Here is a 204,018-nt window from a genome sequence, read left to right as displayed (position 1 = left end):
ACAGTTAATCTTATTTCTTTTTATTTTGTTTTGTTTTTTGGTACCAGGGATCGAACTCCGGTCCTTGTGCTTGTGAGGCAGGCGGCAGAAGCACTGAGCTAAATCCCCAGCCCAGTTAATCTTATTTCTAGGCCACTATCTCATGCGTAAGAGACAGGTGGCTGTGACTCTTCGATTCCTATGTCTTCAGATCAGAGGACTGGTACTCAGAGTGGCACCCAGGGTATTGGACCCAAGGAGCCATATCCACACTGGGACCTGATATAGACAATGAAATGCTGTCCTTGAGCTGATGCTGCCATGGAACAAAACTTGAGGGTCTTGAAGGAGGAGATGAGATATTTTGCATTGGGTGGGCTGTGGATTGTGATGGGGTCAGGGTGTGGCAAGTTATATCTTCCAAAATATAATGGCTTTGGCAATATTTACTGTTCACAGATGTATTGTGTAGCTTTTTATGTGACTTGACATTTCTCCCATTGAGAGATGGAAGTTTAGCTTCCCTCCCTTAGTCATCATTGGGCAGGCCATTGTTATTTTTTTCAACCAACAGGATATGGCAGAAGTGTATGAATCTGAGGCTACCTTATAAAAAGGGGTGCCATGAGAAATATTCACTCCTTTCAACCTTCAACTACCATGTAAACAGTCCAGCTGCTCTAAAACTACTACATGGTGAGAAAGCTCAAACTAGCTCTGAGCAAAAGTGAAGAGAAAGGGTTGTCTAGCCAGCCCCTGAAGTTTAAGTTCCAGCTGCCATCCAGGCATGGATGGCACATCTGTAGTACACATCTATAATATCAGCTTCTCAGGAGGCTAAGACAGGAGGATTGCAAGTCCCAAGCCAGCCTGGGAAACCTAGTGAGGCCCTGCCTCAAACTAAAATTTTTTAAAGGGCTGAGGATATAGCTCATTGCTCCATGGGTTCAAACCCAAATACCAAAAGGAAAATTTTTAAAAATCCAGCCACCATCTGATTGCAGTTACACTCAGCGTCAGAACCACACAACTGTACTTTTTCTGAACTCCATCTACAGAAATGGAGATAATGAAATGGTTGTTGTACTACACCACTATGTCGAAGTGGCTCATTTTACACAAATAGGTACTTTAAAATCTTAACCTGTAGAAAATCTGGGTGAAGGGAATGTAGGAATTCTTTCTAGAATGGTCCTCTACTCCATGTGTCACAGCAGGGTGGGGACACAAGGACTGTAGTCCTTTCTCAGGATTACTCAGGGTAATCTACGACACTCAAATCTACACCTGTAACAATGGAGCCGAGCTGGAACTTCAGAAAGGGGAAGGATATAAAATAAACTGCCTGAAATTTCTCCCTTGTCTTTATAGGGCCAAGATACTTTATGGTTGCAGTTCAGAACACCTTCAGGTTTCCAACCCCATGGCTAGGAACAAGTGAAGCCTGGGCTTAACTCTGCCAACTGTTGATTTATTGTAAATCAAAACTACTCCTGAAAATTGCTCTGATGGGAAAGGAGGCCATCGATTAGGTATGTGCTACGTCTTTCTCTTTTTTTGCTGTCTCTTCCTTTCCCCCTAAGACAATGGACTCAGTTGGAGTGCTTCGTCACACATAGCCCTGGAGTGGAACCTGTGGGAGTTGAACAGGGAGATTTGCAGGAGAATGGCAGGCTATGAATTCTTATTCTTGGGTTACTTGAAGAGAATGTAGTATCTCTGGCATAGTGACAAACCCAGTAGAACTCTGATGTTCACCAAGAAGGCTTGATGGGGACAGGTTTCGGGGATGATAGAAAAAATGGTACCCTGTAAAGGGTTTACATTGATCACAGCGGGATGGAAGGGAGGAAGGTCAGTACCTGGTGAGGAAACTCACCTTAGAGGAAACATTTGGGGTAGAGTAGAAGATAGCAATAGGTGAGAATTCAGGACACAGAGTATGCCAGGCTCCTGACTAATAGGTGACTAGAGGAGCCGGGGATTTAGCTCAGTGGTTCCGCCACCTGCCTTGCAAATGCAAGGACCCGAGTTCGATCCCCAGTACCAAAAAAAAAAAAAAAAAAAAAAAACTGACTAGAGTTTTGACATTAAAATCAAGAGCTAAGGGGGTAGAAGCTTTGTAGTAGCAGCAATACTTAAAGACAAAATATGTGTGTAGATAAGAAGGAAAATGTTGACTGAGAGTCTGAGGCAGTTAGGCCAGAGAAAGTGAGAAAGAATGAAATCTCTGTCTTCACTTGATTCAGTGAAGTAAGCGCTACTGAAGCTCTACTATGTGTCACATTCTGTGCCACATGGTCGAGCTAGGTGCTGACACGCTGGTGAAGAAGAATTCCCGTCCACCAAGGACACTTAACCGACTGGGAAACAGACATGTAAACAAAGGACAGTGCTGTAGAATGCGTGCAGCAGAGAAGGTATGTGCAAGGTGGGTGCGAAGGTGACCTCAAGACATTCCTGGGAGTCATGGTGGAGGGAGGGAGATCCAGGAGGCATTGGCACAAAGAGAACCAGGGTAGGAATTCACAATGGCCATGGCCCGCAGGGGTGGCGAACCTGTGGCACGCGTGCCGCAGCAGGCACACAGAGCCCTCCCCACTGGCACGCCAGCCAAGTCGCCCCAGCAGCCGAGTATTAAGGTTTAATTGCAGTGTTGGCACCTCGCAATAAATGAGTGGGTTTGGGGTTGCAGTTTGGGCCCTTGTCTCTAAAAGTTCGCCGTCGTCACTGGCGTGGACATACTGGAGCCCTGGGCAGAGCCGCGGGGGCAAGGATCGCGGGTGTGGAGGGCAGGCGTGGAAAGAAGAGGGATGACAAAAGGAGACGATCCATGAAAGCGGCCTTGGAACAGGGAATTCCGGAAGGCAAACAGCAGGTCAAAGAGAGGAGCTAGACAGGAGGAAGTAGGAACTGTATCAGGCAGCGGGCTAGAGGAAGAAACAAGGTTGTTTACGAACGCACTGGGAGAGGCACAGAATTCAAGTGATGTGTGTAGACACTCGTTAGGTCAATTTAGGGGAAAAGGGCAGATTTTGGTAGGAGACGCGAAGGACTGCTTAACGCAGGTAGAGAAAACTGCGTCTGGGGATTAGAGTCAGAGGCTGTGTTTGGAAGCCACAAATCAAGAGGGATCATCAAACGCGGCCTCGGCTCTCCCACGTCGCTGGAAGAGAAGAAATGAAATAGTCTTCACTTTTGCCTTTGCAGAAACCAAAAGAGAAGAACCCGTCGTCCGGCTACGACGGCATCAGGTGCAAACGCTTGTTCCGTCGGTGACTAGACAGGTCCGAGAATTGTTGTGCTGAGGGAAAAGGAAGGGGCTGTTCCCAGTTGCTATGGTGACAAGGTAGGCGCATTCTCTCCGTACCGCCACACATTTACGAGGCCGTTTCTTCCCCTCGTTGCTATGGCTACCTAGAGGGACTGTTCCCACCGCCCGCCCCGCCCGCCGAAGTCGCCGAGACCAAGTGGAGGTAGGGTCTTGTCCTCCGCTTGCCGTCCAGTTGCCTTGGAGACGGCGGGTGCCCGGGCCCCGCCCCTCTCGGACTGACAGCGGGGCCGCAGCGCGCCTGCGCAGTGCTCTCTTCCCCCGCAGTCTCTGTGCGTTGAAGCCGGAGACCGCGGCGGCCTCTGCTAGGACCCTCCGCCCGGGAGCCGCCGGCCGAGCCACAGCCTCGCCGCAGCGCCCCGCCGCCCGTCCCCTCCCCTGCCGCCTCCGCCGGAGCCACCTCGAGCACTGTAAGTCCGGGCCGAGGCGACTGACGCCGTGGGGCTGAGTCAGCGGGAGGCCCGGGCCCGGGCTGGGGGAGGGGAACCGGGCTCCCCATCCGCGCCTCCCGCGCCCCCGCCCCCACCCCCGCCCTCACCCCCGGCTTCCGCCTCCCTGGCCCTCTCTCGGGGCTCCCCGCGACCTCCCTAGCCACTCCTCCCTTCCTCCTCGTCCTCCCTCCCGGCTTCCCTACCCCCGGACCCACCTTGGGGGTCGCGCCCCCCCCCCCACTTGGCGCTGCCGCACCTCTGCCCGGCCTGGTGTTCTCCCCCGAGCTACCTCCGCGTCCTTGGCCCTTCCCGCTTCCTACTCTGGGCCTGGCGTCCTGGCCTCTGGTTTCCCCAGTGATAAGAAAGAGTGACAAGGCAGAGAGCGAGGGAGCCCAGGAGGACAGGGACGTCCGTCTGTCCGACCTGGGAGCCCAGGGTTCTGCCCCACAGGCTCCTGGCCTGGCTGCTTTGGGAAACTGGTCTGACAGTGCCGACCAACTGCCCCAGAGCCTGTGGGGCTTTCAGAATCGGTTTTGCCGAGCAGGGTCCAGCCCTTTCGCTATCGGCCGCCGTTTGGTGGACATTGCCAGTGCGTGGTGGCCTTCTAGTGGGCTGAGCCACTGCCCTGGCTGAGCGTGGAGGGAGAGGAGAAAGGGGTGCGTTTGGAAGCTCCTGTGCTTCTGGTGTGTTGTGGATGAGCTTCTTGCAGTACTCTTTAAAAAGGCTTTTTTTTTTTTTTAAATAGCATTACAACCTTGGTATAATGTGGGCTTTGAAAACAGACCTGATAATTATCTATAACAAATGTTTACTGTTTGTGTAATGAGGGGTATTGGCAGGACTTGACTTTGGATCCTTGTAAATTCCATGAAATAACCAAATAGTTGGAAAAGTGAACTTGGATGTTGTAGGAGCAGAGGAGAGAGCAGAGAGACTTGAGGTTTTCCGTGGTGTGGGTCTGAGGCCCATGACTCTGCCTCCTGAGGCTGAGTCACAGTGTGTGAGAGGCTGTCCCACAGGGGTCCAGCATGTGTGCACAGTCCCCTCTGTCATGCCTGCTACTCATTTACTTGCCCCACTTGCAGGCATTGGTCTTGGAATAGAGGAGGATGCCAGACTGTTTCCTTTTTCCAGCAGAAGCTGAGCTGAAGTCAGAGTTGGTCCTCACAGTCAGAGCTCCTAATAGACATGCCTCAGCTGGTGGGCTCCTAGCTACTGCGTGTGCCTTCTTGTCCACTCTTTGATCCTCCTCCTCTTCTTCCCCCCACTTCTTCTTCCTCTTCCTCTTCCTCTTTCCCTTCCCCTTCTTCTTCTCCTCCTCCTCCTCCTTCTCCTCCTCCCTCTCCTCCGTCTTCTTCTTCTTTTTTTTGGCTTCCAGGTATCAGTATATGCTTAGAAAATATGCATAAATACAAGCTAGTTCCATAGTACAAGAGGTTTTGTTGTTTGTTTGTTTTTACTCCAGGCTGCAAAGAAGTGGCTTGTCCACTTCTAAAAAGTCGTGGTGGGATTTAGCTCAGTGGTTCCGCCACCTGCCTCGAAAGCTCAAGGTCCGGAGTTTGATCCCCGGTACCAAAAATAAAAAAAGTCGTGGTGAAGGAGCCACTCATTTGGACCTCCTGGGCTTTCGAACAGTGAGAAATAACGATTTTGCTCCCTGACTTTGCTCAATCATGACCTATTGGCAGCCTCCTCAGAGCCACTCCCTGCCCCCATGCCCATCAGATTAGTTTACAGTAGCAACGACGGCTGTCGCCCTAGTTTTAAACATAGAGATGAAGTTCAGGAGAACTACAGTCCCCTTCCAGCAGGGTGGTTTCTTCTGTTTCGAATGCCAGTCTGGGGTTTGGTGGGATGCACCTGCCTGTAGCACAGTGGGAACTGTAGGGCCTGAGAGTTACATTCCTTCTTGTGGTCCTGTGTGTCACATAGCTCACCGAAATACCCGAGGAGGGCAGGAGAAGACAGCTGTGCTGGAGAGCTGCTCCTCCTGGGCTGAGTGTATTTTGGGAATCAGTGATATTACTGGGGTGGAGGGTTGTGAATTAAGCAAGAAAATGTGTCAAGGCTAGATAGATCAGGAGGGTGTGAGTGAAATGTTCCCTTTCTAGCCTGCTGAGGGGATAGTACGTTTTCAGAGCCAGAGTGGTTTTTATATGGGTTAATTTGCCTGTGAAATTCATACCAGTGTTTTATGAGATAGTGATGAATGCTTTTTAAACTGCTTCTGTGAGGAAGCAGGACTAGTACCTTTTATACATTGCCTGTCCAGCTGTTACTGAAGGTAATTGTTATAACCAGGGACAGGGACATGATTTGAACCAAGTTAGACCTAAACTTATGTGATGGATCTCATGGTTTTGTAAGACTATTTCCTTGATTCTAAGGCACACTACAAATTTGCCAGCAGCTTTTGGGTAAAATAATTTAATACTACCAGAAAAAAATATGTGTGTGTGTGTTTTCCAAGGTGGATTCCAATTTCAGAAGCATTGAAACAGGAAGTGGCAAGACGTGAAGGAGGTGTTCACTTGTCTTAGAATTAAAGAATAGTGTTCATAATATTCCTGTGTGCTGGTGCCAGTACTGGCTGGGCTTCCTGAGAGTGCACACATTATAGAGGTAGGTTTCTTCAAGCCCTTCCTTCTGGGAGCCAACTTTGTGGGGCTATTTGTAAGATAATCAGGGAGAGTTAGGCCTGGTCGTGCTGATTACACCGCGGAAAGTTCTCGTATGGGAATCTAAACCAGGACTTTCCTGTTGCACTGTCCAGAGACTGAGCAAGCATTTAGTAGCAAACATCTTATGCACTATACCTGAATTGAGACAAGTGATACTGTTCAGAAACTGAATAGAAAATATAATTTTTCTGATCAGAGTGCATCTGGGCTGATTTGTTTACAGATACATTTGTAGAAATGGAGGGGCCTCAGATGATATAATTTAATGTCCTTATTTCCAGATTTTGACTTGAGACACCGCAAGTTAAGTGACTTGCTCCAAGGTCACCCAGTGAATATAGAAAGTATATAAGAACACTTTGCCACTGTGTGCACCAGGCAAATGAGTGTTGGTGGTGGTTAATGTCTGCATTAGGATAAGAACCCAAGTTTCCAGACTGTTATACAGCACCACTCTGCTTCATCCCTCATGTTTAATAGCTCAGAGGATTTAAATAAAAAACAATTTAGTAATCTGTCATTAGCCCTGTAGGTACAGGCTTGTTTCACATCAGCTGAGATGTTGCTAAGACAGGAAAATTTAGTGTCAAACTGTCCCATTAAATATTTATTCTTGCCACCTTAAAAATAATAATTTTTCCTCACACATTTTGACTTCAGGAAGGTTTTTCTTTTTTCAGTTTGCATTAACTAACACAAAGCAAATGCAAAGTTGGTATTTGAAGTCTCCTCAACTTCTAATCTGTGAGGCAGCTGCCTAGTTCTAGAAGTAGGCTGTGAGGAGCAGAAATGGGGATGACAGGAGGAGTGAGCATGTTGGGTGACTTCGGGGTTATCTTCCAGCTTTCCAGTGTAACCTTTTAGAAGTCCTAGAAGTCCCGTGGGCCTTTAAGCCCTACTGTTGGGACACTGAGGCAGTCTGGCCTCTGGAAGCAGACAGATCTAAGTTCAAATCCCAGTCCTGCCACTTCCTGGATGTGTGACATTGGGCAGATTATATAACCTTTGAGTGCCAGTTTTCTCATCTGTATGCATGGAATAATGACCATCTGTTTTACAGGGTTGCTGGGAGGAATAAATCAATGAAAGTATGTGGAGTATCTGCTTACTAAGAGATAACTATCATTATTTTATATTTGCTCATGTCCAAAATAAAAAAGTAATGCTTTCAAATTTTATCATGACTTAGGTCTACCCTGGGCCTGCAATTCAGTAGCCTCTATCCCATGGGAGCCCTCTGGGTACATTTGACATGCACAGAGACAAGATTTGTCCTGTAAAGACCTGACACTTGCAGTATTATTTCAACTGCCAGAATCGGACCAGAGTGTGTATGAAATGCCCCTTTGTCTCCATGTGTTCAGCTGACCCCGTTATCTGAAAGAATGGCTCTGCAGGAGCAGTTGACTCTAGCAGAGCACAGACGTGGCGTTTGTGTGTCGTGAGGGTGGGGAGCTGGTCTGGGGAGCGATCTTAGTGTGAAGCGGAAAGGCCTCCGAGCGCTTGCCTGTGAGTAAAGCTCACATGGCCTTCATGTGCTTCCTCCACAGTTGGAAGTGCACCATGGATTGGTGACTTTGCTCAGATCACATCCTGCACACATAACACAAGGGAAGGAGCTGCTGACCTCAGGAGGGAAATCTTTCTAGTGAGGAAAGGTAAAGGAATATCACTTTACATGGGCACAATTACAGATGGACTCAACACAGAGACTAGTGAGGAATTAACGAGCCAGGGCAAGCATTAGATGGGAGAATACAGATGAATTTAAATCTCTAGCTGGATTTCATTAGGGAAGAAAATACCCATATATTGCATTTAAAGATTGAAAAGATAAATGCAATAGTATTTACTTCTGAGAAATGGCCTGGTATGGGAGGGAAGTAGGAGATTCAAAGGGAGCACTTAATTTATATGCTTTGTATTGTACTTGTTAGAAGGAGCACACATGCTTTGTAATTTAGTGAGGACCAGATAGAGTTGGTAGTGGTCAATGATCAGTAAATATATTCTGGTACAAAAGAAGCAGTTGTCTTTACCTGGAGCCTTCATTACCTGGGGCAGATAGGGTTAGATTGCTTCTTTGGGCAGGCCAAGCCAGTTTCCACCAAACAGGCTCTGAAGTGAGGGTGAGACTCTGTGAAGTGGCTGCCAACATACTTAATGGACAACCTACTTCACCCCCTTCCTAGTCTTTCCGAGAATAGTTTCTTCCTTTTCTCTACCAGCTGAAGCATTCATTACTTTTCTAATTAACTCAGTTTTCAACTTTTGAGAAAAATGGCATGTGTCCCACATGACCTTTATGAAAAATCTGTGCTTCTTACTTCCCGTCAAGAGATTTTGGTGTTTACGGGGACCCCAGCTGAAGTACTGGTGCCCTCTGTATGGTACCTTTGGTCTAACTCAGTCCTAGCTGGTAGAGCACACCTTTCACCTGATGACTTACTAACTGCTTCTACTGAGAAGTACTGATAAACTAGGATGAAATCAGTAAGTACTGTTGAGCTTTTAATTTGTCAGTTGTGTTTTCTAGCTAGGTATCTTGTGTATTGTAGAAAGATGATGAACCTGTCATTTGGACGCGTGCTTTGGGTACTTGCCTGGGAGTTAAGATGGATTATGCAGAGTAAGTCACATCCTGTCACCCAGTCTTCCATTTGGCCAGGAGTACAAATTGTGTGACAGGCGATGCTGTTGAGACACCCGTGGCCAGGGTGGTTTTCCCTCTGTGGAGAGCTGACCTGCCAGTCCTGGCCCAAGCTCTTGGTTTTACTAGCACCATGCCCTACCATCTTTGCTAAACTGGCTGGATGTGGTGGTTACCCAACTTTTATCATTACATCAGTGCTTTGAGCTCTGGATGCTTCATTTGCCTCAAGTTAATAAATACTTGGCCTATTTGAAATATTTCAACTCCATGCTAAATAATTTTTTCTCCTGAAACTATTTCCTGTATATAAGAGATACATACCACTTGTGTGATAGTTATGTTTAAAATAAATGAGCAGGGGCCGGAGATTTAGCTCAGTGGTTCCGCCACCTGCCTCGCAAGCACAAGGTCCTGAGTTTGATCCCCAGTACCTTCCCCTGCAAAATAAAATAAAATAACTGAACAATGGGGCCGGGGATGCAGCTCAGTGGTGCCGCACCTGCCTGGCAAGCACAAGGTCCTGAGTTCGATCCCAGGTACCAAAAATAAATAAATAAATAAATAAATAATAACTAAGCAAGAAACATGGCTTCAAATCTGCCCAGCAACTTTGACCATCTATGCAAAAGCCTTAAAAGGAACACATATCGTTAGGTCAGAAACTGCCATTCTAGAAATACTAGAAAAACAGAGATGCTTTAAAAATACTTCTACAAGTGATGCCGCCACCTGCCTTGCAAGCGAAAGGTCCTGAGTTTGATCCCCAGTACCAAAAAATAAATAAATAAATAAATAAATAGACTTCTACAAACATCTTAGTACACCATTATTAATAATGTCAAATATTTAAAACAAAAGGGTCAGCAACTGGGGATTGGTCAGGTTCATCCAAGTAAAATACTGCACAGGTATTAAAAACATTTGTAGAAGAATTTTTATTGACATAACTTTTTATATCATCAATGAAAAGAGCAAGATGCAAAATAGTATGTCAAGGGTGATACCTTTTTTTTTTTTTAATATAGGGATTGAACCCAGGGTCTTCACACTGAGCTACAAGACCACCCCCTACACCCTGTCTTTTTGCAAATTTTTTTTTTACACAGGTTCTATAAGTCACTAAGTTTCCCAGGCTGGGCTCAGACTTGCAATCCTCCTGCCTCATTACAGGCATGAGATGATAGCATTTTTGTAAAGAAAAATATGAAAAGATACTGGAGACCACATGCCATATCATAAAGAATTATCATTAACTGATAGATTATAATTTTTTTCTTTAAAAAGCTTTTCAGTGCTTTCTGCGCTTTTCTGCATTAAGCTATTATAACTTTGCTACTTTTTAAACCAATGACATGTAGATTCCATGTAGTAGAGCATCTCTAAGAAAATCACAAAGCATTTGTTTTTTATCCTGTTTCATTATAACAACCATAAAAACATTTCTTAGAGGTGTTTCTTTAGTAGCCTCTTCATTCCCTCTGTGAGAGGGCACATGCCTGAAGTATGACTGTGTAGATGTGTGTCTTAAAAACAGCAGAGTCTGGGGCTGGGGATTTAGCTCAGTGGTGCTGGAGCCTGCCTCGGAAGCGCAAGGTCCCGAGTTCAATCCCTGGTACGAAACAAAAAGGAAAAAAACAGCAGAGTCTGTCAATCCAAATAAGTAATCACTCTTGCTTCAAATAAGATATATATGAACATATATAATACAGTCTTAAGATAGTCTTTGCTTCTTGACTTCTATTGTTTAAATTTATCAGAAGCCATGCCACAGAACTCTGTTTTATGTGGCCTTTTTTGCCCCAAGTCTTTTCAGATTTCCAGTTCTCCAGTGTTATGGAGGCCTTCCTGGAGGCTTTACCTTGTATTTGGGTACCTTTGTCCCTCTGTCTCTGATCTAAAAGATTATCCCCCGAAGCCTACCACGGCCACCTTCCTCCCTTCACCCTCAGTCACGTTCTGCTTGGCTGTCAGCCCACAGGCCCCTGTCTTTCGGGGATGGAGATGGTGGATGTCACCAGTAGGGCCTGATGGGCCGAGATCCTGCTCAGGAACGGATAGGGCAGCTCCCTCTTTGCTGCCCGGACCTCTGGAGTTGCTAACTGTTGGAAAGTCTGGCCTGGCAGCTGTCTTCCTGCTTCATCGTTACTGTCCACACACACATTGGACATTGGCACAGTGGCTGGGGCTGGTGTACTGACACCTGTGTTCTCCCAATGGTCAAGTCTGCCCAGCTCTAGCACTAGGGACATGGTATTTCTGGCCTCCTCCTAGGGCTCTGGGACTTGGAGTTGAGGGACATATGGCCAGTTGCATAACTCGGCATGTGCTACAAGAAGTGTTTGCTAAGCATGATCTGTCTCTTCTTCCAAATGGTTCTGACTACCCAAACACTTGTCCCAGATTGGGCAGATGCCCTCCCTGCTGTCTGAAATTATTGTGAACATGTATTTGGGTATGTCTGGCTGGAGAGGCTCCACTGCCAAGTGATTGTTGGAGAATCAGCCATCTTATCTTGAGAGCGTTGTTGTCCTGGTCACCCTGTAATATAATATAACATAACATAATATCCTGGTCACCTTGGAATGGTGTTTTCTGACTGGTAAGAAATGAAATCTTAGCTGCCCTGAGTCAGCAAGATCATAGTTGGGACTAATGTGTGGAAGAGGCGGTTCTTGGACCACTGGGTGAAATTAAATATCTCTTCCCATATGTGGAGCGTTGTGCTGGAGACTTATCTCCAGGGGTGTAAGATGTACTGTGCAGCTAGTGACTCTTGGCAGCCAGCCCACCCTCCACCCCCTTCCTCTAGTAGGTTATTGCCACTTGTCGAGGCCTCTGATTTTGTCTGTGATTTGTTCTGATTTTAGATGAGTAGGGTTCACAGCTGAAAGCTTCCACTTTTGGCATCCTATTAACACCCTTAAGTGACAGGATCACTGCTAAGTACAGAGATGTCTTATGGTGGCCCCAAAATAGCAAGTTACAGTGTTTTGAGAAAACTTGTATTCCACAGAAAGTATAGCTTCTGGGTTTATAGGTTATTTGCCTAAATTTGTACATTATCTTCACAGGGCCTTATTATAAGCATACTGTCAATTAGTATTTGCCAAGTCCTTTCTCTGTTCTGTATTTGTAGTCACTATGGGATATAAAAGAAACAAGATTCAACTCCTGTTCATGAGGAGACTGTAGTCTGTGTGGAAGATAAGATAGATGTGTGGGGCAATAATATTGGATGTCAGAAACACACCTTTGGTGCTTTGTTGTGTAAGAAATAATCTCAGCTAATATTTTGGTGAGCAAGTTAAACACAAAATTGTATGTCACTATAACAGACAGGGACAAGATCTTACCAGTGCTGGGAATGGATGAGTTGGTAACCCAGCAGGAAGAGTGGCCCTGAGCTGGGGAAAGCTAGGGAAGGCTTCAGAGAGGGAGACACACGGAGCCAGCCACATGTGTGGAATGATACGGGAGCTCCCCACCTACAGCTAAGAGGCAAGCAGAAATGAACAGTGAGTTGCTGTCATTGGTACTATGGAGTCTAAATTCCCAAAGGATTCTGAGGGGAAGCTAGTCATTGTGATGGGAAAAAACTTCACAAAGGAAGCAGAACCCAACCTTGCCCTGAGGATGAGCAGGCTGTGAACAGACAGAACACGAAGAGGGCTTTCCACAAGGCAAAGTGCAGCATCAGCAAGGACTGTAAGCAGGTGGCTGGGACCAGACAGACCCAAGGCATGAGCTTGGGAGACTGTTGGTTTCATCCACTGGAAATTGGGCAGTTTAATGAGACAATTTGGAGATGACTTTAGCTTTAGACATGGAGAACTAGAAACACAAAGGGATATGACACTGGGGTATGATGGAGTGACCACATAGAACCAGAAGCCGAGGTGGGATTGGAGGGGGAGTGATGGGTGTGGAATTAGCAGTGCAGTGTGGGAAGGCTTGCCTGGGAGGGATCTCTCCAGAGGTCTTGGTCCCGAGCCCCAGACTGGATCCCCAGTAAGAGGCTTTGAGGATTGTCCATGGTTAGGAAGAGAATGAAGAGATGGGGAGGTTAGGGAGAAGGAAAGGGGAAGGAGGAAGGATCAGCACTGCATTTAACTAGAAGAGTCTTGGTGATTGCTTAGGGCACCAGTTCAGTGGAGCTCTGCAGGTGGAAGGCAGGTCACAGGGGAGTTGGGGCTCGGTAGAGAGAAGAGAGGTTGTATGTGGTCACCAGAGAAGTGCAACAGCAAAGGGGACAAAAGGCAGAAGGAGCAGCAGGATAAAATTTTTTTGTTACAAAATACTTCTATTCTTTATCAGAAAGCATATGTAAAATTGTAATGCTTTTGTAGTAAGTTTTATCATTGTAGTTTTTAAAATATATTTTGTATATTAAAATGTTTCATCTGCAGATTTCTCCATAGCAAGCTAATTTATATATCTATCGCTTCAAGTACCTCATTTCACCTGTGGTGTTCCATCTTACTGATATCAAATATGCTTCACCATCAATCTGTTATTGGGTAATCTAGTTATTTCTAACATTTTGAACATGGAAACATCTCTGTTCTGAACCTCATTGTACCAGTGACTATTTTTATTTTATGGGTCATTTCTTTAGGACATATTCCATAAAGTGGAATCACAGAGCCAAAGGGTACTTGTGGTTTTTTAAAAATAGGGTTGTTGGGCTGGGGATTTAGCTCAGTGGTTCCACTGCCTGCCTTGCAAGCTCAAGGTCCTGCCGAGTTAGAGGCCCCCCAAAAAAGTAGGGTTGTTACATGTTGTTCTCCAACTAACTTGCAGTTAGACCAAGTGTTTGCTATTAATTTAGAATGACTTTGATAATACGGAGGTCTGAGCGTATCTAGTAGCAAAAGGGAAGGAAATTGCTGGGCGTGGTGGTGCACACCTGTAATCACAGCACTTGTGAAGCTGAGACAGGAAGGTCACTTCAAGGTGACTTCAAGGCCAACCTGGGCTACATAGTAAGACCGTATCTCAAGAAGGGGGGAAGAATTTATAGGCAGCCCTCTGTATCTGTGGGTTCTGCATCTGCAGAACTGACCAACCATGTATTAAAAACTTGGAAAAAAAACTCCAGAAAGTTTCAAAAACCGAAACTTAAATTTATCACGTATCAAGCAGTATGCTGAACCCATGTGAATGAAATGACTTGTAGTCATTGCATGACGTATTAGTCACCTTTCTGTCGCTGGGATAAAGTCCTACCATACAAACTTAAAGGAGGAAGGATTTATTTGGCTTGCACTTTCGGGGGTTTCAGTCCATGATAGGCTGGCGCCAAAGAGGGGAACATCAATGTTGGGGGGAGATGGCAGGGAGAGCTCCTCAACTCTCAGCAGCTGGAAACAGCATAGGAGGAGCTGGAGAACAGACACATCCCTCAGAGCCACACCCCAGCGACCCACTTCCTCCACCAGGCCCCACCTCCTATCAGCACCTTCCAGAGGTGTATTCCTGATCCAGTCACCTTCTCCAAGTCCCACCTATGAACGCATGAGCCTGTGGGGGGCCTTTTTCATCCAAACCACATTAGGTATTTTAAGTCATCCAGAAATGATTTAAAGCGTGAGGAAGGATATGTATTGGTTATACACAAATACCATACCATTTCATGTAAGACCTGAGCATCAGTAATTTTGGTAGCCAGACAGTGTCCTGGAACCAAGGAATAACCACATTGGAGCGAAACAGGTGCAAGAGAGAAAGAGAGCAAGAAGCAACGATCCTTGGGATAACAGAAAGGGTAGCTCTGCTGAGGAGAAGGCTCTCCCTTCCTCTGAGACTGATGGGAAAAGCTATAGCTTTTTCTGCTCCATTTGCAGGGTGAAGTTCAGGGTGCCTGGGATTTCTGCTTCATTTCTCTAAAGCAGCCAAGGCCATTTGCTGCGGAGGGGCTAGTGGGATGTCAGTAGGAGACAGAGGTCTGGAGGCCTGATTAACCACAGTAAGGAATGAGCCTGGGCGTATGGAGCTGAATAAAAGTCTTCTTGTGCTGAGTTAGACCCAGGAATCCATAACAGGCTGAGCCTTAAAGTCCACTGGCTAGAGAAACAGCAGTGGGAGGGCCCCAGGACTGGGCATTGGTTGGCATGTTTAGAGCCAAGTTTCTGAGAGATTGGTCAGCACATCCAGGGCAAGGTTTCCAAGGGGCAGAGGTGGAGGGAAGGGCTGCAGCTCTAAGATGGCACTGGTCGTCAGCCAGAATGAGGGTTCAGAGTAATTACAGGCTCCAGTGAGAACAGAAAACAGGTTCAGAACATGAAGGATGAGTGTTGAGGAGCTTATTGACAGAGGAAAATTTTCATTTTAGTTTTACAGCTTGGCAGAGGTTATTTTTACCTTTAATCATTTACCTTTGCATCCTGTTTAGATTTTTAACACATGGGTGAACATAACCAGTAATGTGCGTAATCTAGTGATTATAGTCTCAGAAGGAGACTGCACCTCAGGTGGATCTGGATTGTTTTGAGACCGATGGAGAAATGAAGACGGTGCAGGATCGTGGAGTCTGGGTTGATAGGAACCGGGAAGAGCCCTGCTTGTCAGCCAGTAGCTTTCGTGCTCCCAGCTTGTCCTCCTAACAGTGGGGCCCAACCCCAGCCCTTGTCTGCCTGCATGCACAGGGTCTAAACCTGGGGTTCAGACTGTCCCTAGGCATGACAGTCCCATCTGGGATGTGAACGCGTGGGTCTGGTTGTTTCCAACTCTGACCAGTTGTGCTACCGAGCCATTCGTCTCTGGCCCCTGTGAGTGAAGGAGGACAACCTTGTGTCTTCCACACAGATGCAGCCCCTCACTGGGAATGCAGTTTTGGGGTGTGGGTTTCAGCCCTCATTCATCTCTACTAGGTGCTTTGTTTGGTGTACAAACTGTCCAACTGTCCTTAGACAGTCCTGTTTTTCTCTTGCCCATTTTGGAACTTGGCCTAAGGTCCTTGCCTCCTCTGAACCCTCTCCTCATAGGTCATCCACTTGGACCCTGTCTCTGATTTACACCCTGGGTGGTAGCCTTTATTCCACCTGCCAGACTCACATTGTCCTCACAGCTGAAGCCATTTATACAGTGCACCCTGCAGAGCAGCCGCAGACGGATAGCAGGGGCTGGTGCAGAGGAAGCATGAGAAGCCTCATGAGGCAGGCGTCACCCTGGGGAAACGGAAAGCCAGGCCTGCTCCTCTCCAGAGCCGGACCCAGAGTCTCAGGCTTCCCTGGATGCTGCAAATCCCTTCTTGTCACAGCCAGGACCTTCGCTGGAGTGTGGCTCCCTGCCAGTCCCCAGCAGGAAGCAGCAAGCCACTCGCAGGGCAGGCCACCAGCCAGGTGAGGGAAGGCTAGACTCAGTGTTCTGGTTTGGGGGTTTTTTTGTTTGTTTGTTTGTTTGTTTTGGTACCGGGGATCGAACTTGGGTCCTTGCACTTGCGCAGCAGGCGCCGAAACCACTGAGCTAAATCCCCGGGTTAGACTCAGTGTTCTGTATGTGGAGTTCAGCGAGCTCTGTTAACATAGACTCCTGCCACTGTTCGTCAGCCCAGGAGAGAATCATTTGTCTTTGACGCATATCAAGGTGAGATGAGGAGGTGCCTACAGGTGATAGCAGTTCAGTAAAGAATCTTGAACTTAGAGTTAGGAGACAGGCTTGGAGTTATGGGACCTTGAACAGAGCACATCTCCTGACCCCAGTTTCCTTTTCTGTAAAATGAGGAGCTTTACATATACTGTTCCCCCTTCCTAGAATATTCTTTCTGGCCTTTTGTAGCTAACTGTCCTTAACCACATATGTCTTGACCTAAATGTTACTCCTACAGCTAAACATTCTGTGACTTCTACTCCAAGTCTCCTATAGATTAGGGCTCCTGTATTTGTCAGCTTCCCATCTCTATAACAAAATACCTGAGAAAATCAGCTTATAAGGAGGATAGATTGATTGGGATCATGGTTTCAGGGTTTGAGTCCACAATTAGCTGCTTCCATTGCTTTGGGCCTTAAGAGAAGCAGAACATCATGGCAAGGAGCACATGGTGAAGCAGAGTTGTTCACTTCATGGCAGCTGGGGAGGGGGGCAGATCCCACTGTCCCCTTAAAGGACACACCACAGTGACCTAACTTCTGGCCGCTAGGTCCCACCTCCTAAAGGTTTCATACCTCCTAGTAGTGCCACAGACTGGTGACTAAGCCTTTAAACACATGAACTTCTGGGAACACTCCAGATCTAAATATAACAGTCCCCTTACAGGGATTTTCAAATGTGGATCACAACCATTCATTGTGGAACACAACCATTAATGGATTATAATTAATGTATTATTGGGTTGCAACCAGCATTTTAAAAATGAAAATATCAGGGTGCATTGCTCATAATAAGGATAAGAAATGTTTCATGAAACTTTTGTTTTATCATATATGTCTGTGTGCATGTGTTTGTATGCATTTGGATTCAAATGTGTATTTTTCTAACAGATTGAAAGCCTCTGTTTTAAAATACTCTATCCTGGTGTTTTGCCTCCATGATACTTAATGTGCTGTAGCAGCAGCTTATAATTATATAGTTATTGGTGTGCTTATGTTGTTACTCTGTACTCATTTCACTAGCTAACAAGCTGCATGAGGCAGGGACAGACTGACTCATCCAGATAAGACCATGCAATAGTTGGGGCTCAACAAATCATTGCTGAATGAATGGATTTCAGAGGTATATTTTGTGGCTATTGATCCTTAGGTCTGTTCACTGGTTCCTAGGAGAGAGTAGGTAGTGATCCCCTCACATGGGTCCATATTGGACAGGAGTATTTAGAGCAAAGCAATACTTAGACTTCTCAATCCCTAGATTGGGAGTGTCACTAGAGATGCCACTCCAGTTGGGCTGCCGGAGGCAGGAGGCAAGATCATGGAAACATCTGGGAGCCTTTGACTCCAGGTTGTCCCTGGGTGGTGCCACCTCTCCTGTCAGCTCCCTTCCCCACATAGGTATCCGGGGTTTGAGAAGCATTCTTCAAATGGCTGCCATGTCTGCAGTTATTCCTCCAGAGGACACGCTCGAAGACTTCTGCATCACTTGTCTTACCCTCACCCTAATAATGTTTGGTCCATGTATTATTAACTTTCCCATGAATTTAAGAACAAAAGATGATTATCGAAATCTCTATATCCTGCCATATTTTCAGAGAAACTGCTGAGTGCAGTGTATTTAATGCCTGCAGTGTATAGTAGTCCCTCAAAACCCATTTTAGATAACAAATATAATTCAAAATCGCCTATGAAATGAAAACATTACAGAAATGCATAAGACAGAAAGTAGGATTCCTTTATATATAACCTTCTCCTCCAAAGAATCACTGCCTCTATTTTGTTGAGTATTCCAACTTTTTCCTGCAACGTGCTAACATGTTTATTTTTTAAAACATGGGCTCTTACTATTTTTTACTATAAAACAATAAGAAGGCTTAGAATAAATGAGAAAAGTAAAACCACATTTAATTACCCCACTCAGTGAGAAGTGGCACCAAGGCGTGGCTTGGAAAGGCTTCAGCACTGCCTCTCCACACCAAGCTACCCAAGTAAACATGCCGTCCAGATACAAACGTGCTTGTTCTGCAGATGCGACTGCGAGGCCCTCTGTCTCCTGCTTTCACCACGTTAGCAACCCTAAGGCCCTCCACACAGGCCTTTTGCTGCAATGCTGTTTGTTGTGGTGAACATAATGACTGCTTTACAGTGTCTTGTAACTAAATTAGAATCGCCTCCATGTCCAGTCTTTATCACGTTCAAGCCCCAGTGCCCACAGCCCCATATAACACTGGTGTTGCTTTTGTAGCACTGTTTCCAAGACACTGAAATAACATGCAAGGAAACTTTGTTTTGAACTTATCCCTGGGAATTGCTCTTACTGTGCTAGCAGGAAAACTGAAACAGGAACAGTAGCTTCTGATCAAAATAAAACTCTGCTTTGTCTAGACTTAGGTAAAGATGTGTGAGCACCTAAGATCACTGGCTAACCTGCCTGAGTTTCCTGAAACATTTGGGAAGGAGTAGAAGGGACATTCCTAGATTCGGAATTCTTCCTTCTCCATTAGCCGGGGAATCTGTTGTTTATTACCATTTAGACAAATGTACTTCAATCCTGAGAGAGGTTGTTAAGATAAGTGCTTTTCAGATTCTTTTCTTCCCTTTGGGAAAGGATGCTGACCCTTCCTCAGAGGCAGAATCCCACCAGAGCCATCATTCAAGCTCACAAGATATTTCATAATGTTCTCATTCATAATATTTCACGAGATAATCTTTTGTACACCTCCTTTCTCCATGTGCAGACACTTAGCCAGAGAGCGTCCTAAGAGCATAGACCTGAGAGGTTGAAGCTGTCCCTATAAAGATCACATGGCAGGGCTGGGGATTTAGCTCAGTGGTTCCGGCACCTGCCTCGAAAGCGCAAGGTCCTGAGTTCAATCCCCAGTACCAAAAAAAAGATCACACAGCAGAAGTAGGCTCTGGGGAGTACCCATCAGACAGATGCAGCGCCCTACAGCCATTGCCACAGGGCAACCACCATAGCACAGCAACCTCTGCAGAAGGAAGGAACAAAGAGGGACTCTTACCTTAGAGAGATGGGTGACAGGAGATAGGATCCATGTATTGGTTTCCTATTGCTGCTGTAACAAATTACAAATTTAATGGCTTAGAGCAACATGTACTTACCATCTTAGAGTTCTGCAAGTTAGAAGTCCAAAATCTGTCTCAGTGTAGTGGGCTAAATGATGGCTCCCAAAATGTCCTAATTTTTAGAATCTATTACTTGATATGACAAAAGAATGAACATTACCTTATATGGCAAAAGGTAGCATTAAATTAATGATCTTGAGAGGAGGAGCTTATTCTAGATTATCTGGATGGCCCCTAAATGCAATCACATGTATCTTTATGGGACCTGGGGGTAAAGTCCAGTGGTTGAGCACTTGCCTGGCATACATGAGGCTCAGGGTTCAGTCCCAAGAACTGTGAAAAACAGAAGCCTCTGCTCCACATGTATCCTTATGAGACGGAGGTACAGGGGATTTTGAGAGAGGACGGTATGACCACAGAGCAGAGATTGGAGTGGTGCAGCTGCAAGCCAAAGATGCCTGGAGCTACAAGAACCAGAAAGAGAAGAAGCAGACTTCCCCAGAGAGTACAGCTGTGCTGACACTGACTTTGGACTTGTGGCCTCCAGGACAGTGAGAGAATAAATTTGTTCTAAGACATTTGTTTGGTGGTAATTTGTTACAGCAGCCACGGGAAACTAATGCAGTGGGTCTGTAACCAGGGTGCTCCAGACTGTGTTTCTTCTGGAGGCCCGGGGAGAAGATGTTCCCTTCCCTTTTCCAGCCTCTAGAAGTGCCTCCCTCCCTTAGCCCACAGTTCTGCATCACTGCTTCCATCATCACATCTTCTGGCTCTGACTCTCCTGTTTCCTCTCACAAGGACCCCAAGGGGGCCACCCAGGTGACCCATTCCCAGATCCTAATTTAATCCCTTTTCCACTGAAGGCCAGGGATTAGGACATGAACACGTTGGGAGCCTACCATAGTCTGTGACCCTAGAAGGTTTGGGTGGGAGTGGTGGATCTGTTTGCTACATTCCAAGATGTTCAGATTAGATGCTGTTCCTTCAAGCTTAAGAAAGTATTTCAAAGGAAATACTTCTGGATGCAGAAGTGTACATGGAATTCATTACACTCACAGATTCCTCTGGCAGGAAACATGGAAAGGCCTAGGTCAGCAGGTGTCAAAGATGAGGTGTGAATGTGAAGTGCTCTCTTTAAGCGTTGAAGCCATAATAGGAGCAGGGAGCAGTCTTCTACAGTGCCCATTTTGGTGCTTAACAGAAGACTGTGCTGAAGGGGCCTTTGGTTGCCCAGTGAGGACATTTCCTACAGCCCTCAGTCATAGAGCTGGTGCCTGGGGAGACACAAGCCACAGGGAATGAGTCACAAGACGTATACGTGGCACAGGACTAGAGGTGATCGGTGAGTTCCTCCTGAGAAGAGTTAGAGGGCATGTGGCAGGTGCTGTGGCGTCCATCAAAAAAGGTAGAGATGGGGGCTGGGGATTTAGCTCAGTGGTTTCGCCACCTGCCTTGCAAGCGCAAGGACCCGAGTTCGATCCCTGGTACCAAAAAAAAAAAAAAAGGTAGAGATGGTTGATGGAGTGTTGGTCACAGGGAGGATAAAAGCTGAGGAACCTGCACTTGAAACACTTCCATGTAGAAAGAAGAACTCAGGAGGGAGAGACCCAGTAACAGTCGCTGTTGAAGGCAGATAGAGGCGGTTTGATAGTTTGAATCTGTGTCAGGACCATCAAAAGCAGAGTTCCCATTCTGTTCCTGCCTGTCCCTCCAGCTGTGGGAAATAATGATTTCTTCCTTGAAAGTAAATAAAACTTCCTCTTTGGAGAGGATGAGAAACCATTCATTATTAATGCTTCTTTTTATAATCTTTATTTTCATATTTACAGATGCAAGGCATGCTGACTTCAAAGAGGTAGATTGGGACTGGAGAAGAGAATTAATTCTCAACATTAAAATTATCTACTAAAAATACTTGTGCCTATTTTGGAAAAGTTTCTCATGGTTGAATATAAAGTTGAGAATTTTAGGAGATTTGACAACCAATAAGGGACCAGAGAAGAGTCTATTAGGACAGAAATGTTTGTGTTCCTAACCACACAGCTCATTTCTAGGACAAGACATTAGGCAAAGATGTCAGCAAGCAGCCACCTCCTACATACTTGTGAAATGTAGTGAGAATTTATGGTGAATGCCTTAGAACCTTGCCAAATAATTACTGGCTTCTGCTTCAGCTTCTCTTCTCATAACCCAAAGGTTCCAGAAACCAGTTAATGAATTTCCCTTTAAAAGGAGCTTTTTCGATACTTGCTCTAGTTTCGAGCATAAAGTTCACGCTAACGGACACAAAAAGGACTGATCCTCCTGAGGCCATCTCTCTGTAGACAGTGCAGCCACCATCTCCTAGGCAGGTGAGCTGCTGAAGGACAGGTTCTGGCCACCAGGGCCACTGTTCCATGGTGTGTCTCAGTCCACTGATCTCAGCGTTCACAGTGATGTCTTTCATGGGACCAACGTCCTAACTGGGTGGAAGAGGAGGCTCTGTCTTGACGGTTTTTAAATACAAGGGCATTTCACTATCTCAGCATCCTGTGATAGTATAAGGTAATATCAGTTCCGGCCTCTAGCTCTTTTTAAAATTTCGCATATCTGATCATCAAGAAAGAATACTGCAGGGGCCAGGGTTCTAGCTCAGGATCTAGCTCACTGGTTCTGCCACCTGCCAGACAAGCGGAAGGACCCAAGTTCGATCCCCAGTACCAAAAAAAAGAGAAAGAATACTGCATATGTTTAGCTGCTTTGTAAACATTGGCAGAAGAAACTGCTTAGCTAAGGGACCCATCATGAAATTTTTTTTCATCATCCATATAGGAAGTCAGCATTTTTCTTTATATTTGTTCCTCAACTTACTTTATTCCATCACAACATTCTAGAATCCAAGCAGAAGATTGAAGCTTCCAGAGATGAGGGAGAACCACAGTGTGAAAAGCCAGGCTTTGCCATGGCTCGGCTCAATGCAGTCAGGCCGCTGACTGATCAGCAGTGAAGGGAGCTAGGCTGGTAGCTGGGGGGTTGAATGTGTCCTTTGGAGCAGGGCTCCTCAGGCATGGTCCTGCCACTGACTCACCGGGAAGTCTGTGAGGAATGCAGTCACTCTGTCCCTCTGTGGAGATGGCCCAGGATCTACCTTAGTAGCACCCCAGGCAAGTGATTCATACACACCCTAAATTTTGAGACCTTCTGCCCTAAGGGGAGCTTCTTTTTTGAGGTGCACAAAGTCAGTCTTGGCTTTGAAGGACTGCCCCAAGCCAAAAGGGATGCCTGCTACTCCTTAGCAGAAAAATTATCCTGCATCTCTTTTCCTTTCCCTTTGGACTAGGAAAGAGTTGTTCATTAGCTCAGCACTATATGCAGGGAATTACAGGCTTATTATCCGTTACCACCTCAACTTTTTCATAAAATAAAATAAATACCTGTGTATTTCCAGCACCCTTATGTTCCAAATTGGCGCAAGAGCCGAGACTTGAAATGCAACCATCTTAACCTCTTTCACTGTGTGTGGTGCCATTATGAAGTCTTCCTGACACCCTAAGAGCAAAGTCTGTGTGGAATTTCTGGTGGCTCTTTTGTAGAACATCAGGAAACACCTACAAATTTCCAGAGCCCTGGGAAGTCCGTGTGGATGTTGTCAAGGAAAGAAGTGGCTCGTCTCTGAGCACTGCAGGGAGCTTCCATCTACCGCCCTGCCTAGTGAGACAAGCCATCAGGGTCCATGTAGTTGAAGAGAAAGGACAATGATATCATTAATGGAATGGCAGGAAAGCTTGACTGCTTTTAGCTTCAGTGTTGACTCACTGTGGTAGTATAGTCATTTCCTGGTGCCTCTATTTGTCCTTCAGCAAAATGAGATTATTACCTCTTCCCATTGCCTGGTGATGAGGTCATTGTTGGGAATACTTTGAGCTTCTCAGATGAAAGGTGATATAAAACTACAAAGTAAAGAGCTGGTGTAAGACAAGGTACTGGAAGACTGCAACTGAGATGGCTACAAGAAAACAAAATTGAAGGGTGTTAGGATGTCCTAGCCTGCTGTCGCAAGGACTCAGCATGCTTGTCTTCTAAAGGATGGTATGGGTACACGCTGTCCTGTAAGGAAAAGCAGCCTAGTGTAGTGGTTAAAAACAAAGACTTTGGGGTCACTGGCCAACTGAATCAGAATCTAGAGGTGGGGGAAGGGATGGATGCAGTTTAAGAAATTCCCAAGCTGACCTGGTGCACAGCAAAGCTTGAGGAGCAACACAGCCTCACTGGACTACTGGTGGTTCCCAGAGAGACTGTGTACTTCCATGTCTCTCTTACACACTTGGGCTGTCCCACTGCCAGAACCCCTCTTCCCACTCTGTCCCTCTCACCCACGCATGCTCACATCCATGAGCTCTTGGAGTGGCACTGCTAAATGAACCCAGCTTTGCCTTCAAGGCCACATCACATGTTATCTTTTGCCCAAAACCTTTTCAGAAGGAAGAATAAATAAGAAAGAATACCATGCAGCCATCAAAAAGAATGAAAAGAGGGCCAGGGATTTAGCTCAGTGGTTTCACCGCCAGCTGCGCAAGCACAAGGACCTGAGTTTGATCCCCAGTACCAAAAAAAAAAAAAAAGAATCTCCATAACCCACATGGAAAGAAAAGTAACAATGATATTTTTAGAGGAAAAGATCACAGAATATTTACATTTTATTCCATTTTCTTTAAACAGCTGCACAAATATGTATATAGTTTGAATATATGTCTGAAGATTACACATATCTGTTAATAAAAAATTTAAATTTTATATACATCTTTGTTACTAGAATTTGCATACTACTTATATGATTTTTTAAGTTTAATAACAGTAATTACCAAGAGTATTTGCTCAAATAGTTACCATGGAGAAATCAATTGCTGATGCAGCCCTTATATATTATATTATCATTGTGGGCATCTCTTTCCACTGACCAGTCATGGGCTCCTTAATAGGCCTTCAAGCTACTCATCTGCCTCTCTCCATTGTCCAGCACTGTCCCTGACCCTCAGTGTGTGCACGGTAAAGAATTGCTGGATATAAGAGACCTGAAACAGATTCTGGGATGGCTCAGGTGACCATTTCCTGAGATAGTCAGGTCTACCACTGAGACAGATGGTCACGTGGTATGTCTAGTCCTACTAGGGCAATAGCAGGAAGGAAGTGGTAGTGATGGTTGGACCAGTACTACCTGTAGCCTCTATCACAAAAGGAACAATTTGATAGTGGTAACAGGAAGAAGAGGACTTTGGAGGTGGCAATTGGCTACAAGTGGTCTATGGGTCGCTGCCACTAACTTTATTAAATATTGTGACTCCTGATTTATGAGCCATGTCACCTTGCTCCAAAGTAACCCCTACTCTTTTTCAAAGCAATAAAATTCCCCATTCACTTTGTAGAACATAAAAAGATAGGCTCATTTTCTCACGGCATCCTTAATACTCCCTTTCTGTCTCCAGAATCTATACCTCCAGAATCTTGCATCATGATATTGCTTCAGTGTTCCATCTGGAAGACTGTGGCACCCTCTAGGCATCCAATCTCACTTTCACATTTGTGAGTGAGACTCTCGAACTCTAAATGAGGCCAATTATAAATAGGTAGCTGTTGTCAGTGTTCTGTTCATGCTACTGAAAGCATGTGGCATGCCTCATTTTCTCCTTATTGGAATAGCTGTCAAGAGCCAGGCTAGGCTTTTCTTCTTGAACTCCTTGGGCCACACATGTGGAAGTTGATTCCCTGTCACTCACCACCACTGCCACCACACATATCCCTGTGCCAACTTCTTGGCAGAAGTTGAATGTATATGGCTGCTTTTTTTTTTTTCCTTCTGGTACCAGGGATTGAACTCAAGACCTTGTGCTTGCAAGGCAGGCATGGTGCCATTGAGCTAAATCCTCAGCCCTGTTCCATTATCTTTTGACAAAGATGCGATTTTAGGGCTGGGATGTAGCTTGGTGGTATAGAATTTGTGTATATGCTCTAGGCCCCTAGGTTCAATCTCCAATGCTACAAAAAGGGAGGTTTAAAGTCACATTTTAGGGGGCACATAGCGTTTGTTCTTACATAATAATGTTCTTAGATAACTTTTTTGGGGGGGTACTGGGAATCGAACTTGTGTCCTTGCGCTTGTTGAGGCAGGCAGTGGAACCACTGAGCTAAATCCCTGGCCCCTAGATAACTTTTTTTTCAAAAATACTGACTTATTCTAGGAGTTGAGGATGATGCTTGAGGGTAAGAGAAGTCACTCAGCCAGTGTTAAGCATTTACTTTGGTTATGCTTTGGATTAAAGAGGGAAGTTTAAAGTTGGGCATAGTGATGCACACCAGTAATCCTAGCTACTCAGGTAGCTGAGGCAGGAGGATCACAATTTTGAGTACAGCTTGGGCAACTTAGTGAGATCCTGTTTCAAAATAAAAAGGACTGGCTGGGGATTTAGCTCAGTGGTTCTGCCACCTGCCTCTCAAGTGTAAGGACCCGAGTTCGATCCCCAGTACCAATAAATAAATAAATAATAAATAAATGAATAGGGCTGGGGATTTGGCTCCATGGTAGAACACTTGCCCAGCCTGTGCAGGGCCTAGGTTCAGTCTCCAGCACCACAAAGAAAAAAATAACAATAATAATTTTTAAACAGACAAATGTGAAACACACTGCCCCATTCCTATCCCTGGATTTATGATATAGTTTTAATACACTCAGCTATAATCATGGACATTTTACATAAGCCCAATAAAACTAGAATCAAATAAGGACTGATTGCATCTTACTAATCTCTATCCTTGTTAAAATACTGCAGGCAGAAGTAGGAGGATGACTTGAAATCCTCCTGTTCGTCCACGGAGTGTTGATTCTGCCTAAAGTGTTGCTTCTCTCCTCAGGAAATCAGGGTTCTACTTTTCCCTATTGCACATGTTATACTTTCACGTTTTTTAATATTTTGCCACTTTTATCTAGAAGACCTAGCTTCAATTTAGTCATAAGGACTGTGTGACTCCCCTTTTCCTTTGTCTGAAACCTACATATGCAACTGGAAGAGCCCAACAAGGCAAAATGTTAGGGCATTATTAAAATAAAACAAGAAGCTGATTTGAGCTCCTTTCCCAGCCCTTTCTTAGTCATCTTTTCTGTCATCAGTTGCCTCAGGCTGTTTGGTATCAAGGTTGCAGAATCCTCTCCAGATTATAGCAGTTTCTAGTGAGAGCCTGAGTCCTTCTCCAGGACACAGAAATAATTGTTCCCTGGAATAGGAAAGCTTCCTTGGAGGGAAAGTCCTGGGGCAATCTGAAGACATCCCTGCCAGACATCCGTGGACACTCCAGGTGGTAAGTGAAGTGTTCATCCCCAGACATGGCTTGCTGCTCTGTGCATTGTCAGGTTGAAGGCCAGCTGAGGAGCCCTCTGTCCCCTTCTCACCTTGCCAACTCTGATGTTGTTGGATTTGGGAAGATGGTAGCTCAGAACCCTTATCCTAGTACTGGAAGGTACAGCATGGTTGTGAGCATAGTGATCACTGATTGGGTCCTAAAGTTCGTGCCCAGCAAGAAAGCCAGGATTCATAGTGGCCAACTTAGAAAGTCTGTTCATCTGACTAGAGGTTGGACTTTTTCCAAAGACAGACTAAGAATGTTGACATTAAGGAATGCTTCAAGGATACCCAGGATTTGGCTTGAGAACTAATTTTTCCGGGCAGGAGCTGTCCAACATTTCAGCATACTTTCACATCTGCCTATTTGAATAAAACGTAATGATGTTCTGGCTATCTTGACCGGTTTAATGTGTATTAAGGTCCCCCACTATGATTTTGTTGGTCTTTATTTGATCTTTCATGTCCAGTGGTGTTTGTTTCATGAATTTCGATGGACCAATATTTGGTATATGTATATTTATCATTGTTATCTCTTCCTATTGAATTGTTCCTTAACTAACATGTAGTGTCCTTCTTTGCCTCTTCTAATCAGTTTTAACTTGAAGTTTACTTTGAAAATAAAACTGCTGCTCCTGCTTACTTTTATTTTATTTTATTTATTTTATTTTTTTGGTACCGGGGATCGAACGCGGGACCTTGCACTTGTGAGGCAGGCACTGGAACCACTGAGCTAAATCCCTGGCCCGCTTCTGCTTACTTTTAGAGTCCTGGTGGATGGAATGTTGTTTTCTATCCTTTGATTTTTAGTCTATGAATTTCTTTTTGGATTGGATGAGTTGTTTTTTTAATGCAACAGACCATTAGGTTTTGTTTTTTGAACCAGTCTGCCAATCTGTATCTTTTAACACGTTCACAACAGGGCTGTAATTTGTATGTCTCACTGCTGGGTGGCTTGAACCACCGGTGGTACATATATGACTGTCTGGTGCATGACTGTGCCACTTATACCACCAATGGTTCAAGCCACCCAGTGGAACAGTCATGCACATACCACCAGTGGTTCAAGCCAGCAGGAATGTGTAATAGGGAAATTGAGGCCATTTACACTGGAAGTTATGCCTTATTCCTGTCGTTGCATTCTCTTTTTGTTGTTGACTCCTTTATTTTCCCCTTTTTGTTTAACTGTTCGCCTTGATTAGTATATTCATTCTATCCAACCTTTTGGCTTTGCTCATTTCATTGTGTCTAGGATATTCTTGAGTATTTTTTGGAGTACTGGTTTGGTGTTCCTAAATTTCTTAAGTTGTTTTTTGTCATGGAATGTCCTTATTGCTCCATCAATTTTGAATGATAATTTTGCAGGATATATTAGTCTGGATTGGAAGTTGTTTCTTTTACAGTTTGAAATGCTTCAACCCAAGATATTCTGGCCTTTAAAGTGTATGCTGAAAAGTCTGCTGAAATTGTAATTGTAAGTGATTTTTTGCTTTTCTCTGACACTTTTTAAGATTCTTTCTTGTGCTGGGCTTCTGGGATGACTATGAAGGGAAGTGGTTTTGTTTTTGTTGTTGGAGCATGTGTGTGTGTGTGTGTGTGTGTGTGTGTGTGTGTGTGTGTGTGTGTGCGTAGACAGGGTCTTGGTATGTAACCTAGACTGGCCTTGAACTTGCTATGTAGCCCATCCTGGTCTCAAAATCACAATCCTCCTGCATCAGCCTCTCAAGTGTTGGTCTCAAGCATACACCACCATACCCAGCAGAGTGGGATTCAGTGGATGCTTAAAGCGATCCATCCTTTTACTATACAAGCTTCACGGTATGGCTCCCAAAGGGACTTGAGGGAACCAAGGGCCTTGCTTTTCCCTAAGTGGCATTCTGTGTGTACTGGCTGTGCAGTTTTTTGTTTTTTGTGTTTTTTTGGTACCAGGAATTGAACTCGGGTCCTTGTGTTTGCAAGGTAGGCAGCAGAACCACTGAGCTAAATCCCCAGCCCTTGGCTGTGCAGTTTTGTTTCCCTAGACTTACAGAAATTTAGGGGAGGCCAGGCATGATGGTGCACACCTGTAATCACAGTGCTCAGGAGGCTGAGACAGGAGAATTGGTGCAAGTTTGAGGCCAGCCTGGAGTACATAACAAGATCCTATCTCAAAAGCACCAAATAAATAAATAGCTATTACAGCCACATTTTACATTGCCTGCCTTGCAAGTGCAAGGTCCCAAGTTCAAGACCCAGTATCCCCCCGCCAAAAAACTTGAAGAATTAATTCTAGGAACAATGGAAGTTAAGAATAGGAAATATTTATTGAGATAGCTTCTGTCTAAGAGAGACAGAAGAGGACCTGGAAAGTGGGTTGCCCACAAGCCCACTTCTCAAAAACGTTTTATAGAGCAAAATCACAAGGTGGGCATAAGGTAGGGCAAAACTATGGTCAACCAATAAGATTATGAGTACAGGTAATATTGATCCAATGGCAAAGCAAGTCATGTAGCAGGTATACATGGAAAGAGCAAGAACCTTTCCTGGAAGGGATGGACTAAGGTCTTGGTCCCCCACCCAGGTGACTGATTCCTGTTTAGAATATCAGTCATTATTGGGCTGGGGATTTAGCTCAGTAGTTTCACCGCCTGCCTTGAAAGCACAAGGCCCCAAGTTCAATCCCCTGTACCAAAAAAACCCCAAAAAAACCCCAATCAATATTGTTTATCCCTGAAGGAAATAGGTGTAGTCATTTTATCTTTGTCTTTAGGCCTGACCTTCACTGAATGCATCTCCACCCACAGTTGTGATATGTTCTCATCTTCTGCACTGACTTCTTTGAGGGCCTAGCCCTGTCTGACTGCCTATAATATTTCTACCTAACTTAGCTGTCTATAATACTTCCAGTGAAGGTGTTTGACCTCTTTGTGGAAGATAAAGTAGCTGGGTGTGCTTGGAATTGTTTCTGCATCTTCTATTCTGTTCCATTGATCCTTGGGTCTGTTTTTTTGGTCAATATCATGCTGTTTTTATTATGGTGGCTTTGTAGTATAACTTCAGATTGGGAACTGTGGTGCCCCCTGCCTTGCCCTTGTTGCCCAGAATTGCTTTTGCTATTCTAGATCTCTTCTAGTTCCATATGAATTTTAGGATTCTTTTCTCTAGTTCTGTGAGGTATTTTGATTGGGATTGCATGAAATCTGTATAACAGTTTTGGAAGTATGGGTATTTGACTATATTGGTTCTGCCTATTTAAGAACAGGGAATATCTTCCCATTTTCTGATATCCTCATTGATCTCCTTTTTCACAGTACTGTAGTTTTCAATGTATAGGTCTTTCACTTCCTTTGTTAGATTGATTCCTAAGTATTTCATTTCTCTTGATGCTACTGCAAAAGGTATTGTTTCCCTAATTTCTCTCTCAATGAATTTGTTATTGTGATTTTTGAGTGTTGATTTTGTATCCTACTACACTGCTAAATTTAGTTATTAATTCTGTGAGTCTTTTGGTGGAGTTTTTGGGGTACTCTATGTAGAGTATCGTGTAATCTGCAAATAATGATAATTTAACTTCTTCCTTCTAATCCATATTCCTTTTATTTCTTTCTCCTGTCTAATTGATCTGGCTAATGTTTCCACAACAGTAGTGATAGTGGGTATCCTTTGTCTTGTTCCTGATTTTAGAATGAAGGCTTTCGGTTTTCATCCATTTAGAATGGATGTTGGCTGTTGGTTTGTCATACGGCTTTTATCAGATTGAGATAAACACCTATTCCAGTTTTCTGTAGGGTTTATATCATGAGTGGGTGTTGGACTTTGTCAAATGCTTTTTCTGTGTCTATTGAGATGATCATGTGGTTTTTGTCTTTGATTCTGTTAATATGGTGTATAGTTATATAATAAAATCTAAGACAAATCAGAAAATTAACTGTAGTTAAAAATATTCAAAGATGGCATTGTGGTGAACAGCAGAGAAATAGCCTCTCTTAGATTTGATGTCCAGACACTGGAATCTAGCAATGTGAGGAAGAGAAGGAGGAGAGAAGTGGGTCCTCAGGACCCAGCAGGGATCTAAAGTGAGAACTGAAGCCCACAGGGAGAAGGAGGAAAGAGACTTCCATGAAGAGGAAGGAGGTTGCAAGCAGTACTTTCTCCCTGAGCCCTGACTCACTGTGTGGGAAGGGCATCTCAAACCTAGTGACTACTGGCCACCCCAGAGACCTCCACAGAGAAACACACCAGTGGAACAGAACAGTGGATACAGCAGACTGCAGTGGCAGGTGAGTTATTCAGGTTCAGACCTCACCCAGGAGAGGGCAACTGGCCAGTAGCCATCTTGTAGAGGGGCCAACTGAGCTCAGAACTCAGAGCAGCTGCTGGCTGGCTCCATCAGGGTGAGGCAGAACTGAGTTCAAGTCGGCAGGAGATCAAGGAGCCAAGTTCAAGCCAGCAGGGGACACACACAGTGTTGCAGGCTGCACAAATGGGGTTCCAACCTCACCGCCAAAAACCAGCCTGAGCTTCAGAACTAAAGGTGCAGGCTTGCTGAGATTATCCACTACTCCACTATAAATCTACAACTGGTTTGTTGGGATTAATCAACATGTATCTGGGCTCTGTGTGCTCACTATATCTACCATTGTCAACAGATATGCTTTGAAGTGGACATTTTTTTAAAATTTTTCTTTCTTTCTATTTTCTTTTCTTTTTTCTTGATTGTTCTTGTTTTTATATAAGTGTGAACATTGTTTCTAGTTTTTTTGGTTGTTGTTCAGTTGTGTCCCTATTTTTATTTCTTCCTTCTTTCCCTTTTGTCTTTTTCCCAGTTCCCCAAAATTTGTGTGACCTTCCTTTATCCTGCAGCCTTGATTCTAACCTCTTTCTCTTCTTCTATTTCTCTTTTTTTCATCACTTCTTGGCCTTTTGGCTAAGATCAAGAGTAGTATCTATTTGCTTTTTGTTCCCCTCACTCTTTTTAAGTTTTATCCCCTGAGGGTAAAATTGCCATACTGAGGGTATATTTACTGTTTATGATTTTCTTGGTTTTTTTAGATTTTGTTATATAACCACAAATCTAGTCCATGCCATTAAAGGTGCCAAATCAATAGTTACCACAGCTTGTCATTTTCTAGGCTGTATTTGATGCTGTTGTTTTTGCTGATTGGTACTACTTTAGCCAAGGTGACGTAAATGTTCTAATCAGTTGTTCTTTCTGGTATGCCAAGACTGAGAATGTCTAATGGTCATCAACAATACTATAGGCCAGTGCCAAAGAACCATGGACTAGGCCAAATAGACAACCTCTCATCCCCAATAAATTGAAGAGGTAAAATTTTACAACAAACTCAAAACCAAAACCCAGCTATACCTGAAGACATTTCTGAAAAGCAGTCATCTCCTAAGGGTTCTAAATACTAACAGTAAAGCTACTTACCAAACACAATTTACAAGCATCAACCCAGGAATTAAACTAAGAAAGTAAGAAAGAAAGAAAGAAAGAGGAAAAGAAAATGGGAAGACACTTAAGCAAACTTCCAGCTCACTGTAGGCAAACCCAGGGGAAAATGAGGTAGAAGAATTTGATACCCATCCACCTGGACTCTGGGAAGAGTAACAATGGAAGTAACAAAGGAGATAAATGAGGCTCTAGAAAAAAATCAAATCAGAAATAGTTTCTCAGATAACTACAGAGATGACTATAATGAAAGACATTTTTAGTGACTCTAGAGCAGATATAGATTTAATAAAATAGAGGAGCTTAGGAAAATGATAGAAACCATGAACATCCAACATAGGAAAGAAATGGAATCCATGAAACAGATTCAAACAGATATCCAGGAGATTAAAAATTCCACTGAAGAAGAGGGGAGGGCTGGAGGGAGAGCTGCAGGAGGCTGTCTGCTCCCTGAGAGTTAAGAATGGCCAATTTACACAACAGCTGGCAGAGTGGGAATTAATAGCTGCTGCATAAAGAACTCACGGCTGGATGCCATAACAAGGTCTCAAGTCGCACGGAACACGCCGAATCAGCCCGTGCCCTGGCAGCAATCCACTGGACACCCCCACCCCCCACCTCCGCTCCTCTGGCCTCTTCTCTGTACAGCCACCTGGTTCCACACTACAAAGACGCAGAGGACACTGGACCACAAGACCACTGTACTGGTTAAGTTGGAGTCATCTTCACCTCCCATCAGGACCGGGACTACCTTCAGGGGAAGGGCAGCTGGAATCTGCAGTACAACTCTGCAGAGTTCAACCCTACAGGAGGACAGGGAGCTCAACTTGGAACTTGCAGCCAGAAATCTGCCTGAATCTCACGGGTCTATGACTAGCTTGCTGAGACTCATTGACTTATATCTGCACACTGCTACCCGCATTGTCTATTGTGACAGCAGAGACATACCCTGAAAGAGGCCCTTCATCTTCATTATTTTTTATTCCCAAAATTAGTATTATTAGTTTTTTTCTCTTTTCTTTTCTTTTGCTCCTCTTATCTTTAATTTTTTTTCCTTCTCTTTGCAAATATTTGTTTTTCTCTCTTTTTTTCTTTTCTTTTCTTCTTTCTTTTCTCTTTCCTTTCTCTCTCTCTTCCACTCACTCTCTTGGTTACCCACATTGTTCATCTTCCCTTTTAGTCCCTGTTTTGGTCCTCATTCGGAGTTCTTCTTTATTTTCCTATTATTCTCTTTTTCCTTCTCACCTGTGTCCTCTGGCCACACTGCTAACCTTCCCCTATCCTTCTTCCCATCTGTCCCTCCCTCCCCAACCCCTTCTAACTCCCCATCCCAAAGGGTAAAGTTGTGATATTGAAGAGTTTATTCACTATATGTTGGGTTGGTCCTCAATCCTGATTTAAGTCACACAGCTAAAGGTGATAGATTAATAACTACCACAAAATGTCATTTTTGAAGATGTACTTGATGCAATGGTCTTGCTGATTGTATCACTTGGGCTAAGGTGTTGTTATTGATCTAGTCAATGAACCTTCCTAGTATAAGGAAAATGAGATAGCCTAAGAGTCATTAGAGACTCAAAACTTAAAGACCAGCTATATCTGGAAGACACCTCTGAGAAGCAATCATTCCATAAGGGTTCTAATTACAAGCAACAACGATACCTACAATAAGCAATTTCAAACTATCAACCCAGGAGTTAAACCAAGGACAGTACCAAAAACAAAAATGAGAAGACATTTGAGCAAGACACAAACTCAGACTTCCACCCCACCAAGGGTAAATCCTGGGGGAAATGAGATGGAAAAGTCCCATAACCAACCACCTGGATACCCTGAACTGATAGCACACGAAGTAACAAAACAGATGAATGAGGCTCTAAAAAAATTCAAAGCAGAAATAATCTCCCAGATATCTACAGAGATGGTGAGCAGAGTGAAAGACATGATTAGGGGATCTAGAACAGAAACAGATATAAAAACAGATAAGCTCAGAAACATGCTGGAAGCCATGAATACCCAGCATAAGAAAGAAATGGAAACCATAATCGCCCAACATAAGAAAGAAATGGAATCCATGAAACAGATTCAAACAGATATTCAGGGGATCAAAAACTCCATTGAAAGTATCCACAGCACATTAAGGGAATCTGAAGATAGAATATCAGATATAGAAGACAGGATCACGGTTAGAGACCATGAAAATAGAGATTTCTTAAATAATAAGGGACCGTGAGAAATTAATCCAACAACTGCTAGATGATGCAAAGAAGAATAACATAAGACTGATAGGAGTCCATGAAAAAACAAGAGAAAGCACAATTGACATAAAAAAACTGTTCACAGAAGTAATAGTGGAAAACTTCCCAGACAGAGGTAGAGAATTGGACATACAGATAAGTGAGGCATATAGAACTCCAACTAGCCGTGATCAAAAAACATCTACATCTAGACATATAATAGTCAAGATCCCAGAAATCTAACAGAAAAACAAAATCCTGCAAGCAGAGAAAAGAAACAAATCACCTACAAAGGAAAGCCCATCAGAATCACAGCAGACTTCTCAACACAAACCCTCAAATCAAGGAGAGGCTGGAGTGAAGTATTTCAAGCCCTAAAAGAAAATAACTTCCAACCTAGACTGTTGTATCCTGCAAAATTATCTTTCAAAATCGATGGGGAAATTAGATACTTCCATGACAAAGAACACCTGAGAAATTTCATGAACACCAAACCAGCACTACAAGCAATTCTAAACAATATCCTAGAAAAAAGAAATGAAGGTCACAACTCCATGAGGCCCAACAGAGGGAAGCCACCAGGCAAGGTAAGACACTAAAGGGAAAGAGGGAAAAAATAAGAAATAAAAGAGCCAACAAAAGTAAAACATCATGACAAGGATAAATCAATATCTATCAATTATAACCCTCAATGTTAATGGCCTCAATTCACCAATCAAAAGAAATAGACTGGCAGAATGAATTAAAAAGGAAAATGCAACAATATGCTGTATACAAGAAACACACCTAACTCAAAAAGAAACTCACAGACTAAAAGTAAAAGGATGGAAAACAGTTCTCCACACCACAGGAACCCAGAAGAAAGCAGGGGTAGCAATCTTATTTGCAGACAAAGTAGATTTCAAACCAAAACTAATTAAGAGAGACAAAGATGGTCACTACATCCCTGTGAAGGAAACAATCCAAGAGGAAAAGATGACAATCGTAAATATATATGCACCAAATATGAATGCCCCCAACTATATAAAGCAAATTTTAATAGACATGAAAAACCAAATAAACACTAACACAATTGTAGTAGGGGACCTCAATACCCCACTGTCACAAATAGATCATCTAGACAAAAAGTTAACAAGGAGATTCTAGAACTGAACCAAGCTGTTGAACAAATGGACTTAATAGATGTTTACAGAGTGTTCCATCCCACAAAATGTGTACGGAATACAATTCTTTTTGGCTGCACATGGGTCATTCTCTAGAATAGACTACATGCCAGCTCATAGGACATGTCTAAGTAAATGTAAAAGAATTGAAGTTACCCCCTGTATATTATCAGACCATAGTGCAATAAAATTGGAGATCAATAACATAAGAAACTGCAAAACCGCAACAAACACATGGAAACTGAATAACACCCTCCTGAACAACCAGTGGGTCACAGAAGTAATTAAAGAAGAAATTAAACAGTTTCTACAAGTAAATGAAAATGCCAGTACAACACATAGGAATCTATGGGACACAGTGAAAGCAGTTCTACATGGGAAATTCATAGCAGTGAATGCCCATATTAGGAAAACAGAGAAAACTCAGATAAACCTAATGCAGAACCTCAAGCTCCTAGAAAAAGAAGAGCATAACAAACCCAAAGCTTGTACAAGAGAGGAAATTATAAAGATCAGGGCAGAAATCAATGCAATGGAGACTAAGAGAACAATACAGAAAAATCAATGAATCAAAGAGTTGGTTTTTTGAAAGAATAAATAAAATCGATAAACCTTTAGCCGACCTTATCAAAAAAAGGAAAGAAAAGGCACAAATACATGCAATTAAGAATGAAAAAGATTAGGGGCGGGGTTTAGCTCAGTGGTTTTGCCACCTGCTGTGCAAGCACAAGGACCCGAGTTCAATCCTGGATACCAAAAAAAAAAAAAAGAATGAAAACGGTGAAGTCACAACAGATCCAACAGAAATCCAGAGGATCATCAATACCTACTTCAAGAACCTCTACTCCAATAAAATGGAAAACACAGAAGAAATGGGCAGATTCCTAGATACATACGAATTGCCAAAGTTAAATGAAGAAGATACAGCAATTCTAAACACCCCAATTACAATGAGTGAAATTGAAAATGTAATTGGGCTGGGGATTTAGCTCAGTGGTTTCGCCACCTGCTGCACAAGCGCCAAGGACCCAACTTCGATCCCCGGTACCAAGAAAAAAGGGAAATGTAATAAAATATTTACCAACAAAGAAAAGCCTAGGTCTGGATGGCTTCACTGCTGAATTTTACAAGACATTTAAAGAAGAACTAGTGCCATTACTCTTTAAACTCATCAAGGAAATTGAAAGGGAAGCAATACTTCCAAATTCATTCCTGGAAGCAAGTGTTACTTTGATTCCAAAACCAGGGAAAGACCCAACCCAAAAAGAGGACTACAGGCCAATCTCCCTAATGAACATAGATGCAAAAATCCTCAACAAGATACTGGCAAACAGAATACGAAGGGTCATCAAGAAGATCATACACCCTGACCAAGTCGGATTTATCCCAGGGATGCAAGGATGGTTCAACATTCATAAATCAATAAATGTAATACACCATATTAACAGTCAAGGACAAAAACCATATGATCATCTTAATAGATGCAGAAAAAGCATTCAACAAAATCCAGCACCCATTCATGGTAAAAAACCCTACAGAAAATTGGAATAGAAGGTCTTTATCTTAACCTGATTAAGGCTATCTATGAAAAACCAACAGCCAACATCATACTAAATGGTCAAAAACTGAAAACTTTCACACTAAAATCAGGAACAAGACAAGGATGCCCACTATCACCACTCCTGTTCACTATAGTTCTGGAAACATTAGCCACAGAAATTAGAAAAGAGAAATAAAAGGAATAAAGATAGGAAAAGAAGAAGTTAAACTGTCGTTATTTGCTGACAATATACTTTACATGGAAGACCTAAAAAACTTCGCCACAAGACTTCTAGACTTAATTGACAGATTCAGTAGAGTAGCTGGATATAAGATCAACACTCAAAAAACAATAGCCTTCTTGTACACAAATAACAGACTCACTGAGAGAGAAATTAGGGAAACAATTCCTTTTACAATAGCATCCAAAAAAATGAAATATCTAGGAATCAATCTAACAAAGGAAGCAAAAGACCTCTACACTGAAAACTACAGCACTCTGAAAAAAGAGATCGAAGAGGATACAAGAAAATGGAAAGACATCCCTTGCTTCTGGGTAGGAAGAACCAATATAGTGAAAATGGCCATACTTCCAAAACTACTATATAGATTCAATGCAGTGCCAATTGAAATTCCAACAATGTACTTCACAGAACTAGAGAAAACAATCCAAAAATTCATTTGAAACCATAAGAGACCTAGAATAGCTAAAGCAATTCTAAGCAACAGAGACATGGCTGGGGAAATCACAATCCCCAACTTGAAACTATACTACAAAGCTACTGTGATAAAATCAGCATGGTACTGGCAAAGGAACAGACCTGAGGATCAGTGGAATAGATTAGAAGATGCAGAAACAACTCCAGACATGCTCAGCCACCTCATCTTTGACAAAGGAGCCAACCACCATCATTGAAGGAAAGGTCACCTATTTAATAAATGGTGTTGGAAAAACTGGATTTCAACCTGCCAAAGATTAAAACTAGACCCATACCTATCACCATGTACTAAACTAAGATTGAAGTGGATTAAAGATATAAATATTAAGACAGAAACACTAAACTTGCTGGAAGATAAGTTAGGTAGAACTCTTGAAGACATTGGCATAGGAAAAGACTTCATGAACAAAACCTCAGCAGCACAGGAACTAGCGGAAAGAATCAACAACTGGGATCTCATCTTATTAAAAAGCCTCTGCACTGCAAAAGAAACCACCAACAGAGCTAACAGAAAACCTACAATATGGGAAAAAATTTTTAGCAGCTGTACCTCAGACAAAGGAGTACCATCTAGAATATGTAAAGAATTGAAAACAATCAGACCCCCCACATTCAAAGACCAAATTCAAAAATGGGCATCTGAAATGAACAGACATTTCTCAGACAAAGAGGTAAACGCAGCAAACAAATATATGAAAAACTGTTCAACATCACTGGTCATTCGAGAGATGCAGATGAAAACAACACTGAGATTCCACCTTACCCCAGAAAGAATGGCTGCTATCAAGAAATCAACAAATAACAAATGCTGGCAGGGTTGTGGGGAGAAAGGAACTCTTCTCCATTGTTGGTGGGAGTGCAGACTGGTGCAACCACTATGGAAGTCAGTATGGAGATACCTCAAAGAACTAGGACTAGAGGTCCCATTTGGCCCAGCTATTCCCCTGCTGGGTATCTTCCCCAAAGAATTAAAAGAATCATACCATGGTGATATATGTGCACCCATGTTCATAGTGGCACAGTTTGTAATAGCTAAAGCTTGGAAGCAGCCCAAGTGCCCATCAACTGGAAACTGGATAAAGAAAATGTGGGGGTTTTTTATAAAATGAAGTGCTACTCAGCCATAAAGAATGAAAAACTAGAGTCATTTATAGCTAAATGGATGCATATTGAGGCCATAATCTTAAGTGAAATAAATAGGACACACATGTGTAAATACTGAATAGTTTCTCTAGTTTAAGAAACTGATAGTGTGAACAAGGGTTAAAATGATTAAAATGAATAATTGATAATTTGAAATAGGAAAAAAAGGTCCAAAGACGAAGGAGTGAAGGGAGGGGAAGGGGAAAGGAGAAACTATGAGAAAAGAAAAAAAATGGAAATGAAATCTTTGTAAATAAGGAAGGGTGGAGGGGATGAAGGGTGCACTGGTAATGGGGAAAAAAATAAGAACCAAGATATATTATGTACAGGTACAAACACCCAATGATAAATGTAAATGAATTGTATACCTAAAATGTACCAATAAAAGAACAACAACAAAAAAAAAATTCCACTGAATATATATACAGTAGAATGAGCCAATGTGAGGACAGAATATCAGATATAGAAGACAAGGTTGCAGTTAGTGATCATGAAAAGAAAGATCTCTTAAAATAGCAAGGGACTATGAAAACTCAATCCAACAACTGCTAAATGATCCAAAGGATAATATAAGATTGATTGGAGTCAATGAAAAAGCAGGAGATAGTGCAAATGACATAAAAAACTTGTTCACAGAAGTAATGGCAGAAAACTTCCCAAGCAGGGAAAAGGAATTTGACTGATAACCGAGGCATATAGAACTCCAATTAGTCGTGACCAAAAAAAACCCAAAAAACAAAAAACTACACCAAGGCATATAATAGTCAATATTCTAGAAATTCAACAAGAACAGAATATTAAAAGCTGTTGGAGGGCCAGGTATTTAACTCAGTGGTGCCTTGCCTGCCTTGCAAGCACAAGGTCCTGAGTTTGATCCTTGGTACCACAAAAAAAAAAAAAAAAAAGAAAGAAAAGAAAGCTGTTGGAGAAAAGAAACAAATCACCTATAAAGAAAAGCCCATCAGAATTACAGCAGACTTTTCAACACACTCAAGTGAAGGAAAGCTTGGAGTGAAATATTTCAAGCTCTAAAAGAAAACAACCTCCAGGACAGTCTACCGAGGTCCTGAGTCGCATGGAACATGCCAAATCAGCCTGCTGCAGATAGGCAGATCTGTGCACGCCCTACCAAGGTCCCAAGACGTGCAGAACATGCCAAATCAGCCCGCTGCAGACAGGCAGGTCTGTGGACACCCTACCGAGGTCCCGAGTCTCACAGAACACACTGAATCAGCCCGTGCCCCGGCAACAATCCACTGGACCCCCCCACCCTGCTCCTCTGTACAGCCACCTGGTTCCACACTACAAAGACGCAGAGGACACCAGACCACCAGACCACGGTACTGAGTCCCGCTGCTCCTGGCCCAGAGGTAGGGGCTTCTGAGCCGCTGTCCCACTGCTCCTGGTCCAGAGGAAGGGGCTTCCCAGCCACCATCCCTCCCGCTGCTCCCAGCCCAGAGGAAAGGGATTTTGGGCCACCTTCTGTCCCACCACTCCTGTCCCAGAGGAAGGGGCTTCCGGGCCACCATCCCTCCCACCACTCCTGGCCCAGAGGGAGGGGCTTCTGAGCCGCCATCCTACTGCCCCTGGACCAGAGGAAGGGGCTTCCCGGCCACGATGCCTACTGCTGTTCCCGGCCCCTGTCCCACCTCTCCCAGCTCAGAGGAGGTAATTCGTGCAGGCACCAACAGCCCCCCCACCCCCCCCGTCAAAATGAGAAAACACATAAATAAGTCTCAAAACCAGACTTCCAGATCACCTACAGCAACCCCAAAGGGAAGTGAGATGGAACACTCTGATACCCAACCACCTAGACCCACTGAACTGGCAACAAAAGGGGATCTGGAAAAAATGAAATCAGAAATAATTTCTCAGATAACGGGAGAAGTTGTGCCCCTAGTGCAAGACATGATTAATAAATCTAGAGAGGAGCTCAGGAACATGATGGAATCCCAACATAGGAAAGAAATGGAATCCATAAAAGAGATGCAAATAGATTTTCAGGACATGAAAAACTCCATTGGAAGTCTACACAGCAGAATGAGCCAATGTGAGGACAGAATTTCAGATATAGAAGATAAGATTGCAATTAGTGAGGAGGAAAAGAAAAATTGCTTCAAAATTGTAAGGGAACATGAGAAATCAATCCAACAGCTGCTAGATGATGCAAAGAAGAATAACGTAAGACTGATTGGGCTCAATGAAGAAACAGGAGAGAGTGCAGATGACATAAAAAATCTCTTCACAGAAATAATGGCAGAAAACTTCCCAAGCAGGGGAAAAGAGCTTGACATACAGATACGTGAGGCATATAGGACTCCAAATAGCCTTGATCAAAAAAAAATCTACACATAGGCATATAATTGTTAAGACTCCAGAAACTCAACAAAAGAACAAAGTTGTACAAGCAGTTAGAGAAAAGAAACAAATCACATACAAAGGAAAGCCCATCAGAATCACAGCAGACTTCTCAAGACAAACCATCAAGGCAAGAAGAGCTTGGAGTGACATATTCCAAGCCTTAAAACAAAACAGCCTCCAACCCAGATTGAGGTACCCTGCAAAACTATCTTTCAAAATGGATGGAGAAATAAGATACTTTCATGACAAAGAGCACCTTAGGAACTTCGTGAATACCAAACCATCACTCCAAAGAATTTTACACAATAGCCTAGGAACAGACATTGAGGATCACAACCCCAGGAAGCAAAGCAGAATAAACCCATCTGGCATGACAAGAAATTAAATGTAAAGGGGGAGAACCCAACAAAAAGAAAAACTCATGGCAATGACAAGTCAATACATTTCAGTTATAACCATCAGCGTTAATGGTCTCACTTCGCCAATCAAAAGAAATAGACTGGCAGAATGGGTCAAGAAGCAAAATCCAACAATATGCTGCATACAAGAAACACAATTCAAAAGGAAACTCATAGACTGAAAGTTAAAGGGTGGAAAACAATACTCCATGTGACAGGAACCCGGAAAAAAGCAGGAGTAGCTATCCTCTTTGCAGATCAAGTAGATTTCAAACCAACACTGATTAAGAGAGACAAAGAAGGACACTACATCCTTGTAAAGGGAAGAATCCAAGAGGAAGAGATGATAATCATAAATATCTATGCACCAAACACTAGTGCGCCCAACTATATAAAACAAATACGGACATGAAAAGTCATATATGCACTAATATAATTGTAGTGGGGGACCGCAACACCCCACTGTCACAAATAGATAGATCAACTAGACAAAAAATAAGTAATGAAATACTAGAACTCAATCGAACTCTTGAACAAATGAACTTAACAGATGTTTACAGAGTCTTCCACCCCACAAAATCAGAATACACATTCTTCTCAGCTGCACATGGGTCATTCTCAAAAATAGACCACATACTCACACATAGAACATGTTTAAGTAAGTGCAGAGGAATTGAAGTTATCCCCTGTATATTATCAGAACATAGTGCGATGAAATTGGAGATCCATAGCAAAAGAAACTCAACAAATTTCATAAACACGTGGAAATTGAACAACACACTTCTGAATAACCAATGGGTCACAGAGGAAATTAAAGAAGAAATCAGACAGTTCCTTCAATTAAATGACAATGACAATACAACATATCAGAATCTATGGGACACAATGAAAGCAATCTTATGAGGGAAATTCATAGCAGTGAATACGCATATTAGGAAAACAGAATGAGCCTGATTAACCTGATGCTGAACCTCAAGCTTCTAGAAAAAGAAGAACAGGACAACCCCAGAGCTCATACAATGGAGGAAATTATAAAGATCAGAGGAGAAATCAATGCAATGGAGACTAAGAGAACGATACAAAAAATCAATGAAGCCAAGAGTTGGTTCTTCAAAAGAATCAACAAAATTGACAAACCCCTATCCAACCTTGTCAGAAAAAGGAAAGAAAAGGCCCAAAGGCCCAAATCTATGCAATTAGGAATGAAAAGGGTGAAATTACAACAGACCCAGCAGAAATCCAGAGGATCATCAATACCTACTTCCAGAACCTATACGCCAATAAGATGGACAACATGGAAGAAATGGACAGATTCCTAGATACATATGAATTACCAAAGTTGAACGAAGAAGACCTAAAAATTCTGAACAACCCAATATCAACCAATGAAATTGAAAATGTAATTAAAAACTTATCAACTAAGAAAAGCCCGGACTCTGATGGCTTCACTGCTGAATTCTACAAGACATTTAGAGAGGACCTGCTGCCACTACTGTTTAAACTCTTCAATGAAATTGAAAGGGAAGCAATACTCCCAAATTCATTCCTGGAAGCAAGCATCACCTTGATCCCCAAAGCAGAGAAAGACCCAACCGAGAAGGAGAACTATAGGCCAATCTCATTAATGAACATAGATGCAAAAATCCTTAATAAGATACTGGCAAACAGAATGCAGAAGATCATCAAGAAGATCATACACCCTGATCAAGTGGGATTCATCCCAGGGATGCAGGGATGGTTCAATATACGAAAATCAATCAGTGTAATACACTATATCAATATGAGCCAAGGACAAAAACCATATGATTCTCTCCATAGATGCAGAAAAAGCATTTGACAAAATCCAACATGCATTTATGATAAAAACCCTACAAAAAGTTGGAATAGATGGTCTCTACCTCAAACTGATAGAAGCCATCTATGAAAAACCAACAGCCAATATCATACTAAATGGTCAAAAACTGAAATCCTTCACACTAAAATCAGGAACAAGACAAGGATGTCCACTATCACCACTCTTGTTCAATATAGTTCTGGAAACATTAGCCACGGCAATTAGACAAGAGAAAGAAATAAAAGGAATAAAGATAGGAAATGAAGAAGTCAGATTGTCATTATTTGCAGATGACATGATATTCTATATAGAAGACCCCAAGAACTCCACCAAAAGTCTTCTAGACTTAATAACCAAATTCAGTCAAGTAGCTGGTTACAAGGTCAGCACACAAAAATCAATAGCTTTCCTCTACACAAATGACAGACTCACTGAGAGAGAAATAGGGCAAATAATTCCTTTCACAATAGCATCCAAAAACTGAAATACCTAGGAATCAACCTAACAAAAGAAATCAAAGACCTCTTCTCTGAAAACTATGGCACTCTGAAAAGAGAGATTGAAGATGATATCAGAAAATGGACAGACATCCCCTGCTCCTGGGTAGGAAGGATTAATATAGTGAAAATGGCCATACTTCCAAAACTTCTATATAGATTTAATGCAATTCCAATTGAGATCCCACAGGCATACTTCATGGACCTTGAGAAAACAATCCAAAAATTCATTTGGAACAAGAAGAGACCCAGAATAGCAAAAGCAATTCTAGGTAACAGAGACATGGCCGGGGGTATCACAGTCCCAAACCTGCAACTATACTACAAAGCTACTGTGATAAAAACAACATGGTACTGGCAAAGAAACAGACCTGAGGACCAGTGGAATAGATTAGAAGATGCAGAAACAACGCCAGACACACTCAGCCATCTCATCTTTGATAAAGGAACCAAACACCCTCACTGGAGGAAAGATAGCCTCTTTAATAAATGGTGCTGGAAAAATTGGGCTTCAACTTGCCAAAGATTAAAACTAAACCTGTATCTCTCACCATGCACTAAACTAAAATCAAAATGGATTAAAGATCTAAATATTAAAATAGAAACTCTGAATCAGTTGGAACAGAGGTTAGGTAGAACCCTTGAAGACATCGGTGTAGGAAAAGATTTTATGAACAAAACCTCAGTTGCCCATGAACTAGCACAAACAATCAACAAGTGGAATCTCTTCTTATTAAAAGGCTTCTGCATAGCAAGAGAAACCACCAGCAGTGTGACGAGACAACCCACAATGTGGGAAAAAAATCTTCACCTGCTTCTCCTCAGACAAAGGTCTACTATCTCGAATCTATAAAGAACTTAAAAAGATCAGACCTCCCAAATTTAAAGACCCACTCTGAAAATGGGCATCTGAAATGAACAGACATTTCTCAGACAAAGAAGTAGAAATAGCAAATAAATACATGAAAAAAATGTTCAACATCACTGGTCATTCGAGAGATGCAAATGAAAACAACGCTGAGATTCCACTTCACTCCAGAAAGAATGGCTGCTATCATGAAATCAACCAATAACAAATGCTGGCGAGGCTGTGGGGAAAGAGGAACCCTGCTCCACTGCTTGTGCGAGTGTAGACTGGTGCAACCACTGTGGAAATCAGTATGGAGATACCTCAAAGAACTAGGACTGGAAGTCCCATTTGACCCCGCTATTCCCCTGCTGGGGATCTTCCCCAAAGAATTAAAAGAATCATACCACAGTGATATATGTGCACCCATGTTCATAGCAGCACAGTTTGTGATAGCTAAAACTTGAAAACAGCCCAAATGCCCATCAACTGGAGACTGGATAAAGAAAATGTGGTTTTTTTATAAAATGGAGTACTACTCAGCCATAAAAAATCAGAAATTAGAGACATTTATAGCTAAGTGGATGCACATTGAGGCAATACTCTTAAGGAAATCAATAGGACACACATGTGTAAATACTGAATAGTTTCTCTGGTGTGAGAAACTGAAAGTGTAAATAAGGACTAAAATGTATAATAGGTAATGTGAAATAGGAAGAAAAAGGGGCAAAGGGGAAGGAAGTGGGAGGGGTAGGGGAAAGGAAAGAAGGGAATGGAATTAATATGAGAAAATGGAAAAATAGGAAGCAAATCTTTGTAAATAGGGAGGACTGGAGGGGTTGAAGGGAGGGCTGGGCAAGGGTGAAAAATAAGAACCAAGAGAGACTATGTAAAGGTGCAAATTTCCAATGATGAATGTCATTATATTGTATACCTAAAATGTACCAATGATTAGAATGAATAATTGATAATGCAAAATAGTAAGAAAAGGTCCAAAGGGGTAGGGGTAGTGGGAGGGGTATGAGAAAGGAAAGAAGGGAAAGGAAAAATGCTGAGAAATGGAAAAAATGGAAATAAAGTCTTTGTAAATAGGGAAGGGTGGAGGGGTTGAAGGGAGGGCTAGGAATGGGGAAAAAATAAGAACCAAGATGCATTATGTAAAGGTACAATTCCCAATGAGAAATGTAATTGTGTTGTATACCTACAATGTACCAATAAAAGAATTTAATAAAGTGCAAAAAAAAAAAAAAAAGAAAAGAAAACAACATCCAACCCAGATTGATATACCCCACAAAACCATCTTTCAAAATTGATGGAGAGGGGCCGGGGATGTAGCTCAGTGGTACTGTGCCTGCCTGGCAAGCGCAAGGTCCTGAGTTCAATCCCTGGAACTGCAAAAAAAAAAAAAAAAAAATTGATGGAGAAATAAGATTCTTCCATGACAAAGAACATCTGAGGAAATTCATAACCACCAAACCAGCATTCAAAAATGTCCTTACAGACATTCTAGAAACAGAAAATAAGGATTACAACTCTGTGAACTCCAACAGAATGAATCTACCAGGCAAGGCAAGCAATTAAATGGGGGAGAAGGGAAACCAACAACAGGAAAATAACATGACAAGGAGAAGCCAATACATATCAGATAACCATCAGTGTAAATGGTCTCATTTCATCAATTAAAAGAAACAGACTGGCAGAATGGATCAAGAAGCAAGATCCAACAGTATGCTGCATACAAGAAACAAGTTTAATTCAAGCAAATTCATAGACTAAAACTCAAAGGATGGGAAAAAAATACTCCATTTGACAGGAACCTGGAATAAAGCAGGGGTAGCTATTCTATTTGCAGGCAGAGTGAATTTCAAGCCAACACTGAATAAGAGAGACAAAGAAGGTCACTACATCCTTGTAAAGTGAACAATCCAAAAGGAAGAGATAACAATCATAAATATATAAGCACCAAATACCAGCCTACCCAACTATATAAAACAAATATTAACAGATATGAAAAATCAAATAAGCACTAATACAGTTGTAATGGGTGATCTCAGTACCCCACTGTCACATATAGACAGATCAACTAGACAAAAACAACGAAATACTAGAATGTAATCAAACTCTTGAACAAATGAACTTAACAGATGTTTATAGATTGTTCCACCCCACAACATCAGAATACACATTCTTTGTTTGTAATAGCTAAATCCTGGAAATAGCCCAAATGGCTATCAACCAACAAATGGATAAAGAAAATGTGGGGTTTTTATATAATAGAGTACTACTCTGCCATTATGAAGGATAAGCTTAAGACATTTCTAGCTAAATGGATGCACCTTGAGACCGTACTCTTAAATGAAATAAATTGGAAGCACATGTTTATTGCATTGTTTCTCTAATGTGAGAAACCAAAAGTGGAAATAAGGACTAAAATGTATAACAGATATTGGTAAATGGGAAGAAAATGTTCAAATGAGGAGAATAAGGGAGGGGGAAAGGGGAAAAGGAAAAAAGGGACAAGGGGAAAAAAGAGAATAGAAGGAAAAGGGAAACAAAGCTTTTATAAACAAGGAGGCGGAAAGGGGTTGAAGGGAGGGATAATGAAAGAAAAAAGAAAAAGCAAGATATATATGTACAGATACAAATTCCCTATGATGAAATATAAATATATATGTACACACACATATATGTAATAAAGGTTTTGCTTCAAAAAAGAAAAAATTATGTACAGTAAATATCCACTAAATAGAGTGATTTTACCCTAAGAGAAGAAAATTTTAAAGGTGTAAGAGAAATAAGAAAAAGAGATTATAAGCAAGGCTGAAGGACAAAAGAAGAGTATCCAAGCCTTGGATACTCTCCTTGAAGAGGCAGGAGGGAAAGAAAAAAGGAAGAACCAAAAACAAGAATAAAATAAAACAAAAAAATTAAAAACAATGTTGACACGAAAAAACAAAAATAATTTTTGAAAAACAAGCGAACAACATCAACAAAAAAGCTTACAAACAATGAAAAAAAAAAGAAAAGAAATTTCTCCGTAATTTCAAACGGTAGTTGTCTTCTGGGATCTACAGTTTTCTGGTAGTGTCCACTTCAGGGCATGGCTCTGTTCTTGCTGGTAGACTGAGGAGTCAGTCAGAGGCCAGATCCATGCTGGAAAATCCCAGCAAGCCAGCAAGGGTACTGGTTCTGATACTTTCAAATCCACAGATGTTCAGGCTGCCCTTGGTCTCTGGTTGTGGGGCTGGGGCAAGGGTCATTTAGCTTATAACACTCTGGGTGTCTCCTGCCGGCCTGACCATGGCTTCCTGACCCTGGGCATCTCCCACAGTTGTCCCTTACCCACTCATTGTGGGACTTTAACACTGGAAGCCCTAAAATGAAGCCAACCCACAGCTGCTCCGAGTCCCAGGTTCAGTTGGCTTCTCCCTAAAATGGCATCAGACCAAGCACTGTCTCAAGAGACACTGGAGTCGCTTGGACTGGAGTCAGTCACCAGCTGTGGTACATCACAACATCCACTGCTCCATTTCACTGCTGTATTTCTCACTGGAGGCCACTGAGGTCACCTACTGTACTGTATAGATCTGATCCTCCCCTCTCAAACTAGGAGCCAGGAACTGGGGAGAGGTGCAGATTGCCCCTCCTTTATCTGCATTGAGTTCTGTCTCTTCACTTTCTCCGTGGGCTTCTCTTCAGATCCCTCTGGGGTGCCAGGGATCCACCTCCCTCCTTCTCTTCCCCAACTTGCTACCTTCCAGGGTCTGGATTCTGAATCTTGGAGATACTGACTTGTTGCTGCTTTTAACCAGCTCTGCTGGAGAAGTTTTTCTTCAGTGGGTGTCTTTGTTACTTTCTCGTTGCTGGAACAAAATACCTGACACCCACAACTTAAAGTAAGAAGGGTTTATTTTGGCTCACATCTTGTAGAGGTTTCAGTTCGTAGTCAGCTGGCTCCAAGGCGGAGCAGCATGCCAGAGGAGATTCTATGGCCATGGCAGGCAGGAAGCAGAGCTTCCTTTATTCCCTCTTTATTCCATCCAGGCTATAAACGAGCGTGGGTCTTGCCTCTTCAGTAAGTCCATCATCCACATCCAGAACTATGCTAAACCAATCATTGGACTAACCCAGTACTGCATACCCCTGATCCAGTATCACACACCCATGATCCAGCCACCTATTGAAAGCCCCACCTGTGAGTACATGAGGCTTTGGGGGACATCCAGGTACAATGGGTCATATCTGTTTTTCTGTTACCTTCAACACTTTGGCCAGTTTCACCCCTTGCATCCTCACAGTGTAAGTCCCATCCTTACTCTTGCCCTACTGGTATTACATAATTAAAGGCAGTTCTTGTGTCACTCTGAGTTTCTCTTCTGTCTCTTAAGCTTAGCCCTCCATTTCTCCCGCATGTGCTCACATGACCTGGACTGCAGAATCTTTACTGTGTTCACTGTCATCATCCCTGTCCTCTGAACATTATCCTCCTCATGAATTCTATCTAAAAGTTTGTTGCCTGGGACTGAACTCAGTATCTCACAAGCCCAGAGGGAGGAATATTATCATCTTCCTTATCATCCTCACGCTAAAGGGACTTTATAACCAGGCATCTGGTTTCAAAGCATTTCTTTTCTTACTTCTTGCTTCATTACCTTGAGTAAGTTATCTAAGCTCTCTGAGCTTCTGCTCAGTTATGCTAACATCTGAGAACGTATGTTCTGGGCACCATGCTAGACAATAGAGATGCAAAAACTGCGTCCCGGCCCTCAAGAAGCTCTTAGTGAAGTGGAAGAAATAGATACAGAGAGTGCTGCCTGTGCTAGCGGAATGCCCATGTCGTGTTACAGAAGCACCTAGAGGCCCATCTAACCCAGCCCAGAGGAAGGGAGCAGCGGTCAGGGACGACTTCCCAGGGGAGCTGTCCTTGAGATGAGCTTTAGAAGAGGTCAGCACTTTGCAGGTGAAGGTGAAGATCAGTGAAGGAAGGGGAGGCGTGTCAGACACAGTGTGAGCAGAGACTCCGAGGTGGAACTCAGCCTCATGTGGCCTTCTGAGTGGGAAGGAGGGGGGTGAGCTGGGAAGGCAGGCAGGTGCCAGTCCTGGGGACAGCACCAGGGCAGTGGAAAGTCGTGGAGTCGGGATTACTCCAGTGGTGGTCTCCGTAGTAGTTGGAAGCCTGTGCCGTGGTGCCAACCACAGCCGCACCTCCCAGTGTCGTGGAGCTGAGCTGAGCTGAGTGCACGGCAAGGGCAGCTGCATGATGGGCCTCTTCCCCCAGCTGCAGCAGGGCCCTTCACAGCCCATCACAGTGGAACGCACACTGAGCTCCTGCTGCTTTGAGATCTTTTTGTATTTTGTACACTGTGTGACAAATCGTTATGTCTTTTTTCCAGTAGGAGGGATTGAACCAAGGGCCTTCGCAGTGAACTACATCTCCAGCTTTTGTTTCTTTTCTTCTTCTTCACTAAATCACTAAATTACCCAGGCTAGGTTCATACTTGTTTTCTTCCTGCCCTAGCCTCCCAGAGTGCTGGAATTATGGGGATTCGTCAGCACACCTATCATTATGTCTTTTGCCAAATATCTTCTTTCTGTTCATTTTTTAAGACACAAATGCAGAATCACATCTGTATCTCAGCCTCTCACCGTAACCTGTGACAGAAGCTTGAGAGCCTGTTCACCATCAGCTGGTGCTCATGGAAACGAGGGAGCATCAGCTCAGCCCTAAGGAGGGCACCATCTAGTGCAAGTCCAGGAGGTGTTTAAATGCTTGGTGTGGTGCCTCACACCGAAAATCCCAGTCCTCTGGGAGGCTGAGGCAAGAGGATCACAGGCTTGAGCCCAGCCTGGGGAGCGTAGTGACTTAGTAGTCAGTAGCCCAAGGTGAAGGCCCCGGTACTGGGGAGCAGAGGAGATTTCATAAGACCTTAATTTTTAAGATGCAAGTATCAAACTTCCCCTTACTTATATGCATGACTGATTTTACAAGTGAGCATGTGTGCTTGTGTTAGTATTGTGCTTTCTCCGGATAACAAAACTATAAAGGAAATTTCAGTGACATCAAGCAAATCTTTACCAGGTGAGTACTGGAAAACAGGCATTGCAGAAGGTCGTCTGGGGCTGACTGGCCTGGTCCTGCTTAGAGCTCACTGCTGAGCAAGGGAGAGAGGCCTGAGAGCAGAGTCATGTCAGGGACCACAGGGGTGTGGGGCTGTGGAGGCCCATTCTGTCCTTGTAGCACTGTCAGGTGAGGTGGGAGGAAGTAGAAAAACGTGCCAGAGAGAAGAGAGAAGAGGGAAACATTCAAAAATAGGGAGGGAAGAGAGCCAAGAAAAGAATAGATAAGTTACAAGAAGAGTAGCTTGGTTACACTGGGCAATGTACGAAGTACTTTCAGATAAGTTATCTCTCGATTCTGCCAGGAACCTTGGGAGAGAGCAAGAATGAGAGACAGGAGGAAGTGGGCAGCCAGGCTGTGACAGAGGGAGCTGCTGTGTGACTCAGCCCTGGACGTGTGAGGGTGAGGGAAGGCACAATGAGGAGGCCACGTCCCCTGTGTGCTGGGCTTGTGCTGTCCTGGCTGATGGTGCCCACCTGGTGGAGGTGGACCTCAGTGGTCCTGGTTAGGAATCAGTGGGGACCTTTTAAAACCAGAGAACTAGCTGGGAAGTTTGAGCCGCCAACTGCCTGAACAAAAGCAACGGAAGACTTAAAGTGGTTATTTTGGCAACTGTTGTCAAGGACTTCTGTTTGCCTGACCACAAGCCTTCTGCCATTACTTCTCTTAATCTTTGTTTGGTTTATAAAAATGTCTATTTCATTGATTTTTTATTGATTTTTCTCATAAAAATAACATGTTCTTTTTGGTTTTTTGTGGGTTTTTTGGTACCAGAAATCAAACTCAGGACCTTGCGCTTGCCAGGCATGCACAGAGCCACTAAGCTAAATCCCTGGCCCCAAGTAATATATATTCATTGTAGAAAATATAGAAAATCTAGATAAACTTAAAGAAGAAAGTAAAATCTTCTACAACTCTACCATCAGACAGAATAATTATAATTTTAGAGTATGCCCTTACATTCTTCTATGGCTGCTGGTTATTCTGGTTCTGCAATACTTAATATGTTGCAAACATCTTATGGGGAGGAAATAAAATTTTTTAAGCCCTCATAAGTTTGTACTTGGCGGGCCGGGGATTTAGCTCAGTGGTTCCACCACCTGCCTCACAAGCAGAAAGACCTGAGTTTGATCCCTGGTACCAAAAAAAAAAAAAAAAATTGTACTTGGGACAGAAGCCTGTACCAAAAGACAGATTAGCAAGAGAAAACAAGCAGCATTAACACATGCAGTGTACACTATGCCAGAGAAACCGCATACCTGGCAGCAGCCTAGAACTCTGGGCTTAGTTAGCATTTAGGTAGCATCTTCAATGAAGAACTGGAAGTTTATAGAAAAGTGACCTGGCAAAGGACAGCCTTTGGAAGGTTTAATCTTTCAAAGATGAGAAACTCTAAAAGGTAAAATACATGGGAAGAAACTTGCGGAATAAAGTTGTTTTCAGATTCCCCTGTTACTGATCTGGGCTGATCCGAACTATCACGGTAAAGGGGGATTATATCTTTTTTTTTAGGCAGAAAAGCAGGAAGACAGAGCTTTTCCTGTGTTTGCTGTTTATTAATTACCATTAGTTAAATTTTTTGTTGTCAAAGAGATCATTTTGGGGCAATCTATTCTGGTTACCTTCTCTGTGATGCTGAGCCATAACACCAGAGGTCTGTACCTCACATGTACGAATTGGTAGAAGCCAGGCGCAGTGGTGCACACCTGTAATCCCAGCACTCGGAGGCTGAGGCAGGAGGATTGCTGAGAGTTTTGAGGCCAGCCTGCACTACATAGTGAGACCTTGTCTCAAAAAAAAAAAAAAATAGGTAGAAAGATTTATGATAATCAGGTAAGCCCAGAGTGACAGGTTGTGGAAGGGCTAATTTAACTCACAAAAGACCTGTTTTTATTTAGGTTCTCAAGGACTTTCCACTCAGTTAAACTTTAAGTGTGATGATTTCCAAAAAGTTGGAAGCCCACTACCTGAAACAGACAAGATTCTGCTTGTCTCTTAGGAATGGTGTAATTGGGGAAAGCCAATGGCCTGTCATCTGCCAGAAGGAAGGGTTTATCTGAGATAAATCGCGACCTTGGTGATGAACTTTACTTTGACAAAACTGAAGACCTTTTGTCATTTCTGAAAGAAAACGAAAGACGGCTGTAATCGGTCTTAGAGCTCCCTCATCTTGAGAACAGATGGGCAGCCATCCACCAGCAGAGTCAGAGCGGAGTAACAGGAAAGCTGTCTGGGTTGTGGTTGAGGACCTGTGAGAAGTAGGGGCCTCAGTAAATTTGAGAGGCAGAGCAGTCTAGATACACTATTGATTTTTGCAGAAGAAGGCAAAGAAATACCGACTATTTTGACCTAAAAGAACACTAAAGAAAGCAGAGTATGTATCTACAGGTGTGAAATATATAGCCTTAGGAGGCACTGAAAATCTAAACAGTACATCTGATTTTGCTGAGGGAGTAACCGTTCTGTTCTGTGTATGGCTCTGTGTATGTGTACGAGTCCTTAGAAATCTGTGTCCTTTGTTATTGTCATTGTCTGTTTGTCTCCTGGCACTGGGGGTTGAACCCTGAGCTGATGCCACTAGGCAAGTGTTTTACCGCTAAGCCACATGCATGTCATGCCCCCATCCCCACTCCATTGGGGTTTTTGACTAGGATGGTCAGGATCTTACAAGGACTTGTTCAAGATACCCCGAGGCCTTTTCCTGTCATGCTTCTGACTTTTAGTCCTTCTTTAGCTCTGGTTTAGGAGGGTATTGTTCATGTTTAAATAGAAATTCAGGCAAGTCATCCTGAAACTTGATGAATTCAGCCTCAAAAATCCTACAAATAATTAGATGGTTGAAACTCTGTTTTCTATTTGTTCTAACATGTGCCCCCTGAAACGATTTTGTTCTTTATTAAAGGTTCCTTGATAGGGCTGGGGATTTAGCTCAGTGGTGCTGCTGCCTGCTTGCAAGCACAAGGTCCCGAGTTCAATCCCCGGTACCAAAAAAAAAAAAAAGGTTCCTTGAACTGGGCACTACAATTCTAAATTGTCTTGGTGAAATTATACCATCTGGAAAGATAAGGTCACAAATTTGGGTGAGTGTAAAGCATGTAAGAAGCCAGTGTCTGTTCTGGAAGGTTACAGACTTAAACTGAGCCAAACTACAGTCCTGGGAGCAGTGAGTCTAAACAGTTGGCCTAGAGAGAGCACCTGCCCCCAGACTAAGTGCTGGGTCTTTTAACTACACACCTCACCCAGGTTCACAAGTCCCAGAGAACAGAAAGATCCCTCCCAGAGCCTGACTCTCATGGACAAAGCAAGAGCGGGAAAGTTTTCACAGGGTTTTTTATACTCACCAAAAACTGGAAACAACCTAGGTGTCCTTCAGTGGGAGAATGGATAAACTGTGGTACATCCATATGTTTACCATTGTTTAGAATAGTATTACTCAATAAAAAGCAATAAAAAGAACTATCAATCCACACAACAACTTGGATGGGAGTTAAAGGTATTATGCTGAAAAGGGGGAGAAGCCAAACTGAAAAGCTTTATGTAACTCCATTTTTTTGTTTGTTTTGTTTTTGTTTTTTGAGACAGGGTCTCACTGTGTAGTTCAGGCTGGCCTTGAACTCACTATGTAGCCCAGGCTAGCCTCGAACATGCAGCAATCCTCCTGCCTCAGCCTCCTGAGGGCTGGGATTATGAGGGGTAATCCCACCCCACCACACCTGGCTGTGATGGCATTTATATAATTCACAAAATGACAAAATTACAGTGTGATGGAGAACAGATCTGTGGGTACCCAGGGTTAAAGTTGTGAGTCAGCATGCTGTAAAGGTGTAACTCTAGGGAGTTTCTTTGAGGTTATAGATCAGTTCTGTATTGTGGAGGGCACTGATTACAGGAATCCGTACCTGTGATAAAATTTCGTAGACATTATATCAAAAAATAGCATATACAAATTGGCTAGGGCTGGGGATTTAGCTCAGTGGTTCCAGCGCCTGCCTTGTAAGCACAAGGTCCTGAGTTTGATCCCCAGTACTCCCCCCACAAAAAAACAAATTGGCCAGGAATGATGGTGCATGCTTATAATCCCAGCACTTGGGAGGCTGAGACAGGAAGATCATTGTGAATTTGAGGCTGGACTGGGCTACCTAGTGAGTTGAAGGCCAGCCTGAACTACACAGCAAGACCCTGTCTCAAAAAAAAGTACATATTCAAATTAATGAAATCCAAATAAAGTCTAAAGTTTAATTAATAATGTACCAATGTTGATTTCCTGATTTTAATAATTCTTATATGTTATTGGGATAAGCTGAATGAGGATACATGGGAAATCTTTGTTCTATTTTGCAATTATGAATCTAAAATTATTTCAAGATAAAGTTTACAGAAAATTAGATTTTTTGCTGATTTATGCAGCATCTCTTGGGATTCTCTTCAGTACTTAGTAGGAAAGATAATATAAACCCTCAGAAGAATTATAAATTGAATGCAGTTTGTAAGTACTGTGCTATAATTTTGATTTGGGAATTATGCTGTTATTGTAACTATAGCAGTGCTACCAATGTTCTGTATTGTTACAAATATACTTTGGTATATTTGTTACAAAATATCCTTTGGTATATTTGTTACAAAATATCCTTTGGTGAGTTTCCCCTAGGGTAAAATAAACCCTTGGCAGTGGAGTTCAGAATTTTCCAAATAATTCAACTTAGTTAAGACTTTATTAACAGTTCCCCCCATTCTTTCTATTCATTCTTGCCCATGTTCCCAATGGCCGGGCACAGGCCAGGATTTGCCCCCTGAGCTCCTTGCCTAGATCAGGTCTAGAGCTCACTTGGGGTGGGCCATGGATTCTGAAGGAGAATGAGGGAAGACAAGACAGAGCATAAGCCCATGACTAATCTGTGTTTCACTTCAGAACTTAACTAAGTGGGAGGCAGGGGATTTAGCTCAGTGGTTCTGCTGCCTGCCTCGTAAGCATAAGGACCCAAGTTCGATCCCCGGTACCAAAAAAAAAAGAATTTAACTAAGGGGATTGAGATGTTCCATGGCCTTGATGATGACAGACTTCAGCTCGCTCTCCTCAGCAGCCTTGTGGGCAAATGATCTGGAACTCCCGCATTGTCTGCGGGTCTAGCTTCTGTCTCCGTACACCAACAAGTGACTCAGAGTTTCAGCACTCACTGTTGCACAATCTAATTGCCATTTCTCCATGTGAGATCTGGTAGCATCATCAAACAGGGCAGATGTCCTCCTGAAAACAGCCCCTCCCTTGCCTTCTGGGACATCACCTACCTTCCCAGCTCCTCTCCTTTGATTGCGTGCCCTGACATTCCTCCAAGACTTAGTCATGGGTCTCTGTGCTCACTTTTACAGACAATAAACATGTTTCCACGCACCACATTTCCTGTTTTCTCTTTACAGCTGTCTGCACCCTGTCATCCTTACAGTCCCAAATTAGGAGGCACCTTCCCCCAGAAACCACCTAACTGCTGAGCCCCTGTGTCCACTGCTGGAGCAGTTGAGAGCCAGATGTGCTTTCACTGTTGAGCACTACGTATATTCTGCTTTGTAAGATCCCTTTTTGTTGCATGAATTACCTGTATCTCTTCAGTCAAGCAAAGGCTCCTTAAAGATAAGACCCAAGCCTTAAAATGACCCCATGGTTCCATGTGCTTTGACAGACCATTTAGCATGTTGCATCACTGGTCCATGAACACTTGCTATGGAAATTAAGGCAACAGTGCAGCAGTTTGGAAAGGGATAAAAAGAAGAGACCTCTGAAGTTGTTTTTCTCCCCTGCTGCTCAGGGGGCTGAATCAGAGTGCATCATCCCTCACCAGAGCTGTGCAAATCAGACTGCTCTTCCTGCCATGGTGTGCTCTGTGGAAGAGGGGTGGGATTGGGTTCAGATGGCCCAGATTCACTTCCAGCCGCACCAGCGGTTTGCCTTGAGCTTGGGCAGATCACTTGAATCCTGAGCTTTTGTTTCCTAGATGTAGAGTTGATTAATAATTCACGCTCTTTGAGATGAACGTTCTAACCACAAGAGTGGCATTCCTGGTGGGAATGCCAGGCCCCGTGGCAAGCCTTCTGGACCTCCCCATGGGTGGGGCCGTCTCCACATGGGTAATGTTGCTCCTGCAGATAGGAAGAGTACTGGGAACATGGAGAGTGGCAGTCAGCAAAGAGAGGACAGAGGATTAAACAACACTGAAACTTCTTAAGTTTGTTCTGGACATCTTTAGGGCAAGCTTTCTGATTAAAAAACCAGAGGATACATGAGCAGTCTGTGCCCTGCCAAAATGGCAAGGGAATAAAAGTGGGAGGACTCTGAGAGGGGATGGGTTTGGGATGGAAGGATGAGGGGAGAGAAGGGACTGAGCCAACAGTCAGGGGCAAGCAGGCTAACCAGCTCAGAGACTTAGGCATCTCCGAGGAGTTGAGGACATACCACCCAGCCCAGCTGGCAGCTCGAAGCCAGGCCTCTGAAGAAACAAGATTCTTAAAGAAACATAAAGTGACGTGGCTTGTATGCGTCCCCTAAAACACAGATGTGCTTGGAGCCTGAAGGGCTGTGAAGGAAACATCAGAGGCGCTAGGTCTGCTGGAAACATGGATGCCCCTACCCAACATGTCACAGCAGTTTCTGCAGCCCCTGGCCTCTCTGTCCTCAGCCCAACTGCAGATGGGCCAGCTCCCCACTGGCCAGAACAGACCTGGTGAAAAGGCACCCCCTGCATGCTACCACGTTCCACGCTGGGGCTCGTCCTAAAACCATGCTCTGAGGAACCTGGCAGCACCTAGTTGTAGGCTTCAGAGGAGGAGAGTTCTTAAGTCTCCCGCCAAGAGTCCCAAGGCTTCGCGCTGCATGTGGTCATGTGTGGCCAGAGTACAGCTAGCAGTCTGCTCCCCTTCCTTTTCTCCATGTAGCCAGCAGCGCCTCCTTAGGGTAGACACAGAAGCAAGACCAGCAAACCCCCTTTCCCATCCCACCTGCCTTCCAGCCCCCATACTCTGGTTTGACCTCTCCATTCAGCACATATTCACTGAGCAGCTGTTGTCTCCTGAGCCCTGCACCAGTACTAACTGAAGAATGAAATGGCAGCATAGCTCCAGAAGCCTCCTCCTGTCTCTGCCTAAGGGCCATGAAGATGGGGCAGCAGAGAAATAAAAGCCAAGCCTGCCCTTGCTCTCTCCCCACTCCGGACCCTGATCAGAGGGGCTATGGGAGTTGGTTCAGGGTGCAGGAAGGAGAAATGGAGTCAGGTATGTTGGTGATTCTCAGAACTGCCCAGCTTCCCAGCTAGCAATGCAGACGCTTTGGTCCCCCCCAGCGGTGTGTCTCTTATCTTCACAATGACACGGTGCTCGATAGCGTCGCCATCCTGATCCTTTAGTCATGGAAACGAGCTGGGCAACCTTCACTTGCTTGCTCAGAGTCTGCAGGGTAAGCAGAAAGCCTGCAGCCGAGCCTCATTTCCCACCATAAAACTTCCCTCTCCACGCCACCGCCTCCAGGAACCTGATGCTGGTTGCTTGAATCGATGGTGGCTCTGTGGAAGTTTGTTGGAAGCGCAAGGTCCCAAGTTCAAGCTCCGGTACTGCCCTCCCTGCAAAAGCAGGTGTTTGAGGAGCTTAAAGATACTGAGGAAGAAAAGTTTCCTCTCTATCTGCCTGCCTAGAAATGCCTGACTAAAATTAGGGATTATTTTTGGCAACGAGAAGGAGGTTTGTTTACTACACTCCTGGGTTTCTCTTACTCCGTTGTGGTCAGACAGAGCAACCTTGCTGGAATTAGCTGGAACTCCTCCTCAGGATGTGTCCCCTGGACAATGGCGACATGGCTATGGCATCGTTGCCCAGACCATTCTGGTGAAAGCCTCTGTAAGAGCTCAGATTTTGTTCAGCAGTGCACATTCAGTACCCAGTAGCGGGCACCTCAGCAGTGCTCAGACCCTGGGGAAGAGCTACATGGCCTAAAAGTACTGTGAGAAAAGAGTCTGAAGAAGGCCAGCCGTGGTGGTGTATACCTGTAAGCTACCTACTTGGGAAGCTGAGGCAGGAAGATAACAAATTCAAGGCCAACCTAGGCAACTTAGCAAGACCCTGCCTTAAAATTTAGGAAAAGGGAGGGAGGGGTAGGGTTGTAACTCAGTGTGAGGCCCTGGGTTCAATCCCCTGTATCTCAAAAAAATCCTGAAGAAGCTCCTAACCTTACAGTCTCTACCCAGCCCTACAACCGTCCACATCCCTGCCCTGGACCTCCTGGCATGGACACATGCCAGATCCCCAGCTTTCCCTGGAACCACCTACTTACCTAATCTCCACCAGACTAGTTCAGCTTTGAGCCACTGAGCCTCTCTGTGTGTCAGGTCCTTGCTCTGCCGTGAAAAGAACATGATTGGCTAGGTGTGACCGGGCTTTGTGACCCGCTGGCAGGGCTCTTCCAGCCCCTCAGGACCTGACACCCCTGCCTTCACATATTGCCTCTGTGCAACCCCAGAACAACCTGAATGTGTGAGCCAGGAGGAAAGGGGTAGCAATTCTGCAGATTTTTCCCAACAGGTGACTTCTGCCCACCTGTGCCTGGTCAGGAAGGGGCAGCCCAGTGACATCAGCGGCAAAAACATTTTGGCAGGCCCTACAGAGCTCTCCTTTCTCTGACCCCACAGCGTCGGTTCCAGTTTTCCTGGCCGGTAGGATGGCATCGAAAAGCAGACACACAGGAGATCTGGAGTTAGGGAGGGATCATGATCAGAGGCCCAGCTTCAGGAAGCACAGGTGGCTGTCGTCAGGCAGAAGGGGCAGAGAAAGGCAGTTTTCCAGTCTGCCTCTCCCAGGCTGGCCATTCCATGGTCTCCAAGACCTCAGCCTGACTGTGTGTCCGGCGCTTGCTTCTCTAACACCTGCTTTGGATTCCTACTACCTGCCGAGTAATGCTGATGACACTTAGCACATTCTGCGTGCCAGGCTCTGTGCTCATTGCTGTGCACACGTGGCTCACTGAGTCTTCATAACTGTCCCAGTCCCATTTGATAGATGAGGAAACAGAGGTCTACAGTCAAATATTTAGCATATGGTAGTGCCAGGATTTGAACCTAAGTGGTCTGACTAGAGATCCGGGAGCTTAAAGCACAGACTTTGTGGGGCTGGGTGAAGGCATGTCAGCTACCCGCTGCAGAACCGGAAGAGCCACGTGGCTTTCAGAGCCACACTGGGCAGAAGTGGTGGGCTGGGATCTGCGGGGCATTCTCCAGGGAGCAGCCAGAACAGGGCTGAACTTGGGATCTAGGGCGCCCCAGAGAACTAGAGAAGATTGAGGGCCCAGATTGTCTTCAAGACATACTTATGGAAGTTAGATTTCCACTGAAAATTTAAAAACAGAAAGCCAAAACTAAATCCAGGCTGAAGATAAGGTTATTAAATATTAAAGTATGGGATTTCAAAGTGTGCAGACTTAGTGGCTACTTTTACAATTTAGGGATAGAACTGCCTAAATGAGTGCATCCTAGGTGTCTGGAAAGGAACCAGATAATCTCTGAAAACCTTCTGACTGTTTTTCTTTTTTAAAATTTTTGTCCGTACACGTTTGCAGTGCATAAGGGTTACTTTCCCTCTGGGGAGTTGGTGCATGCGCATGACACCTCTCAGTTCTTTTCTCATCCCCTTCCTCTGCCCCTCCTGCCTTCCTCCAGCTCTCGGTCCTCTTCCCTTTTGTAAAAGACCTATCTCTTGTTTCCTGTTGTCCATCTTCTGTTTTGCTCTTTAACCTATTTATATTTTGGGTTTCTCATATAAGAGAAACCATGTGAAATTTAAGCTTCTGTGTCTGATTTATTCCACATAATATTATGGTCTGAAGATGCATCCATTTTCCTACAGATAACTCAAGTTTATCCTCCTTATAGCAGAGTAGTACACAATCATTTAAAAATACCACATTTTGGGCTGGGGATTTAGCTCAGTGGTTCTACCACCTGCCTCACAAGCATCAAGGTCCTGAGTTCAATCCCTGGTACCAAAAAAATACCACATTTTCTTTATCCATTCACCTGTTGATGGACATACAGGCTGCCTCCACAATTTAGCTATTAGGAGTTGTACTGTTATAAACATTGGTAGGTATGTATCACTGTAATATGGTATCTCTAACTCTTTTGGGAAGATACCTAGGAAGGTAATAGCTGGGTCACATGGAATTTCTAGTTTGCTTTTTGAGGAATCTCCACACTGATTTCCATAGTGGCTGGACTAGTTTACATTCCCACCAGAGGTGTAGAAGGGTTCTTCCCCTGTCTCCACCACACAGTCTCTCCAGCATCTATTTGATCTGATTTATTTATGATAGCCATTGTTTCTGGAGTAAGGTGGAATCTCAGTGTTGTTTTAATTTGCATTTCTCTAATGGCCAGAGATGGTGAATGTTTTTCGTGTTACCCATCAGCTATCCATGTGTACTTCTTCTGAGAAGTGTCTGTTCATTTCACTGCCCATCTTTTTAACTGTTCTTTTATTTGGGAGGTCTAATTTTTTTTAGTTCTTTATATGTTCTGCAAGTCCTCTGTCTGAGGTGTACCTGGCAATTTTTTTCCCCATTCCGTAGGTTGTCACTTCACCCCATTGATTGTTTCCTTTGCTGTGCAATGTTTTAATGTAATAGACTCTGCCAAAAAAAATGTATACACACTTCAGGAAAAGAGAAACTTGTATGAATATTTTAATACTAAATTTATTGAGACATCATGAGATTAATACAAGTTACCTTTGGCCTCTACAATTATAAGAGGTGCTCAAAGTGGTGGCCAGTAGCTTCCAGACACTTATGAGTACAGCAAACTGCTGCTTGGGTGACCTTGAGTAATCTTGGGTAACCTTGGTCATTGCTGTGCATGCCTTTCCAATTTCTTCTCTAAGGGCTGGCAGTGTAGTGGGGTTTCTTTGATACACAACATCCTCTAGGGTCCCCCATAGGAGAGTGTGTTAGTTACTTTTCTCTTGTTGCTGAGTCAAAATACCCACCACCCAGGGTCTGAGGATTTAGCTCAGTCGTTCTGCCACCTGCCTTTCAAGAACAAGGTCCTGAGTTCAATCCCCAGTACCAAAAAAAAAAAAAAAATACCCACCACCCAAAGTTGGAAGGGAAGGGGGTTTATTTGGCTTACAGTTCATAGAGGTTTCCGTCTATACTCAGCTGACTTCAAGGCAGGAATGACAAACAGGCATAGGAGAGCAGAAACAACATGGCACGCACAAGGTACCAAAGGTAACAAGAGGGTTTAACAGCGTTTTTCTGCCCCTTTTATCTTATTCAGACTACTGGGATTAGGACAGTGCCAAACCAGTCACTCACATGTAGTGGTTTAGTAACCACGCGCCCTTAACCCCAGCATCACACATTCCAGATTCAACCACCTCTGAAAAAGAAAGTCCCACTTCATCCGCATAAGATTTGTGCGAGACATCTAAACCCAAACCATAACAGGGAAAGATGTCATATTATTTTTCTTCTCCTGATGGGTGTATACATTTTTGGTGGACTCTGTATAATCCTGTTTATTCTTGATGTTATTTTTTGTGCAGTCGGGGTTCTGTTCAGAAGGGCCTTGCCTATGCCTATGACATCAACAGTCTTACCTATTTTATCTTCCAGTAGGTTGTGTTTCTGTTTTAATATTTAGGTATTTGACCCGTTTCAATTTTAGTTAGAGCATGATGAGAGATATGTGTCTAGCTTCAGTCTTCTGCATGCATATATAGCCAGTTTCCCAGCATCATTTGCTAAAGAAGTATGTGTATGTTTTTGGCCACTTTGTCAAAGATCAGATGGCTGAGTATGCCTGTTTCTGCATCCTGTACTCTGTTGCATTGATCCACATGGCTGTTTTTGTGTCAGTTCCATGCAATTTTTCTCATTGTCGCTTTGCAGTATAACTTGAAGTCCAGGATTGTGATGCCCCCTCCTTTGCTCTTGTTGCCCAGGATGTTTTTGCTGTCCTGGGTCTCTTCTGGTTCCGTATGAATCTTAGTGTTGTTGGCTCTAATTCCGTGAGGAATGCTGTTGGTATTTTGATTGAGATTGCATTACGCCTGTGTCATGGCTGTGTCTAGACGTCCCCCCAAAGCCTCACGCGGTCATAGGTGGGGCTTTTCAGAGATGGCTGGATCTAGAGTGTGTGATGCTAGAATCAAAGGTGTGTGATTACTAAATTATCCACTGATTGGTGGGGCATAGCTCTGGGAGTGGATAATGAGAAGGCCCTCCCTGGTTGTGAGTGCTACCTGCCCTAAGGGTGCGCAGCCTGGATAGAATATAAGGGACAGAAAGAGGGCTCCTGTGGTCACTTGTCACTTGCTGCTTGCCTCTGCCGTGCCACCCTGCCTTGGAGCCAGCCAATTTGAACTGAAACCTCTAAAAACTGTGAGCTAAATAAACTTTTACTCCTATATCTTTAGGTGTTGGTTATTTTGTCTCACCAAGAAGAAAAGTAACTAAGACAGCCTGTGTATCAGTTTTGGAAGTACAGCTGTTTTGACGATATTGATTCTGCCTATACAGGAACACACGATATCTTTCCATTTTCTGATGTCCTCTTCAGTCTCCTTTTTCAGAGTACTGTAGCTTTTGTTGTAGAGGTCTTTCAATTCTTTGATTCAGTTAATACCTAAGTATTTAATTTTTCTTGGTGCTTTTTTTTTTTGGTACTGGGGATCGAACTCAGGACCTTGTGCTTGCAAGGCAGCTGCAGTGCCACTGAGCTAAATCCCTGGCCCTTCTCAATGCTAATTTGAATGGTATTGTTTTCCCAGTTTCTTTCTTGGTGAGCTCATTATTGCTCTACAAGAATACTATTGATTTTTGTGGGTTGATTTTGTGTCCCACTACATTGCCAAATTTAGTTATTAATTCTACGCGTCTTTTGGTGGAATTTTTGGGGTCTTCTACATAAAGGATCAAGTCATCTGCAAGTAATGATAATTCAACTTCTTCGTTTCCTATACACATCCCTTCTAGTATTTCTTTCTCTTGACTGACTGCTCTGGTTAGTGTTTAGAGTACTGTATCCAATAAGAATGGTCAGAATGAACATCCTTGTCTTCTTGCAGGTGAAATATGATGCTAGATGTTGATTTTACATAATTGCTTCTATCAGATTGAGATAAAGTTCTTTTATACCTGTTTTCTTCAAGGTTTTTATCATAAATGGATTTTAGGTTTTGTCAAAAGCTTGTTCGGCATCTATTGAGATGGTCATGTGGTCGTGTGACTTTTGCTCTGGCTTTATTGATTTGTGAATGTTGAGCCACCCTTACATCCCTGGGATGAAGCCTACTTGGTCATGATGTGTGATCTTTTTGATGATTTGTTGCATTATATTTGCCAGCATCTTAAGAGAAATTTTGCATCTGTGTTTATTAAAGAGATTAGCATTTAGTCATCTTTTTTAGTCGGGTCCTTTCTGGTTTTGGAATCAGAGTAATGGTAGCTTCCGAGAATGACTTTGGGAGAACTTGAGTGTGGGGCGTATTTGAGTTAGGTCTTCCCTGAAGTCCTTGTAGAATTCAGCAGTGAATCCATCACAGGGTTTGGTGCATATGTGTTTACAGTTGTTGTATCTTCCTGTTGAGTTGTTGTGCCTTTCTTAGTTGTAAGTTTTTTATTATTGCTTCAATTTTATTCTTATTGCATATGTAGATTATTCAGGTTTGGTGATTCACATGTATCTAGGAATCCATCCACTTCTTCTAGATTCCCCAGTTTGTTAGAGTACAGGTTTTCAAAGTAGTTACTAGTAATCTTCCGGAATTGGGTGGTGTCCATTGTGGTCTCACCTTTTTCATTTATAACTGCATGGATTTTGGTCTTTTCTTTCCCTTTTTTGATAAGTTTAGCTAAGCGTTTGTCTATTTTGTTTATTCTTTTAAAAAACAGATCTTCAATTCACTGAATCTTTGTATTGGTTTTTTGTTGTTTTTGTTTTGTTTTGTTTTGTGTTTTTGATACCGGGGATCGAACTCGGGTCCTTGCACTTGAGGGGCAGGCCATGTATTGGGTTTTTTTTCTTTTTGTTGGTCTCAATTTCATTAATTTTCTACCCTGATCTTTATGATTTCCTTCCTTGTACTAGTTTTGGACTTGGATTGTTCTTGTTTTTCTGTGACCTTGAGGTACATCATTAGGTTATTTTTCTGGGCTGGCCCTGTTTTTCTGATGTGAGCATTTAGAGCAATAAACATCCCTCTTAGGATTGCTTTCATTATGTCCCCTAGGTTCTGATATGTTGTACTGGCAATTATCATTTGATTCTAGGAACTATTCTCCCTTAATTTCTTCTATGACCCGTTGATTATTCAAACGTATATTGTTGCACTTGGGAGGCTGAGGCAGGAAGATCTCCCTGAGTTCAAGGCCAGCCTAGGCTACATAGTGAGTTCAAGGCCAGGCTGAACTATATAGCAAGAATCTGTCTCAGATAAAAAGGGAAGGTTTACATTGTTTCATTTCCACGTGTTTGCATAATTTCTGTAGTTTCTTTTGCCATTGATTTCTAGTTTCATTACACAAAGATCTAATAATATGCATGGGATAACTTCGATTCTTTTTTATTTACTTAAGCATGCTTTATGGGCTAGTATGTAGTTTATTTTGGAGAAAGGTTCTTGTGCTACTAAGAAGAATGTGTACGCTGTTGTTGGGTGGAACACTCTGTAGATATTAAGTCCATTTGTTTGAAGGTGTGGTTCAATTCTGAGGTTTTTTCCCTTGATCTTTTATTGGTTGCTCTATTTGTGACAGTGGGGTATTGAGGTCCCCCACTGTAATTATGTTGATGTTTATCTGATCTTTTGTGTCTAGTAGTGTTTGTTTTATGAAGTTAGGTTCACCAGGGTTCAGTACATATGTTTACAATTGTTATGTCTTCCTATTGAATTCTTCCCATAACCAATATGTAGTGACCTTCTTTGTCTCCTCTGGTCAGTTATAGCTTGAAGTCCACTCTGTCTGAAAGTAGACAACTGTTCTTGCTTGTATTCAGGCTCCCATGGATGGAATATTTTTTTTCTATCCTTTGATTTTTAGTCATGAATGTCTTTTTAGATTACACATTTCTTGGATACAGCATACCATTGGGTTTTGTCTTTTGGTCCAGTCTGCCAATCTGTGGGGGTTTTTGTTTTTTGTGTTTTGTTGGTACTGGGGATCAAACTTGGGTCCTTGCGCTTGCCCAGCAGGCGGCAAAACCACTGAGCTAAATCCCCGGTCCTGCCAATCTGTATTGATGACCATTTTTCAAGACTTTACTCCGCAGGATGACCAGTAGCTCCCCTCTCCCCTTGCCAGTGAATGCACAGTGGACCTTATGGTCCTATTATAGGAAGTGATTTAGCAAAGTCCTGAAATGAAGCCTCCTTAAATCTCTTTCCCCTGACTGCAGACTTGGTAGAAGGAGTCAAGGCTCTGTAGAGCAGGCTTTTCCCAGGGCCACATCTTGTTCTGATCTGAAGATAGGGTTTTTGGCTAACCTGGAAGATTACATGCTATGGCCCAGTCAGCCTTTTTCTCTTGATAAGTCACCATGTGCCAAAGATGAGGGTAGAAACTTGGGGACAGGGACCTGCTACTGCAGCCCTTGGGACAGTGCCGGCCCCCTCTGGTAGTTACCTGCTATGCAAAGAGCTCTTGGTAACAGGTGTGTTATCATTAAGAGTTTTCTTGGGCTGTGCTTCTGTTGTCATTGGAGGTTGCTGGTCCACACAAAGGCAAATGCCCAGGCAAATGCTGTATGTACCTCTGCCCAGCAGTTGGCCTGCTTTGACCCCAGCCCCAAGTCAACCCCCAATTCAAAAGGCGATCAGAAGTTAGACCAGTTGATAAATTCAACACGTGGGTTTAGGAGAAAGGTTTGGTTCAGTACAAACCCTAGAGCAGACCCCATGCTCATGCCACTCCAGCTGGCCCAGCTCTCAGAGGACATTTGGGCCAGGAGCGGGCGCTCCACTCAGCCCCCTTCCAAACACGACCAGGTTTTGGTGAAAACCAGCTTCCCCTTGGGGGACAGATGAAAGATAGGGGCTCTTCCTTCCTAAATGAGCCAGGGAAAAGGGATTAGAGGATGAAGAAGCCGTTGAAGGAGTCTTTGCTTAGGACCTGGGTGCCACCTACTGGCCGTGTTTAGCTCCATATACAGGGCCAAACCCAGGACAGAAAAATGTAAAGGGCACTCGTCTTCCCAGCATGACAAGGGATAAGGAAAGGGGAGGCCTGCTTTCTTTGTGAAGCTCCAGCAGGGGTGACAGGCTCCTTGCAGAGACCCATAGGTGCCTTGGATGACTCCTGAGCCAAGATGGATCCCAAGCAGAGCAGAGAGCTGCTCAGGACTCGTCCAAGGACAAACCTGAACCAGTCCTCTGTGTGACAAAGGCTCTGGACCTAGTATTAACTAAAAACCACATAGGGTGACAGCATGATTGATTACTGGGCCCTGAAAGGGGCACTTTTTTTTCCATTCCCTTCTGTAGGCAGTTGCCACTTTGGATACAATTTTGGGTCTTTTGTGGTACTAGGGTTGAAACGCAGGGCCTTGCACATGCTAGACAGGAGCTCTAGCACTGTGAGCTACACCCTCGGCCCTGCACTGCTGCACTTAAGGACCTAGGTTCAGAGTGATCAGAGGAGTGGGAATTGCCCTTTCATCCTCAGGCCCTGGCAGAACTGGGAGTTTGGGCCAAGCTGAGAAGACCTGCACATTTTTCAAGTAGCTATGTAGCTCTTGGTGACTCCTGATAGCAGGGTATTCAGCTGTGTTCTAAACTCCAGGAAAAAAAGATTTTTCTTGGTACCAAGGAGGATGCTGGCTTAAACCCTCCTCCAGGGAAGTGACAAAACATCCCAATCTCCCAGCCTATGCCACTGCAACACAGGCCTGTGAATCTCAGCTAAGCACCAGATGAGGGCTGTGTACCAGAATCACCTTGGGTATTAAAAAAAAAACTCTGTGGGGCCAGCAATTTTAGCTCAGTGGCGCTGCACCTGCCTCACAAGCACAAGCTGCTGAGTTTGATCCCTGGTACCAGAAAAAAACAACTACTACTTACCACACACACACACAGGCTTCTCCAAAGTGAGGAAACCATGGAATTTGTGGAGTGGGCCTAAGCCATCAGTAAATCTAGCCCTGTGGAACCCCAAGAGGGCTGCCCTCAAAAACCAGAGCGCACATTTGGAGTAGGAGTATTGCCTCCACTTTTTTCAGTAGTCAGCCTTTGAAACCGTAACCATTAAACAGAACAGAGTCCCTAATGGGCTCAGGAATTCCCAAGGCCAAGCTAAGAACACCCTACTCCCTCAGAACCACCTCTGGCCAGCCCAGATCCTCTGAGGCCCAGAATAGTACCATCACAGCTGACCAGGACTCATGCAGCCCCAGGGGCCAGAGACAGAATGGCCCCAGGGCCTCGTGGAGAATCTGTGAGCCTGTGGAAAGTTCCCCATAGTCCTTTGGACCAGTTGCCAGAGCAGCTCATGCCCACACACAGCCAGCCCCGGTTGGCCTCCACAGACCAGGCAGTCTGACCACTCCCACACAGGAGCGTTCAGATCCACCTCCCTGGTCTGCATGCTCCCTCCCTCCTGACTTGCCCTCGCACTTATTTGCACCCCATTTGGGGGCATTTGGGGGCATTTGGCTCTACTATTCTCACATCTTCTCCCCAGGGAGACTCTAAATTCATTAGGGGTGGGGCAAATCTTTTCAATTCCTCACAGTTCATAGCAAAATAAATACTCATGGAAATAAAATACACTTTCCTTGACTCTTCCCATTGTACTTTCTTAGAAGCTCAGTCTCCACCCATCCCAGTCCACTCCCACTGCTGGTACTTTGAGTCCCCTAGAAGCTCAGAAATGCTTTCTAATGCCAGAATCTGCCATTCCCTTCCACCAACCTGCTTAAGTGGTTACTGTTCACTGAGGATTGGTCTGGATCCCAAAGAAAAACAAAACAGCCTGGCTGCTGAAGAGCTCACAGTCAGGTGGAAGGGACGGGCACATAGATGATTTCACAAGAATGTGACAAGGCCGGGGATTTAGTGTCTGCTGCGCAAGCGCAAGGACTGGAGTTCGATCCCCGGTACCAAAAAAAAAAAAAAAGCTCAAGGTCCTGAGTTTGATCCCTGGCACCACAACAAAAAAAAAAAAAAACAAGAATTTGACGAGTGCCTTGTTGAGCCATGTCAGGGTGCTATAGACAGAGGAGGGGCATGAATCCTACACAGGGCTTCACAAAATTTTTCCTAGAGAGGATTCTGAAGCCAAGTCCTACAGGTGAGGTAGATGTGGGGGACCTAGACCAGATGGTGAGGAAAGATAAATCAGAAAGACAGAGGACACAAAGAGGTGCCACTCAGTCACTCAACAACGTTTCTGAACTCTGTGCTGTGACAAACCCACTCTCGGCTTCTAGGCACTTCCTGACGGGGTGGGGGGTGGCTGGCGGGTGGATGACAAGTCTGGTGGCAAGTGTGAGGGTTGGGGTACAGGGCAGTGGACACAAAGCCATTGTCTAAAAAGCTCAAGTGCAGTCAAAAATCTACTCTGGGAAATTTCTGAAATTGCCAGGTCCTGAGTCTCCAGAAGCTCCCAGGACAATAATGTTTGTTTTTCTTGGTTTCTGAGCCCTGCCTGGGCTCCCTTTCCCTGAGCAGCAAAGGACAAGGTTTATTTTTTAAAGGATGAAGGACTAGGGATAAATAAGAGGGTTTTATCTCATGGTTTTTATTTAGAAAAGCTCATTTAAGTTAAATGTCCGTATAAGGAGGTCCCCTAGGTGAACATGCATAGAGTCAAGGCCGGGGGTGGGACAATGATAGCACCCAGCGGGTGCCAAACTGCACCCCCCACCCAAGCAGTGCCTGTGCCTGCAGAGCCACCGCGCCTCTTGGTCAAAGGGAGATCCTGATTCAGTAGGTCTCGGCTATAGCACAAGAATTGGATGGAATTTCCAACAAGCTGGTACTCAGCCCCATTGCTGCTGGTGCAGGGCCCACAGTTTGAGAACCACTGCAGCAGTGAATGGGGCACCTTGGGGTGGGCACAGTCCCGACTCGGGGGAGTGGGGAGAGAAGGCTGGAGAGCTGGGGTCTGCTCCGGATTGGATAAGTGGTAGGGTGGGGCCACATTAAAGCAGCAGCTGCCTAAGGGACAGGGAAGTGTGCTGGGCATATTCTTACTTCATAGAGACCCTGCAGATTAAACTGGGGAAACAGTATTCACTCCAGAAATATGGCTCTCACAGTTCCAGAATACATAGTCCTTTTGGCCTGTCCTCTTCCCCTGTTTCTGATAAGGACCTACTTACGAGAAATAGTTCCCAGGGCCGAGGATTTAGCTCAGTGGCTGCTGCCTGCCTCGCAAGCGCAAGGTCCTGAGTTCGATCCCCAGTCCAAAAAAAAAATAGTTCCCTCTTCTCAACAGTGCTAAACAGCAGCTGACCTTTGGCCTCTGTAAGGGTGTGGGTAGGGAGGCACTCACAGCTGCTGTCCAGATGGGGCCACCTCTGCTCAGCACCACCTGTTGGTTGCAAGGCAGGCACACAGGTCCAGAGTTGCCAAAAGAGGCCGGAAATCCCACACTGTTTGTATGAAACATCCCAATTTTAAAATATTGGGCACTGTCTCAAATTTCCCACATTATGGGTGCTATGCAGTTCGAGCCTGCAAGGCAAATTCAGTCACAGCGTCTTATGGGCTTAGAGCTGGGTTGTGGGTGGCCAGGCCTGCTTTCAGACAAACAACAGTTGGGGATGGAGTGGAGGAGGGAGGGGCTGAAGGCTGGAAGACCTTTTAGGAGGTTCCTGGTGGCTTTGGCTAAAGAAAAAGTAAGCCCAAGGGTGGGCAGAGCCCAGCATATTGAGGAGGGGGAGTTGAGGTGGGAACAGATAGCTGTTTGTAGGAACAAGAGCCAACTGGCTGCGGTGACCCCACATGTTTCTAACTCAGGTGAATGGAGTCAGTGGTGACATTGACTTCGATAATGGATACAGGAGCAAATGCATGGTTTTTGGTTTTTTGGTTTTTTTGTACCTGGGATCGAACTCAGGACTTTGCACTTGAGAGGCAGGCTGCAGCATCACTGAGCTAAATCCCAGGCCCGCAAATGCATGTTTTAAGAGTTTCTGGACAAGTAGAATTTAGGTGCCTCCGGGGCAGCCAGTGGGCTGTAGGACGCAGGAACAGGGAGTCTGAAGTCAGAGGAGAAGCAAAGGTTAGTTGGCTTCTGGAAGACAAATCTGATCAGGTTACTAGTCACTTTAAAGTCCTTTGCTGGCTTCACACTGACACACACACACACACACACACACACACACATACACACACCCGCCTGCTGGGGGGAAATCCAGACTACTCCTCATGGCAAACAAAGCCCTTCCAGATCTGGCCCTGCCAACCCCATTGTACCACACCCCAATGTAGAGCCTGTTCCCTAGGCCTGCTGGACGAGCCACTCAGAGTCCCGGAATAGCCCATGCCTTTGTTCTTACTACTCCTCGGCCTACAGTGCCCTCTACCCCATCCTTTGTATGTCTGGGAAATTCCATCCCCTTTTAGGCTCCAAAATGTCTGCTTGGAAGCCCTCACTGACCCTGCCAAGCTGAAGAGATCACGCCCTTGTTTGTGCACCTTTGAACTTTCTGTGCTTCTCTTTTCTTTTTTTTTTTTTTTTGGCACCAGGGATTGAACTCGGGTCCTTGCCCTTGCACAGCAGGTGGTGAAACCACTGAGCTAAATCCCCGGCCCTTCTGTGCTTCTCTTAAGGCCCTGTCTCCCACTGCTGGGGAGATTTGCCTGTCCAAACTCCAGGGAAGCAGAGACTGTCTGTTAATTAACTCTGTATCACCAGCTCTTAGACATGCATAGCACATGGTAGACGCTAGTTAAATGTGTAAAGAATGACCACAGGCCCCTTCTCTTGGAGAGTGAACGGCAGGACTGGTCTGAGGGCAAGGCAGCTCTTTCCCAGGGCCGCCGGCCCCTCCTCTCCTTGCCTCTCCTGCTGACCTCACCTCTCTCCTTTCTGTGCAGCTGGGGAATGGCCGTCAATGTGTACTCCACATCTGTGACCAGTGAAAATCTGAGTCGCCATGATATGCTTGCATGGGTCAATGACTCCCTGCACCTCAACTACACCAAGATAGAACAGCTCTGTTCAGGTAGGAGGCTGTGACCCGGGAGTGGCCCTGCTGGAGGGCAGGGAAGGGAAGGCCGGAAGGCAGAACAGCAAAGCGGGGAAGGCACTTGTAAAGCATGGAGGAGAGCTGGGGAGACCACAGCAGTCACACCACCGGGAGCAGAAGTCAGGGAGCGGGGCAGGGAAAGTGGGGTATCGAGAGCCATTACAGGCAGAAGCTGCAGAGTAACAGCACGAGCGCCAATGTAGCCACTCTGGGTCCAACTTTCAGCGCCTCATCTGCCTGCTGCAGCCCTGGACAAGTCACTGCATCTCTCTAGATAGCAGTTTGCCCATCTATATGATGGAAATGCTCTTACCTACTTACTGTGCCCATTGTAGTTACTAGGATACGGTATGCATCGGTAAATACTAACTGTGCTTACTCTTGGAAAGCTAGGGGAGTGTGGTGATGTCTGGTCTGAAAGTAGGATTGGGCCAGCCCCAGAATAAGGAGAGGAGAGAGATCCAGGTTGTGGAAGAGACCAGCAAAGGGCCTAGGGAGTGAGAGCGGCTGGGACCTGCCTCAGTCAGCTGTACCTCTCCACAGGGGCAGCCTACTGCCAGTTCATGGACATGCTCTTCCCTGGCTGTGTGCACTTGAGGAAGGTCAAGTTCCAGGCCAAACTAGAACACGAATACATCCACAACTTCAAGGTGCTGCAAGCAGCTTTCAAGAAGATGGGGGTTGACAAAGTAGGTGCCTGCACCCCGGGGGCCCTGAGGAGCTGTGCCCCTGGGGAAGAAGATGGCCTGACAACCAGGGTGCTGGGCTGCTTGGGTTGTTCTGCATACATCTCTCCCCGCCCACCCCAACTCCAAAGGGATCGCTCCCCCAGCTCAAGGCACATCCCATCTGACCAACATTCCCTTCCCTCTCCTCCACCGACCCACCTGCCCTGATACAGGTTCAATGTCCTGCTCGTGTTGTGTCTCTCCATAGGGCCCAAGAAAAGTCTCTTGGCTCATTCTCCTGCCTTGACGGTCCCAGGGCTGTTGGTCCTGAGCCTCCAGCCCACATGTGGGCAGCAGGACCAAGGGAAGCGTGCCCACGCAGTTCCTCCTGTACCTGCAGGACCCGTGGCAGGGCTGGCCCACCTGCCTGCCGCCCGCCTGCTCTGGGGCCATGGGAGGGGGCAGGTGGTGAAGGTGGGCAGTGCTGCAGCCAGGGCCTGCTTTCCTGAGGGCAGTGCCCCTCTCACAGAGGAGGGCGGGCCTCCGCAGCAGGTGGCTAAAGTGCTGTGCTTGTGTGGTCTATTTCAGATCATTCCTGTAGAGAAATTAGTGAAAGGAAAATTCCAAGATAATTTTGAGTTTATTCAGTGGTTTAAGAAATTCTTTGACGCAAACTATGATGGAAAGGATTACAACCCTCTGCTGGCGCGGCAGGGCCAGGACGTAGCACCACCTCCTAACCCAGGTGATCAGATCTTCAACAAATCCAAGAAACTCATTGGCACAGCAGGTAATGTGCCCGAGCCGGGGGAGGGGCTTGAGGGCCGGGCCGGCAGGGCTGTCCACCCTGGAGCGCCCCCTGGGCCACCGGCCTGGCCCTGCCACCCTGGAGGAGACTGTTATCACGGAGTTCAGATGACGCCGCCTGCTGCCCACTTAGGCTGGGGAGTCCCCATGGGGGCTGAGAGGGCTCCAAAAATTGCTCTGTGAGGAGAGCCACTTGCACATGGCAGCTGCGGCCCAGGGCACTTCTTCTCATAGCATGAGCTCACCTGTTTGCCTCAAGATAATGGGGCAGCAAGGTGGCAAGTTTCCTCCGTCCAGGACCATCAGGCCACGGGCCTGGTGCCAGCCCCACAGCCCTTTCTTGCCCCTGCCCCCTGGATAACCAGGGGCAGGAGTTTGCCAAGCGTGACCCTATTCTCCCCTAACTCAAATCCTTGAGATGAGTCTTGAGCATTGAGTCTGTCCAGTGTTGGAGGGACAGGGAAAGAAGCAATGGGGCTTTTGGGGGACAGCAGGGTTGGGGAGGGGAAGGGAGAGGAGCAGCCCCAGCCCGCGTCTGACCCGTCATAGCAGAGCCACCTCCTCCATTTTGCACTGCTGTCCCGCCTGGGCCTGTCCCCACTCACCTGCTTGCTTGGCATTAGAAGCACCCGCTCTGTCAAGAGAGGTGCAGCGCTAGAAAGCAAGTGGCCACAGCATGCAGGCTGCGTGTGCAGAGGAAGAGCTGAGGTCCCCGCAGCACTGACAGAGCCCATCCTGCAACGGACCCGGAGGGGCAGGCCCAAGCGTCACGGGGAGGGCGTTGGGCGGGGGTTTCTGCTGGGGAGACCTGTGCCAGCTGCTTTTCCTCGGGCTCTAGCTGTCGATAAAAGAGCCCTGATCCCCACTTCCCCACACTCGCTGCCCCACCCTCCCTCAGGCAGTTCTCTCGGTGCCCCAACCCCTCACTTCCCTCAGTTCCCCGTGGTCACTGCTGTCCCAGGCTTGCCAGGTCTGCCTCGCTGCTGTAGTGTCATGTGTGGCCAGGCCTGAGGCCTCCATGGAGATGCCCTTCCCAAGGGCGAGCGTCTGCCTGTCGCATGGGCCTGCCCGCAGTCCTCACACCGGACGGTCTCCAGCCATAGGAGTTCCAGCTTTATCTGACTCTTCTCCTCTGGGCAGTTCCACAGAGGACGTCCCCCACAGGCCCCAAGAATATGCAGACTTCTGGCCGACTGAGCAACGTGGCCCCACCCTGCATCCTCCGGAAGAATCCCCCATCAGCCCGAAATGGCGGCCAGGAGACTGATGCCCAAATTCTTGAACTCAACCAACAGGTAAAGGGGATGGGTAAGGGTGACCCTGCCACAAAGTCTAAGGCATCTTGGGGAATCCGCCGGGACAGAGGAGAGCACAGGGGAGTCTGAAGCAGGGACATCCGGCTCAAACCCTGCCTTCTGCCCGAGCAGCTCCTAGACTTGAAGCTGACTGTGGATGGCCTGGAAAAGGAGCGTGACTTCTACTTCAGCAAACTGCGTGACATAGAACTCATCTGCCAGGAGCACGAAAGTGAAAACAGCCCAGTTATCGCGGGCATCATCGGCATCCTCTATGCCACTGAGGTGAGCATCCCTTTCCCAGCCCATGGCCCCCTCTGGCCCGGCCCTACATCCACAGCAAGCCGGGACCCGAAAGGACCCTGGGGAGCATGTTCAGGTGAGAAGAGAGGTGACATCACTGTCCCGGGGTGCACGCAGCCACTGGCAGGGAAAGGGCCCTGGGCTCCTGGCCCCGTCCGATGCCCTCCGCCTGACCCAGCCTGCTGGCTCACCGCTCCCCTCTCCCTTCTCCTCCAGGAAGGGTTTGCACCCCCTGAGGACGATGAGATTGAAGAACACCAACAGGAAGACCAGGACGAGTACTGAGTGCGGTGCCAGCCCTGGCTGACTGCACGGCTTCCTTCCGTGCCTCCCCTCCCTGTGCCCACCCCACATTACAGTCCTTTCCTTCAGCCAGTCGGCCGGCCGGGTGCTTTGAGTCAGTGCCGCAGCATTGGGGAGCTGGGTGAGGGGCTCGGGAGGATGGGCCAGGAGAGCAGGCAGAGGCCCCATCCCAGCACCCCCAACAGTGGCACTTGCCCAGGGGGCGGGACCCCTGCCCACTCCCCACCAGTATTTATTTCCGTTGTCTCTACGCTGTGTCAGCCAACACTTCCCAGGGTGCTGCTGCCACCCGCCCAGCCAGCCACCTGCTCCCTGAGAGCCAGCAGCTGTATATTTGACAAAGTCATTGGTATATTTTTACTTACTGGATTGTCCTTGCACTTTACCTGTTATTTTCCAGGGCCGACAGCGAGCTTGGGGCAGCAGGTCTGGCTTGGCTCCGTTCCCCACACCAAGGTTGGGGCAGGACTCACCAATTCTTATTTATTTTGTCTCTTGACTTCCCCATAGTTGAGGGGAAGGCCGATGTCAGGAGGGGAAGGGGGCTGAGGAGGCAGTGCTGGGGGCCCAAGCATCAGGGAGAGGGAGGGGAGCATGCGCGGGACAGAAGTGACCTCCTGGCACTGGGCTCACCCACCCCACACCCCGCCCAGCACCACCCCAAGGCCCCAGCCGCCCCTCCTGCAGCCAGACTGCCTGCCCCACTGTCTGCCCACCTCCCCACCCCTGCCCCTCGGCATCAGCCTGCATATGTGTTCACTTTTATTTAAATAAACTTGTGTGGTAAAAGTTCCACGTCTCCCTCAGTTAAGCCACAGCTGGTCTCGGGGCTCGTCACCTGTCCTCCCCGGCGCTGAGCTGATGGTTGTGCAACCGTCGCTGTCATCAGAAACCACTGCTGGCGCTGGGTGACACAGCCCTTGGCTCCACACCTGTGACAGGATTCTCAGGGAATACGAGGGGCCCCAACCCCCTCCCTGAGGAGGAACAAGGTCTGGGGCCATGGCTGGGACAGTGGCAGTCTGGAAAGTAGCTGGGGTGCCATGGGGAGGACGGGGACTGGCCGAGAGGTGCTTGTTCCAGTCTCCTTTCCGCAGTGCGACTGCATGCTGGCCCCACCCTGTCAAAGCTCACACACCTCACAGAGTGTTCACACAGTGCTGCTGCTGGGGACAGGGTTCACATGACAGCAAAGCCTGGGAAGGCACAAAGAGCAAGCAGCCTTGAGAGCTGAAGCCCAAAGGACGGCAGTGTCCAAGTAGCTCCTTCTATAGAACAAGTCTCTCATGGAAACAGGAAGCCTTCCAGGCCTCCGTGTCATCATCACAGCACCACATTCTCAGGGTGGACCTGGCAAAGGGCCATGATAGCCATGGCTCTGAAACTCAGCACGGACCATGAGCACCTCGGGGTCACCTAGGCCACTCTTCATTTCCCAATGAAGGTTGAGCCCCGCAGGTACCATGACTTGCTCAGGCTGATAGAAACCTGTACTACAATTCCAACCTCTAGGCTCAGGGTTCAGTGCACTTCCCAGAAACTACAGAGGTGGGACCTCAGAGTGCTCCTCTAGCTACAAGGTAGCCCTGACAGTTGTCTCCTCCCCATCCTTAGGGTGACTGAGATCCACAGGGGCTACGTCTCTTCCATGGCCGGGCCCCTGGCCCACCTTCTACACCTCCATTTTCTCTGTGATTCCAGATACAAGCCTTACATAGGTGACCACAGTGCTCATTCCTCATGGATTTCACCTCCCTTTGACTCCCATCCCCACATAGGTGGATACCAGTGGCCTTGTTCTGTTTTACTCCAACAAGTTCCTTGTCCTACTTTCATTTATCCTGATTTCTAATTCCCTTGCTTAATATTAAAAGATGTCCCCTCCATTGTTCCAGGTAAATACCATAAAAAGATAAGGGAGGGGGCCAGAGATTTAGCTCAGTGGTTCTGGCACCTGCCTTGCAAGGGCAAGGTCCCGAGTTCAATCCCCGGTTCAAAAAAAAAAAGATAAGGGAGTCATTCTGCATTGCCCAATGTTCATCTTCAGGCCAAGTGACCCTGATGGCAAAGTATATGTGGCAGGCAGAATAATGCTTCCTCCAAGGATGTCCATGTCATAGTCCTGTGAGTATGTGAGGTTATACAGCAAAGGGGAATTAAGGTTGCAAGTGGAATTTAGCCTGTTATTCAGCAGATCTTAAAGTGGGGAGAGTATCCTGAATTATCTGTGAGGGCCCAGTGTAATCACAAGCATCCATAAGGGTAGAGGACGATACAAGAAGTCAGAGTGATATGTGAGAGTCACTCAACCAGCTGTTTCTGGCTTTGAAAATGGAGCCACAGCTGGGCATGGTGGCACATGCCTATAGTCCCAGCACTGGGGATGCAGAGGCAGGAGGATCACAAAGAGTTCAAGGCTAACCTGGGCTACATAGTTTAGGGCCAGCCTGAACTACATAGCAAGACACTGTCTCCAAAAAACCAAACAAACAAAAAAGGGAGCCACAAGCCAAAGAATACAAGTAGCCTTGAGAAGCTGAGAAAGACAAGGAAATGCATTCTCCCAGAGCCTCCAAGGGGTGCACAACCCTAGAGACACCTTGATTTTAGTCCAGTGAGATGCAAGTTCTGCCCTCCAGAACTCTAAATAAATATGTATTATTTTAAGCCACTAGGTGCGCAGCAATTTGTTACAGAAGCTAGCGGGAACTAATAATCACAGAGGCAAACAGTGCTCAGAGAGACCCCTCTTCTTGCCCCCATGCTGGACACCGACCTGACCCATCTTTTGGGTCTTCAACCCTCAGGGAAACACCTAGCCACGCCCACTACCGTGGCTAATGTCTAAGGTTGCACTTCGAATACCCAAAGCTGGGGGATGGAAGTCCCCTCCTCAAGCCTTCCCAGCACCTCATATTAAGTATATCATTAACACTTAATACGAATGTATAACACATATAATACGAATGTAAATTTCTATTTGGTCATGTCTTCCTCATGAGCAAGTGAGGTGTATCTCTGGCTCTACCTAGCACAGGGCCTGTCTCAGAGCAGGTGCCCAGGAAATGCTGCTGGATCGTACGTGAATGGCTCCTGTCCCCTACATTCCATGTTACTGCAGATAACCTGCCAGGCTATTCCAGTGACGGATGGGAAAGAAAGCCCCTCCCCGTGCCCCAGCCTCCGTCATGAAGCAGCCCCACCTCTGCCCCCATGGAGAGGCAGCTCTGTGTCCCTCCTGAAAACAGCCTCTTCTGTGATCAGACACAGGATACAGCGAGGGGTCGAAGGAGAGGAATTTGGGGGTCACTGAGTAAAGCTAAACCAATAATCTGGGAAACACTGATTAATGATTGGCTCAAATACTGTATGATCCTTGGCAAAAGCATTCCACTTCGGAGATCCTGAAGGCCAGGTCAGACGTGGTCAGGCTTAATGGGGCTGAGAATGGGTCATTTCTCACTGCTTTCCTCCTCTTCGGCCCATTCTTTACACAGCCCCTTTTGCCTTCCCAAAACAGTCGATCATGCCTATTTCCTGGGCCTGGAAGATAAAGTCCAGATTGGGCAGGCAAGACCCTTGGCATATGGGCTCAGATCCCTTTCCAACCTCATCACCTCCAAAATCCCCTTAAGCACTGGCACACTTCCCGATTCCTACCCTCTTAGCCTTGGCTTAAATTAATGGACTCAGCCAGGGGCCAGGGATTTAGCTCAGTGGCACCACACCTGCCTCAAAAGCGCAAGGTCCTGAGTTCAATCCCCAGTACAAAAAAAAAGTTAATGGACTCAGCCCCATTCAGTGGAGCATGGTGCCTTTAGTCCAGCTGCTCAGGAGAGGCAGGAAGATAATTTCAGCCCAGCAGTTCAAGACCTGCCTGAACAACATAGTGAGACTCACTTAATCTTAACAATAATAATATAATAGTCTCATACAATTGGAGTGTTCCACTCACCAGTGTAAAGTTCCCCCATTGCTCAGGACCCATCTCAACTGCCATCTCCTTTAGAAAGCTTCTGCCCTAATCTCCTTCCGAAGGACTTATCAGTCCCTCCGCGGCACTTTCTGTATGAATTTGAACTCTAGTATAGGTAAAAGATCTACTTTATAACTCAGAATGACAGGTATGAATCTCAACATAAATGAACGCAAAATAGCACATGGCTTGGTCCTCCCCTGCTGGGAGCTGCAAGGCTCCCGGGGCTTAGGTGGCACTAAAGGAACTGCGAGGGATCCCATCAGGATGGTGGGCGGCTGAGCAGTAACCTGCCTGCCCGGTTTCTGGGCTCAGGGTCTCTCCACCACTGCCCCGCCACATCTGGAACCTGGGATGGGCACCGTCTGCAGCCAGAGCTGTTTCCCGTGCTGTCCCGGGGTTTGCTCGGCCTCCCACGGAAGGGATCCCATTAGAGCCCGCCTCTCCACGTGGTCCCCTCTCAGCACTGTGCCTCTCCCCTCAGGACCGTCCTCTTTCCTGTCCTTTCGCAATAAAAATTTTATTGCCCACCAAAGCTAAAGTTCAATCACAGCAACAGAAATACCGGCACTTTCCTAGAATGAAAGAAGCATTTAATCTTCAAACTCTCCCCAGCTGAGAACTGCTTCCATTCCATCCTGCTAATGCCGTAGGAAAGTCAAGGAAAATGGAAACAGTACATTTCCAAGTCAGCAGACGCAGCGGCCTCGGCGCAGCAGGTTCCGGGCGGGATCTGGGTCCCGGCGGGCCGGGGCGGGTTGAGCGCGGCGCCCCGCGGATACTACGGGTCCCAGAATCCCCCGCGCGGAGGGGGTGGGGCGGCGGTGGGGAGACGTGGCAGTGCGCGGTCCGCACCGACCGGAAAGCGGGAGGTGGCGGGGCGGAGGGTCGGAGCCATGGCTGCCAAGGCAGCGGGCGAGGGCCGCTGGGAGGTGGTGAAGAAGGGACGGCGGCCTGGGGCCGGCGGCGGTGGGCGCGGCGGCCGGGACCGCCGGGCGCTCGGGGAGGCGAACGGAATGTGGAAATACGACCTGACCCGTAAGTACCCGTCCGCCGCCGCCCACCCGGCCCTGCCTGGGCAGAGGCGAGCGCGCTAGATGGCCTCCCTCACCGCACCGATGGGTAAACTGAGGTCCGGCATAAACGACATCGCGGGTCAGAAGGGAATGGAACGCTGCTCTCCCGCTGCTCGGGCCGCTGCGCTCAGCCGTCCCACCTGTCCCGGCCCTAGCTGGACCCGGGCAGGTGTCTGAGCGCGAACTGAGGCATGCTGGATCCTGGACAGTGCCCAGTCCTTAAGCGACCAGCAGGTCGGGGAGGGACGGGCAGAAGGCCCGGCCGTGGGAGAAATGGCCCAGCACACTGGGATCCACCAGGAGTTCGTCTCAGTGGCAGCTGTGCCCTCAGCCTCCCGGGGAATGGAGAAAGCTTGCCACTTGTTGATTATAGAGTTGACACTTCGGAACCAGTAGGAATTGGGGTGGAACCGATATGGAAAAAAACCTGTCCTCCCAGAATGATAGCCATCCACCAAAGAAGCCAGTCCTCTGTATCCACACCTCTATTAGTTCCCACATTCTTTGGTTTGTGAAATAAAGAACTGCCCTGTCCCTGTGCGAGAGCCGTGGCCCTGTGATGACTGAAAGCAGCCACCATGAGAGCTCCCTGCCCTGTTCCTAAGTAGCCTACAAGACGGGGCTTTGAGCCAGGAATGGTGTGTCACATGCCTATAATCCCAGCACTGGGGAAGCTGAGCCAGGAGGATCCTCGGGAGTTCAAAGCCAGCCTTGCAGATGAATTTGGTGACAAAGAGGGAGGAAGGGCCCACTATTCTTGTGAGTCCTTGGGGACGTAAGGATAGCCCCCTCTTTCTCTGCCTGTCTTTACCCTAGCTCCAATCCAGACCACAAGCACCCTTTATGAGCGGGGCTTTGAGAAAATCATGAAGCGACAGAATAAGGAACAGGTTCCGCCTCCTGCTGTGGAGCCTAAGAAGCCAGCAAATAAGAAGCAGCCAAAGAAGGTGGCAACCGTCACCAGCCACAGCCAGAAGCAGGGCTGCTTCCGTACCCTGGAGGAGGCGCTGAAAGCGGTGAGTGTGCCTAGACTTGAGGCATGGAAAGATCAGGGGCTTCAGGACCAAAGAAGATGAGGTGGGAGGAGACACAGCTGAGGCACCTGTGGGATTTGGGACACTTCAATTGAAAAGATCAGGAAAAGGTGGAAACCCCAACAGAGCAGAATGTTTGCACTTAGAGCAGAATGGGAATAGAAAATGCAGAGGGAAACATAGGTTTGTTGAGAAGAAAGTGTTGAAGATCCAGGGACATGAGGGAGGGGTCAGAAAAGCTGGTTGTGTTTCCACGGGAGCAGTGGCCTTTCATCAGCCATCTTGTCCTTTGTTTTTCCCCTTGAACATGTGATGGTCCTACAAACATAGGCCCAAGAGAACAGCATTCTCAGCTGTCCTGTTCTGTATTTTCTCAAGGTCTGGATACAGTAAAATTGTTGCTTTCTACATACTTCCCTTAAAAACAGAAACCCTTGGTTCTTCTACCACCACTCATTGAGCTGTTTCCCCTCACCTCCCCCATTTCCCTTCCGGCTGCTCACAACTCACCATGGAGGTGTGTCTCTGGCAGCTGGATGTGGCGGCTCTGCAGAAGGAACTGGACAAGAGCCAGAGCGTGTTCACTGGGAACCCTTCCGTGTGGTTGAAGGACCTGGCGAGCTATCTCAACTACAAGCTCCAGGCTCCTCGGAGTGAACCCACACTCAGCCATCATCCTCATGGTTAGTTTTCCCACCTCCCTCAGCTCAAACGAGGGCAAGGAAATTGTAAAAGGGGTGTGTGTTCCTAATAGCCCATTGCCTCTCGCTGTCCTGGTTTATACTTCATGGCTATGCGTGGGCCTGGGACTTCCTTGGAAGAGGGAGGATGCCAGCGTTAGTGCGGGGTCGGGGGGGGGGGGCTCTCCCTCCACTCAAACTGTCAGGGACACCTGGTGCTGGGCTCATGCGGAGGCCAATGGCCCCAGATTATCCCTACAGTCTGGTGAGCCGGGAGCTTCGTGGGATTGTCCGAGGCCTCCTGACGAAGGCAGCAACATCTCTGGAGCTCTTTTTTGACCACTGTCTATTCATGATGCTGCAAGAGCTGGATAAGACGCCAGGTAAGGGGAGCCCATGGAGAATCAGGTCTTGGGGGCCTACTCCTGTTTCCCTGCCTCCTGCAGAGAAATATGCTCATCTCAATACTCTCTGGAAAGGGAAGAAGAGGTCAGGACTCATTGGCAGGAGTTCTAGGGTCCCAGCTGCCAAAAAAAGGAAACATCGGGTTAGGGATGCCAAGTAGTGTGAATAGGTCTAAGAACATGAATTACTTTAGGGGAGTCACTACACGGTTACCGCATCTGTATCCAGGCCATTCTGCAGGACAAGCCCAAGATTGTCACCACAAACCTGGGCAAGGTGAGCCATGAATGTGATGGTGGGGACCCAATGACTAGGACTGGGGAGGCTGGGAAGAATCTACACGGTTGGACCCAGTCCGGGGAAGAGAGGAGACTGTAACACCAGGAGTTCGACATAATACTGTTAGCTCTTGCTGTGCGCCTGCTTTGCATATATGTGAGGCATGGACTCCTGTTCGCATTTCGTCTGGGAAGACGGCCACAGTGGGGCTTCATAGCTTTTCCAGGCTGGTCCACCAGTAGGTGGTAGAGTGCAGTGACGCCCATGCTCTGAATGACAGCCCCGTGCTGCTGTCGTGCCCCACTGCCACTCAGCCTGCCCCTCCTGTTCCACTCGACGTCACTCTTCCCACTTGGCTCTGAGGTGCTCCAGAGCTCTGCCCTCCCTGCTTGTCTCCTCAGTTCCTGGAACTGTTGAGGTCCCACCAGAGCCGCCCAGCAAAGTGCCTGACCATCATGTGGGCCGTGGGGCAAGCAGGTTTTGCCAGCCTCACTGAGGGATTGAAAGGTACGAAGGAAGTGGGAGTAAGGGAATGATCCCAGAGCCAGGACACTCCCCTTTGATGTCCCCTGCCGACAGGCCTGAGGCTTCCTCCCTGACTTCTGTCTGCAGTGTGGCTGGGGATCATGCTGCCTGTGCTGGGCATCAAGTCTCTGTCTTCCTTTGCCATCGCATACCTGGATCGGCTGCTCCAGTGAGTAATGGGGGACAGCGAGGGGAAAGCCCAGGGTGTCCGCACGAGGCTGTTTCGGCAGAAAGGGCTACAAGGAAAATCAGACCCAGCTCCTCCCACCTCCGAATGTGACGGTGAGGAAGGAAGGGGACGGGGCACTGTTTATGCCCTGCTTCCTGTATGTGCGCTGGGCTAGGGTCACGGCCAAAACAGCTGGCCTGGGTGCCGATCTCCAGCAAGCCTGATTCTTCCTTCCCCCATAGGATGCACCCCAACCTTACCAGGGGCTTTGGCACCATTGGCCCCAAGGACTTATTCCCACTCCTGGACTTCGCCTATATGCCCAACAACTCCCTGACACCCAGGTAGGACTGTCCCTGAGTGCACCTGCTGGGAAGGGTCCTCATTGCAAGGTCAGGCCCTGTATGCCCCTTCCCTCTCCCCCTCCCACCTGGATCTGGATTGCAGCCTAGAAGTCCAAGATGGGTTTCAAGGGATCATTGGACCCTTGATGTAAATGAATCCTTGAGTGTGATTGGCATCCGGGCATTTTCTTAGGGAGAAGGTCCATGACTCTCATCCGATTTTCTAAGGGGCCTCTCAGTAAAAAGCCTTCAAGAGGCCCTCAGGGACTCTCCCATGAGGCAGGGCATAGGCCCGAGGCAGGAAGAGGGTGCAACTCCCCCTGCGGCCGGGATGGGCCTCTTCATCCCTCCCAGCCTGCAGGAGCAGCTGCGTCAGCTCTACCCCCGACTGAAGGTGCTGGCATTTGGAGCGAAGCCAGAATCCACCCTGCACATCTACTTCCCTTCCTTCCTGTCCAGAGTCACCCCCAGCTGTCCCTGTGAGATGAAGAAAGAGGTGAGGAGCTGGTGGCTGACTTCTTTCCCTGGCGCCCCTTAGCTCCCTCCCGTAGCACGCTGCCCTGCTCACTCCTGCTCTGCCCTCAGGAGTGGCGCCTGAAGGGCACCACATGCAGGCCTGGGGGCCTCTGGTGCCCTGTCACTCGTGGACGTGTAGTCCTAAGCTGGCACTCTTAACACAGAGCCCCTCCCGCTTGGCGGCCTCTCAGCTTTTGGGTCCTGATGCTCTTTCTCTGTCCTTGGGGTGGACGGTTACCCTGGTGGCCTCTGTACTTGCCCTCTCCACCAGTACCAAGCCTTCAGCAGCCTCTCCTGTTCCCTGGGCAGCTCCTGGGCAGCCTGATCCAGTGCCTGACTGTGGACCCCCTCAGCACCAACGTCTGGAGGCAGCTCTACCCCAAGCACCTATCCCAGTCCAGGCAGGTGGGGGTGGGGTCACCAGCCTCTGCCCTACACAGACAGAGCAGCTCCTGTGTCCCAGCCTGAGGCTGGCCATCCCTGTCCTAGAAGCAGAGGGCACCTTGGTGCCTGTTCTGTGAGCTCCAGCCTCTCAGTTTGAGTGGGAGCATTGCCCAGAGGGTCTCTAGGGGCGGGGGTGGAGGGCTGTGGGCTCATGGAGGACAGGGACGGGAGGGTAGGAGGGCCGAGCGAGTAGGTTGCCTGATGGAGGGCTGTACTTCCCCACAGCCTGCTGCTGGAGCACCTGCTCAGGTCCTGGGAGCAGATCCCCAAGAAGGTGAGGAGCTGGAGGACAGGCAGGCTGGGCTTCGGCCGGGCTCTGGGCTCCTGCCCCTCGGCCGCTGTCCTCCCTTCCCTGCAAGCTGGGTCTGGAAATGAAGCAGGGCGGAGGCTCCGGATCCCCTCCCAGGTAGGGTCTCGTGTTCTCAACCCAGCTTCTGGTGTCCTACAGATGCACGTGTCTTTGGAAGAAACCATTCAGTCCTTCAAGCTTACCAACCAGGAGCTGCTGAAGAGGGGCAGCGGGAACACCCAGCAAGTGGCCACCTGTGACACAGCCTGTGAGGTGTGACACCCAGCCTCTGCAACCCGTGTAGGGCCCTGCATCTGTCTCACTCTCCTGGCCTGGGCCAGGGTCACAGCCCTGCCCCACCTCTGTGGAGCCCCTGCCGCCTCAGGATTGGCCTGCAGGCTTGACCCGCTCCCTAGAAGGCCCGGCTCCAGCCTCCCTCTCCCTTCTGACCACCTCCCTGCCAGGACTCACTGTGGCAGGTTCAGCCCCCCGCCCCCCTGGCACTGAGAATTGAACCCAGGTCCTTTGCTGCATCCCTGTCCCTTTTTAAAAGACTTCTGAGACAGTCTCTCCAAGTCACTTATTTGCCCAGGCTGGTCTCAAAGTTGGAATCCTCCTGCCTCAGTCTCCCAGAGTCCCAGAATTACAAGTATGCACCACTGGGCCTGGCTCTCGGGGCCCCTCTCACCACAGCTCTTCCCTTCCTGACCAGGGCTTGCTGCAGCAGGCCCGGGGGCCACAGCCACTCTGGACCTGGCTGCTGCTGTTGCTGCCTGTCCTTGCTGTGGGTCTCCTGTGCCGCGACGTCTGGTCACATGGCTCCTTCCAGGGTAAGCAGTGATGGCAGCCACAGAGGGGAGCAGAGGGGGTCACAGAGGTGTAACCCACACCCCCAACACTCATGTTCGCCTGCTGAGTTCTCAGGGCCACAGAGTAGACACTGTTGAGATGGGCTTTTCTATCCACAGATAGCATGAGACCCACAGATTGGACTGTTAACTTTGTAGCACAGAAATGCTTGCGTATTCGTGATACCATGCAAGAAGGTGTTGCCTCCGCCTAACTCCCAGAGCAGTGGAGGCTCAGAAAGACTTTGCAGTTAGCACAAGATCACAACTAGTAAGCTGAGGGTAGACTCTAGAATCTGAAGCTTCCAGACACCTAAGTCCAGGACTCCACCTGTGCCCTGTTCCTCCTGCTTACCTGGCCAGGAGGAGGCACTCAGCCCCCAGGCCCTCATGCCTCTCCGGAGCCTGCCGTGGACAGACCAAGCTGGCTCTGTGACCCGTGAGCATGCACACTTCTGCCCTCCGCCCTGTGCCTCCCGGGAACCTGCATGTCTGTCTCCCAAGTCTCTGCACCCTCACCCCAGCTCATCAGAGCCTCCTTCCTCAGCCTCCTTCACCGGCCGGGTGCTGCAGTCGTCTGGTCTCTTGCCTGCTGGCCAGCAAGTGTGTGCCAAGCTCCACTCTTCCGGCCTGCAGGCCTACAGGTGAGCTGCCCCCAGGCAGGAGAGGAGGGGTGTGAGCGCAAAGGCTTGGTGTGTAGACATCTGCAGTCAGCAGGAAGTGCTTGTGGTTACCCTTCCCCGTGGCCTCCCTTTTCCTGGCTCTTTGGTAGCCGAGCTGCCTGGAGGAATCTCAGAGCCCTCCCTTCTACCCTATGACCTCTCTACAGCTGGTTAGAAGAGACATTGCCAGCCTGCAGCTCCTACCTGCTTACTGTGGTGTCGCCCAGCTTGCAACTGGCCTGGGCCCACACCAATTCCACAGTCAGCTTCCTTTCTGCCCACTGTGCCTCCCACCTGGCCTGGTTCAGTGACAGCCTCTCCAGTGTCTCTCAGAGGGTAAGCCGGAAATGGAGTCGGAGAAGGCTGGTCTCCCACATGGATGAAATCCCAAGGGCTTAGGCACGCTGACCCAGCCATCCCCTGTGGTCTACTTGCAGATCCAGCTCCCTGATGCTCTGCACCAGGGGCTGCATTACCTGAGGGAGCTGCTCCTGCTTCTGTACCACAGTGTGCTGCTGCCCGCCTGGCACCTGCTGCTTGAGGGCCTGGCCCGGGCCCAGGAGCACTGCCACGAGGTGTGCAGGTAAGGCCTTCACCCAGAGCTCTGGTACAGTGGGTCCCCTCTGTGGCCTCACTCCCTGTCCCCAGGGCCAGGCTTCATGTTCAGTCTCATGCCACACTGCCCCTCACCCACCCCAGCCACTCTGGGTGAGGCTTGTGGGTCTATGCTGCAGTCCTACACACACCCCTCCCCTTAAAATGTCCTGCTTTTCTCCCAGAGGTGAGGTGACCTGGGATTGCATGAAGATACAGCTCAGCGAGGCTGCCCACTGGACCTGGCTCTGCCTACAGGACATCACAGTGGCTTTCTTGGACTGGGCACTCACCATGATATCCCAGCAATAGGCCCTGCTGCCCAGGCATGGGTCCCTGTCCTAGGCAAGCCAGCTGAGACTGTGGGGGATGAAGGGTGCAGCTCTCTGTTATTTGGTACCTGAGTTCCATCTCTATCCCAGTTCTTCCATTGTGAGTGGGCGGTTGGCCAGAGGTCTCAGCCTCCCACCCACAAGTCCACTGGATACTTCTCAGGCCCAGGTGTGCGGCTCCCAGCCTCGGTGCTACGGCAGCAGCCTCTCTCAAGTCCTCTTTTGCCTCCTGCTCTCCACTTCCCTCTGTCTCATTCCTGAAGCCCCAGCAGCTCATCTCCAAAACGATGAGACTCAGCAGATTTATTAGCCACCTCTTCTAATTCTTGGTCATAAATTTAGCCACAGCAGAAAAAGGAAGGGACCTCCAGAAGGATCCAGCACAACAGTGGCCAACAGCAGCTTCCCCTCTACCCTTCTGCCTGACTGGACATAGGTCCAGGTGGAAATGCAATACCTCAAACACCCAGGACAGGCCCTGCAGGGACCTCGCTGTCCCCCTCCGTCAAGAGGCCTGCTTCAACTCCCCTTTGCCCTCAGGAGGGCCCTGCCGAAAGGCCCCAATGTCCACCTGGAGAGCACAGCCCGTCACTGTCCTCAGGCCACCAGAGCCCCCATCAGCCTGCTGGGGCCTGGAGTCAGCATATGGCAGGGGTGGGGGGTCTGAGTGGAATAAAGGGCACAGATTGGATTCCTAGCTTGCCTCTGCATCCTGTCCAGTTCCCATGGCTGTGGGACAGGATGCAGAGTGGACCGGAGCCCTCCTGGGGTCATAGGCCCGGGTACAGTTGAGCTGCTGGCAGGGAAACCCACATCCATCATTCAAAACCGGATACCTTCTGCTCCCCTAATTATCACTTAAAACTGGTTTGTGTTCCAAGATTTGCCTGGAGAGCTGGAGTGTTTTGTTTTGTTTTTTGAGACAGGGTCTTACCATGTGTTCCAGGCTGGCCTTCAGCTTTGTAGCCCAGGCTGTCCTCAAACTCGTGGTGATCCTCCTGCCTCAGCCTTCCAGGTGCTGGGATTATAGGCATGCACCATCACACCTGGCAGCTTGAATGTCTTACGATTGAAAAGCAGGGGCCAGGAGTCTTCTAAGGGAATTCTTGGCCAGACCTTAATTTAATGGTTCATTTTATAAGGCAGTAAGTAAAAGAACTCCCAGGAGACACGAGTCCAGGGCTTGTCACCCTGCCCTTAGTTTTGGATTGAGACAGAAGTAGTAACTGCTGTCGTTTCAGTTCTCACCCCAGTTTTCCCTCCTGGAATGTCTCAAGTAAGCAGTGCCATGCGCTGCTACCCGGCTCCCTCAGAAACCCATGGCAAAAAGCAGAGCCTGTGGCCTGTTACCACTTTCCCCTCCTGGCATCCGCCGAAACACCCCATTTCCAGCAGCAAGATTAGAGACATCTTGGCCCAAAGTAAGACTGTGAAGCCTGGCATCTGATGCTTTTTTTGTTTGTGTTTTGAAACAAGCTCTCACTTTGTAGTTCAGGCTGACCTCAAATTCAGTGATCCTCCTGCCTCAGCCTCCTGAGTGCTGGGATTACAGGTGCAATTTAAGCCCAGCCTGGACAATTTAGTGAGGTCTGTCTCAAAAGAAAAATAGGGGTAAGGATGCAGCTCAGTGCAAAGGCCCTAGGTTCAATTTCTAATACAACAAAAATTATTCCGTAATGTATGTGCTCAAATATTAAGAAAAAAGATACATCCCACCACCGTGGTGTGTGCCACCATGCCCGACTTGGCTTCTCGTGCTTTTGTTCCCCTTCTTGGAAAGTAAATAGCCCATGCTGGGAGACCCCTTGCTGTCCTAGTGGCAGTTGGCCAATAACGGTCCTTCACAGGGAGAAGCCCAGCCTGGCCCAGGGCAGCCTGTGGACCTGCTAGGCTGGAGTGTCCATGGGCCCCAGGACAGGTTCCGTTTCCTCTGTCCTCAGCGGTTGGGCACGGACAAGTTCAGCCCTCCCTAGTAAATCCTTGTAACTGCCCTGTATTCAGGGCAAATTAGAGAAAGGGGCTCTGTGAGCCCAAGTTGGCACAGCCCAGGACAAGTAAGATGGCACTGCTCCATGCCAAGGTCCCAAGTCTTCGGGGTCCAAAGGTGCTGGGCTGTTTTGAGAATGGCATGAATATTAGCTTGGCTTCAAATGTGTGCCCGAGATTTATATTCCTTCTTTAACTTGTTAAGCTGTTATCCCTGGGTCCAGCATTTTTCTTTATCAACTCAAAGTAATTGAGGACTTCACAGCCTCTCCTAGGGACTCTGACACCTCAAATGGCTTTATTTGATCATTTTCTGACCCTGGTATTGGGATTCTCCAGACTTTGCTGTCAGAGTAATCCAGCACAGTGCCTGCTGTCCATTAAAGCAAAGCCAGATATCCAGACACTTCGTTTCTGCAGAGCTGTCAACAAACAGGAGTCCAAGCTGAGCCAGAAAATTAAAGCAGTCTGCACCCCAGTGTATTCTGGCGGTGCCGATGGGTGGGGTGACCGCACTGTTAGGCTTCGGGTGTTGCTGGAAGAGAAGGAAGCTGGCGCCTTGCAGAGCCACATCTGGATGTTGTAACTTCACAGGCAGAGTTTAGCAGATAGCATACATCAGACCAAAGGGCACTTTGAGTATGAGTCTCTCCTACTAGTTAGCAACTCTTAGATGGGCTGAGAAGAATACACACAACTCATTTCTGAACACTCCATTTTTCTTAGGTCTCAGAGCAAGTTTCTGTACTTTTTTTTTTTTTTTTGATACCGGAGATCGAACTCAGGACCTTGCGCTTTCAAGGCAGGTGGTGTACTCCTTTTTTGTTTGCCCTGTCCACACCTTCAGTTCTAGAGAACAGGACAGCCCGATGTACTGCAGACAGAAACTTGCTGGGGTCACACCTGTGCTCTGCTGCTCCGTTCTCCAAGTGCCACCACCCTAGGGAGAACTTTCCCATGGGCATGCCTGCCCTGCCCTGTTCCAGAATGCCCCAGCTGTCAGACAGATGTTTCTATGCTTGAAAGACTTCTGAGCATTTTAAAGTTTTATCACTGAATGGATTTGTTTTGTTTTTGTTGTTGTGTGTGTGTGTGTGTGTGTGTGTGTGTGTGTGTGTGTGTGTGTGTTTAGACAGGGTCTTGCTGTGTAACCTAGACTGGCCTTGAACTTGCTGTGTAGCCCAGGCTGGTCTCAGACTCACAATCCTCCTGCGTCAGCCTCTCGAGTGTTGGTCTCAAGCATGCACCACCACACCCAGCAGAGTGGGATTCAGTGGATGCTTAAAGCGATCCATCCTTTTACTATACAAGCTTCACAGTATGGCTCCCAAAGGGACTTGGGGATCCAAGGGCCTTGCTTTTCCCTAAGTGGCATTCTGTGTATACTGGCTGTGCAGTTCTGTTGCCCTAGACTCAAACTATAAGAAGCATCCTAAGGGAGGTGAGGCATGGTGATGCACACCTGTAATCAGCACTCAGGAGGCCGAGGCAGGAGGACGACCTCAAGTTCAAGGCCAACCTGGACTACATAGTGAATCCCTGTCTCAAGACAAACAAAATACAAGGACGGGGATTTAGCTCAGTGGTTCTGCTGCCTGCCCCACAGCACAAGGACCCGAGTTTGATCCCTAGTACCAAAAAAACAAAATACAGATAAAAGACATAATTTTTTTTTTTTTGTACCGGAGATCGAACTCAGGTCCTTGTGCTTGTGCAGCAGGTGGTGAAACCACTGAGCTAAATCCCTGGCCCCAAAAGATATAATTCATAAGAGAAATGCAAATGAACAATAGACTTAAGAAAGATTCACTGTATTGGTAAAGAAGTGCAAATGACTGGGATATAGCTCAGCGAAGACCTTGGGTTCAATCCCCCCCCTCAAGGTGCAAGTCTAAAATAAAATGCCACTGTTTTGCCCATCATATCAATAGATTCTTTGAAGTAATAATATACTCCGTGAATGCTATTATAGAATTTGGTATGCTTCTGGGAAGTTGTTTGGCAACTTATATCAATGCTGAAATGCTCATGCTATTTGACCAAGCAATTTCACTTTTAAAAATATAGTCTACAGAAGTAAACAAATACAGGTAAAGATTTAAGTGTAGGGGTGGGGATTTAGCTCAGTGGTTCCGGCGCCAGCCTCACAAGCATACGGTCCCAAGTTCAATCCCTGGTACCAAAAAAAAAAAAAAAAAAAGATTTAGCTGTAAGGACATTCATGGTAGCATATTTATATTGAAAATTTGGATATAAACTAAATGTCCAACAAAAAGATGAACATTTTGGGCTAGGGATTTAGCTCATTGGTTCTGCCACCTGCCTTGCAAGTGTAAGGACCTGAGGTCGATCCCCGGTACCAAAACAAAAAAAAGATGAACATTTTGATAAATTGTGGTGAAACCAAAAGAGGAAAATGGCTATTCAAATGGCAATTTCAAAATATCTTTAATGACATAAGGTGTTAATAATTAACAGTTCAATTTATTGAAATATTGCCTATCATTATTTTTAAATGGAAAATTAGTGTTGGCAAGGATATGGCAAAATTGGAACCCTTATAACTTCCTAGAAGGAATCTAAAATGGTACAGCAACATGGAAAAGAGTTTGACAGTCCTTCAACAATCAAAGATATGTTTGTTATTCAAAATTGCACTCGTTGGTATACACCAGAGAAATGAACATACGTCCACATAGAAACTGGAACACAAGTGTTCAGAGCACCATCACAGCATCTCTTTATACAGCCAAGAGCTGGAAAGAGCCCAAATGTCCTCCAATAGATTAATGGATAAACTAATAACAGCATATCCACATGGTGGAATATTATTCAGCCATAAAAAGGAATGCAGTACTAACACGTGCTGCAACTTGGATGAGTCCCCAAAACATTATGCTAAGTGAAAGAAATCAGACACAAAAGGTCACACTGATATAGCAGAAAAACAACTCCCAACCTGCTGGATGTCAGATGTACCTAGTTCTTGTCCTCTGAAATAGAAGAATGAATTCCAAGGGACAAGGGAGTTTAAGAGTAGAAAATGTTTATTGGGGAATAGGAATATCTCCTAAGAGACAGGAGGGATCCTGAATGAGTTACCACTGAGGAGGCCCTTTGTCAGGGGTGATTTCTACAGCCAAGTCACAAGGCGGGTGCAACGTGGGTCAAACTACAATCAACCTGTAGGATTAGGAGTTTAGCTGCTTAGCTAATATTGATCCAATAGGGAAGCGGTCACTTAGCGAGGGTACACGGGAAGAACAAAGGCATTCGGGGGAAGAAACGAGTCCAGATGCTCTGGTCACCCACCTGGGCGACTGATGCCTAAGCTGGTCTTCCCGGACCAGCTGGTGCCAATTAGAGTGTAATCCCAGTTACTGCTCATCGCTCAGGGAGGCGTGCAGGCCGGGCCATTGCGTCTTTGAGGCCTGGTCTTCAGATGCGCCTCAAGCCACAATTCTGATGTCTTCATTTTTCTGCTGACTTCCTTGACAGCCCAGTGCCTCAGTGACTGTGTATTAATTTTTATCTAATTTAGCTGCCTATAATACTCGCACCAAGAAGGCAAGCGTTTCACGGCCGGGCCGGAGCCGCTGGCGAGATCCCGCGGTGGTGGAGCCAGCTGCGAGCGGCGCAGAGGAAGACGCCCGCCCAGGAGCTCAGGCTCCGACCAGCTGAGCGTTCGCGACCCCGAGGGTGCTCCACTGGGTGTTGGTAGCGTTTTGTGAAAAAACAAAGAAACGTCAGGGAAGCACATTGCCCGGGTCTCCTGCGCCCCGGGAGCCGGGCTCTGGGCAGCGTCTCTCCCCCTTTTTTCTGTCTCCGGTTTCCTCTGCTTTGTGAGGCCCGTAGGGGCTCTGGGGCCTCTTTGCTTGAAAACTGGAGCTCGAGACAGGCGCTTCGAAATCCCTCGAAACGCAGAAAAACGCGGGCTTGGTAAGCATTAGGAGAACTCAGCCAAAGTTTTAGTCAGTGAGGCCTTCGATAGCTCAGTTGGTAGAGCGGAGGACTGTAGCAGATTCCCTGTAGTAATCCTTAGGTCGCTGGTTCGATTCCGGCTCGAAGGACTTCATGTATCTTTTTAGCATTACCTCAGATCGATTACCCTTTGGGGAGGGTTACCCTACCCCTGGGGGGCGGTTGCTACGCTGCTGCGTGGGTGCACTAAGTGTTCGGCGTACGCTACACCGTGTTTGTACATCACATGCAAAGATACACTGACTTACACCGCGAAGTGAGGTTTATTGTTTATGTATGATTACTATACGTCTGCTTTTCAAAACCTCGCCAGCGATCCCACTGTACTCTACTGAACAGCTCGAATTGAGGTTGATCCGCGGTTCGCGGACAGTCGAGAATAACCCGTAAGGCCAAGAGAAGCAAGAAGCTAGTAGCTGGGGGATTAGCTCAAATGGTAGAGCGCTCGCTTAGCATGCGAGAGGTAGCGGGATCGATGCCCGCATCCTCCACTTACGTTTTGCCACCACAGCAGTGAACACGTAACGGCGGCGGGGACAGCTGCTAACCCGGGGTACGGGTGCGTTCAACATTATACATCGCGGTGAGGGGCTCGGTGGGTGTTGACCCACTTCACACGACTTCCTTTTACTTGCAGGTGATTCTTTTCCGGCGTCCCGCTCGGCCACTTGGCCTTTCCCGCCTCCGGGAGGAGGCCGTTACCTGCCTAGAGAGGAGACGTGGCCGCAGCACCCACGGGGCTGCGGGGCGCCGGGGCCAGACCCCTAATGGCAGAAGCGCAGGTAGCGCTAACGTGCGCGGAGCGGCGCTGACCAATGGCAGCGCGCTTTACTGGGCTGGTAGCCAGCTGCAGCCGTGGCCAATAGACAAGAGACTTCTTGTTTCCTGGCAGAGCGGGGTCCGGGCACAGCGGCTCTAGGGTTTTGTTTGGTTCCTGGGTGGAGGACCCGGGTGCTAGGGCCCGAGGTGCCGCCTCGCTAGCGGGAGAGGGAGCGGGAGCGCCGGTCCGGAGAGAGGTGAGGGGCTTTGCGTGGACCGCGGCCCCGCCCCTTTTCGCAGCCCCTTCGGCCCGAGCCCCGCTCGACGCCACCTCCCACCCCGCGCCCGGCCGGCTGCCCTAGCCTGTGGCCTCCCCTCAGACCCCGGCCCGGGTCCTCCCACCCTCTCCAGTGTGTCCGTCGACCCCTCCCGTGCCTCCAAACCTCGCCTGCCCAAGGAAAGCCCGGGATGTGAGGGTCCTTCACCGGTGAGGGTCCAGAAGCCCCAGGGACTCCATCTTTTAGGGGTGCTTAGGGTACCCATTACCCACAACCACCAGGGTAGCTTTGGCAGAGCTGCGGCGCCTGGAGGCTAGGAGATGGAAACAGACCCATGCCCTAACCTGAGTGGAGCTGCAGGCGCAGATGAGCAAAGGCAAAAGAAGGAACGAACTAGCTCTTCCAGGGCTCGGGGGAGCAACAGCAGAATTCTGTCAGTGCTTGTGGACACACAGGAGTGAAGGAAGCTATTCATTCACACATTACAACAGTGCTCTGCTCTGCGCTGGAAAGTGCATAGCCAACCTAAGACACAGCCCAGAGCCGTCCATTTGTAAAGATGGCCCTGTGCTGTGGTTATCCTCGCTAGGTTTGGGAAATTGACCTCACTAGTCCCTTACGCCTGAGCTGCAGAAAGGCTTCCAGCCTAGTGTTTCTCAAAACTGTTCAGCCTTTGGGTATCTGATTTGGGAACAGGTGCTCTGTAGTAAAATGGGTCCTTTTAGGTCAGTGGTAACCCTTAGTGTGAGGTATGGAACGATGCTTTCTTTTGGCCTTGCTGGAAGGTCTTGTCCCTGTTCTCTAAGAAGAGAACCTTTTGCTTTGCAGGGCATTCCTAAGAATGGCTCTCATGTATTCCTAAAAGCCTTGTTTCCTGTTTCTTTCCCCTTCTACCCAACCATCATTTTCCCCTAGCTCTCAGGGCTAGACTGGTGCAAGAGGATGCTTTCCCGGCCCCGTCATGGAGCTGCGCTGTGGAGGATTGCTGTTCAGTTCTCGCTTTGATTCAGGGAACCTAGCCCATGTGGAGAAGGTGGAATCCGCGTCTAGTGATGGGGAAGGAGTTGGAGCTGTCACATCAGCCCCCACTGGTGGCGTCACTTCTTCCCCTGACTATGAGTTCAATGTGTGGACCCGGCCAGACTGTGCTGAGACGGAATTCGAGAATGGGAACAGGTATGAGGAAAAAAACGGAGGGCAGGAGAAGAAGGAATGTGCAGTACCCAGATCGATACTTCAGTTTGCCCACTGACTTACCTGTTCATCCCAAGGCAGTACCTTTCCTCTTCCAAGCCCTCTTCCCTCTTCTTGGTAAATAGCCCTCTGCCAGTTTGCCTTGCTCCAGCTGTCCCATGGATCCCCCCCACCCTGCCCCTATAAAATGACTATCTCTCCTCCTCTGGCCTGCAGATCATGGTTCTACTTCAGTGTCCGGGGAGGAACTCCAGGGAAACTCATCAAAATCAACATTATGAACATGAACAAGCAGAGCAAGCTGTATTCCCAGGGCATGGCCCCCTTTGTGCGCACACTGCCCAGCCGGCCGCGCTGGGAGCGCATTCGAGACCGGCCCACTTTTGAGGTAAGTTTTCCACGAGGAGGAAAAGGGCTTGGGTGTTTACAAGTAGAGAAAAATAAACAAGAAATTTGTATTTGATAGAGAGGAATAAGCAGGCAGGACCCCAGGTTTGGGGGTCAGCTTCCCTTGAGCACTAGCTGGAGCCTAGGATGAGTCTTGTCTTGGGAAGCCGGAAGAGCGGGTTGCCATGGAAGGGATCACAGCGAGGGAAGCTGGTAAGGATGAGAAGGTTGTGAAGCCTGTTCATGGGCCTCAACAGCAGCTCGATTCTGATGTGGACCTATGTTGCCCCTTCTTCCTCTGCCCCTCAGATGACAGAGACGAAGTTTGTGTTGTCCTTTGTTCACCGTTTTGTGGAAGGCCGCGGGGCTACCACCTTCTTCGCCTTCTGCTACCCCTTCTCCTACAGTGACTGCCAGGATTTGCTAAACCAGCTAGACCAGCGCTTTCCAGAGAACTGCCCTACCCATAGCAGGTGCCAACCCCTCTTACTCCTGCACACCATCCTGGATGAGAGCACTTCTGCTACTGCTGGAATTTGCCCTAAGAGCTCTGAACCAAAACTTCATCAGTCTTTTTTCTGTGTAGAACATGGGACTTTGGGTACGCCTGGAAACTGTATTTCTCCGTGACCCTGATCTCAGCATACCACCACCCACACTCTACTCTTCCACCTTCCCCCTTCAGGCCTCTTACAATCCCAGCTCTCATTGGTACTCGGAACGTAGCCAGCACTGCCGATGCCCAGCACATCTCTGCATCTGCCCCACTGAAGGCAACTCTTCTGTCTACACGAAGTTATCTATCCTGGGGGGCCAAAAACTGGGGGAAAATAATAAGTGCACCCCTATTCTGGCAATGCAAACCCACCCAAATCCTTAGCCTCATATAACAGTATGAGGGATTGTAGGGCACCAGAGGTTAGGGTGAAGGACCAGATTCTACAAGTCCTGAGCTAGTGACGAGGACTTCTTCTTGCTAGGATGTTAAGGATTTCTCTTGCCTTAATGATTTTTGTCCCTGCAGTCCCCTGGATACCATCTATTACCACCGGGAACTCCTTTGCTATTCTCTGGATGGACTTCGGGTAGACCTGCTAACAATCACTTCCTGCCATGGCCTTCAAGAAGATCGAGAGCCCCGTCTAGAGCAGCTATTTCCTGATACCAGCACCCCTCGACCATTCCATTTCACAGGCAAAAGGGTGAGTGGAGATATTCTAAAGGTAGTACTGTGCCCTTTCTCCAGTTCTAGGCACTGTGGAGAGTTTAAGGCTGCCTGTAGGCCTGAAGAGGCGAGCCCACATCCTGAGGCAAGAGCTCCCCCTGCACACATACTCAGCCAGCTGAAGTCCAGGGGTTCTTCCTGCTTTGCTTATCTCTCCCCCATATACATCAGAGTGGAACTCTAGCATAACTGACCTAATGTCTGTTCTCCTATCTATCGCAGATCTTCTTCTTAAGCAGTAGAGTACACCCTGGGGAGACTCCATCTAGTTTTGTCTTCAATGGCTTTTTGGACTTCATCCTTCGGCCGGATGACCCTCGAGCCCAAACCCTACGTCGCCTTTTTGTCTTTAAGCTGATTCCCATGCTGAACCCTGATGGTGTGGTCCGGGGTCACTACCGGTAAGTAGCCTTCCCAGCCTTTCTGGATTGTGCCCAGTCCCCCTCTGCCCCGCTTCTCCGTGAAACCGAGAGCCTTCTAGCTTCTGCTATGTTCCCAATCCTCTTGCACTCTTAACCGTTCTACAGTAGGGGTGACAGCAGGTCAGTCAAGGAGGGACCCTGTTCTCAATTCTTTCTTTCTTCCCCCTCTTGTTGACAAGTCAGTCTCCTCGTGACCTTGTCATCTAGCCTTTCTTGCTGGCCCAGGGCTCTAGACCCCTTTTCCATCCTTGTTTTCCTATAGCACGGACTCACGTGGAGTAAATCTGAATCGTCAGTACCTGAAGCCTGATGCTGTGCTGCACCCAGCCATCTATGGGGCTAAAGCTGTGCTTCTCTACCACCACGTGCACTCTCGCCTGAACTCCCAGAGCTCCCCTGAGCAGCAGCCCAGTCCCTGTCTCCCTCCTGATGCCCCCTTTTCTGACCTTGAGAAAGCCAACAATCTCCACAATGAAGCTCCCCTTGGGCAGTCATCTGACGGGGATAACCATGAGACCTGGACCCAGACAGAGCCAGCAGAACAGAAGGGCAACCGTGTGTGGATTATCCCACAACAATCTGCTGAGCCTGAGGAGCCAGCCCCTGATACCATCCCCCCCAAAGAGAGTGGCGTTGCTTACTATGTGGACCTGCATGGACATGCTTCCAAAAGGGGCTGCTTCATGTATGGAAACAGCTTTAGTGATGAGAACACCCAGGTATGCATCCTAAAGATGTCGTGTTCGTGTGGGAAGTGTTGCAGGTTAGGAGACAGGATCAGGCCACAGTCAGGGAGGGAAGGTAGCCTTTTGGCAAGAAGGCTTATGCAGAGGTGGTCTGCAAGAAGAGATGGCACTGGGACCTTGTGCCTCGGAAATTACATCATGACTCTAAGTGAGGATCAATCTGCCAGCAGTGCAGTGTTTCCTAGAGTTTGAGGAAGCAGGAGAGAAGGAAATTTTGCATTACTGGAGGGAAGAAGCTAAGAAGTTAAAAGGAGGTAGAATTAAACCTTCCTTATGCCTAGCAATAATGCCCAACAGTGAGAGTTCCAGAAACAGTGATCACTGCTAAGTGTGATGGTATCTGCTGTATACTGAGTCACATGGCCCCATGTTTGCCCTCTCTTCCTTGCTCCTTGTCCCTTCCTCCTGCTTCTCCTTCTGAGCTGCCTTTTTCCTCCCCCAAACAGGTGGAAAACATGCTATATCCAAAGCTCATCTCCTTGAATTCAGCCCACTTTGACTTCCAGGGCTGCAATTTCTCAGAGAAGAACATGTATGCCCGAGACCGTAGAGATGGCCAGTCCAAAGAGGGAAGCGGCCGTGTTGCAATCTACAAAGCCTCAGGGATAATCCACAGGTTGGGTGGAAACTGGGATAAAGTTGAGGAAATGCTTCCCTAAAGAAAACAATACTCAGTCCAGGGTGTTTGAGGGGCCAGGACCTCCCAAGTCTTGTCAAAAGAGCCTCACAAACAACAAGATTGTCTTTAGACTTAGACTCTACTTTTCTGGGACTTCCTGGGTACAGAGTGTAGTGCCAAGGTTAGTTGGTAGTAGTTGCTGGGGATTACAGCACTTTCTGTTTGGGTTCACTTTTTTCAAGTGGTTACCTTCTTAGACCATCTGAGCTGTCTCCCATGGTTGTGTCCTGATATCCATTCAGGCAGGGTACTGATACAGGTTTCTGTGTCTTAGCTACACACTTGAATGCAACTACAACACTGGACGCTCAATAAACAGCATCCCTGCTGCCTGCCATGACAATGGGCGTGCCAGCCCCCCTCCCCCGCCGGCCTTCCCCTCCAGATACACTGTGGAGCTATTTGAGCAGGTATAAATCAATTCATGGAATAAGTGGGAAAGTGGGGAACTTCAGACTGGAAAGGCCATTATTCTTGCTGCCCAACTCTTAGGTCCTCTGCAGAGACACTCCCCATTGTGCCATATCAGCACTGTGCTTAATGTCCTCAAGTTAGCAGGAGCATGGCTCTGACTGCAGTCGTATCAAGAGAATGAGCAGGCACAGTTTGTGATCCCAAACCCCAGAGAGTCCCCTAGCAAGGCGATCCCCAACCTTTTTGGCAACAGGGGCAGTTTCCTAGAAAACAGCTTTTCCATAGCCAGAGCGGGGTGGGAGGAGTGGTTTCAGGATGATTCAGAGCATTACTTTTACTATGCATTCAAACCTCTACTAATGTTTTTGTGGGGGGGTTTTGGATGGGGGATTGAATTCAGGACCTTGCACTTGCAAGGCAGGCAGTGGCACCACTGAGCTAAATCCCTGCCCCAAACCTCTGCTAATGTTAATCTGTCTTTGCAGCTACTCCCCAGCGCTAGCATCACTGCCTCAACTCCACTTGGATCATCAGGTATTAGATTCTCATAAGGTGCTCACAACCTAGATCACTCACATGTACAGTTCACAGTAGGATCACGCTGCTGTGAGAATCTAATGCCAGTGCTGATGTGACAGGAGGTGGAGCTCAGGCCGTAATGTAAGATGGGAGCAGCTGTAAATAGATGCTTTGCTCGCTCGCTCGCTCACCTGTCCGCTCACCTGTGGTGTGGCCTGGTTCTTAACAGGAGACAGACCTGTCCATGGTCTGGGGGCTGAGGACCTCTGCCCCAACCACCTTAGTCAGATTCTCTGCCTCTGAGCTTGTGTCTCTCATTCTCCTGGGCTCAGAAGCAACCCCCATCTTATTGGTCTTGATGACCACGGTTATCTTTGGACACCTAAGAGTAGAAAGAGTTTCAGTTAAGGAAGAGATCCAAATCCTTTCTGTTGAGGGAATTTCTTCATGGTGCCAGCCAGAAAGCAGTCTATCTCTTGCTAATAATGGATGAGGGTTCCCAAATGAGCAGCAGCTTAGGGAATGGCTCTAAATTTCAAGATAAACATCCCGAGCACAAAAATAAGGATACACAGTGATCAGATTTTGGGTCTGGCCTCTTCTTACCTTCCACTGTGTTGTGTACCCCAGCCCAACAAGGCAGCCCAGATTAGAGAACAAAAATGTTGAGCCAAATGACTTCCTTACAGGTGGGACGAGCTATGGCCATCGCAGCTCTGGACATGGCAGAATGTAATCCATGGCCCCGAATTGTGCTGTCAGAGCACAACAGCCTCACTAACCTAAGGGCCTGGATGCTAAAACATGTGCGCAACAGTCGCGGCCTAAGCAGCACTGTGAATTCGGGTGTCCACAAGAGGGGCCCTCGGACTCCACCCAAAAATAACAAGTAAGACCAGCAGCCTGCAAGGGAAAGAGGGTAGGAGTGGGCAGGGCCCTACAGCAAAGGGTTCCCAGTGATTTGTATTTTTTCCTTCCTCTTAAAAGTGCCATATGGTAAGTATTTTCTGGGTAAATTAAAATTAGTAAGATTAGTTCCATTTTTTGAGAATGAGATTCTCTTCCCTTTCACTGAGACCTACATATTTCTAAGAGATCTGAAAATGAGACCAGGGATCCCTTGCTCCCAAGCCCTACACAGACTCTAATCTCACTGTAGTCTTGGGGTAGGCGGGAGTGCTTGTAAAGGTTCTGCATGACTGACTGAAGGGAGTTCAAGGGCCCGTGCCAAGGCTGTAAGGGAGAAAAAGCCACTCGGTACTTCGCATTCTGATGCTATGCCCCAGGCTAGGTACTTCATCCATGGACATGAGGTCCTCTCTTCCTCCTGGGAATGGGTTCCCATGCCTTTTTACCCCAAAGGTCAGGATTTACTGAACATCAGACCCTGAAGAAAGCCTGGGATACAGCCTTCCTGGCACAGGGTTAACTGACATCTGCTTCTTTGCAGTGGACTGCCCATTTCCTGCTCTGAAAACACCTTGAGCCGGGCGCGAAGTTTTAGCACCGGCACAAGTGCTGGTGGTAGCAACAGCAGCCAACAGAATTCTCCACAGATGAAGAATTCCCCCAGCTTTCCTTTTCATGGCAGTCGGCCTGCAGGGCTGCCGGGCCTGGGCACTAGCACCCAAAAAGTCAGCCATCGGGTGCTGGGCCCTGTCAGAGGTAAGCCAGTCTGGGAGCCCTTGCAGCAGGTGTTCGGTTGTTTGGGGCATTGCTGGGGGAAGTGAGAGCTTGAAGACGTACACTTGGCCCAGAATCAAGGGGTGAATCAATAAAATTAGTCTCTAGCAGAATTTGCAGCCTCTCCTGCGACCTTGGTGTTCCATGCGGCATGACTCAAGAGCGGTATTGTGTGTGGCTGGCTGTAAGTGGGAGTCCTGGGGATCTGAGCTTCAGCAGTTTCCAAGGAAGAAACGTAGCTGAAACACTGCCAAACAGACCTGGAGCTTCCACATCAAGGACAATGTCAGTTTGTCTTCCTGGGGATAGTAGAAGGAAATGTTCTCAGAATCCAAATCTCAGCAGTAGAATGAGGAGGGATCCTGACCATGGTCTTTATGGGCTAAAATTGCTCCTGGCTTCAGAGCTTATTCAGAAAGCAGTATCAGGATTCCAACTCATCCCAGGAAAAAGGGAATTCTATTCTAGGGTCACAAACCAACACCTCTTCTGGCTATGGGGACCAACAATCAACTGTCCCTCACCCATACCTCGATTTGGCCTGATAAAGAGATTCTGGGTCAAAAATGTATACCAGTAAGAGATGACTCTTGAGGGAGGAAGAAGAAAGTAACCGAGAGTAAGCTGGACTGTGGAAGAGGAGGCTGTTATTGCACCATTTCTGGAAATGCGCTACACGACAAATCCGTGTTATACGTGAGAACGGAGGCTTGTAAGCTAGAGCTGAGAGCTCTGCTGGTCTTTCAGCATTTCTCTGGTACTTATTTGGAACATATGTGATGCACACTGGGTGAGTGGCCAGAATTCTGACTGTCCTAGAGAAGCCAGAGAGCAATGGTGCTTACCAGCTTTGAATATTAAGATGTTCTGTCCCTGTTACTCAACTTGGTTCTGTTTATATTCCAAACCCCACTCTTTGAGATTGTCTTTGTTGGAAGAGGACACTTTCGTGCACTGTTTGAAAGGCAGTATTAAAGTAATAATAATACCTTATGTGTAAGGAGCATTTAATAGTGAACAAGACAATAGCACATAAATAATTTCACTTAGTTCTCAGCAGGACCTGTGAGACCTTTTTTTTTGGAGACAGGGTCTCGCTGTGTAGTCTAGGTGAGCCTGGAACTCACTATGTAGCCCAGGCCTTGAATTTGCTGCGATCCTCCTGCCTCAGCCTTAGCCCCCCAAGTGCTGGGATTACAGGTGTGTGTCACCACACCTGGCCCAGTTTTCTAATGAAGAAACTTAGGCTTCTTAAAAGTGTCTTGTAGAGCCGGGGATTTAGCTCATTGGCCCTACGCCTGCCTCACAAGTGCAAGATCCTGAGTTTGATCTCTGGTACCGGGGGAAGAAAGTGGGGGAAGGGAGTGTCTTGTGGCCAGGGATTCAGCTCAGTGGCACCACGCCTGCCTGGCAAGCGCAAAGTCCTGAGTTTGATTCCCAGTATTGAAAAAAAAAAGTGCCTTGTCCGTTTGCACAGCTGTTCAGTGGCCATACTTCCAATTTATGCCTTCTCATGTTCCAGTATACCTAAGTTTTCTAACTTAAATCTGGATTAAGTTTTTCTTCTTGTTTCACTTTCCTTCCTTCTTCCTCTTTTGTTCAGGCTCTCCTAGGTCGTAACTCTTTAATTCTTGGCAGTTCTTTGATCAGCATCATAAATCCTCCTCTCCTGACAGCAAAGGGAAATAGTAAGGAGCCTTTTCTAGGTCTTCACTGGAGGAGTCTAGGCAGTTGTTGGTTTTTTCTTGTACTGGGAATCGAACTTGGGTCCTTGCACTTGCGCGTCAGGCGGCAGAACCACTGAGCTAAATCCCCAGCCCATCTAGGCAGTTTTTAATCAGTATTTTATTGACTTCTCCCTAGCCCCCTCCTGAGGCAGGTGCTGCGTTGAGCTCCTTGAGATGAGGGACACATTCTATTTGTTTCTTCCCCAGATAACTAAGAGAAATTGTGCAGTCTCGGTACTAAGTGATTTCTGGTTGGCTGACTTGAAATTAATGGAGGAAACAGGACAGTAAATACAACATAAAAGCATACACATATTATAAACATCCAGGACACCTGGAAGGCTACTGTAGATCAACACAGTAATTAACCAACAGAATGCTCAGTGGAGAAAGTTTTTGTATACAAGTAGGGTATGGTTTAACAAAAACATTTCAGAATGAGAAATAGTGGCAGGACCAAGACAGAGCTCCTGGGTAGAGAGGATTAAAGCATGTATATGTGGCACTTCATCCAGTAAACTGGATGGGGAGAGGTGAGAAGTTGAGGTATGTTGTGTTTTGGGGTTTTTTTGGTACCAGGGATCAAACTCGGGTCCTTGCGCTTGCAAGGCAGGCGGCGGAATCACTGAGCTAAATCCACGGCTCTAAGTTGAGTTATCTTAAAACTCAAAGATTATGAGGTAACTGTGCTTCTAAGAACCATGGGAACAAAAGAAAGATTACTCTGGATTGTACATACTGGATAGGAAAGGGGAGGTGGAAGCCTTGTAGTAGTTTACACATGAGCTAACTACAGCCTAACCCAAGTATTAGAAACAAATGACAGAATTCAGATATGGTGGGAGAAAGGAACTAGAGGGCTTCAAGGCTGCAAGCCAAGGAATAAAGTGTTAACTACTGTAGATGCTTCTTAGGCTATCCAAATGGAGAGACCCTGCAGGTAGAAAAAGAACTGGGGGTAAGGAAGATCCACATACAGGAGCCAGTGGAAACCAAGGGAGAAGGCATGTTTCCCTGGGGTCAGTGAGCTTAGAGGCAGAAAAACCTGGCTGGAATACAGGGACACTCCAGGGTCTTGGATAAACATTTATAAGCATTAGTAAACTGTGTCTCTAAAGACAAGGCATCAAGTTGAGAGTTACTAATAATACTAAACAAGGGTACTGCAAGGAGTTGGAAGATGAGGCCCCAGACATCTTGACTTCTGTGTTCCCCTGAGCATTTACTGGCAATGATTTTTGTGGCTTCATCCTGTAAGATTCCAAGCTGGGAGCCTGGCCTTGGTTTGGGATAGGGGCTGTGATACAGACTCTGGCATCTGAACTCGGCATCTTCACCCAACCCTCAGGAAATGTTTTTATTCTGTGTTATCTGTCCCATGCTGTTTCTTTGTGCCATTTCCTGGTTCTACACATCTAGCTATATTTTGTTGTTTAAGCTAGAACATTGACCCCCATATCTCAGAAATTGTAACTGTAAAGTAGCTATACTTTCCGAATCGAAAATTGGGCGTTTGAGGGATGAGACTGACATAAAAATTATGACACTGTCACTGCTCAGTAATTGTACTTTATCTCTAAAAAAATTGAGATTATGATTTGACGATTTTTTTTTTTTTTTTGGTACCGGGGATTGAACTCAGGTCCTTGCGCTTGCACAGCAGGTGACGAATCCACTGAGCTAAATCCCAGCCCCCTTGACGAGATTTTTTGATTTGTGAATTTATACGAAGTTTCCACTAATGTACAAATTATAATTATAATACAAATTATATCACATTTAAAAGTTTAATTGACTCTTTTATTAGCTATAACAATCACAATGGGCTATCCAGGGAATTTCAAGAAAGATCTAGGCAGTCCAGCCAGAAGCTTCGGGCAGATTCAGCGAATGAGCCTGACAGGTTCTGTCCTGAAGCTAGGAAGTTATACACAAGGCCCAGGAGTAGCCAGCCTGGTGCGAACAGAAGTTCTGGGTCAGGAGGCTGAAAAGTTCTGAGTGACTCTGGACTCCAGCACCGCTGACAATAACACTGGAGTCTTCTCTATCTGGTTCTCCCTGGCTGCAAAACATACTGTAAGTACCACTGCCTGGACTTGCAGCGAAGCTGCCACCCTCCATTTCAGAAGCACAGAAAATACCGTCAGTAGCCGCAGTGGCTGTGAGGGAAGAGGATGTCACTGCAGAACAGCTAATACAGTGAAGGAGAAAGCAGAAGCCTGCAAGATACAAAAGCTGCTGCAAGCAGAGTCTGAGAAGGTCTGCCAGGCTGAGGGTGAGGGAAAGCAGCAGCTTTGTTAAAGGTAGACTTGCAGGAGACAGGCGAGGCAACCAGGGCACTCCATGTGAGAAAGCACTTTCTCAGGATCCTGGAGGCCTCAGGACATCCGTTCTAAGTCATACTCGGTGAGGTCACCCTGGCTCGAGCTCTCAGACCTTGGCTCTAGGACTCATGCCACCCCCAAAATGGAGCTTACAGCTGATTATCATAAAATACCACCTTATAATCTCTAGAAGCAAAGCAGATCACAAGCATTCAGCCTTCAACTGTTTCTGTCACTCAGAAGCAAGAAATAGAGAATTGAGGCTCCTTTTCTTTCTTGTTTCAACAGGGACTGAGTAAGCCTGGATGATACCGGGGGTCAAAAGTCAAAACATGATAAAGTGGGTTGTGCATTCTCATTGACAAATTACAGGCAAGCTTGGCCAGGTCTTCAGGCAGTCTTAACTGATGACTGATTTTAGAGTGCTGTCTTTAAAGGCCTGATACAGTAAGTGCCCAACTTAGGAACAAGTTGTGTTCCGGGAGAATGTTCATCAGTCAGATTTGTTCTTAAGTCCAACAAAGGGGGTCCTACACACCTTTGGCACAAATATACAATGTATATTGCTTTGTACTTCCTAGCAGTCCCCTCCACATCACCACGGCTTTTCCTCTTGCTTCCAGACATCCTGGGCTGATGGAGCACTGTACACTATCGAACTGTACAGTAAGCACACAGCAGCCCAACTGTGACAGTGTCCAGCAGACACATGAGCTACTTCTGCACTCTGTATGCACCTACAAATATTACCTGTTTGCAACTCGGATGTTTGTTAAGTCAGGAACTTACTGTACTTTCCAAATCAAGCTTCTCTTCTAAATCAGACTTTGTCCCCTTTCTTGAAACTGATAGAGGCAGGATTCCTGGATTATAGCCATAGTATCTTTCCCATGATCTCTTCTCCATTTTACATTTTGTATATCCTTTAACTGCTTTGCTTGTCTTCTGGAGTGACATTCAGTTTATCACTAGAACTACAAATGTCCTAAGGGCTTTCACTCATTTTCTTATTTTTTTCTCTTCCCATTTCTTGGAGTAGGGTGAGGACGGACCTGCCCAGCCTGCAAGCCTTCCTACCCACCCATCCCTCATCTGTCCCACTGGGACTCCACCTTCAGACTTGTACTAGTGAGGCCACAGCCACAAGGACACACCAGAGAGGGCTGCCCCAGTGTAAAGTTACACTCAAGGATGACTGATCCATAAGCAGTGATAGCCATGTGAACAAAGGAAGTAATGAGAGAACTAATTTAATTCTGCCTGTAATGTTCAAGGAGCCTTATGGAGATGACATTTGATTTCATTTTTTGTTTTGGATTATATAGAGGTGACGTTTGAGATGGGGCACAGAAGATAGCCAAGGTTTCATTAGAAATGAAAGAGAAATACCAAAGAACTCACACAGGTAGTAGCAGTAGAGGGTATCTAAGATGATATAAGGAATGAAGTCAGCATCCCACTAAGGCTACGTGACTAGAACCTCAGTGGGCAGGGCTCTGCATGTGCTGTGTTAAAAAGTGTAGGCCTTATCCTTTAAAAGACCTTCAAGCTGGGTATGATGGCTGAGGGAAGAGGAGCACAACTTCAAGGGCCACCTAGGCAACTTAGGTGCTGTCTCAAAAGAATAAGCCAGGTATGGTGGTACATGCCTATAATCCAGCACCCTGGTAGGCTGAAGCAGGAGGATCCCAAGTTCCAGGCCAACCTGGGCAACTCAGCAGCAATTTACCAAGACCCCGTCCCAAAATAAACAATTTTAAAAAGGGAGCTGGGGCTGGGGATGTAGGTCAGTGTGAAGGCCCTGGCTTCAATGGCCAGTACTCCGTCCCTACTTTCAGTATTCCCCTTTGCCTAAGCCAGTGCTTTTTTACCAAGTTCTTGTTTCAGAAAAATTTGTGGTGATTGTGTGAAGGAAGGATGGTTTAGAGGGAAAAGAGTAAAGCCAGGGAGACAAGTAGGGAAACTTTCCAAAATCTGAATGAGAATTAAAGACCTGTGTCTGAACACTGGCGACTGCAGAGGTAGAACTGTAAAGATTTGATTAAACTCAAATTTAAATGTAAGGGAGGAGTAGAAAGATGATATGATTTCTAGCAGATAGGTTTTCACCAAGATGGAATGAAAGAGAGGGAGAGAATGAGTTTGATTTGGTCATGGGGGACTTCCAGGTAGAAATGTCCAGTGGACAGTCAGGGCTGGATTTCAGGAGAAAAGGACTAGAGAGAGATTTGGGAGTTTCAAAGTAAGCAGAGCAGGGGCCACCGGAAATTTAGCTCAGTGGTTTTGCCACCTGCTGCGCAAGCTCAAGGACCAGAGTTCAATCCCTGGTACCAAAAAAATAAAAATAAAAAATAACCAGAGCAAGAAGACCAAGGACAGAATGGTGGGGAACATTGACATTTAAGAGGTAGAAGAAGAGTCAGAGGTAACAAGAGAACCTTGGAAAACTGTTTTAGAAGCCAAGTTCAGTAACTTCTTGCTAAAATAATGAACAGGTACAACGAAGGCTAGCTGAGAATTGGATAACTAGAATAAATATTAGAAGTCACCTCATCCTAGTTACTTCAGAAGAGAGGAGCTGGTCTAATGACAACTCTGCAAACAGGCATCTTCTGACAACGGAGTCAACAGGTCAGTGAAGGCTATTCATAGTCCTCACCTATTTGACCTTTCACCTGCTTGTGTCCTTTCCCCTCAGAACCCCGAAGCCAGGACAGGAGACGGTGGCGGCAGCCACAGACCCATAGCTCTACTGCAAGCAGCCTGGCCCTGGCCCCGGCCACGAGCCCAACCCCTGCTAGTTCTGGCCCAGCCTCGTCACACAGCCTGGGCTCCTGCCTACTGCCCAGTTCACTCAGCGTATCAGGTCTGTATCCACTGCCCCTGAAGTCTGGGTTGGCCAGCCTCCTCTTTTCTGTGCCATCCAGGGCTTACACCAGGCTCCCAACTAGGCCTGAAGAAATCTCTGGCTATGCTGCCACTTAACCTGAACTTCCTTTTTGACTTCATGTACTGCAGGCCACTCCAGACTTGTCACATTATTATCCTCCTGGTATCCTAAAGCCCTAACACCTGTGCCTTTGTACGGAAGGCTGGAATTTTAATGAAATGTTTTTGTAAAATAACACTTAACATTACTATCTGCCAGGCATGGCTTTACATGCTTTATCTAATTTAATCCTCATTTTTACAGTTGAGGAACTTGAAAACTTTTTCTACCTGCCAAATGCTACTTACTCAAGTTTACCGATTCCAGGAACTGGGCAACATTAGACAATAATAGAGAGGGTCCAGGGATTTAGCTCAGTGGTTCCGCTGCCTGCCTCACAAGCACAAGGTCCCGAGTTCAATCCCGAGTACCAAAAAAAAGACAATGGAGAATGAAAAAATCAGCATGTCTGTCGTCTGTCGTCACTGCAAATGTCATCCTGTCATCCACACAAAACTTAAGCTATCTACTAGGGCCAGGGATTTAGCTCAGTGGTTCCGCTGCCTGCTTTGCAAGTGCAAGGTCCCAAGTTTGAGCCCCAGTACCGGAAAAAAAAGAATTAAGCCATCTCCTGTCCTTTTATAGACACAGCTGTGGAAAGGACTGGATAGCATTGATTTCTAAGACTCCAGTCTAACAGCGTCTCCCTTACCCAGAGCCACTCTCAATCTGTCTACTCTTAAGAGGAACCCTTCAGTATAGGTCTTGGGTAGAGTGGACTTGTTCCTTAAATGCCTTAAAATATGACTAGGGTAGGCCTGGGGTCTATAAATTTACACGGTATTTATGCTTGGGTGGGTTGATTGTAGCCAAAAGTTGCTTCTCCAGCTTCTGGACCAGAGTGGCCTCACTGGGGTGATTCTGCCCCCCAGGAACATCTGGCAACATCTTGGAGGCATGGTTCGTTGTTACAATGGGGAAGGGCCTGGCAGGATATAGGATGCTAAACATCCTAGTTTCCATAACTCCTCCAGCCAAGGATTATCTAACCCACTTCATTAATTCCAAGATTGGGAGCTGGGGGTATAGCTCAGTGGCAAAGCCCTTTGTTCAATCCCCTGCACTGCCAAAAAAAAAGTGCCAAGGTTGAAGTTACTTCCTCCTTGGCCCCTACCCTGATAATCATTTTCCTCTGCTCTCTAGCTAGCAGCTGTTCACTCTTATCTTCAGAGGACAAGCAAGAGTCTGTCATGGTGATTGGGAAAGGTCTACTAGGAACTAGTGCTCGGATACCCTGTATCAGGACTCGACTGCAGGTAACAGATTTGGGTCTTCCGCAGTTTCTAGTGTAACACCTGGCAGAACCCAGCAAGGCTCTGTTCACCTGGGGAGTGGGAAGGAAAATGCTCAGCCCTGCTTTACACTTTCTACTTCCAGCCCTATCAGAGAGCTGCTCTGGTGCCTGAGTGCTTACCCGCCTGGTCCCACCCCAATCCCATCAGCTAGATGTCTTGCTTGCTTCTAACCCCACTGTCCCTGCCAGATATACCTCAGTGTGCTAGCTTCGGCTTTCCCTGCCCCTGCCCTTAGCTTCTCCTCTCTTTCTGCCCAGACTTGCCAGAGGAGAGTTTCCGCCAGGAGGGGTCCCGGATTCCCCAGGTAACATCTGGTTGCTGCTCCTAGGAATAGTCCTACCAATCCAGTACAGTCCTGATCGCTATGTGTATTTAGCTAAAGTTGGGTATACACAGAAGCTGACTGGATGGGTGAAACGTAAGCTGCTGTGGCAGGAGCTGAGGCCTAGAAGGCTCTAAGGGAGATCTACTAGTCCTCCATCATCTTTCTACAGTGCTACTCTACTCAGCCAGACCTTGGCATATCTACTCATGAAGCCTAAATGTTGGATGCTTTTGCCACCCCTAGTTACATAAGACTTGGAAAGCATTTGTCATGAAGTGAATGCAGGAGCTGTTATCCTGCCTCATCCTCTCAGGACAATGCCCAGAAATTCAAGGTCCTGGTTCCTCTGCTGACTCCTATACTAGGCCCTATGCATGGAAACTCTAGAAGCAGAAAAGCTCACAGAAGAAGCCAGCCTCTTATCCTACTCCTGTCCACACAGGCTAGGCCCAGGTTGGGCCGGAGCTCACCGCCAGCTCGCAGAGGGATAAGAGGCTCTTCAGGCCCCACATCCCCTGTCCCCAGGACCAGAGAGAGCAATGAGCCACAGCCGGGACCCCACTCTGCTACACCAGGGTGAGCAACAGGGTCCAGTCCTTTGCCCCACCCCTCATTTCTTCCATCCCCATTTCGGCCATTCAGGATAATTTTCCTCCTTCCTTATTCCCTTTAACTAAATGTACTTTCATCAAGAATCCTGTCCCCGACTTTTATTCCATCATGGCCTCAGTCTTCACTTGAAAGGATAAGAAAACAACTTCAGGTTAGGGCCTAAGGCCTAGGACCAAGCTAGTTCCAGCATCAGACCTTTGTGCAGTAACCAACCTGCCTGTCCTTTCCCGTCTTCATCTCTCTTCCTTTCACCTCCCAGCCCCTGGCTAACAGACCGGAAGAGGGGCAGTTTCCACAACCCTGATTCCTCTCTCTGTTGCAGGCTGCCTCAGGCCGGCCCCCCACGGCCCCACTCTGCCCCTGGCTTTTCTCCTATTTCCTGTACTTTATCTGACTCTCCATCTCGGACTTGTTACAGCGGGGGCCCCTTGGGCCAACCTGAGGTTTGTTTTGTCCCTAAATCTCCTCCACTCACAATTTCTCCCCGGGTCTGAAAATGCCTTTACCTTAATGCCCAAAATGGGGAACACAGTGAAAAATATGCTAGTGCCCTCTCTCAGCTGCTCATTCCATGGGACAACCATAACTCCTGGAATACCAGCCCCACTGTCTGAAGCGTTGCAGAGCTTCACATTGACACAGTACAAAACAGGGACTTACTACCCTTTCCCTCCCTCCACAGCACAAGAGTTTGGGACCACAAAATATATATATATCTATATTTTTGTATTTGGGGGGAGAGAGTAGAAAAGAAAGCAGCCCCCATACTGGACCCTATTCAGTGACAGCTTCTCGTTCCATAAGGTTAAGAAGACTCTGAGGAAATAAAACTTGTTTGGAAAAATCCGGGTGTAGTTGCTTTGTATGTTGTGATGGGCAGAAGGGATGAGGTGAAGTGTGAAGGCCCCTCACTCCCTCCATCTGGCCTCAGACTATGTCCTGGAACCCTAGAAAAGAGGGGGAAAGACCTGAGGTAAGGAAAATGCCGCAGCTTTCCTCTGGGGAATCCTTCAGGAGTCCACTCCCATGCACCTGTACCCTTTTCATTTCTGACCCGCACTTAAGGCTGGTTCCTCAGATCCTCCCACCCTTCCTGTCTGCCGTGGGTCTGCAGTAGCCAAACCCTGAAACAATACCCCTGGCCTCAGAACTTGAAAATAAAAGCCTACATCTTTCACTCCCTCTCAAAAAAAAAAAAAAAAATCTGCCTAAGTAAAACCTCAACAACCTTGGAAAAGTGGAGGCTATTTAAGGAAAGAGCTCAAAGCCTCCTCCTGGATGGCACCTCAGTATCTACCCTTGTTCCTACCGGTGCCAGCACCTCCCTGTAACCGTTAACCATACTCCAACATGAGCATCCACCTTCGGAGAACCCCAGGAAGATGGGGACTGAGAATTGGGAAACCCGCCCCCATTCCAGCAGGGAGAAGGGGCAGGGCACTCTGCGGAAAAAGGGGCCCAGTACTGGACTAGCATGCTCGGCCTGATACTATCTGGTTTCAGATTTCGAACCCTTCAGGCCCTGGCACGACCTCACCACTGAGCTCTCCGGGGCTGGGCGCTAGAGCCCCAGACCGTTACCTGGGGCAGAGAAAGCGCCACTTTCATTCCTGTTTCTTGGGATTGTTGACAGCCACGTAGTGATAGAGAACGACAAGCAAGAAGAGCGACACGCCCAGCATGTTGGCAAATATGGCGAGCTGCACGTCCGTGACCATCCTGCGAAGAAGAGGAGGGGCTGAACCTAGGGCCGGCGCGTTCCTCGCCCAGGCCAGGAGCGAGGCCAGGCCTCTGAGACAGAGCCTGCGCGCCTCACCTGAGCAGCTCCACTGCACTTCGCCGCGGCTTCAAAGCGGCCTACGTACGAGCTCGAGCTCAGCTACCCGAGCCGGAACTTCGTAACGCCAGCGGGGACCCTACCAGGCACTTCCGGCCGGGCGGCGGGTCGGACCGGCCACTCTAGCCCCGTCATCTCGCCTGCTCTAGCGCCGCGGGCGCAAAGGGTGGGGTCTCGGGCCGGGCCCGAGAGGTCGTCCCGCTGCGGGGGTGGGCGGGGGCGCGGAAACGTGCTTCAGCCCGGAGCCTCGCAGCTGGCCGCAGCTGGTGCTGCCCAGGACGCGAAGCAGCGGCGGCCTCCTCTGCGGAGCCGAGGAATGGCTAGGTTGCGGCGGCGGGGCCGGGCGGGAGACGGCCGGGTCGCAGGTCCCAGCCCCCTTCCTGCCCCGACCCCCCGCACTGCTGCCCACCCTTCACTTCCCGGCCCGGCCCAGCCAGGTGCTTCCTTTGGGTCCTGCCCTCACGGTCCCCTCCCTGGCTCGGGCGGCGGGAACGCCGTGGAAGGAGGCGCAAAATGGGTCCGGGCTGGGGCTCCCGCTGCTCCTCTCGCCGGGCCAGCCTTTCCGACCTCGTCGACCAAGTAGGCCGACCCTGTGATCTGACCAGGGCCTCCTTTAGGCGGGATCCCTGCTTCCACCCCACTCCTCTAGGTGGGCGTCGGGAATGGCGGACCCACCCCGAATCAACACCCAAACTCTGGGGCCTAGGCCAAGTGGGAAATCACCCCCCGGATGTGAGGGAGGGGCGACGGGAGAAAAGGCCAAGGCAACCAAGAAAGGTCGCCGGTTCGTCCGAAAAAGGCTAAAAGCGTGGCTGCGGTAGGCGGCCAACGGTTCCTAGTGAGGGGAGTAGCACCCTGGCGTTCTGCAACCTTCTGCCCATCTAGAACCTTCTCCCCCTCACTCCTTGCTTTCTCTGAGCTTCACCATAAAAGGGAACGGCGAGGAGCCAGACAGGGCCGGGGACTGGGCTGTTACAGTGGATCTGTCAGGGGTAATGGAAGCCAGTTGCTTTGCGGTAGAGGGGGGCCAGGGCTCCCGGGAGGCCTCTGCTTCTCTGAGCCAAAAAAAACTACCGGAGCCGCCATGGGGCACTAACCAGCGTGCCTCGTGCCTCGTGTGTACACAGTGAGCCAGGGTTGCACTCTCCCAAATCAGCTTTCCTGGCCAGAAACCATCCACAGTTTGTCCCATCACCCCTCTCCCTCTTTCAGGACAGTGGCTCCTAAACCCAATTCCAGTTTGGTTTGTAGTTCTGCCCTCCCTCCACCTCTCCCTTGAGCCCCACCATTTCCCAGAAGTTCATATTTAGAATCCCAAGCCCAAAGCCCTCCTGAGTAACACTGGGGGAAACCCAGACGTGTTCTCCCTGTTCATCCCTTCTGAGCTGCTCTGTTCCCAGCTCTGCTTGGAGAGTGAAGGTCTAGGTCTTAAAGGATTACATATCATTATGCTTCATGTTTCCTGGAAATTTGAAGCAGACCCAAGTCCAACCAGACACTTAGGTCTACTGTTTAATCAGCACTAGACCTCTGTTATGGTTTGGGTCTAGATGTCCCCTCAAAGCCTCATGTGGTTATTGGTGGGGCTTTTTCAGAGGTGGCTAAATGTTGAGTGTGTGATTGATTCATGGTGCAATGCTAGGCCTGAGGGTACTAGGATTAACGGTGTGAGTGCTGCCCGCCCTAAGTAGTCTGAATAAGATAAAGGGGGCAGAATGATGCTGTTAAGGTCCCTTGCTTGCTTGCTTTTGCTGTTTTATGTCCACCATGAACTGTTGCTCCTCTGCCCACCATGCTACCCTGCCTTGGAGCCAGCCGATTATAGACTGAAACCTCTACAAACAGCTAGATAAACCTTTCCCCCTTTAACTTTGGGTGTTGGGTATTTTGTCTCAGCAACAAGAAAAGTAACTAAGACAACTTCCTTTTTAAAATAAGCAGTACCTCTAGGCTGGCCTTTTCTGTATTGCAGATTACAGAGAAGTCCTTGGAAAATACTTCAGATTTCCAAGGCTGTTGTAAAACCACCTGACCCAGATATACAGTATCTTACATTATCACAACTGAAGGATGCCTTCAGGATCATTTTATAAAGAAGGAAACAGCGCCAGGGATTTATCTCAGTGGTTCTGGTGCCTGTCTCGCAAGCACAAGGTCCCGAGTTCAATCCCTGGTACCAAAAAACAAAAACAAAAATAAAGAAGGAAACAGAGGTCCAGAAGATAACCTGGCCATGCTTTCTGCATGTCAGACTGTGGACTCTAGTATATCCTGGGATCGGCCAAGAAGGAAAGGACTTATTTTAGAAGTAACCAGAAATGTCCTTCACCTCTCAGAACTTCCTGTGCCTAGGTCAGGCAAGTCTTTATCAGCCTTGAATGGGTCATTTGGCCTAGTGCCTGGAAGAATTGAAAGAAAAAATATTCTCCTGGACCAAACAAGACTCAGCTAAGAACTGACAAGGCTTGAAAAAACCTTGGATGGAAAAGTATGTGGGAAGGAAGACAAAGTGTCACCTGGGGGAACTCAGAAGGAGTGACATGATGGAGGGGTGCTTACAGAGCTCAATGTCTGATTAGTTTTCAAGGAAAGGACATGAGGCCAGGAGTTTGCTTAGGAGTGACAAAGCAACAAGACTTGGGGAAAGGAGGACTGGGCCTCAAATCCAGGGAGGTTGGTCCCTGAACTTTTATACCTGAAAGGGAAAAAAATTGCTTGCATTTGAGGAGTAAGGGACCTTGACTCAGGAGTCCCCCACAAGCCTACTGTGATTAAAAACAGCATGGTACTGGAAAAAAAAAAAAAAAAAAAAACCAGACCTGAGGATCAACGGAACGAACAGATTAGAAGTCGCAGAAACAACTCCAGACATACTCAGCCACCTTATCTTTGACAAGGGAGCCAAACATCTTTACTGGAAAACAGCCTGTTTAATAAATGATACTGGAAAAACTGACTTTCCACATTCTGAAGATTGAAACTAGAACCATGTCTTTCACCATACACTAAAATTGAAATGGATCAAAGGTCTAAATATTAAAACAGAAACAGTCTGCTGGTAGAATAGGTAGAATTATAGAAGACAATGGGGAAAGACTTTATGGCCAAAACCCAATTGCACAGGAACTATCACAAAGAATCAACAACTGAGATCTCATTAAATAGCTTTTACACAGCAAAAGAAACCACCAACAAAGTGAAGAGACAACCCACAGTGTGGAAAAAAATTTTGCCAGCTATTTTTCAGGCAAAGGACTACTATTTAGAATATATAAAGAACTCAAAAAATCAGATCTTCCAGGGCTGGGGATTTAGCTCAGTGGCACCACACCTGCCTGGCAAGTGCAAGGTCCTGAGTTTGATTCCTAGTGGGGGGGGGGGGGGAATCAGACCCCCCCCCAATTTAAAGACCCAATCCAAAAATGGACATCCGAAATGAATAGACACTTCTTAGATGAAGAAGTAGAAATAGCAAATAAGTGTAGGAAAAAATGTTCAACAGCACTAGTCATTCGAGATGCAAATTAAAACAATGCTGAGATTCCATCTCCAGAAAGAATGGCTGTTATCAAGAAATCAATGAATAACAGGGCCGGGGATTTAGCTCAGTGGTTTCGCCTCCTGCTGTGCAAGCGCAAGGACCCAAGTTCGATCCCTGGTACCAAAAAAAAAAAGAAATCAATGAATAACAAATGCTGGAGGGCTGTGGGGAAAAAGGAACCCTTCTCCACTGTTGGTGGAAATATAGACTGGCGCGACCACTTTGGAAATCTGTGGAGATTCCTCAAAAAACTAAAACTAGAGGTTCTGCTTGACCCAGCTATTCCCCTTCTTGGTATCTTCCCAAAAGAATTAAAAGCATCATACCACAGTGATATATGCATAGATGTGTTTATAGCAGCACAGTTTGTAATAGCTAAAGCTTGGAAACAGCCCAAATGCCTATCAACCAACAAATGGATAAAGAAAATATGGGAGTTTTATATAATGGAGCACTACTCTGCCATGAAGAAGGATGAATTTGAGACATTTATAGATGCATCTTGAGACCATACTTGTTTTTTGTTTTTTGGGTTTTTTTCCTGGTGCTGGGGATCTAACTCAGGGCCTTGTGCTTGCCAGGCAGCCATACTGCCGCTGAGCTATATACCTGACCCCTAGACCGTACTCTTAAATAAAGTAAGTTGAACACATTGTTTAATACCACATTGTTTCTCTGGTGTGAGAAACTAAAAGTGGAAAAAAGGACTAAAATGTGTAACAGATATTGGGAAATGGGAAGAAAATGTTCAAATGGGATGGGAACAAGGGAGGGGGGAGGGGAAAAGGAAGGAAGGGTCAAGAAAAAAGTGAAAATAGAAGGAAAAATGGAAACAAAGCTTTTGTATACAGGGAGGGGAGGGGGAGTTGACTGGAGTGGGGGATGGGGAAAAAAAGAGGCAGGCTATATCATGTACAGGTGCAAATTCCCTAAGATGAGTGTTATGTATATCTAAAATGTACCAATAAATATTTTGCTTCAAAAAAAAAGAGGGCTGGGGATTTAGCTCAGTGGTTCAGCTGCCTGCCTCACAAGCGCAAGGTCCCAAGTTTGATCCCCGGTACCAAAAAAAAAAGACTCCCACAGGCTTGAACTCCTATCTGGGTTGGCATGTGCAAGGTACTGAGGGTTGATCAGACCCTCAGCTACCTGTTGGGAGGAAACAATGGGGAATAAAAGAGACAGAGACAACTTTCAAGATATAAGGGGGGTATTGGGAGGAGACCTGCCTGTAGTGGACAGACTCAGTGAACTCCTTGGTTGATCCACTTTTATTAGCCAGTGAGAAGGACAGAGGAAAGAGTAGCACACATTTCATAGAACAGAAACTACAGAGAATGAGGGGATAAGGATTCAGTTAATAAGGAACCGGATTTTCTCTACACCCAAATGCCTAGATACTAACAACTGTCCTCAGCAGATGCTGTCTTGCCTCAGGAGTGCCCAGTTTTGACATTCTGCCCATAGCCAGGAGGCATGCAGCCTTCCACATACTGCCCTGTTCCCAAGGCAAGACTGTGAGATCTGAGTTCTGTAGATCAGAGTTACTGACTGACCCAGCTAGGGCACATGAGCTCATGCTCAGTCAGTGATGGCTGAATGAAATGAGTTTGTTTCCTAGTATGGCCAAGATTTTGGAAATCACCCATTTTGAAGAGGTTATAAAATAGATCCTATCCTCTTGCCCCAGGGAGTTGGCCTTTTTTAGTGTCAGTGATTCTTGGAAATTGTGGCTTTCCAAAGTGTTAGCTTTGGAGATTTGTGGCTGCCTGCCAACGCCATCACCACCACATCGCATCAGCAGCACTACTGGTTTATTTCAGATCTCACAAACGTTCATGCCAGCTCTTAGGTCTTGACTCCTAATTATAGGACTAAATGAAATGCAACCTATTGCAAGTGTGTTTCAAAGCATTTTTTACTTGACATATTTAAACTGTACAACACAAAGCGGGGTCAGGGTCTCTATGAAGCCCAGGCTGACCTCCAACTCTGGGAGGTCCTCCAGCCTCAGCCTCCCGATGGCTGGGATTATAGGCATGTGCTACCATACCATGCCTGGGTATATAATACAACCAAAAAATTTTAACTCCAGGGAGCAGGAGAGGAAATGGGTAGTAATTGGGCAGTGATGAGATCACTAGGATGATTTTGTAAGTTGTGAGAGACTCCCTGAGAGCAGAGGAGAAGGACAGAGCAAAGAAAGAAAACTACTAGCAGCCAGGGTAATCTGGAGGGGAAGTGGGCTGGCTTCCTGCCAGGGCCTAGAACTGTTGCAGAGACCAGGGACAAAGCTACAACTTTTCACTGACGGAGCCATGGAAATCAGGGTCTCCTGTGAACATTTCCTTCAAGTGTCACCTTGTGCCAGCCCCTAAAACTCTAAAGAGCAGCCTCCAGTGCCCTGGAAATGGTTCCCAGAATCCAGGTCCTCATTTCTCACCATCTCCTGGATATGTATTTTCACTACCATGTGTTTGTTACTCTAATCTTAAGTCCAGTATGTCCAAACTAAGATCACATTTCTTTCAAACCTTCAAACTTGCTCTTCTTTCCATCCTCCCTATTTCGGCTGAAACCCAGGAATGGTCTCTGGGATCTCCTTTCACCTGGTCTCTCACTACCATTGCAGTCACCAAGCAGTCACAATTTTTCTGTTCTTTTCATGGTCATTGTCACCACTGGGGCCTGTCTATATCACTTTGCAGTGTAGAATTTGGAAGCAGCCCTAGAAAACAGACTTTCAATGGTGGCATGGGATTTTCGGAAAGTCAGTGCTAGTTAAGGGGGAACTTGAGATAGGATAGAAGAGATAAAGATAAGTAGAAAGTAGACAAGGAGTATCATACTCCAAGAATTGTATCCTTAGGAAGACTGCAGGTTCCAGGGCACAGGTTACCGCAGGCTATCCGTATTGGCATCCCCGAGGCTTGCTTTTTTCCTTCCAGACCCATCATACCCAAAATTCCTTAAGGATAGTGCAAGCCCTTGTAGCTTAGTTGAGAAAGTAAAGAGCAGGAACCTGATCTTAAGAGAAAGGAACACATTGAAAAAATTCAAAGAATGCTTAGATCATCCATCTTAAAAAAAAAAGAACTGGGCTCATGCTTTTCTCTGTAAAATGGGCCACTATCTTCCTGTGGGTAGGCCATCCTTTTCCCACAAACCAAGACCCAAGATGGAACTTCCGGCAGACTCACTGATTCCATAGGTTTCCTCCCACTCAGGAGAACATAAACGTTCCCCATTCCAGGAAATCATGTGGCTCATTCCCTGAACACTCTCATACCCTGGATGGAAGGTGCTGTAACTAATGGTATTCCTATGCTATTTACAAGGAAACTAAGGCAGACCACTTTCCCTGAGCCTGTCCTCCCACCCCACTTAAACCAATAGCACTACTCAAGTTTTGTCTTTTCCACAGCTTTCCTGACTACCCCCAGCAGCCAGCTGCCTCTTCCCTCCTCCTAGCCAGGACACACATCATCCCTTTGTCCAGGCCTCTTGGCAGTTGGTCTGTCCTGCACTGTGCTCGTTCTGTTTCGGGGCTGCGTCCCATTTCCCAACAGCCAGAGTTGCTCCCTAGTTGGCAGTGACTGAGGCTTAGATATATGTGCCTTTGCTCTCAGGACACCCCCACGGTTCCTGGCACACAGCATTCTCCTGGTTCCTTTCTATCTAACTCAGCTTCTCTCTCCCCAGCAGCCTACACCGTGGAGAACCTGGTCCAGGCTCACAGATGAGACACTCCCCTAGGGGCCTTCTGACAGGCTGCAGACAGGAGACCTCCCTACAGGCTGGGGAGCAACTTCCTTTACTGCTACACTCTGGTCTCAATTTACCACCCCCTTCACACCCTTAGTAATGGCCTGAACTTCACCAAAACTCCCAGGGCTTATATGCATTTGGGCCTTTAAGAAAGAGACTCTTTCTTCTCTTGCTCACGTCCCCTGCACTTCCAGATTCCTTTCTCTCTCTGTCTGTCCTCCCCAGGTTTCCTGCCTGCCTCAGTGGAGCTCTTTTTCCTCTCAGTCCCAGGTCCCCTTTCCTCTCCTGCTTCTTTGTCTTGAGTCACCGACCTGGCTGTTTAATCTACTCTCACCTTCTTAACTTGCTGTGTTACCTTGGACAAGTTACCTTCCCAACATGGGCCTCAAAGCTCCCAGCGCTAAAAGGAGGCAGCTGGACCAGCTGGTGCCTGAGGGTCTCAAGCCCTGCAAGTTCCTTCTCCCCTGAGCAGTCCTGCCCTCCCGCTCTCTCCTTGGGGCTCCTCTCCATCCTATCACACAGGACGCTGCCCTGGCCCAGAGGAGCTGTGGCTCTGGCTCCCATTCCCTGTCCCAGTCACCACCCTGGGCCTCCTCTGCAGCTTTGGCCCAGGCTCCATGTGGCCTGTCTGAGGGGCTGGCCCCAAGCCAGGCGGCAACTCCACATTTCTCTGTTTTTCCTTTTTTTTCTCTCTTTCCCGGAGTTAACAAGAAGCAGATGTGGCGCATGGTGGTTGGAGAGGTGGGGGAGGAAGGGGGAGGCTGGACCGCCAGCCAGACAGGGGAGAGGGAGGGGAGGGAGCGGGAGGGAGGAGGGGCCCGTCCCACAGTCACTCCTGCGCCTCTGAGCAGCCACGGGGCAAAGCCCTGTCACCCCCAGGATCCAGTCATCAGGGAAAAGGACGAGGACACCAGAAGGGGGCCGGCTGAAGCAAGGGGGCAGAGGCCCAGGAAGCAGCATCTAGAGGGGCAGGGGCCAGGCACAGGAGGCCGGGGGCCCAGAGAACAGACTCCCTTCAGAAGTGAAGAAGAGGAGAGCGGAAGGAACCAAGGGAGGGACAGACGGGAGCCTGAGGAGGAAAGAGGAGGGGAGAGGGGTCAGGCCCGGCAGCCAAGGAGGAGGTGGTGGCTGGGGGCTGCCGGCAGGAAGCAGGGACAGGACTGGCCCAGCGCGCTGTCCTCCGGGGCAGCAGCATCTCCCAGGGCCTGGCAGAGGCTCCAGCGATCAGGCTGGGATGTGTCTCTGAGGGCCGCCTCGAAGTGCCCTGCCATGGCCCCCAGCACCTTCTGGAGCTGCTACCTCTGCTGCCTGCTGACCACAGCTGTGGGGGCTGCCAGCTACCCGCCTCGAGGTTACAGCCTCTACACGGGGGGCAGCCAGACCCTCAGCCCGGGGGGACCCCAGGCCCAGAGCGCACCCCGGCCTGCCAGCCGACACAGGTAAGAGTCTGGGTCCCAGCCCAGAGTGGGAGGCTGATGGGAAGGCAGTGGGGGTGCTGGCGGCCCTCCTCCGGCTGCGCCCTAACTCAGGGAAGAGGGGAGAAAGAAGCCCATCCATCAGCGGTCCTCACACACCCACCTTCCCGCGGGTCCTTTATCAGGGTCCAGCCGTCTGAGTGGGATCAGCTCCCTGCTCCTCCCCAGCAGGACCTGCAGCTCTGTGCCCAGGGAAACTACCAAGAGGCATGGGCCAGGTCTTCCGGCCGGCTGCCAGCTGTACATGAGCCCTGGAGCCTCAGGCAGACCTTTTGTCCTTCTAGGGCTTCCTTGGCCCCATCCAGTAATCCATAATTCTGACACCAGTCCTGCTCTGCCCCTACACCTTCCTCCCACCATGGATCAGAGGCCGAGAGAATGGGCCTAGACTGCAGTGCTGCAAGCCCCAGGGCACAGAGCTCATCAAGGGCTTATTCTTTCCTTAACCCTGAGCAGGATGGGCCTGCCTTGTCCTCTCCCTTGAGGTGGGGGTTGAAAAGCCACGTCCAGGGGATGCTCCACAGGGACCCCGCTGGCTGGCTAACACACAGCATGCCTGGCTGGGCCCTGAGGCACGGCCAGAAGAGACACAGACCTCTGAAAGTAGAGGTTCCCCAGGTCGCCGCAGCCACAAGGACTGACTTCTCTGCAGCTGCGGTTTCCATTTGGTGCTTCTCCCCATGTTGAAAAGTCTTTATGTGCTCTGGCTATACAGGAAAGTGTGGGAAACTGCCCCTCATGGATCCCCAGGGCCCCTCTCAGCCCCTCAGGCTCCACTCTGGGGCACATGTCTCTGGTCCTTGGGCCCAGGTAGGGTTGTGCCTACAGGAACTGGTGTGCCTATGTGGTGACCCGGACAGTGAGCTGTGTCCTTGGGGATGGAGTAGAAACCTTCGTCAAGCCGGACTACCAGCCCTGCAGCTGGGGCCAGCCCCAGTGTCCACGAAACATCATGTGAGTCCTCAGCGCCAGGGGATGGGCACTGGGGAGCTGCAAAGGGGCAGAAGGTGGAGGGGGCAATTCAGGGAAGCAGGTGGCAGATAGTAGCAGGACAGGGCTTCAGTCAGAGCCACAGTGGGGAGATGCCAGGGAGAGGGCTGGCTGGCAGGCTTCAGCGGACACACGTCCCTTACTTGTCACCCACCACACCTTCTCTGAGCCAGGTATCCTCCAGGGGAGGAGCTCAAGATTCCAGCACCAGGCACGGGAGGAAGAACAGGGACTTGGCCTTTGGCCAAAAAGCTGACAGCTGTCAACTGAATGAAGCCGCATGCTGGCCAGAAAGGGGGACCCAGCCTGAGGGACAGGCCTTGCTCACTAGTAGCTGCCCATCTCTGAGCACAGGGACTTGGGTCACGGACAGTACGAGATTACAGAGGCCCCTCTCTGCCTCTGCCAGGTACCGCAGCTTCCTCCGCCCTCGCTACCGTGTGGTCTACAAGACAGTGACAGATATGGAGTGGCGGTGCTGTCAGGGGTATGGGGGAGACGACTGTGCGGAGGGTCCTGCCCCTGCGACGGGCCCTGCACTCTCCACTCCACACCCCCGGCCCCGGCCTGCCCGCCCCAACCTCTCCGGCTCCAGTGCAGGCAGCCACCTCAGCGGACTAGGGGGAGAGGGTGAGTGTGGGAGCTGCGGGCAGGCCGAGCAGAGATCACCCTGGGGGGAAAACGTGGGCCATGCAGCCAAGGGAAACCCCCATGATGCAAGTCAGGGAGAACAGGGAGAACAGGGTTAATGAGGTCCCCGAGATCGTGTGGGTGTGCGTGTGTGCGTGTGTGCGTGTGTGTGTGTGTGTGTGTGTGTGTGTGTGAGAGAGAGAGAGAGAGAGAGAGAGAGAGAGAGAGAGAGAGAGAGAGAGAGAGATCTGATGACCAAGAAACCCCCATGATGCAAGTCAGGGAGAACAGGGAGAACAGGGTTAATGAGGTCCCCGAGATCGTGTGGGTGTGCGTGTGTGCGTGTGTGCGTGTGTGTGTGTGTGTGTGTGTGTGTGTGTGAGAGAGAGAGAGAGAGAGAGAGAGAGAGAGAGAGAGAGAGAGAGAGAGAGATCTGATGACCAAGAAACCAGAGACAGAGCTAGAGAAAAAGATAGAATGTGATCACGGGCGCCCACATGTGGCCAAGACCTTTCCTAGTTGGGAACAACTGCAGGGGAGTAAGGGAGAATTCCTTTGAGAAGCCAATCCGTGGGGAAGAATGCTGAGACTACAAGTCCTAGCATGCACTGCCCCTGACTACAGGTCCCAGGCCCGTCTGTGGCCTCTAGAGACTACAGGTCCCAGAATGCACTAGTCTCCATTGCTCTCTTCCCTTGTGTCTGTGCGTGTGTCCTGAACACACCGGATGTGCTGTTTTCCTGCCAAAGAGATAACCGTGTTATAATTATGGACACAGGAACTTCTGGCTGACTTTCTGGCCATCCAGCCAAAGCTGTAGCAGGCTTGCCGTGGGGCCTCTTGTTTGTTCCCATGGTGGTGTAGGAAAGTGTTCAGTCATTGCTAAAGTGTGGTATCCAAGGTGCTCCCCTCCCCCACGCATTCCCATTTTGTGCCTTTTGACAGCCCTAAGAGGGAGAGCAGATAGTGTCATTCTCATTTCCCAGATGAGGAAGCAATTAGCCAGAAGTTAAGAGACACTGTGGACAAGTATCCACAAGTGGAAAGGCCATGGGTTTGCTGGCCAGAGAGATGATCCAGATTTGATTTTGGCATTGCTACTCATTAAACTTTTAATCCATGGCCAGTTCCCTAATATCTCTGGTCTTCTGTTTCCTGATCCACCAAACAGGAAGACTTAATAGTATCTGTCCGGGGTAGAAGGTTCAAAAGCTTTGGTTTAAATTTGGCCTAAAGGTATTCAGTGATGGAGTTTCCTTTTTTCTTTTCTTTCTTTCTTTCTTTCTTTCTTTTTTCTTTCTTTCTTTCTTTCTTTTTTTTTTGGTACTGGGAATCAAACTCAGGACTTTGCACTTGCAAAGCAGGTGGCAGAACCACTGAGCTAAATCCCCGGCCCCCTTTTTTCTTTTCTTGCCCAAATCACCCTAAGAAGAAGCAGAGCCGGTTGGGTCTGAGCATCTGACTTGCTGGAGCTTGGGAGGGCAGGGCTTAGCAGGTAGACCCTGAGCTCTGACATCCAGCCCCTCCGCACTCTGCCTTTCCCTCTCTCCAGGTCCTGGGGAGTCAGAGAAGGTACAGCAGCTGGAGGAGCAGGTGCAAAGCCTGAACAAGGAGCTGCAAGGCCTTCGGGGTGTCCTTCAGGGACTGAGTGGACGCCTAGCTGAAGATGTGCAAAAGGCTGTAGAGACAGCTTTTAATGGGAGGCAGCAGCTAGCAGATGCAGCTGCCCGCCCTGGTGTGCATGAAACCCTCAATGAGATCCAGCACCAGCTGCAGCTCCTGGACAATCGCGTCTCTACCCATGACCAAGAGCTGGGCCACCTCAACAATCATCACAGTGGTGCTGGTGGTGGAGGCAGCAGAGACTCAGCCCCAGTCCCAGCCCCTCCTGGCTCCAATGAGGAGCTACTGCGGCAGCTGGAGCGGCGGCTGCAGGAGTCCTGCTCTGTGTGCCTGGCTGGGCTGGATGGCTTCCACCAGCATCAGCAGGAGGATAGGGAGCGGCTGCGAGTGCTGGAGAAGCTACTGGCCTCCGTGGAGGAGCGCCAGCGCCAGCTTATGGGCCCCGCCATGGGCCGCAGGCCGCCTCAGGAATGCTGCCCCCCAGACCTGGCCCGGCGACTGGCAGACCTGGAGCGGAGGCTGGACGTAGTGGCCGGCTCAGTGACAGTGCTGAGTGGGCGTCGAGGCACTGAGCTGGGGGGAGCCTCCGGGCAGGGGGGCCACCCCCCAGGCTACACCAGCTTAGCCTCCCGCCTCTCTATCCTAGAGGACCGCTTCAACTCCACCCTGGGCCCCTCAGAGGAGCAGGAGGAGGGCTGGCCTGAGAGGCCTGGGGGGCTGGGCCATTGGCTGCCTGTTGCCCGGGGCCGCCTGGAGAAGCTGGAGGAGCTGTTGGCCAATGTGAGTGGGGGGCTGGGTGGGCGCCTGGATCTGCTGGAAGAGCAGGTGTCAGGAGCTGTGCAGGCGTGTGGGCAGCTCTGCGCTGGGGCCCCCCGGGACCAGGACTCTCAGGTTGGTGAGATCCTCAGTGCCTTGGAACGCAGGCTACTGGACAGCGAGGGCCAGCTGCGGCTGGTGGGCTCTGGCCTGCACAAACTGGAGGCAGCAGGGGAGGCTCAACAGACCATGCTGGAGGAACTGCAAGGGGTTGTGGGCCAGCTCCAGGAGCACATGGATGCACAGGATGAGACCGCTGCAGAGCTCATGCTGCGACTGAATCTCACAGCGGCACAGCTGGGCCAACTGGAGGGTCTGCTCCAGGCCCGCGGGGACGAGGGCTGTGGTGCCTGCGGTGGTGTCCAAGAGGAGTTGGGCCGCCTTCGGGATGGGGTGGAGCGCTGCTCCTGCCCCCTGTTACCTCCGCAGGGCCCTGGGGCTGGTCCAGGTGTTGGGGGACCAAGCCGTGGTCCCCTGGATGGCTTCAGTGTGTTCGGGGGCAGCTCAGGCTCCGCCCTACAGGCCCTGCAAGGAGAGCTCTCCGAGGTCATCCTCACGTTCAGCTCCCTCAATGACTCCCTGCATGAGCTCCAGACCACCGTGGAAGGCCAAGGTGCTGATCTGGCTGACCTGGGGGCCACCAAGGACAGCATCATCTCCGAGATTAACAGGCTGCAGCAGGAGGCCACGGAGCACGTTACAGAGAGTGAGGAGCGCTTCCGAGGCCTGGAGGCCGGACAGGCGCAGGCCGGCCAGTGCCCCAGCCTGGAGGGCCGACTGGGCCGTCTCGAGGACGTCTGTGAGCGGCTGGACACTGTGGCTGGGGGACTGCAGGGCCTACGTGAGGGCCTTTCCAGACATGTGGCTGGGCTCTGGGCTGGGCTACGGGAAACCAACAGCAGCAGCCAGGCACAGGCAGCCCTGCTGGAGAAGCTGCTGGGAGGGCAGGCAGGCCTGGGCAGACGCCTCGGCGCCCTCAACAGCTCCCTGCTGCTCCTGGAGGACCGTCTGCAACAGCTCAGCCTCAGAGACCTCACCGGTGAGGGGCAAGAGCGGGCATGGGGGTCCTTCTCAAGACCTTCCTTCTCCCCCACCCCACAGCAGCCCAGGCTTGATCTCCTTTACCTTCTCCTTGCTCTGCCCAGCATGAATTGCAGCCCCAACCACTGTGCCAGAGGTTGCAGTGTGTCCATGAGATGACACAAGGTTCGAGTGCCACTGCCTCTCTCTGGCTGCTCAGATAGGCCTGTGGGTGCAGGTCAGATGTTGCTCTGCCAGCCAGGTATCCAGCATGGGCAGGAAGAGACCCCTTCTCCCCATCAACCTGCAAAACCCCACCTGTTTCACCCATCCCAACGTCCTTATCCACCAGGAATTCCCTTCAGGGCTCTTCTTCAACTTAGTTTTGTCACCACAGGACCTCCAGGTGAGGCTGGGCCCCCAGGACCTCCTGGGATGCAGGGTCCTCCAGGCCCTGCTGGACCTCCAGGACCTCCAGGCATGGATGGACAAAGAGGCTCTACTGGGCCACCAGGTATGTAGGCTGAGACCCTTGCTGCAGCCAGGGTTATCGGCTCCCCTCCCAGCCCTAGGCTTGACCTTCTACCGAACCTGACAGAGAAGGGGAAGTGGTGAGGACCTGTGGGCTCCCAGAGGCTGATGGTGAAGAGGGAAGTGCAGGAGCTGGGATAGGCGCTGTGTTTGACTGTGGGATATGCTGGTCCTGCTGCTGTACTGAAGACCTGGGCTGAGCCTGCAAGGCCCACTCGGGGTGTGAAAGTCTGGAGCTAAGGCTCACAGCCCTAGAGTTGAACAGAGAGTGTCTATTCCTCCTTTTCCTGATATCCCACTCCTGCTTTCAAATCCACATGGTGTATGCCTGTAATCCCAGCACCCTGGAAGGATGAGGCAGGAGGATTGAAAGTTTGAGCTCAGCCCAGGCAATTTAGTGACTTAGCAAGACTCTGTCTTAAATAACTGACTACAAAGGGCTGAAGATGTAGCTTAATGCAAACGCCCTGGCTTCAATTCCTAGTATAAAAAGAAAAAGAAAATCTACATAGCACACAGTACTCAGAGCAGCAGGAAAGGCTCAGTAGATGTCTGCTGTGTGACTCAGTGGAGGTGGCTTCCATCTCACTGCTCCCTTTTCCTCTTCCCACAGGTCCCCAAGGTGAACAGGGTAAGTGAGATTCGGGATGGAGGAACACAAGTCCAGCCCGGAAGCTGGAAGCGCTGAGCGAGATCCCCAGGGAAAGGGGCTGGCCAGCTCTGACCGGCCCTCCACCCTGACCCTCACCCTACCCCCGCCCAGGAGTGGAGGGCGCGCCAGCAGTCTCCGTGCCGCGGGTGGCATTTTCAGCCGCCCTGAGTTTGCCGCGGTCGGAACCAGGCACTGTCCCCTTCGACAGAGTCCTGCTCAACGACGGAGGCTTCTACGACCCGGAGAGCGGTAAGCCAGAAGGGGGCGGGCTGAGAGCTTGGAGAAACAGGCGAGGCTGGGCCGCGATGTCTTCTCGCTGGAGAATCTTTTCGTTCTTGGATTTGGAGAGACCCCGACTCTTTCCATCATTTATTCTTTCCCACCCCAGCTTGGGCAGGGCACCACGTGGGGAGGGAGCAGACATTCATTCCAGGGCTCCTCCCTGGGGCCTGCTCCTGCCAGGCATGTACGCGCGCCCAGCGACGCAGTAGTGGAATAGAGATGAAAGGATCCAGCGGCCTCCCAGTCCAAGGTGGGCTTCCCGAGGCCTTCCCGGCCCGCCTCTGTCCCCTCCCGACTGCTGTCCTTGTCCCCAGGGGTGTTCACCGCTCCACTGGCCGGACGCTACTTGCTGAGCGCGGTGCTGACCGGGCACCGGCACGAAAAGGTGGAGGCCGTGCTATCCCGCTCCAACCTGGGCGTGGCCCGCATAGACTCCGGCGGCTACGAGCCCGAGGGCCTGGAGAATAAACCGGTGGCGGAGAGCCAGCCCAGCCCGGGTGCCCTGGGCGTCTTCAGCCTCATCCTGCCCCTGCAGGCCGGGGACACGGTCTGCATCGACCTGGTCATGGGGCAGCTGGCGCACTCGGAGGAGCCGCTCACCATCTTCAGCGGAGCCCTGCTCTACGGGGACCTGGAGCTCGAGCAGCTGTAGAAGCGTCGCGGAGCTCGCGGCCAAAGAGCCAGCGGCGGCGGCTCCAGCCCGGGTCGTCCTCGCGAGCCCGCCCTCCGGTCCCCACGCGGGCCGCACCGGCTCGGGGCTGCGGCGCCCCCTGCAGACTTGTGGCCAGGCCGCGGCCGCCCGGGACCCGGACCTGGAGGAGCCGCTCCTCGCACTCTGCTCCTCAGCCGGGCCTCCCGCAGGCTCCGGCCCGCACCAACATACTAAGCTATTCAGGAATAAAGACACTTGGTTTTTTCTACAAAAAGCATGACTGTGCCGTCCAGTGCGCGCTCAGGGGTAGACAGGAGCGCACGGGACTGGACGCGACGGGACGGGACGCGCCGGCCCACGCAGGGGACCTCGGGCAGCGCACTGAGCCGCTGGCTCCGGGTAGCTCGGCCCGCAGGGTGCGGGAGGCGCGGGCCGCCAGGTCTTTGCGCCCGCCGCCGGGGCCCCGCCCGCACCTCCTCGGCTCACGCCCGGCGCCAGCGCCGGCGTCCGCCAGGGGGCGCTGTGTCCGAGTCCTTCAAGCCGCCGGGCCAGGTGGGCGGGGCCCCGGGGGCGGAGCTGCGAGGCCTGGCTGAGACCGCGCTGGGGTGTTCGCAGCCGATCCCTCAGGTGCAGGGGAGGGCGAACGGGTGGCGCCGTGCCGCGCCAAGTGAGGAAACTGAGGCCCAGGACTGGGAGGCGTCCCGCCCCCTGCGCCGTCGCTGCGGCCCAGGCTTCCAGGAGGAGGAGCTCCGCGCGGAGGAGGAGCCAGGCAGCCCGGGAGCGCGACGCCGGCCTCCGCATAAGAGGCAGAGCCGGCCTGCAGCCTGTCCGCCGGGCTGGCAGGAAGCTGGGCAGCGGCCTCATGGAGGAGAAGCGGATTCTGTGCGTGGGGCTGGTGGTGCTGGATGTGATCAGCGTGGTGGACCAGTACCCGGAGGAGGACACGGACCGCAGGTAAGGGCGCCCGGGCCCCGCGTGAGGCCCTGAGCGTGCAGCCTGCAGGCCGGCGCCCTTTCTCTGCCGGGGACGCGGGGGCCGGTCCGCGCGGGAGAAGACGAAGTAAGACCCAGGGTCTGGAGAGCGCGGGTAGCCTTTCCCTCAGCCTCGGACCGCGTCAGCCGTCAGGGTCCGCACTGTACTGTAGAAGAGGGCTGAAATGATTGCTTGTCCCAGCGCGCACAGCTGGTAAGGTGCGGGGCGGTGCCAGTCTCCTTTTCTTTTTTTGTTTGTTTGTTTGTTTTTTGAGACAGAGTCTCGCTGTGTAGTCCAGGCCGGCCTTGAACTCACTATGTAGCCCAGGCTGGCCTCTCACTCGCTGCGATCCTCCTGCCTCAGCCTCCTTCCTGAGTGCTGGGATTACAGGCGTGCCCCACCGCCAGCCCTCCTCCTTTTTTTTTTCTTTCTAAACGCCAACCCTGTGCATGTCTCTTTCTTTTCTTTCTTTTTTTTTTTTTTGGTTGCTCAGCAGGCGACGAAACCACTGAGCTAAATCCCTGGCCCTGTGCCTGTCTCTTTCACTAACTTTCACTTCTAATTATTATTTTGAGAAAGGGTCTCACTATGTAGTCCAGGCTGGCCTTAAACTCACTGTGTAGCCCAGGCTGGCTTCAGACTGGTAGTGATCCTCCTGCCTCAGCCTCCTGAGTACTGTACTAGGATTATAGGCGTGCACTACTACACCTGTCTGCACACTTCTAATTTATTTACCACGGACCTATCCCATCCATTTCCCAAAAAGATATGAGTTAGTTTACAGTGAGAAGTGTGTGTAGAGAAACTGTCAGGACGGTTAGGACCATGGAATTTGAGCTTTGACCGCAGCTCAGGCTGGCAGGCACTCTAGGCAAACCTGAGCTGCCCTGGCTTAGGGGTAGAGCTGCCTCATGAGCCCCTGCAAGCTTCACCCAGGGCTCAGTTCCAAAAGGAGTTTACCAGCAGCCCCTTTCTACCGAGGGATGGAGTAGCACCTGTTGTCTGGCGGAAGCAGGACAGTTCTCATCTTTGACAGTTCTCATCTTGACGCTAGGCAGGGCCCTGCCTGCCTTCGGCTGTCATGCAGTAGAGGTGTCTGGGGCTTTCTCAGGTGCCGTCTAGCCCAGGCACGCTGAGGATTGCTCCTTAGCCGTCATTTATCTCAGCCCAAGGGCTGGATGAAGGCCATTCAAGGCTGAGCTCTGGCAGGCGCTGCAGCGCTGATAGCCACCAGACTGATGGAGAGAGCCCAGGCCTCTTGGGATCTGGGTCGGAAAGCGTTGTCTCACGAACTACCTCCTGCTTTCCCTGGGAACTGTAGGCATCAGTCAAATCCTTTGCCCAATGAGGACGCTGAAGGTTAGGAAAAATGAAATTATTTTGATCAGGCCACATATTTAATAAGTAGTAGAGCAGCAGTTACAACTCATGTCCCCTGGCTCAGAGTCCAGTGCTCCAGCCCTGTCTTCCCTTGTGCTTTGTGTCCTTTTGCTGCTGCCCGTCTCCTGGAGTTGACCCTTTGCTTTGGGCTGCTTTGTTTGCTGGAGATTAGTGGCGCTTTCCTGGGATGCAGGGATGGTGGAGAAGGGGTACAGGGTATGCTGCTATAGACCTAACACTCCGCAGGGGGAGCTGGCCCTGGGGTCGGTGCTAACGGGGAGTTAGGCCTACGCTCTGCTCTGGAGAACGTGCACACTGGGGCACCGTGCCAGGCGGGGAAGACCTGGGCACCCCATTCTGCCAGAGCCCCAGTCCTGTTTCCCTTCAGCCTGGCTGTGTGGGAGGCTGGGAGGGTCTGCTGTTGCCACTCGGGTGCCTCTCTCTGAGCCCTGCCCTTGATGCACCTCCCCCCCCTACCCGACTCACCTAAGCCAGGCTCCTGACTCCTCCGGGCTCCCTGGAAGAGCCAACCAGAGAGGCACCAGACCCTCCCTGGCTTTGGCATCGCAGCCTTGCTGTCCCGGGACTCAGGACTTGGAGTTCAGCCAGAGCCCTGAGGAGTGGCACTTGCCTTCCAGAGTCCAGGTGGGGGGAGCCCTCCTGAGAGCACCCTGTGCAGTGCTGAGTGTGCACAGAAGGGTCGGCGCCTTTGAAGGCCTCCGCAGAATGAAACTCCGTACCTTTTCTTAGAAATGTCAGCAACGCTTTTCATTTCATTTTAAAATATAGGGTGATTGAGCCAGCATGGTGCCCCATGGCTGTAATGTAATCCCAGCACCCTGGAGGCTGAGGCAGGAGGAGTCCAGCAAGGTTAAGGCCAGCCTGGACCACATAGTGAGTTCAAGGCCAGCCTGTCTCAAAAGACCAAAAAATGAATAAATAAAAATAAATTTCAGAGTGTAAATAGTAATGGCTTTGGAGTCAAGAAACCTGGGTTCTGATGTCAACTTTGTCACAGCATTGTTATTGGTGTAACCCTGAGCAAGTCCACTACCTCTGGACTCCTGTTTTCTTTGCATGAATATTTCCCCAAATCAGCACTAGGCTTGAAAAATCTTTGATCCTTTAGCAATTGCACCCCAACCCCAGGCAGTACTAGGGATTAAACCCAGGGCTTTGTGCATGCAAATCCTCCACCACCGAGCTACACCTCAGCCCAAAATCTTTTTTCCTTTTTTTTTTTTTTTTTTTTTTGAGAGAGGGTCTCCCTGTGTAGTTCAGGGCTGGCCTTGAACTCAGTGTGTAGTCCAGGCTGGCCTGCAACTTGTAGCAATCCTCCTGCCTCAGCCTCCCTAGTGCTGGGTCTGCAGGCGTGCACTACTACGCCCAGCCAGAATCCATTCTTTTCCCTTTCCCACGGCTGGAGAGAACTTCAGGGATTTTTTTGCTTTGTGTGTGTGTGCACGTGTGCGTGTGCGTGTGTGTGTGTGTGTGTGTGTGTGTGTCTGTGTTTTGACACAGGGTCTTGCTGCATAGCCCAGGCTGGCCTTAAACTCACAGCAATTTTTATTCCTGAGTGCTGGGATTACAGGTGTGCAGCACCACACCCAGGCAGAGTTAAATTTTGTGTACAAATATAACTTAGCCTAAAAATTCTGAGTTAGCCTGGAGTGGTGGCGCATGGCTATAACCCAGCACTCTGGGAGGCTGAGGCAGGGGGATTGCAAGTTTGAGCCCAGCCTGGGTGATTTAGTGATTTAGTAAGACCCTGTCTCAAAAAACAAAAAACCAGGGCTGGGGATGTGGCTCAGTGGTGCCACGCCTGCCTGGCAAGTGCAAGGTCCTGAGTTTGATCCCCAGTATCAGAAAAAAAGAAAAAAAACAGACCAGAAAACTGGGGTGGGGATGTAGCCCAGTGAGAAGGGCCTGAATGTAATTAATCCCTAGTATCTTGTCCCACAAAAATTTCTGGTTCAGTTCTCCCTCTGTGTGTTTCTTCTGTGGTACTGAGGATTGAACCCAGGTCCGCAAGTGCTCTACAACTAAACTACATCCCCAGCCTTTTAAAATTCTGTCTTGAGATAAGGTCTCATTGAATTGCCCATGAGAGCCTCAAACTTGAGATTCTCCTGCCTCAGCCTCCCAAGTAGCTAGGATTACAGGCATGTGCCACTGCGCTTGGCTCAGTTGTTTCTCTTAATGGTTCATTGGTGTTTGTTCCTTTTACTGTAAGATGCCACAATCATTATTGTTATTACAATTATCACATGGAGCTAGCACAATGGAAATAACAACCTACACTGTTTGCCTTGCAGTTTTACTGGTGCACAAGTGAGAAATTAAAGTTCTTTGAGTCTGTGTGTATAAGTTGTCATTTTTCTTAATGATCCTTGTGAAGCCCTTCAGGTGCATCGTGTTAGTTTCCTTTTGATAGATTTTCAGGAAAGAGGAAGAAAAACTGTTTTTTTGGACCTGTGATCTTGTGATGTCACCCCACACGCTTTTTGGGGTGGGGGAGGGGGTGCTGGAGATGAAACTCCGGCTCCTGGGCACGCTGGGCAAGCACTGCACTGCTGAGCTACATCCCCTGCCCAGCACACACTTTTTATTTTTTATTTTTTATTTATTTATTTTTTGGGTACCGGGGATCAAACTCAGGTCCTTGCCCTTGTGCAGCAGGCGGTGAAACCACTGAGCTAAATCTCCGGCCAGCACACACTTTTTAAATGACCCCAGTATCAGGTTTGTTCTCCTGTTTTCTCATTTTGGTGTTTTGCTACTGTTGTTTCTTTGGTTTCTTTTACAGTGCTGGGGACTGAGCCCAGAGCCTCATGCGCGCTAGGCAAGTGCTCTCCCACTGGGCTATGTCCCAGCCCCTCATCTTGCTTCAGCTCCGCAGTAGGCTCTGCTGAGACAGGAGTAGTGGTGAATGTGGGCCTTGGGAAGAGGTCCTGGGTCTCCAAAGCCCTTGGAGTTGATGCAACCATCAGGGAGGGCGTTGAGTTACAGGGCACTGGGCGCAGCCCTGATTCAGGAAAGGGTCCCTGTGACTGGGGAGATGACCCAGAGTTAGTGGGACCCTCAGACTGTGATCCGCCCCAGTGGGTGCTTTCCTGATGCCCTAAGAACAGAGGGAGGCATTGAGAAAGATCGCCATGCACTTGGATGCAGCCTGGGCTGGGGACAGACCTGGCCTGCAGCCCAGCCCCTTCCCATGAAGGCCAAACCTCAGCTGCCCCGTCTAGAGAATGAGCCGCTGCCTGGATGCTTTATGAGGGGTGTCCTTGGCTCTCAAATTCTGTGGACCCCTAGACGGGGGTTGTGGTTGCTTCGCATCTTCTGGGGCCACCCGGGCGGGGCTGCAGGGACCGACCTTGTGCTTTGCAGATGCCTATCCCAGCGATGGCAGCGTGGAGGCAACGCGTCCAACTCCTGCACCGTCCTCTCCCTGCTCGGAGCCCCGTGTGCCTTCATGGGCTCCCTGGCCCCTGGCCATGTTGCTGAGTGAGTCCGGGAGGGAGCGAGGGCTGGGGTGTGGGGGAGAAGCGTGGCCACGCCCCGGGTGGGCCAGGTAGAAGAAGTGAATGGTTGGAAGCCTCCAGAAGTGGGGGTCAGGGGGGCGAGACTCCCAGACCCAGGGCAGCTGTCTGCTGTGCAGGTGTTACTTACCATTGTACCTGTGAAGCTTTCTTTCCGCAGCCTGCACTGAAGCCTGCTTAGGCTCCTCTTTTCTCCTTCCTTGCTTCCTACAGACTCTGCGGTGGATTTGCTGTTGCCTTTCCAAATCCCTTGTCCCAGCTGTGCTTGGGACACGCTGTCCCACCCTCCAGCATCCATGCTCCCAGGGTCAAGGCCCACAGTTTACTTCCCAGTTAAGGGGCAGGACCCAGTGTTCATGTCCTTGTTGTTCACTGAAATAGTGAGAGTGCCCTCCTCGGGTCACCCCAAAGCTGCATGCCAAAGCTGGGCCCAGACCCACGCCTCCCAGCTTGATGCATAGGTTGTAGCCCATAAGTAGCCCACGCACTTTCTCCATGGCGGCTGCTACGAGGACCCAGGAGCCCTTTGGTCCCTGGCGCTGCCGACTCAGCAAGCACATAGCGGGAAGTGAGGCCCACACTCTGCCCAGTGCGAGTAGCAGGGCAGGCTGCCAGGTTGCTGGTCTGTGACATTCAGCCCTTTGAACCCTGGTTTGAGGGAGCTGCTGTAGCAATCCAGCCACCTGCACGATGGACTGCTACAAAACAAATAGGGGGTGGCAACCTGCCCTGGGGGTGGGACAGAGGGACTTGGAGCCAAGGGCTGTCACTCAGCCCTCTTCGGCAGCTCCTCCCCTGCTGGAGGGGAGGCAGGACTGTGGCTCTTTCTTAGGGTGGTGGACTCCACATAGCGGTCATGCTGGCCATGGGCTGTTCAAAATTTTCCCCGTGTGTTCAACACATATTTAATGAGCACCTGCCATGTGTCAGGCACTGTAGGCTCAGAAAATTATTTGGCAAACCAAACCACATATCCAAAGCCTTGGTAAAACTACTACTTAAAGGACCTTTGAGTTGTAAGACAAGGAATGATGTCCTGATTTGGTGCCTACAATACTGACCTGTCCAGCTTTGGTGTTGCTGAAGGTAGGGTCTGGTCACAGAAAACCCAGGAGGAGGGCTGGACTGCTGGGCATAGCTGCCATCTCTCAGGCATAGATTAGCGCCTTTCCCGGAAGGGTCGGGAAGGATGGGGCTGGCTTCCCATTCTCCTGCTGCTGCCTCTTTCTGAGGGGAGTCCCTGGCCTCACTCTGCTGCAGGGCACTCTGGGAAACTGTCCTGGACCAGGCCCAGACCAAACTCTGAGCCTGGGGCACTGGGAGCCAGCGTAGTGCCGAGGGGGTTAGGCTGGCTTCGAGAGGACAGGGCAGTGAGGAGAACCAGCAAGGTGGGACTGCTTCCTGGCTGCCACCCTGGAGTCAGGTGTGGAATGAGAGGAACCGCTGTGGACTGGAAAAAATGCCCCATGGGATGAGCATGCAGAAGGCAGCTGGCGGGGTGGGGACATGCCAAGTGTCACCCCGGTGATTAATTATTAATTCTGCCTGGGCCTGGCATGAAGCAGGTCACAGTGCCCACACCTGCTTGGTTCCAGCAGGATACAGGTTCTAGGCCCAGCTCTACCCCCGTCTAGCTTTACGGGCAGCAGCAGCAAATCCTTACCAGCCTGAGTTGGCCTGAGAGACAGGCCATGGTCGGAGCTGGTGGCAGTCAGGACCTGAACGTGGCCCCTTGGTGCTTCTCCTTGGTCCCTGGCTCTGCACCTCTGCCTCTCCTGCCCCTCACACGGCTGGATTCCCAGCTCTCTCCTGGCTCCTTCTGCTTGCACCCCTGCCTTTCGGGGGCCCCAGAGGCCCCGCCAGTTAGCCGGCAGTACCTCCAAGCCCTGCCGAACTGCGCCTCCCCGGTTCCTCCGCCCTGGCAGCTTTGTCCTGGATGACCTCCACCGCTATTCCGTGGACCTACGCTACTTGGTCTTTCAGACCACAGGCTCCATCCCCGTCTCCACAGTCATCATCAGCGAGGCCACTGGTAGCCGCACCATCATCCACGCCTACAGGTTTGTGCACCTGTCTGCGCTTCACCTGTCTGCGCTTTGCCAGCCGCTGCCACCGACACTAAACTCCAAGAACAGGACCCTCCTTCACTCAGAGGCCTGTGTGCTCCAGCACACCCTTCCTACTCATGGGCCATCGAAGCCACTTGTGGGCTCTAATCTGTGTCTCCTCCTCTTCCTTTCCCTGGCTCGGGAAAGCTTCCTGGTGGCCGACTTCAGGCGGCGGGGCGTGGATGTGTCTCAGGTGTCCTGGCAGAGCAGGGGGGACACCCCTTGCTCCTGCTGCATCGTCAACATCTCCAATGGCTCCCGTACCATTGTGCTCTACGACACGTAAGGCCCCTGGCCTTGCCCTGCCACCACCCACCAATCAGTTCCCTCACTCACCACTGGGGTCACCCCAGCCTCCCCCAGCCAGAAATTGCCCCATGTTCAATGACTTCTGAATTGTTTTCAATTAGGGGAGAAATGAGGTGGGAAGCTGTGGGCAGGCAGACCTATTCCAAACGTAATTGATGATGTGATCCTCCGTAATTAGTCCATCAGCAGCCGTGGGGTGGGGAAGATGCTCCCAGGATGGAGGAGTGGGAGATATAGGTCAGTCCCTGTAAGCCCTGAAGGGCTGGGGGCCCATTAGAACTTCTGGGATCAGCCCTAGAGTTCCCAGCCTGCAGCCTGGCACCAAGGGCCTGAAAAGAGATAGATGTTCAAAAGAGGCTGGGCATGGTGGCGCATCTGCAATGCCAATTTCTTGGGAAGCTTAGGCAGGAGGATTACAAGTTTGAGGCCAGCTTAGGCAATTTAGCAAGACTTTGTCTCAAAATAATTTTTTTTTAAAAGGCTGGGGATTTAGCTCTATTCCCTGGGTACAATCCCAGTACTGCCCCCCCACCCCCAGTCATTCTATGTGATGAAACCAAACACTGTACACACTGAACACACCTCCCTGCACCACTGCAGTCGCTTCGGAAGGAGAGGGAAAGGGAACGTCGGGTCAGCAGATAGGGTCCCACGCTCCCTGGGAGAGCCCCTCAACTCTTGGGCCTCAACTCTTCTCATCCCTCCAGAGGATTCTCAGAGATTTAGTTTCCTGAGAACTTGATTGTGCCAGGTACTGTGTGAGGCCCCAGGCCCATCTGCCCATCTGCACTTACTGCCTAGCATGACCTCTGGCCCTGGAGGAGAGGGGAAGCCACCCTGGGTCAGTGGTAGTGAACCTACGGTGGGTGTGTTGTTGTGTTTTTCTTTTAAGACAAAAGGTATTAATGTATGAGTTGTTTTTCTAAACTAAAACCTCAGTGTTCAGGTTTAACTGCAATGTTGGCACTTTGGGATAAATAAGTGGGTTTGGGGTTGCAGTTTGGCACTTGGTCTCTAAAAGGTTCGCCATCACTGTCCTAGGGCAAGCTTTGTTTCCTGGGCTTTGTATGTCCCAATAAATGAGCGGGCACACATCTGTGCTAGAGGTGACCTTGAGATTGAGCAGTCCTTGCCATCTGCCCACTGAGCACTGATCTGCAGCCACTCTGACCAAGGACACAATGTGGGTATTCACAGGAAGGGAGGGGAGGAGATCTGAGAGGAAATGTTTATTGCCCACTGACTTCTGTCCACAAATGTGCACATACATAACCTTCAACTGCAGCAGGCCTGGGAGCAGGGGAGCTTCAGCTCCAGGTACCAGTGGGGTTGCGGCCTCAGAAAGGCCCAAGCCACACTGCTAGTGGAAGAAGGAACAGAATTCGGAAGGAAGAGATCCATCAGCTGTGTGTAGGGGTCTGGCCAAGGAGGGTCATTGAGGCAGACCCCTTCCTGGGTCTTCAATCCTAGGCTGGCCAAACTTCCTGAAATGCCAACTTTAACTTCAGAGTTGTGACAGGGAGCTGCCAGATTCAGGTTGTGGTGTTCAGGGTGCCATGGGCAAAGTCTGAATACTATGACATCAGAAGTTAGCAGCATTAGAGCCCGTGGCCTACAGTGTGGCTTATGGGCTTTGTAGCTCACCAGGGCACTGCATGCTGGGAGCTGTGTGCCTACAGCAAGAGGGATTCTGGGACATGTAGTCCCAGAAGCTGGCCTCTTAACATGTGCAGCAGTTGAGTTTCTTCTTAGATAGTATCCCAGCATGGAACTCAGAAAGGGGCCCCTCAGCAAAACGGGGCAAGGATTATCCTAGAGCCAAGCCTGAGAACTCTGCTTCTCAGCTTCCTGCCATGCTGCCAGCAGCACTAGGAGGTACAGGATCCCTAACAGTCAGAGATCCTGGTTATGGCTGAGCTCCCTATGCTCTTTCTTCTTTATCCTTTCCATCTTACGACATAGGAACCTACCAGATGTGTCTGCTAAGGACTTTGAGAAGGTTGATCTGACCCGGTTCAAGTGGATCCACATTGAGGTAAGCCCTGTCCTATCTACTTCTAGGGGTTCAACCTGCCAGGCCCTCCACACGTTCTCCTTCCTTCTTGGTTTCTCTAAACCATGAAGTACCTCAGAGATAAATGAATCCCCCCCTCAACACACACACGTTCCCTCTCCATCCTGTTTCCTGCCTTCTTTATGTTTTCAAGTGAGGAAAGTAAGGCCCAGAAAGGCTGACTGACACCACAGGATGCAGGCACAGCTAGTGCTAGGCAAAGCCTAGTGGTTTGTTTTGTTTTTGTTTTTGTTTTTGATGTTATGGCTGCCTCACCTCCTCCAACTCACTTCTGCCAGAGGCAGGCTCCTTGGGGCTTGACCTGCTTTACCTCTGAGGAGGAAAGAATGAGCGGGCTTACCCACCATCCAAATAAAGGGAACTTTTGCTCCAAGGGACAAGTTTTGGGGTCTGGGTGAGAAGAACCCTTAGAAGTCCTGAGTTTTGATCATAGCCCTATCATTTAACTTCCTCTAGGTCCTCCAGAAAGACTTATAAAGAAGAGACTTTAGTCTCTTCATGTATGAAATGGGAGAGCTGGTTGATAAGGTCTTCGAGGTCCATGATAGCCCAAGACTTTTGTAATATAGGATAGGGTTCCAGCCCAGGCTCCCAGCTCTTCACCTTCCTCACCAAGTTCCAGCAGGGAGGCAAGAGTGAGCTAGATCTGTCGGACACTGCCTGAGCTGCCCTGTCCTTCCCCAGGGCCGGAATGCATCAGAGCAGGTGAAGATGCTGCAGCGTATAGAACAGCACAATGCCAAGCTGCCTCTGGAGCAGCAGATCCGGGTGTCTGTAGAGATAGAAAAGCCCCGAGAGGAGCTGTTCCAGCTGCTTGGCTATGGAGAGGTGGTGAGTGCCCTGGCAGCCTTGGCTCGCCACATCCAGGGGACTCAGTTCTTAAGCCAGGCTCCAAATAGCAGCTCTTGAGTGGCAGGGGTGTACAGTGGCAGAGCTCCAGCTTTGGGCCTTGCAGTCGCCAAAAAGGAGAAGTTTTTTCCCTCCCGGAATAAGGATGCCTAGAGGGCCTGGACAAGGACCAGCCGTAGGCATCGCCTCTTTGGGCCCCTCTCTTCCTCTGCAAAATGAGGGTGTCAAACTTCTCTGAGGCTCCAAGTCTCTCCCAACTTGGGGGTGTGTGTGGCAAGTGTAGGATCCAGTGGGAGTGAAAGGACTTGCGTGGAGTAAATGTGGGTGGGACTGGGTGTAAGCGGAGTTTAGGTGGGAATCCCAGGATCACAGCCACAGCTAGTTGGAGACCATGCAGCTGCTGGTCCTCGGCCTTGGTGAACAATTTAAAAAATTAATGGATTGGGCCAGGGATTTAGCTCAGTGGTTTTGCCGCCTGCTGCACAAGGGCAAGGACCCGAGTTCGAACCCTGGTACCAAAAAAAAAAAAATTAATGGAGGCCTGAGTCCCACCCTCTTGGCTTAATTTGTTTGCTGTACTGGGTAGTGGGGATGAGCCTAGGGCCACATGCCAGGCAAGTGCTCTACCGCTTAGCTCCATTCCCAGCCCCTTGCCTTTTATTTAATTGGCAGGTGTAGAGCCAGGACTTCTCTATTTTTTACCAAAACAATCTCTGAAGATTCTAATGTGTAACTAGTGTTGAGGAAGTTCCAGAATCGCTACTGATTTGTTTTCCAGGTTAAGAAACCAGCCCTAGAGGGCATAGTTGTGCTGGAAAAACAAAACAGTTTGCTCCTGAGAGCCATTGGAGTTTGACTGGGCAAGGTAGATTTCACCCCAAGATGGCGCTCCAGGCTCTCGCTGGGTCTTCAGTTCACTAATCTGAAACAACTAATGTAGGGCAGGGATGCCGAGCCTTTTAGAGACCAAGTACCCCAACTGCAACCCCAAACCACTTACTTATTGCAAAGTGCCAACATTGCAATTAAACGTGCATACTGAAGTTTTAGATTAGAAAAAACAACTGTTATCTGGTGCTCAGCTGCTGGGGCGACTTGGCTCAATGCCGACAGAGGTCTGCTGATGCCGTAGGTTCGCCACCACTAGTCTAGGGCTTTGGTGTCACAATCCACAAGACTGTGTTCTAGCTTCATTTTAAGCGGGCATAAAAATGTGTTTCTGTGGGCCAGCAAGATGCCATGTTGGGGATTTATGCAAGTGCGTTGGGTGAGTCAGGTTATAATATGGGCGCAACACTGGGCTGCTGGCGGTGAGTGACTAGTCACAGGTAGCTGCCAGCCTCTCTCCCACTGCCCGCAGGTGTTTGTCAGCAAAGACGTGGCCAAGCACTTGGGCTTCCAGTCAGCAGCAGAAGCCCTGAGGGGCTTGTACGCTCGTGTGAGAAAGGGGTGAGTGGAGAAGCCAGGAAGGGGCCCTGGGGGGCTCGGGGTGGACGCTAGGGTTCTGCCGATGGGTCTAGGGGATGAATTGGGTGAACACCCAGCTGAGCGGAGGTCCTGCAGGGCCACGCTTATCTGTGCCTGGGCTGAGGAGGGTGCCGACGCCCTGGGCCCCAGTGGGCAGCTGCTCCACTCGGATGCCTTCTCACCACCCCGCGTAGTGGACACTCTGGGTGCTGGAGACACCTTCAACGCCTCTGTCATCTTCAGCCTCGCCCAGGGTGAGTGTACCAGTGGGAGGGGCCAGGGCTGGGCACTGCCCCAGTCCAGAACCCCAGGCTGATCCAGCCACTCGATGCTCCCCTAGGGAACAGCGTGCAGGAAGCACTGCGGTTTGGTTGCCAGGTGGCTGGCAAGAAGTGTGGCTTGCAGGGCTTCGACGGCATTGTGTAAGAGCCGTGTGGCAGGAGGTGCCATGCTCACCACCCCTGCTGGAGGCTGGCATCCAGGCTGCCCTGCTCCCTGGGCAGATGCTGGCTGTGGGAAAGACTGTACATGTCCTGTGTCCTTTATCTGTACCCTCACTGTCACACAGCTGCAGAGCCTCAGACCAAATAAATCTCCTTCCCCCAAACCAGCTTCCTCTGGCCATCTGTTGGGACCACTTGACATCTGAGCGCTCTGGTTGGAGAGTCCTAAGGCTTTGACACTACAGCCCTGTCTTGCTCTCCATTCCCCAAATTAATCTCCCCAGCCAGGCCCAGCAGAGGTGTCACCTCGGCCTGGCCACAGCAGCCTTGCCACTGGCTGTCCCGAGAGCAGGAGGCTCAGCCATCCTGGACAGAGTAGCTGCTGAGCTGGGGAGAGGTACAGACTCCGGGCCTCCGCCTGCAATAGGAGGACATTTAGCTCCCCACAGCCCAGCCAGCCAAATATCCAGAAGCTGTGAGAAAACCTCCTGTGCCGTGCATGCTACGCTTAGTGACCCCAGAAGCTGGGGTCCACGTAGCTGAGACAGTGACAGGCCAGTGGGCAGGGAGCCTACTGTGTGCTTCCACAGGGCAGTCCAAGAAGCCCCCCCATGCATTAAGGCGATGCCTCGGCCACAAAGGGGACCCAGGTACACAGCACCTCTGTCCTCTGGGGAGGTGATATCCCAATGGACTGCTGGAATTGGGAGCTGATTCCAACATGGAAGCCAGGGCAGGAAGAGGACTTGGTGCATTCTAGGCTTTCAAAAAAAAAGAAAAAGTTCTATTAATATTAAAGGAGCTGGGCAAGGTGGTAATCCCTGTAATCCCAGCATTCTGGAAGCTGAAGCAGGTGGATATCAAGTCCAAGCCCAGCTGGGACAACTTTAGCAACTTAGTAAGACCTTGTCTTGAAATAAAAATAAATAAATAAAGGGTTGTGTGTCTGCAAATGTAACTTAGTGTGAAGGGCCTAGGTTCAAACCCCAGTATCTCCAAAAAATTACCTAGCCAAGGGGGGAGACACAGGTGATGGGGAACATCTGCCCTGAGTTGCAGGAGGGCATACAGTGCCTGAGTGCCAGGGACAGCAGAATAACTTTCCTCATAGGGTGGCTGTAGCTGGCTGTGCCTTGGGCCATCGGCTCTGCTGCACCCCTGGGCCTGGGGATGAGGAATCTCTGTCTTTGCAAGTGGCCCGTCCAGTCCCTGCCCCCCCATACCCCCAGGGGCCCTGGACAGGTTGAGGCAGTAGACAGGTGCCCAGCGGATGAATTTGTCTTATCCTTTATTGGTTGTCTGGGCCCCAAAGCTGCCCTTCAGTTTAGCATCTCCCTGAGCTGCAGACAGACCTGCCACCTACCAGGGTCGGAAAGGGGACACAGAGGTGGTCCTCGTCCCAGCATAGACACCCCACCCTTCAGGCTTACATCCTGTCACTGAGACTTTGAGGGGTGCAAGCCTGTATCCTCGAGGTTCACATCTCATCGTTCTCCAGTTGGATACTATGAGCCTCAAGCTGATTTGCGGTATTCCTGGATTCCAGTGTTTCCTCTGGAAGCTCTCTGGCTTCTGCCTCATTGTCCCTGGCCTCTCCCTGCCCCTCAACATCACCTCTGAGATCTGGGGCTTCTCCTTCATTCTCTACCTGTCTCCTATCCCCCTCTTCGGGACCTGGGGTGTCTCCTTCAGCCCCTGCGTGATACCCAGCCTCCTGAACAGGCTCCGGGGACTCCCTCCTGAACTCTTCCTGGCTCCCAGCCTCCTCTCTGGGTCCCATATCCCCCTGAGTTTCTTGTCTCAATGAGTTCTTTGCTAACAGGGGCTGCCCCCCAATGGTCTGTGTCTCCTGCGGGGCTGCAGCCAGGGACTCTCTGGGCTCTGTGTCCCTGGGGGCCTCTTCTGGGACGCTGACGAGCTCTGCAGGGGAGAGGAGCCCGTCCCCATCCAGGTCCTGTGTCTCGAGCACCTTGTCCACAACCAGGATCACCTGTGGAAGCGTGGAGTCACCGTGGGGTCCCCAGTGACCAGAGATGCTCTCGGGAGCACCCCTACTCAATGCCCCTCCCCCGTCACGCAGGCTCTGAGCCCCCTTTGCCAGGAGATCCACCCAGAGTCATGAGGAGCAGACCAAAGGCCAGGCAGCTGGGGTCCCCTGCAGTCTCCCGCAGAGCTTACCGGGTTGGCAGGAAAGTTGGCAGCTCCGGGGGCCAGCGCCGCTGTCAGCATGGACAGCAGCTCCAGCCCATCCAGCTGTCCGCTTTGGTCATAGTCGTGGAGAGCAAAGAGGTAGAGGAGAACTAGGGAGAGAAGCTGGCTTAGCAGGGGCCTCAAGAGCAGTAGAGAAGGCAGGAGTCAGTGGGGCAGCCAGCTCTCAGGCCCGGCTCTGGCTGCCCCGAGTGTCCTGGGCCCTGGACAAGCAGCCAGCCCCTCACCCTGTTCCCGGTTCATGTGCTCCAGGTCCTCTTCCACCTGCTCTAGTCCCTTTAGGTGGTTCTGCAGCACTCTGTGGGAGAACGGGGAAATCAGCCTGGGAGAGGCCAGTCTGAGGCCCCAGGCCTGGCTTACACCCCGAAGGCCCCGCCCAGCTTGGCCACTCACCGGAGCTGCTCTGGCCCTGGGTGGAAGGGGTTAGGCAGGGGCTGGGGCTGCACTTCAAGGTCCTGCCTGGAGGAGGGAGGAAAGGAGCAGCCTTGCAGAGAGCCTGCCTGAGGGCCCAGCCTCGCAGCTTCCCACCCCGGCCTCCGGCACAGCTCTCTGCCCAGGCCCAAAGGAGGTGCTCCCTCAAATTCCCAAAAATCGAGGGAGGAAGAGGCCCTTCTGACCTTCTTACTTCCTCAGACTCTTTTTGAAACTGCCTTATTTAAACTTTAAGTGAGGCCCAAAGGAAATATCCGGGGAAGTTGAGGCCAAATGAAGCCACACCTCCTTCACACAAGCCGGAGGCCCAGGAAGAAGCCCAGTGACACAGGACAGTGTGGATCGTGACAGCTGAAGGCCAAGGGGCGGGGCTCCGCTGGAGCCCGGATGCTGCCAGGTTCATGACCCAGCTCGCCCCATGACATAAATGACTTTTTCGAGCAGAGGGCACACGTATCAGTTTTGGGGTTTCTGTCTTCTCGGGATCTCTCGACCAGTCTCTCAAGCTGAAAATGCGCTTCTAGTTCTGGATGGGGCTACACATCAGCCCGGGGCTGCTGCAGCCACTTTGGGCACTGCTGCCGGGCCTGGCAGGTCTTCCCGCCTCTGTCTCCTCTCCTGTCCGGCATATCCTCCTCATAGCACAAATAAACAAGAGAGCAATTCTAATAAAATAGAAATGGTGTAGCGATGACCTTCATTCCCACTACTAGGACTTGATTACAGGACCAAAGCCCCTTCCCTGGCCTCTCGACTTCCTAGGGCTTCACACCATGCTGGAGCTGAGCTCTGTTTTGGAAGGGGCTCAGCAAGCAAGTACTTGTAATATTCTGACAGGCACAAAGCAGGAGGCGGGGGTGGGGACACACAGGGGTCACCCCAGTCTGCTGGGCCCCACGGGTTTACCACACCCTTGGTTCTCCAGAGTCACCCTGCCCCAGCCCACGGTCCTGTCCTCCTGATCCCCTTACCTTGCGGCCCCATCCTTGGGAGCAGCCTGACCCAGGGTGGGCAGCAGCAGCGGCAGCATTAACACTCTCAACATCCAAGGTGACATCCTGCCCAGGATAGGAGTGAGGAGCAGAATTAGGTCGCGGGAAGGGTGTCTGCCATAGCATCGGGGTCAGAAGGGTCAGAAATAAATGTCTTCTGTCCCTGCCTTTACCTGCAGCCCAGAGGGCAGGACCTCTGCTGGAGGACTCTGCATAGAAATCAGGGATCTTCTATGGAACTGTTACGGGTTGTGTCTAGATGCCCCCCAAAGCCTCATGTGCTCATTGGCAGGGCTCTTTGGGGGTGGCTGGATCTAGGGTGTGTATGGATTAAGGATGTGTAATAACTAACTTGGTTTAACATAGTTCTGAGTGTGGAAAATGGGAAGCCCCACCCTGGGTGTGGGTGGCACCAACCAATAGGCTTTTAGCCTGGATGAGATATAAAGGGTAAAATGGAAGGCAGGCTGCTGCTGGTGCTGCTTGCTGCTTTCTGCCTGCCCTGCCATGGGCTGCTTCTCCTCTGCCAGGCCCCTCTGCTATGTCACCCTGCCTTGGAGCCAGCTGGCTATGGACTGAAACCTCTACACACTGTGATCTGAAATAAACTTTTCTTCCTTTAACTTTTTTGTTTTTGTTTTTGAGATAGGGTCTTGCTATGTAGTCCAGGCTGGCCTTGGACTCACTATGTAGCCCAGCCTCGAACTCACAGCAGTCCTCCTGCCTCAGCCTCCTGAGTGCTAGGATTACAGGAGTGTGCCACCATACCTGGTGCCCTTTAACTTGTGGTTGCTAGGTGTTTCATCCAAGCAAGGAAAAAGTAGCTAAGACAGGAATTTTGCTCAAAATAAATCCCACTGTGGCTCCAGTATTTAGTGTGTAAAAGCTGAGCTGCCCTGGTGGAAGCAGTGCTGGGGCAGGGGCCCCTCCTCACAGCCCATGCCTCTTGTCCCTGGCAGCCCCTGGGATGCTGAGAAGTGCAATGTAAGTATCCTGCTCTACTTCAAGCCACTCACTTCACAGACAGAAAAACGCTCAGCAAACCTAGGGAACAAGGCCAGCTAAGTAATACAGAGAATCACAAAAAGACCAAAATTTAAACAAAAAGGGTGACAGATTGTTAGCTTGTACTTACTAAAAACCCATGGGAGAACACAGCCAAAGAGGCTCAGACTCCTTGAAAAGTCCATACTCAGGTACAGACTGAAAACAGCAAATCAAAATCAAACCTCCAGTGGCTCTGGGAGTTGCTGTTTACTTAGTGCCATTAAGAAAACAGCTCAAAGGGCCGGGGATTTAGCTCAGTGGCACCGCGCCTGCCTCACCAGCATAAGGTCCTGAGTTCAATCCCTGGTATCCCCACCCCACCCCCCAAAAAAAACCCAGCTCAACATATCAACATAAAGTAAAAAATAGGAACTTCCTAGGCCAGGGATTTAGCTCAGTGGTTCTGGTGCCTGCTTCGAAAGCACAAGGACCCAAGTTTGATCCCCAGTACCGAAAACAAACAAAAACCAAACAGGAACTTCCCCTTAGATCTGCATTATGCAGGACCATGGGCAAAAACAATTGATTATATAAAGTCCAATATAAAATGGATCAACTGAAAACACAGAGCACAAAGCTTTCTGATGGGTCCCAGGTATATGGACCTATAATGAGTCTTCAAGGGAGCAGAAGCTTTCCAAAGATGAGGCCTGAGACCCCAAGCCTATCTCTGGGAACAAAATCACTACATGTTCCATGGTCTAAGGAGAAGATAAGGAGCTCTCTGACATCATGCTCTATATGCTGTCTGGAATGGATTTTATTAGAGGAAGGTTCATAGCTTTCAGCAGGTCCTCTAAGAATTTCATAACCCATGGGCTGGGGATTTAGCTCAGTGGCACCGTGCCTGCCTCACAAGCACAAGATTCTGAGTTCGATCCCTGATACTGGAAAAAAAAAAAAAAAAAGAATTCCATAACCCAAGAGGTCCAGAACCACTGCCCAGGTGGATATCAATCTCCTAAGAGATGAGGGTTGGTACAGGTAAAGATCTAGATCTGGAGAGAGAAACAAAACTTTTGCCACCTTGAGCTGCCTTGAGCAAGACACAGCAAAACAGCAAGGTGAGACCATAGAACCTGTCTTCCTTCTCCCTGCATATGATTGGCCCCAAGAGCTCTAGTAAGCACACATACTTTGTTGGTGTCCATAAGCCCCAGTGGCTGAAAGGATATTAAACCTTGGGTGCCCTAAGTGTGGCCACCAGCATCAGCTGGCAGAGTAGGTCCTTGGGTTGAGTTACTGTGCCCACAAAGGAAGACCAAGTCTTGGGCTCATTCAAGGTGGGCAGCAGGCAGTGAGCTCTCCACACCAACATGGAACCCTCCACGGAACGTGACCAGTGACCGGATGGGCAAGCAAAACATCCAGACATCCATGTCTCAGAGCATAATCATAAATGTCCCAAGAAAATAACTATGAAGCTGGATGCAAATAGAAAGTACCTTTTGAAAGCATTGAGTTGGCAAGAAATACTCAGTGTACAAAAGCACAGTGAAAGTGGTAACCAGGGGAAAGGTGAGCTTGGCATCAGCCTCGTGTCTCTGCCAAATCCAGTCGGGTGAGCTTTAGTTGCCTGTGTGAGCTCGGAGTGCAGCTGAGACCGGAGATAAACCTGGGCCCACCCAATAGGTGAAGAGTCAAGAGATTCCCATAGAAAGAGAGGATTTCGTGTAGCTGCACAGCCAGGGATTTAGCTCAGTGGTTCCACTGCCTGCCTTGAAAGTGCAAGGTCCCAAGTTCGATCCCCAGTACCAAAAACAAAACAAAACAAAACTGTACTGACCGTGTAGCTGCACGCTTACTACAAGGGGGAGCAAAAGATAGCCAGGGAGGAGGGCAGCAGAGAATCTTGTCTCTCTTGCCTTTGGTGCTAAGTAAAAGGGAGAAAACCAAATCTTCCCTGAGAATGCGTAATAGGCCTACTCTAATGTGGTACAACACCTGGAAGAAGGCTACATGGGGCCCAGAAAACCTAAGGCAGATAATTTATTTTGAAGTGGAACCAGTTGCAAGTGGCCACAGAAGAAAGCATATATTTTCTCTGGAGGAACACAATTCCAATTGAGACCTCAAAGAATTTCCGTGGGTAAAGGTTCAAGAAACATGAATTCGAAGCCAAAAAGTCATAAATGTACAAGGAAATGAGACACTGACTAAGAGCCAACAAAACAACAGTTGGCAAAACTAGGCCTGCACAGGGCTGGGGATTTAGCTCAGTGGTTTCGCCGCCTGCTGTGAAAGCACAAGGACCCGAGTTCGATCCCTGGTACCAAAAAAAGAAAAAAAAAAACTAGGCCTGCACAGAATAAGTGTAATATTGGAATTACCATGCACAGAATATAAAGTATGTTTCATGCTGTAAGGAATTAAAGAGATGCTTGAAACCATGAGAAAGAAATGAGAGCATACAAGTGACCAAATAACGAATAAAATAGAATCTTTAAAATCAAAATTTATCTAAAAAAAATGCAACAGGTGAATGAAACTGATTGAACACAGCTGATATGAGAATGAATGAGCTGGAATATAGATCCAAATAAATTATCCAGAATGTAGTTCATTGAGATAAAGATAAACATAAATAAAGGTTAAGTGGCATGGAGGAGATAACAGATACAATTGGACAGGAGCAATATTTAAGAAATAATAGCTGAGTTTTGGGCCAGGGATTTAGCTCAGGGGTTATGCTGCCTGTCTCACAAGTGCAAGGACCCAAGTTTGATCCCTGGTCCTCCCCGCCCCCCAAAAAATAGCTGCGTTTTTTCCAGTAGGCTGAAAATCATGACTATGTCAATCAGGGAGTCCAATAATCCCACACAGATTAAACAAACAGAAAGACACACTGGTCCTTCTGTTCTGAATTACAGAGCATCACAGAGAAGAACACTGTAAAAGCAACAGGAAAGAAAAATCACCTCAGAGGAAAGGGAATTAGAATGACAGCTGCTTTCTCCGCCGCACTTGGTCACCCAGGGCAGGGACACGGGACACGGGACCTGAGTGTGTGCAGAGGTGTGGAAGCTGCTGTGCCACAGCTGCTCTCAGCAAAACGCTCTTCCAAGGCTGAGTGGCAGAGGGTGCGTGGCTCACCTGAGGCCCTGGGTTCCATCCCCAACGCCAAACAGAGCAAAACATAATCCTCGAGGTGAAATAAAAATAATTTTAGAAGAACAATTTCAAGTATTTACCACCAAAATTCCTGGTTTTTGTTTGTTTGTTCTTTGAGACAAGGCCTCACTATATAGTTTGGACTGGGCTTAAACTCACTATGTAGCGCAGGCTGGCCTTGAACTTGCAGTGATCCTCCTGCCTCAGGCAGGCTCCTGAGTCCGAGATTACAGGTGTGCACCACCATGCCCAGCTAACACTCCTTAATTAAGGAAATTCTAACTTGATGTATCTCAAGTAAAAGTTTCCTAGGAAGGTTTGAAATACAAGGGAAAGTGCTGAGCAAAGAAATCACAAAATATGTGAGTAAATCTAAACAAACACAGACTGCTAAACAATGACGGTTATGTTAATATATGGGGCAAAAAAGGTACAGTAGTCTGAACTACAATACTGGACAACATGTAAGGTGAAATGGTTGTTTGGGAAGAGAGTAGACATATTGATTAACTTTGTTAAATATATACTTAAAATTTGTGTTAGTTACTTTTCTCTCATTGCTGAGACAAAATACCCAACACCCAAAGTTAAAGGAGAAAGGTTTATGTTTTTTTCTTTTTCTTTTTTTGGTACCAGGGATCGAACTTGGGACCTTGCGCTTTCAAGGCAGGTGGCCAAACCACTGAGCTAAGTCCCCGGCCCAGGAAAGGTTTATTTGGCTCACGATTCGCAGGGGTTTCAGTCCATAATCGGCTGATTCCAAGGCAGGGTGACAGAGGGGCCACAGTTCACAGTGGTGGAAGACAGCAAAAGCAACAAGAGACCTGAACAGCATCACTCTGCCCCTTTTATCTCATTCAGACTGATAGGGCGGGCAGCACTCACAGCCTTAATCCTAGTGCCCTGGGGCCGAGCATTGCACCATGAATCAGTCACACATTCCAGTTCAGTCGCCTCTGAGAAAGCCACGACAAACACAAGCTACAACAAAATTTAAGAATAACCACTAAAAAGAAATAGAAATGGAATGTGGAACCTCAAACCACTAGAGAAAAAAAATGAATGGAATTTTTAAAGAAATTGATTCAATGGCTGGGGATTTAGCTCAGGGGCGCCATGCCTGCCTGGCAAGCCTAAGGTCCTGAATTCGATCCCCAGAACCACAAAAAAATAAAAACAAAAAGAAATTGATTCAAAACAAAGGCAGGAAATAAAACAAACAAACAAAAGAGAAATTTAAAAAGCTGGGCATTATGGTGCACACCTGTAATCCCAGCTACTTGGGAGACTGAGGCAGGAGGATCACATGTTTAAAACCAGTCTGGGCAACTTAGAGAGAACCTGTTTCAAAATAAAAATAGAAAAGTCTGGGGATGTAGTTTAGTATGAAGGCCCTAGGTTTAATCCCCAGTACCACACACACACACACACACACACACACACACACATACATGGAAGAAAGAAAAACCAAAAAGAGTAAAAACATAAAAAAAGACAAATAGTATAAAATAAGATTTTAGCAATAAATCTAAGTATATCAGTAATCATAATTATAAACTATACAAACATATCGGCTAAGAAATAAAGGTTATAAGAGAGCCATTATGAAATGACAAAATGTTTAATTCTCTATAGAAAACATAATAACTCTGACTTTGTGTGCACCTAACAACAAAGCCTCAAAATGTCTGAAACAAAAGCTCGTATAACTATAAGGAGAAAAATCAAATCTGCCATTATAGTGGGAAAAATGCATCTTTGTGGGTTTTTTTGGTACCAGGGATTGAACTCGGGACCTTGCGCTTGCAAAACAGGCAGTGGAACCACTGAGCTAAATCCCCGGCCCAATGTATCTTATTTAGTACTAAGCAGACTAAAAATTAATAAGACCATAGAAAATTTGAAAAAAAGCTTTATAAGCTTAAGCTAGTGAACATACATAGAACCCCACTTTAATCACTCAGCAAATACATATTCTTGGGCTGGAGATTTAGTCAGTGGTGCTGCGCCTGGCTTGCAAGGGTGAGGTCCTGAGTCCAATCCTGGTACCGAAAAAAAAAAAAGAGAGAGAGAGACGGAGACTTGCTATGTAGCCCAGGCTGGCCTCGAACTCGTGGCGATCCTCCTGCCTCAGCCTCTGGAGTGCTGGGATCACAGTTGTGCGCCACCACACCCAGCTTACACATGGGATATTTATAAAAACTGACAAGTACTAGGCCAGAGAGTGTGGCTCAAGGGACATCAAAGAATCAGTCTCAGGCTATACAATCAAAATGCAATTATATGAGAAATCACTATAGAGGTATAAAAAACTCAGATATTTTGAAATTTATAAAGCATACTTGTATATGCGTACAAAGAAGAAAATCATAATGAAGACTGTTAAATACTTAGAATTGGAAGGGCTGGGGGTTGAGTTCAGTGGTGCCACTGCCTGCCTCGAAAGCAAAAAGTGCTGAGTTCAAGCTCCTTACTAAAAAAAAAAAAAAAAAAAAAAATTGGAAAATATTGAAACAGCATTAGAGGGAAAATGAACAAACTCAAAAGCTTTCATTCGAGGAAAAGCTAAAACTTAATGAGCTAACTTCCAACTCAAGAAGCTAGGGAGAGGAGTAAATTTAAATAAGTAAAAATAACAGAGGGGCCGGGGATTTAGCTCAGTGGTTTCAATGCCTGCTGCGAAAGCTCAAGGACCTGAGTTCGATCCCCGATACCAAAAAAAAAAAAAAAAACCCAGACATTTAAAATACAGTAGAGAGAAGAAACAGAGGCAAACCCTAATTGTTTCTTTAAAAAGATCTAATAAAGCTTAGCACGGTGAAAAGAAAGAGGACCAAGGACCATGAGCTAGAGGCTCCAAACAGCAAGCCCAGGTACCCCTTTGCACTGCTGTTACTGGATGCATTTGCTTCAGGGGTGGGAAGCTGACTGACAGACACCCTGGGAAGGGCCAGCATCAGGAGGAGCATCCCCAAGAAGGTGAGTGTCAATATGTCTCTACAATAAAGATAAACATTCTTCGTTTCTTTAAAAAAAACTTTTTATGGTGCTGGGACTTGAACCTCAGGCCTCCTCCATGCCAGGCAAGGGCTCTACCACTGAGCTACATCACCAACCCATTTCTGCATTGTTACTTAAACACCTAACATTAGTAAGGTATTATTATCCTTAAGATAAGAATATCTTATCAATATCCTCATAGTCTGGGGTAGAATTACTTATTCTTTTTTCCTCTTAAGGCTCACACATATATAAGGAAATGTTAAAACAATTAAGAGAACCCAGGTGTGGTGGTGCACCCCTCTAATCCTGACACCTGGGAAGCTGAGGCAGGAGGAGCAAACTTTCAAGGCCAGCCTGGGCAATTTGGCAATTTAGTGAGATCCTGTCTCAAAATAAAATAAAAAGAATTGGTCATGTAGCTTAGTGCAAAGGTCCTGGCTTCAGTCCTCAGTACCCAAACAAAACAAAATAAAACAAAGTAGGGGAAAAATTAAGAGAAAAATAGAGAAGCGAAGTAGTCACAGCAGTATGCAGCTATAATCTCAGCTATTGGAGAGGCTGAGGCAGGAGGATCACACGTCTGAGCCCAGTCTGGCAACTTAGCAAGACCCTGTCTCAAAATAAAAACTAAGAAGGGCTGGGGCTGTAGCTCAGTGGTATAATGGCCCCTGGGGTGGGGCAGAGACGGACAGAGACAGACAGACAGATAGAGAGCTGCTAGGAAAGAGGCTATGACCAACGTTCAGGGGCCTGAGCTCTATCTAACCTGGGGTGACCTAAATTCCCAGGCCTTCTCTGTCCCAGGTTCCCACCCGTAGCTTAGGTGGCCTGGGACCCAGAGCAGGTGTGGCCGACAGGAGCTGAGCTGTCAAGTGCAGCGCCTGTCATAAGCTTTCCTGGATGGCTCTGTGTGGGCTTCACACATACCCTCTCCTGGCCTGCCCACTGGGGTCCCTTCAAATTGCTCTCTCCTCCCCATCTGCTCGCTGCCAGGGCCCAGGCCGCAGGAGACACGGAGGAATTTAAATCCCTCAAACTTATTACCTGGCTTTGTGTGTTGTCATCCACCAGCAGTCGCCTCTCAGGACAGGACATCTTCGAACTCCACAGACTGAATCTCGGGTGTAAAGGGGGAGCACCTCCCGGACCCACTAACCCGCTCACTCCTTAGGCCACCACGGTGCTCCCCAAAACATATCTGCAAATTCCTTTGTCTAATTCTTACTCCTGTTTGTGATTCGCCCCCTTGAATTGCTGAAATGATGCTACAGACGGGCAGGTCTGGTTCTCTCTCTTTCTCTCCCCGTCCCTCCTTCTGCTTTCTACCTCTCGACCATAAGGAGAAACTACTTAGGGGCTGTGATTCCCCGGGGAGCCTCCTGCCACTCACCAGACAGACAAGGTGGGGAACCTTGGCCTTCATTCAGTCCCCAGCCTTGGGCTGCCCCACCCAACACTGAAGGAGTAGGAATGTGCTTGTCTCCGCTGCCCTGCCCAGGTAGTGCTCAGGAGTAGAGAAAGTCAAGATTATTGGGGGTTTTGTTTTCGTGTTTTGTGGTACTGAGGACTGAACCTGGGCGTGCTATTGCAGAGCTACATCCCTACCACTTTTTATTTTTGATTTTGAGACAGGATCTCACTATGGAGCCCAGGCTGGCCTCAAACTTGTGATCTTTCTGCCTCAGCCTCTCCAGTTGCTGGAACTACAAGTGTGCACCACTGCACCTAGCTAAGCTGCTAAACTGGGGTGGGGGCAGTGTTAAGGCACCATAATAATCCTCAGACCCTAATAAGCGCAGCCCGGGCACTCACACGGACCTTACTCTCAGGACACCTCCCTGTGCTTAGTCTAATGTTCGATCACTGTTGTGAAGCTGAATCACTTTTGCACCAGGCCCTGAAAGTTCCTGCCTCTTTCTGCCATTGGTCCTGTATCCCTCACATCCGTAACTATCCAGTCTGGGTGGTGGTCAGCAAACAGAGATTTAGAACCAGTCAGAACCACCATCGACCCCCAGCTCCACCAGTGACTGTCGCGTGTCCTCAGGTCAGGTACTTATCCTCACTAAACCAGTTATCTTGCCTGCTTGCTGGAGATAGCAATGTTTACTGCACATAAAGTGAACATTACACGGATAGTAAGGTAATTCTTATAGTCACTAAATATAGCTGCCGTTTACTGTTCTTCTTGTCTCTGCTATCTTCTTCATACCCACATCAGATAAATGTTCCTTTGCTGGCACTTCACTGTTTCAGAACCTTCAATGGCTCCCTATTTCTATTACAGTCCAGAGTCCTCGCCCAAGCAAGCATTCAAGGTCTTCCTTGAATCAGGCACTAAGTTATTCTGACTCATCTTCCTGTGCTCCATTACTCCACGGCTCAGCTTCAAACTGAGGGATAGCAGAGTCTCCTAAAATACTCCTCACTTTCACTTTTCAGAGTTTTTACCCAACCTGTTCCATCCTCAACTTGGAATATCCAGGACCCTCCTGATCACCTTAGCATTCGGTTGTAGTTCATCTTAAAACGTTACATAATTGCGTGTGGATTTAGAGTGTAATATTCTCTTAACTACTGAGTCAGCTGTGACATTCTTAGCACAAGTAACCCACCTGTGGGTTACTTAAAGACGGCCGGGCCAGAAACACAGGTAATGTGTAGGGAGGCTGGTGTAACGTGATTGGCCCATACTTGCATATTTTCAAGCCTTTACAAAAGCTTTTGTAAACAACAGAAACAAAGCAGTCATGAACCACTGCTTGTCAAACAAAAATGTCTCTAAGCATTTCCTATAGTTACAATGTACATGAACATCTGCTGCCCTAAGAAACACATGAAAGCCTCTGTGACTGTTAGTTAACAATTGTGATGTAATCCCGTAAAGTAATTCAGTCATACACACACACACTCACACACTCACACTTACAAAGACTGGACTTCAGATTTGTTCCAGCCTTTACACCAGCACGTGAAGGCAGAGCTCAGGCTTGGGGTTAGACTTCTGATCCAATCCTGCTGTGTGATCTAGGGAGGTGTCTTAACCCCTCTGAACCCTGGGATCTTCACTTTAAAAACGAGGACAGCAGTGCCTACTTCATAGGGACCCGGAGAGGGTGCAGTGAGACAGCACAGGCTGCCAGGTTGGCAGCAGGCAGGTGCTCCCCGCGCGTTTCAGAAGCTGTGGGGGCCTTTAGCGGTTACTTGCGTGCTGTCCCTCACAAGCAAGCAGGTCCCACTCAGCATCCCTGTCAATGGCCATTCAGCCTCTGCCTCAGTCCTTGCGGGGCCGGGACTCACACCTACGGGGATCGTTCCTTTTCAGACTGAGTCTTGGGAAGTTGCGGGAGCTGAATCCTCCGCCCTGATTTATTCTATTCCTCTGCGTGCTGTACCCGGGCCTCCTAGGAAAGGAGGCGCCGGCCAAGGGCGCCCACCTGAGCAGCCTCGCTCGGCCCGTCGCGGTTGCGCTGGGAGACAACCTGGGCCCCTCCCAGCCCCGGGCCTCGGTCCCTCAGGCGGCCCGGTCCCGCCGCCCCCACCGTCCATCGCCGGCTCCTCCGCTCCCAGTCCCCGAGGACCTCCAGCCCGCGGGCACCCACCTGCCGGCTTCGCGCGCTCGCTGGGGCCGCAGCCCGCGCCTGCCGCCCCTCCCGGCCGGTCCACGTGGCCTCCACGTCGCCCTCCGGGCTGCGGCCGCGCCCAGGCCGGGCAGAGTCCTGAGCCGCGGGTCACGCCACGCCCGCCACCCTGGCCACCGCCTGCGCCTGCAGAGCAGCTCCTTGCCGTCCCCAGGCGGGGGAGGGGTGTCACTGCGACGGAGACCCAGAGAGGAGACAGCCTGGGGTGTGTGTGTGTGTGTGTGTGTGTGTGTGTGTGTGTGCGCGCGCGTGAGCATGAGCGTGAGAGAGAGACAGAGACAGAGAGAGAGACAGAGACAGGTTTTGTTTTTGCAAGAGGGATTGAACCCAAGGCCTTTGGACTGAGCTATATCCCCATGTATTTACTCATCTTATTTATTATTTAAGACAGGGTCTCACTGGTGTGTGTGAGAAGAATGTTTGCCCGTGGTCATTCTGTGGGTGCCACTGGGTCTGCCTGAGGGATCGGAACGTGCGTAATGACACAGAATGTGACTTACTGTCAGCACGTGTGACTGCAATGGCGGATGCAGTGTTGGGCCTAAGGGACCTGTGACACAGTCGGGGGTATTTTGCGTGACTGTGTGTCCAGAGTGACAGTGTGGGCCTGAGGGCGGATGTGTGAGTGTTAGGTGCATGGCAGTGTGGAGCGTGAGCAGTAATGTCCAGGAGGCTGGATGAGCTCATCCCATGTTGTTATGTGCTTTTCAGGTGACACCGAGCTTCAGACGCTGGTTCCTGGTGTGGGGCTCTCTGTGGCTGGGACCACGTTCCCGAGGAGTGGCTCCATGTGAGCGGAGGGCAGGCGGCATGGGTGGCCCTTGTGGCCATCATCTTAAGGGCCACGGGGCTAGTTGTTTTACAGCACAGTTGGAATTGTGTGGCTGTCGCTTTTTTGTCCCAGTGGCTGGTCCCTCCACCTGGGCTCTAGGCTAACTACATCGTCATCCACTGGCCCAAGGACGTGGGTCTTCAAATGACCTCTTAGGTCTTAGAATCTTCAGCCCCCACCTCTCCATCAGAACCTGTCACCAGCATCTGTCCCCAAAACCACCCTCTCTCACCTGTCCTCCTTCCTGTGGGGAGTGCTGCTGACCATTGCCCCTTGGATCCTGGTGTCCAGTGGTTTCCACATCACTCCTCCCTCTCTGGTTCTGTCTGCTCAGTTCCCTTCACACACTAGAGTCCTCAGGGCTCTCTCCTCTCTACCCATCCATCAGGGGGGCCCCAAACAGCAGGCTTGGCCACCTGTCCCAATATGTCACCTGCTCACATAGCTTTCACCACTGCCTGTTATGGTTCAGCTGAGTCCTCCAAATTCAGTATGTTGAAGTCCAAACCTCAGTGCCTCAGATGTGACCTTATTTGAAAATATAATCATTGTAGATGTAATTCATTAAGATGTCATGCTAGGGTAGTTGGACCCTGAATCCAGACTGGTGTCCATATCAAAAGGAGAAACTTGGGCTGGGGATGTAGCTCAGCGGGGCCACGGCTGCCTGGCAAGTGCAAGGTCCTGAGTTCAATTCCAAGCATCAGGACACACACACAGGAAGAACACTGCTATGGTCTGAATGACCCCCTAGATTTGGGCATGGAAACTTAATCCCCATTGTTATGGTATGAAAAGGTGGGACATTTCCCATCCCAGGGATGGACATCCATGCATCTGTGCAGTCAGAAACCTGGGGTCATCTGTCTTCTCCATTCTGGCCCATCTCCAGCCTACCTCCAGCTGAGGCCTGTCACTCTGCCTCCTGTCTTGAAGATCTTCACTCCTCTCCCTGGCTGCCCCTGGTCCAGGCAGCCATCCTCTGTCTGTGCCTGGAATGGAAGAGCCTCCCGACTAGCCTGTCTGCTCGGTTTTCATCCTCCTTCAATCCAGTTGCCAAGCAGCCCAAGAGAGTCTTCTCAGACAGCACACCGACCATTTGGACCACACTTGGCCCCTGACTACCAGTGTGCTCGCCACTCCAAATTTCTTTTAATTCCTTTAAGAAATTTCCAGGCCTCTGCTTATCCCAGAGCACTGCTCCTGCCTCCCACCTTGCCTGGGAAATTCCTACTCTTTTTTTTTTTTTTTGTCTACTCCCTAATGAAGTTTGGGCATCCTCTTTAGTGCTCACATGGCAGCTAGTACTTCTCTTCTAGGACCCCGCCCATTGCAGGGGTACAACCTTGAATGCACAATCGAATTTCCTAGAAAGCTCTTACGTTATGCATCTTTTTTTTTCCCATTAAGTTTATTGGTACATTTTAGGTATAAAATACAGTTACATTCATCATTGGGATCTTGTACCTTTGCATGAGTCTCTTGGTTCTTTTTTTTTCCCCTTCTCCTGGCCTCCCTTCACCCCCTCCACCCTTCCCTATTTGCAAAGACTTTGTTTCCATTTTTTTCCTTTTCACATATTTTTTCTTTTCCCTTTTTTCCTTTCCCCTACCCCTCCCACTTCCCCTGCACCTTTAGACCTTTTCTTCCTGTTACACAATATCAATTATACATTTTTAAAATTACAATATCAAGATCTAGGAGACATTACCACAGATTTTACAGAATTTAAAAGGATATAGAAAGCATATTTCAAAAATCTGTTTTGAAATAAATTTGACAACTTCTAAGAAGTACCTTGGAAGACAAATTAATGAAACTAACTCTGGAGGAAATAAAAAATTTGAATAGCACCTATTAAAGAAAGTATATTCCTAGCTTGAAAACCTACCTATATGACAACAGCAGGGTCATATACATTTTAACTGATAAATTATATCAAACAATTAGAGCAGAAAAAAGAAGGAACATTTCACCCCTCATTTTAGGAACTCAACATTGTGCTAATCCTAAAACTGGATAAAGATAATAGAAAAAAGTATGAACATAGATAGAAATTTGTTTAACAAAACAAACTATTAGAAGTCAGATCTGGCAGGATGTAGAAAGTGGTTTTGTTATAGGGATGGCAGCGTTGGTTCAGCATTGGAAGATCCACCCCCAAAAATCATCATTTTAACAGAGGAAAGGAAAAAGCCATATGATCCTGTCAGCAGTTGGAGAAAAAGTATTGGATTAAATTCTACAGCTGTTCATGGTAAAAGCTATCAGGAGACTAGAAGTAGAACAGAACCTTCTCAACAGATTAAAGACATGTACTCCATACTTCCAGCGAGAACGCCTTATATGAATGGGGAAGATACAATGCTTTTTCCTTAAGGTGGGGAACAAGGGCAGATATGCTTACTCTTTATCTGTCCATTAAACTTTGAAACCTAGGCCCCACCAAAATAGTCTGGCAATAAAATGACACAATTAGGATAGGATTGGCAAGGTAGAAGCAAAATCTTTATATGTAGATGAAATGATCATCTACAGAGAAAATACTAAGAAATCTCTAGGAGCCCCTAGAACTTGTATTTGAATTTAGCAGGATTAGAAAACACAAGGTATATATAAAAATTCAGATCTGTGTGTACTTGCTATAAATGAAGAATTGGATATTGAAATTTAAAAGTTATGTAGGAGTACAAATGATCTAGAAAAGTTAAAAAAAAAACAGTGTTGGAAGACGTTTAGTACCTAATTTTAAGACTTCTTCTAAAGCTACAGTAATCAAGGCAGTGTTGGTGTAAGGAAAGACATATAGATCATTGGAATAAAACAGAGAATCTAGAAATAGAACCACACATATATGGTCCACTGAGTTTTGAAAGATTATTTAACATTAGCATTTTATAGAATATAAACTCAATTCAAGAGCCAAGGAAGAGATAGTGTTTTCAGCAAATGGCACTAGAACACCTGGTATCCGTATATAAAAAATTAACCTCAACCCTTTATTTCCATACATGAAAATAACTTGAAGGGATCTATGAACCTAAATATGAAAGCTTAAAAGTATAAAACTTTAAGAAGAAATTATAAGGGAAAATGTTTATGAATTCAGGGTAGGCAAGAACTACCTAGTATACAAAAGACATGATGTATAAAAGAAAAAAATTGATAAATGAGATTCTATCAAAATTTAGAACTTTAAATGACATCATTAAAATGAAAAGTAGTCCTTAAACAGACCATATTTCCAATACATATAACCTATGAGCAGAATATATAAAGAATTCTTAGAGCTCATTAATAGACAACCCAATTAAAAAGCAGACATAGAAAGATGATAAATAGCCAGTACAGCACAAGGAAAGGTGTGCAACTCTAGAATCAGAAAAATACTGATCAGTACAATAACAAGACTGAATTATACACTCATTAGGGAGATGAAGTTACAAGTTTTAAAAGCCTTGTCATGACTTTTTCTTTTTGTTGGATTCTCCCCCTTTGCGTTTAATTTGTCACGCCCAGTGGATTCATTCTGCTGGGTTTCCTGGGGTTGTGATCCTCATTGTCTTTTCCTAGGATATTGTCTAAAATTTTTTGGCGTGCTGGTTTGATATTCATGAAGTTTCTGAGGTGCTCTTTATCATGAAAGTATCTTATTTCTCCATCCATTTTGAAAGATAGTTTTGCAGGGTAGATCAATCTGGGTTGGAAGCTGTTTTCCTTTAGGGCTTGAAATACATCACTCCAAGCTCTTCTTGCCTTGAGGGTTTGCATTGGGAAGTCTGCTGTGATTCTGATGGGCTTTCCTTTGTATGTGATTTGTTTCTTTTTTCTCACTGCTTGTAGAATTTTGTTCTTCTATTGGATTTCTGGAATCCTATTATATGCCTATGTGTAGATTTTTTTGATCAAGGCTATTTGGAGTCCTCTATGCCTCACTTATCTGTATGTCAAGTTCTTTTCCCCTCCTTGGGAAATTTTCTGCCATCACTTCTGTGAATGGTTTTTTTATGTCATCTGCACTCTCCTCCTTCTTCATTGACTCCAATCAGTCTTATGTTATTCTTCTTTGCATTGTCTAGCAGCTGCTGGATTGGTTTCTTGTGTTCCTTTACAATTTTAAAGCAATTTGTCTTTTCCTGGCCACTAATTGCAATCTTTTCTGCTATATCTGAAATTCTATCCTCACATTGGTTCATTCTGCTGCGCAGACTTTCAATAGAGTTTTTAATCTCCTGGAAATCTTTTTGTATCTGTTTTATGGATTCCATTTGTTTCCTGTGTTGGGATTCCATCATGTTCCTCAGATCCTCTATTTTTTTATCTGTGTCCTCTCTAGATTTATTAATCATGTCTTGCACCATGAGCAAAATCTTTGCTGTTACCTGAGTAATTATTTCTGATTTCATTTTTCCCAGATCCTCTTTTGTTGCCAGTTCAGAGAATCCATGTGGTTGAGTATCAGATTGTTTCATCTCATTTCCCTTTGGGGTTGCTGTAGGTGATCCAGAAGTCTGTTTTTGAGGCTTGTTTACATGTCTTCTTACTTCCACGGGTGTGTGGGGGGGTGCTTCTGGCACATGCGCAGCTCACCTTCTCTGCCCTAGGAGCTTGGGATGGCGGTGGGGGAGCTTCCTTCTGGGTCTGGTAGATCCTTCCCAAGCAGTTGTCCCTGTGACCCACCTCTCTCTACTATGCCTGGAATCATGTTATGCATCTTAAAACATCCACACCTTGACACCAGGCTCTTCTCCAGACCAGCCGTATGAGGGGCAGCACAGGACACACCTCCCAGTTGACTCTAAACTGCAGTCAGGCAAAAGGCACTGCTCTCGTGCGTTCCTTATTCCTAGATCCTGATGAAGACAGTGCCTGCTACAGAGTGGGTGGTGAGAAAAGTCTCTGTTGTGTGACTATTGCCAGAGGTTCAGGGCAAAAGCCTCAACTGACTCTGAAGTTCCCAAGGTACCAGGCTGAGCCGCCTGTCCCACTATGCCAATCAAAGAGACAGGAAGGAGCCTTGATCAGCATGGCCACATGAGGAAGAAAAGGTAGATGTGCAAGTTCTGTTTTCAAGGGCATGACAGGAACATGGAAGTTTTTTGTGGTTTTTTTTTTTGGTACTGGGGATCGAACTCGGGACCTTGCATTTGCGAGGCAGGAGCCAGAACCACTGGGCTAAATCCCCAGCCTAGGAACAAGGAAGTTTTATAGAAAGGGGGAACAAGGGCAAGGGTTGGGGTTAGCGTGGCTATGGATTTTGCACAGTTGACAGAGTAGGCACTGCCAAACTGTGATCTGGTTAGTTATCTTGGGCCTGGCTCTGAGAAGCTCCCTCCAGGAAAGCCCTCGCCCTTTGAGAGGCGGTTTGATTCCCATGGTGAGATCGCTGATCCTGCTGGGGATTTTGTACCCTTGGTTCCTGTCATGGGGTCACCGCTCCTGATCAGAGGGACAGTCTTGTCATCACTGGGATGTAACTCCCAACCTGTTAGAGGCCAGACAGTGCCAAGAGTTTGTGTCTCTCAATACTGAAGAATGGATTCGAGAACAGAAGAGTTATGAGTGGGAAAAGTTTATTGACAGAAAGCTACTGAGAGACAGGAGAGGTCCTGAAATCAGCTTACAACTGAGCCTCTCCATCCAGGGTTACTTTATACACAAAATCACAACTTGGATAACTAAGCTACAATCAACCTGTGGGATTATGAGTATAGTTCCCTGGCTAATATTGATTGATTGGTAGGGAAGCAAGGGTCTATGGTGGGCATCATTGACTTTAGCTCATCTATAACTTCCACCGTACAAAGAAGAAGGGCATTCTTGGAAAGGGGTGGGAGTATGGGTCAGGGTCTTCTGTCACCCACCTCCACGTCTGACCCACTAGCTGGGCCCACGGGGCCAGGTGGTGCTGATTACAGTATAATCTCAAGCTGCTGCTTATCTCCAGGGAGGGCGCCCAGTCCTGGCTCTCTTCAGGTCTGTCTTCAGCCACAATTTTGATGTGCATCTCATCTTTTGCCCTCACCCCGTCTAGGGCCCTATCCCTTTCTGACTACCTATTAACTTCTATCTGACTTAGCTGTCTATAATATTATCATGGGCTGATTTGTTCTGCGAGGAGGCTTGCTGTTGCCTAGGGGTAGTTTTTGTCCCTTGTCATAAAGATGTTTAGCAGGCAGAGCTGTAGCTCTTGGAATCCCAGGTGACCGCAGGAGAGTGGCTCAGAGAGGGGAAGGGGGGAATGGAGTCAGAGAGGGACAAAATGGAGTTAGTTCATGACCACCCCTGGCAGGGAAGGGACTGTGTGAGACCCGTGGTGAGCCTGCGTGAGTGGCTTTCACCTGAGGGGTGGATGTCCCCACGGAGCAGCCGAACCCTGAGAACGTAAGTTAGGACTTGTGTAACAATTGGGCAGTGGTTGTGTTCAGTGTATGTGGGTCACTGTGAATGGCTGTACCCTGCGAAACAGAGCAGCATGTCCCCACAAGAGGGCTGTGCCCCGTGCATGTCCGACTCGGTGGCCGGGAATTCTTGAGGATGCCATCTGATTCAGCCATCGCAGGGGAAGAGGAAAGAAGGGGAGATGGCCCGCACCAAGACGGCAGCTGCGGGGAGGCTGCTCGTCCTTGGGCTGCACCCCTTGTAACGGTGCAGGGAAAGCAGGAGACAGGGGAGAGCGGGGGGGGGGGGGGGGGGGCTAGGCAGGAGGCCACTCGCAGACGCAAGGGTGAACACCGCGCAGGAAGCCGGCGCAGCTCCCCGGCCTCCTAGCGCCGTCTCCGGCTACTCCCATCGCCGCACTGGCGGTGGGCGGGGAGGCCGGGGGGCGGAACCTGCACAGACCAATGGCGTGTAGAGGGCACACCAATGGCGTGTAGGGGGCGGGGCCTCCGGCAAACTGCGGGCGGAAGAGTCGAGGTTCATAAGTTAGTGACGGCCGTGAGCCTGGGTTTTAGAATCTCCCTGTACAAAAGATGCTGAGTTCCTCCCTGAGCCCCCAGAACGGCACCTGGACAGAGACCTTCTCCCTGCTCTTGGCTCTTGGCGTTGCCCTCTACTTGGGCTACTACTGGGCATGTGTGCCCCAGGTGGGTGCGGGCCCAGTACTATGGCCGGCGAGTTTGGGGTGCTCTGGGGTACAGGGCAGACTTAGCCTGGGCTCGAGCGTCTTGTGAAGCTTGGATGTTTGGGTCTCCCTCCCCAAATGAAAGTTGCTATTATCACCTATTGGAGAGTCGCTTCTTTGCTTCCCTTTGCTCTCCCTGTGCCAGCTGGACCATTGGGGCACCAGAAGGGTGCTGCCCCATGTGATGTGGAAGGCATTTGAGGAAAGGTAGGGTGGAAGGCATCCTGAGGTGCCAGATGTGGACTGTACTTTCCTTTTCTTTTTAGATGATCTAGCTGAGTTTCTAGAACCCGGGGCCTCTGTGATTGTGGCCAACTCTCAGCACCACCTCCATCAGCTTAGTAGGACCTTGCTCCCTTGAGGGCTAGCGGAATGCTGTCTCACTTGGTACTGATGAGTAACTGTAGCTGGGCTTGTGCATCAGCCCCTTTTAAGGTCTAGACGCTAGAGTGTTGAGAAATTCTGAAGAGGCTGGTTTCGATCAATTTGGAAATTTTTGACATTTACATAAAATATATAATCTACACATCTAGGAAAAGGTAAATCTTTTTTGTTTTTTTTTTGGTACCGGGGATTGAACTTGGGTCCTTGTGCTTGTGCAGCAGTCGGTGAAACCACTGAGTTAAATCCCTGGCCCTACTTAATCTTTTGATTAAAATCGGTTTTAGGCAGCTGAGTCCAATAAGAAACCTATTGATTCAAATTCTTTAAAAAGACTTGCAGGAACCGGGCACATGTCTGGAGTCCCAGCTCCTGGGGAAGCCGAGGCAGGTAGATCACTTGAGCCTGAGTTTGGGCTATCTTGGGCAACATACCAAGACCTGTCTCAAAAAAAAAAAAAAAAAGTTTGGGCAGGGGAGGGTGTGGCTCAGTGGTAGAGCACATGCTTAGCATGTAAGAGATCCTGGATTCAATCCCTAGTACCAAAAGATTTTTATAAGACCTATAGGAGATTTCAGTGTTACCTAGACTTTTCTATATTTTCAAAGCTTTCTACATTGGTATGGTTTATAAATTAAGGCAGGGCTTGGGATATAGCACAGTGGTACAGTATGTGCTTAGTTTGAGTTCAGTTTCCATCATCTAAATAAAAATTCTCCCTGAATAAAGTTTAAAAATCCAAGTCTAACAATACTCTGTAAGCCTCACCTTACACATCAAATTTGGAGTCAGTCATTTTAGACCAGACCTGTCCTGAACTAACATTGTCCTTTGGTTGCAACAGCCATACGGAAGCCAGATCTGCTGCCACTTTATTCACCAAACCTTTTCTTGACTTCCATATACTGGCTAAAATCCAGGAAAAGTACTATTCTGGAGGCCCTGAGGACATGGAATCTGGGCTGTCCAACATGGCCATGGATTAATACTCATTTATCCACAGAAGCCAATAGTGTCTTACTAATTCATTCTCAGGAGTGAGTCAGCAAACACTTTGCTAGAGGTACATGAAGGTAGCTCACATCAATCAAACCTAGGCACTAATTCATTAGCCTTGTTATATGCTACTGATCCAAAATTTTAATAAACTGAGAGGACCTCGACATCTTGGCAGTTAGGAGGCAACAAAGTGCAGGTGACTAAATGGGACAGCACGAGTCAGACCTGGGTTTGAATCTTCAGCTCTGTCGCACACAAGCTATGGGACCCATCATGCCCTTCAACAAGTTATTCAACATTCAAACCCTTTCACACTGAGGGATCATAGAACCTGTCTCACAGATGGAGGATGTGCTCAGCACAAAGCCTAGAGCACAATGAGCACACAAGACATTTTTCTACAAGGATTAGTGGTAATATAATTATTAATTTTGCCTTGCTTTTTGCTTGCCTTTCTGTGTGACTTTGGGCAAACTAGTTGACCTGTAATAGTCACAATTTTGTCACTTGTATCTCGCCTAAGGCTGGGCTTAGCCCAGTAACTGCATGTAGCACACATGCTGACATCCCAGGAAGCAAGGGTCAGGGTCCAGGGCACATCACCCAGCAGTCACATTATTAACTTGGCCTCTGTTATTTGCCCAGCTCCTTTGGAGTTTCAGGAAGAAAAGATAAGAATCTGGTCCTCAAGTTCCTTGGAAATGTAATTTCTTTTCTTGAGCCTGTGGCCCTCTGACTTGCATACCTCTCATCTAGTCCCTCTTTCAGAAGCAAGCAGAGTTCAAAGTCCAGGCTTGGTGCCCACTGACCTCACCTGTTCCTGTTACCCCATCGCTGTTACCTTTCCCTTAGTTGGCATGAAGAAAAGTCTGTTCACATTAGAGATAGTCCTCCTATAGAGCATGATCTAACAGCAGGGCCCCACATGTAGGAAAAAACAAGGCACCCTGGTAGAAAGCCCTTCAGCAGTGAGCCCACATTAGGGAGCAGTAGGAATATGCTGACAGTGGGGTACTCATATCAGAAGCCAGAGTCGCAGGAAGGTGACAGTTCGGATGACTCACCTGCAAGGCAAAGCTCCCGGATTGGATGGTGCTGCATTTCTTCAGCCCTTGCCCAGAACTCAAGCCTTCCTCCAGGCACTGTTTCTGTAACCTGTCCCCTCCTAGATGACCCTGAGGCAGGGACAGGCTGAGTAGGGGAAGCAGTACTCAGTCAATTCTAGAAAGGTGACACTCCAGAACTGGGAGTTTTTGTGGCTCTAGCTGTTAGCAGAGGTGAGCTGGCCACCCCAGGCTGAGCTGTGCTGAATATCTCACTCTTCTGACAATGCAGCCTCCGTCTGGGAAGGGTCTGGGAAGGGATGTCACTTACCCTCTGGCATCGGGTGGCTGTCTTGGAGCAAAAATCAGGGGAGTGAGGCAGATTGTACTGTGTGATTACAGAGGCCTCACCTGGTGACCGGGCCCCAGTTTCTGAGCTTCCTGAAGCAACACTGTTCCCTCACTGTGGAGACTTTCTACCCCACACTATGGTGTTTTGAGGGACGGCTGCAAACCATCTTTCGTGTCTTCATGCAGTCTCAGCCGCTGGTCTCTTACTGGAGGTAAGAAGTGACAGATGGGTAAATGTGAAACTCCAAGTATGTTGCACAGAAAGCCTGTCTTCAAATGCTGCTGATGTAAGCTGCAGGATTTGTGTGTGGGTGAGGCAGGAGGTGAGCCTTTGTATCAAATTTCTAATAGGTTTGTTGTGTGCTCCTCTCTCCCAAACCCCAGTGAAGTCCTCCAAACCACAGATGGGGGCCAGTTCCTGCTAGACTGGGCTGAGCAGCCCAACAACAATTACTGCCCTGACCCCACCACTCAGCCTATTGTGCTGCTGCTTCCTGGCATTAGTGGCAACAGCCAGGAGACATACATCTTGCACCTGGTTGACCAAGCCTTGAGGGATGGGTACAGGTAAGGGTGTGCACAGCGCAGAAGTAGGGGCGCCTGAAGACTTGTACCGGGAAGAAGTCCACTTGACCCTGACGCCGTACTCTAGGGTGTCTTTGACAGGGGTCTGACAATTATGGAAAGGGGGCCTTGTGGGGAGGGCCTGGCTGACATACCTGTGTGTGCCCCAGGGCCGTTGTATTTAATAACCGAGGCTGCCGTGGGGAAGAACTGCTGGTGAGTAAACTCCTTGTTCACCGTGGCTCTGTACCCACTCCCTGTAAAGATCTAGGCCCCAGGGCTTTACCTACATACCTTCCCTCTCTACCCCCCCCCCACCTCCTGATTCCATTTTCCTCCCTCTGGCAATGGCCTCCCCTCTGTCCAATGATCCCGTGTGCCCTCAGACCCACAGGGCTTATTGTGCCAGTTACACTGAAGATCTAGAGATGGTTGTGAACCACATAAAGCGCCGCCACTCTCAAGCTCCACTGCTGGCCGTGGGCATCTCTTTTGGAGGGTAATGGTGGCCCAGGCTTAACCCAGAGCCCAGCCTTCCTTCCTTTCTTCCTCCATGTCCTGTCCTCCTCCTGACTCACTCATGCAAACGCTTCTCTTGTGACTTCTTGCCCAATCTTGCAGGATACTGTTGCTGAACTATCTGGCACGGACAGGGAAGGCTGCAGGCCTGGTGGCAGGACTGACTCTGTCTGTATGCTGGGATTCCTTCGAGACAGCCCGCTCCCTGGAGACCCCCTTGAACTCACTGCTCTTCAACAAGCACCTCACTGCTTCACTCTGCCGGTTTGTGGACAGGTAGGATGGACCTTGGCCAGTGGAAGCAGGTAGGCTCGCCCAGCAATCAGCTATGCTGTCACCCGGGCTTTCTCATGTAGTACAGGCTGTGGGCTTTGGGTCAGATGCAGGAGTCCATACCAACCTTGATGTACTTTCTTCCAGAAATAGAAAGATGATTGAAAAGTTGGTGGATGTGGACTTTGTCCTACAGGTAGAATCTTCCACCATCTCCCCGCCCCAGTATGTCTCCCACTGTCTTCCTGCTTGCTCTTTATTATCTTAGACTATACTACCTGTACCACACAGGCCCGCACAATCCGCCAGCTCGATGCACGCTACACATCTGTAGCCTTTGGGTATCAAGACTGGGTTGCCTACTACCAAGCATCAAGCCCCAAAAACAAGGTAGATGCCATCCAGCTCCCTGTGCTCTGCCTCAATGCAGCAGATGACCCCTTCTCCCCAGTTCATGGTGAGTACCCTGAGTCAGGAGGCCTTGGGCCCTGGAAAGTGGACCATGAGGTACAAGTGGAGAGAGCCTGGGTTCCTATCAGGGGCCAGGTTCCTGACCTCCTCTCTGACCCCCTCCCAGCCTTTCCCCTACAGGCTGCCCAACACTCTCCCCATGTTGCACTGCTCATCACAGCTCGGGGTGGTCACATCGGCTTCCTGGAAGGGCTGCTGCCCTGGCAGCACTGTTACATGAGCCGCCTCTTGCACCAGTATGCCAGAGCCATCTTCCAGCACCCAGAGGACCTGCTTGAGCTCAAGCCACTCACCTCTGGGGACAGAAAGAGCTGACAAGTATACCATTTGGGGTCTCAGTTCAGTCTCCCCTTGTTTATTAAATATCAACCCTTCCTGTCTAATGGACTGAGGTTCATTTTCCCTTTCCTCGAGTCTGGGGTAGGTGATCCAGGGCCTTACTGTGTATTTAGTCTGGTTGGACTGGTGCGACCCATCTGAACCCACAGACTACTACCTGAGTCTTCTTTTTTGCCCCTTTATACCCTAACAGCAAAAAGCCAGCAAAAGCCAAGGGGCTTCATGTGAAGACTGTGAGGGGAGGAGGAGAAACTGATTGTTTCTGCAGGAAGGTCAGCAGTGCCTCCAGGCTCTTGGACATCTTCATGTTTCTGATGAAGGACACGCTCAGCTTTGGAGCCCCTGCTGGGCAAAGGGAAGGGGGAAGGTAGTGTGGTCTGGCTTCAAACACTGCTGTCCTGGGTAGATCCACAGGTGACGAATATGGGGCTCCCAGGACCCAGAGTCATGCAGAGACACAGCCAAGCCTTAACTGAGAAGGCCAGGCTGTAGCTGTGCCCCTCATCAGAGGCAAGTGGGGCCAAGTGGAATGAGCAGTAGGAGTCCAGGCCTCCATTCTCCTCTAGGCGGTGGCAATGTCCCGGCCGGATTCCCGAGAGCAGGAAGGCTAAATAAAACCTGGAAAGGCACTCTGGAGCAGCAGGATGGTCACAATGATAAGCCCAACACATAGCAGGAGCAGCAGCCACACAGGAACACTCCCTGCGGGAAGGGTAAAAGAAGTGAGCCACAGAGGGGGTTCACAGCCTGGAGACCAGAGCCCTCAACCCGTTCTGTTTAAGGAGGGGCAGAGGGCTGGCTGTGAACCCGCAAGCTGCTCTCCAGGGCTGCATGTTCGCTACAGCTAAAGGTGGTAAAGGGGCGGCAGCCCCCACCCCAACTACTCACGGCGTGAGGGCAGGAGGTGCAGCCGGCAACGACTATCTGCAGCCACAGAGAACAAGGCAGTTTCGTGGGACCCGAGCAGCTGTGGTCCACGACCCTTCTCAGGTAGAAAGGCCACATCTGTCACCACAAAGCTATGAGACTCCCTCACATAATAGAGGCGCTGAGGGCAGGAAGGAAACTAGTAAGGGAGGGCCCAACTGGAAACTTTCTGAAAATGCTCTGCAGGCGTGCAGGCCTCCCACCTCTACCCATTACCTGGAGAGAGAAAGCTATGTAGATGGCAACAGAGCCAGTGACTGTGCCCAGGCCTAGGAAGGTGCCCGATTCACTGCAACAAACAACAAAGTGTTCACCGTCCTAGAAGCCCATGCAGCCACCTTCACTTACCAGAAGCTGTCCTTGGGCACTTGGGCAGGACTCCTTCCCAGGCTCCCCCAGGTGCCCTCCACCCAGCCGAGCCCACACTGTCCCCCACCTGACACTGAGGCAGGAGACGGCTTCATGGCCACAGGACTTAGTCCGAAGGGGCAGGAAAGTGGAAGCATCCCAGGCTGTGAGGTAGCAGGGTGGGCGCTGCTGCAGGTGCTTGTAGGGGATCTGCACTGTGAAGAGTCGCAGCCCAGTGGGCTGGTCTGGAACCTGCCCAAACCTGGGGACCGGGTGCAGGGCTGTTCAGCTCCAGGGTCCTGCCCAGCCTTTCTCAGAAGTTTCTCCCCTGCTGCACCCTGGTGAGGCCTGGGGTGACACCAACAAGACCACAGTCCTCCCCAGCCCACCCTCCCCTCGTTCGTTCCACTCCCCTGTCACAGCTGGGCTGTGCCTCTTTTAATCAGCCCATGGGTCTTCATACCTGCAGGCCCGGTAGCGGTAAGGTGTGTTAGCAAAGTTGGGTCCGTTCTCTTCCCAGTGCAGCTGTGTTACTAGCTGATCCTTTTGCCACACAAAGGCCTTACGGTCCCGGCCCACAGTTACCAGCTAGTCGGGAATAAAGATCCCAGAGATGGACGGTTGGGGGACCTATTTACTACACAGACAGCACTAGCACCTCCTTTTTCTTTCCTGCACCCCCTTCCCATAACCCACCTCCTCACCTTGCCATCAGGCCCCAAAGACAGGTCTTCAATCTCATCTTCATGAGCTCTGAACTCCAGAACCTTCTCCAGGCTGGGAACCTACAAGCCAGGCCACCACCACACCATGGTTAGACCAGGACTGCAGCAAGAGCACCATGATTCCCACACTTCTTTTCTCATCGAATGGCCACTCACAAGTTTCCCAGAACTCAAGTTCAGAGTCTCACATTCACACTTTTTGTATTGACATGTATCTTTCCTGACCCCTAAAACCATACCTTCCAGACACGAACATGGCCATCTGTCCCTCCAGTGGCAATCATGGTATTATCATGGTTGAAGCACACAACTTTTTGCAGTATATCTTTCTGCAGGCCAAAGTCTGTCTGCACCGCCTGCAGGTTCTCTACTTTGAGCTCTACCCCGTCTCGTTGGGTTTCAGCTCCCCATTTCTTCTCTGCTGGGGCTGCCCCCTTTCTTGATCGAGGTCCTTGCTCCTTGGAACCTGGAACACAAACAGTTTGCCAGGGGCCAGTCTTCCACATGTAGTAGTACTGGTCCCTTTCTACAGGGCAGGTGTGTATCCAGCGTGTAGCTGCCACCAAGACCCCACTTCCTGTCCCAGTTCTTCAGACCAAGACAAATGGTCTTATGCATTTAATCCTTTCCCCGAAAGCTTCTCACCTGCCCTCTCTGCCTTGTTGCCCTTCTGCTGATGGGGCCGGAAGCGCAGGAGCTGACAGTGAGCATCCTGCCCTGCAGCAAGGATGTCACCAGCCAGTGCCAGGTTCATGGTGGCCCGTGTCTCTGTGTCATGAGAGTGCAGCAAAGAGGCGCTCAGGCGCCCATCAATCTGTTCTAGCTGCAGAAAATGCTGTGAGAGGCAACAAAGAGGGGCAAAGTTCAGGGGTGCAGAGAGACCAGGCCAAGGCAAACTCACCTCCTAATCTGATGCTTTATCCCTTAGCTTACTGCACATTTCTAGTTCACAGGGCTGTCTCAAGCCTCCTTTCATTTGGTCCCCAATCTGTACAGGAAGCAGGGATTATTACCCTCCGGTTTATAGATCGCCAGGATGAAGCTCGGAACACTGAAAGAACCTAGCCTAAGGGCCAAATGCACCAGTCTCCGCTGCTAGAGGGCAGACAGCAGGACAAGCCCCTAGAGCTGCTCCCGAGGTCGGGCTTAGGCGTTCCTACCTACGCGGCCGGTGTGCTGCTCTAACTCAGGAGTGCCTCAGCCACTCTCCGCACCCTGGCGCCTGCCAAGCCGGGTGTCCCTTACTGGAGATGGGCAGGACCCGAAGCTGGGGTGCGGCTCACCCTGCCACCCCGTCCACCCGGAATCGCCCTCAGCCCGCACTGCGTCCTGGCCCCGGTGGCCCCGCTCTCTCACCACTCCATTTTTTACGCCGGTCTTGGCGGCGCCTCCTCCGCCCGCCACGATGAGCAGCCCCGCGCTGGGGTCCACCCGAAGCGCGTACAAGGGGAACGGGGCCCGGTACAGGTCCGGAGCCTGGCGCCGGCCCATCCCGCCCGCCGCGCGTTCACTGTCCCAGCCGTTGCTGAACTTGTCCCGTCGCCGCCGGGACCCCTCTCACTCCCGCTGGGTCGCTACAACTCCAACCACCCGCAGACACCCGCGTCTCGGTCCCAAGCTGTCCGACTTGGTTTCCAAGGAGCGTACAGCGCACGCGCCTCCCTCTCGCGGCACTCCACGCAGGCGCAGGACGCCGATACGCGTCAGCGGTGGCGGGCCTCGGAGCCCTGGAGCCGAATCCGCTTCTCCGCCCTTTGTGACGTCAGACACGCCCTCTTTGCTTGGGGAGGGTGGGAGGTGGAGCTACTTAGTAGCGTTGAAGGAATGTTGAGTGTTAGTTTCTTTGTAATTGAACCCAGGGCCTTCACATTGGGTTACCTCCCCAGCCCCTTTTAAAAATTTTGTTTTATTTTTCGGTAGTGGGGGTCGCCCTGAGCTATGTTCCCAGTACCCCCGCCCCCTTATTTTGAGACAGGGTCTTCCTGAATTGGCCATGCTAGATTTAAACTTGTCGATCCTCCTGCCTCAACCTCCCAGATTACAGGCGTGTGCAACCAAATCAGACTTCCATAAATTTAATAAGTCCTAAAATTAGAGCAGTCCCACTCAGGAGTGATGAGCCAACTGATAAAAGGGCAACCTTTGCACTTGAGAGGAAGCGATTGGTCCAAGGTCACATACAGTACCTGAAACAACCTGCAGCTCCTGAAACAAGGCAGCATGGATTCAGAATGAACCTGGTGTCAAATCCCAGATCCAGTTTCCTAATACTGTATTGATACCATGAGTACCAGGCTTGTGGTTCTGCTAGTGACAAGGAACAAGTCTTGAAGCGAAGGAGGACGTTAGCAGAGTTTTTATTGAAAATACAGAACAGAATAGCTCCTAGATTTTCAGGAGAGATCCCAAATAGAACCCCCACTCCTGCCCCAGTCAGAGATAATTAAATTATAGATAAAAGCACAGGAATTGCTTATTTCTTTAGTGGCCACCTATCAGAAGTCCCTCTGTGGATTTAAAAATGACCAATTGGACCCCACACTTTCAACCCAGTTCTTCAACTTCAGGGTTTGCTAGTACCTGGACCTTAGAAAAACTGGTTAACTTGCATTGTAATTTCCTTGAAATTCAGGAACTTAGGAATGGCTTTAGTAGGGACTGGGCTGTGTCCCATATTGCCTGAGGAAGTTCATTCTTTGTCCAAAGTCCCAGTTCACTATCTATTCTTAATTTTTATCAATATGGCTTGTCGGCCAACTCTAACTCAGGCCCTTCCACTACTAGCTGCCTGACTCATAAGCTAACTAAAGTATTTTTTTACCGTATAAAGAAACCACACTCCACCTTAATACAACACCTATCCTTTATGTTGGCAGAGTCCACCATTTCCTTCTAGTGGTTTCACATTTCCACTCATGCAACTGCAGCTTATGGGTGGCAGCCACTACCCTCTGACAACCTAGGAAATATCTCAGGTTCCCTGACAGATGTCTTCTGTCCCTGACACCCCACGGTCCTGTGGGGATCTTGGGGTTTCTGATCTGTGCTTGAGTCCCCTTGATTCCCTACAGATAAGCACTAGAAATCCCTGTAAAGACACAAGGGCTGCAGTATCTTCAGTACCCTCAGGCCCTGTGGCTTCATCTTTGGGGACACCAGTGTCTGTCCCACAAAACGGAATTAAACCATAAGGGCCTGGCTGAGCCCTTGTGTACCTCAGGTCCTAGGGCCTTATGGGTTCCTTTCCCTCCTGGATACAGGGCGTCTGCTGTCCCAAGCCCCTCTGTTTCCTGACACCCCACCCCAGGTGCCTTGTTGGAGACTAGCACCCTTGTAGCTGTAGCCATGAATTCTGTGGGCCCAGCAGGACACAGACAGAAGGTTTACAGGGTCAAGCTTTATTGGATATACTGAAGGCTGAATGAGGCCTCCAGTGCCCTTAAGTCCTCTTCAGCCAGGGGAGAGAAGACTCCACAGGGGGTTTCCAGGGTTCAGGACAGGAGAACATACCTGACCTCCGGCCGGCCAGCCCTTAGGGTGTCTCGGGGGCTCCCTGAGCTCTGGGGCCTGGTGGAGAGGCTACGGTCTGGAGGGGGAGTTCCAGGGATCCTCCGTAGTTCTGGAACTAGGATGGGAATTTTTGGAGAAAAGGCTCTGGACTGGCAGGCCAGTTTAGGGCTGGAGAAAGCCTGGGCTTCGGGGCCTGAGGTGGAGGCCCTGAGCTTCCGTGGGTGGAGTCTGGTGTTTGAAGACCTGCAGACCTGAGGCTCCTGGCCTGGGAGTGTGTGCCTGGGGCTGGGTCTGCCTGGCCCTGAGCCCCTGGGATGTGGGCTGCTGGTGCCTGACCCGGAGGGGACTGAGTGGCCTTGCCCTGAGGCCCTACTTCCTCTGGCCTTCTTTTTGGCAACAGATTCAAGGCCCTGGCCTAGCCCACAGCCAGGTGGAGGCCAAAGCCGATGGCCATTCGGAGTGGCCCAGATTCCTGGCCAGGAGCGCAGGGCAGTAGTTCAGGGAAGGCAAGCGGCCGGGGTCCAGTTCTGTACCTGGGGATAGGACAAGAAGGCCTTCGGGGCTGGAGGCACACCAGGCATATGGGATATTCCACAATGGGGGCCCGGCTGGTTCTGCTGAGAAAAACCTGCCGCAAAAGTAGTAGCTGCAGGTCGTGCGCGATGCAGCACAGCCCCAGGTGGGCCACCAGGGCCCCTGGGTCCCTGAACTCTGCAGGGTTCCTCTTGCCTGGCACACATCCCGCTACCACCCCAGGGGACCCGATGCCCCGTACCAGTGCCAAGCCTGCCTATTACAGCAGACCCCTGGAGAAGCGAGGCCGGGGCTGGGGGACATGAGCCAGGAGCTAGGGAGGTCTTCAGGGTGGCCAGGAAACCGGCTGTGGGGGCAGGGAGAGGGCTTCGGAGGCTGGGAAGGAGAGGAGGATTGGGGAAGAGGAGCGGTACAGCCAGCAGTGGTTTGAGGGACAAGAGCTATGTGGAAGGCAGATGTAAGGGTGACTCTGCTGAAAAAATGCGGGGGGACTTGGGAGAGAATAGAAGTGTGGAGCTAAGTCAGGATTAGCATCGGAAGAGTAGAAGGGGGGCTGGAAGAGGGGCCCATGGAGGAAAGGAGAACGGGGGTTGGGACTTTGGGGAAGAGGAGAGCGGTGGGTAGGGGGAAGGGAGAGACTGATGCTGAGAGCGAGGTCGGAGGTTGGGGCTAGGGGAGTCCACTAGCTGTGAGAGGCCCCAAGCGGGACACGCAGGAGAAAATGTGTTCTGTAGCAGCAACTGGTCCTGGTTTTGAGGCAACATTGCCTTGATTCTGGAAGGAACTGGGTGACAACACAGGGATTAGAAACCTAGCAGAGTCAGGATATCAAGGCGGTCTTCTGGCAGGCATGGGGCTCCAGGTGAGGTTGCTGCCCGTGGCAGTGGCGTAGGCCAAGGAGGCACCGGCCTCATGGTGTGAGGTTCTGCTGAGCTCTCAGAGCGCTCAGGTGGGAGCCTCAGTCCAAGCCTCTTTGCGTCTCTCACATCTTTGCGTCAGCTGCTGATGAAGCATACATAGGATCGCAGAGTCAGAGCTGCCTCTTGGGAGCTGAGGGGTGGCGGTGATTATCTGGATGGCACTGAGAAGGAGACAGGGCCCCAGGACCTGCAGAGAGAGACAGCACCCAGGAGTGGGAAGAGCGGCCCACCTCTGGCTCTGCCCAGAGCCAGTTTCGAGACAACTCTCTAAACCCCAAAACCTTTGCACCTGCAAACCGTTCCAGGGGAGGTGAGAGCAGGAAAAGAGAAGGAAGGAGTTAGAGGAGGGGGTTGGGATGGGCAGGGGCAGGGGAAGGGGAAGGGGTTCTAGAGGTGCTGTGAGTTCTCATAATGAGGGTCCCCCACGTTTCTGTTTCACAGCACTGGCCCAAGAGGGGACCTGAGAGAGAGAGGAGCCGCCATCAAGCAGTGACTACACCTCCCTCTCCCCCAGCGTCTGTCCCGAACTCACCCTGACCCGATTCTGTCTGAGTTGTCCTCGGCCCCCTGCAGCCAGCCAGAGGCCCTCTGTGTGACCCGGGTTTGGCCTCCTAATCCCGACTCCTGGATTCTGGTCACTGGTCCCCTGACCACCTGTCCCCCCTAATGCTGAGGTCCTCTAGATTGGTCAGGCCCTGGCCGAGATGGCGTGTCACACCCAGCAGCCACGGCAGCAGTGGGGTCAGCAGGAAAAAGCCTCTGAGACTGAGACTTGGTCTAAGGGGCAGCCTTGCCACCCTCAGCGGGAGCGGAGGGCCCCATTTCCTGGGGCTGCGAGAGCCTGTGTCATAGAGGTCAGATGCTGACGTCACGGAGTCTCGCCTGGGGCCTTCTGTCAGGGGCCATGTGAAGGCTGGTCTGTGACAAAACTGTGAAGCAAGCAGAACTGTTGAATGCCTCAGTTTCACCTTTAGGACCTAGACGGCCTCTGCTTTCCAAAGAGTGGGTCATGTTGCACACCTTTCCCCACCTTGGGATGTATTTATGTGCTTTATAACTGTTTCCTAGCACCTTTATTGAGATATAATTTGCAAACCATACAATCCACCTATTTAATGTGTTCCAATTCGGTGTGTTCTTTTTTTTGGTACCACGGATTGAACTTGGGTCCTTGCGCTTGCAAGGCAAGCAGCAGAACCACTGAGCTAAATCCCCAGCCCTCGTTGTGTTCTTGTACAGTCCTATACTCATAGGATTGTACAACTATCTGCACAATCTAATTTTAGAATGTTTTTCTGCCCTGCCCCCCCACCCCCAATTTTGTATCCATGAGCAGTCACTCACCATTCTCTACTTCCCCTCAGCCTCTGGAAACCATAAATCCACTTTCTATGGATTTACATAATCTAAATGTTTCATGTAAGTGGTCTCTTGTGTTTGAAAGATTCATTCGTTAGTACTATGTATCATAACTTTGTTCCTTTTTATGCTAAATAATATCCCTTTGTATGACTAGGCCATTCTTTTCTTTTCTTTCTTTTTTTTGGGGGGGTGGTGCTACCAGGGATCAAACTCAAGACCCTTCGCTTGCAAGGCAGGTGCATTGCCGCTGAGCTAAATTCCCAGAAGCCATTCCTTTCTTTTTTTTTTTGGTACTGGGGATCAAACTCCGGTCTTTGTGCTTGCACAGCAGGCAGCGAAACCACCGAGCTAAATCCGGCCCAGCCATTCCTTTCTTTATCCACTCTTTATTTGACAGATATTTTGGCTGTTTCTTCTTTTTTGGCAATTGTGAATAATGCTGCTGTGAACATTCTTGTACATGTTTTGTGTAGACATAGATTTTCATTTATCTTGAGTAGATACCTGGGAATAAAATTGTTAAGTCAAATGATGTATCTGTATTTAACATGTTGCAGAACTACCAAACTCTCTCAGACTGGTTGTATCATTGCCAGGTGTGATGGCATATACCTATAACCCCAGTACTCTGGGAGGCTGAGGCAGGAGGATCACAGGTTCAACCCCAGTGGTTTAATGAAACTCAAAATTTTTTAAAGGTCTGGGGATAGAGCTCAGTGCAAAGGTCCTGGGTTAAATCCCCGGTACCATAGTGAAATAGTATCACACTGTGGTTTTGGTTTACATTTTCTAGATGACTAATATACATTTTTCATGTGCTGGTAAGCCTTTTCCATTCAAATCATTGGCACATCTTTTAGCTTTTTGTCTTATGTTGAATTTTAAGAGTTTCTTATATGTTCTGGAAATGTGTACCTTATCAGATACATGACTTACAAAGATTTTCTCTGATTCTGTGGGTTATCTGTTTACACTCTTTTTTTTTTGGTACCAGGGATTGAACTCGGGTCCTTGCGCTTGCTCAGCAGGCGGCAAAACCACTGAGCTAAATCCCTGGCTCTCTGTTTACACTTTTGATGGTCTCTTTTGATGCATGAGTTTTTATTTTATTTATTATTAGTATGTGTGTGTGTGTGTGTGCGTGCGCGCGTGCAGTCACACACTACTAGGGGTTGAACCCCAGGCCTTCGCACCAAGCTACATCCCCAGCCCTTTATTTATTTATCTATTTTTTGGTATGGGGGGGATGGAACTCAGGACCTTGCGCTTGCAGGCAGGCGGCAGAACCACTGAGCTAAATCCTCAGCCCTTTATTTTTTTTATTTTGAGACAGAGTCTTGCTGAGTTGCTGAGTTGCCTAGGTTGGGATTGAATTTGAGTTCCTTCTGCTTCAGCCCCCAAGAGCACTGTGGTTAAAGGTGTGCACCACCTCATCTGGGCGAGAATCACCCATTCTTAATATCTGATCATCCTTAATATTTGATCTGGATTTCTCTGCCTCCACCATCTCCCAGGTGACGTCTGGTCCTGCGGTCTTCAGCAACAAGCTGGGCGGGTTGGTTTAACCAGAATGCCCTCTCCCTGCTTTTTCCTCTTATAATCTTCCCTCTACTGACCCTGACACAGCTTCTTGGCTCTAAATTCCCACTTGGTACATTGAGAATTGAGTCCCGCCTCCCTCCCTCACTGCAAGACCCCGAAACAGTGTTCCCTATTCATATATAATATATATAGTCCTGATTACAGTCTTCTTGACTGTGTTTTAAGAAGAATCATTGAATATTTTTTCTTTAACAACTTATGATCCATTTTGGGTTAATTTTTGGGTTTTTTTGTTTGTTTGGTTTTTTGTGGGGTTTTTTGGTACCGGGGATCGAACTTGGGTCCTTGTGCTTGCGCAGCAGGCAGCAAAACCACTGAGCTAAATCCCTGGCCCCTAGGATAATCTATTTTAAAGTCAGTTCATTAGCAACCCTACTTTCTCCTTCCCCTGTAGCATAACATATCATACATTCCAGGGGTTAAAAGTGAACTTTTTTGTAGGGGAGGGGCGCAGGTATTATTCTGCTTAAATGTAAGGGTTTATGAATGAACTCACTATTCAATTCCACTATCTTTCTGGCTACCTTTCTGCCAGTGCTTCATAGTCATAATAACTGTAGCTTTGCAGTAAGTTTTGGAAATGGGAAACACGAGGCCTCCAACTTTGCTCTTCTTTTCAAGATTGTTTTGGCTACTATGGCTCCCTTGCATTTCCATGTGAATTTAAGGATCAATATATATCAATTTCTGCAACAACAACAACAACAGCAAAAGGCCAGGATAACATTAAATCCATGTATCTGTTTGGAGAATATTGCTATCATAAGAATATTAAGTTTTCCAATCTGTGAATATGACCTATCCTCCCATTTTTTACATCTTCTTTAATTTCTTTCAGTGATATCTTTTAATTTTTAATGTACAAATCTTGAACTTTTGTTAAATGACTTTCTTTTTTCTTTTTTCCTGTCTTTCATTCTTTCTTTTACAGTACTGAAGGGTTGAACTCAAGGCTTTCACATTGAGCATGTTTAAATTTTTTTTTAATTTTGAGACAGGTTATCACTAAGTCACTAAATTGCCCAGGCTAGACTTGAATTTGCCATCCTCCTGACCCAGCCAACCAAAATACTGGGACTATAGGCATCTGCCACTGTGCCTCCTATTTCTAAGTTTATTATTATTATTTTATTTTTATGCTAGTATACATAGAATCATTTTAAATTTTCATTTTTGATTGTTTATTGCTAGTATATAAAAATACAATTCATTTTGTATATTGATGTTGTATTCTACAACTTTGCTGAACTTGTTTATTGGTTCTAATGATTTCTTAGTATATTCCTTCTAGATCTTAAGATCATGTCATCTGTGATAGAGATAGTTTTATTTCTTGGTTCCCAATTTGTATACTGTTTCTTTTTCTTCCTTACTTGCCTTGCTAGAACCTCCAATAAAGCACCGAATAGAAGTCATAAGAGGGTAACTCCTGCTGGCCATGCCACACCTGTGTAATCCCAACTACTCAGGAGGCTAAGGCAGGAGGCTTCCAAGTGTGAGGCCAGCCTGGGCAACTAAATGAGACTCTCCCTTGTAACAAAATAACACGGGTAGGGGGTGTGGCTCAGTGGTTGAGTGCTTGCCTACCATGTGTGAGGCACTAGGTTCAATCTCTAAAACTGAAAAGAAAAGTAGACATGTTTGTCTTGTTTCTGATCTTCTAGAAAAAATATTTTGTGTTACACCATTAAGTATGATGTTAGTTGTAATTTTTCATAGATGCTCTTTGTCAAGTTGAGGAAGTTGTCTTCTGTTTCTAGTTTGCAAAATGGTTTTATCATAAAGGGTGATGGAGTTCGTAAAAAGTTTTTTCTTGCACTGTGCCTGCCTGGCAAGTGGCAAGGTCCTGAGTTCAATTTTCGGTACTGGAAAAAAATTTTTTTTTATCTGTTGAGGTGATTGTCTTTATTCTATCTATATAGTACATTACATTAATTGGTTTTTCAGTGTTAAGCAAAGTCTAGATTCTTAGGGCCAGGGATTTAGCTCAGTGGTGCCACCACCTGCCTCAAAAGCACAAGGTCCCTATTTGATCCCTGCTACCAAAAAATAAAAAAAATTTTAAAAACCAGAAAGCAAAGCCTAGATTCCTGGTCAAATCCCTTTTGGACATGGTGAGATCCTTTTTGTATGTTGCTAGATTCTGTTTGTTAGTATTTTGTTTGTGACCTTTGTGTCTGTGTTAATAAGAGACATTGGTCAGTAGTTTTCTTGTGATATCTGTGATTTTGGTATTAGAATAAAACTGACACCATAGTTGGAAGTGTTCCTTCCTATTTTATTTGTTGCAAGAATTTGTGAAGGATTGGTATTAATTCTTATTTCAATATACCAGTGAGGACAGATGGTTTTTCTATGAGTAAATTTTGATAGTCTGTGTTTTTCTCAGGTTGTCTGTTTTCATCTAAATTACCTATTTTTGTTGGCATATTTGTTTAGAACCCTTGTAGTCCTTTTTATTTATATGTGGTCAGTAGTGATGTCCTCTCTTTCATTATTTATTTATTCAAACTTTTTGCAGTACTAGAGATTAAACCCAGCTATAAGTCCAGCCCTTTTTACTTTTTACTTTTTCTGAGGCAGGGTCTCACTAAGTTGCTATGTTTAGTATTCTATATTTGTCTTTATTTTATATTTCTTTTATTCCTGCTCTAATCCTCCTTCCTTCTTGATTGAAGTTTACATGGTTCTTCCCTTTCTGGTTTCCTAAGATAGTTACAGTATTGATTTGAGATCTTTTTTCTTTCTTTCTTTCTTTCTTTAATATAAGCCTTTGCATCTATAGGTTTTCCCTCTTTTCCACTTCTATAGTTGCATCCCATAGTGTGTTGTATTTTTTTTTTCATTCAAACTATTTCCTATTGCCCTTGCAATATCTTATTTGAATTATTGAGGGTATATTGTTTAATTATTATATATTTGTGAATTTCCCAAGTTTAGTCCTGTCGTTGATTTCTAATTTTATGTGTCATGGCTGAACATACTTTGTATGATCTGAATCCTTTTCAACCTACTGAGGCTTGTGATGTGGCCGACCTGATCTGTTCTGGAGACGGCTCCGTCTGCCCTTTAGAAGAATGGATACTGTGCTATTGAGTGTTCTTTGATGTATGTTAAGTTCGTTTGATTTATACTCTTGCTCAAGTGCTTATCTCCTTATTGTTTTTCTGCCTGTTTGAATACTGTAGTTCTAAGACCGAGACTAAGCTAGTTGGATAGGGGGTCGGGAGGTAGCTCAGCGGTGCAGCGCCTACCTGGCAAGCACCAGGTCCTGAGTTCAATTCCCAGATGAAAGAAGATCCTGCGATCTTGGGGACGGTGGCTCAGGAAAGGCGCTTTCTGAACCCCCCTCAGCAGCAGCACTTCCTTAAAGAGTTGCCGCAGGATTAGAGAGTCATGGTCATTAAGTAAACCCTTCATGCTACCTGTTCTCCACTGCTCAGTAAATCTGGATTCAGAGTATCATAGAGAATGCAGAATCACCTCATTCCCGATGCCCTGATTTAGCCTCAGCAGGAATAGAGAATTGAAGGCTGAGACACCCTCCTAGTGGCCATAATTCCTCTATTAAGGAAGGCTTTGTGGGTGACATTATTTCTAAGTGTCTCTTTTTTGGTGCCCTGAAGCTTTTTCACCCAAGGACAATTCATCATAATAAACTTAGGGATAGGTAAGAGCTATGGCTTGGGTAAAAGAGGATAAGGACACTTATGAAAGGGTGGTGGGAAAGACAATCTCATCAAACTTTCAGCCATACTAGTTTTAGGAAAGAAGGAGTATGGAAACAGAGTCCTGGCCATGGGTACTGGAGGGTTTCCTGAGACTTGGGATTTTCTTTTTTTTTTGGTACCGGGGATTGAACTCAGGACCTTGAACTTTTGAGGCAGGTGGCGGAACCACTGAGCTAAATGTCTGGCCCAAGGGACTTTCTTTTTTATCTTATTTTAATTTTTTCATTAATTTAATTTTATTTTATTCCTTCTCCCCCAAGACCTCTCCCCTCCCTATGTACAAAAGCTTTGTTTCCATTTTTCCTTCTATTTTCACTTTTTTCTTCTCCCTTCCTTTCTCGCTCCCTCCTCCCTTGTTCCCCTTTCCATTTGAACACTTTCTTCCCATTTCCCAACATCCATTATACATCTCAGTCCTTATTTCCACTTTTGGTTTCTCACACCAGAGAAACAATGAGGTATTTGCACATGTGTGTCTGATTTATTTCACTTAAAAGTATGGTTTGAAGCTCCATCCATTTAGCTATAAATGTCTGAAGCTCATCCTTCTTCGTGGCAGAGTACTACTCCATTGTATAAAAAACTCCCACATCTTCTTTATCCACTCATCAGTTGATGGGCATTTGGGCTGTTTAGGGACTTTCAATGCTATAACCAGAACAGTCCCAGGTAAACTGGCAAAATTGGTCACCCTGAAACTTTTGACTTAAACCAGGCCTTGTGTCACACACCTTTAATGGCAGCTGGGAGGCTGAGACAGGAAGGCACAAGTTTCAGGCTAGCTTGAACTCCATAGCATGGTCAAGGCCAACCTGGACTGCATAGTGAGACCCTGTCTCAAAAACACAAACAAAATCAAAACTTGAGTCCTTTTGGAAACTATTCATGTTCTAGGGATATCTTAGTCACTTTCCTCATTGCTAGACAAAATACTCAACACCTGCAACTTAAAGGAGAAAAGGTTTATTTTAGCGCACAGTTTCAGAAGTTTCAGGCAATGGTTGGGAGGCTCCAACGAAGAAACAGCAGGGCAGAAGGTTCTGGGGGAGGAGGGCTGCTCACGGTATGGCAATCAGGAACCAGAAAGAATGAGGAGCCCAAGGAGGGGCCCTCCCAAGTCACCCCACAGTGACCCGCCTCTTCCGACCAGGCCCCCCCACATCACATTCAGCTGTGACCCAGTCACCTTTCAACACATGAGGCTTTGGGGGTTGTTTTAGATCCAAGCCATATCAAGATATGAGGACTTCAACTTGAAGATTGTTCGTGGCATAATAAATATTTCTTTTCTTTCGTGATAGGAGTGTGTTTTGTTATTTGTCATGAGCCCCTAGTCGACCATACCTGAATTTATGGAAGGAACTCTTGGGGGGCCCCAAGATACCATCAGGGTGGGGGCTGGTAGCCAGAGGAGCTGACTGTGTGGTTAGAGTCAGGCTGGGGGTGGATTTCAGCCTCACTGTAGATCTCTGGGGAGGAGAGAGGGACTTGGGGTTGAGTTGTCACCAATGGCCAATAGCTTAATCGACCATGCTTAGGTGCAGGAATCTCCTTAAGCACTGAACACTTCACCCTGAGTATCACTCGGGCAGGCATCATTTCAGCCAGTCGATTCTTGTTTGCATGACATGCACTCATACATCTGTTTGTTTTAAATCAACCATCTTTTGGATTCTTTTTTACTTAGAACATTGTATTCACCTTTGATGTTTGTTTCTAGTGAAATCTAATAAGTTCTGGTTATTTTCTTTTACTAATTTGTGTTTATTTTATTTGTGAAAAATAACCTATAATTTGTGCTACAATCTATAAAAATTTATCATAGATGTAATTCTTATACTTCCCTAGAACTCAGTGATATTCTTTTACAGTACAAAACAGACATATTTGGGACACTATGACTGAGCAGGAAGGAAGTGCCAAAAGATTTACAAAAGAAAAAGCTTTCAGAAATGTTAGCATATCAGAGAGGAAAAGTCTGTTATGAAACGGAAAGACAAAAAAGACATCTTCTTATTGTCAACTATTCATAATACAGTAATGATAGATGAAATGAAATGAAACAAATTCCAATAGTGGTCAGTGATTATAATAGTTCTATGGGTGGTATTGTCAGAGTTTACCAACATCTAACAATTTATCTTGTAATCAAAAAGTGAGGAAAATATTATTATAAAATGTTTATGGGCTGGAGATTTAGCTCTGGGGTTCCGCCACCTGCCTCAAAAGCGCAAGGTCCCGAGTTCAATCCCCGGTACCAAAAAAAAAAAAAAAAGAATATATTTTAAATGTTTATGCACCTTCTGGACCAAACAACATGGAACTCTTTGTTATTTTTTTCAAAACAAGGCGATCATAAATCTTTTACAGTTTAGATTAGGTCTAATAGACTAAATAATTGAGAAACACAGGATAGCAAAATGGCAACTAGGGTGTCTGTCATCAACATCTTCATTACGTTTAGTGGGTAGACATTTTATTGAAATTATATCACCCACGGAAAAACAGGAAAGGCCAACACGACAGTGTAAAGTTTGCTGTTTAAAGAAAGACAATAATGCAAACAGAATTCGGAAAGATTATAATATTTCAGATTATAATATTGCATTGTGTATTGAATAAGATATACCATACACAGAAAAATTATTGAATGAATGTGATAAAATTGTCATATATATATATATATATATATATATATATATATTATTTTTTTTTTTTTGGTACCGGTGATTGAACTCAGGTCCTTGTGCTTGGGCAGCAGGTGGCGAAACCACTGAGTTAAATCCCCGGCCCCACTGTCAGAGTTTAATTGGCCTGTTGGACCCCTGATTGGTGTCTGGAGAACTGGAGAAACTGTGTCGGGAAACGGCCCACATTTGTTATCAAGATGTGAGAAGGAATAAAATCTTGTTTTAATGAAAAATGTCTAGGGTAACTCAAGCTCACACTTATTTTATATTTTATACATTTACTGTATGTGTAGTAAAACTTCCTTGACCAAGTGAACAGAACTTCTCTAACCATTTGGTATCCAGGTTGTAAATGTGAGATTGTAATGCTGTTGGTTTCACTTGCAAGTTGTTTCCTGGTGTAGATATCATGATATCATCTACCACATAGTCCCACTCTCCAATCTGAGACTTAAGAATGTTGTATTCTGTTTCTTTTAAATGCTAAATAGCAACTGTACCCAGAAACCTGGAAGTGATTGTTGAGGGGATGAGGGAATGGGTTTGTTGATAGTAGTCTAAGAACATTTGACTTTGCCACTTTTCTTTTTCTTCTCTTGACCATGCTCACTAAAATGCAACAGCCTGAGGTAAGTACCAGAGTGCTAATTTATAAATGTACCTTAAAATAGAGTAGCTCACACAGACAGGAAATAATTAGCAGATTTTCTTTCTGCAGTCTAGTTATTTGAGAAGTTAAAATGTAATCAGCATCCACATTTTTTATTTACCATGTGAAATAATAGTTGCATGCTGGGAGTGCTGGAGCATGCCTGTGATCTCAGCATATTGGAGGCTGAGGCAGGGGAATCCTCAGGTGTTCAAGGCCAGCCTGAACTACATAGTGAGACCCTGTCAGAAAGAAAGAAAGAAAGAAAGAAAGAAAGAAAGAAAGAAAGAAAGAAAGAAAGATCATGGTTGTAGGAACTGATGTTGTTTGAACATCAGCAACATTCTCAAGTCATCTAGACAGAACTGCTTGGGAATCAGAAAGATCTTGATGCATGGTCTCAGAACAAGAGACACTGGGTGACATAATAAATTGAGTGCCTAATAATAAGTAAAAGGCTCTGTTTCATGTGTCAATAGAAATTCACAAAGTCCACTGGGTAAAATTCTGCTTTTTCTGAATAGTGCTGGAATGAGTATTATCAGCTTTGCTTCTGTTGTTACGGAAATCTCAGAAAGAAATACACAGAGGCACAGAATTCCGATAAAATAATAAAATTTCTTCTCGCGAGCAGACGGGCATGCCAGAAACCAGTCTGGTCAATATCTGTGCCCTTTGTTCAGCGTTTCCCTTTTTATATCCTTTTTAGCCATTATCTCATCCCTAGTGGTCTTTGATATATAGATACAATTCCAGTTCCTATTTACAAGTCACAGACACAAGATAGGCCATATACATTGTAAATTCACCCTGGCATGGTAACTTTGTTAGGTTAATGAAGTTACTGGTTAGAGTCAGATAATCTTCACCTTAAACAAAGAGTTACAGGAAAAGCAAATCTTAAAAGAACACATTACTTATTTTGCTTCTACAACTACCTTAATATTCAATCTATTAAGTTATCTAAAACTTCCATATCACTGTGACTCTTCTTACTCTTCCAAAGTTGACTGACACGTTCTTTCAAACTAGTTACTCTGGAGATTTGCTATATGGGAGCTGAAATTTGCATACTAATATTCTGATCACAGAAAGTTGCTTTTGCAGTTCAGCAATGTAAATTAACTCATCTCCAAGGGTTTGTAGGAACCTAAACATAGACCTAAGTTCGTACCATGTAAAGTTCTCCATATTTAGCCAGGCATGGTGGCATACCCCTGTAATCCCAGCACTCTGAGACGCTGAGGGAGGAGGACTGCAAATTTGAGCCCAGCCTGGGCAACTTAGTTACTTAAAAAGACTGTCTTGAAATTTAAAGGAGATAAAGGGGACGGGGTGTAGCTTAATGTGAAGGCTGTGGGTTCAATCCTCACTCTGAAAAAAGCAGTTCTTCACGTTACTTTTCATTTCTTACTTTGCAAATGAGTTTTTACCTTGAGGGTTACAATGATCCTTATACATTTTTTATTTTTACCAAGATTTTTTCCCTCAGTACTAGGGAATTAAACCTAGAACATTTGTACTGAGCTACATCCTCAGCTATTTAAATTTCTTCATTTTGACACAGGGTCTCTAAAAGTCACTAAATTCCTCAGTCTAGGCTTAAACTTGCAATCCTCCTGCATCAGCCTCTGCAAGTGCTGGGATTACAGGCCCGCACCACCACGCCCAAGTTAGCAGGCCTTTTGACAGAATATCATGGTATAATTGTGAAAAAGATGGATAAATGTAGGCCAGTCAGTTGGGCCTTTTCAAAAGTCCTCCACTTAAACAGTAGCTGGGGGTTTATTGGCCCAAACATAGATCACAACTCCTGGGAGATCAGGCCCAAGTTCTGGAGTGAAGATGATACTATCTGGTGTCGCTCAGGGTCCACACATCTTGGGCAGTCAGTTCCACCCACATGGGACCATGCAGGAACTTCTTCCCCACCTGACATAGTAGAGGCTAATGGTACCAGACTAAGCAAGGACCCAGGAAGCTGCTGTCACTATGAGAGGCCACAGTGGGAGCCAGGAAGGCTATGAGTTAGACCAGTATCCGGGACCTCACCTGTACCACGATCTCGCAAAGTAGTTCTGTCTGGCCAGCTTCAGAAGAAAATGTATATCTTAGTTGCTCTCTTGTCACTGAGAGAAAATAACCGACACCCTCGAGTTAAACAAAGAAAGCTTTGTTCTGGCTCACAGTTTGTAGAGGTTCCTGGCTCACATAGTCGGCTGGCTCCAAGGCAGGACGGCATGGCAGAGGGGCACAGGTGGCAGAAGCAGAGGGTGAGACCAAGGGAAAAGGGAGGGAGACAGACCCATCCCAGCCATACCCGCGGTGACCCATCTCCTCCTCCCCCACCTCCCAAATCACATTTAGCCATAAACTCATCAGTGGGCTAATGATCCAATCACCTCCCCAAAGCCCACCTGTGAGCACACGGCTCTCTCGGAAGACATCGGGAGCTAAACCACAACAGTGCATGAGAGTAAAGCTGTGCTTCCACCACCCAGCTGCCTGCCCTCTCCCTGAAGCTGCTCAGGACTCACGTGGCAGAACCTGTCCTGCTGTATCCATGCCCCGGAGGCTGAAGACGAAGCCCAGCTTGAGACAAAGTTGTCACAGAGAACTTCTCCAAGGACACTTCCTAGAGCTACCGACATGCGTGCATCCAGGGTTTGCCATGCCAACAGAGACAGGCGGGTGCGGGGTGCACCTGAGCTGTACCGGGAGAGAATGTGAGCACTCAGAGCCCGTCCCAGTCTGCCTCCTCTGCTGCCTGCAAGGGCACTTGCATGAGATGCCGGAATGTTTGAAATGGCCTCTGGGCCTCTGGGCGTGTGGACAGTGCCCCTGGACATCAGTCTCACTTGATGCTGGTCACTGGGGACTTTGTGGACTTTGTGTTCACTGTACAGGTTTTCCTTTCTACTCTGGTACCCTGCTGTGGACACAGCCCTGACGTGAAAGGCTGAGAAGTCCACGTTCCCCTGACTATGACTGCACTCTCCAAAGGAGTGAATCCTGGAAGAGGAGGAGCTCCTCAAAGCTTTTCAGGCCGTGCAGCCCTGGGAATGGACTTGGCTACAAGAAGATCTCTTTCCACGTGGCTGTAGGTGACTTTGATAGGGTTTTTCCCTGTTGTGTCCTGTCATGGCGATAGATGTGACCAGGCTCTGCAAATTTGGAGCCAGACCCCCTCCTTGCCTGGGAGCAGTATTGGCTGATAGTGACAGCAGGTAAGTTCCTGCAGAGGGAGCGAGGCCACATCTGTCTCCCACCTGGAAAGGACAGTCCCAGCTTCCCCTGGAAGTCTGGCCTTGATGCTGACCCGATTACATTTCTGCTGGGCTCTAAATGGGAGATTCTGCGGGAGGCCCACTTTAGCTTTCCGAGAAAGAAACACTGTGCTGAAAGCTAAGAGAACTTGCAGTTTGTTTCATGGGCCTCTTCTGTCTCACAGATAGCTAGAGAGCAAGAAACTGGGGTGCCTGATCAGATCCCTGGGGTTGTAGAGTTTTCTGTGAGGAGCTCTTAGCCTGGTCTGAAGGTCTTGAGCTGGGCACCTCTGTTGCCTATTGGCTCACTTAAAGCTCGGCATCCGACCCCTTTGGAGTAGTCATACATCTATGGTGCGAGAGACGATCCTTTCAGGCCTGGAGAGCATGCAGTTTTGCTCTTATCCAAATGCCGTTCTTCTATCCGAGGTCATGACACGCAGCTCTCAAGAGCAGGGATCTCTCACCCCAGTGAGGCTCTGTGCTTCTCACATTCCCTTGCTCCTTAGGATTCTCGAAGTAGTTTCATAGGACCCTGAGTTTTAACAGCAAAACATTTGTGGTGCATTAGGCAGAGTTTTTCGTTTTGTGGTTTTGTTTTGTTTTTTAAGAAATTAGGAACATTGTTTATTCCAAGCCAAAGATGAGTAACCATGACCTGGGAACATAGATTCAAGTTACCCTGAATGGCACATTCCACCGTGTAAGAGGAACTTTTATAGTCACGAACTAAAATGAAGTCATGTCAATACCCACGTCTTTGGTGGGAATGTCAGTAGCGAGCGCTATAGGAAGGTGGGGAAATCTGTCTTGTAGGTTTCAGATGTTAGGTTAAAGCATTATTAGCTCCAGGTTAGTGGAGGCCAGAAGTCTGCTAAGTTTAGTGATACATTCTGAGTTCATCTATTAGTTATGTGAAAAACAAAAGTTAATTTGGCCAGGCATGGTGGTGCATACTTGTAATATCAGCACTAAGGAGGCTGAGGCAGGAGGATTGAAGGGAATTTGAGGTCATCCTGGGCTACACAGTGAGACCCTATCTCAAAAAAACTTAATAAATAAAAGAAAGTTATGATCATTAAAAACATAGTATAGACTAAAGAAGAGGAGCAAATGAGTGCAATAGGGCCTCCTAATATCACATCATCCTCTGTATCTGTCACTGTAGTCTTTTTTTTTTTTAAGGTTTCCTTCACTTTCTTGTATAAAAACCCTGTGTTGCAGCTACTTCTGGAGCTACTGCTGGAGCTGAGTCCTGGGACAGACTCTGCTGTGGGTTTTTACAGGATGCAGTGAATTCCTAGTAGAGATACTTGGTGAATAAGGTCTTTTTCCAGAGTTTCGGGGTCAGGTAGCTGTAGGTCTTGGAAATGACACCAAAGGTGGCCTAGGGAAAGTTCCCCAGAGTGACAGTGCAGCCCCTGGGAGGGATGTAGCAGTCGTCAGTGTGGCCACCACCAGCACCATCTGGGGCTGAGATGACGCCAGTGCCCCTGGGATTGGATGAGGTTCACCAGCTCAGAGTCTCTGCAGCCTATCACCTTGCAAGGGATGCTATGGGGCTTGCCCATCTTGTTCCCCCAGGAGCCTCTCCATGCAGGGATGACAGTCAGCTTGGCCAGGATGATGCCCCCTCGGATGGCGGTGGTTACTTCCCTGGAGGACTTTCTGCCCAAACTGGACATGACCATTGTAGTGATGACAATAGGTGGTGACAAATACCTTGAACCTGCCCACTGGCCAACACACCGCTTCTGTACCCGCCTGTCTTCAGAACTGCATTCCTGAGGGATGCCCCAGAGAAAAACTCCAAGGGTCTCAGACTCCTTGATGGGCAGGGACAAGAGAGCAGTCCCCTCCAGGGACTTGATCTGTGCATCCTTGGCCAGCTGGACCAGCTTGGTGACAGGGATCCAGTGTCCTTGGTCTCCACTGTGGGCCTCACAGCCTAGCCATGTAAAGGCCCTGAAGACCACTGCCAAAGCCTCCCCGGAAGCCTCCATGGCCTCCTGCGCCTGGGCCCCCCGAGGCCTCCCGCTGCACTGGAGTCGTCTGTCATTTCACGGATTCCCACGGAAGAAACCCTATAGTCTTTAATCAGACTGACAGTGCTTTCCCCTCTAATCATGGATACCTTATGAAGTACTTTATTATCTTTTAACTCTATTTTTTCTTTTGGCCGAAGAGACGTTATGGCTATAACCTCATGTGAAATGGCTAGTTCTAATCTTAAGAAAAATTGGTCTTTAATACCCAAATTATTGTAAACTTTATTTGTTGTTAATAATTTGATCTGTCCTAGTATTTTGGTATCGCACCAGATTCCAGCTTGGGGATGGAAACATATAGTCACATGGCAGAAAAAGTCAGATAATAACACAATATCATTTTGAATTCCTTCCCAACGAAATCATCCCTTTCCCACGTACCAAACATTATTAGTAATAGCTGTAGAGACAAAAGGTCAGACTTGTGAGAAATTGGAATTCCACAGATTTTGTGGGTATAACCAAATCTTATTTCTGGATTTACAATCAGAAAGGGAAACGGGACTCGAATAGGAGTCTTTTTGCAATATTACCTGTTTCTCATTGGCAAAATCTAAATATGGTTTAGGACTTTTTCCAATGCTGGCTAACTGTAAGTCTGACTTAACTAGAAAATGTGGGCTCTTTTTGGTGATCCTGTACAATTCTTTTTATGTGGGCTGTTAATGTACAGTGTCTTAGTTTACAGATCCTATTTATTATTTTCTATAATTGGTGCTTTCCAGAAAATTCCCATAGATTTTTAGCCCTTGTCCCTACTCTAGGGAGTGTTGGTCATTGTCCCATAGAGACTTCAGAGTCCGTCTGTACTAACATTGTGCACAAGCTTTGCTGAGTTAATGTGGACTTTTTTCCACCTCTGACTTGAGAAGTAGTCCTGTATAGTTTGCCTCATGATCTCTTCCTCCATTTTTGCAATGCATAATTCTCCTTTAAAAGAGTTCCTATCCTTTCCTCTCTTCCTGCAATAACATTTCCCTTGTACGTCTTAGTTTTTGAAAGTTAATTCTATCCCTTTATGTCTTTCTTTTTTCCCCTTCCCTGCTGAGCTGCATCCCAGCCCACCTTTTTATTATTATTATTATTGATTGATTGATTGACTGATTGATTGATTTTGAGACAATGTCTTGCTAGATTGCTCAGGCTGGCCTTGAACTTATTATCCTTCTTTTTTTTTTAAATGAAAAATTGTAACAAGCCCTTTACTGTTTCATAAATGCCATGAGAGAAACTGGACAGTTTGTAACGCGAAGTAGAAAATGTTCCCTTTGTCTCCTTCTTCCAGCCCTTCACTGTGTTGAAGAGATGTTGAGTTCTTCCAGAGCTGTGGTTAGCTGGGTGGTCTCCAAACTGAATGGACTCTCCAGGTAGGTAGTTCCTGCTCAGAGTTTTCCTGTTATTGGATCTACAACTCTGCCCACTCTGAAGATGATCTCATCCAGTTCCTGTTTCACATGCTTCGTTTGAGGAACAGGTAAAGCTTTGAGAAGTACAATATCCCCAACAGTGCTTTGCTGAAGGGCATCGTGAGCAAAGTAAGTTTTCTGATTATTGTGTTCACTTTTTTTTTTTTTTGGTACTGGGGATCGAACTTGGGACCTTGTGCTTGCGAGGCAGGCAGAAGCACCACTGAGCTAAATCCCTGGCCCCAGGCTTTCTGATTATTAAAGTACTTTAATAAGTAGGGATCCTGAACAAGTATGGTCACTCTCACTTTAGCAGTTTTTTGCATTGCTGTACCAATCACCTTCCCACTATCCATTTGGCATGGACAAATGACCAAGGTACTGACATTCGGTGGCTTTGATCACCTCAGGGTTCTCAAAGATAAAGTTTTGTTTCTTTGTTTGTTTTTGGTACCGGGGATCGAACTGGGGACCTTGCACTTGCGAGGCAAGGCAGGCGGTGGAACCACTGAGCTAAATCCCCAGGCCTGAACTTGTTATCTTTCTGATTCAGCATCCAAGTAGCTAGGATTGTAGGTGCGTGCTGCCATGCTCAGTTTGAGAATATTGTTTTTTTCTTTACAGGAAATTTAGCTTTTCCTAAAATTTCTCATATACTAGGTGAATCTTCAGCAAAGTCTCTTTCAGTTCTAGTATTTGGCTAATTTTGATAAACTCACCAGAAACATGGTTGGCACTGAAAACTAAAATACGCCTTTGCCTGTCTAATACCTAGAATTTTTCTTTATCTAAAATATACAAAAATAAATAGCTGGCTATGGTGGCACATGCCTGTAATCTCAGCACTCAGGAGGCTGAGGCAGGAGGAACACCTCGAGTTAGAGGCCAACCTGGGCTATATGGTGAGTTCAAGGCAAGCCTGCACTACAAAGCAAGACCCTGTCTCAAAAAACCAAACCAAAATTTAAAAAGTACCAAAATAATAAGAGAATTACTTTATAAGAGTAGTGTATATTTTGAATCTTTCCAAGTATAAAGACTCAGTTTAAGTAAGGTAGGAGGCAAGCAAACAGTCATAACAAAAACATGACAAGTGAGGAGATATAATAATATCACATCCTGTGAGTTAGAGGCCAGCCTGGGCTACACAGTGAGTTATAGTGAGCTTGAACTATATACCAAGACCCTGTCTCAAGAGAAGAAGGAAGAGGAGAAGGAGAAGAATACAGACCCATTAGAGTTTCTTTATTTAGAAGAACAAAAAGTATACATAATAATATCACATCATCATTTGTAATTTCACTAAAACCATCAAGTTTAGCAGTATTCTCATGAATGCAGACATTCATGGCGTAAAGCACGACACTAACAGGAGATGATTGGAATTAAAGGAGGGAACCAAGAGGACCCTACAGTGTCCTCTCTAAACTCACCCCCATGTCCCTCTGACAGCCTGCCCTGCTACATCTGTCAGCCACAAGTCAGAAGTTTGGCCCCCCTTCAGAGAGAGGAGGCTTTGTGCACATATTTAAAAAACACGCCTACTAACAAAAGAAATATGGCAGACACTGGAATGGTTGTCTACGATAGGGGAGAATAATGAGAATGGAAGCAAAGGTAACAGATGAAGCGAGGGAGGGGAGGATGAGGGGTGGGTGGGAAAGAAGGTGAGCAAGAGACCCTTTGTATTCCAGAGACGACAGTGAATGAGGTGGGTATTTAATTGTCTGCACTGGAGTGAGAAAGAAGAGTTCGGTATGCATCTTGGTCTTCTTTACACACTCCCGTAGCATACAACCTTTACACTTTACCTTTTTTTTTTTTTGTATTTTTTGCCTGGCTGGAATCTTATGTTTATCTACAATGAAGTTTTCTCTCTTCACTATGTATCTTGGAGAGTTTTTTAAATGACACTATGAATACAAAAGTCAGTCTTATTCTTTCTATTACTGCACATTAACCCATGATGTGGATATACCAACATGTATTTTATTGCTTCCCTACTGTTACAGCCTATGTTGAGATGTCCCCCCAAAGTTTCATGCGGTCACAGGTGGGGCTTTTCAGAAGTGGCTGAATCTAGAGTGTGGGATGCTGGGATTAAGGGTGTGTGATTACTAAATTGGTCCTCTCATTGGTCTGGCACCCCTCTAATTCTGGTAGTCTGGATACAATGTAAGGGACAGAAAGAGGCTTGTCTTACCTCTCTTGTTTGCTTTGCTGCCTTCTGCCCACCATGAACTTTTCTCCTCTTGGACGCCCCTCTGTCACCCCACCCTGCCTTGGAGCCAGCCGACTATGGACTGAAATCTCTACAAACTGTGAGCTAAATAAACCTTTCCCCCTTTAACTTTGTGTGTTGGGTATTTTGTCTCATCTACCAGCGAAAAGTAACTAAAACGCCTATTGATGAACATTCAGGTTGCTTTTACTTTTCTTTTCTTTCCTTTCCCTTTCTCTCTGGTTGGCTGGGTGTCTCTCTCACTGTATGAATATCCACAGTTGTACCTTCTCTTATTTTGTCTTCCGTGGAGTTTAAGACTGGAGGACAGGGGACATCCAAGATGGATTCTGCTGCAGGCAGAGGCTATAATTCAAGGCCAGACTGGGTTACTGGGGTGGATTTGCTATTCCTTCAGCCTCCTGTCCCTGCTTAGTCATGTGGGGAAGTGATGTTCTCAGGAAAGGCCGTGGTCCTTGCCCTCAGAGGCCTCATGTACAGCATGGGAGCAGCACAGCACAGGATGAGGGGAGGCCTCCCAAGTTCAGCCAACTGCCTGGGTGTTCATCCCACCCACCACTCGCTAGACTTGACGTTGCCCATGTTATTTCACCTCCTGATGCCTCAGTTTCCCCACCTCTGAGATGAGTCCCTTTTCTTACAGGGTTGCTTGGAGACATAAAGAAAATGATGGTCATAGTGCTGAGCACAGTTCCTGGCACACAGTGACCTACCGGTGCTGAACTGTTAGGAGACTAACCGGGCTGGGGCCATGCTAATCAGATGGGGCCATGGGCTCCGTGGGGCCTGAGGTCCTCCTACATGAAGAGCAGAGCCCCGGAGGATGGGCAGCATTCCCTGGGTGGAGCTAGGTTAGGCTTTTTAGGACCTGGAAAGGTAGAAGTAAAAGTGCTGGGCCGGAAGTGGGAGGCATCCTGGAGGGTGGGGAGCAGCTGCCTGTGGCTGGAAGGTCATGTTCATCGGCCAGGGGAGGAAAGGCCTTTCTGGGATGTTCCCAGGCCATCTTCTGGCATGGAGGATGGGGGTCCCGGGCCCTCTGTGGGCTTGAGCCCCTAAGCTGAAGCCACGGGACCACCACAGTAGGGTCTTCAGAGTCAGCCATGGCCCAGGGTGCACCCTTTCCACCCACCCTCCTGTCTCCCTCAGCATGGGCTCCTCCCACCATCTGGTCACTCCCAGCATCCATCACCCCCACCCCTCAGCCTGACTGGGAGGCGGGTGGAGGCTTCTCGCGGGGGCTGTGCCGGGTGGGCAGTTTTCCCAGAGCAAGGAGCAAAGCAGGACTGAGTTGGCGCCAACTTCCTCAGAAGTGGACGTTGCCGGCTGGATGGCCAGCCTGCCCCAGCTACCCTGAGCCCAAGAGCTCCCTCAGCCACCGTGGTTCTGCTGCGGGGCTACACCCCTGTACCCCAGGGGAGTGGCATGTCACACAGGGAGGCCCGAGGGACACCAGCGATGCCAAGAGTGGAGCACGGCCGGGCTAAGGCCAAAGCGCGGCTGCTGCCAGGCACTGATAGGAAGAGGCGCCGCCTCAGCAGGACAAGGCAAGACCTGTGGGAAGAAAGCAGCTGGAGTGACCAAAGATGGAGCAGAGCTGCCCCTGGCCCTGGAGAGGCCAGGGCCAGGGGCCCAGCTTGTGGCAGGGTAAGGAAATCCTGGGCCAGCAGAGGGAGCAGGGGAGGCAGGGGCTGGAGGGCCATGAGATGCCTTCCTTCAGGATTACTGCTGCTCCTCAAATGGAACACAGTCCCTAAGCCTGCACAGTGCTATGCTGGGGGTGGCGGGCATGAATCAGAGTTGGTCTCAACCAGAGCACAGCTCGGAGAGCTGGCCCAGCTCCTCTGGAGGAAACTGAGGCTGGAGGAGGGGTGTGCATTGCCCACGGCCCCCAAGCTGCGCCCGGCAGCAGGGCCAGAACCTGGCCTGTTCCTTTGCCCTATGGCTCAGGGTCCTTTCCCCAGCAGTCTCTTCGTCTCGGAACCTCCTGGGTCAAGGTTCTGTGCTACTCAGCACAGTGAGGCTGTGTTTCCCACGGCCCCAAGGCAAAGCAGGGCTCAGACGTGGGAGTGGGACAGGCATTAGTGGAGTAGCAGAGGGAACCCAGGACTCAGGTTCTGAGCCAGGCTTTGCCACCCTGCTGCCATCTGACCCCAGCCCAGGCCTTGCCGCAGCTGCAACCAGAGCAGGGTGGGAACCACAAAGATGGGCTGAGGCCCTTCAGTGCTGCTTCTCCAGTGGGAGACTGGGCAGCAGGATGCTCTTTGAAGGCAGGTTCAGATGGGGCCCGGGGCAGACCCACTCAAGGGGGGTCCTCTGTGCAGGGCGAGGCCAGTCCTGAGAACGCGGCGCGGGAGCGCAGCCGAGTGAGGACCCTACGCCAGGCCTTCCTGGCCCTGCAAGCCACTCTGCCTGCCGTGCCACCAGACACCAAGCTCTCCAAGCTGGATGTGCTGGTGCTGGCCACCAGCTACATTGCCCACCTCACTCGCACACTCGGCCATGAGTTGCCCAGCCCCGCCTGGCCACCTTTCCTGCGTGGGCTCCGCTACCTGCATCCTCTCAAGGTAGGGCTTGGGCCCAGGTACTTGGGTGAGGGAATCTTCATCCCCAGGGCCTCGGGGAAGGGAGTGGGGACACTGGGTCAGCCCTGTCCTGCCCAGAGCTGAGTCGGGGTCAGTTTCTTCCTGCTCTCTCAGAGAGAAGAGCTAAGGCTGGTTCTTGGGGTGGGGCTGATCCCGTGTTTCTCACAGGGTGAGACAATGGCTTCATGGGAATGCAGTTTCTCCAAAAGGAGGGAAAAACAGGTGTTCTTAGTGTCAGAGGACGAAGAAGGAGCAGGTTCCAGGGCTGGGGCCTGGGCAATGAAGGGCACCCAGGAGGGTCCCCAGTGGCCAAGTGGCTTCACCTCCTGGCACTGCGCCCACCTCCCATCCAGGACACCCGTGCAGGACAGATCCGGCCTCCAGGAGAACAGCGAGCCAAGGAGGCAGCAGAGTGGGGGGCAGCAGTGCAGGGTGGGGGCTTCCAGCACACACTGCTCACCGCTGTCTCCTGGCTTTCCTGGACCTTAGCTTCGATGATGCAAAAATGGAAGCTGATAGGAACTGTCTAAGGAACAACGGTCACAATTACAACCACGGCCCACCTGCTTAGGTGCTAAAGCTATGCCAGGAGCCGACCTAAGCACTTTAGTGCATCTTTTCTTGGGGTGCTGGGGATCACACCAGGGCCCTCATGGATGCTAGGCAAGTGTTCCACTCCAATGTGCTTTCATCTCTTGATCCGCGCAAGAACCACATACAGATTGCTTTACAGATGAGGAGATGGAACTGTAGAGTAGTCAAGTGTCTGAATTCGGGTTGAGCTCACTGATCAGGTCAAGAGTGCCCTCAGCGGTAAAGGAAGGGCCATCTTTGCCAAAATATTGTAAAGGGAGTCAATTTTGTTTTTGTAGAAGACATTTTTCACTAACTCTCTCCTCTAAATAGCATCGTTAGGAAATATCTTAAAGCTTAAGGGTTTTTTTTTTCTTTTTTTCGGGTAAAGCTAAAATGTACAATTCTGAGACTAAATGGGACAACTCTGAAATGCTGACAGTGGCACCTGGGGGACATAGCAAAACCCTTAGTTGTATTGGTGACCAAGGCCCTTACATGCAGTAACGACTGATAAATATGTTCAAGAGCGAACAAAGGAAGCTGTCCTCTAGAACTCTGGCAGATTGGTGAGGTGGGGTAGCTAGCCAGGGAGTGGTGCCCTCCATCCCCAGGGAGAGGGACTGCTGGACAGGAGGGAAGAGTTGGGGCAGAGTCAACCTGGCATGTGCTGGACCTGCACCTTGAAGGAGGCCACTCCTTGGAGGAGCCCAGATGGGAGATTTTCCTGCCTCCACTGTTCAGCCCATTGTCCAGCCCCTGGCTGGGGCCAGCTCTCCCCGGGGCACCTGGCCTCCTGCTCACCTCCCTCTCAGCCAAAATCTGATCCTCGTGGGGCCTCTGCTGTGCCTCTCAGCCAGGCCCAGGGTGTCAGGAGATCATGCGGCCCACACTTGATAGCCAGGCCACTGCTGTCGGACTGTGACGCTAGGAAAGACGCCAGGAACCCAGGCCTCAGGTGACAGGGCCTCGACCAAGCAAGGCCGCACCGGCTTCTCTACTCACTTTGCATCCTATGTCTTGCAGAAGTGGCCCATGCGGTCTCGTCTGTATGCTGGAGGGCTGGGATGCTCTGGCCTTGACTCCACAACAGCCATCGCCTCTGGCCAAAGAACAAAGGAAGCAGAGGTGGGGTCCCGAGTCTCTGGAGAGGCAGATGTCCTCCTCCTCTCCAACCCACTTGCATCAGCTCTTGGTGACAAATGACCGTCATGCTTATCCCATTCTCCTGCACTTTGACTCTGTTAGGGACCTGGATTCGGTACCAGCCCCTACCTGTCTTCCCTCTGACTCTCGGCCAGTGGATTTAACTCAGGCCCAGCTTCCGAGTTCCAGCAGGCAGACCGAGAGAGGCCGCGGGCACCTCCGTGGTGAAGAGCTCCCAGGAGCACAGGACGGAGACCCTCATCCTTCACGCTGGGAGGGGACGTCACAGTGACTCTTCTGTGACAGCCACAGGAAAGTGGGAAAGGAAAGGGTTAGACTGTGTTCGAATTCAAGTTACGGTGCCTCTCTTTCCTAATCTCCCCTAAGGCTCCCACAAACCCTCTGCACGTAGGGAGGAGACAGAAATGACTGGGCAGGTGCAGGGGGAGGGGCCAGAATGGCAGCAGCCCCAGGTGCTGATGGGAAAGCTAAGTGGGGCCCCTAGGCTCTTGGTAGCTGTGGGAACAGGTCTGGCTGGGGTGGGGTCAAAACAGGCAGAGAGGAAACTGAAGAGGGAACATGCACCATGTTCTACTGCACCACGATTGCTTCCCCAATGTCCAAGAGGCAGTAAGGAATGAAGGATTGTTGTCTTCGATTAGGGTCTCTCCAGCTGCTCCTCATCACTACATTTTTCTCCCTCTCTGGTCCCTGCACATTTTTCCTGCTTTTGTTGACATGAGATATCTACAGGTTAAGCCATGAAGCTCACATTGCTTACATTCCAACTTCCAGAGAAATTTAGATAGCCCCAACTGTCTTGTTTGAAAAGATCTTGTCAGGTTTATTTGGGGCCGGGATTTAGCTTAGCGGTTCTGCCACCTGCCTCACAAGCACAAGGTCCTGAGTTCAATTCCCGGTACCAAAAAAAAAAAAAGAAAAAGAAAAAGAAAAGATCTTGTCCTGGAAGCTGCTCACAGGCACCATTTAAGGCCCTACTTGTGAAGGATATTGATGATGTACTCAATTACATCCCAGAAGAACCTGGAAAGCAGAATGTATATATTTTCCAAGGGGTGGTACTCACAGCCTTCTCCTTCCATTATGTTAGAAACCGAACCTCAAGGCAAACGGAGCCGGGCCTGGGTTTGGTGAGCTTCCGGTGCCGTTACTGCCTGAGGCTTCATTGGCCCTGGAGTTGTTTCTACAGTCAGGCTGGAAATTGGCCCCCAAAGCCAGCTTCTTCCCTCAGATGTTGTCCTCCCAGGTCCTCCCCAAGTCCTGCCAAGAGGTGCCAGAAATGTGAGAGAGCGCTAATGGAATTTGGCCCTGGCCCTGAAGAAATAATTGGAGGACTAATTAACCACAGAGTCTACACACTGAGATGAGCTTTCCAGATCCGGTGTAGTTTCAGAGCTGCTACCTGAGCTCCAGGCAGAGAGGGAATCACCTTTTTTGTTAAATTTCGCCATTCAAGACAGACCAGGGTTACCGTTTGGCACAAGCCGTCCCTGTCATTGTGAGCGTAAAGGAGGTCTGCCCAGGGCGGGCTGGGAGGGCTGAGGTCTGTTCCTCCACAGAACTGGCCAGGGCAGCAGGGGAAAGGGGGGTGCAGGGTGACTCAGCAAGCTGGGGTGGAGGTAGGAAAAGAGACACAGAACGTCCCAGCCCAAGCTAAAGGGTTGTGGGAGAGCAGCTGGCCCATGGCTGGGAGCCATGGGAGAAGGCCCGAGCCAAGGCTGAACTCGTAAATCTGCATGGGACCCTGCAGGGCTTGTGCAGAGCTGCTTCTGGGCAGCTGGACAGGGCCAGGCAGGGGCAGGGCCCAGGTGTGGGAGGGCATGAGCAGCGCTCTTCACAAGACCATAAAAGTCCAGCTTCAATGCTCTATTTTTAAAGCCAAATAGCAGCATCTTCCTGGTGAGCTGGAGGATGGTAACACGAGGGCAGATGAGTTTCCTCCCAATGGGTGGCACATGCCCTCTTTCTGGGGACAAAGGGACTAGCTCTGCCTGTATTGCTGGGGGCCCCCAAGGGGCTGGTGTGCCTCTTGATAACTGAGCAGACCCGCTTTGGAGTTGGCCCTGGCCCACCCTGCTCAGAACCAAGCATCTGTCTCATCATATCTGACCCTGGGGGCGGCCACACCACTCTGGTGGAGAAGACCAGGCGGCCAGAAGAAGGATGGAGCTGGTGGAGGCTGAGGAAAGCAGGGCCCAGCAGAGCAAGTTTCTCAGGGTGCCTCAAGCTCTTTCCAGGCCAAGTTGTTCTTGGTGCCTAGAAAAGTCCTGCGTGACCAGGGGCCAGCTCCTCAAACTGGAGAGAGCCAAGAGGGCTGGCAGAGTGCAGGGGAACACAAAGGAAGGGCCGGGGTGACTGGGAGCACCCAAAAGAGGGACCAGGCCTTGGTCTCCCTGATAAGCTCAGTGCTGCCTGCACTTGAGAAATGACAACTTGGAGCCTGGGGTATACAAACCAACCAAGCCCGGGAGAAACGCCCTTCATCTCCTCAGTGAGAAGAAAAACATGGCTCACTGGGACACTTCTGGTCCCACCAGTCCTGGGGCACCGGTGGGTGGAGCAGCTAGAGGCCGCAGAGGCAGCTCAGAGCCTGGTCCTGGCCAGCTTCTGCCCCTAGGAACACAGGTGTGGAGGAAGGAAGCTCCAGAAGTTACCAGGAGCACGAGTGACAAGTGACAGGAAGGTGGGCTGGCTCAGGAGTTGGAGGAATGGCTGCTCCCCGGGACTTGGTTTACTGTGCTTTCTTGCACTGCCTGTCATGGGACTCTGGGTAGGCAGAGGTGGTTGGTGAGGGGGACATCGCTGTCGCCTCCTTTGGCTTTCTATTTTTTTTTTTTTTTTTTTTTGGTACCTGGGATCGAACTCGGGTCCTTGCGCTTTCAAGGCAGGTTTCAAAACCACTGAGCTAAATCCCCAGCCCAAAATGCATGATTCTCTTAACCTTGTTTTTTTTTTGGTACCGGGGATCGAACTCGAGGCAGGAGGCAGAACCTCTGAGCTAAATCCCCGGCCCCTCCCTTGGCTTTCTAATACACCGTAGGAGGGCAGGCTGGATGGAGCTTGGGTGGGCTGTGGAGGGGCGGAGCTGGCCAAGTGGTAAATAAGGACTGTGGTGGCCACTGTGGTGTTTACCAAATGGGACAAGAGTATTAGAAATAGAAGATTAAGGTAGTTTCTTCCTTCTCCCTCTAGGAGGAGCCTGGTTAAAATAAATTAGGCAGGAGGCCCTCTTCCTTTTGTGGCACTTGGTTTGTAGTCTTATTCTACTTAGTAGTCCAAATCCAGCTCCCCACCCATCTTTGTAAATAAAGTTTTATTGAAACACAGCCACACTCACTTGTTTAAGTCTTATTTATGGTTGCCTTCCTGATACCAAAGCAGAGTTGAGTAGCTTTGACAGAGACTGAAAAGCCTAAAATATTTGCTACCTGGCCCTTACAAAAAAGGTTTGGGGTCCCCTGCTCTATTGGGTAATTCAAAGGGATCAGGGTATTCAAGCTGTGGTCTGGGAACCCTGGGGTAAGTGACCAAAAGTTTTTTTTTTTAGTTTTAGAGACTGGGTTTTGTTATGTAGTTCAAACTGGCCTTGAATTCACTATGTAGCCCAGGCTGGCCTTGAATGGTGGCAATCCTCCTGCCTCAGCCTCCTGAGTGCTGAGATTACAGGCATGCAACACCACGTCCGGCTTTTCACTCTTTTCTGTCACAAGTATAATGGAA

At 48.4% G+C, this 204,018-nt stretch overlaps 11 protein-coding genes, 2 non-coding genes and 2 pseudogenes across 35 annotated transcripts; 10 read left to right on the top strand and 5 right to left on the bottom strand.

The window, feature by feature from the left end:
- Positions 1–3,432: 3,432 nt before the first annotated feature.
- Mapre3 (microtubule associated protein RP/EB family member 3) lies at positions 3,433–76,800 on the top strand. 4 transcript variants are annotated; one of them, XM_013070125.2, is made up of 7 exons: positions 3,433–3,720; positions 72,481–72,608; positions 73,176–73,321; positions 73,889–74,045; positions 75,248–75,402; positions 75,535–75,687; positions 75,922–76,800. In XM_013070125.2, exons 2-7 carry the CDS (start codon positions 72,488–72,490, stop codon positions 75,988–75,990), a joined length of 801 nt encoding a protein of 266 aa, XP_012925579.1. In that variant the 5' UTR covers positions 3,433–3,720; positions 72,481–72,487; the 3' UTR covers positions 75,991–76,800. The 4 variants fall into 4 exon arrangements, with proteins under 4 accessions (XP_012925579.1, XP_004839212.1, XP_087072678.1 ...); XM_004839155.4 differs by having other exon boundaries at positions 73,889–74,090; XM_087216552.1 differs by lacking the exon at positions 3,433–3,720 and adding an exon at positions 7,973–8,080 and having other exon boundaries at positions 73,889–74,090.
- Positions 32,005–32,088, top strand: LOC147827058 (U2 spliceosomal RNA; annotated as a pseudogene).
- A 3,715-nt stretch (positions 76,801–80,515) lies between the features above and the next one.
- Tmem214 (transmembrane protein 214) lies at positions 80,516–89,061 on the top strand. 2 transcript variants are annotated; one of them, XM_004839158.4, is made up of 17 exons: positions 80,516–80,703; positions 81,877–82,076; positions 82,627–82,777; positions 83,023–83,157; positions 83,373–83,455; positions 83,860–83,965; positions 84,071–84,152; positions 84,395–84,496; positions 84,851–84,992; positions 85,322–85,413; positions 85,682–85,730; positions 85,905–86,018; positions 86,458–86,575; positions 87,141–87,237; positions 87,423–87,591; positions 87,693–87,838; positions 88,035–89,061. In XM_004839158.4, the coding sequence occupies exons 1-17, from the start codon at positions 80,652–80,654 to the stop codon at positions 88,159–88,161; spliced, it is 1,965 nt and encodes a 654-aa protein (XP_004839215.2). In that variant the 5' UTR covers positions 80,516–80,651; the 3' UTR covers positions 88,162–89,061. The 2 variants fall into 2 exon arrangements, with proteins under 2 accessions (XP_004839215.2, XP_004839214.2); XM_004839157.4 differs by lacking the exon at positions 80,516–80,703 and adding an exon at positions 80,830–81,022.
- A 5,087-nt stretch (positions 89,062–94,148) lies between these two features.
- Trnay-gua (transfer RNA tyrosine (anticodon GUA)) lies at positions 94,149–94,237 on the top strand. Its single transcript is given in 2 exon segments — positions 94,149–94,185; positions 94,202–94,237. It is a non-coding gene; the product is annotated as a tRNA-Tyr (tRNA).
- A 329-nt stretch (positions 94,238–94,566) lies between these two features.
- Trnaa-agc (transfer RNA alanine (anticodon AGC)) lies at positions 94,567–94,639 on the top strand. Its single transcript has one exon. It is a non-coding gene; the product is annotated as a tRNA-Ala (tRNA).
- A 395-nt stretch (positions 94,640–95,034) lies between these two features.
- On the top strand, positions 95,035–112,570 carry Agbl5 (AGBL carboxypeptidase 5). Of its 4 annotated transcripts, XR_002392830.2 has the most exons (16): positions 95,035–95,164; positions 96,101–96,361; positions 96,596–96,767; positions 97,076–97,239; positions 97,791–97,968; positions 98,214–98,392; positions 98,676–99,132; positions 99,606–99,775; positions 100,113–100,248; positions 101,461–101,660; positions 102,222–102,436; positions 109,204–109,371; positions 110,638–110,750; positions 111,047–111,093; positions 111,557–111,690; positions 112,049–112,570. XR_002392830.2 is itself a non-coding variant. In XM_013070126.3 (15 exons), the coding sequence occupies exons 2-15, from the start codon at positions 96,147–96,149 to the stop codon at positions 112,218–112,220; spliced, it is 2,673 nt and encodes an 890-aa protein (XP_012925580.1). In that variant the 5' UTR covers positions 95,035–95,164; positions 96,101–96,146; the 3' UTR covers positions 112,221–112,570. The 4 variants fall into 4 exon arrangements, 3 of the variants coding, with proteins under 3 accessions (XP_012925580.1, XP_087072675.1, XP_087072674.1); XM_013070126.3 differs by lacking the exon at positions 111,047–111,093; XM_087216549.1 differs by lacking the exon at positions 112,049–112,570 and having other exon boundaries at positions 111,557–111,775.
- On the bottom strand, positions 112,432–122,474 carry Ost4 (oligosaccharyltransferase complex subunit 4, non-catalytic). 2 transcript variants are annotated; one of them, XM_021253605.2, is made up of 3 exons: positions 122,451–122,474; positions 113,308–113,445; positions 112,432–112,673 (listed from the first exon to the last, which is right to left on the bottom strand). In XM_021253605.2, exon 2 carries the CDS (start codon positions 113,442–113,444, stop codon positions 113,331–113,333), a length of 114 nt encoding a protein of 37 aa, XP_021109264.1. In that variant the 5' UTR covers position 113,445; positions 122,451–122,474; the 3' UTR covers positions 112,432–112,673; positions 113,308–113,330. The 2 variants fall into 2 exon arrangements, with proteins under 2 accessions (XP_021109264.1, XP_087072682.1); XM_087216556.1 differs by lacking the exon at positions 122,451–122,474 and adding an exon at positions 113,543–113,632.
- On the top strand, positions 121,710–129,817 carry Emilin1 (elastin microfibril interfacer 1). Its single transcript, XM_004839163.3, has 8 exons — positions 121,710–122,311; positions 123,176–123,301; positions 123,747–123,967; positions 125,520–127,445; positions 127,824–127,940; positions 128,571–128,588; positions 128,721–128,858; positions 129,206–129,817. Exons 1-8 carry the CDS (start codon positions 122,142–122,144, stop codon positions 129,541–129,543), a joined length of 3,054 nt encoding a protein of 1,017 aa, XP_004839220.2. The 5' UTR covers positions 121,710–122,141; the 3' UTR covers positions 129,544–129,817.
- A 323-nt stretch (positions 129,818–130,140) lies between these two features.
- Positions 130,141–145,991, top strand: Khk (ketohexokinase). Of its 10 annotated transcripts, none has more exons than XM_021253607.2 (9): positions 130,261–130,497; positions 135,283–135,399; positions 137,360–137,494; positions 137,690–137,824; positions 139,814–139,886; positions 140,610–140,756; positions 142,114–142,223; positions 142,338–142,495; positions 145,560–145,775. In XM_021253607.2, exons 1-9 carry the CDS (start codon positions 130,406–130,408, stop codon positions 145,589–145,591), a joined length of 999 nt encoding a protein of 332 aa, XP_021109266.1. In that variant the 5' UTR covers positions 130,261–130,405; the 3' UTR covers positions 145,592–145,775. The 10 variants fall into 10 exon arrangements, with proteins under 10 accessions (XP_004839227.1, XP_004839228.1, XP_004839226.1 ...); XM_021253606.2 differs by lacking the exon at positions 145,560–145,775 and adding an exon at positions 142,582–142,848 and having other exon boundaries at positions 130,264–130,497; XM_004839168.4 differs by lacking the exon at positions 145,560–145,775 and adding an exon at positions 142,582–143,623 and having other exon boundaries at positions 130,268–130,497; positions 142,135–142,223.
- On the bottom strand, positions 143,956–157,265 carry Cgref1 (cell growth regulator with EF-hand domain 1). Of its 2 annotated transcripts, none has more exons than XM_004839165.4 (6): positions 157,080–157,265; positions 146,296–146,382; positions 145,286–145,351; positions 145,120–145,190; positions 144,863–144,984; positions 143,956–144,674 (listed from the first exon to the last, which is right to left on the bottom strand). In XM_004839165.4, the coding sequence occupies exons 2-6, from the start codon at positions 146,379–146,381 to the stop codon at positions 144,162–144,164; spliced, it is 858 nt and encodes a 285-aa protein (XP_004839222.1). In that variant the 5' UTR covers position 146,382; positions 157,080–157,265; the 3' UTR covers positions 143,956–144,161. The 2 variants fall into 2 exon arrangements, with proteins under 2 accessions (XP_004839222.1, XP_087072679.1); XM_087216553.1 differs by lacking the exon at positions 157,080–157,265 and adding an exon at positions 151,739–151,815.
- A 7,574-nt stretch (positions 157,266–164,839) lies between these two features.
- On the top strand, positions 164,840–170,060 carry Abhd1 (abhydrolase domain containing 1). 2 transcript variants are annotated; one of them, XM_004839174.3, is made up of 9 exons: positions 164,840–165,038; positions 167,902–168,062; positions 168,235–168,417; positions 168,585–168,630; positions 168,801–168,913; positions 169,036–169,209; positions 169,354–169,402; positions 169,498–169,663; positions 169,784–170,060. In XM_004839174.3, exons 1-9 carry the CDS (start codon positions 164,925–164,927, stop codon positions 169,990–169,992), a joined length of 1,215 nt encoding a protein of 404 aa, XP_004839231.1. In that variant the 5' UTR covers positions 164,840–164,924; the 3' UTR covers positions 169,993–170,060. The 2 variants fall into 2 exon arrangements, with proteins under 2 accessions (XP_004839231.1, XP_021109270.1); XM_021253611.2 differs by lacking the exons at positions 168,585–168,630; positions 168,801–168,913.
- Positions 169,999–173,715, bottom strand: Preb (prolactin regulatory element binding). 3 transcript variants are annotated; one of them, XM_004839173.4, is made up of 9 exons: positions 173,373–173,715; positions 172,662–172,851; positions 172,256–172,482; positions 171,996–172,076; positions 171,755–171,879; positions 171,380–171,553; positions 171,160–171,232; positions 170,905–171,064; positions 169,999–170,718 (listed from the first exon to the last, which is right to left on the bottom strand). In XM_004839173.4, exons 1-9 carry the CDS (start codon positions 173,505–173,507, stop codon positions 170,624–170,626), a joined length of 1,260 nt encoding a protein of 419 aa, XP_004839230.2. In that variant the 5' UTR covers positions 173,508–173,715; the 3' UTR covers positions 169,999–170,623. The 3 variants fall into 3 exon arrangements, with proteins under 3 accessions (XP_004839230.2, XP_004839229.2, XP_021109269.2); XM_004839172.4 differs by having other exon boundaries at positions 170,442–170,718; positions 170,905–171,082; positions 173,373–173,672; XM_021253610.2 differs by lacking the exon at positions 170,905–171,064 and having other exon boundaries at positions 170,483–170,718; positions 173,373–173,672.
- Positions 173,716–174,702: 987 nt separating this feature from the next.
- Prr30 (proline rich 30) lies at positions 174,703–177,812 on the bottom strand. Its single transcript, XM_021253886.2, is given in 5 exon segments — positions 174,703–176,297; positions 176,300–176,469; positions 176,471–176,611; positions 176,613–177,167; positions 177,513–177,812. Coding segments are annotated over 4 exon segments (1,179 nt in total). The 5' UTR covers positions 176,825–177,167; positions 177,513–177,812; the 3' UTR covers positions 174,703–175,641.
- Positions 177,813–193,617: 15,805 nt separating this feature from the next.
- On the bottom strand, positions 193,618–194,213 carry LOC101697927 (small ribosomal subunit protein uS17m-like; annotated as a pseudogene).
- Positions 194,214–197,238: 3,025 nt separating this feature from the next.
- On the top strand, positions 197,239–201,202 carry Tcf23 (transcription factor 23). 2 transcript variants are annotated; one of them, XM_021253612.2, is made up of 4 exons: positions 197,239–197,620; positions 198,298–198,540; positions 200,158–200,259; positions 200,380–201,201. In XM_021253612.2, exons 1-4 carry the CDS (start codon positions 197,399–197,401, stop codon positions 200,419–200,421), a joined length of 609 nt encoding a protein of 202 aa, XP_021109271.1. In that variant the 5' UTR covers positions 197,239–197,398; the 3' UTR covers positions 200,422–201,201. The 2 variants fall into 2 exon arrangements, with proteins under 2 accessions (XP_021109271.1, XP_004839232.1); XM_004839175.3 differs by having other exon boundaries at positions 197,244–197,620; positions 200,158–201,202.
- Positions 201,203–204,018: the final 2,816 nt, after the last annotated feature.

The sequence above is a fragment of the Heterocephalus glaber genome, unplaced genomic scaffold (assembly GCF_053883595.1).
Source record: "Heterocephalus glaber isolate CG9 unplaced genomic scaffold, H.glaber_assembly_v1.0 deba00001457, whole genome shotgun sequence".
NCBI lineage: Eukaryota > Metazoa > Chordata > Mammalia > Rodentia > Bathyergidae > Heterocephalus > Heterocephalus glaber.
The sequence above is the reverse complement of the archived record's forward strand: the minus strand, read 5'-3'. Positions and strand labels throughout refer to the sequence as shown.

Bases quoted from the DNA above. Each gene is read 5' to 3' on its own strand.
- Cgref1 (XM_004839165.4), bottom strand. From the start codon at position 146,381: ATGTCACCTTGGATGTTGAGAGTGTTAATGCTGCCGCTGCTGCTGCCC. The intron at 145,352-146,295 runs GTAAGGGGATCA...TCCCTCCTCCAG, and splicing joins CCCAAGGATGGGGCCGCAAG to GCAGGACCTTGAAGTGCAGC. The intron at 145,191-145,285 runs GTGAGTGGCCAA...GTTCTCCCACAG, and splicing joins CCAGGGCCAGAGCAGCTCCG to AGTGCTGCAGAACCACCTAA.
- Mapre3 (XM_087216550.1), top strand. From the start codon at position 16,213: ATGAGAAGCCTCATGAGGCAGGCGTCACCCTGGGGAAACGGAAAGCCA. The intron at 72,609-73,175 runs GTAGGAGGCTGT...ACCTCTCCACAG, and splicing joins GATAGAACAGCTCTGTTCAG to GGGCAGCCTACTGCCAGTTC. The intron at 75,688-75,921 runs GTGAGCATCCCT...CTTCTCCTCCAG, and splicing joins GCATCCTCTATGCCACTGAG to GAAGGGTTTGCACCCCCTGA.
- Abhd1 (XM_004839174.3), top strand. From the start codon at position 164,925: ATGCTGAGTTCCTCCCTGAGCCCCCAGAACGGCACCTGGACAGAGACC. The intron at 168,063-168,234 runs GTAAGAAGTGAC...CCCAAACCCCAG, and splicing joins CCGCTGGTCTCTTACTGGAG to TGAAGTCCTCCAAACCACAG. The intron at 169,210-169,353 runs GTAGGATGGACC...ACTTTCTTCCAG, and splicing joins CTCTGCCGGTTTGTGGACAG to AAATAGAAAGATGATTGAAA.
- Ost4 (XM_021253605.2), bottom strand. From the start codon at position 113,444: ATGGTCACGGACGTGCAGCTCGCCATATTTGCCAACATGCTGGGCGTG.
- Tcf23 (XM_004839175.3), top strand. From the start codon at position 197,399: ATGTCACACAGGGAGGCCCGAGGGACACCAGCGATGCCAAGAGTGGAG. The intron at 197,621-198,297 runs GTAAGGAAATCC...TCCTCTGTGCAG, and splicing joins GGGGCCCAGCTTGTGGCAGG to GGCGAGGCCAGTCCTGAGAA. The intron at 198,541-200,157 runs GTAGGGCTTGGG...TATGTCTTGCAG, and splicing joins GCTACCTGCATCCTCTCAAG to AAGTGGCCCATGCGGTCTCG.
- Khk (XM_021253606.2), top strand. From the start codon at position 130,406: ATGGAGGAGAAGCGGATTCTGTGCGTGGGGCTGGTGGTGCTGGATGTG. The intron at 130,498-135,282 runs GTAAGGGCGCCC...TGTGCTTTGCAG, and splicing joins GAGGAGGACACGGACCGCAG to ATGCCTATCCCAGCGATGGC. The intron at 142,496-142,581 runs GTGAGTGTACCA...ATGCTCCCCTAG, and splicing joins CATCTTCAGCCTCGCCCAGG to GGAACAGCGTGCAGGAAGCA.
- Preb (XM_004839172.4), bottom strand. From the start codon at position 173,507: ATGGGCCGGCGCCAGGCTCCGGACCTGTACCGGGCCCCGTTCCCCTTG. The intron at 172,077-172,255 runs GTATGGTTTTAG...CCTGGCTTGTAG, and splicing joins GCCATGTTCGTGTCTGGAAG to GTTCCCAGCCTGGAGAAGGT. The intron at 170,719-170,904 runs GTGAGTAGTTGG...CCCTTCCCGCAG, and splicing joins GCACCTCCTGCCCTCACGCC to GGAGTGTTCCTGTGTGGCTG.
- Agbl5 (XM_013070126.3), top strand. From the start codon at position 96,147: ATGGAGCTGCGCTGTGGAGGATTGCTGTTCAGTTCTCGCTTTGATTCA. The intron at 100,249-101,460 runs GTATAAATCAAT...ACTTCCTTACAG, and splicing joins CTGTGGAGCTATTTGAGCAG to GTGGGACGAGCTATGGCCAT. The intron at 102,437-109,203 runs GTAAGCCAGTCT...CTTTCCCCTCAG, and splicing joins GGTGCTGGGCCCTGTCAGAG to AACCCCGAAGCCAGGACAGG.
- Tmem214 (XM_004839157.4), top strand. From the start codon at position 80,881: ATGGCTGCCAAGGCAGCGGGCGAGGGCCGCTGGGAGGTGGTGAAGAAG. The intron at 86,576-87,140 runs GTAAGCAGTGAT...CTCCTTCCTCAG, and splicing joins GTCACATGGCTCCTTCCAGG to CCTCCTTCACCGGCCGGGTG. The intron at 87,839-88,034 runs GTAAGGCCTTCA...CTTTTCTCCCAG, and splicing joins CACTGCCACGAGGTGTGCAG to AGGTGAGGTGACCTGGGATT.
- Emilin1 (XM_004839163.3), top strand. From the start codon at position 122,142: ATGGCCCCCAGCACCTTCTGGAGCTGCTACCTCTGCTGCCTGCTGACC. The intron at 123,968-125,519 runs GTGAGTGTGGGA...CCCTCTCTCCAG, and splicing joins CAGCGGACTAGGGGGAGAGG to GTCCTGGGGAGTCAGAGAAG. The intron at 127,446-127,823 runs GTGAGGGGCAAG...TTGTCACCACAG, and splicing joins CAGCCTCAGAGACCTCACCG to GACCTCCAGGTGAGGCTGGG.